At 37.2% G+C, this 288,358-nt stretch overlaps 1 protein-coding gene across 1 annotated transcript; it reads right to left on the bottom strand.

The window, feature by feature from the left end:
* Nucleotides 1-55,606: 55,606 nt before the first annotated feature.
* LOC131065259 (uncharacterized) lies at nucleotides 55,607-253,458 on the bottom strand. Its single transcript, XM_059216654.1, has 27 exons — nucleotides 253,391-253,458; nucleotides 253,007-253,298; nucleotides 237,524-237,583; nucleotides 237,325-237,417; nucleotides 236,796-237,024; nucleotides 203,718-203,824; nucleotides 203,436-203,501; nucleotides 183,702-183,802; nucleotides 145,376-145,470; nucleotides 145,038-145,058; nucleotides 99,278-99,373; nucleotides 99,027-99,147; nucleotides 98,626-98,838; nucleotides 98,361-98,554; nucleotides 96,653-96,918; nucleotides 87,620-87,721; nucleotides 85,817-85,993; nucleotides 85,441-85,629; nucleotides 84,891-85,132; nucleotides 84,624-84,770; nucleotides 82,749-82,962; nucleotides 82,009-82,137; nucleotides 81,738-81,881; nucleotides 56,660-56,743; nucleotides 56,414-56,587; nucleotides 56,253-56,312; nucleotides 55,607-56,135 (listed from the first exon to the last, which is right to left on the bottom strand). Exons 2-27 carry the CDS (start codon nucleotides 253,262-253,264, stop codon nucleotides 56,061-56,063), a joined length of 3,657 nt encoding a protein of 1,218 aa, XP_059072637.1. The 5' UTR covers nucleotides 253,265-253,298; nucleotides 253,391-253,458; the 3' UTR covers nucleotides 55,607-56,060.
* Between the last annotated feature and the right edge of the window lie 34,900 nt (nucleotides 253,459-288,358).

Genomic DNA, 288,358 nt, shown 5'->3' with positions numbered 1-288,358 from the left:
CACATGTGTTAACCTGCAAAACAAAAGCACTAATCTGAGGATTAAATGTGTGAATTCACAAACAAAAGTGCTAACCTAAATGTCAAATGCATTATCCTGCGAGACAAAAACATTAATCTATTAAATGAATGCACTGTCAGAATTCATGCATGCATGAATCTAGATTATAAATTTGTTAAAATTATCTGTACAAGAACTAGATAGGATATTAGAAAGATATATGTGAGGCTTCATTCCCACAATGGGCGCAAAAAATGTGTCGACTTGAATTTCATCTTCAAAATACTACCTGCAGCATATTAGCTTCACAAAATACAAAGGAAATACTACAAGAAATCCAAACTCAACCAATGAAACTACATGAAATGAATATAAAATAAAAGCATTATTACCCTCATGATTTAAGTCTCATTGTGTCCTAACTCCACTATTCCTAGTTGCAGGTGATTTGCTCTTAGACAAGCATCGGTAGCTTCCAAGATGGCATATGAAGAATGGACTGATAGTTAACTAATACTATGATATGCAAATCATATTAAGCTACAATTCTATGAAAATGATTTATGCTCAAAAATCTAAAATGCTATTTGTTTCAAACTCAAACTCACGGATGCAAGATGAACACTCCTAGATGACTATATAGTTAGCTATTAGTCTATTTCTCTATTAGTTTTAAAATGTCTTAGGAGACCTCTTTTTTATAGATTTTTGAGTGCATGAGCTTAGGTGGCAGAGATCAACAATCATTATCAAATCTTGCAGATTGATTGGCTATGAGCAAGAAGTTGAAGGTTGAGAGAAAGGGGGAAGGAGAAGACAAGTGTCACTCATCTCACCTTGACTGAGTTGAAGACTTGAGAGGATATAGGATAGTTGGAGAAGATATAGGAATGAGAGGACAAGTGGACTCAATTCCTCATCAGATATAGGGATGTTAGAGAGAATATAGAAGAAGGTTAGGAAATATGTGTACATACACAATATTTCATTTATTTTGGAATTTGGAGATAAGTGGCTAATAAATGTTTTATTTATTTTAATTTTGTTGAATTAATTTAGCCACATGATGGATGAGTTGGAAAAGGAAAGATGAAGTGGACATGGAAGGATGAGTTGGAAAAGGGGTTAAATAATTTAAGAAATTATTTAATTAGTGAGACTATAGGATAGAAGAATAACCATTAAATATTAGATATTTAATTGATTGATTAGAGGAATAATCAAATATTAGATATTTAATTGATTGATTAGAGGAATAATTAAATATTAGATATTTAATTAACTGAATAGGAGAAAAGGATAAATGAATTAATTAATAAAATATTTTAATTTAATTAATTAATAGAAGGACATGAAATGAATTAAATAAATTAATCTTTTCAAATTAACTATTTAATAGAAGAATAATTATTAAATAAATATTAAATATTTATTTAATTGCTCATAGCCATTTTTATGTGTATACAGTAATGAATGCAGGTCAAGTTATCATGGTGGTAGAAAACCTGATGTGGATGATGAAGATAATTTGATGGAATTCGAAGCTCTATTAGCAAAAAGACTTCCTAGAGGCACTGGTAAGTACAAAGGCAAGCTTCCTCTTAAGTGTTTCTCTTGTAACAAGATAGGACATATAGCTCCAAACTGTCCTAATAGTGATGAAATGAAAAAGTTTAAGAAATATAAGGGAAAAGGAAAGAAACGGTTTTATGTTGCAGTGGATGAAGGTGTTACTAATGTGGAATCTGAGGATGAAGACAATGAAGAGATTTTTTTTTGTTGTTGTTAAGGAAGATCTGTCTGATAAGAAGGCTTTAGTATCTCACATTGACAAAAGTGATGAATGAATTATTCATAGTGGTTTCTCACACCACATGATTGGTGATAAGAACAAGTTTATTTTTCTTGAAGAATTTGATGGTGGTGTTGTAAGATTTGGAAACAATTCACCTTGTATGGTAAAAGGTAAAGGTTCTATCTCTTTGAATGGTAAAAGTAATTGTCATGATGTATATTGGGTTGTGTAGCATCATAATATTATGATCTTGAAATTTTCAACCACATTTGGGTCTTCACATTGGTGAAACGAATTGCTAAGCCTGATTGGAGACCCGAGACATGCTCACACTACCCGAAAACTACATTTCCTTGCACCCCACACTCTCCTTTGCTTCTTTCATTCCTGGATAAGAGAAAGATAGGGATGTGGCACCCCTATCCCCCCTCGAATAGGGGCATGGCACCCTTGCCCTTGCCCTATTTTTGGCCCCCTCTGCATTTATCTTTCATTGAGCTTTGCAATTTTGAAGCGGGAAAAGTTTCCCTATGTCGGCCTATGATGACAAATCAGTCAATTAACCCTAATTGGAAGATATATAAGATGCATTCCTCACTCCTATTATTGATAAGCGATAATTAGATAAGTTCAATAAGCATACATGACATGGAAATTGTGATCCTAAGAAAAATCAAGCATTCAAGCATTCAAGTATTCCTTTCAAGCATTGAGCATTCTCAAGTCTCCTTTCAAGGATAGGTGTTGCATTCAAGTCAAGGATTTAACCATTGAAGAGGAGATCTCTTTCATCATTCAATTCTACACAAGAAACTCTATATACATTTCAATTGCACACTCCCTTAAGGTGAACTCTATTTTAGTCTTTCATTTACATTTACTTGCAAGTACTACTTTACATCATTTGGTTAATTCCAAAATTGGGGTTTGACCTGGAGGCAAACCCCCAATCCCAACCCCTTTTCCTCTCTTTTCTAGTGTGTAGGTTGTAGGTGCGCAGCTGTATTTGTAGATTTGGACTTCATTCTTAGAGGCAGAAAAACCCTTTTCGGCATGCGGATTTTTCGGAAGACCGTGTGCAATTTCAACACAGTCCCGACAACTTTCACTCAAATTTGTAGGGGAGCTTTGTCTTGACATTTTACTACCGATTTTAGGTACACAGCTTCATCTCGCATTCCTATCTCAAGTTATAGTCATTTCTTTGTCTCTTTTACACTTAGTCTTAAATCACATAATTCAACCTTTTATGTTCTAAAAGAGGGGTTGTTTTTACTTTCCAAATTCATTGTCAATTCACTTAGCATTCAATCTCTTCCTATTGAGATTGGATCTAGTGAATTCTTGCCCCCTCTTTTAACGTAATGTGTGTAAAAAGGTTAAGGAGAATCTTTTGTGAAAATTTCACTCCTTCTCTTGAAGAGAGAAAAGCTTTCCTCTTGATTTCTCCATCACCCTCTTTCACCAGCATTACATTTTGGTGAACCCAATGTCTTACATGCTTGGCATTTCAAATCATTGCATAATTTTCATTTACATGTTTAATTTTAGCACAAATTTACAAAACTTAGTGGTTAATTCAATCAAAACCCTAGTTTTCAAAAAATTGGAATTGAACTTGTGTCTTGTAAAAAATTTCTTTAGATCTAAAAATTTCTTTGCTTGAAAAATTCAATTTCATCATTATCTTGTTCAATTTGCAAATTCAAATTTACAAAATTAAGTGGTTAGTTATCAAAACTCTAATTTTCAATAATCAAATTAAACTTGTGCAAAAATTGAATTCACATTCAATTTTCAAATTTAGGACTATTTTTAGATTTGTCTTCTTGTTTAAAATTCAAAATTTCAATTTCCCTCCCTTTTCCAAAATTCAATATTTTAAAATTAAGTGGTTAGGTCCTAAAACCCTAATTTTCAAAATTAGTTGGATTTTGTGCAAATTTCAATCATTTTTAGTTTTCTAAACATTATTTAAGGTGGCCTTATCCATTAGGTTTGACCTTTTTCAAATTTGCAATTCAATTTCTTATCTTTTTCAAAACCCTAATAGGGTCCTATTTTCGCATTCAAACCTTAATTTTGTCTATCTAAACTTCATAGAATCAACCAATTTTGGGGGGTCAGCTTTAAATCATCATAACTTTCATCCCTGAAAATTTCTGAAAAAGTTGGGAGGACCGTGTGCACTTTCAACAAGGTCCCTAGCTTTTTTCCTGAAATTTTGGGAGACTGTTATGACTATATTTAATTGCTTAAATCCAGAAAATTGGATGATTTTCTTGAATTTTTCTCTCTCAAAAATAAAAAATATTTCCTAATTTCAATATCACAACTTTCAAGGAGAAATTTGAAATTAAGTGGTTGACTATAATCTGCCCTGATTTTAAAAATTCAAATTTAGCAAATTTAATTTTGACATTTAAGTGGTATTCCATTGGCCCTAATTTTAATTCTCAATTTCTTAAATTATTTTGGAAATTGTGTCATTCCTCCTTTCAACAAATTTCAAATTGTGTAATCATAATTTCCTTGAAGTTTGCATTAATTCAAAATTCAAATTCCAAATTCAAATTTTCCCTCTAGTGCATGATTTTTACCACTATTAGTCCTACCTATACTATCCCCGTTAGACGAAGCATTGGAATTAAGGCTTCCCAAGCTTTAATTACTGAGGAGATGGAGCCTAATTTGGGTGACTTCTTCAATGAGGATAATGCTAAATCTTCCCATCCTAATAACATCTATGGTTATCCAATTGATGATTCCAATGATGAAGAAGAAGCTTTGACTAGAGTATCTATTGGTCAACTTTCAAAATTGTATTATCAATTTGATAACTTTAAACAATAGATGTCCCAAGAATACCCCAATAGTGAATCTCTTCCATTAATTCAAGGCCTAAAGCGCATGATTCAAAGTGATAAGAATGGAATTGATATATTGCGTGGAATTTCTCATACTGTTGATTATAATGTCATGCTTGTAATGAGTTGTGTTGAGAACTTAGGTTATTCATAACCTTCTACACAAATCAAACATTCTATTCCTTTGACCACTTTGATGGCTAGTATTCCTACTTTCACTTCAAATATCATGGCTACATCAACTCAACATGTCATACCTACAACCATTAGTCATGGGGGCAATCCCTCTTCTTAAATAAGCCCTTCATCCTTACCCGTGCTTTCAATAAGTATTCCCCTTGCCTCTCACCCAATCAAAGTGACACAAGGGGGCAATTCATCCAATCATTGTATTCCTCCTTTTAGTGTCCCATTTCCTACTCAATCATCTCCTATGCCTACTTACCATAGTATTCCTCCACCTTATTCTATATCAATTCCTTCTTTCAATAACCTCATGCCACCTTCTCAATCAAACATGTCTAGCATGAATTCTTCAATTGAAGCAACCATTAATAATCTTGCTAAAACTGTGTCATCATTGCAACAACAAATCGCTTCTATGAGTCAATCCAAGTTTATTGTACCCACATTTGATGTTGTGAGCCCACTTTCTATTGATATTGTTAGAGTTGTCCCTCCTAAGCATGTTGAAGTCCCTCATTTCGAACTCTATAATGGAAAAGATGATCCTTCAAAATATGTCAAGACATTCCAAACTTTGTGTACTGACTTTGCTTATGATCAAAAATTTCTTGCAAAATTCTTTACTAGAAAATTAAGAGATAAGGTTTTACAATGGTATTGTTATTTGCCTTCCTATTCTATTACTTCTTTTCAACAATTAGCAAATGATTTTATTCAACAATTTCAAAACAACATAGGTCCTAAAATCACTTTGACTGATTTAATGCATTGTAAACAAGGTGTTAAAGAAAAAGTGATTGATTTCATTGCTAGATATATAGAATTTGTGTTCTCAAATTTATTTTCAAGTGCCTGATAATGATATTCAAAGAATTTTTATTTATAATTTGCAAAAAGATATTAGAGACAAAGTTCACCTTTCTGAGTTTACTTGTTTTCCGCAGTTGTGCGCAACACTTCACAATTATCAACTGACTATGAGTCAACTGGAGCAATCCACTCCTATGGCTCCGAGTGATAAGGGTGACAGTTCTTAACAACCATTTGTGATGTTCAAACCAAGAAAAGAATTCATCAAATTCAATGACAACATCAACAACAACAATGTGAATTCTACAACAGGTGTGCCTCCTATTTCTAAATTTTTCAGAAGAGAAAGACAATTTACTTCTTCAAATGAATCTTTTCATATCATTATGTCTCAATTGTTACAAAGAAATGTTATTAAACTTCCTCCCATAAAACATGTTGACCCTTCTAAGGCAGCCTCGCCCTACTTTGATAATAATTCTTTTTATCAATTTCATTGTCAACCAAGTCATGACACTGAGAAATGTTTTGCATTGAAAAGTAAGATTCAAGATTTGATTGATATTAATACTATATCTATGGTAGGTGTAAATGATAAGGGAAGCAAATCAGTAGCCCCTCCTAATCAAAATCTCAATATTTTTACTGATCCTTTACCTTCTTATACCTCTAACGTGATTGAGACTAAACATACCTCTTTCTCTCCTTCTAATGTGACTACTATAGTTCAAAATTTGGTGAATATGCTAGAGAAACAAAGGAAACCTAAGGACTTATGTATCATATTTGACCCTAGTGAGACCATTAGAGAACCTGATGGACCTTTATATATAGTTGCAAATATTCAAGAAATGTCTTGTCGTGGTGTGCTTATCGATCCCTCTTGCATGGTTAATGTCATCACTGAGGAGTATCTTTTCATTTTACGTTTGCATAAACCAATCTATGGTGATACAAATGTGGTTGTTAAGTTATTCGACAGATTCTCTTGTTCTACCATTGGTTCTATTACACTTCCTATTGAGGTTCACACTAAAAATATGGATGTCAACTTTGTTATCATTCCTTCCTTTGAGAAATTCCATGTGAAGTTGGGATATCCTTGGCTATCTTCCATGAAGGCTATTGATTCTCCAATCCATAAGTATTTGAAATTTCCCTACAATACAGAAATCATAACTGTTAACCATAACTTATTTTGACCAGCCAAAATTTAAGCCCAGGTGTTCCTATTTATTTCTTTTGGCCTAAACAATTCCAATCTCTTCCACCAAGAAGCGATGCTCTCTTTCAATATTATCAAAAGTGGAAGAAAGATATGATCCTATCCTTAAGTCAACCTAGAACTCCAACAATTTACATTCCCATCCTTCTTGAAGATGATGTTCTTCCCTTGATGGATAGAACTAATCTTCCACATAAGGAAGATTCCCAACCTATTCCTATGGATGAGACTATACCTTCTCCAAAGAAGAACAACAATATTCCTCCTAATGATGGACCTGGTCTCCTTCCTACACCGAACATTCCTCCTTTATATAGTGCAATTCCACCTCCCTACTTTTATAGAGAGAAGAGGCTTGTCTCTCCTCTTGTCCAACCCAAAAGACCTAAACCTAAACCTCCAACTACCAAAGATGAGAATATTTCTCCTTCAACAAATATTCCTCCTCATTTTGAATCTACCGCTAAGACTCGACAAAATCATTGTGCAAGAGAATGTCAATGAAAGCATCATGCTCAAGCTCGTGAAGTTGTTCCTCAAAACATTCAATCTCCCAAAACTCCAACAGTTGACATGATTCCCTTCTGTCCTAAGCAAGATGTTGAACCTACATCTCCAAATCATAAGTTGCAAAAAACATGTGATGGTTTTACTCCTATTCATGTTTGCGCTCCTCTTTCTATAAATATTTATGAAGAAATAGGTGAAAATTTTATTCATGATGGCAATAGAACTCCTAATGCTTTTGATATTGACTATGAATATGTTGATGTGGAAAAACATTTATCTGCAGATTTTTCAAAAGCCGTAATCCTAGCTCCTAGAAACAAACAAAGTGACTTAGCACATGAGCATATTCCTTGTTTGGATCTTGTGATAGCTTCATCTGTTGTACTTGATGTCACTCCTCTAGCATATTTCCTACCTTCCCAAAATTGTGATCAGCAAGATCGGGAGGTGGATGACGTGCTAGACTAGATACATTAGCACCATAGATCCTCTACCTCTCTCTTTTCTTTCTCTTTTGTGATTATTCTTCTATGTGTATCCTTGTTCTTCTATGTTCCCTAGTAATGTCTACTTGAGGATGATGCAAAGCATTGCGATCTCTTTTGGTCTCTTTAATGTTGACTCAAAAGACATCTTCTATTCCCTTTCTTCCAAGGTAGTTTCCTTATTTTTGGGAATGATGATTAATTTTATGCACATATATACATATGATATACATGAGTTATCATATAGCATACTGACCCTGAGGAAAGTGAAACTACCTCATCTTTTGTGTTTTGTGTTCATTATCCTTGGATTTATTCCTTGATTTGAGGGCTAAATCCTTGTGATAACGTTATCTCTCTCTCTTTTTCTCTCTTAGGTGTATCCGACCTTAAAGAAATTGCTCCCGATAAGGTGTGTGTGATCTCCTTAACGTGGGGGCATACACTCCACTCATATTTTCTTTCTTGATACTCAAAATCACTTAGTGAGCTTGGCTTTGCTTTGTAATTTTTGGTATCCCTACCTTTCATGACTCATGGTGAGGGGAACCTTGCTACTTGCACTCATGGTTCTCTCTCTTGATCTTTACTTTTACTTTTTCAATCGATGTCGTAAGATCCTTAGTCCATTGGGGACTTGGTGTATCTTGCCTCCTTGACGTGGTGCAATTATTTCAATCTTGTTTCCTTGTACTTTACTGGAAGTATTGGCGTATGCTTATACTCCCACTAAAGTGGGGGCTAAATGTAGTATCATAAAATTGTGACCTTGCAATTTTCAATGATATTTGGGTCTTCACATTGGCGAAATGAATCCCTAAGCCTGATCGGAGACCTGAGACATGCACACACTACCCGAAAACTACATTTCCTCATACCATGCATGCTCCTTTGTTGCTTTCTATCCTGGATAAGGGTGGGACAGGGGCATGGCGCCCCTATCCCCCTCAGACAGGGGTGTGGTGCCCTTTTCCTTGCCCTATTTTGGGCCCCCTCTGCATTTATCTTGCATTGAGCTTTGCAATTTTGAAGCGGGAAAAGTTTCCCTATGTCGGCCTATGATGAAAAAATCAGTCAATTAACCCTAATTGGTGGATATATAAGATGCATTCCTCTCTCCCATAAGTGATAAGAGATAATGAGATAATTTCAATAATCATACATGACATGGAAATTGTGATCCTAAGCAAAATCAAGCATTCAAGCATTCAAGCATTCAAATATTCTTTTCAAGCATTGAGCATTCTCAAGTCTCCTTTCAAGGCTAGGTGTTGCATTCAAGTCAAGGATTCAACCATTGAAGAGGAGATCTATTTCACCATTCAATTCCACACAAGAAACTCTATCTACATTTCAATTGCATCATCCCTTGAGGTGAATTCTATTTCAGTCTTTCATTTACATTTACTTGCAAGTATTAATTTACATCATTTGGTTAATTCAAAAACTAGGGTTTGACCTGAAGGCAAACCCCAAATCCCAACCCCTTTTCCTCTCTTTTTTGTATGTAGGTTGCAGGTGTGCAACTGTATTTGCAGATTTGGACTTCATTCTCAGAGGCGGAAAAACCCTTTTCAGCACGCATATTTTTTGGAGGACCATGTACACTTTTAACACAATCCTGACAACTTTCACTCAAATATGTAGGGGAGCTTCATCTCTACATTTTACTACTGATTCCAAGTGCACAGCTTCATCCCTCATTCCTATCACAACTTATAGTCATTTCTTTGTCTCTTTTACACTTAGTCTTAAATCACATAATTCAACCTTTTACATTCTAAAACAAGTGTTACTTATACTTTCCAAATCCATTGTCAATTCACTTAGCATTCAATCTCTTCCTATTGAGATTGGATCTATTAAATTCTCCGCCTCCTCTTTTAATGTAATGTGTGTGAAAAGGTTAAGGAGAATCTTTTGTGAAACTTTCACTCCTTCTCTTGAGTAGAGAAAAGCTTTCCTCTTGATTTCTTCATCGCCCTCTTTCACCACCATTACAGGTTGAAGGTTTGAGTGTTACTTAGTTGAATGACAAAGGTTATTATCTTGAGTTTAAAAATGGAGTGTGTAGGATTCTAGGATGCAAAAGAGAACTGATTGCTACCAGTAAACAAACTAAACGTAACTTATTCTATCTGAATGTTGGTGTAAACAGTTATTTGGTTGCTAAGGTTTAAGATAGTTGGTTACGGCATAGAAGGTTTTGTCATCTGAACTTTGATAATGTGGTTAAGGTCAGAAAGTAAAATTTGGTTAGATGTATGCCACAGCTTGTTAAACCAGACAATGTGATGTGTAAATAATGTCAGCTGGGTAAGATGACTAAATCGTTTTTTAAGAGTAAATCTTTTCTTCTGAGCATATTCTAGATTTCGTGCACACTGACTTATGTGGTCCTATGAGGACTAGAAGTTTTTATGGTCACAAATATTTTATGTTATTTACTGATGATTTTTCAAGAATGACGTGGGTTGCTTTTCTGAAGGAAGAGTCAGAAGCTTTCAGCAAGTTCAAGGCATTCAAGGCCTTAGTAGAAAAGGAAACCGATAAGAATCTTAAGTGCCTGAGATCTGACCGGGGTGGAGAGTTCACATTAGATGAGTTTGTGAGATATTGTAATGAAAATGGAACTATAGAAAGGAAAAAATGGACCATTGTTGAAGCAACAAGGAGTATGCTAATGCAGGGAGATGTACCTAAGATGTTTTGGAGAGAAGTAGTCAACATTGCAGTATACACATTGAATCGGGTACTCGTGAAGAAAGGTAATGAGAAGACACCCTATGAGTTATGGTATGGTAGAACTCCTAATGTCAATTACTTGAAAGTTTTTGGCAGCAGGTGTTTTATAAAAAAGGATTATTATACTGGTAAATTTCACCCTAAAAGTGATGAAGGAACATTTCTTGGCTACTATACTAAGAGAAAAGATTTCAAGTGTTTCAATAAAAGAACAAAGAAGATTGTGGAAAGCCTCAATGTAAAAGTTGATGAATACTCTGATGAATCTGATGATACTAACAAATCTGATTCAGCAAATGATGAACAAAATCTTGTGATTATTGAACCGGAAGTGCAGAAAGATGTTGAACATAACAGTGCAGATGAAGATGCTCAACCGATAGAAGTTGAAGAAGATGAAGAACAAGAAGAGGTTATTGCACCAGAACAGGTTATACCTAGATATGTAAGGTTAAATCATTCTGAAGACCAGATTGTTGGCAATTGACACTCATTGGATTCATTTTGTTGTCATTGATGGAAACAAGATCTGAAGGAAGTCACAAATTGGCACTAGGAGGCGTATACCGGTAGATACCAACATTGGAAGCATTCAAGCCTACACGAGCACAGGCACCGACATCAATAATTCAAGGAAGTTGACATCAAGGAAGATTTATATAGTAAATAATTTTGTAATTATTATCGAGGCCAATTGAATATCTCTTGTAAATGCATTGTAAGCCGACATAAGGCATATCATGTGTAATAGGTATATAAGTCAGTCTGCTAGGTCAATTTAATATGATGATATTGTGATGGAATATATGATAGGCATATATAGGTATAGCAGAACTGTGAGATGCAAAATATATATATGGAGATCATTTTTGTATGCAAACATTATATCATGCAATGATCTACAAATAGCTTGGAAAGCATTCTTGGAGGAGAAGTAATACCGGTAATAGTTCAAGTTTGTGAACCGATACAGACTAGAACCAGAACCGAAACTCTATCTGGCATAGCAGCTGCATTCTTGAGTTCATTTTTTAGTAATTTACTTTGGCAGAAAGCTTGTAGTCAGTGAGGCTCTTTAGTGATGAGCAGTATGCTCTAGGCAATGCTCCTTCCTGCAAGTGTGGGCCCTTGTTTTATGTAATATCTTCTCATATGGACAGTGAACTGATATTGTGGGTCACAAATCCCACAGTGGTTTTTCCTCATTGGCATTTTCCACGTATAAATCATGTGTGTTATGGTGTTCAATGTGGATGGTTTATTTGATTCTTGTTATATGCTTATTTGTTTACCGGTACATACATGCATGGTTTAGAAAGTTAAAAAGAGTTCATTCCAGCAAAACATTGATTCACCCCCCCTCTCAGTGTTCTCAGATCCCAACAATTGGTATTAGATCCTGGTACCTCAGAAGAAGTTTAACAACTTGAAGAAGATCCTGAAACAGGAATATTTGAACATGGCTATGGAAAAGCAACTTGAGATGGCTCTTGAGTATTATGATGTTGAAAGGATGAAGAGCTTGAAATTGCAAGAAGAAATGAATTCTGCAAATGAATTCATTCTTATCCTACAAGAAAGGTTATCATCTACTCAAGCCAAGAGAAAATAACTTCTACAACAACCAGATGATGACAAGAAGAATGCTCTTAAGGAACAATATCAGAAACTAAGTCAAACAAAAATGCTCATGAAGAATGAAATGCAAGATCTGACTATGAGGTTATCAAAAGATATTGAGGATAGAAAGAAGAAGGAAGATAATCTTGTTTTATCTCTAAAGAACAAGTTTGATGAATGTGGAAGATTGAATCATGAGAATAATCTGTTGAGGACCGATTTGGCACACTCTCGGAATAATGAACAAGAACTTGAAAGACAACTACTCTGAGAGATGATCTGACTACTACAAGTGAGTATAAAGATAAATTTAGGATCAGTGTTGCACAGTTGGATGACTTATTGAAAAGACAAACACAGATTAATGATTCTAGAGGAATTGGATTTGAGCAAGGTGAAAGCTCTAGTACTGCTAATGAAGATAAGACAACCAGTATGCAGAACTCATCAGAACAGAGGAAACCAGTAAGGCAATCTAATACTTATAAATTCAATGGTAGATGTTTTGTTTGCAATAAATTTGGGCATATGGCTAAACAATGTAGAAATAAAGCAAATCAAAACTACAATTTTGTTCCCGATCAATGCACAAATTGCAAGAAATATGGTCATAGATTAGAAGATTGTAGAATGAATGTTAAATGTCATGCATATGGAAATTTTGGACACTTTTCTAATCATTGTAGGTCAAGAAATAATAATACCATATATGTCAAATAAATTCAGAAGAACAGTGTTACATGTTATGAAAATGGTGTGGCAAGTTAAAAATCCAGAGAATAAGGAAGAAAATTCCAATCACTTTAATCCTTTGGGGGAAAATAAGGAAGTCACTTCAAACTCTATCTCTAGCCCCTCAACCCAGGAAGTAGTGAGAAACGAACCAACCAAAGTCACCCCCCTGGGTAGAACTCAAAAAAAGGAAATGAAAGATCAAAATGATCCTTCAAATAAGATAGTTGAAGTGGTTGCTGACACTTATGAAGGCAAGGAACTAGAAACAAAAGATTACCAACCTGAGGAAGGAGAGATCCCTGATCCCTAAGAAGAAAGGACTGATTCTTCTCTAGCCATGCCAAGTTTTGAAATTCAAGAAGCCCAAAAATGTGCAATTTTGGGTATGAACCTCTCGGACTTAGAACAGAGCTCAAAAATAATGAACAATGTTTCAACTGATTCCAGAACTCCTAACTAGGGCAATGAAGAAGAAATCTCCAAAATCCTCAGCAACATGGAAGTGGCTCCTGTGATAGAAACTGAATGGAAGCAACCAAAATATAAGAATAAGAAAGGATCTACTCCCTTGACTTCTCTACTAAGGAAATCCAGCATAATAGCTCAAGTCGATGTGGGGTATATTTCCTCTTCCCCAGGATAGCCCTCTAACCACAAAGTCAGAGACAAGGAGGCCACCAAGAACATTGCAGATGGAACCCAAAAGACTCTCAAGGAGCTAGGAATTAGTAAGTAGCTATGAAGATAATCTCTTGGAATATTAGGGGACTCAATAATCCCCATAAACATGATATTATTAGGAATATGATAAGAGATAGTAATCCTGATATTTTTATAATTCAAGAAACCAAAATGAGTAGAGAAAAAGTTGAATCTTTGAAGTTCTTCAAAAATGGTAATGTTAGTGGTGGTAGTTCCGAAGGTGCTTCAGGAGGTATTGCTACCATCTGGAACCTTAATACTATTAAAGGTCAGGTCATAATTCGGGATAGTAATTTCTCTTGTATCAAATTTGAGCATTTAAAAGATTGTACTTCATGGGTTCTTACCAACATTTATGCTCCTGATACCCTAAAGGCTAGAAACTCTTTTTGGAAAAAAATCATTCAAGCTAGGGATAGCTTCAACAATCTTAGTTGGATGGTTATGGGGGACTTCAACACTCCTTTGAGAGAGGAGGAAAAATTTGGAGGTAGTCCTCCTCAATTGGAAAGTAGGATGGCCCTTATGGATTTCATTAATTCTTAGGCTCTTAATGACTTGGAAATACAGGGTTGTAATTACACTTGGACTAACAAAAGAACTGGTAATGACCTTATCCAAGTGCAACTTGATAGGACTCTCATCTCTGATGACTAGTATAGTCAATACTTTTGTTCTTTGTCAGCCCACATTCGGGTTGGATCTGATCATTTCCCTATCACCTTCATTGCTAACTCAATCAATAGAAAGAGAAACTTTCCCTTTAGATTTGAAAAAATGTGGACCCTCCACCCTGAAATCAAAAGAAATATTCAAAAATGGTGGAGCATCCAAGTTGAGGGAACGGCTATGTTTAAAGTTGTCAAGAAGCTTAAAAGTGTGAAGGACAATATATGACTATGGAACAAAACTAGTTTTGGAAATATATTTGAGGCTAAGAGTAAAATTCAAGAAGACCTTAAAGAAATACAAGATCAGATCTAGAAGGATGGTTTCAGTACTATGTCTATTGCTGATGAAAATGAGACTCTCAGAAAATACCATGATATTATTGCCAAAGGGGAAACATTCTGGAAGCAGAGATCGTGATGCATCTAGCTTAAGGAAGGAGATAGGAACACAAGATTCTTCCATATGTCAACTATCAAGCATAAAGCAGTTAATAGGGTGAACAAGCTAGTTGTGGAGAATGGGGAGCTGGTCAAGGACGATGAAATTAGGAATGAAGCTAAGAGGTATTTCTCAGACCTTCTCAAGAGGGATCACAATCTGGATGTTGAAGCCCAATCCTCTTTTCTTCAGAACATTCCCTGTCTCATTGATGCTCAAAAGAATGCCTCCCTCTCCTCCATTCCTTCTAACTTAGAAATTAAAAATGTTGTTTTCTCCTTTGACGGTAACAAAGCGCCTGGCCCAGATGGCTTCCCAATGTTCTTTTTTCAAGATTTTTGAGAGATTATAGGAATTGATGTCTCTAATGGGGTTAAGGAATTTTTTGTGGCTAGAAAACTCTTGAAAGAAATCAATGGAACTTTTATTTCTCTCATCCCCAAGATTCAAGGTGTTGATTCTATGGACAAATTCAGACCTATTAGCCTCTGCAATTCTTTTTACAAGATTATTTCCAAGGTCCTTACCTCTAGAATTTTGGTTGTCCTTCCTACCTTAATTAAACACCAGCAAAATGGGTTTGGTCTTGGAAGACAAATTCTTGACTCCATTATTACGGTCCATGAGAACATTCACTCTCTTGTTAGAGTAAAGAAGCAAGGTCTCATCCTAAAGCTAGATCTCTCCAAAGCTTATGACAGGGCTGATTGGTCTTTTCTTCAGAAAATCCTCACTTCTTTTGGGTTCTCCTCTAGAGTTGTTGACCTTTCTCTCCCAACTTACCACCTCTACTACTTTTTTTGTTCTTGTTAATGGTTCTCCTTCTACTTTTTTCCAAGTGTCTAGAGGTCTTAGGCAAGAATATCCTATCTCCCCCATCCTCTTCATTATTATGGCTGAATGCTTTGGAAGGACCATGGAAAAAATGGTGTTGGAAGGCTCCTTTAAGGGCCTCCAACCATCCTCTGCCAACCTTATCCGCTCCCACCAGCAGTTTGTTGATGACACTATTATTATGGGGGAACCAAGTATTTCAGAAGCTAAAGTTTTGAAGAGTACCTTGTGTAAATTTGCCTCTGCTTCGGGTCAACTTATCAACTGGGCTAAAAGTGAAGTCTTTTTCATTAATACTCCAGAGAGAAGACAATAGAGGATTAGCAGAATCTTGGAGTGTAGGATTGCTAACCTTCCTGCAACCTACCTTGGTCTCCCCATGGGAATTGCCCCTCTTGATCCCTTCTGGATTTCTCTAGTGGACAAATTTCATAAAAAACTTGCTGGTTGGAAAGGGGCCCTCTTAAGTCAAGCTGGCAAGCTCCAACTCCTTAAGGCTACTCTTCAAAGTATTTCGATTTATGCTCTTAGTCTTTTCAGAATTCCAGTTAAGTATGCTGAAGCAATTGAGAAAATTCAAAGAAGATTCCTATGGTCTAGGGTTGAGGATAAGCAAAGAATGTCCTTGGTGGCCTGGGACCAGGTCTATAGGCCGAAAAGAAAAGGAGGTCTAGGCCTTAGGAGGATTCGTACTTTAAATGAAGCTCTCATGTAGAAACAAATATAGAGAATGTTTCATTCTGACTCTAAATGGTGCAAAATTTGGCGAAGTAAGTACTCTCTTCTGTCCTCCTCTCTCTCCTCTTTTATCAATTTGGATATCAGTATTAATGGATCCCACATTTGGAATCATGCCTCTAAATGTAAAGAAAGCATAGCTAAAGGAGTGATATGGAAACTTGGAAATGGTAGGAAAGTAAAATTCTGGGAGGATCCCTAGCTTTTTGATAAACCTTTAATGGAACTCAATGAATGGCCCCCCCATGCTCCCTCTTGTATTATATCTTTTGGCTCCTTAGTTGTTGAGTACTGGGATGGTAATGAATGGAAGAACATTGAAAGTATCCACCCTAGCCTTTCTAAGCTCAAGATCCATCTGTCTGCGATATGGTTGAATAATGAAGAGGACTCCCTTGTTTGGAAACATGATCCCAAAGGAACCTTATCTGTGTCTTCTATGTATTGTGTCCTTCCCCCACCCCCCACCTCTCCTATTAACCCTTTTTGGTCTAAAGCCTAGATTAAGGGTCTTACCCCCAAAATCATTTTTTTCTTCTGGACTATCCTCCAAAATAAGATCCTGACCCTTGACAACCTCAAAGGCAAAGGTTTTGCCCTCCCTAATAGATGTGTGATGTGCCTTCAAGAGGAAGAGTCTGTGGACCACCTTGCTCTCCATTGTTCCTTCTTAGCCTCTGTTTGGGAAAGCTTCCTCAAGATCTTTAGTATTGCTTGGGTGTTTCCTAATAACATCAGAGATATGTTCTCCTCCTGGAATATTCAATGGGCTAACCCTTTTTTGAGATGTTTGTGGCAGATCTCTCTTCCTCACATCTTGTGGGGTTTATGGAAAGAAAGAAACAACCAAATCTTCAGGGATGTCTCCCTCAATCAAGATATTGTGTTCCAGAAAATTCAATGGTCTATTCAGGAAAATATAGGGATCATTGAGGGTCCTTGTTACTCGAACAACCCACTGGATTCAAATATCTTAAGGGTATGGAGTATGAAGATCACTGATGGTCCTAATCTCAACCATGATAAAAGGCTTGAAGCTAAATGGCAAACCCCTCCTCAAGGTTGGCTCAAAGTTAATTTTGGCGGTTCTACCAAAGGTAATCTAGGTCCTTCAAGGTGTGGAGCTATTCTTACAGATCATAGAGGAATTTGTAAGGAAATGATTGTTGTCCCTATTGGAACCCAAACCAACCATAAAGCTGAAGCAATGGCAGCTCTTCAAGGCATCATCCTAGCCAAAAAATGGAAATGCTCCTATCTATGGATAGAAGGGGATTCAAATAATATAATAAAGTGCCTTAATGGGACTTCAAAACCTTCTTGGTCGATTCACAACATAATCACCTCTGCTATTAACATTATTAGCACCTTTAAAAAATGCCATATCTCCCACATCTACCGGGAGGCCAATGGCTCTGCTGACTGGGCTGCCAATGTGGCGGTTAAAAGTGAGGCAATTACCACGTGGACAGGTGAATGTGGACTCCCTGAAGATGTCAGACAAATCATTAGTAATGAGTGGTATAGAAGTACTCCAAAGACTCTTGATGGACAGGATAATTATGAAAAGTAATGAAGTGAGTACTTTGAGCTATTTAATAATGAGAAAATCACTCATTACAACATCAATGCCATAAACTCTCACACTTTCTGGGTAATTGTTATAGCTCCAAAAAGCTCTCAGTTTAATCAGCTCTGTAAGTTTCAAAATTTGGCTGAGTAGAGACAACATGGGCAGAAATAGGAGGCGGTATGAACCAAGTAGTTGTAAAGAATGGAAATAGAAGGAAGAGGTTTGGGGTATTCTACAACAAGGTGGTCTATTGAACTTCATGGAGAGACTCCATGGCCGAGACGGTATGGTAACCAGTCTTTTATGCAAGAACTAGAAGAAGGGCATGCTAAAAATGGGCGATCAAATGGTTGAAATCGATGAAGATTTAATCGCTCAAGCCACGGGCCTTACCAGGGAAGGGTGCAACTTCTACAGAGATAGGAAGGTCAGAAGGGAAGCTATTGAAAGGTACCCAATAACTGAGAAAGAGAAAAAATGACTGGTAAAGTTGAGCAAAACCTACTACCCGCCTAGGGCTTTTGCCAAACCCTTGCAGGAGATTCTCTTTGTTTTAATGTGATATATCACTCTAGATGGTAGGTTTATGAAATTTTATGGGTATCACTTTGTTCTGTTAAATCACTTTAGGCACAATGATAAGGTTAATTTCCCTTATTTCCTGCTTTGTTCGATGAACGCATCCCTTAAGGCTTACAAAGAGAATCCCCTAGGTGATACTGCTATGCACCAAGGTCTAATGGTCCTAATTTATGACCATTTAAAGGCCACTCAAATTGCTCGGATGCAGCCCTCTGTGGATTCTAAGGAAGAGATGTCTGATTCTTCCTTTTCTGAGGAGGAGGAGGAATCTGATAGTGACTCTTCATCTGACACAGAGGATAGTTTTAATGACTTGGAGTATGAAAGTGGGAAGAAGAGGAAATACAGAAAAACAAGACCCTCTTCATCCAAGGGAAAAAATCCTCAAAGAAAACCCTTGATCAACATCTCTTTGGAAGGGGAGGACTCAGATGATTCTGAGAAGGAGAACCCTAAAGGGCTGCTGAAGAAGAAAACAAAACTCCACACCCAGACCTGGAAAAAGCACAAGAAAAAAGAGGACACTGGTAAGGAACCGGAAGCTGACAAACAAGCAAAGACCCTGGAAGCTGAGCACAGCCTGGAAAAGAAGACTATGGAAGAGACTCTCAGGGCTTCTGACATAATTTCTGCCCTCCACATCCCCAAAGATGAACAGGTTACCCCTGGAAAATTTTCTCCCTCATCTGGCCCTCCTCCCAAGGACTTGCATGGTTTCATGGAAACAATGGAGTGGCTCATTAATGGTTACAAGAAAGTTGTGGATGAATACAAGAAACTCTGTAACAGAGTCTTGATTCTAGAAACCATTAATATAGGGGAGGGGAACACAATGGCCGACTATATCAAGGACCTGAAAAACACCATTGCCAAAGCCGAAGACATCAGAGATGCTTTCAACCTGAAGTTTGAGAAGATTCAAAAGGAGATGCTGGACAGAAAAAGCCTTGCGGACACTAGCGAAAAAACCCTCTCGGACACTGTTACCAAAGTTGATAAAATTGAGGAGTGCCTGAAGAACATTGCTGAATAGAGCCTAAGTATCTTGAAGATCTCAGCCAATAACACCCACACCCTCATTAGCAAGATGGATGATGAAAAGGAAATCTAGGACTTAGAACTGGAAGCTGAAGGAACAGGGGAAGCTCAAGGTCCCAAAACCCGCACCAGAGGCAAGAGGGAGGATAAGAAACCGAACAAGGATATGGAAGACTAGAAAGCTGTCGAGGCCACCTATGATGAGCTGGTGACAAAGGCGGAGGATCTGCTAAAGAAAATTGTTGTGTAGCGCCTTCCTTGTTTCTTTGCTATTTTTTTGTTAAGTTGTTCTTTCTATTCGCTGGTCTTTTGGCCAATCTTTATGTTTGCGGTCTCTTTTGTACCATTCTTCTCAGTGCTTTTTCTCTAGCTATGTTGTAAAGGTTTTGGGTCCTGAAAACTTGTTTTTTAATTAATCAGAACAATGTTACATGTTATGCATGCAACAAAATAGGTCATATTGCTAAGTATTGCAGAAGTAAGACTCAACTGGTTAATAATGAGAAAGGAAAGAAAAAGGTAGATGAAATACAACAAGATCACACCAAGAGATTGGTTAGAAAATCTGAAGAGTAAAGTGGAGATGGATCTATACCAGCAAATCCACTAGTAGAACAGGGTATTCCTCCACCGGCAGGAAATTTCACCGGTAACTAAGGCATAAGCCTTGGGGATTGGCAAAGTCACTGCTAAATTTTGCATATTACCCTGGAAGAGAAGAGATATGGAAAAATGTGTCCATCATTGATGAAGGTTACCCCGACACATAACTGTGAAACCAACATCTGTGGGGTTGTTGGTGAAGCATTAATTACAAAAAATTAGGGTTGTTACTCGATGATAAAAGAGGGTAAGTGAATTCATTTTTCACTTACCGAGCACTCAAGCAATCAGAGAAACAGAAGACAGAACCTAAGAGGAGACTTGTCAGAAAGGTAGCTCAGCCTATTGCACCTCTACCACTGGTAAGGAAGCCTATGCATAAGAGGAAACCAGTCACACAAGCAACCACAAGAAAAAAGCAGAAGGGTGATGATACTGAAACTATTAAGACAGCAATGACCTGTGCTAAAATTATTGATGAAGTTACAAAAGATGGAATATTAAAGAATATATCAAAGTATTATGAAGAATTTGAAGAAAATGAGCAAAATGAGTTAGAAGAGCCTATTTTACTGTATATAGACATTTATAAGAAAGCCTTAGTTGAAATTTTGAAGGAGATACCTTTATCCCTGCATAATAAACTTGAGGCTAGAAGACTTGGTGCTATCAAGAGGGATAGGGAAATCAAGGAAGTTGCATTTTTGGAACAATGTTGTACTATAAATAATGAAGAGATGAAAAGATGTATTGATATTGCTAATAGGACAATTTTCAGTAGTAAAAACTGGCAGATAAGCCTTATGATGGGAGGAGTGAATGAGGTCATAAATGAGACAAGTAAGGGATGGACAAAATTCTTTCAGAAAAAACCCAGACTTTCTCACATCTCAAGAAGAATTTGCAAAGGCAACATCCCCCACCATTCCTGACAAATCAAAAGGAAAGGGTATTTTGGGCAGTTCAACTCAAGTTTTGGCACAACCAAAACCGACAGTTAAAGAGAGTGTATAGTCTATACCGGCACGGACAATTTTTAAGCAAGGCAATATACAGAAGACCAGAAACACTGTGGATGATACTCCACCGGAAGTAACCGATACTGCACCAAGTGGTGAAGCCACCGGTGCAAAAGAGGTTGAGATGGATAAGGTAAAATCAACTGAGTCCATACCGGCAGGTAAAATTGATTCCCTGGCAAGATTTTTGGCAATTGACACTTCTCAGGTCAAGAAGAAATCAGCCTCTGAGTTAAGCCCAACAAAATTAATGATGATGGCCACTCATAAATTGCTAAAGGAAGGAACTATAGACAAAGGGTTAATTGATCAATCAGTCTCTGTACTACACAGAATAATGCCTGACTATCAGAAGCAAGCCCTTTCGGTAAGCTCAAGACTTTAACAGAGCACATATCAAATAATTATCAATCTTTGAGATCAATTGCAGACCGACAGGCTTTGGACAGTTTCTCTGTAGTAAAAAGAGCAGTTCAACTCTAGTTTTGGCACAACCACAACCGGTAGTTAAAGAGAGTGTATAGTTTGTACCAAAACAGACAATTTTTTAGCAAGGCAATATACAGAACACCGAAAAAATTGTGGATGATACTCCACCAGCAATAACCGATACTGCACCAAGTGGTGAAGCCACCAGTGCAAAAGAGGTTGAGATGGACAAGGTAAAATCAACTAAGTCTATACCGGCAAGTAAAATTGATTCCCCGGCAAGAGTTTTGGCAATTGACACTTCTCAGGTCAAGAAGAAATCAGTCTCTGAGTTAAGTCCAACAGAATTAATGATGATGGCCACTTAGAAATTGCTAAGGAATTATAGACAAAGGGTTCATTGATCAATCGGTCTATGTACTACATAGAATAATGTCTGACTGTCAGATTGAGGATGGAGCAAGCCCTTCCGGTAAGCTCAAGACTTTAACAGAGCACATATCAAATAATTATCAATCTTTGAGATAGATTGCAGACTGACAGGCTTTGGACAGTTTCTCTGTAGCAAAAAGAGCAGCTTTTGATCAGCTTATAGAATCTGGGAAGAAGAAAATAGAAGACAAGCTTATTCCCATTGAAATTTATTTAAAACAATGTACTAATATCTACAGAGTAAGTTATAATTTAGGAAATTTTACAGCTAATGTAGATAGCATATTGAAAGAGTTATATGAAAAAATGGCTAATATTGCTAACTCTTTTGATGGACTGGCTACACTAACTACATCTGTTGATGGACAAATATTATCCTTGGAGAACCATTTTTTTTCTTTTAAGAAGGAGAAAGATAAAATAATAAGGAGAGCAAGAAATTTAAGAGGATTGGTAAGCCCTAGACTTGATTCATTGGGTGTTCACAAGAAAGAATGCATGGATATGCTAGCAAAACCCACACCAGTAGATACCTAGGAGAAGGAATCACTTGCCCACTTATTCAGTGGACTTGCATCGGTATCTGATACTTTCAAATCAGGTTGGGACACATATCTTCAGTTGCAACAAAAGGCATACCTAGAAATCTTGAAGATGACTAAGCTCGAGTGACACTAATAGTATTCTTTCAATCTTTTATTCTTTCACCGGTATTTGGCATTAATGTCAAAGGGTGAGTATGTACATATGTGAAAAATATCAAAGAAAATGTTATCAGATGGAGTATATGGAGTGTATTGCTCAAGGGGAGCACACCGATAGGGAATCCATTTTTCACATGAGTGTTGCCATCAATGCCAAAGGGGGAGATTGTTGTCAATTAACACTCATTGGATTCATTTTATTGTCATTGATGGAAACAAGATCTGATGGAAGTCACAAACTGGCACTAGGAGGTGTATACCGGCAGATACCGGCATTGGAAGTATTCAAGCCTACACCGACATCGATACTTCAAGGAAGCCGATGTCAAGGAAGATTTATTTAGTAAATCATTTTGTAATTATTGTCAAGGACGACATTGAATATCTCTTGTAAATGAATTGTAAGCCGACATAAGGCATATCATATGTAATAGGTATATAAGTCAGTCTGCTAGGTCAATTTAATATGATGGTATTGTGATGGAATAGATGATAGACATATATAGGTATAGCAGAACTGTGAGATGCAAAATATATGTATGGAGATCATTTTTGTATGTGAAAATTATATCATGCAATGATCTACAGATAGCTTGGAAAACATTCTTGGAGGAGAAGTAATATCGGTAATAGTTCAATTTTGTGAACCGGTACAGAGCAGAACCAGAACTAGAACTCTATCTAGCATAGCATATGCATTCTTGAATTCATTTTCAGTAATTTACTTTGGCAGAAAGCTTGTAGTCAGTGAGGCTCTTTAGTGATGAGCAATATGCTCTAGGCAGTGTGCCTTCCTGCAAGTGCAGGCCCTTATTTTATGTAATATCTTTTCATATGGCCAGTGAGCTGATATTGTGGGTCACAAATCCCACCGTGGTTTTTCCTCATTGAGGTTTTCTACGTATAAATTTTGTGTGTTATGGTGTTCATTTATGTGGATGGTTTATTTTCTTCTTATTATATGCTTATTTGTTTACCGGTACATACATGCATGGTTTAGAAAGTTAAAAATTGTTCATTTCGGTAGAACGCTGATTCACCCCCCCCCTCTCAATGTTCTCAGATCCCAACACAGATAATAGGTGACAAGAATGTTGGAGTGCAGACTAGAAGAAAAATCAGAGAAAGTGCATTGATTTCCACAGTTGAACCGAAGTCAGTTAGATAAGCTTTTAAAGATGATGATTAGATAAAGGCAATGAATGAAGAGCTTGATCAGATTGAGAAAAATAACACTTGGTCACTTGTTCCTAGACCTGATGATAAAAATGTGATTGGCAGAAAGTGGGTATTTAGAAACAAGTTGAATGAAGATGGTGAAGTTGTTAGAAACAAGGCAAGACTAGTTTGCAAAGGGTATGCACAAGAAGAAGGTGAAGATTATGGAGAGACCTTTGCACCGGTTCCTAGGCTTGACGGAGTTAGAATGCTACTTGCATTTGCAGCTTTTAAAGGATTTAAATTTTACCAAATGAATGTAAAGTCAACATTTCTGAATGGTATTCTTGAAAAAGAGGTTTATATAGAACAATCGGGTGGGTTTGCATAGACAGAAGATAAGGATATGGTATGCAAACTGCATAAAGCTTTATATGGATTAAAGAAAGCACCAAGGATATGGTTTGAAAGACTTCATGCACATCTAATAAAGATAAGATTTCAGAGAACCAGAGAGGACAACAATATATATTTGAAGACTGAAGGAGACAAGATGTTGATTGCAGAAGTATTTGTTGATGACATCATATTTGGAGGAAATGATGATATGAGTATGACTTTTGCAGATGAAATGAAGGAAGAGTTTGAGATGTCTCTAATAGGGGAGATTAAATTTTTCATTGGTTTGCAGGTACAAAATATGAAAGGTGGTATTTTTATCAGTCAGTCTAAGTATGTAAAGGAAGTGTTAAAGACCTTTGGAATGGAAGACTATAAACCGGATGGAACACCTATGGTTATAGGTTGCAGATTGTCAAAAGAAGATGATACACCCTTAGTGAATTAGAAGGAATACATATCTATTATTGGAAAACTTCATTATGTTGTTCATAGTAGACCGGATATTGCCCATGCAGTTGGTTTAGTATCAAGATTTCAGAAGAGCCCTAAGGAGACACATATGACAGCAGTGAAGAGAATACTCAAATATCTTAGAGGGACAGTTGATTATGGATTGTGGTATCCATATAAAGGCATTTTTTCTTCATAGGTATTCACTAATGTTGATTGGGCAGGAAATGTAGATGACCATAAAGCACAACTAGTGGTGCATTCTTTCTAGGTGGTAGACTGGTATCTTGGACCAGTAAGAAACAAACTTGTATTTCTCAGTCTACAATAGAAGCAGAGTACGTAGTTGCATCCATGAATTGTCCACAACCTATATGGATGTGACATGTCTTGGAAGGGTTCAAATAGGATATGACAGAACTGGTGATCTTACATTGTGATAACACTAGTGCTATAAACATTTCAAAGAATTCGGTACTGCATGCTAGGACTAAACATATTGAATTGAAGTATCACTTTCTGAGAGAAAGAGTGCAGGAAAAGAAAGTGAGATTAGAGCATGTGTCAATTAAGGAGCAATTGGTAGATGTATTCACTAAGTCATTACCTAAGGCTACCTTTGAATATCTCAGAGGTAAGTTAGGGGTTATACCCCTACACAAGATCAACTAGGATGCTAGTGATGCATCAATCCAATGGACTCATTGAATATCTTTCACTATGGATTGATGAGAAGAGGGATACTCCTCAGGGGGAGCAACAGAGATGTAGCAACATAAATTAAGACAAAAGATGCCTTTGCACCTTTGGCATTGTTGTCAAAGGGGGAGAATAAAAGTAACAGTCATGGGGAAGAAGAACAATGACAAGGAGAAGTAATGCAAAGGAGGAGAAGATCAAGTGAAGCACAAATCAGTACAACATGGCATGATGAGTTCCTGGTATTTATCAATAGTTGATTGTTTTGGTGTTGTATTCTTTTAGTGTTGCTATCAATGCCAAAGGGGGAGATTGTTGGCATATTGGCATAACTGATTGAGATGATGATGTACCGATAAAGGATTGTTGGTGATGATATATTGATGGGTTATTGGTGATGATATAATTGTCTTATGAACAGTTATTTGTGTTGTCATTGATGGCAACCATGTTTGTTTATGTTTGTATATCATCTAAGTTATCTAAGTTATCTAAGCATAACCGGTAATGAAATGTTTGTTAAGTTGACAGTGAACTGGTAAGAAGGAACAGTGAAGGAGATGGTTGTGGTAGATATCCATATTGAGTTAGGTGTTGCGGTTTGGAATGTATTCTTATGACATTGTAATGAGTCTATGACAGGTATTGCAACATGTTTGGAGAATCAGAAGTCATGTTTGTAATTGATTGTTGTTTATTCAGTGCAGGGTTTGAGAACCAGTATCAAGATCTTCGACCGGTAATGATTAATGGTTTGATGGTGGATCTTATCTTGTTCATTACTTAGTGATGATGTGTCCAAAACTATGTGTGATGATAAGATTATATTTAAGTGCATACAAGGATCAAATTTCTTGGGAAACAATGAAGTGCTTAGCAGAATGTGATAAGGGTTTGACAACTTATCAGATTGATGTGCGGTGATGTGTGATGATCATTCAATAGTTGTAATTGTCCTGAAATTTGTTGTAATGATCTGTAAATGATTTGTAATGATCTGATATGACCTATGATGTAAATTTAATGTATTTTGAATGTTGCTAGGGTTTTGTAACCGACCTAGTTGAAAAGTGTATTTAGGTTGAGTTTGAGAAGGTTTAGTGTGTCGGTGATCAGAGAAGGAGAGTGTGTCGAACTAGATTGAGATGTTTGCATGTGTGAAGTAGGTTGGAGCTTAAATGGATCTGTACTAGCAAGAAGAGAGTGCATTGATCAAACAATTTACCTATTGTTTCCTAACAGTTACAGTAGTATTAAAATCCCTTAACTGGGTAGGTTCTAACAGGCCTGATCTTGTAAATCCCTTCAATGGGTGGCTCATTAATTTGGGTTTAAATCCATTAGCAAGGTTACTCCTAACAAGGTAGAGCAACTAACAGAGTTGAGATTAAAATCCCTTCACCAGGTGACTCCTACCAAGGTCTTCTCTTACCCAGCCAGTATTGTAAAGCTCCTAATCGGGTTAGGCCTTTAATAAGGCGCATTCTAAAAGAGTGCAAATATTTTTTGGGTACCAATTCCCACCGTGGTTTTTCCCATTTGGGTTTCCACATGAAAAATCCTTGTGTTTGTGTTGTGGATGGATTTTTGAGTTATTCATTTGATATCTTTACTATATTTTCTTAAAGATGAACATTTAAGTAGCTACCGGTAATGTTTTGGTAAATTTGATTTGAAGACTGTTTGATCAACTACCGGTATTGGTTATAAAATGTTTTTGGTGAAGTGTTTTCAGATTGGTGAAAGATTGAATTTTATTGTTATTACTGATTCACCCCCCCCCCCCTATCAGTAACAACTAGATCCTCACATTAACAGTTTGTACATGTGTAAAGCTTCTTATATTTCTCTTGTAAGCTCAAGTTGCTAGGTTTAACATTGTGGGTCTTAAGTATTTTTAAAGTAAAGAATACCATTGTTGGATTTCCAAACTAGGTAAGAATTTTGATGGCTTGTGTAAACATATGTTCTACTTACCACACTGCACTAGCCTCAATCAGAGTGACTTGAGTAGCATATTTCTCAATATTCCCCAAGACTATCCCATTCTAGGGCTTCTCTAGAATAACCTTGGTGCTATCAATTTATGTATGTTTCTTCTTGTTCCCATTGACTATTTTCAAGTTATTTAGTTATTTGAATATTAAAATGATGTTACTACATTCTCAATGTTAGTTTCTTGCACTTCTCAAATTGTTTTAGATGTTTCAAAGACTTTTAAGTAGAACTTATATAGTTGGTCATGAATGTGAGAACAATTAGATCCTTGATTAGAGATCTTAATACCTCTTTGTAAACACTATAAAATAACAATCTATTTCTATAATTTTGTCTAATTTAAAATATTTTTGTGCTTAAATGCCCTAAATGACACATCATGTTCTTGTGTATGATCTTTTCTTTTAAAGACTTTTTTTTTTCATGTTAGAACATAATGTTATTAGGGGTCATTACCCTTATAAAATGTATATATTGTTGTAATATAAGGTTATAAACCCTTATTGTTATAAAACATATACCCTTTAATAATCAATAATTTAATAACTATTAGATTAGGTGTGACTCGTACCCCTTGAGGTATTTGCCACCCTTTCACCTTTATTTAAGGAGGTTCTCCCTCATTTGAGAGGTTTGGATTTGGAGTTTTGTGATGTGTTATATCACTTTGCACAGAGGATATTATTAGTCATGTGGAAATAAGGAGAAGTGTCCCTAGGTTTAGTTTATTTTCAATAGACTTATATTTTTGTAAGTGTTTTAATAAAATGATGATTTGTGGGGTTTTTTACATGAAAGAATTTTTCCTATAAGTGTTTTACCTGTATATATCTTGTGTAATGTGTAAAAACTATGCTTGCATGATTCTAATTTATTTAATATATATTTTATTTATAATGATTAGTATTCTAAGAATCTAAGTTCTTACATGGTATCAAAGCCTATTAGGTTGTGTTAATCATTTACTATATGTAAATTCAATTTATTTGACTTTTTTTTTATTATCACTTGTATCATCATTTTTTGACTAATTTAACAATGTTTATAATATTTGTGAAAGGTGTAGGTTCGTTCAAAAAAGCATGCAATTTATTTCAAGAAGGATAGATCTAGATAATTTCAAGTGTATGTAGATAGACTAGTAATATCTGATGTTTATTCTTGAGTGTTATAGTCCATGTTCTAATTAATTCAACATTAGTCTATTATGATAGAATTTTCAATATTTTTATAAGAAAAATAAATTATTTTCAAGAACCTTAATTTTTTTACGATATTGAATGCAAACAAAAAATTTTAAATTGATTCATTTTGTCCAACTTTAGAATAAATTTGACGGATTATTTTTAAATCAATTACAATCTAAATTTTAGCAACAATTTTTTAAAAGGTAATTATATCAAAAAATTATGATATAAATTTATTTATATCTACAATTATATCAACCCATATTTCATAAAATTTAACACATTATTTTCTTTGAGTTACAATTCAAAAATTAATATAAGTAATCCATGTATTTATTTTTTCACTTCATCATGATACTCTAAATATCATATAAATAAAAACATGATAAAATATTTGCTACATTTACATTATGTAAAAAAACCAAATATATAAATGAAATTAATGTAAGTATTATCTTTGAATAATATAATATCCATTTCCTCAAAGAGATTGAAGATTATAAATATTTCATCACCAATGTCAAAATTTATATACTAAAGTCTTTTTTCATCGACATGGCTATACCTTGACTTTATGTTTATCAATGGTTACCATGGTCTCTAAATCTAATTATTGTCTACCATGTGAAGATCCCAAGACCCAACACTTGACAAAAGATCCCATGTACTCGAAGAGCTCATTGCAAACATAAGGTATATTGTCTTAAAGTTGTGCCCTTTACTTGTTTTCTTTCATTACCTTTTTCATTATGTATATATAGGGTGATGGCATTCATTTATTAAGGAATTGTTAATGACAACAAAATTCTTTAGCACACCCTTGCTCTTTGAAAAAAAGGAATTGCACTTATCAATTTATTAGTAAACTCCCTCCACATTTGAATATAATTATCATCATAAATAATTTCCCAATGCTAATGCTTGAAGAAATTTGATATTGTTGTCTGGAATTTGCCTTAAGTAATTGGAACTTTCAATGTCATTAGTGATCAAATGATTCGATAGTGGAAAAATATTTTTCAAAGGATACTCGAGCTCTATAGGAAAATACTAAAAAGGACTGTAAAAAAGGAGAAACCATAGAAATGGATTGATATTCATGTGTCTTATGGAAATTGCAATAGATTTAATATATTATATACATATCGAATCTGAATTTGACTACTTTGTTATATAAGTTCAACATGTTCAGCAAAGTGTGGTGGAATGGAAGTTAACATAATGGCAAATTAATACAAAAAAATTTAAAGAGAGAAAAAGGTAAAAGTGTTGTGTATGCAAACCTATTCATATAACTTCATAGTATCATATTTTTGGATAATTGGAAAAGTCAAGGAAAATGATAATTCTAATAAGATATATTAATAGAGACCCCACTTATTAGCTTGTTGATTATCGTCATCTCACATTTTTGGGGATTGGTGTCAACAAGAATTGTAATCTTAAGAGATAGCTCATATTGAAAGCTTATTGATTATCTGGGCATAAAAAAGTCTTTATGTATTACTTAAATTTTTTATGGATCTTTACTATATGTTAGTAGCATGGCAAATAAATTTCTTGAAAGAAGTATGATAAATTATTCATGCTTATGTTCAAGAAAATATCATATAATAATCTCCTTGCTTATGATCATTATATTACCTATAATCATAGTGACTATGTGGAAACTTTATACTCATTGAAAATGACAAATACATATAATTCATTCTGGTCTTTGATATTTCTATACCATGAATCATTTATTATTATTATTATGGTATTTGACTACTTTGGTGATATTTATAGGAAATCTATCATAGATCTCATTTTCAAAATAAATGGTGTAGGTGCTATTACATGGATGGTGCAATAGTTTTAAGAAAGCCTATCTTCTTCTTTTTTTAAGTCAAAGGAGTGAATGCAAAAGTAGCTCTTGCAGAATCAATATGGCTTTGAAGATTTAAGGGTAGAGTTTCAATTGGATACATTTAAAAGTACCACCAAACTATATGACAATTGAAGTTATTTTGCTCTTACCAACGAATCTCATTTCCAAAAACTAAAAAAGCACATTGAAGATTATGGGCACCTCACTCAAGTAAAAGTATTCCAGATGTCATAATTTTCCCTCGAACTCCATTCAAGTTAAAGTATACAATGATCAAGAAGAAATAAGTTGAAATTTCAATTGTCACGTATTAAACCTAGAGCATTAAGGCAATGTCATTCAAGAAGAAAGTGCTAACACCACCTAGTAACTAAATCCTAGATGTAAGACCTAAAAGGCATAAATATAAGATCTTTAGGCATTATATGCTCCAAATCAATTCAATGCTTGTCCATAAGGTGTTGCCATTGAGGGGGTGTGCATAGCAATGGCACCTCTAGATGTAAGACTTCATGCATAAAATAAGGCCTATAGATATTTTAACACCTCAAAATGGCTAAATCCTTGGATGTAAGACCTAAGAAGAATAACATAAGACCTCTAGGCATTCTAAAGGTGTACAGGTGCATTTTGTTAAGTCCTACGAGCGCATTATATGTATAAGTCCTACGAGCATCCATACATTAAAGCGCTCTCTATAAATCTTCCACTTATAAAAGAATTCTATTAAGACTTGCAAGCACAATCTATTAAGATGTAGGCACTATGTAATGAACCTGGTGTGAGGTTGATTTGAGGAGACCTAAGCTCCAAAATAAATCTTTATAAGACCTTGTGAGATTTTGCCAAGATCAAGAGCTCAATGAAAAGTACAAAATAGAGAGACAAAATATAGGACAAGAATAAACTGTATTCTCATCAATAGATATATGATCAATAGATCAATAGTTATTACATACAATGTAGATTGGCTTGCTTATATAGGCAAGGCTATATGGATATGTGAGCACACAAACATGACATGTGGCTCAATAAAAAACAAGGGTAGGTAGAAAATATCTGTGGTAGGTAGGAGAAACAATTAAATATTCCACATGAGGTGGATCACCCACCGAAGGTGGAATTATCACTCCACTATAAGTGGATATGATAAAGTAGTAACAAGATCATACCATAAAAGGTGTTTTTCTCCTACATACACTATCCCAATATGGCACAAGCACCCAAGTGTCTCATACCCAAACTACTATGAAATGCATGTACCTAAGTAAACTTAAGTAAGGTGTAATAATATCCAACATGATTAAATAATTACACCAACACCCCCCCTTAAGTGCAACTTAGGGGAATGCACTTAAGTCTACAATGCAACTAAGCAATGCAAGATGGGTCTCGGCTACTAGTCCATGTTAGGTACCAATATACAAATGCAAATGCATGCAAACCAATGCAATGAAATCTCTCATAAAGCAAGGAAAGAGAGAAAAACCCAATGGGAAAAAACCCTCCCCCAAAAGAGAGATGAAAACAATAGAAGAGAACTATCATAGAAGTATGTGAAGAACAAAACCCCATGTGAGGAAAAAGTCCCCCCCATATGAGAGAAGAAGAAGAGAGACTAGGTATCCCCCCCCTCAATGTAGAATCTGCACCAATGATAGAATCTTGATGATGTATGAAGAAACTACTCCACAAACATTGAACAACGTTCCTCCCCTTGGGAAGAAACAAAACCAAAGGTGTATCCATGAAATCTCCCCAATCATGAAGGGAAGATGTATGAAAAAAACTCATGATGAATGAAGTCTTTGAAAACTGTGCAAGTGTCTCCATGTCGATGTTGAAAGATACCCCCTCCAAAGGTGGATAACTGCTCCACACTATTGAAAAAGGCACTCCAAGATCTACTGGAGATGAATGTAGAACAAGTCCCAAAGACTCACGTCTCCTCTAAGGATAAAGAGACCTCCTTCAACTTCTATACATAAGAATCCACAATCATGTCAACCTTGAAAGAATGATCATGTAGAGAATAAACAAGAGGGTCAAAGTGTTCCCTCACAACAATCAAAGAAGGATCATCTTCATCAAAGAGAATATGAATATCATCAATGGTGTCTCCCAAATCTGCAATGTAGGATTTCACAAACAAACCTGCAATGTTTATAAAGTAATCATCCCATGAAACTCAAGCAGGAAGACAAGATATATCCTGCTGCACTAAATCACATGAAGGTAAAACTGTCGCACTAGCTGCATCATCAAGTGCAATAGGTGGTGTGATATCAATAGGAGGAGATGAAACACAAGGCTCAAGAATGGGGTCAGATGTGAGAATACCCAAGTTCAAGTACCCAAATTTCTCCTCAAAATCTAAATCATCATATGTAGAATCATCATGTGAAGAAACACCATATGTGAAATCATCTTCATCAACAAAATCTGAAAAGGAGTATAACCGAGATGCGTGATCAACCACCCTAGTCGCAATGATAGCTCTAGTCTCCAAGTCTCTAATGAAAACTGACTCAGGTGTGAACTCCACAATTCTCTTAGTTTCCCCATGTGTGATTTGATAGATGGAAAGGAGATTGTTTGTCAAATGAGGTACACATAACACGTCATTGAAGGAGTTATCCCCAATGACAATAGTTCTTTTCTCAATCACATCCATGTATGTATGATTTCCCATCAAAATCTGCGACATGGTGCAAGGCTCAAATGTAGAAAACATAGACTTCAAAGATGTCATATGATGAGAAGCCCCTGAATCTAGAAGCCATCTCCCTAAATCATGACTTGTAGTAGCACAAAGAGCTTGTACTTTTCTTTTCCAAAAAGAGTGAGTCTTCCCACTTGTAGAAGCCATGAATGCTTTCCCTTTCCTTTTTGAATGTGAGGAAGTGGAAGTTGATGAATCCTCCTTCTTGTAGGCATTAGGAAAATCAATGTTGTTCTTTTTGAGAATGTGTGTGAGCTCATCAATCTTCTTAGAATGGCAACGATGCTCCTAATGACCAACCTTTTTTACAGTAGGCACAAGTAGGTCTTGTTTGCCTCACCAATAGGAACAATAACTATAGCTAAAGTCTCAACCCAAAGTTTGGACATTCACTCTGTGAAGTTATTATCTCCATAACTGAAGTTCATTTATTTGTCAACCCAAGGACGTATTACTTGAAATGGGTTTGCACTATATATGCACTAAGTTCCTGCAATAGCTATTTTGCATTACTACAGCAACTAAACCTATTTGAAATAAGCAAGCAAGAATTATAACATCTGAATGGCTACATGAAAGCTCAACATTAACAGAAAATTCTAATTAAAGAACTGTTAACTAAGTCCAAAGCTGACAAACAGGAATTACTCTATTTTCTTTGGCTGTAGGAATAGACACAGGATCTCTTTCCAATGGCTGCAAGAATAGTCAATCGCTAGAACATCTACTGCAGCAAAAAGGGAAACCGAATCTAACGAATGCACAAGAATACTCACCAAGTGGGCCCGCTTGGATGAGTGTATCCAAACTTCAAAGATAACTCTATATACTCAGAATAGCATCATTTTATTCAATATTTTTCAAAGGTCAATAAAACACATAGAATGAAAGAAAATGCTTTTAATTCTAAAAATACTCTACAACTCTATTTCTAATCCTCTTGTCTCTAACCTCTGAGAAGAGGCACAGACTCTTATTTAAAAGAAAACTATAACAACTTCCTACAATCTAGGTCACGCCAATGAAATGAGGCGGAAAACATTTATGACTATTTTGCTAAACTGCAGCCAAGAATATAGCATGGCAGTACTACAAGATTGATGTTTTCTGAAGACAAACATAAATGAGTCTTGGTGTGCCCTGCTATTCCTTTTTCGCTTCTTATGCCCATTATTATGTTTGTTGTTTTGAATATTTAACCGCCCCTTGAATATCTCTAACTGCCTTTATGACGTGACACAATAATCGCCTCTGTAGCATCTCATTTATTCATGCAATTAAAAAGACAGAACATACAAGCACACATATATATATCTATTTTAATTAATCATAACACTTATACATTTCACACATGATATCATGTATGATAAACTGCATGGCAACGGGAATAATCCGCATGGCAAAAGGAATAATAGGTCAAAACAAAACAGGATTTAATGGGTTTAGTTAACATCTAGAATGCATATAGTCAAACTCTAATACATCATATGACTTAAATACTATCCCATTATACGAATTAAAAAATGGCAAAACCTTATGAGTTTTAGGAATAAAAGAGCTAACATCTCAGCTCGTCATGCCCCCCAACTTAGTGTCTTGTCGATCCTCCAGCAAGAGGAAAATTTCTGATCCTGGCACTGACTCATAAGTCACCAATAGCTCTCTGTCTTGTTCCTCTTGTAGCTAAGTTCCAATAAAACCCCTTCATCTTTTCCAGTCTATCCCATTTGGCTTCTTTTGTGGCCTCCTCATATAGTTTGTCTATAACCCTACATCTCATTAATGGCCACATAAGGATAGGTGGCTGAAATATCAAGGGTGGCCAGTTATTACTCTTTGCCCTACCCAAATGGATTTACTTAGGAGCTCTTTATGTAATTGCATGAAAATTAGGTAGTGAATGGGGTTCACCCTATTTTAGGTCTTCTGGGAGATTATTCCAATGCTAAACCAAATATTCAATTGCAGCTTCATTTTTAATCAAGTGTTCATATTCCTGAAATGTTTTCTCTCTTATCAGTAACACCTAGCTCCTGACATCTGGTCTTGTTAACAATTTATGTCAGTCATAATAAAGAAGCCATGGATTTTTGGCTTCAGCTCTGAGTGGCAATGGACAATCAAATTCCAAATTTCTATATGTTTTAGCCTAAGTCCCCATACTGATTTCATTTTGTATCCATGACATTAATGTTTTTATTTGAATATCACCAATGTATACTAGGGATTCCAGTCATTGTCAAAAGTCACAACATAATTATGCAAATAAAATTCACATAACAAATTCTTAACAGCTATAGGAGTTTTTTGATAAACATTATAAAATACCTCTGGGGTATCTAGAGAAGGACTAGGATCCCTAACAATGCAGTTCAGCTTGAAACTTAAATACTGCTCTTTTAAATATAAAACGTAAACCCTTGGAGGAGCTCTGCATTGTATCAACTCAGGAACCATACTAGCAATTGTGTCAACCTTAGTTTGCAATTAATGTGGAAGTAAACTGTGGTCTTTGGTCTGAAACAATCTCTCTTGGAACTCCATGCCTGGTAAATATTTCACCATAGAGGAATTCAGCTACTTTATTAACTTTTGCATGTGTCATAGCTCATGCTTCCACCCATTTTGTGACATAATCAGTGCATACTAGAATATAAGATTTCCCATTTGAAGGAGGATCAATCAGCCCAACAAAATCTAATCCCCATTTATCAAATGGTGCAACCAATATCTTGGGCTATAATGGCATTTCATCAGATCTAGTAGGCCTACTCACGCACTAGCATCTATCACATTTTCTAGTATATTGTGTTGCATCCTTACACAATGCTGGCCAATAATATCCTATGCCAAGTATTTTAAGTGTTGTTCTCTTAGCATCAAAATGTCCCCCACATGGCTCATCATGACATGCATAAAGGATATCATATGTTTCATCCTCTCTTACACATCTTCTCATGACTTGGTCAGGTCCAGTATAAAATAAATAATTAGCAATCCATGAGAAATTAAAACTTTTCTCAACTAACAGTCTTCTCTCTTTAGGAGAAAAATGAGTTGGCATCTTATTAGTAGCTAAATAATTTGCAATATCAGCATACCACGGAGTGTGTGCTTTTATCGGGAATAAATGTTCATCTGGAAAAGCATCATCTATGGCTGCAGACTTATCCTGCAATTAAATCCTAGAAATATAATCTACAACTAAATTGGATTACTTGGTTTATCAACAACTGTAATGTCAAATTCCTATATCAATAGTAACCAGCAAGCCAATCTTCATGTACTTGAAGGTTTGTTCATTAGATATCTTATTGTTGTATGATCAGTGTGCACAAATATTGGATATCCTATTATATAATGTCTGAATTTGTTGAGTGCATATAAAACTACTAACATCTCCTTTTTGGTGATAGTATAATTAAGCTCAAGTCCCTGCATGTTCTTGCTGATGAAATAAATTGCATTCTCCAAATTGCCAACCTTCTGTCCCAAAACTGCTCCTATGGCATAATCTGATGCATTTGTATGAATATGAAAAGGTAAGGACCAATTCAGACCCTTGAGCACTGGTGCTTAAGTCAATGCATGCTTGAGCTTCAAGAAAGCTTCATTACATGATGAAGTCCAATTAAACTCCATATCCCTGGTCAAAAGAGAATATAAAGGTCCTGCAATTTTGTTGAAATCTTTAATAAACCTTCTATAATATCCAGCATGACCAAGGAAACTTTTGACATCCTTTTGCTTTATAGGTGAAGGGAGGTTTTGAATGACTTCTATTTTAGTCGGGTCAACATGTATTCCAATTATAGAGATATGATGACCAAGAACTATACGTTCCTGCATCATTATGAAGCACTTTTCACTGTTCAATGATAAATTGTAGTCTTCACACCGCTGCAAAACTTTCTTCAGATTCTTCAATGCCTCTTCAAATTCTGAACCATAAATGGTAAAATCATCCATATAGATCTCCATGTTGTCCTGGGAAATATCTGAAATTATCACTGCTCTTTGAAAAGTAGTTGGAGCATTACATAATCCAAAAAGAAGAACATAATATGCATATGTTCCCCAAGGACAAGTAAATGTAGTCTTTTCCTTATCCTTGGGAGCAATTTGAATCTGGTTGTAGCCACTGAATCCATCCAGGAATGAGAAGTATTGCTTCCCTTTCAAGGAATCTAATACTTGATCCACAAATGCTAATGAAAAATGATCCTTCCTAGTTGCTAAGTTCAAAGCTCTATAATCCACACATACCCGTCATTTACCTCCTTTCTTTGGAACTATGACTAGAGGTGACACCCATTGACTATCCGATATAGGATAGATAAATCTAGCATTTAATAATTTCTGCAATTCCTCTTTAACTATTTCTCTTAATGTAGGATTAATTCTTCTATATGGTTGTCTAAGTGGTCTACAGTCCTCTTTTATGTAGATGCAGTGGGTACAAACTGTAGGATCAATTCCATGCATGTCTTTGTGATCCCATGCAAAAGCATGTTGATGATATTTAAGCAAGTCAACCAGTGTTATTCTTTGAGTCTCTGTGAGTTGATTGTTGATATTCAAATATTTGTTAGATCAACTTTTACTTTCACAGTAAGATCAACCTGAGATGTCTCAGAAAGATAAGAAGTGCAGACTTCCTGCAGCAACAGGGTATGCAGTATATCAGTGGTTGCAGGAGAATCTGATGTTGTAATATTTGATACTAACTCCTGTGACTGTTGCTCTTGTCTTAACTGATTCGCCAGAATTTTATAGAGGATTAAATCATCATCATGAAGTTGTATGAATGGTTCTCTATTAATAGTCATAAAGTGATTGACAAAGTCGACTCTTTCCTCAAGTTATTTTCCCATGTTAGGCCAAACGGCTTGTTGTTGATCAAGTAGGGGTTGAGCAGGAGAATAGAGAGCCAAAGTTTTGGTAGTATTTCCATCTGAAATAGTCATATCCCCTTACCGACATCCAATATATGCATCGATTGTAGCAAGCCAAGGTCTCCCTGAAATAACTGGATATCCTCCCAGTGTGGCTTTAGGAGACAAAATCATAAAATCTGCATGATATTCCCAAGAATCCAAAGTAACAACTACATCTTCAATCATACCATCAGGCCAAACCATGGAACTGTCAGCAAGCTACAGGACTATAGGTGTAGGTCTGAGACTAGTTATGTCAAGTTTATGCATAATATCTCTTGTCATTACATTGATGGCCGCTTCCAAATCTATTAAAGCATTCTTTATCTAAGTGTCATTGATGACTATTTTCATAATAGGACTACCAAGATCGGCATATTTAGGAATTGAAACCTTTCCTAACATAATATCATCCAATTGACCCATTACATGCATTGTTTGCGGATCCTTTTTCTTTCTACCAGGTTTCTTTAAGCATGCCTCCTTAATTGCCTTATCATAAATAGGGACATCCTTAATAGCTTGAAACAATGGAATTTTAACACATGGGTTTCAGCTGATCTATGAAATCAAAATTTACTTCCTCTTCTTGTAGAATCTCTTTAGCTTGCAACCTCTGAGGAAATGGGGGTGTTTGTTGATTTTGAGGTATTTGGGTTGTTGGGCTAGAGATTTCTTGTTCCTTTTGTATCTCAATTATAACTCGAGGAGACAGGTTAGGTAAAGTTGCCCCAAATCTGAGGTGAATATCACTTATAGAAAGAGAAAAAGTTGGGTATTGATTAGGATCGGTTAAATAAACTTGTTGTTGTTGAGGTTTGCTATTAGGATTTGTCATTGGTTGAGTGGGCAGTTGTGTAGGTTTAGGTGGAACAGTATTGGCAGCAGGAGGAGGCATTATTGCAGGTTGTTGTGGCTGCTGCATAGGTTGTTGATAACCAGATGAGGGGCGGGTTGCCAATTCCCTTGGAATTGTTGTCATGGTCCCTGAGGTTGAGACCAATTTCCTTGTGGCTTCTACCACTGTGGACTTTGATTGTCAAAATTTTGCCCTTGGCCTTGAGGATTATACCAATTTTGATAATTTTCAAAATTTTGAGCATATGGAGATTGCCATTGATTATTTTGTGCATAGGAATTTCCATTATAACCAGAAAAAGAAAGTGGATCAGGAGGCATACCTTGTCTTGGAAATTTTGGCCTCCTTTGAGCAACATAGAAAACTTGTTAATAATCTCCTTGTATTGTCTTGAAATCAGGAACTTCGATATTTGCAACCATCTTACATCTACAGTCTCTTTTCTTTTGTATACAATGTGGGTAGAATTTTGCAAGAATTGCATCAGCTTCCTCATGTTTCTTCTTATATGAAAGTGTGTCTAATTAAGTAGCCATATTGTTTATGATATCCTCCTTAAAATCCTTCAACGGATGGCTAAGCTCCATTTGAGAAACTCCATTACTGGATGTTGATGAAGAAATTCTCGGCTTGAAACGCCTACTCTTCTTAGAAGAAAATTTGGAATACTTCTGAAAATTTTGCCCAATGTCATTCCATGTTGATTGTGTTATGTCACCTCCTCCCATAAGATCCAAAGCATTTGTGCATTCATCACTGATTCCTCTTAAAAATATTAACTTAAGAGAATCTTCATTTAGAGTACTATGCTTGGAATTATTGACACTAAATAGAAATCTCTCCAGATAATCTTCTAGATTCTCATCTTCTTTCTGTGTCATTCTAAAAATATCATCTCCATGGCGGTCAATCCCTCTAAAATAATCCTTGTATTTCACAAGAAAGAATCATTTCATCTCATCCCATGTAGTGATTGTGCTACTCCCTAGACTCATAAACCATCTCAAAGCTGACTCTTTTAAAGTGGAAAGAAATATTTTGAGTCTATGGGCATCTGTAGTATAATCATAACTCCTACAGAGGACATCAAATTCAAACAAGAAAATGTCAGGATCTTCTATCACTAATCCATAGAATTTAGGAAGGGAAGAAGCTAGGATGTTCTTGAGATTCACATTATCATGTTGATCAGAAATAGGGAACTCAAACGTTGGATTCACAGGTGGAGATGGGTTATTCCCACCAGGGGGTGGATTTCCTTACATTGGGCTTTGAGGAGGAGTTACTAAACGAAGTTCCTCTTGAGGAGGTCCAAAGAGGAAATGAAGGTAGTTCTCAGAAAGTTCAAATTCAAGAGGGTTCAAATTATTTGGGCTTGGTATAGTGCAGCGAAAGGGTTTACATCTTGGGGTTCATATGGATTGAGTCTTGTATGATTAGGATGGTTAGGAAGAAATCTACCTTGAGCATCTCTTCTTCGTCTATGCATGCAGATTCATAAGAATTACTTTAAACAAACTAAGTTATCAAAACAACTATACTGAAAGCTTGAAAATTCATAACCATAACAGGTTCTTAGTTTGACACCATCTCCGGCAACGATGCCAAAAATGTTTGTTTCACCAATAGGAACAATAACTATAGCTAAAGTCTCAACCCGAAGTTAGACATTCACTCTGTGAAGTTATTATCTCCATAACTGAAGTTCATTTATTTGTCAACCCAGGGACGTATTACTTGAAATGGGTATGCACTATATATGCACTAAGTTCCTACGATAGCTATTCTACATTACTGCAACAATTAAACCTATTTGAAATAAGCAAGCAAGAAATATAACAACTGAATGGCTACAGGAAAACTCAGCATTAACAAAAAATTCTAATTAAAGAACTATTAACTAAGTCCAAAGCTGACAAATAGGAATTACTCTGTTTGCTTTGGTTGTGGGAACAGTCACAAGATCTATTTCCAGTGGCTGTAAGAACAGTCAATCGCTAGAACGTCTACTGCGGGAAAAAGGGAAACTGAATCTAACGAATGCACTTGAATACTCACCAAGTGAGCCCCCTTGGATGAATGTATCTAGACTTCAAAGATAACTCTATATACTCATAATTGCATCATTTTATTCATTGTTTTTCAAAGGTCGATACAACACAGAATGAAAGAAAAAGCTTTTAATTATAAAAATACTCTACAACTCTATTTCTAATCCTCTTGTCTCTAACCTCTAAGTAGAGGCGCGGGCTCTTATTTAAAAGAAAACTATAACAACTTCCTACAATCGAGGTCACATCGATGAAATGAGGCGGAAAACATTTATGACAGAAAACATACAGAGTTAATCCACTGAAAACATGGATCTCTGCTAAACCGCAGCCAAGAATATAGCATGGCAGTATTACAAGATTTATGTTTACTAAAGACAAACATAAATGAGTCTTAGCGTGCCCTGCTATTCCTTTGTTGCTTCTTACGCCCATTATTCTCTCTGTTGTTTTGAATATTTAACCACCCCTTAAATATCTCTAGCTGCCTTTATGACGTGACACAATAACCACCTCTGCAACATCTCATTTATTCCTTCAATTAAAAAGATAGAACATACAAGCACACATATATATCTATTTTAATTAATCATAACACTTACATTTCACACATGATATCACCTATGATAATCCGCATGGCAACATGAATAATAGGTCAAAACAAAACATAATTTAATGGGTTTAGTTAACATCTAGGATGCATATAGTCAAACTCTAATACATCATATGACTTAAATACTATCCCATTATATGAATTAAAACATGACAAAAACTAATGAGTTTTAGGAATAAAAGAGCTAATATCTCATCTCATCAGGTCTCTCCCTCTTTGGTAAATTGTCTCTCTTAGAAGAAGATGAATCTCCTTGTTGTGGAGAAGGTGGTGCTTTGTCCTTAGGCTTTGATTGCCATTTCTTCTTGTTGGAGTTGTCCTTTCCTTGATTTCCTTTGTTCCCTTGATTTGCCACTAATGCTTGAGACTTAGAAGTCTTGAGAATGCCCATGCTTATCAACTTAGTTTGTTCCATCATCAACATTTCAATGAAAGCAGCAAATGTAGGCATTGTGTAGTTTGAACCCATTGTCATCCTATGGGTTTGGAAACTAGAAACAAATGTTGCATATTCTTGTGGAAGTTTGCCCATCAAATTGAAGATCAATTGAGTATCCTTCTTATCAATGCCACAATCTTTTAGTTGTGCCCTCAACTCTTTTGCCTTGGTGACATAATCTTGTATAGTATCAAAGTTCTTGGGATCTAACATGGTGAGATCACTATCAATCTGATATCCCCTAATCTCATCAACTTGACCATACAAGTCTTGAAACTTTTGTCAAGCATCCTTGATTAGAGTACATTTCTCAATATGAAAAATGAGATCCTTTGATACATCATTTCTTAAGGTACCAATTGTCATGATATTCTTAATGATCCAATCCAAGTGAGCAACAAGATCAGCCTTAGGATCAATGGGAGCAACAATAGTTCCATCAATATAATAAGTTAGTCCTTATTCCAAAAGTTTACTCCATGCATCAATTTTCCAAGTAGCATAATTTTGATGAGTTAAAAGAGGAAACTTAGGAGAACCCATAGCAACAAAATGGAAATAACACAAGAGCACAAAAGCACAAGAGACACTCCCCCAAAATCACTCAATCAAAGTTACCCCCCCGCCCAACCCCCCCCAAAAAAATGATGATTTTGGCACTTTATATGTAGTGCCTATACCATAGGCCACTTGCAACCAATGGCAAAGTGGACTTCTGATTTTTTTTTACAAATGTCCCAATAGGCTAAGAACTATAATGCAAAAGACCAGCAAGATAGATCTATGCAATACAAGTGCCAAATTGGCCAAAAAAGACCATATGCTAAAAGTACAATTTCCACTCAAAATCACTACAAAATGATAGGAGATTATAAAAGTAAACAAAAAATTATGCACTTTCAAAAAAAACGGCTCCTAAAAAGTGTTTGCCCTCTCGGGTAAATAACTTAAAGCACACAGATAAAGCACGTAATGCAGAATAATAATGCCATAGATATCAGATGCAATATATCAGATGTTATTTCATTCATAATTGTCCTTGTCCACAAGTTACATTTAGAAGTATATAAAGATGTCGAGGGGGTGCAAGCGCCAACCGTCACACCGCAACTGCCACCCTTCGGTTGCCAACTAACCAACACAATTACAACTTAATTAACTAGTTTTATTTCCGTGTACAATATTGCCGCCAACATCATCCCCCCCAAAAGAAAAGAAGTCATCTCCAGACGACTTAATACAAAATAGAAATGACATTAAACAGAACTGCTGACGCCAGTCGAGCCCGAAACTTATACACCTGTTGCGTCCTCGCTTAAAAACCCTTTTTTGCTACCATACTATACTCAAGTGTGGATTTCACCATTAGTGTTTCCTTTGGCATCCAACTCCTGGGTATGTTGAGCTACGTCTCACGCTAGTACTACCTCCAACCTGGTGGTCAGCTCCTCCCGAGCCCTCTCTGCATCCACCAAGGCAACCTCACGTCCAGTCGAGACCTACTCCAAGTTCCTCAAAGCATACCATTCCTGCCTGGAGGTGGCCACAACCCGCTAGCACAAAGGCTAGGAGACACCTCAAATCCTCAATTACACTCCCCAAAGGCTAATAACTGAACTGAATAACTCCCTGGTGTCATACAACTGTGCAGACCTGCAATGTCTTCCCTCAAACTCTGTTTGTTCCCAACCTCCAAATCCGTCTCCCTCTATGGCTTATGGCTTCCCCGCCAATGCTTAGCTGCAGGCTTCTTTCTCACAATACGGACAACCACAACACTCCCCGTGGTATTCTGTAGCGCAAAAATAAACTGGGGGTCTAGGGGAAATGCCCCTAGCGGGGTCGAGGGGCAGCGCCCCTGCGGGGTCTGGGGCAGCCCCCCAAAGGGGTTGAGGGGTAGCGCCCCTCGCGAGGTCTGGGGCAGCGCCCTAGCGGGGTCGAGGGGCAGCGCATCATTTCTGTGATGTTTTATGATGTCAAAACCCTTCTTCTACACTCCAATATTTTCAGTGTCCAGGCTCCAGATGTCATCGAATAATTTTTCAATCTAGTCGTCGTCGTTTTTTTTTTGTTTTTTTTGGTTCCGGCCATGCAACCTCCCCATATGGTCAACAACAGCACTGACACCTCCGCGAGGTTTCCTTCTTCTTTTTTCTTACATGGGCTGCGTGGTGCGGGTTTCAAGTGCGGCGTGCGGGTGTCCACCGCACGGTGGCATCCACCGCCGGTGTGACCACCTTCGGTGGTTCCACCGCCGGTGTGGTCACCGTACGGTGGCCCCCACGACTTTTTTTCTTTTTTTTCCATGTCGTACGGTCACCTGGCGTACGAGTTTTGTTTTTTTTTTGCAGCCATGCGATCAACTGTTGTACGGTGTTTTTTTTTTTAAAAAAATTTAATATATAATCTAATTGTCGAGAGTCTTCGGCTCGAATCCCATGCCGCTGGGATCGCCCTTCATCCTTTTCAGTTTTTCTCGCCCGAGAGTCTCCTATTGTGGTCCTATACCTCTTGAGTCGCCTGCCCGGCCTCTCAAGTCCCCTTCCATCCTCGGGGCTCTCGAGTGTCCGGTCGGCCTCTTGGGTCCCCTGCGCGCTTCACGTGGTAGGGTTTCAATTTGTACCCATTGGTGGCCAATCTATTTTCAATGTCCATCTGAAGACCTGGAACCACAAATTCTACAGGGACCATGGTCTCCTTCCCATACATAAGAAGAAGAAAAATAATAAAGATTTTGAAGGCTACAGCCTTCCACACAGGGTTCCAATCGTTGCCAATAATCTTGGGATTATCTACGTCATCGAGGTTTGGGGCGTCTCCCTTCCAATACTCTTTGTATTCCGACAGGTTCACCTCCTCTGTTGCTTGCTCTAGTTCCTCTACTTCGAGCATATAGCTCTGGAACATTTCATAATCCTCCATCTGCTAGTGGAAGAGCCCGTTCAATGACCCTGTCTCATCTTCGGAGCATTCTCCTAGTTTGAGAATCCCTTCATCGTTGGGCTCCCTGTAGCCTCGTCCTTGTCCCTCGGGTAGCCTTTTCCTTCACCCTCCGATTCTGAAGATGATGTCAGTTCCTCGTCAACAACCTGGGTCCTCAAATCAATGGTGTAATTTCACCCCCCTTTCTACATAGAAAGGGTGTTCTTTTTCCACTCGTGGTTCACCTTTGCTATAATCAGCCACCCTCTGCCTAAGATGGCATCGTACCCCTTCTTCTTGAGTGGGATTACCACAAAATCTAGTATGAAAGGTTGCGTGCCGATGGTGACCGGCTGGGCCATCAGGGTGCCGAGTGGCTTGATGTCGTGTTGGTCTACACCTACCAAGTTGAACGTGGGTGGCCATAGTTTTGGCTTCCCCAGCTTCTTCCACATATCCTCTGGTAGTACATTCACCCCCAAACCTTCGTCCACGATGGTGTCTTTGAGGATAGCCCCGAGAATTCCCATCTCTACTACAACAGGATGCCGACCACTATTCAAGGCCAACAACATTGGGTCAGTCGAGGGGCTGACCGGAACTTCCGCTCATGTGGCACGCAAAGGTGCCTGCGCAGTGGTTTGTATGGAATTAAAAATGGCGGTTCTTAACTGTGGCGTTGTTTCTAGAAGGTCCTTTACCCTTATAGGTACTTCCATCTGCAGTACTTGCCCAATGATGTTATTTTTCGCTTCCGTACGGGATGACGTATTCGCCACCTCGTTGTCCTATCGTTCGATCGTCATCTCACGTTCAATATTGGCCTTTGCCTCCCATAATCTCTCCTTCTCCGTACGAGGGTCGGGATAAGTGGCCTTTTTCTTTTGGGCGCGGGTGATTGCCAGTACTTCTTTCTCACTAGTCTTCTCAATGTTGAGGAGATTAACCCCTGCCTGTGGGCAATTTGCGTCCTCATGGTCGCCTGGCCCACACCATCGGCAGAGGTGCTGAGGGGTGGCTTCCTTTGTGCAATCATGGGCGAAGTGCCCCCACTCATTACAGGCCCTATGTTGGATAATTGGCCCGCCCTTGGCGTCATACTCGATACGGCTTCCATTATTGTTATTGTTGCTATTCCTTCTGCCACCGCATATGTTGTCTCGGTAACCTCCAGATGATGTCGTTGTGTTGGTTTGCGAAGTTCCGATGGCTGGCTGCTCTTGCATGAAGAGAACTTGTTAGCTCCTGGTTTTCATATTGCAGGGACATTCCTTTGTCAAATGTCCCGCAATCTGACAAATGTCGCAGAAAGCCTTCTTGGGGCAGGACCCCTTGGTGTGTCCGTCACTCCTACAGTCGGTACACCACACGTCGTTTTCTTCAGTCTTACTTGTACTCCCCTTCATGGCTTTGAATTCTTTCAGCATTCGTTCCATGTCCTTTTGGAGAGCGTGCACCTTTTTACTCGATTCGCCACTGCTGCTGCTTTCCCCATCAGAGTCTTCATCATCGTCAGATGAATATTAATTACTATTCTTCTTCATTGACGTTTTGTATTCGCTCTCTAGGTCCATCGCCTTATTATAGGCATCGTCATATGACGTCAGGGGTATAATTTTCATCTTTTTTTGTAGGTAGGATTTCAATCCTTCAACGAACCATCGTTTCTTCAATCCCTCTGCTGGTTGGCTTTCCATTTTACCCAGCAATTCCTTCAACCTCCTGCTGTATGCCCGTATTGTCTCCTTGGTACCTTGTTTGGTACTGTATATCTCCCTTACAATTTCATTGTCATCACGGAGCAACCGAAACTTCTCCGTGAATTCCTTTTGTAGGTTGGCCCACGTGGCCACCTTTTGCTTGTCCACATCGGAGTACCAATCTATGGCAACTCCACGTAACGTGGCTGGGAACTGCGTTACCCATTTGTTTTGGTCAGTAACACCGTTCGCTGACCATATGGTTTCGCACATTCGACAATGGCGGACGGGATCTTCCTTCCCCTTGCCGTTGAACTTCGGCAACTTTTGTTTACTAGCCATCCCACCGCTCGGTCTCGCTCCTCTGGTGCCTTGTGTGCGTGTACCTGGTCCGCCTTGGCCTCGTGCACCTGACCCTCCACTCGTGGGTCCTCTGGAGAAGGTTGTTGACGCTAAACCGAACAAATTGCATCTCGTACGGTACCCTTGTGCTCCCTCGGCACCGTCGGTCATACCGTCACCTTCGGTCATCTCCCTCCGGTTGTCCTCCGAAATGGACAAATTCTTTAGTAGGTCTCTGGTAACGTCGATCAAGTATAGATTTCGCCTTGTTTGTTCCACCAACCCTTCACGACTTCTTACCCTACGGTGGTGGTATTCAAGCGAACTGTAGAGGTCGCCTTCGGCACCCTCCATGACTCCTAGGTTCCCTTCGGACAACCCTACGACAGTGTAAAGAGTGTACTTCTCTCTGTCTATCTCTGCCTCCGCAACCTCTGTGACACCTCCTGGGTTCCCTTCGAGCAACCCCTTGGTCGGTCATCCCTTGGCAAGTTGCCTTAGCCTACGCCTTCGTTCTACTTGTTGCTCCAGAATCAAGGCCCTTTGTGCGGCCTCCCACTCGTCTGTTTCTGCTTTTTTTTCTATCTTTATTTAATATATTGGGCATAAATCACTTCCGTACATAGCAAGCACACGCCATGTACAAAAAAAAACTTTTATTATTTTTCCTTTCGGCCACAATTTATCTCAACATTGTGTCGGGATTATTACAGGGTTCAATTTCCCCTTCGCCGATTGTTCTGTGGGCGCGTCGTCGGCCTCTGGGTTCATCTCACCGACGGGTAGGCCCATCGCGTTCGTGCGCCATCCGCATCTTCCGTTCCCGAGTACATCTAGCCAACGACACCAAATGTTTGCCCTCTTGGGTAAATAACTTAAAGCACACAGATAAAACACGTAATGCAGAATAATAATGCCATAGATATCAGATGTTATTTCATTCATAATTGTCCTTGTCCACAAGTTACATTCGGAAGTATATAAAGATGTCGAGGGGGTGCGAGCACCAACCGTTGCACCGCAACTGCCACCCTTCGGTTGCTAACTAACCAACACAATTACAACTTAATTAACTAGTTTTATTTCCGTGTACAATATTGCCGCCAACAAAAAGGAGTTCGTATAAGCCCAAACAGACACAAAAAATTAGCCCATTTCAAAAAAAAAATGCACCAAAAAAAGAGCAAAAATGAGCAAGATATGGCCTTCCAAAGTTGAACTGCAAAACAGAAAAGCTCAAGAGTGGGGTAAAAAAATTTCAAAAAATTGATGACGTCAACAAAACACTGTATTAAATTTGACGATCATATGGTCGTCCCCAGACCGCGGCTCCCCCTACCTATTGTACGGATGATGATGTCATGTGATGATGTGGCGAGTGAGGTGGCAGAACACATGTCGAATGACTAGATTGGATGTCTGCGTGGCAATACAGACTACCAACTGTGCGGATCTAACGTGTCTAGTACGGAGCTGCTGATGTAGCAGCCACGTGGACTGTTGACGAGGCAGATGAGTGGCCCAATGACTGGGCTCCTCGTGGCATTGTGCAGGTCGCGTGGTGGAGTTCGCGTGGCTGGCAGGGTCCGCAGAGGTCAACATCAGGACTGCCAGCGAAGAACTGTCGGCGGTGAGTGGAAGGCACAACTAGCAAATGGATGTCGACGTGAAAGATCCCAGCGAACAGGTGGCAATGGTCCTAGAGCGGAGGCAGACGTCGGTGGGGCTACCGACGAGAAGACAGCAAGCCAACACCAAAGACCAGAGCAGAACATGGGAGGTGGAGCTTGCCAGAGGGGCGGCAGAGGTGGATCCTGTCAGAGGGGCTCACGGGTATGGTTGTCGACGACTCTGCGGGTGAAGCAGCGTGGTTGGTCGGTCGAGAGGTGAGCGGCGGCTGAGGGGCAGTTGGAGAAAGTCGGCAGGGCGCCCATAAACCAGCGACGGCGGGGTCCCGTAAAGGCAGTGGTCATCAGGACGGGAAGCCCAACAGGGAAGAGGATGTCGGTGACAGGAGGTACACGTCGGAGCAGGTGCACGAGGCAACCGGGATAGCGACGACGTATGGCGGGGGCAGGAAGCATGGGATGATGCAGACGACCGGCAAGAAATCCTAAGCACGGAACCTACAGGCAGTACGGAGTACAGGGAGGGTGGTCATGGGACCCCCCCCCCCCAATATATATATATATATATATATATATATATATATATATATATATATATATATATATATATATATATATATATATATATATATATATATATATATATATATATATATATAACTTCTTTTTTTTAAATGTTTTAAAAAAACTTTTCAATAATTAAAAAAAAATGCGAAATAAATAAAAATGTGGAAATTAAAATTCCGTAGGAAAAAAAAAATTATTTTGCAAAATCGTACCGTACCGACGAAATTGGGCAATTTTTTTCCTCCAAGCTCCAAAATTGACTTTCACCCAATATAGCCGAATTTATAGTCAACATTCATGGAAACGACCACCCGGACATGATGGCGAGGTTGGATCTGGTCTAGGATGCCTCCAAAAGATGTTGCTCCTCAGATCTACCTCTTGACGCCGCAATAATGTCTCTCAAAAACGAATCAATGACGCTCTAATGGCTCTGATACCATGTGAGATTTTGCCAAGATCAAGAGCTCAATAAAAAGTACAAAATAGAGAGACAAAATATAGGACAAGAATAAATTATATTCTCATCAATAGATCAATAGTTATTACATACAATGTAGATGAGTTTGCTTATGTAGGCAAGACTATATGGATATGTGAGCACACAAACATGACATGTAGCTCAATAAGAAACAAGGGTAGGTAGAAAATAGGTGTGGTAGGAAGAAACAATAAAATATTCCACATGAAGTGGATCACCCACCGAAGGTGGAATTATCACTCCACAATAAGTGGATATAATAAAGTAGTAACAATATCACACCATAAAAGGTGGAAATTCTCCTACACACACTATCCCAATATGGCACAAACATCCAAGTGTCTCATACCCAAACTACTATGAAATGCATGTACCTAAGTAAACTTAAGTAAGATGTAATAATATCCAACATTAAAAATTAATAATCTAATAACTATTAGATTATATATTATTTAATAATGGTTGTTTTGGTAAGGTGTGACCCATACCCCTTAAGATATTTGTCACCCTTTCTTCTTTATTTAAGGAGTTTATCTGTCATTTGAAAGGTGTGAATTTGGAATTTTATGATAACTATACACGAGATATTATTGCACGTGGAAGTAAAGAGACGTGTCTAAAGGTTCAATCTATTTTCAATAAAATGATGTTTTATAGGGTTTTTTACCCGAAAGGATTTTTCCCATTTATATCTTGTGTAATTTGAGCTCTCAAACCCTACAATGGGGATTTTGATTTCTTGATTGGGAGGGAAATTCTTGGAAAAATTGTGGGTGGAAGCTCTTTGGATTTGTGTGGGCAAACTTGTTATGCTACTTAATTTTTATGAGCTCTCTTGGTGAATTCAACCTTCTTTTCAATTTTAAAGTTTTATCAAACTTGAAAGTATGTTTCTTGAATTTATCTCTTGATTCTGTGAAAAATGAAAGAGTGCTAATTTCATTTATTGGTGAATTTTGTGAGCTCTCTTGGTGAATTCGACCTTCTTTTCAATTTTAAAGTTTTATCAAACTTGAAAGTATGTTTCTTGAATTTATCTCTTGATTCTGTGAAAAATGAAAGAGTGCTAATTTCATTTATTGGTGAATTTTGTGAGCTCTCTTGGTGAATTCGACCTTCTTTTCAATTTTAAAGTTTTATCAAACTTGAAAGTATGTTTCTTGAATTTATCTCTTGATTCTATGAAAATTGAATGAGTGCTAATTTCATTTATTGGTGAATAATGATTAATAAGTGCTCCTTGATTGCTTGGAGTGATTTCCCCTTTATACTTCATTGGTGAAAGAGTCACCACCTTTCATAAGAATTGAGTCACCATCTTTCATAAGAATAATTGGTGAAAGAGTCGCCACCTTTCATAAGAATTGAGTCACCACCCTCCTTTGATGCCTTTTGAGAATAATAAATTATTTTCCAAATTGATCTCCCTTAGATGATATGCTTGTATGATTCTCATTTTATTTATTTTATATTTTGCTTATATTGATTAGTAACCTAAGATCCAAAGCTCTTAACATTTCATTTGTCATAGGATTATTTGCTTAAATTCATGATTCATCTAACAAAATTGTCATAATTTTGAGGAAACCATTTCACCGCATTCCTCAAACCACAAATGTCATGATGGTACCTTACATATCAATTTAATTACCAACTATATCCATATCTTCATCTCATAAAAAAGAAATAGTACTTTCTTAAATTGCCCCAACATGTTACACAAAGATCATGATTTGTTGGGTATTAAAAAGGGAAGTAACAATTTTAATTTAAGGAGACATCAATACCGCATGCCAACATGTTTGAAGCAATAGTCGCATTCTTTTCTAGAAAATCACTTAAGTGAATCAAATGATCATTGATAGGTTCCATCAATTTTTTTCTATAAACAAAGAGGTGATACCTCTCCATAAACACCATCACATCAAATTGTGATTTTATAAGTCTCTAATTTTGAGTATCATTGTGCTTAGGTTCCCCAAACAACACTGTTTGTCGAGAGCTCTATTTCATTTGTCATCCAAATCTCTATTTAATTTTCACAATTCATCTACCAAATTTGTCCGAAGTTTGAACAAATCACTCCAATCAATTCCTCAAACAATAAATGTCGTGATGGCACCAAAAACCTCAACCTAATTAGCAAAGGTAGATCATACCTTCACCTCATTAAAAGGAAGCGGTGCTTTCTCAAATTGCCCCAACATATTGCACAAGGCTCGTGATTTGTTAGGCAATAAGAAAGGATGTTACAAGTTGTATTTCATGTCATAATTCACAAGACATACATTGGCACTACTTACCCACATGTATTTAGACCAATAGTTGCATTACTTTCTAGATGATCACTCTCTTGACTCAAATGCTTCTACTAGAGGTTGCATCAACAATCATCTAGCTCTCAAGTTCTTTCCTCCTACCAAATACAAGTATCAAGTTGCTCAATTTGCATGTCACTTTCATAAGAAACAGAAAAACAACATTTACAACTTCAACCATTATTCCACCAACCAAATAACAGATTATTAAAATTAAACTCCTACAATAAATTTGATGACAAAATACTTGCATTTGGTGAAAGATCTACATCCTACACAATCCAATTTTTACCTTAAAATATGGCATTTGTGACTAAAATGGTCAATTGTTAAAACAGCTAATTATTCAATGGCCTATATGCATCTAACACTAGTCTTATTTTTTTCATAAATTACCAACATTCAATGTCTCAGACCATAAATTTGAAACTTGGCCAAAACACGGGACACTAGAATTCTCAAATATATTGAAATCTTCAACAAAAATGTGGTTGGTTTCTTCCACTACAGTTTGACATAAGAAGTATCTGATTTGTTATTATTAAGAAAATTGTAACGAATTTACCTTCAAATTTGTCAAGAGATGGAGCATGACAATCTTTCTCTATGCCTTATATGATAATCTGCAGCAAAACGAGTCATTTAATGATCTAACACCTCTAGCACTTCTAGCGAGAGAGATTAAAAACCCCAAAAGAAATTCCATCAGATATTGCTCAAGTGATTGCATTGATATTTATCTGATAGCAAAAGTAATGAAATTCACATTTAATACCAAGCTTCCAAATAAGCAGCCCTTTAGTGTTATACAATGTCAATAATCGCAATGGTTAATGATGGGCATGGAGAATGCCAAACTAAACCAATTTAATAATATAAGATGGCTATAAAAAGGCCATTTGTTACAATCACCAGAAATAAAACTTCTCCTTATGCCAAATAAGATGCTTCAACCTACTACAACCACATCTTGAGCAGCAACAAGAGAAAGTGCCTAATTGAAAAGAAGAAAATCCAGTGCTCTATAGAGGATTCAGTCATTGTCAAAATTAAATTAACAAACTAACTGCATGCCCCCTTATCATTGATAGTAATTGCTTGTTACAAATCAATACTGGCACATTATCTATGAAATGCAACTACCTAAATATAAGATGGGTATAAAAAGGTCATTTGTTACAATAACCAGAAACGAAACTTATCCTTATGCAGAATAAGATGCTTCAATCTACTACAACCACATCTTGACCAACAACAAGAGAAACTGCCTAATTGAAAAGAAGAAAATCCAGGGATCTACAGAGGATTCAGTCCTTCGTCAAAATTAAATTTACTAATAAAAAAAAAGAATTGCATGCCCTCTTATCATTGATAGCAATTGCTTGTTACAAATCAATACTAGCACGTTATCTATGAAATGCAGATATACCTAAGATGCCATTGATGTATTGACCATCAATATGGGTGTGTCAAATTGATATCCAGACATTGATCTAAAGGTTAAATTCAGTTTGGTAAAAGAACAATCTACTCTGCTTACACATATCAAGTTCAGTGTATCATTAGGCTGTCCATGCACACAATCTAAAGGAAACAGTACATGCATGCAACAAATAAGCATTCCTCAATATCTACTTTCTATGATCCATGTATCAAACAGGATCCCTTGCCAATCTTTGATTGCTTATCAGTTTCTAGCATTTAGACTCTTCCAAAATATGAATCAAGAGAAAATTCAAAACCAAAGTAGCCAGAAACTCCTTTTATCCCTCCCTGGGCACACGTATCCCCGTATCCGAAACAGATACCTATCCAATACAGCCCAGATACACGTCGGATACTGTACCCACATGTGACCAAAAAACCTTGATTTTCCAACCATGCCAGATAAGAAGTGATCTGATTTTTAAAAAAATTTGAGGTAAATCTTCCTAAATTTAATATAAAAAAACTTCATTCATGCAATAATTTTTTAAATGGTATAAACAAAACCTATAACAAATGAAAAAGTGATGAAATGTTTCTCTATTTCAGCAACCCATTTTTTGGGGGTTATCTTCCAATGTAACCCTACTATTTTTGCAAATTGTAAATTGTTCAATCGACTTATAATTTATTTATGCAAAAAAACTTCACACAATTGAATCCAGAAGCATAGATCTTAACTTATAATTTATTTATGTAGCAATTATGTATCTATAATGCTTTTTAAGTAATGAAAATCTACTCTAATAACTTAGAAAATTGTATTAAATATGTGTATGTGTTTATGAATGTCACATCTAGCCGTATCCATATTGGGGGTCTGAAAAAGTGGCAGTATCTATATCCAATACCATATCTGTATCTGTGTCCATGCACCTTTGTTCAAAACTAATCAGATACATCCATATTAATTTATTATCAGAAGTCATAATGTTTAGCCATATCGCATCATCATCATTATTGCTATAAAATTTATAAGTATTAGTACGAGTAAAAGGTCGATAAACATTCATGTTATTGCTATTTAAAACCACAAATTGGAACAAATACTTGAGAATTATAACAATCAAATTTATAGCCAGAATGTCAAACCTGCAACATTTTTCCAACTTTGTAAACTTTAGAGAAAAATTGCAATTGTGTTATTAGTAATTTTGTTTCCCTTTTTTTATTTAATTGTGTTTTTGATAGTTCAAAATGAAAATACCAACAGCTGTCTTATCAATCCTCCATTTCTTTTTTCAGTTATGGGGACATGTCTACCCAATACATGCACCATATATTTTTGTGGAAATTATTGACTTGCTTCTGAGGTGAAGTTTATTAGATATTTTTTAGCATTCCAGTTAAACTACTATTTGAGGACCCTGTGAAATAGTTGTAGAATTGTATATATGATCACACCAACTTTTTTCTGAGAAAACATATCAATCTTGCAGACCTTTTATTACCAGCCACATACGACTAGTTTGGAAAAATATTATGTCAAATGCAACATTCTCATCACACGATCCCTGTTGCCACTCTGGACTTCAATGTAGATTTAAAACTTTAAGTTGATGATTTCAGATCAGAACTTGAAGCTTCTTCCATCAAAAAATAAGGTTTTACAGAATTGTTTCCATTCTTTTTACAACACTCACGTTTGTTATTGACGTACAGAATCATCTCTTCATGCTTCAGGCCCAGCACAAAAGCAGCTCTCAATGCATATGAAAAACTTGTTAGCCTGAACACATAATATCATTCCAATGGAGGCATTAACAAGCAGCCTTTTACCAACCTCACACTAAACTCATCTTTCTGCAATAGAGCACCTTTAAAGATGGATTATTTGGTAAATGATCCTCTCACAGCAAATTGATCAAACCAGTCTCCATGTAAAGAACTCTCTAATATGTCTAGAAATCCATCACATCAATAACAAATTGATACAATGGTGCCCGAATTTTAGAATAATAGACAATCCCAAGAACACCATTCAGTAAAAATGTATATCAAACTGGTGTTACAACTACAGTGAACAGACATAAGAGTGTCATGCAACAAACTATCACATTTGTCTATGATCACTTTTGAAACATGTTCGCAAAGGAAGGTTGAGATGGAAAAAGTAATGCATATATTACAATCAAATATAGGATTATATCCACAATCAGCTTGGTATCCCTCAATTACACCAAAAAAATGAGCACATATGAAGTGGGAGAATACCTTACTAGAAGCAACTATTATTTCATTCCAGCATGACAGCACATCAGCAAGCGGAAAACAATATGAAGATAGATGAATTAAGGATAAACTATAAAAGAATTAGGAATCAATGGATCTACAGAAAGGCATTATCTTTCAAATGCACATTTAATTTCAAACAAAACTAACAAAACTCAGGCCATGATGCGCACAGAACAAGGCTAGATCATGACTAAATTTAGATAAGATAAGGACAGAAGGGCTACATATCTATTTGTTAGCTACATAAAAACTGCTCTAAGAAGGGCTCACATAAAGCACAGGGACCAATCCAACCATTTTACCATCTCTTCCGGGTCGCTTTTTCCGTACCTGCAACAATCCAGATACATACAATGGTTAGCCGGTAAAATACAATGGTTAGCCAGTAAACTAGGCTGGCCTTGAGATGCAATGCATTATTTGTTTTAGTTAAATATGTTTACTCACATAGAACCAACCATCTACTTCATATTCTATTTCAACTTCCTCTCCAGCTGTTAAGTTCAGCTGCAAGCGCAACATCAACCAACAAAGAGTTAAAATGCTTGATTACATGTATCGCTTTTAAAATAATTCAGCCATGTCCACTCATGGCTTTCATGGTTTACCTCATCATCGCCACCAGCCGTAAAATCATATAATGCCTTGCCAAACTGTGGATTTTCTATATGCTCCTCATCTTCTTCAAAATCTTGAGTCATAGTACCAGCCATTGGATTTTCAAATGATTCAAATCTCTGCATTATAGTTGACTCGTAACTTGGGGGTTCACCCCTTGATACCTGGCATGGATAAACTGTAAGATAGAAATTCATAACACTATCAAATCTTTAAACACAAACAAAGATACTCACACGAGAGTCTAACTGGTGATCTTGGGATGATGAAATTGTTGAAAGGTTACTTAGTCTGCTTTGTCCAGGCACAGACTTATCCTCCTGTTCAGGTGTAGCCAACATCCGTAAATATTCTTTTCGATTTCCAAAGCTCTTCAAACTTGACTATTATGTTTGCAGCATTTAAAATTGCAAAAAATGTCATATTGACCAAAAATATCCTGGAGGAACTACTGATGCAGAAATTATTTCTAGTTTCTCAAATTGAGAGGCAAAGTGCAAACCATTACAGTAATCTGAAGCTCTATAAAAGTAATCAAACGAAGCAGTGTGATGAACTGATCATAACAAATCACAGAAATAAACCTAAGAAATATGGGACAGTTCATCACTAAGAGCTTTCTTGTGCATTTCATTTAAAAAGTGAGCATATGAACAAAATTCATATCATTCTGCATGTTAATGCAAAGCAATACACCTATTTCCCTACAAAGAAACAATCTAGTTGTAACTTGCAAGTCTTGAATGTGACGCGCTGGAAGGTGATCTAGATAAATATGCTCACCAAATATCAAGGAGTGTTTGCAGGGCAGGTGTAATTGATTGAATGTGGGTGGATGCATCATGATATGGAATATGCTGGCCATGGTTTAATAAACAAAAAAGATACAGAAAATAAATTTATGGACAAATTTTAAAAAAGAAGCGTGTTGCATAAGATGATATAAGACGATGTTACATATAATGTGATCTCCAAGCATTTGACTAGTCATTTAAAACTAATCATACCAAATTGCTCTCATATTTAAAATATATATATAGAGGAAAACAATCCTGGAAATGCACATGACATGCCATTATTTTGGTTTTGTGCTTCATTGTTTTCTAAGACCAAGTACAGAAATTTTCTTTAATTCTTCAACGGTGTGTCAATTTCTAGGGAGAATAACCATGTAGAACTAGAATAATCTTCAAAAATATTTCCCCAAACTATAAAAGACACTAAAACTCTAGGGAATCTCAATTGATAACGAGTTATGGGAAATTTAAAAACCAGATAGGTAAATATAGGGAGAGAAGTCTACCACAAGAAAGAAATTTATAATCTCCAAATATTTTTATTAATGAAATGAGACCACTTTAGTTGTGAACAGAAATGGTGCCCAAAGTTTCAAGGCGTCTTGATATCCACAATTCTGGACTATTCCTGTTCTGCTGAAGTTAAACACTAATGATTATTGTTGTATAATTATTATTGATAACAGTTTATTATGATGCTGTTCATTTTGTCTAGTTTTCTAAGGGATAGATACTGCTTATATAAATTTGGTTCTTGTACAGGATCAGGGATCTGAAATCACATTTATAAGGATGTAGTGGTGCTCTCATGAGTGTCTACAAAAGGCAGAAACTATCACTTGGCATTTTGTATGTGTATCCTTGGCTAACACTCCATTGGTAAACAGAACTACATAGAAGTCTCAGTATGTGGTCTGATTAAATTTGTACGTTCTTGGCATATATGATGCTTTTCTGACTTGGTTGATATAAAGTCTGAAGTCTAACAATAAAGCACAAATACCTCAAGTTAAATGCCTACGGCAAGTAACTATCCTAGACTTGAGATTAGAAACATGTAACAGCTAAGATGAGTTAATAGCAGTTTCCCTAAATTAGAAGGTAAACAAACATTTAAGATAGTTAAAGAGGATAAGCATGACTTATCCAGATGCTTCAATGAAACCAAAATATGACAAAGGGTACAAACTATTTATGGCTATGATAATTATTAATTATTTATGGACTATTAATATTTAATGCCTTTTACCTCAAAAATTGGAATCGACCTTTGGCTAAAGTTACCTAACCTAAGTCAAAAGGAAATTGTCATGTGACGGTGGAATTGATTCTTGTTTAGTGTTTTTTGAATTCTTGCCATTTTTGCAAAAAAATGGTCATGTCGTAGTAAAGTCTGCAACTTTTATGGAGAGAATGCTATCCATTATTCTGCATATGTAAGAGCTGTGCCTATTCTCGTTTATAAACATGAGAGGAGTCTACGTAGAAATGGCTGGCTTTTTTAACAAGGTCTGTGGAGGTTTTGCTGAGGTTTACAATCTTTCCTCTTCAACATTAAGGTAAATACCCATCTTGATGCATATATCAAACTTCTTGATCGTTCATAATGGAAAAGAAAAGAATGTATTTGATATTATTATTTATACCTCTGTAGTTTGATTTAGCACACTGCTGTTTACTCTGTTGATGCCTATTCATACTGTATACCATTCTTGGAAACCATAAAATAAGTCTGCAAGGTTTTGGCTTAGGGTTCTAGGGAGATTTTGGGGAGTGAAGTATTGTTATAAGAATAGGAGCGACTTTAACATTCTTCACTGTGATTCATTTATCTGCTATATATTTCTTCTAAGTGAGACACACAAGGATCTCTTTGAAAGAGTTTGTGAGGTTTGAGCGAACAAAACTCTTAACTGAGTCACAGTAGAGTTTGAGGGTGAAGGTATTGCAGGGATAAGCCCTAGTGACTTCCTTTAGTCTCAAACTGATACTAAACCCTCCAAGGGCAAGACTGGCGCTGAGGGGTTGAATTAGATGTGGAATAGTTTAAAACCACTGGCTATGATGTCTGTAAGGAAAAACTTGAACTTAGATTCAGATCTAAATTTCATGTTATGTGTAAAGGTTTTAACACTCTAAGTCTCTAACCTTATGATTATAATAGCTAATCAACAATGTTACATTTATTAAGATGTATAAGGAACCAATAGGTCATTCTCTGTGGGTGCTTATGAAAAAACAGATAGTAAATCTAACCCTACAATATAACACAGTGGAGTTACCACTCAAAATCTATGTATATTGCAACCTTGAGAAAGAATTGATGGGTTTGTACATGGTATACAGGTATAGTATCGCTGTAGGCATACCATCCAAAGCACTATCGAAATGTCACATTAGTCAATTAAGGTTATTACAATGTTTTTATCACTACGAATGTGATACAAATTTTTACACTGCTATTGAGTTGCCAACCCTAAGTATCTCGAGGACGTTATAAAAAGATTTTGTAAACCCTAATTTCTATATATATGTTTTATGAGTTCATTTTGTGTAGACTGTGGTAACTGGGACATAATAATCAGGCATGAACTGAAAGCTTGATCATTATATTAGAACAGTGAACATTAGATTATGAACATGAATCTTGATTAGGTACGGTATGACTCAGCAGTATGTTTCAATAACTAAGGATAAGAAATGAGTTGTGCTACTGAGCTTGTGTTTGAGACTCGATTGTTGTAATGATTGGTTCCCTTTTAGTTTGTGAATGTAGTCTGTTAGGCTTCATCGTCTTGTACTGTGTCAATCAAGCATGTTTGGGCAGTGTTACACAGTGAGTATGATGTCCACTGTACTTTGTTACCTGGGAAATCACTCTCTAAGCCATTATGACCCGGATAGTGGCATCTCAGTGCAAATATAAATGGTTGATCATTATTTTTTTTGACACTGATCAATTGGTTCTTTTCATGTGTTTGTAAGTGTGTTTCCTGAGATCTTCAGACAGTACATGTAAGGTGAAGTTTCTCTTCTTCTAGCCTTAAGTTGGGGGTTGGGTAGTAGTCTGAGGTTGTGCTTATATTGCAAAAACACACCTTATTTTATGTAATTAAGATTCAATGGTAAACTACTGAGGAGTGAGAAGAGCATATAGTTGTTTAATCCGGAAATAGAAATCGGTTAGTGGCCTGATAAAGATGATCTTCAGTAAATAATTTGTTAAAGAATTGTACTATCACAAGCTTCCATGTGTAAACCCAATACAGAACTTGTCAAGTGTACTCGAATCTGAGATGTTGCTTGTTGGTTATGAATTATAGCGGCATACTGTACTGTAGCAGACCTTTTTATATTCTGAGGACTTAAGTTAAGATTTGCTAACCATCAAGTTGTGGTAGACAGAGTAGAAGAGTAGATAAGTCAACTTGTTAGAAGGGCAATGAATTGGATTGATATAAGTATGTGTAGACATCAGTGAACTTATATTTAATATGCATTGTTTTATTATTACTCTGAGAATCAAAACTGTAATGGATTTCCAATTAATGCCATTGCTTTCATTTGTTAAGGCCATTGTGTGGACCTAGCTATATAATCAATTCTTGACACACAGAATATACCAAGGTTTTTGAACAGCACTGTGAGCATAAAACTGTATTGTTGAGTCATGAATTTAAAATCCATTTATACCCTGATTCTTGGCTGAGAGCTATATATGAGCACTTCAATATTGAATGACAATTATTAGAGGTAATGGTGATAGATTGATGGTGTTGATATGCATAGTGAAAATTACAAAGCAAATTCTGTCTCAAATATAAACCTTAATTGTATACCCTATTCTAAGGATGAAATGTTGTTCTCTCACAGTTGAAAATGTAAAAGAGCTATACCAAGGTCACTCCATATGAACCTATGGTACAACCTTGATTGTATACCCTATTCTAAGGATGAAAAGTTGTTCTCTCGCAGTTAAAAATGTAAATAATCTAGAGCAAGGTTACTCCATATGAACCTAAGGTACAACAAAAAATAAATAAGAATGTCACGTTCTTATGTGATTAATGTTAAGAGAGGTATATAGGTCAATTGATTAAAACCTACATCATATGATCTTATCCAATGAACAGTATATATATCTAGTATAACAATTAAACATAGTTTAAGTCTTATGTGCGGTAACAAGGTTGGACTATAGGTTTATTGTTCCTAGCAACTTGTTCAGGGGAAATGCTTCTCCAGTATGAAGCAGGTTTTATTCTGTATGTTCCATTACTTTATTGTGTAGCACGTCCAGATGTCCCATTGCCTACTACATGGCATCTGACTTGCTTCCCAATAGGGTAAGAGATGCAGATTCCATTTGTGAATGCTGATAGCATTGAGCATCAGTTTCACTTGCTTATATTCCTAATATAAAGTAGAAATTAAATGCATTTAGCCAATTCCTTAGTCTCAAAACTGACTGTCAAGATGCCAAATGGACATAACCTACCCAGAACCTGTTTCTATCATACTTAACTTTTTGGAAATCTGTACTAATGCAATTGCAGTAGCAGTCTGGCCACCACCACAATTGTGGTGGCATTCATATGCATTCACATGCAGTGAAGCATTATCTAATAATTTTAAGTCTGGTTCTTGCAACAATTGTGCATTTTGACAAGGCTATCATTTACGCCAGCTTCTTAAATAATCCATTCTGAACCTTATCATTCATCTTGGAGTTTCCAGCATATTTAGTAGCAAACTTAAGAAATTCTTTCTCTGATCCTAGAATTTTGACTACTTATCTCATAAACTTTCTGAAAAAATTTATTTCTTCCAACCTTCTGTAAACTTCTTCCATAAATTCTGCAACTTTTCTAGTGCCACTATAACCAATCATCCATAAATGTGTAACCTCATACTCCATTTCTGAATATCCCTTTTGGCATCTTGACAACTCCAAGACCTCTACTTCATTCATAGAGCACTTATCACACACTAGTAGAAAGCTTGTAGGAATCTCCTTAAGCATTTATTTAACATCACTATTTTGCACTTAGGTCAGCACACACCTAACATTTCCCATAGACTGCACATGGAAATTAAAATAAACCAAGAACAGGTCTTACTGAGGTGGGCTTCCAAGCAATCACACAAATTCTTCATGGCCACTATACAAGTTTCGGGCTCATTATCTCTTCAAAACTACATTGGATCCAAAATCTGGAAGCAAAACAGCAACCAACAGAAGAATGCCCACCAACAATATAAGTGTTGTTCAAGCTTGGCTTGGGCACCAGGAAAACAAAAACTATACAAATGTCAGTGTCTGAAATATCAAGATCACCATCAGTCTAGTATGATCATTACTGCAATTGTGCAGTTGCTACTGTGCTAGACATTCTCTATCGCAATACACATTTTTTTAATCCAGAGTCCAATTATCTTGAATCCAGAATCTTCAAACAGTTGTACCTAGTTGCTAGCACATTGGTACACACAACTGTTCTGTGTGGGCTGACAACGCTCTGTCATTCTTTGATCCAATCTAGAATTCAGAGTTTCCTCCTATACTTCTACTGTTCTACATATTCATTTTTCTGTCTTCAATCAGCATTCTTCCTCCTTAACTGACAAATCAAGGGCACTCTTTTGTCCCATTCATAGCTTAGCTTATCATTTGTTAAGAGCCTAGCTCTTTAGCATTAACAATTAGATTAACATTACTTTATTTACTATATGCACTTTATTTCTTAGAGAAAAGTAAAGTTTGTTATTAGTTGAATTAGTGCACATTTAAAGAGGATAGTTAAACACAAAGAAGTTTTACATTTACCCTACATATTTGGTGATCCCAACTCTTCCTCACACCATTTTCATAAAAACAAAAAGACATTGCACTATCCTTTAACAAATACACAAACACAGCATTCCTCCTTCAACCTTTTCAAAACAAAAACGCAAAAACTGATCTCCTTTCATATAAACACGTCTTTTGTTGTCTTTGTTTATCATGTACTTCTATCATTGATCTTGCCATTTTTCTCATTGTAGCTCTACCCCTCTCCACTGCAGCACCCATGTAGTCCCTGCCATGTCTCATTGCTAGAGGAAGCCCTAAAGAATCTTCATCAGTGTTATTAGATTTAACATGTTTAAGAATATTTATGTCTTAGGAAGGAGTAACTCAATTATGTTATATTTTATGCTTAGTTCAAAAGGGAAACATTGATGTAGATGAAATTATTTTGATGTTAACCTAGAATCTAGCTAATCCTAGAGTTTAAAATAGTCTTGAGTAGGTTATTTTACCCCTGGATAAATGTTAATAAATCTATAAACGATTTTATGTGAATATTATAAGTCATTTTATTACAAAATTGTCTTGATCTTGTCCATTAATCCATGTTGGTTTTATGTCTGTCTATTTGGAGGACCCTCTTGTTTTGTATATAGTTAATCTAATCTACATGATTGTATAATGTTATCATCTTTATTTATTTTTAAAGCTAGATGTTTATATCTAAGGTTAGAATTTTATGAGCTAATCTTGTGTGATCATTTATACTAGATAGATTTAGTTAAACCATATGATTTATAAGATATATCTTTTAATTAAAGTATATGTATATGTATACACACACACACACACAGGTTTTAATGATGTTTTGTTGCGGCCTTAAAGGTAAAATGATATGGGAAGTACAAATTTAGTTCTTGTTTTAAGCATTGACATAAGCATGCATTATTTCAACAATTAAATAATAATAATAAATAATAATGATTGTGCATCTTACAGGACTTCTTGTTCAATTAATTGTTAAGAGATCGACTTACCATTTGAATTAATCCCATTATCATGTGATTACTATGATTGGTTATTATTTTGCATCTCTATTGAGTTATCTTCATGATATTTGTGCAAGTTAACAAGAGCTAACAATTTGATAGTCATGAGTTCTAATTTTTGAATTGTTAATGATAGAGCTAGTAAACTCTTGTATAGAAATCATAGTCTCGTATTTAATTTGATTAGAAGCTAGAGTTCTACCTTAAAGATAGCTTTAATAATTTAGAACTCTTGTAGAATGCTTCCAACTAATGGGGAAAGTTTGTATCTAACTATCACGGGATAATTAATATAGTTGAATAATTAAGGTTACAATTTAATGATTTGTTGATCATGTAACTATCCTGATTAATTGAACTATTATAGTTAAGACTTGTTAGACTGATTAAATTTTATGAGTAAAGAAATCTTGAACTATCTGAATTAAGGACGTATTGATAAAAATAAATTTCTTAGGAGTTGGGTATTAAATATCCAATAGACTAAACCAACAACCATTAAATTAAGTTGTCAATTTGGGTACAGGATACGAAATCGGGTACGGCAATTTTTTTCCTTGGGTACAGGTACGGGAATTTATATATATATAGCCAGCGAACAAATGGGAACTTCTGCAAATGGGATCATTTCTGCAAACAGGATTTTTTGTGAAGATCATTTCCAAATCATTTCTTTGAAACTTGCCAAGTATCAAAGGAAGACTATGCTCCAAACAAACCAAAGTCATACCCAACAGGTGGACCAATACTGTACGTGAACTTGTACCATACCCAGCGGTTACAGTGGGCATATTTGTTGAATCTAGTATCATAGCCATTAAATAAAGAGAGATAAAATTAGGTTATAGGTAAACATGGAAATATTCACTTTCAAACTTAACATTCAAACACCTCTAGGGAGTGTGTTTGTATGGTACATCCTTAACTATATTTTTGCCCATGTTTCACCTGAGTGGGTGGTAGTCAATGAAGAAGTATATGTGTAACTAGACCCTAGAAAGGGTTGCACAGTGACTCACATAGTTGCATGAAACATAAATTAGAAAACAAAACTACATATACTCCTTGATCCCTTTTGGAAGCGGTGCATGTAGGCAGTCTAGTGAACAAAGGAGGTTCCCAATACACAACTGATCAAGTCTGAGGAAAGGAGTGTCCAGGAAGGGTTATGCTGACTTTATTAATAATTCAAGAGAACCCTTTGATTAAGGGAAGGGAAGAAATTCTAACATAAATATCAAGATAAAATATATTCTTTGTATACTCAGAAGGAACCTAGATGTATTCGCTTGACTCCAATAGGCTTTAGGCCAAATTTTGAGGTGGGACTCGAGCTATTATTTATATTTGTATATATACATATATATATACACACTCCTAAAGGCAATGACCTCAATACACTCTCAACAAGGGAGTGAATGCTTTAGAGAGTAAATCGGGATCTAGATGATCCCAATGAATCTAAGTCTCTGGCCAAAGCATTTTCTATCCTTTATGAATAGATGCCTACCCCGTTTGGGTAAGATGCCTATCCCAGTTGGATAGTTGAACTCATGTCCTGTATGGACAAATGCCTAACCCGTATGGTTGGATGCTTGTCTCAAATGGATGGATGCCTAACCTGTATGGATAGGAGTACATAAGTATACAAATGAATGAATTCCTAATTACTTGAAAATAATAAATTATATTAAAAAATAGTGATAATTTTAGATATAATGTTTTGGGTTATTACAACTATCCTTATTGCATTTATTTAAGTCCCAACTCTCCTTTACTCCTCCCCTATCGTAGGTCAATCAAGCATTTTGAAAACCTATGTGAAAGTGAAGCAAGATTTCTTTTAGGATGGCCTTAAGCAAGTAGAATGTCTAGGCAATTGTAGCTGAATGATAAGTGTCAAAGGAAACAAAGGGAAACTATCAAAGACCTAAGACTTCTACGACTAAATCCTATTCCAAATAAGGCTTATAGATTGATTCTTTCTATGGATTTCATTGTGGGGCCTCTAGTATTTGAGGGTAAACAAGTAATTTTTTTATTGTTGACAGCTTGACCAAATATGTCCATTTATATCTATTAGCTCGCCCTTACACTACTATTGTAGTTGGTCAACACTTCTTGGATTCAATTTCCAAACTCCATGGCATGCTTCAGGTCATGGTCAATGATTGTGATTTTGCTTTTACTAGCAATTCTTGGCACCAACTTGAACATGAGTTCGGCTTATCATCCTCAAACTAATGTTCGAATAAAGGTTGCCAACAAATGCCTTGAGACTTGTGTTATTTTGTCTGAGCAATAGGAAAATGGGCCCAATGGTTACCTTTGGCAAGCAGTGGTGTAACACAACTTATCCTAATACTTCAAACATGACCCCTTATGAAGCCCTCTATGGCACTTCCCCACCTTCCTTGCCTACTTATATTACAAGTTCTTCTAAGGTCACAACAATTGACAGTACTTTGGGCAAGAATGAGAAAATTTCTCCAACTCCTTAAGGCCAATCTAGGCCTGGCACAAAATTGCATGAAACGGAAAGTGGATTAACCAATAGAGTGTACTTTTGACATTGGTGAGTGGTTTCTTTCACATCTCCATCCCTACAAGCAAATGTATTTGTAAGACAAGAAGATCCCAAATTTTATTGACCTTACCAGGCGCTCCAATGCAATAGGGAGGTGGCTTACAAGCCAAAATGCCCCTAATGCATTGGACCTTACCAAGTGCTCCAATGCATTAGGGAGGTGGCATACAAGCCAGAATGCCCCTAACCTCTTCTAAGCTCCAGCTAGTTTTTCATGTCTCTTACCTCAAGAAGATGGTTGGGAGTCTTGGAACTGCTGCTCAAATTTCAGTTGGACTACCAGCCTTGGATGAGGAGGGCTCCATATTTTTAGAACCTAAGGCTATATTGGACAAGCACACCAAGCACCTTTACACCCATTTAATTGAAGAGATTCTAATTCAATAGAAATGGCTACAACCTTAAGATGCTAGATGGCAATTCTCTAGTATTCTCTCCATGTTTCTTTATCTCAAGCTTTGAGAGCAATACTTTTCGAAAGGATGGGTAATGTTGTGAGTCCCATTTGGCTATAGTAGCTGGTATTGGTCGGGTGCATATACTTTGTAAGTTGGCCATAGGTAATATTAAATAAATGCGTAGATGCCCATCCTTTGTAAGTCATTTTACTAGTTAGATAGAATAAAGTATTTTGCCCATATGCATGGGATAGTAGTATTTTTCTTCAAGAAGAATCTATATAGTGTAATGACTTCCCAAGTGGAAGGCATTTTGGATGCTCTTACTAGAGTGTATACTCTATTTGGAGGTTGCCCCTCGAAGTGGCATTGTGAAGATAATAAATGCATTATGTTTCTCTAGCTTTTGCTTATCTCGATGTGAATCGTTTTTATTCATCTTGCAGATTCATTATATTTATTCAGTATATAATTAAAGAGGATAGATAAACATGGAGGTTTAAATTTTACCCTACACATTCATTTTAGCATCCCAGTACTATACTACATAAAAGAAAGAAAAGGTTCCTTAATATGCCAGGAGGAATGTATATAAGGTACACATGTTATTACCAAGCCAAATTTAGATTTATAGTAATCGAATGCATTTAAGTGTTGACTATATTTGAAGGTAAGAGTATTAAGTGGTTGATCAGTATATATAATACACACATGGAAATTTGTATGATTAGGAATTAAACCTGTGGTTACTCTAAGGTTGGGTTGATTGAAACACATGATTGTTGCAATTTTTGTCATTGATGTCAAGGTTAATTGTGAGGTTTATTTGAGCTGCCTGCTTGCCAGCTTGTCATTGATGTCAAGGTTTATTTGAGCTGCTTGCTTGCTAGCTTGACCAGCTTGAGCTATCAGCTGGTTGTGTGTCTACTTGGCATTCGTCAGCTGCTTCATCAGCCTTTTACGCCATTTCATCAGTCCTATGTATCTTGTGGGGCCCGTTTCTTTTATCAGCCTTTGAATTCTTTTAAGGAGGATAGATGAATTATTTATTGAGGCAGAGTCGTGAAATTCATAAAGGCATGTCATTTCTTTCAATGATATTTTTTAATCACTAGCCAAACCGACTATCTAGACGGATACGCTTCAGATGGAGAATGCATGGTGTTTGTGTGGTCAGCCCCTTAATGGCCACGATTTGAAGATGATCTTAGTTCTTTTCAGCAAATGCTTTTGGAGTGTTAATAATTATTTTTTAATGGAGGCAGGCAATCCAATTAGAAATCGTGGTGTTTCTGTTGTCCGTTTTTTTTTGCCACGAATTATTTCTTGGAGTCGGTGCAAATAATTTGTGGAGGCAGCCGTGGATTTATTCAGCTGATGGAGCATGCTGTGCTGGCCCACGACTATTGGGTTTCTCTGTGGCATCAGATTTTTTTTATGGAGGTATAATTGAATACGATTTCAATGTGTGCCTTCGGTGCAAGTCAGATTAGTGTGGTGGCTAATACATATATGTATTATGTATGGTTGAGAATTTTTTTTGGTGACCCGGTATTTCCTATTTATCGGTTGTGTCTTATGGTGGAGCAAAACAATTGGGAGGTCGTGCAGAGTTATATTAAAGTCGTTTTGACAAAGGCATTAGAAGTTTTTTAGGAGCTTTATTCCACAATAGTAAATGTTTTGAACCAAAAAAAAATACCAGTTCGTGGAAATAAGTCAGCATTTTTTTTATTTATTCATCTCTGAGAAGAATAGCAAAAAAGTTAGTGTGGATTCTGTTTCACAAAATATATGTAGTCTTCTCAGCAGCGTGAAGTATTTTGGAGAGTGGTGTGAAGTAATGAACATTTTTTGATCGAAAGAGTAATGTTTGTGTGTGTTACGGAGAGTGGAGTTAAAAATTTTAAGATTTTTGCTGCATTTTTTATAGGATTGAGTGTCGTATGTGAAGGATAAAGGGAGTACAATGAAAGTAGTAAAGCTAAGCAGTATTTTCTGAGAAGTCATCTCTGTTCGGTTATCAGGAGTTTATGTTTTGAAGAAGAAAATATGCAGTCCATACTTACAAGGTGCTGATTGTCAAAATTTATACTTTATCTATACAGCGCTGTGGTTGACAAAAAGTGAGAACAATTGGTTCAGTGTGTCTTTTTGAAGAACATAGTTGTATGAAATCTATTTGGAAGGGAGTTGGAGCTCTCTCATGTTTTGAGAGTTGGAATATTGATCATTCTCAGTTGGTGCTGAGTGGAGGGTTGGTGCTCTCCTAATAGTTTGTTTTGTAATCTAGGTTGGTGCCTATTTTGAGTAATTGAAGAAAATTTTGTGTCATGGTTTTTTACCCGAAAGGGTTTTCCACAAGAAATCTTGTGCTTGTGTCTTTTTGATCTTTTGTGTATCATTTGGCTTTGTTTCAAAAATTGTTTAAAATCTCCAATACTGATTCACACATAGACATCTAATGGTGAAAACTCAAGGTTTTCATCTTCAAAAACCGGAAAGCATGCTTTCAGGCAACCTTTCAATACTAGACAAGCACACTTAACCAGGTTTACCCATTTATTTTGTCATGGTTACTGTTTTGCTTGTAACTATTTTGGACACAAGGCAACAAATTGTAGGATGTCTTTTAGAAATAATTTAAATTTTGCAAACAAGAACTCTTTTGCTCCTCTGAGAGATTATACTTATGCTTGCTATAAATGTAAGAACATTGGGCACTATGCAAGATTTTGTAAGAATGACAAGGCAGATTTTCCGAAGAAGGATGTTAAGAACAATGTAAGGAAACCAAAGTTTGGAGGAGGAAAGAGAAAGAGGCTGAAACTAAGTCTCTGATTGTGCAAACAGCTCTTCTTGCACATAATGAGAGAGATATATGGTATGTAGATGGTGGCTACTCCAGACACATGACCAGAGATGAGAGTAAGTTCTTAACTCTCAAGAAATCCAATGGTGGTAAGGTTAGATTTGGTGGAAACTCATCTGCTAGAGTTGTTGGTAAAGGTACAATCATGTTGAGTGATGGTAAGACTAAAGTTGAGAATGTGCTATTTGTTGAAGGCTTGAAACATAATCTACTTAATGTCAGTCAATTGTGTGGTCAAGGTCATAGTCTAACTTTCAGTACTGACTGAGCTGTAAGATTAGTAAAGATAGTACTCATATTGTTGAAGCAACTAGGGCAGCGAATAACTTGTATATTCTTGATGATGCTAAAAGTGAAGCTTGTTGTTTGAGTGTACTTGATGAATCTTGGTTGTGGCACAAGAGACTTGGTCATATAAACTTTGACAGTCTTGTTCAAATCAGCATGAAGGAAGTGGTGAGAGACATACCAAAACTCACTAAACCATCTGACACAGTGTTTAAAGATTGTCAACTGGGCAAACAAACTCGGAGGAGTTTTAACGCAAAAGAATACTCAAGCACAATGCCTCTAGAGCTGGTTCATACGGATTTGTGTGGACCAACAAGAACCGCAAGCGTGCAAGGTGAGAGATACTTTATGTAATTAATTGATGACTACTCACATATGACTTGGGTGGCCTTTTTGAAGGAAAAATCAGAAGCCTTGGAGAAGTTCAGAGCTTTCAAAGCTTTGGTTGAAGATGAAAAGGGATTGAAAATCAAATGCCTGCGATCAAATAATTGAGGTGAGTTTACATCTAATGAGTTCGTGAGTTTTTCTGAGAAGTATGGCATTAAGAGACAATTTTCAGCTGCTAGGACACCTCAAAAAAGTGGGGTGGTTGAGAGAAAGAACAGATCAGTCCAAGAGATGGCTAGAAGCATGACGAATGAATCTAAGGTAAGTGATTGTTTTTGGAAAGTTGTTCATACAGCTGTTTATATTCAGAACAAAAGTTTGGTAAGGGCAAAGCATGACAAGTCACCATATGAATTATGGAATGGTAGGGCAGCAACTGTTAAGTATTTTAAAATCTTTGGCATCCCTTGTTTTATTTAAAGAGATGAGGATAGTTTAGGCAAATTTGATCCTAGAGCAAATGAGGGTATTTTTCTAAGATATTCTTCAAAAAGTAAAGCCTATAAATGTTTCAATAAGAGATTGCATAAGATAGTCGAAAGAACTAATGTGAAAATTCATGAGATTGTTGATTCTTCTAAGAGATTGCAAAGTTGTGATGATAGCTTGCAAGGTGATGAAGCTGAAAATGTTGGCCAGCCAATTCCTACCAATCCACAAGTTGGGACAGCAAGCAACAATGTTGGAAATACACCTAATAACAATCAAAATGAAGGTGCTGCTTCATATTTTGAGGGTGGAACAGCAAACGATCAGTCTAGTACAGCAGATGCATCAGCTAGTCCTACAACTTCACATGACAGAAACACAACTACAATCAAAACTTCTCTCAAGTCCACATTAAGATTTGTTGAGAAGAACCATCCTATTAATCAGATTACACAAGAGAACAGACCTAGAGCATCAAGGAGAAAGGTAAATTCTATGAGGATGATGATATTTCATTGTTGTCCATGATTGAACCAAAAACTTTTGAAGAGGCAACAGAGGATAAATCTTGGGTTGCAGCTATGAAAGAAGAGTTAGATCAAATCAATAAGAGTGAAACTTGGGAACTTGTCCCAAGGCCTAAGGACAAGAACGTGATTGGCACAAAGAGGGTCTTTGAGAACAAATTGAATGAGGATGGCCATGTGGTGAGAAACAAGGCAAGGTTAGTGTGTAAGGGTTATGCTCAGGTTGAAGGTATAGATTTCGATGAAACCTTAGCACCAATTGCTAGATTAGAGGCTATTAGAATATTCTTAGCTTTTGCCTCTTTTAAAGGTTTTAAAGTTTTTCAAATGGATGTTAAATTTGCCTTCTTGAATGGTGATTTAAATGAAAAGATTTATGTAGAACAGCTTGATGATTTTATTTTGTCAGAAAATCAGGATTATGTGTGCAAGCTAAAAAAGGCACTTTGTGGCCTCAAACAAGCGCCTCATGCTTAGTATGATAGATTGAATAGTTATTTGCTTCAGCAGGTGTTCAGAAGAGGCATTGGGGACAGCAATTTGTATATCAAAGAGGAAGGTAAACATATGCTGATTGTGGTTGTATATTTTAATGATTTAATCTTTGGGAGTGATTGTGTGCAAATGTGTGAAGTTTTTGCTAACAATATGAAGAAAGAATTTGAAATGTCAATGTTGGGAGAGTTGTCATTCTTCCTTGGACTACAAATTCATCAATCAAAGGAAGGTATCTTTATTTCTCAAACCAAATATATTATAGAGAAATGTTGAAGAAATTCAAAATGGAAGATTGTACTCCTATTAGCACACCTATGGTGACTGGTTGTAAACTCAGTAAGGATGATGAATCACCCGATGCTAATCAAACTCTCTACAAGTCTATGATAGGTAGCTTGTTATATATTACAGTAACTAGACCTGACATAATGCAGGTTGTAGGTTATGTTGAGAGGTTTCAGATTGCCCCTATGGAGACACATGTTCATGCAGTCAAAAGAATATTCAAGTACCTCAAAGGTACAATGAAATATGGCCTTTGGTATCCAAGTGGAAATGATTTCTTACTTACAGCATACACAGATGCAGATTAATAGAATATTAAAATATGTTAATTTTAGTATTAATGCTCATTCAGTGTATATTCTATTTTAGACAGATCGTCTTCGATCTTCTCAGCAGTTTCTTATTAGAAACTTGCTATTCTTGTAAATAGCTTTGTATTATTTATGAGCGTCTTGCTCATTCTGATTAATCAATCAATTCTTTGAAATCCATTGCGTGTCTCGCATTGTTTTATGGTATCAGAGCCATAGGAGAAATTTTTTCGAAAATTTTTTAATCCTAATTTCCAATTAGTGGAAATTTTCGAAATTATTTTCTGGAAAAATTTATCAAAGTTTTTTTTGGCTTCTGGGGTGGAATCGTCGGTTTTCGACCTGCAGGTTCGTCGTTTTTTCGGCAACCTCTGTTTGCAGGGTCGTCGCGACCTGTGTTCGTGCAGGGTCGTCGTTTTTTTTCGGCGTCGCGTTTTATCCCGTGACCTGTGTTCTGGACCTGCGGGGTTGTATCGTCGCGTTTTACCGTCTGTAACTTCCGTGTCGCGACCTCTGCCTACAACGTCTCGCGCGACCTGCAACTCTCTATTCCCGGCGTCGTTCACCTGCGACCTGTTCCCGGCGTCGTTCACCTGCGACCTGCAACTCTTTGCAAACAATGGCGCCCACGACCTCGGCAGCAGACTTCGGCTCTGTGCACGTCTGCAGGCTTCGGCGTCATCACCTCCAACGTCGCCACCTGCAACTTGTCACTCTCTGCAAACAATGGCGCCCACGACCTCTGCAATCTTCGATTGAGGTGTTTACCTCCAGTTTTTATCGAAATTCAATTTTTCTTGCAGATTCGTGGTGGTTTTTTCGAACCCTAATCTGGGTGGTTGTCCATTTTTTTTGGATGCCTCGATTTTCATGCCCCGATTTTCGAGCCCGCGGATCCAGATTCTGACAGGAGAATCCTTCTGGGTTTTTTGCATGCATTTCTGGGCTGTCTTTGGATTTTTCTGGGTCAACCAGGAATTTTTTTTGGGGAAATGTGCAAATGGCTTCTCTCACCAATCTGATGTTAGAAGGCAGTCAACGCTTTAATGGTCACAACTACAACATTTGGAAACAACGTATGTTGACCATTTTTTAATATAGGCGTCTTGACCAGCTTGTTTTGGGCAAAGAGCTCAGTCCTGGTACACCTGGTGCAGACCAAGATAAGTTTGATGAACGCAATCGGGAGGCAGTCATGCTTCTCAAACTCTCAGTAACTGATGATCAGTTACCGCAGATTCCTTCCGGCAAGACAGCTTCTGACATCTGGAAGCATCTGAAGGAATTGCATGAGACATCCGACAAGAGCCGAGCATTCTTTCTGAAGAATCAGTTGTTCTCCATTTTGATGGACGAACGTATGTCCTTACAAGAGCACCTCACGAGGATTAAGGACATTCGAGATCAACTCGAAGCTATTGGTCGGACTCTGGAGGAAGAAGACATGGTTGTAATCACTTTAAAAAGTCTTCCGAAATCGTATGAACACTTCATTGAAACCCTCAATATTACTTCCACTAATGTTGATCTGAAGTTTTCAGAATTGTGCACCAAACTTCTACAGCAGGATCGCTGGAAACAGCAATTTGGTAGTGGTACTACATCAGCCTCCTCGGAAAATGCCTTCACAGCTCAATCCTTTCAGAAGGATAAAGGCAAATTTCAGTCCTCTCAGTCTTCTCAGCAGAAAGGCTCTTCTCAGACACAGGATGGAGCTAAGAAGAAGAATGTGCAGTGCAATTACTGTCACAAGTACGGCCATATGAAGAAAGATTGCCGTCAGAGGCTCGCTTCTGAACAAAAGAAGCAGGGAGGGTCACACCAGAAGGTGAATGTTGCGGGACATTCCGAGCAAAAAGAGTCTGCCTTTTATGCCTTTATGGCTAAGAGGTCTTCAGATCATGCCAGGTCTTCTGCTTGGTACATCGACTCTGGTGCATCACGTCACTTTTCTCATCGACGTGACTGGTTTACAGACTTCTCACCTTTCAGTGATTCCGTTGTATTTGGCGGAGGTGAGGAGTATACAGTTGTTGGCAGAGGCACTGTTCAGATACAGTCTGGTGGCAGGACTCTCCTTTTTCTGAATGTGTATTATGTTCCTGGAATGGAACTTAATCTGCTCTCTGTCAGCCAGATTATGAGGAATTCTCCTCAACTAGATGTGGTGTTCAGTGCTCACAAGTGCTCCATCATTGATCGGGAGACTCGTCTTACTGTTGCTGTTGGTCTAGAGGATCATGGCCCACATAGGCTTCTTAACACTGGTGATTCTCCTGAAGTGGCTTTGGCAGCTCGTGTTTCTCCTCTTAGCACTTTGTGGCATCAGAGATATGGACATCTCAACATTCAGTATCTCTCTCAGCTATCTCGGGAGGGACTTGTTTCAGGGTTACCTGATATTCAGACTCAGCATCTTGGAGTATGTGGCGCCTGTCAAGCTGGCAAACAGCATCGGACTTCATTCCCACATGGAAAGTCTTGGCGCGCATCTAAGGTACTTCAATTACTTCATGCTGATATTTGTGGTCCTATGAATACATCTTCTGTTACTGGTTGCAAATATTTTTTGCTTATTGTAGATGATTTTAGTAGAAAGATGTGGGTGTACTTTCTTAAACATAAATCAGATGTATTTAGTATCTTCCAGAAGTTTAAGTCCTTTGTTGAAAAAGAGTCTGGACATAGTATCATTACTCTTAGGACAGATAATGGGGGGGAATTTTGTTCTTCTGTATTCTCCAACTTCTATGATACCCATGGCATCAAACGTCAGTTGACTACACCCTACACTCCTCAGCAAAACAGTGTTGTCGAGCGTCGCAATCGTACGGTTGTTGAGATGGCTCGCTCTATGTTACAACACAGGAGTGTTCCGAATAAGTATTGGGCTGAAGCAGTCTTTACTGCTGTCTACCTTCTTAACCGCTCTCCTACTCAGGCTGTTAAGGGGAAGACTCCAGAAGAGGTTTGGTCTGGTCGGAAGCCTCAGATCAGCCACCTGAAGGTTTTTGGCTCTGTTGCCTATGTTTGGATTCCAGATGCTAAGCGCTCCAAGTTGGATTCCAAAAGTCAGAAACTCATGATGACAGGATACAGTGATCACCATAAGGCCTACAGACTGATAGATATAGACACTGAACGTCTTATCTTCAGTTGTGATATTGTATTTGATGAAGACAGAGGATTCTTTCAGTCCTCTTCTTCTGAGCAGAGTTCTGAGGATCAGCCTCACAGTGTTCTTATTCCATTAGGTTCGCCTGATGGGAGGGATGATGCAGAATCTATTTTCGATGATGCACTACCTGAGTTCCCTCCGGAGAATAATCCTCCTCCTGCTGCTCCTGTTCCTGATTCTGAGCCTCTTCCAGCTCCTCCAGATGTTCGCACTTCTACTCTCCGGCCTAAATGGTGGGCCAAGACCATTGGTGATCTCAGGGATACTGAGCTCATTGAGGGTAGAACCTCTCGTAATAAGAGCAAACAGCAGCATACAGGCAATTTTGCTCTCATGGCTAACATACACAGTGTTTTTGAGCCTCAGACATATTCAGAGGCTAAAGGTATACCTGAGTGGGAACAAGCTATGGAAGTTGAGTTCTAGAGTCTTCAGAAGAATCACACTTGGGCCCTTTCTGATCTTCCTTCAAGGAAGAAGCCCATTAGCTGCAAATGGGTGTACAAAGTAAAATACAAAGCTGATGGAACCTTAGACAAGTATAAGGCTCGTCTTGTTGCTCATGGGTTCTCACAGAAAGAAGGCATTGACTACGAGGAGACTTTTGCTCCTACAACCAAAATGAGTACCATACGGCTCGTTCTTGCCTTGGCAGCCCAGTTCAGTTGGAAAGTCCATCAGATGGACATCAAGAGTGCTTTTTTGAATGGTGACTTACAGGAAGAAGTCTACATGACGCAACCTCCAGGATTCAAGGTTGCTGGTCAAGAACAGAAGGTCTGTAGATTAGTCAAAGCACTCTATGGTCTGAAACAAGCTCCTCGGGCTTGGTACATGAAAATTGATAAGTACCTGACAAATCATGGCTTTCAGCGGAGTCCATCTGATGCAAACCTGTATATCAAGCATACTAGTAATGATATTCTGTTTGTGGTTGTCTATGTGGATGACTTAATCATTACTGGCAGTTCAACACATTTGATCACTGGGATCAAACAGGATTTGTGCCGCACCTTTGATATGACAGATTTGGGACTTCTACATTACTGCTTAGGAGTTGAAGTCTGGCAGACTGAGACCAGTATCTTTCTCTCTCAGTCCAAGTATGCCAGAAGTCTTGTGGACAGGTTCAGAATGCAGGATTGCAAACCTGCCTCTACTCCTATGGAACCCGGGCTCAAACTTTCAGCTCAGTCATCCTCACCAGTTGTGGATGAATCTCTGTTCAGGCAACTAGTGGGCAGCCTCATCTATCTTACTGCCACTAGACCTGACATCAGTTTTGCAGTGAGCTACATTTCACGCTTCATGACAGCTCCCAAGGCTGATCATTGGTTAGCAGCGAAGCGTGTGCTGCGTTATGTGAGTGGCACTCCTGATTATGGACTTCTGTACACTCGGAGTTCTGATCCTATACTTAGTGGTTACACAGATTTTGACTGGGCAGGTTCGGTTGATGACCGTAAGTCTACAGCAAGGTATGTGTTTAGTTTGGGATCTGGTGCTGTCACATGGACTAGTAAGAAGCAGCAGGCTGTGGCTCTCTCCTCGACAGAAGCAGAGTATCGGGGAGCAGTTAAGGCATCTTGTGAGGCGGTTTGGCTTCGACGAATGCTTGCGGATATGCATGTCTCCCACGCAGGTCCTACTCCCTTGTTCTGTGATAATCAAGGAGTGCTCAAACTCGCCAAGAATCCAGTCTTCCATGAAAGAACCAAGCATGTGGAAACGCATTGTCACTATATTCGACAGCTGGTTGAAGATGGATCCATCCAGTTGCTGTATGTTCCTACCTCGGAGCAGCCAGCAGACATCTTCACCAAGCCCCTTGGTCCTGATAAATTTGTAAAATTCAGGGGGTCTATAGGTGTAGTTAATAGATTGAGCATTAAGGGAGGGTAATAGAATATTAAAATATGTTAATTTTAGTATTAATGCTCATTCAGTGTATATTCTATTTTAGACAGATCGTCTTCGATCTTCTCAGCAGTTTCTTATTAGAAACTTGCTATTCTTGTAAATAGCTTTGTATTATTTATGAGTGTCTTGCTCATTCTGATTAATCAATCAATTCTTTGAAATCCATTGCGTGTCTCGCATTGTTTTACAGATTGGGGTGGCTCAGTTGATGACCGAAAGAGCACAAGTGGAGGTACTTTCTTCCTTGGAAAGTGTTTGGTTTCATGGCACAGTAAAAAGCAAGCTTTTGTTTCTCTCTCAATTGTTGAAGTGGAATACATAGCAGCAGTGTCCTGCTGCACACAAGTTCTTTGGATGAAGCAGACCTTGAAAGACTTCAAGGTAGATTTCAGTTATCCTATTTCTATATTATGTGATAATATGAGTGCTATTAACATATCTAAAAATCCTGTTTTACACTCTAGAACTAAGCACATTCCAAGCAAGTATCATTTCTTGCGTGAATAAGTCTGTGATCAGTAGGTAAATCTTGAATATGTTTCTACTAAGGATCAGCTAGCAGATGTTTTTACCAAGCCCTTGCCCAAAGATACTTTTGAAAGGTTAAGACAGCAGTTAAAAGTGATTTCACTCCATTATTGAAGAGATTTATTTCTTAGGGGGGTTATCTATTGTATCATTTTATGCCCATGTTCAGTTTTTGCAGGTTTGTTTTATGGATTTCTATCAGTTTCTAGTTGATTGCAGCTTTGTATCAGTCATTGATATCAAAGGGGGAGCAGGCTCTCAAGGTGAGTAAGTTGCAGATTGGAGATGGAGTTGCCATCAATGATAAAGGGGGAGTTTGTTGGATTTTTTGTCATTGATGTCAAGGTTAATTGTGAGGTTTATTTGAGCTGCTTCCTTGCCATCTTGTCATTGATGTCAAGGTTAATTCTGAGGTTTATTTGAGCTGCTTGCTTGCTAGCTTGACCAGCTTGACCAGCTTGAGCTGCCTAGGTGTCTGCATCAGCTGGTAGTGTGTCTACTTGGCATTCGTCAGCTGCTTCATCAGCCTTTTACGCCATTTCATCAATCCTATGTATCTTGTGGGCCCCGTTGCTCTTATCAGCCTTTGAATTCTTTTGAGGATAGATGAATTATTAATTGAGGCAAAGTCATGAAATTCATAAAGGCATGTCATTTCTTTCAATGATATTTTTTAATCACTAACCAAACCGACTATCTAAACGATTATGCTTCAAATGGAGAATGCATGGTCTTTGTGTGGTCAGCTCCTTAATGGCCACGATTTGAAGATGCTCTTAATTCTTTTTTGCGAATGCTTTTGGAGTGGTAATAATTATTTTTTAATGGAGGCAGGCATCCAATTAGAAATTATGGTGTTTTTGTTGTCCGTTTTTTTTTGGCCAAGACTTATTTCTTGGAGTCGTGGAAATAATTTGTGGAGGCAAGCATGGATTTATTCAGCTGATGGAGCATGATGTGCTGGCCCACGACTATTGGGTTTCTCAGTGGGACATCAGATTTTTTTTATGAAGGAGCTATAATCGAATACGATTTCAATGTGTGCCTTTGTTGTAAGTAAGATTAGTGCGGCAGCTAATACATATTTGTCGAATATATGTATTATGTATGGTTGAGCGTTCTTTTTGGTGACCCGATATTTCTTATTTATCAGTTTTGTCTTACAGTGGAGAAATACAATTGGGAGGTCATGCGGAGTTATATTAAAGTCATTTTGATAGAGGTGTTAAAAGGTTTTGAGGAGCTTTATTCCACGATAGTAAATGTTTTGAACCAAAAAAAAATACCAGTTCATGGAAATAAGTTAGCATTTTTTTTAATTATTCATCTCTGAGGAGAATCGCAAAAAAGTTAGTGTGGATTCCGTTTCAGAAAACATATGTAGTCTTCTCAGCAGCGTGAAGTAATGAACATTTTTTGATCAAAGGACTAATGTTTGTGTTATGGAGAGGAGTTAAAAAAATTCAAATTTTTTCTGCATTTTTTATTGAATTGAGTGTCGTATGTGAAGGATAAAGGGAGTGCAATGAAAGTAGTAAGACTAAGCAGTATTTTCTGAGAAGTCGTCTCTATTCGGTTATCAGGAGTTTATGTTTCGAAGAAGAAAATATGCAGTCCATACCAAAGTTCCCAAACTCGGACTCGGCTCGGACTCGGCAAGGCCGACTCGACTCGTGACTCGGCTATGACTCAGCAACGACTCGACAATGACTCGGTAAAATTAAAAAACCCTTGAAATTTAAAGATTTTTAACGATTTAAAACTTGTTTCATGCAACCATTATTGAATAAAGCTTAAAGACACTATAACATCATCAAATAGAAGCTCTAGCTCATCCTTAGCCTCAGCCTCAGAGTAGTTTGTCTGCCTCCTACAAAGGTGTCTAAGGTAGGTCCTGGATGACTGAGTAGCCATACTCTCTGCCTGTGAGGCGCCACAATGATCAACATCAGTTGTACCTGTGTCGGATCGTTCTCTATCCTCCTCCTCTGCCATAGCCACAGCCTTAGCCTCTCTGTCTGCCATGTCTGACATGCAGCGATGCGAGTCCTGGAGCTCGGACTTAGCGAGTTTTACCATAACTCGCCTGACTCGCCCGAGTCAGGCTAGTTATGAGAAAAACTCGCCGAGTCCGAGTCACAAGTTGTCATAACTCGCCAAGCTTGGCTCGACTCGCCAACTCGGCAAACTCGCGGCGAGTTTGGGAACTCTAGTCCATACTAACAAGGTGTTGATTGTCAAAATTTATACTTTCTCTATGCAGCATTGTGGTTGACAAAAAGTGAAAACAATTGCTTTAGTGTGTCTTTTTGAAGACCAGAGTTGTGTGAAATCTATTTGGAAGGGAGTTGGAGCTCTCTTATGTTTTGAGAGTTGGAATACTGATCATTCGCAGTTGGTGCTAAGTGGAGGGTTGGTGCTCTCCTAATAGTTTGTTTTGTAATCTAGGTTGGTGCCCATTTTGAGTAAGCGAAGAAACTTTTGTGTCGTGGTTTTTTACCCAAAAGGGTTTTCCATGAGAATCTTGTGCTTGTGTCTTTCTAATCCTTTGTGTATCATTTGGCTTTGTTTCAAAAATTGTTTTAAATCTCCAATACTAATCAAATACCGATTAGTACCAAATTGAACTATGAGTTGAAGTGTTGAAAACCGTCAAATTGAACTGGGTTGGAGTTTTGCACTAAACTGCTAAAAATAGAACTGCTTGAAATGACACTTACTAAAAATAGTGAGTCCTGAAAACAACTCCAAAAAGACTGTTCTTCGAACACTGTAGCTCAACACAGGAAACCCAGAAAAACCCAATAATCATGATAACTGACATCAACTTACTAAAAATAGTAAGTTTTGCAAACTCCCCTAAACTGATTGCATGGCATACCACTACAAAGCTTACAGAAAACCCAAAAGGAAACCTCGATTCATTCTGCCAAACTCCAACCAAAATATCCCTAAAAACTGCAAGGAATCCTCCTAGAAAATAGGAAACCCTAATTTATGCTTCTAGTTAGCCTAAGGGTCTCCTGAATAGGCTAATGACTCATTGAACTACTCCTCACTGAGAAGGAGACATTACATGTAAATAGAACAATAGTTATAAAGCTAAGACTGATTTTGGGGAAAATTGTAAGTAGTGATCCCTTGAACTGACACAAGCAAAAAACTAATCTGATTTTGAGTGGTATTCCACTTATGAAGCAATTCATCTTATTTGAACAAACACCCAATATAGAAAACTTCAAGTTCCATCATAAATTGCAAATTTTAATGCATCCAAAGACTATAGCACTAGCATGTGCATTTCTTTTAAGAAACTTTTAAAAGAAATAAAGATCATGTTGGCATCAACATTTCTTACCCAGCTTCATTAAGTTTAACTTCACACTGTATTCAAAGACTGAACATAAGTTTATATATTTCTCATGCAAATAAAAATATAAAAAAGACAATGAGTGTTGCATACCAAACGTGAAGCTGTTCCATAAGAAGGTTGTCCTGAGCTGAACAACGATGGATAATGCATAGTACCAAACTGAGATGAAACTGAAGTTTCAAATGATGCAGTTGATTCAGGGGAGGATGTCCCAGATGATCGTGCATCATCTTCCTACAGAAGGAAAAGAGGCAATTAAAAATAATGAAAGAAAATGTGAATATGTCCACATGTAACAAATTCTCTGTTAAAGATTGTTAAGCATGACAAAATATAAGCAAGATTATGTGAATTATCATACCTCCCCATCTGATGCTTCTAGAAGTGTTTTTGCCCACATATCATCATAACTGACAGATGCCCGAGAGGTTAAGTTTTCTTCTTCCACTTCAGGAGCATCAGTACCTGCTCCCGCAAGATATTCATTTACCTACAGAATGTTTGCATGTGAGTTAAAGAGAAATAGATCAAGAAAAGTAGATTTGTATGATTTTAAATTTGCAGTTGGTAACATATAGCCTATAGGCATTTGCTACTGTCAGTGCCAAAATGCTAGCATTTAAAGAGTTTAACAAAGGGTTAAAATGTTATCAATGGAAGACCCCAAATCCTATTGATTCATTGACAAGTTGTAAACCAGCTTGCAACAATTAAAAATGATATTTGTATCATATTATTTATGATGCTTTCACTCTGGTCTATAGAAGTTGGTTGAATTCCATTATGCTTCAGAGAGAACACCATAATGGAACGGACATTATTCACTCTGTGCACATCTAATATTCATATGACATGTTAACAGGAATGAAATGATAACTAACAAGAATTTGAAAAATAAAAGGGGTGTATCACTCAGACATTTTCATATGTTCACCATGATTTGCATTTGACAATAAGATTTAAATTTTAAATATTTAGCCTTCAGAAAATCATTCTCATATTCAAGTCTTAAATCTCTCAAATAACAACTTAAGCCAAGGCTCAGACAGAATAACAAAACATATCAAGCGGAAAAGAGTAAATAGCTATGTAGTTCTTTACCAAGTTAACACCTGGGGCATCATCACCCAATAAACCATCACTGAGATGTGCTGCCCATGCATTTGCAGTTTCCATACTGACAGCTGTATATTGAGATTGCCCCACTTTTCTGTCAAGAATGAGATCAGAAATCCCTTGCGCAACGGCTGGATCATTAAAGCCAGTTGCAGCATCTATATGGTGACGATTTCGATAAATATCAATCAGCTTACCACTGCCAAATCATTCGACCAAGTCATAAGAAAAAATCATATCCTACTTAGATGAAGTCAACCATAACTTAATCTTCCTTTTTACACTGACAAAGAAAAAAAAAATTCATTTAATCAATCAAGATCCAGATCTTAGAAATAAAAAATAAATTAGACACTATGTTGAAAATCCAGAGAGAATGACTAACATGTCAAAAATTGCAGATGTCTGCAAATAATGCACCAATCATCCGAGACAAGTACCATTATTAGAAAGGTACCCGGAATTATTTCAGTTATAATTTATTGGCTCTCATTGAACAGATAGATCTATCAATTTAATTTTAAGTTTTACATCTTGCAGTAAAAAACTCATGTAGTTTACTAGTTGCTTTTGCAAATCGTAGAATCATTGTAGTTAAATTGAAATCATCATCTCATAAAATTGAAACTTCACAATAAATGATTCCTGAATTCTATAACATGGTAATAAGAGACCTGATGAAGCCCGCATATAGCCAAAAAATGGTGTTTAAAACAATACACAATATCAAGGACCATAATCACCATGCAAGCTACCAACCACAAAAACAGAATGAATGTCACTATGAGTATGAGGAAGCTTCCACCATTCAAAATTCCAGGAAGAAGCCAATGGAGAGGATTCCCTCCTACCTCTTTTGAAAAAATGACTCTACCTGGCTAAATTGAATAAAGGAAAGGCCTTAAACTGATGAGTAAAGAATTCATCATCCATTACTCACTGCACCATTGTTTCAGCATTCATATGCAATGAAGACAGGTTAAGAATTTCCTGTTTAGAGTTTGGCAACTTGGCCCAGGCAGGAGCAACTTGCAGAAGAAGAGATCTAAACTCTAGCAACATGCATAGGAAGAGGTCTAAACCCATGTAACTTGCATATAGGAAGGGTAGCAATTTGAGTCTGTTGGATTTTTGGTCATTTTGGATATTTTTTAATTTTATCCTTTTTATGCATCTTGTAAAATTCCTTGCTTTAGTGAGGATAACTTGCAGAGACATCCATTACCATTGGAACTCAAGGCTGCAATAAATTTTACAGCAAATTTTATCAAACCTTAAACATCTAGTTGAGACATAATCTACTCAAATATTGGCAATTTCAAATTACTGTAGAAACAATAGCAATTGAACTATATAAATGAGAATGAGCAAATAGTAATATCATATAGAATGCTCACAATCGTTTGTGGTGGGCCAGGGAAGTAATATTTCATTTTACAAGGCAATAATTGAAGCCAAAATATATATAGTATACACTTTCACTAATCGATTCAACACTTAAGTAATTAGCTTTTCAAATCCATCTATCCTTATTGAAATAGCATCAAGCCCAGTCTCAACTTATCATGTTCAATTTCAAAAAAAACATGTGAAAAAGAGGAAATTCCAAGTTCTACATTCAGCCTATTTATGCCATAAAGCATGCAAGTTCACTATAAATTGTAACATCTAGCATAGCATAAAAACAAAAAACTGCTTTCATAAAAGTAGCTACAATTTTTGAACTTTATAACACCTCTCCCCACAAGCATGAAACAGTAAATTTATCCATAGTATAGAATTACATACACATCAATCAGATGTCATGTTATGTATAATAAATTGAAAGAAAAACCTGTCAATGCTCCAAAGAAGCAATACCTTATTGGCCCTAGAGGCAAATACTTGGATCGAGGAAGATAACAAAATAAAGAAACAAGATCAAGAAGACGCTCATGGGTCTCATAAAGCTTTCGAAGCTCATCATCTGTCCACTCCTGCTTGTTGTTGTCATGATTCCTCATCTCTCTGATCATGTCCAACAATCAAATAATTTTAAACTAACAAAGTAAATGAAATTAACACAAAACAAAAAATAAATAAAATACTCGTAATATTTACATGCTTGGGGTGGATTTCAGTACTCACTTAATCAACTCGTCTTGTGATTTGTACATCTCATCTAGGACCCTCAACATTGGAGCAATTATAGAACTAAGGCCGGTGCCACTTGCTCCTTGGTCTTCACCATTACTAAGTTGTGTATTCGTAAATTTTGTTTGCATTCCACCTTGAGCTAGCACATGAAGGAACTCATATATTTGCAATCTGAAAGGCTCACCCGACCTTATTGCTATTGTAATAAGAGCTTGGGCAGCTATAATCCTTACCTGTGCAAAAGACATGTAGTGAGTTAACACCATATGAATATACTACTGGTAAGAAGAATGAAACAAACATAGGATCTGCTGTGAAAACTTCAACAAAGAATCTTATAAATTTCCAGGAATAATTGGAAAACAGAAACATGACAACCATTCTCAAGAAAACCAACAAAGTATCTTGGCATTCTCATTGGAAGGTTAAGATTAACAATAAAATTTATCTAGCAAATAAAGATGTTATTGCAGACAAGGTAATTATTAAAGTTGAAAAACAGTTAATCTAAAAAAAATGCCTAATAAATTATATTTTATACCTCCCAGCTTCCACTAAATGCCCATCTTTGAAGACGTGTCAAAGCTCCAGCAAGTGTTGGGTTTCTGGAACTGGCAGCAGCTACCATTTTATCTGCATCCAACATCATCAAAGCAGTGCCAGGTGGTGTAGCAGACTCCCAAGCATACTCAGATGCAGCATAATTTGCATTCTCCCCCAAAAACCAGACCTGTAAGCAAAACATATTCCTATTCAGAATACCTCAACAGTAAATAAATCTTGCATCACACTTCATTATATTAGACTGAAATTCAGATTTCTCAGATAAGAGGAACAAAAGCATCTCCTTTGTTCACTTATTTCGAATCTAATTTGCACACTCAAGAAAATGTTTGGGGTTATGCTTTGACACTTACAGCAGCCTGCACTAACCGTTGCAGCGCAAGTGCAGACTTCGGATCTGAAGCAGATACTCGATCTATGGATGTGAATCCCTCCATAGATCCAGGTTGGGGTGGTGGCAAATCAAGGACTACAGTAACTGCTTCCAAAGCAGTGTGCTTTCCACCTGGACCAGCTCCAACAAGACATGTCTGAAATAGAAACCATAAAGATAAATTCATGAACTAGAAACTGTCATTCAGACAGTTTGTCAGATGCAACTGATGAAAATTTAACTTGAATATAAACTTATGAATTGACAAAACTCTCTCAAATAATTATAACATTCATGCAAACATACTTGTCTAACATCAATATCAATTAATGGACATAAAAGGGTAAGAACTAGAAAGCATGAAGTTTTAGCAAAAAGACTTGTTACTTAAGTGTACTCCTTGTACACAAGAAGACTAGAAGATAATACAAGATTCATTTCAACCAAGAAAAACTTTTTATATAGCATCAATACCAAACGTTCAAGAATGTAAAAGCCCCACCCTAGCCATATACAAAGCCAATCTTTTCTTTGCTCAGTAAAAAGGTAATACTTATATCATTTGGAAGGTCGCATTCCTGGAAGCTTTTAAAAACATAGAGGCCAAACAGATATGCATGTTTTCTTTGCTGGTGATTGGTTTTTTCTTTTCAATTCCAATTCTTGTAAAACCAAAACAGCAACAGCCAAGATCCAAAAATGTTCTTCACAAGAGTAATACCAGCATAGAACATTACAACCAGAAAACTATAATTTTGATGCTGGAAAAGAACATAAAGAATTGTAGAGCAGCCTATATGGTAGTAACGTTTAGAAGCAATTCAACAGCCTCTGGATGTACTGAATCTTCTGCAACAGCTACTGGAGTCATCCTCCATTGCAGTCTTGAAACTAAGATATTGTTGGTGGAAATTTGGCAAAATTCCTTTATGATTGGAAAGGTTGGACAATCTCGCAACGTGTTTTCAAACTAAATTAGAAGGTGATATATACACTTACGTTTTGGTAACTGAATGGTCTCTTAATTTAGCTAATACATAATGAGAGATGTCTCCCACAAATTATAAGCTTGTTGTACATAGAAACTAATCTCACAAATTATAAGCTTGTTGTACCTGGAAACATAGAAGCATAATGTTTATATAGAGTATACCAATTTATATACTAAATTTAGACAGACGTGTATGAATGTGTAGTTATCTAAGTAGGCTTGCCTCATAAACATATTTATGAAAAATAAGTCATTATGCAGGATAGTTTTTAAGTTATTTCTTCAGATCAACTCATGACCATTGCTTATAATGAGCATAATGTTTAAAAGGTCTAACCAATTTATATATTATATAGTAACTTTAGAGGTTCTTGTGCTCCTGCATAGGTTATCTATGTGGACTTTCCTCTGAGACATATCTAAAGGAATAAGATATTCTGCTGGATAGTTTTTCTCTGTTTCACTTGCATAAGATTAAACCAGCATAGCTAAGGGCACAAGTTTTGCATAATTTTCATTACAATCATTATTATACTGCTAAAGTTACAATATTGCAAAAATAGTATCAGCTTTGAGGGAGCTCTAAAGGTAACTTCTTGTGAAATTGATCTTACCTCTTTAAATTTTTATGACTAATCAATATTTAAAATGTTCCCAAATCTTTGAATCAGAAGTAAAATTTCTTTGAACGAAAGTCAAATAGTGCAAAACAATAAATGCTTGATCTGCAAGAGAGATGAATAACCAATATACACCTATATTCTAAAAAAAAAAAAACAGGAAGGTTCTCACTTTCCACAAAAGTTGAAGGACATCTGCATCTATCTTCCCGGGCACTTTAGTTGCAAAAATCCTTGCAATTTCCAGTAATGTCACAGCCATTTCTGGAGTAGCCTATGAACAGAATCCACAGTCAATAGTAAAATCAATGTTCAACTTTATGGTCCTTTATTATTAGACCAAACCACGATGGATATCAACAAATAGTTTTTCCAGTGCAAATATCCAAATTTTCTGGTGCAAATATCCATCTAAAGAGCATAGCAAATGAGGAGAAAAAAAATGCGTACATTTGTTAGTACCTCTTCTTTGCTTTTCATTGCATATAAAAATCCATTTGAATTTGACATTATAAAAAACTGCATACATCTCATTAAATTCCTTATTCCTTTGATAACTGTCTCTCAAATGCATTTGGCTTAATTAATTATGAGATCAACACAAGAACCAGAACTGGATATCAAACAAAATGTGCACTAGATTCAGTTCAGAAGTGTTCCACTGACAAGATATTATTTTACTATTAGTCTACCCTGATTTGTCAACCATGGGTATACATGTGAGAGCTTCTAGGATTTATATACAAAGACTTAAATGGTATAATCAATGAGATAAGAGCATTAAGAACAATAAATGAGAAAGAATAATGAACCTTTCTAGAGACCAAAAAAGACAAATTAATTAATATTGCAATTACTAAAAGTGTAGGCCAACTTATCATAATTATTACTGTTAATACTATTAATTTATCACCAAGTCAGCACTTGAAACTTTATCATCAAAGCAGGGGAAATAATATGGGTATTTACATTTTCATGATATATTCTTTATAGATATAATTTTCCTTTATAATTTGCTTCCCTTTTTATGGCCAGCTTTTCTTATGAGCTAAAAGAAAGTCATGGAAGGTTGATTTTTTGGTTCTAACTTAATTGCATGTCTTATTCCTAAGCTCAAAGAAAAAGTTGTGTAGTTGAGATTTTATTCAGTATTTATTTATAAAATCCCCCATCTTTGTGTGTTGGGGCTGTTTAGGTCATTTTTCTAAAGAACAACATGGAGTTGACTATATTTTTCATTTATGGGATGATGTCACTTGGGTGGCTAGGGAGTAACTTTCTTCAAATTTATTTCAGTATATTTAGCTCAAACAAAGGATTGCAATGGATATGGCCTCAGTTCTTCTACTGCACATGTGTCGGTGGTTGGAAATTGTTTGAAGAAAGGATAAATACTAATGTGTGCTCTCACTAGCTTCAACAATTGTGTTACCAATTAGGCCTGTGGGACCTACCAATTCGAGTCTAATCTGACCCGAAGGTGAATATAGGTTTGGGTTTGGTCCACAATGGGTTTGATCAGTGAAGGTTCCAAAGTAGTTGGTTTGCTATTCCTATGCATTTACAAGAACGCATTGGTTGCCAACAAGATCATAGAGGAAGATTTTTGCCAAAGAGGTAGTTTTTTTTCAAGCTTTTGAATTTTTTTTCTACATTTCTTTTTTTCCAAATGAACCCTCTTGTTTTGTTTTGAATTTCTTGTTTTGTTTTCATTTTTCTACGAATCTATAACACATGCTTAGGTTTTTTAAATGAGTTAATTTGTATATCTATATTTTTGTTTTCATTTGTTTCAATTCTTCAAATGTGTAGTTTATTAAAGTTCTTGTCATACGGATGACAATGGCAATAGGTTTTAACTCCATGGGCCAACCTCACTTCAAAACAAACCAAAATTGTCCCCTTTGGAAATATATTGATATGTTAAAGCAGCTCCCAAGTGGTGGAGGTTATGTTTGGATTTGCAATGGGTGTGGTGTCCAATATTCAAGCTCATACAATCGAGTGAAAGGCCATTTGTGCCACATCCCTAGACTAGGCATCAAAGCTTGCTCAAGAAAAAATGGTGTACCCATTGCAAAAGCGCAAACCATAGCATAGCATACTAATGAGCAAGAAAAAGAAAAACAAGCAACAGGCTGCAAATCAAGTCATCCTTTTTTAAAGGAAAAAAAATCTTGCAGAATGAAGCCCCCTCCACTGCCTTCTAATTAACTTGTGGAGAGCCACCCATTTTTTGCTAAACCCAAAGAACTACCCATGGCCTTTGCACATAAGAGATGAAAAAGACCGTTGCAAATGACATTTCAAATGAGTCTTGAGAGATTTCCAATCAACACATAGCAAGATGTCTTATGCATATGAATTTCAATGTTGTTCACTCACCATATTGGCAACAAATGATAAAAGCAATTAATAAAACTCTAAAAGGATACAAGGACCCAATTTTTGAAACCCATATGAGGCTCGTGGGCCAAAACAAGGATGTCCATCATTTCTAATGGATGGAAGGATGCAAGAAATCAGCCATTGATCAATGTTATGGCCAAGTCACCTAAAGGGGCAATGCTTTTGAGAGTAGTGCATTGTGAAGGGGAGGTGAAGGACGGTGCATTTATTGCTAACATTCTCATAATAGCCCTTGAGAAAGTGGATTCTCAAAACGTTGTCCAAATCATAATAGACAACACCAAAAATGTAGAGCATCTAGCTTTTTGGTTGAGAAGTGTTACTCACACATCTTTTGGACATTTTGTGTGTTCACTTCCTCAACCTTATGCTACAAAAAATTGGCACCAAAATTGATTGGATCAAACAAGTGTTGTTGAGGCCAGAAAGATCCAAATGTTCATCACCAACCACGTCACAAAGCATATTCAAAAATTCTCAAAATTGGAGCTATTGAAGGTAAGTGAAGCAAAAAGATTTATTTTAATAGATATATTTCACTTTAGTAAAATTTTAGTTCTATTTTGATTTCTATTTAAGTTTCATTTTTTTATGATTTTGAAATAAGTTGTTGAAACCCATTTTGCCTCTGATACAAATGTCTTGAAACGATTTGTGAAGGTTTAAGAGCCACTTTCTAACATGGTCATCGGCTCAAATTGATCCATATGGAAGCAATCTAGCACTACAACGACATCAAATATTAAGCGAATTGTTTTTTATGACATTTGGTGAGATTGTGTTGAATATCTCCTCGCTTTCATTGAGCCCATATTGAGTATGATTTGTTAAACCAACATGGATAGGCCTTGTTTGGGAGGTGTGTGTGTATATATATATACATATGATGGCATAAACTCAATGACTGAGAAGAAGACCATCATAAATGAGAAAAAGCAGGATCTTGAAGAAACTTTCTTCAAACATCTACACAAAATTATTGGAGGGAGATGGAACAAAATGACCACCCCACTACATCTTCTTGCCTTTGCATTGAATCCCAAATATTAGAGTCTTGAGCTCCTTTTTGTGTTATATCATGTCCCCATATCAAGTTGATATAATAATATTTGACTGACAATAATAAATATTTATTAATAATAATATTTACTTACATTTATAGTTGTTTAGTTATTTGGAAGAAATAATAATATCTGAATTGAATGATTTTTATCCCACTGCCTTAAGTGATTAAGGTAGACAATGAAAATAATAAACATGCTAAACATCACTGTCCATTATGACGCAGCAATTACTCTAAAACAGGTCATGTCTCTTAACTAAGGCATTACCAATCGATGTCTCTTAACAAAACATAATGAGACACGATCCCTATAAGAATTCAAATTATTATGAAGTGATGTGATTCCCATATTGAAGAGATTTAGAGGCATAAAGACATGTCTCTAGGATACAACCAATCCTTTAGGTCAGCAAGATAAAAGGACTGGAAGCATCGACCAAGGAGGATCAGGGAAGAGTATCGAATCAAAAGCATAGAGGAAATCTGGCCTTTGGTCTGAACAGAAACTGGAGATTATCTTGGTTTGCAAATATAATTCTTACCTTCAACAGAGGACTGTGTTTGGCATCGATTCATACGTGGCATAAATATCGATTTGTTAAGAGACATACCCCTTGGACAAATACATCCCTTATGAATGGGCGTGACTCTTTCTTCCGGCCCTTCACCTAATTTAAATAGGGTCAGGCTCTAGGCTTAAGGAGCATCGAAGGAAAATAGAAGGAAAGGCTGTGATCGGTGGATTGACAGCAAGTTGTTATATTGTGCTGCCAACGGTATGTCTATTCCATAATTGTTAAAGAATTTATGCTTCTTTCTATGAACTGTTCTGTAGTTATATACATTTATAATAATTCTGAAATATAAATGAAGATATATATATAGATATAATGCTTGATCAGACAAATAACAATATGAGAATGTAAATCAAAAAGAACTCTTAAGTTAATAACAGTAAGAAGAATATGTTTATATATAATGCGTGTTACTACTGTCAGTATTTAAGAAAGTTGGGGATGGAGTTGTTTCCAAAAAAGGGGCAGTCTAAATCCAATCAATAGGATGATTCCCAAGATAGGGTAAGGATCAGCGTCCCGTAAACTTTAAGAGCATGGTCCCAAAATAGGGTAAGGGCTTGGATCCGTAAACTTTGAGGGAGCCTATTGAATTTTGGTATCTAAGCACTTTGGTAACATAGACATCCTCTTCTTCCTTAGAACTGAAGTAGTAACAAAGGTTGACACTTGCATTAAGAATTATGGATGATAAAATTAATTATCTAGTATAATAGAACTAATTATCTAGTATGGTAGATGAACAATTTACTTATTAATAATTGATAAATTAATTTATCTATGGAATATCACAGATTTGATTCATGTTAAGGTAGATTTGCCTCCTAATCAATTTAGTTTAAGTCATAAGTATATTGAAAATTAAAATGTAAATGAAACTTAAAAGACACAACATTTTTTTATAAAACTTGTGATAAAATTTTGATCACAAGAAGTTGTAGGTGTGTGAATGATTGGCCATGGAAGTACCACCAATTGTGAGCATCAACCTCAAACTTCACACAATGAGCATCAATACTAAGGTCATTGGAGTGTACAAAATCCATGAACTCAATCCTAATTGTATCCTGCATGGTAGGATCAATGAAGAGTCTATAACGTGCTTCCTTGTACTCTTGGTTGAGTTCAACATCCCTATATGAGGCAATCCTTGTTAACATGTAATATCCCCTACTAGGTTTAGGCCTGTTTTAACCATAATCAATTTAATTGTATCCTGCATGGTAGGATCAATGGAGAGTCTATAACGTGCTTCCTTGTACTCTTGGTTGAGTTCAACATCCCTATATGAGGCAATCCTTGTTAACATGTAATGTCCCCTACTAGGTTTAGGCCTGTTTTAACCATAATCAATTAAATGTTAACAAGGATTGCCTCATATAGGGATGTTGAACTCAACCAAGAGTACAAGGAAGCACGTTATAGACTCTCCATTGATCCTACCATGCAGGATACAATTAGGATTGAGTTCATGGATTTTGTACACTCCAATGACCTTAGTATTGATGCTCATTGTGTGAAGTTTGAGGTCGATGCTCACAATTGGTGGTACTTCCATGGCCAATCATTCACACACCTACAACTTCTTGTGATCAAAATTTTATCACAAGTTTTATAAAAAAATGTTGTGTCTTTTAAGTTTCATTTACATTTTAGAATTTAAATTTTAAAATTTTAGCTCTTGGCTCTCTAATTTTGTCTTAATAGGTTGCTAGTCCTACATCTAAGAAAAATTGAAGCACATACTCCATCCACTCAATAAAGCACAATCGACTACACTAAAAAAACAAATTAATTTCATTTATATTTTAGAATTTAAATTTTAAAATTTTAGCTCTTGGCCCTGTACTTTTGTCTTAATAGGTTGCTAGTCCATCAACATCTAAGAGAAATTGAAGCACATACTTCATCCACTCAATAAAACAAAAATTGACTACATTCAAAAAAAACAGAGTTATTGTATGTCAATTCAAACTTGCATCTCCTTTCACACAAATAAGATGGCTACAAAGAAGGGGATACAAGGAAGTGGGATATTGAACCAAAGCATATTGACTTGGATTCTTCCACTTCCCACTTTGCTGCACTAGTAATTTTTTTGACCAAACCCATAAACCGAGCCCCCAAACCAATACCAAGATCGGTAACTTAGCTCAATAGTTTGGCATGTGAAGTGTGGAGTCTACAGAATGTAAATTCTGCTGCAAATTTTGAGATTCGCTAAGTAAATAATCTTTTGTGTTAACATGATATGAATCTATCAAAAGAGGCAAAGAAAACTCAGTAAACAAACCTGTAGATAGGAATCTGGAAATCATCAAAGCAAATCAATATTAGCCTAGTTCAATCACAAAAACTCAATTGCAATGACCAATCCTAATTACACTCAATGAAAACATGAAAACAAGACATCAATTCAAACGCAAACCATTGCAAACGTGAATGTCTCCTTCATGTGGCTCCATTGTCCTTCTTTCTCCTTCAAATAGCTTTGTTTGTGGATCTCACCTTCAAGCACATGAGTATAATGTGAAAGCAAGTAGACAAGACGAGCATAAGGGTACTAGAAGCATGATTGATTCGACCAAGGACCTTGATTGAAGAAATTCATCCAATTTATAGACAAATTGGAGAAAAGACAAGATTAGCATGAATTTGATTCGAATGGAAATTTCAAATCAAGAATGACAAATATGACAAATTATGACAAATTGACACTTTCTATGCAAGATTTGATTGATTGATAATTTTGACAAAATTGACAAGGTTGCTATGCAAAATTGATTGATTGACAATTATGACAAATTATGACAAATTTGCTATGTCATTCCCATGAAATTAGGAGAAAAATAGGAGAGAATTGAGAATTAGATGAATAGGAAATTAGGAAATTAGAAAATTGAAATTGATGAAAATTAGGAAATTAGGAATTAGGAGAAATTAGTAAATTAGGTGAATTAGGTAAATTAATTAATAATTTTTCATTCATTAATTAATTCACAAAGAGGGAAGAATTAGTTAGCCAATTAAATAAACATTTAATTGTGACAAGAAGACTTAGGATAATAAACTATTTAACCTAGAGGGAGAAAGGACAAACAAGGTTAAATGAATAAATCATGAAACCCTAGAAGATGAATTAGAAAATGCAAGAATGACAATTAGGTCTTGACAAAGGATAATTGATATCGATTCGATTTGATCATGATTCTGACTGACAAAGGACCAATGCCTTCAAACGATTGAGATTGATAATGGGATCAAATTGATAGGCGCCAATTGATGAGGAACAATGACTAATCGATCCAAATTGACATGATTGAAAAGGACAAGGATCAATGACGAATCGATCGCAAAATGACAAGATTGACAAGTTGATAATCGCAAATGATTACTAACAAGCTAAAGATGATTGACAGATTGACAAAAGGACAAGGATCGACCAAAATCATGACTGAAGATTGCTATCGACAAGACCAAATTCGAAAGCGAGACAAATGAAGAATGTAGAAGAATGACTCGATGCTCGCAAATGATAAAGACCAAGTGCGAATCATAGGAGAAATGTTAATGTGACGCAAAAACCCTAAAATAAGGCAATGTGCAAATGTTAAAGTATGACTCCGCAAGCATTGACCATTTTTAGATGTCTACAAAACCCAATCTATACAATGACAATACAAGACCACTTCAAAGCCATACAGTAATACAAAGGATGTTTAACCAATTATACAAAAACCACGGTATGGTTTATAAAATAACTAAGTGAGGAAATTAAAAAATGCTCTTGAAGTTTTACTCCCTAATATTATTTTAACAGGTTGCTAGTGCATCTAATTTAAGAGGAATTGGAGCACATACTCATTCATCCACTCAGAAAGGCACAATCGATTACACTCAAAAAAACACAGAGGACTTAGTGTATATACATACAAACATGCATCTCCTTTCACACAAACATAGTGACTATAAGGAAGGGGGCACAAGGAAGTGAGGTATTGAACTAGAGCATACTAACTTGGATGCTTCCATTTCCTACTTTGCTGTGCTTGATGGTGAAAACAAGCCAGATAGCAAGCATGGGAGTGCTAATGTCAGTGCTAGTGCTAGTGGCGCTATTTATGGTTCTTATAATATACCAATACCTACATCATCTAATATGGATGGTGATGATGATATTTTTCAAGACCCATATGATGATGCTTGATCGGTAATGGTTGATTCTTGACACTTGACACTATTATTTTTTATTTTAACATATATCATGAATCCAAGATTGATTATTTGGCATTGTACTAATTTTAAATTTTAGGGTGCTTTTGTTTATTATACAATATATGATGCTATGTTGTATTCTAAACTTAATCATATGTCTTTGTATGGACGAACCCAAAACAAACCCAACCCCCTAAAATGTTTTGACCAAACCCATGAACTGAATCCCCAAACCAGTACCAAGACCAGTAACTTAGTTCAATAGTGTGGCATGTGGAGTGTGGAATCTGCAGAATGTAAATTTTGCTCCAAATGTTAAGATTCACTAAGAAAACAATCTTTTATGTTGACATGATATGAATCTATCAAAAGAACAAAAGAAAACTCAGTGGACAAACACGATCTATACAATGACAATACAAGACCACTTCAAAGGCATACAGCAATACAAAGATGTTTAACAAGTTAGACAACAACCAGAGAACAGTATATGGAATAACCAAGTGAGGAAATTAAAATATGCTCACAAAGTTTGACTCAACAGACCAATACAGGTGCATCCATTGTGCAATTTCACTGCAAAACTCACATGTATGCACAACAATGTGGAAGACCAGCTCATGCACTATACTTCTATGATCAAGATAAGTTATTAAATAAGGATAGTATGAACTTTACTACTAAGTATGGCCTTAGTGTAGGATTCTAACTCTTAAACTTACATAATGCAAGGGGAGAATTAGAACATAGATATTTTCACATTCTGGAATATATAAGATATACAACCAAGTTATATTATATAATATAATTTGCAGTTAGTGCTATAATAAACCTTGCAAGTACTTATGGACATGAAACATTGCTACTGCCCAACCTAGCATTAACCATGTCACAAAAACAGAAAAATATCATCCACCAATGGAAACATAGCATTGAAACTGACCTTGAAGCGGGCATGAAGGGTAAGCAAGATATCATTTAATAATGAAGATGACCAGAACGGATCTGAAAGCTCGCTAGCAATTATTGCTTCAAGTTCATCAAACGATTCATTTGGACTCTGCATCCATATCAAAGCCTTTATGATCGCAGCCCGCACATAGACACATTCACATGCAACAGTGGTGCGCACTGCCTCCATGAGAGATGCTAGCATACTTGCAATGGTCTCTTTACTTGAGGATAATGGAGCAACTTTTGCCTGGGTAACTGCAGTGCAATGTCAAAAATGTCATCAGCTGTACTCATATAGTCCAGGCATACACAACTTACTAGCACTGAAAGAGCAAAGTAGCCCATGCATATTTAGAGTGAGGGGAAGCCAGAGACATAAAATGCATACTTTCACCTCATTCCATTACACAAACTCAAACATATCTGAGGTGATTTTATATGAATTTTACTTCTCCATGGTGCTGACCTAAATTTTAGTTTAGATCTTCAATTCCATAAGACAACTTGGCCACACAAGATACAATTATACAACAAAATTCTTTGAGAATCATGATTCATGCTCATTGACACAGGATGTTACAGGAATAAGGAAAATGGGAACTTTTCTCAGAAATAAGGTTTCACAAATTCATCTAGAAGAATGTTAAGTTACATGAATAGCAATTACATTATAAACTTATAGATGTTAAGCAAATTTGAAAGCTATACCAGATTTCCCATTATTACCACATTTTCTCCAATTATTTCACACTCCACCATGCGAAACATGTGCATTGTAAAAAATATACATCTAGACTATAAATACTATAAAAATTCAAAAAGCACATGCTCAGAACTGATCAGAATTCAGTATATCTAAAGTTCACATAACTCCATCCACATATCAAAAGGATGGAAATTTAAATAGTAAATATAGTTGAGTTTCCCTGGATTAGACTTGTGAACATAATGCCCACAAATGTATAAACTTGACCATCCACATGAAGTGACACCATTCCATTACATTGAGCATGAACACAAAAATCAATCATCCACTTGATTTTAAATTTCAGTATAGCCATTTTTCATGTGTTGATAGTGTGCATTGTTAAGTATTTCTGGCTTCCTACTTCTGCAAAGCAAAGATGTTGATTTTTGTATGTTTTTGCAAGAATCATAACAAACAAAAAGGAAAGTATAAATTGATAATGAAAGCACACATTAGAATTGCTCCGATACATAGTCATGTTATCTTTATCAAGTAGCATGTCCTAAAAGGAGATACTAGGCATGTCTTTCCAAGCTATTTCAGGAACCCTTTATTGTACTCTTTTGATACTCAATCATCACATGATCAAGTGGTAAAGCATTTGCACTTACCAAGTAGTATTTGATTTAATAAATGAAGCTTTAACTTCGTTGCTGGAAAATTTCCAAGCTTATAACTAATTTCTCATCAGGATCATAGGGTTTACCAAATGAAACCAGTTTCTAAAGACACATATCACTGGCAAGCAAGTTTGGGCTCATTTTATAACTATCAGGTGCAATGGGAGTCAGTTGGGTACAAGGTCCATGGGTTATTTATCAACTGGGCTTCTCTTGCAATTACAAGCGGCTAATCAAACATTAAATTAATTGCATAAAATATCAACTCATCAAGCTTTCTTTTGATTAGAAAAATCATTAAAAACATACAGTGTGATTGGAAATAGCACCTTCATGCTCAATATCTGTTGATTCAGTCAATCCCATGCTTCCATTTTCCAAAAATGCTTCGGGATGGCTGTCCTCATCAATTGCATAAACACCCAAAGAAAATGCTGCAGCTCGGCTTTTTCCCATCTCTTGTACCACCCTTGCTGCTGCATGTAGTACTGGCCTGGAGAAGCTTCGGAATGCCGATTCCAACCTGCATAAAAGAGTTGACATGTTTAGAATATTATTCTTAAGTAATTAAAAAAGGTATAAATAGGCGATTACCTTCTCATGACTAATTTGATTAGAGCCTGTGGCCTTCTTGGTCTTGGAGCAGGTCGCTCATTTTGACCTTTTGGAGGAAGTCCATCTTTAGATTGAGTGGCACCATCCTCTACTTGTGAATTGTTTTCTTTCTTAGATGCTAATGAAGGTGCCTCCGGTAATTTAAGAATTTCACTAGTCAGCCTAGCCCAACCTGCAGCCCGCTCTTCAGGCCTATCCAAGCATATATGAGACTAACAGAAAATACAGCTTATATGAAAAACATAATGTGCAAATTATACAAATTACAAACAAAAAAAATATGTAAGAAATTCTAGTGCACTGCTATTGAAACCAATGTAATTTCTGCACTTTGCTAAACAATAACATCCACTACTACATATTAAGGAAAACAAAAATACCTTTCTGTATTATCAAATTTCCCAAGGATGCACATGATGGCCTCAAAACAGACCCTCTCACTTGGATCCAAAAGTAACTGATAGAGAACAGTTGTAAATTGAGATTTTATATCGGGCCTTTCTGCACAGGGTATCAGCTTCATTTGAGTACTTAAACACCAAAATTTTGATATGCTAATATTAACCAAACCACCTTTCAGGAATAAGCATAGAAAGTTCCAAATCAAATGAGAAACTAGACATGCACTAACCATCCAGCACACGAGCCCTGGACAAAGTAAAACATAACCTGGCAAGGTACACCCTAGCCAGAACATCATGCAAGTGGAGAACCTCCTGTAAAGCACCTACACACAAAACTAAAATTCTGAGCACAAGTAGTTTTATTTGATATTGTTTTCACAGAACCCAAGTATAAATAAAGTGGAGAACCTCCTGTAAAGCACCTACACACAAAACTAAAATTCTGAGCACAAGTAGTTTCATTTGATATTGTTTTCACAGAACCTTATATTTTTTGATTATTATTTGAAGTCCCCGTGTAAAACAATTTAACCTGAAATAAAAATTATTAAATAGTAAGACAGATGTAAGATGTATAATTTTGTTTTTGATAACTGTTACTGAAGGTATCCCTGCAAAGAGTATGAATTTAAGACTAAAAATGTGACCCATTTATAGATTACCTTATATCTTGATTATTATTTGAGGTTCCCCTGTGGAACAATTTAATGTTAAACAAAAATTATTAAATAGTAAGATGAATGACTATGTTGTATAATTTTGTTGTAGATGAGTCTTACTGGAAGTATCCTTGCAAAGAAAATGACTAAAAATGTGAACCATTTACAGATAAAGGTTTATACAGTGCAGGCTATTACTGACAAGGCACTTTATTTGCAGGCTTAGTCAAGAACAATTACTATTTTTCAATGACTGAGGCAACTAAAATGACTAAAAGCAATATCCTTACCCTCCATCATTTCAAGACAAAAAGAAATGAACTCTCGTAGAAATTAATTAAATACCCTGTCTGACTGCAATAAAAACTAGCTGAATTTAACATGAAATAGCATCCCATTTGAATGCTTCATATCAAAAAGTGAGATAGCAAAGTTGATTTTGGTAAGGTTGTGAGTTTCAAGGCACTGACAATAAAATCCACCATGTGGCATCCTCTTTAGTACTGATTTCAAATCTAAGTACCAATTTTGGGCTCAAAATTACTATTGCACTCATTGCAATACAAGTGGCCATTGAAATGCTAACTGTTGGAGACTGTTAAGACATGGACCAGCTAGGACTCGAACCTAGGACCTTCCATATGCTGCTGGAGTGCTCTACCACTTGGCCACTGGCCCCTCTTGGACCAGTCCATCGTCAGTCCGGGTGTGGCTTATTTCCAACACCAACACCAACACCCCCCCTTAAGCCACACCTCTCGTGTGCTTGGGGCTCCTAGCCTGGACCTGGCTCTTATACCATGTTAAGACATGGACCAGCTAGGACTCGAACATAGGACCTTCCATACGCTGCTGGAGTGCTCTACCACTGAGCTACTGGCCCCTCTTGGACCAGTCCATCGTCGGTCCGGGTGTGGCTTATTTCCAACACCAACAGAGACTTCATCCACAATGCCATCCAAAGCAAAAGTCTAAGTGGCTTTCCAAGAACAAGAAGGAAAGGAATTGTTTGTACAACTAAAGCGATAAAGGTGGAAATGCTGAAGTCAAGTAGTCTTAAAAATAAGCCATCAAGTAGAAGTGACCCAAGGAGATAACCTAATTTGAAAACCATAGAGGTAGGCTGGTAGCCATTGCAGGAATATGAAGGAAAGGAATCGTTTGTACCAAGGATGTAAATATTGGCAGAAAATCGCCAAAAACGCGATTTCTCCCGAGACATTCGGGCTGCCGATTTAATCAAGCAAAAAATCGCAAATGATATTTTCAGAAAAAATCCCGACTCCCGTGCAGATAAAATCACGATTAAATCACGTGAAAACTAATAAAAATTGCAAAAAAAATCCATCACAGATGATGTTTAGTGAAGTATCCGAGCCCATTCGGGAGCTAAGACAAAGACAAAGTAGACGAGGGTAGTGGTTTATGTTTACCCAGAATAACCACCATAAGCTGTTATCGGGAGGCTAGAGCAGATCCGAGCAGAAATGAAGTCCATCCATCGCCCATGGAAATGGCGCAAATGAAGTCCATCACCCCTGCAAACAACGGAAAGGTCCATTGCACTTTGTAAATGACGGAAATGAAGGCTGCCAAAAGTCTACCACTTTTATAAAAATTTAACATATTATTTATATATTACAAGTTAAAATTAAAATTTTGAATATATTTATACTATATTATTTTTAAATTTATTATAATGTATTTAAATTAATTTTAAATTTAATATTATATTATTTTATTTTTATAAATAATACATTTGACTATTTGAATTTATAATATAATTTATTTTTTAATGGATTTTTATTATTTGCATATATTTTTAAAAATTCAAATTTATATAAGACAAAATTAATGTCGAATTTTTTTCCGAATTTTTTGGCCTTCCCGAACTTCATCCGAATTGTATTCGTGCCGAACTCGAACTCGAATTTGAACCTTGTGACTTAGTGCACGCGTGACGCGAATTCACCGGTAACGAGTGTCGACTTTGGCCAAACCCTACAACATTCATCCCGTGTTTCAGTTTTTTTCATTTTATTTTGCTCATTCGTGGTTCATATTAAAACTAATATACATATTAAAAATTTAAAAATACTATCAACTATGTAAGCTGCAAAACTACGGCCTGTGTTGGGTAAGCTTACCCAAATTAGTTTCAATTCCTGTTGAATTTTATGGTAGTGCTCGTTAACCACAGGCAAACATCAGATCTGTTGCCTTCCCAACCATAGACGATAAGCTCGTATCGTCACCCCCAAGCACGCTACATGACCTTCATGTTATTGAATTCATATCTATTGATGCAATCATGACCTTGCATATATATGAATCAATACCTCCAAATAGACCTCAAGTCGGCCATATACTTTTGGCGCCAAGGATAGGGTCAAACCTATATATTACAAGTTACATACGAGTCTCCCTTAGTTGCAAGTTACATTTAACTTAATCACAAGTTACACATAAGTAGTTCGCCCAAATATGGCCTACCCCAAATTAGACTCATACAACTGAGATATCCAAATGCCAAGGCTGACAGGCCACTTGGCATTTTGTGCACAAGGTCGGCCCTAGAAGAGATCTGACCTAGCTACACAACAACACTCCCTCTTAGCTAGGGAGAATTCCTTCTGAATAACCAAGTCACATAGTGACTACCACCATGGCTACTCCCATGAATAATGCGTTCACCATAGCTACTCCCAGAGGGTGAACAAGCACATCATGGAATTTCTTCCATGATAGCCACCATACCTACTCGCAGAGGGTGTGCTCACCATGCCTATTCACAGAGGGTGGAACGAGGGCTCTAACCTCATACATCTCCTAGAGAAGAATGCATCTCCACCATGCCTACTCGCAGAGGGTGGATCCACCATACCTACTCACAAAGGGTGGAACAAGGGCTTTAACCTCAGACTTCTCCCAGAGAAGAATGCATCTCCACCATGCCTACTCATAGAGGGTGGATCCACCATACCTACTCGTAGAAGGTGGAATGAGGACTTTAACCTCGGACTTCTCCCAGAGAAGAATGCATCAACAAGGGATTGCACCTCAGACTTCTCCCTCACAGAGAAGAACTCATTAACAAGGGATTGCACCTTGATCTTCTCCCTCACAGAGAAGAACTCATTAACAACGGCTTTCACCTCAAATTCCTCCATCATAGACAAAAATGCATTAACCAAATCTTCATGATGACGTGGCTCCCTCTGAAGCTGAAATGTCAAGCTCCCTCTGAAGTTGAAATGTCAAGCTCCCTCTAAAGCTGAAATGTCATGCTTCCTCTGAAGCTGAAATGTCAAGCTCCCTTTGAAGCAGATATCAACCTTCTAATCTCTTCGTCGAAGGTTACTTGTGACGATATGTCAAACTCCCTCTGAATGTTGATTCTTCCTCTGCGAAGAAATGCAAGCAATCTTCCTACCTTGAATGCAATCTCTGATTCGTCCTTGAAGCATTTCAGAGAGAGATAATGATAGTCAAGGGAAATGTCAATACATGATTCACTATTCAATGATGTAGCATTATTCAAACATAAAGAGTACTTATCTTTTATAATTTTGCTCAGTAATGGAATTTCCATTCACTTGGATTGATCACACCGAAGCTCCTAGTGATGATATGATGGTTGCGTGGCCTTTGGCCCTCATCATCACTCATCATCTATCCACAATATTTGCTTCGAGCATAGCTTAAGCATCATCCGAAGAACTGCCTTTAATACCATCCACAGCAAAGTGATGGACCAACCACATAAATGCGACAGAAATCCACTTGTAGCAGGGTGTGCCAAAATGCTAAGCTGCAGTGCCCATCCTAGGACAAACTTCAGATGATCTTCAAGAGCGACATAAGTAAGAACTCAAATAACTGGACCTTCAGTTGCAATATCATCCGATGCCTATGTAGGCTTAAGCAAAACGAATGCTTCAAGTGACTCTCGAAGCTTCTAGGATGATGTGAGAGCTGTTGCAAGGAATTATTGCACAGACGCCTTCTCCACCATTCCTGATCGTTAGGTGCCTCCATTCGCTTTCGTCCCCATACGCACACATTTCACATTTGTGTACGGCTTAATGTGATCATCACAAAACTCGCCACTATGTTGTTGCTCGATCTCAACCTTCCATTATACTGAGCAGTTGATAGCACGCGTACTGACTCGCGTCACTTCGTTGAATCCTCATAATGCTTGTTGCCACCTTGTCGATGTCTCTAGCCATGAGCGTCGTGAAGCGAGCGAACTCTGTCACTTTCATTTGCTAGTAAAATGTTACGATTGCCGGAAAGAATCCTCCACAACATGTTCTCCTCCCCGAATAAAGAATTTGAACATAGAATGTTAAAACGAACAAAGATGTCCATAGTGACTCCACTTACCGTCAGCATTTCGATACCAGGCTTGGCGACTTTCAACACCAAGGCATCGGACTGAATCTGTCATTGAGCACTAACAACAAGTCTATGGCGATCATCGGCACCTCAACGGTCATTACTCGCCGCAGAGCATATGCGATGCTCACGACTGAATTGAGAGGTTCGGTAATCGGCGTTTGCCTGCACTTAGATTTCTCAGTCTGCAAAATACTTTGATTGAACTCCCTCAAAAGCACAGGATCTACCTTCAAGCGGTTAGGCTCTATAGAAGGAACCCGCTCTGATACCATGTTGAATTTAATGGTAGTGCTCGTTAAGCACAGGCAAACATCAAATCTGTTGCCTTCCCAACCATAGACGATAAGCTCTTATCGTCACCCCCGAGCACACTACATGACCTTCATGTTATTGAATTCATATCTATTGATGCAATTATGACCTTGCATATATATGAATCAATACCTCCTAATAGACCTCAAGTCGGCCATATACTTTTGGCGCCAAGGATAGGGTCAGACCTATATATTACAAGTTACAGATGAGTCTCCCTTAGTTGCAAGTTACATTTAACTTAATCACAAGTTACACATAAGTGGTTCGCCCAAATAGGGCCTGCCCCAAATTAGACTCATACAACTAAGATATCCAAATGCCAAGGCCGATAGGCCACTTGGCATTTTGTGCACTAGGTCGGCCCTAGAAGGGATCAGACCTAGCTACACAACAACAATTCCTACCATAGTAAGATTTTTGAGGGATTTAATAAAAAAATTATTTACAGTAGTTTTTGTTCTTAATTTTATGAATCATTGTGTATTAATTATTAATTTACAGTAGTTTTTAATTAAAATCCTCACTATAAAATTGATAATTTCATATTGTGTGTGATCTATTATTATTAATTTATTCTAGTTTTCTAGTTTTCTATAAATTTAGTGTATACGTGTGTTTTTTTAGAATATTTTAAGAAACTATATATTTTCAAATGTCCGATAATTTTGCCGATTTTTTCCCGATTCTTGATTTTTTTTTAAATTTTGGCCAAAAGATTTATTGCCGATTAAGATTTTGACATCTTTGGTTTGTACAATTAAAGAGATAAAGATGGAAATGCTGAAGTCAAGTGGTCTTAAAAATAAGCCATCAAGGAGGAGCGACCCAAGGAGATAACCTGATTTGAAAACCATGGACGTATGCTGGTAGCCAATGCAGGAAGTCAGTTTTTGGTTTCTTGGATTGAAGCAACTGACCATTTTACATGCTGATTGCACTGCAAAAGAAAAATAGCAATAGAAAACTACAGGACAAAAAAAAAGAAAAAAAAAACAGTCACAGCTGACGGGTTCAACCACAGTCAAACTAATCATCCTAACAAAGATAAGACAGAAAAAGTAAAGAGATTCACCAACCCAAGAAGGTAAGCATGGTGAAAAGATCTTCTTTTGGATGAATAAAATGGAAACTGGAAAATGGGAATTCGGTAGCTTAATAGATGTGACTCCAAATTGTTCTTTTATTTTTCAATTAGTATGCAACTTACTGACCCCACTTGTATGAGGTAGGGGGATCTTTCACACATGAAGGCTGAATATGGGGCAACCACAGGCTAAGATTGCTTAAAGTATCAACAGTAGGTTGTATCTCTATTATTTTTTTATAATCTATCGTTGAGTTGAAGCTACATTATTCGTTCCTTATAACTGTGTTACAAGTAAGAGGCACCCATAGATGAAGAGCACTCAGAGCAAAGAAACTGCAGAGGAACGAGGGCATGCAAAGACAGAGAGAAGTAACAGAAGAGCTGCATGTGGCAGTTCAAACTAAGCCAAACTCGTTAAAGAAAAAGCATTATGCAGAAGTCAGGATCTGGTTTAGCATTAGATAGGTCCAGTAGGATACCACAAAGATGGCAATAAGTTCTTTCTCATTTCTCAATGTGTCTTTAAGTTGGTTTAAGTTCACAACTTTTTTGTGTGATGTATTTTGGCATTATGATTGTGCATGGTTATTCTGATTTTAGCATCGTGGCTCTGAAAGTACATGTTTGTCATCACTTGATGAAAGTGTTTTAGACATTGGTAGGATACCCATGTAAAGTGATGATTAGATATTGCTATTAGAAAGCTCTTATAGCATATTTTTCTGATTGAATGTATGCACTACGTGATCCAAAAATGATCTGGTTTTTACTTTGTGGCAAGAGGACAATTTCTGTGTCATGTCCCCTCCTTGATCGTCATATATATCCTAAATGGATTATTATTAATTAATATAATAATTACTGACGAATGATTATTTGAAATTTATTTATTATTATTTAATTAATATTTATTATTAATAATATTTTTGAAATATTCAAATAAAAATAAATTAATATATTATAAACATAATTTATTTATTATAAATTATGATCCAATAAATAAAGGAAGAACAACATTGATAATGTCCCCTACTAAGTTCAAGCCTGATTAACCATAATTAATCTATTTCTATAAACTTATGACTTAAACTAATTTAAGTAAGAGACAAATCCATCTCAACATGAATCAAATCAGTGTCATTCCACAGTTCAATCCGTAAAATGTTCATTCAAAATTACTATTTCTATATATTTGTATATACTTGTATTTATTTTCAGATAGTATTTAGTAATTTACTGCTGAGCAGTTCTTATAAAGTATTATATTAATTATAATCATTATAATATTTTCTATAGTTATATTATTATTAATTTCTTTCTGATTAAACCATTTAATATCGTTATCGGTCTGATCACCCTCATATATAAATATACCTAATTGATAAGTAAAATCAAATTATATTCTCTACAATATAAATTATTAGCACTGCCAATTTCTAAATCCCTAATCATTAGTCTATCTAATTGCTGCAATAGCAGACAGATCTCACAGGTCTGCCACTGTATATGTGATCAAGTATGACTGCCTTATGTATTATAGTCTATATTAACATTTCTATTAAATATTACTATTAAATCCTGTATAAAAAATTACCAGGTTGTATATATTAAGCATATCCCACGCATATCACCAAGAACAAGGATGTTACTGCCTGTAACTTAATAACAGTTCTGATCTGATCTAATCGGTGCAGCCAGACTATATATATTTTCCCTTATTTTTTCCCATCGTATCCTCTTTGGATGGTCTGTCTTTCTATATCTTCTATTATATTTTTTTCCTCCTATCCCCCTCCCATACTCTATCCAATCTCTATTTATATCTTTAAATCTCTAAGAGTCGTATCCTTTTGGATGAACACTTCATTACATGTCTTTTAATTATTAATCGTTACTTCTCACTTGACTAAAATCCCATAGTACTTTGTTATGTGCTTTGTTTAGTTAATATAAGAGTTTTAATTAATAGTTACGTGCTTTGTTTCTTAAACGCATTGTTCTCATGAATCACATCTTTTAGTATCAATTGGTTCCCTTGATCGCTGGCTCAGTTTGTTTAATAATAATCGCTTACTTGTCTTAGTTTACTACTTCCAATCGCTGCTCCTCATTGGAAATCGATCATTCTTTAATAATTGTATCATCATGAACATCACCTTGCACTTATCCAATCGTATTATTATTGAAAGACTAACTGATTGCCTTGTGTTGTAGTTGGGTCACTTGCATAATTATTGTATGTGCAATATAACCGCTGGCTGCCTTTGTATTTGCCTTAGCATCGTTCTCCAGGATGTCGGTATTTATGTGCATTACCAATGTTGTTCTTCCTTTATTTATTAGATCATAATTTATATATTATAATTTATAATATGTAAATTATGTTTATAACATATATTAATTTATTTTTATTTGAATATTTCAAAAATATTATTTATAATAAATATTAATAAATATCAATTAAATAATAATAAATAAATTTCAAATAATCATTCGTCGGTAATTATTATATTAATTAATAATAATCCATTTAGGATATATATAACGATCAAGGAGGGGACATGACATTCTCTGCATCAAAACCAATATATGTCTTTGCATATTTGAATTCCTCTTGAAAAGTAATACAATTTATTAAAAAAGGGCACTTTGTTATGAGTCTGTATGCAAAAGCTATGGCTTCCAAAAGGTTTTAGTACAAAAAACTACCAATACAGGTAATTTTGTGAGTGTAGGTGGTGGTTTCAAAACTGTTAGGACATTTTTGAAAGTGTTAGAGGAGTTTTGCAATCATCTCTCTAGTGACACCAGCAGTTTCACCCAAGCTCTGAAAAACATCCTGTTATAATTTCAGTTTTTGGTTGTATATTTATTTCTTCATTTCTTTCGACTTCCAAGGGTTTCCTGAGGGGTTGGAACTCTGTCCATATGAGTTGTAAGCTCAGATTGAGAGAGATTGGATTCAATTGAATCATGAAAGTCAAGATTTGGGAGCATTTTTGTTCGAATTTTGTAATCATGTTTGTGACTCCTGTAAACCAAAGGGCTGGAAAGTTGTAGTAGAGAGTTGTAATTGATTCTAGGAGAGATTGTCAGAGCGTTACAAGCTCTTGAGAAAGTCTATGAACTGAAGACCAGTTTTTTCCCATTTAAAGTACATTAGTGGGTTTGTTCACATGTTGGTGGAGTTTTTACCAACAAAGGGTTTCTCCATGTTAATCTGTTTGTTTTCCATTCTCATAGTTTGATCTCTTTTTAGTTTCTCTTTTTGTACTTGTTGTCACTTTATCAAATTCTTAACTCTATTTAATTCTATAAGTCTAATGACCAGTGTATGGAGTTTCGACCATCCAAACTAGTCTATATGTCACAAAGCCATGATTGCAACAGGTTTCCAAGAACTAGCTTGCATATGATAGCAACATATTTAAATGGGCATCTCTAGTATGCTCATAAGACAAAGATTTTCTTCCTAGAACAAGAGAGTTGGCATGGTCATTGTCATCGTTGACAAGGTGAAAAGGCACTCTGGACGGGTAGTACTCAACAAGAAGACTACTGTTTTGATGAGTTTAAGCATTCATATTGGCATGTATAATTGCACCTTGTTATGTATATGCCTGTTGGATTTTCTATTGATGCAAGATGAAATCTTAGACCCAAAGATGAAATGTCTTAAGGATTTACACCTTTTTCATTGCATTTTTTTGGATATAGCCCATTGGAAGAAGCTGAGTTGTAATGTGTCTTTTAGGAAGGTTTATAGGCTTTTTCAAGACCAAAATCTTTCTGATTGGAGAGTAGGATCCAGAAGATATAAGGCATTCGCGTACGATTGAACCGTTGGGGGCAAGAAAATGTATTTTGATGCAGAGTCAAAAACAGCAAAAGGGATTTATATGAAGTGTTATTTTCACATATTTGTATTATTCTTGTGAAGTCATAGAGTTTCACTAAAATATGCAAATATGCAAACATTATGACCTCTGCAAGTTGCTTGGCCACGTATCAATGTAGGTATTCAAGGCCAGGTTTGTCTTACAACTTTGACTGTTGTCAATCTTATCTCAAATGGCAGACAGCACAGGTGACAAATTTGACTATTGTTGAACATGTCCCATACAAGACGAAATAGTAGAACTAAAGAATCATCAAAAAGTTAAATGGCTCCTCCTGTTGTCTCTTGACATAGTTGACATTACTTTCTCTCTTGGTCAATTCATCTACCATTCCTCTCGAATATATATACCAAATGGAGTATGTTGTGGACCCTGGTTATAAGTGTAGAACAAGAGACTTGAAAAGGTTGAGAGAACTCAGATTAACTGAAATTAGAGAATTTTTCTTATTGCAATCCTCTTGTGAACCTTGATATTGTGGTTGTTGTTCATTGCCATGGATTCTTAGTAGCTTGACTAAGCTTAGTTATGGATTTCATTCAGTGCAACTGATAGGATGCTAGATCGATGATCTAGAGGTCTTCATTAAAGAAGCAAACTTGTAAAACCAATTTTTATAGTGGATTCTCAATGGATTTGATTCCCACATTGGTTTCTCTAGGGTGAATATTTGTGCTGATATAATCTTTCATGTGAGATTTATCTCACTTCTTTATGCTATTTTCTTGCAAGTTTGCTAACAATTCATAGCACAAGTAGATAAGATGTATCAATATGTAAAGATTATAGGCCTTCTACGAGCACAGTTCTTGTTTATCTCAACACCTATTTGTTGGAATTAACCCCACATAGGCTTACTCTTGTTTGCACTATGGTTTTGGGGATTCATTAAGCATTCACATATGTATGGTAGTATATTTAGGAGTACGTAGGATATAATTGATGTAGGCATTTGTGTATGCATTTTAACATTTGCATAAAGATTTTAAAGTGTTAGAAATCGGCCCCAGTTGTTGTAGCATGTACTTAATCTTAGTAAAAAGATCCATCTTAATGAGATTTTATGTGGATATCCATGAAGTTCATGGAAAGTAAACTTTGCTACCTTTATTGACTTTATACCAATCTCTCTGTTCAACAAAATATACAAAATCATCACAAAGGCCATAATGACAAGATTCAAAATTTTGCTTCCTTTGATCATTTACAAAGAGCAAAGGAGGATTCTTTCAAGTAAAACAAATTATAGATGGCATCATCATCAGCCATGAGGTTTTGCAATCCCTGATGATGACCAGAAAAAAAGGGATGATTCTGAAAGTTGAGATCAGCAAACACGTGATTAGGGGGATTGGGATCAACTAAACAGGGTTCTAATCAAATTTGGCTTCAGATCATCATGGCATGAATGGTTGATGAGCACCATGCTAGGGCCGAATTTTAGTCCTATGCAATGATAGCCCAGCATGTTTCTTCGGTAGTTCAAGGGGCCAAATGCAAGGAGACCCCATCTCCCCCTACTTCTTTGTAACTTTAGTAAAAGCTCTTGGAAGTGCCATTCCATCCAAGGTCCAAAGAAACTCCAAAATCTTTTGGCAGTCAATCATAGTCAGGAGACAAAGTAATAGGATGAAATATTTAACCAATGGGACTGGTATTCTAGCTCAAAGTCGGGAGGATGTAAAAAAAGAAGCAGTTGCATATTTCCAAAATCTTCTTACCAGTGAGGCCATTGAACAAAATGGAGTGCAGGTGAAGATTTTGGCTAATATCCCATCTCTCATTGGCAATTATTAAAATCAAATGTTAACAGGGAAGCTTCCAAAGGAAGAAGTGGAAAGCGTTGTATAAATGATGGCAAAAGATAAAGCTACAAGACTGGTTGAGGTCCCAGCAGCTTTTATTTTGTAACCTTTTTGGGATATTGTGGGGAAGGATACAGAAAGGAAGCCAAAGAATCAAGAAGATCAAGGCAAACAATACCATATCCAACTGCAACACAATTTATAGAATCCTCAGAGTCAAAGGCCATAAAAAAAACAATTAAAATTTTGCTTCCCCTGATCATTTCCAAAGAGCAAGGAAAATTCATTCAAGGATGGCATCATCATAACCCATGAGGTTTTACATACCCTGAAAAAGAAAAAGAGATGATTATAAAACTTGATAGCAGCAAAAAATACGATCAAGTCGACTGATCTCCCAAACAGGGTTCAGATCAAATTTCACTTACAAGCAGGATGGTGTGAATGCCAGATGAGCTGCATTTCGAGGCCAAATTTCACAGTCCTGTCTCTAAATACAATATCTCTAGATCTTAAGTCTGAAGAATAAATTAAGAGGCATTTAGGTTCTTTCCAATTTGTGAATGACAATATCCACTTTCAAAGATTCCATTCAGGGTGACTTTAGATTACCATATCAGAGCATCCAGTTAATTATTAATGATTAGAAGTCAAAGAATGATTTCTGATGTCAGTATAAGAACCCAATAAATGATTGCTGAAAAAGTAAGTTTTGATATTAGCTTCCCTCCTAATAAGTACCTCGGTGTCCTTATTTTTGCTGGCTGTAGAAATAGAAAAACCTGGGTGGAACTAACTGTTGAAATGTGGCGACTGATCAGCAAAGTACTGTACACTCAGCACGTATCCTTGACGGGGTCCGGGGCCGAGGTGGGCCCTGGATGGGAGTTTGGGGGCGGCAGCCCCCAAAGTGGGTGAAGCTTGCTACGGGGGTTCGGGGGCGGTAGCCCCCGAGAAAAAAAATTTTGCCATTTTTTGTTAATGAAAACCGACATTGTAATAAAACCCTAAAAAGGCCGACTTTGTTTGTTGCCCTAAAAACGCATGTTATAAGCGGTTGGGATGCTTAAGGCATTGTAATGTTGATGTACTATTTTTGCTGGATAATAAGAAAGATTGGACGGCTGTGTATGGTGGACGTAACCCATTCTGCGTGAACCACGTTAAATCTCTGTGTTATCTGTGTCCTATTTTATTCCTTTATCTTTTGTATTTAAATCTGCATATAATTGTTAGTTCATATTTGCTTCGGATCTGCTTGAAACCCTAACACTAACATGCCAATTTGAGGCAAAAACCATCAACATGTAGAGTGAAATGGCTAAGTTTGGCAGGTATGTAAAGTTATTTCAATTTTAATTAAAGAACAAGTTATAAACTATGAATGCTATATATGGATATGAGGAATTATGTCAATGTCTAATAATTCTGATTTTTATCTGCAGGTCTTAAGGAAAGAGATCATTTAATATTTTCTATGTCTTCTCCAAATGAATTCAATTGGCATATATATCATTTAGGCAACCGGTCAATTGGTGTATTGACCGGTCATGCCTTTTAGGCATGACCGATCAATGCACCCATTGATCGGTGCCTTTACAATTATACCATTAACACAATGCTGATTACTGGTTCAAAAACACCTGATAGCATATTGTAATATCATAATATAATGACTGATCAATTTAATGAATCGGTTCATATAAACACCGATGATTCAAAGTGCACGATGTATATAATCCAACCGGTGCATTTGTTAACCAATGTTAATGCCAAATGAAGCGGTGTATTCATTAAACCCGATAACAAATATGCCCGATATAATTAAGCCCGATAACAGATGTGAATTGGTGCCAATGTTTATGCACCCGATAGCAAGTATGTATCGGCGAATTTAACCCGATAACTTATAGCATTTAATATGCTATCGGGTTAATACCCCGATAGCATATTAATGCCAATTAACAATTGACATTAATATGCTATCGGGTTGTTAGCTCGATAGCATAATGATAAGCAATGTTTGTACAATCCGATAATCATATGCAATATAAATCAGACATGAAGCATGTAGATAAATAACAAAACAAGGAAGGTTAGGAAGATCTTATCTTGCATAAGCTACCATGCATTAACACTCCCTCTTAGCTTTGGAAGATAGATAAGGCAACCTGCATCACATTTCCTTTTCATAACTAAGATAATGTCAGTCAGCAAAAATCATTTATACATGAGAAGAACCATCAAGACATATGATACAAAATAGAAGAACATCACCTGAGCATGTGACATAAAGTATTATTTTAACATGTGATAAAAGTAAGAGAATCATCACCTGATCATGTGAGAAATCACCAAAACATGTGATCTGTAAGATTCATCAAGATATCACCTAACACGTGATGTCAGTATTGCCTAACACGCAATACTTAAGGATAAGTCTATGAGAAAGGTTAGTTTCTCATCATATCCAAGTTGTGATAAGTGCAATAACATTTATAAATGTTTATCACAACATAGTCATGGCACATCCATGACTTACCAGAGATCCAACATGATCAATGGTTGAGATATCACCTACATGTGATATCAGTATTGCCTAACACGCAATACAAGGATAACCATATGAGAAGTGCTTAAGTTCTCATCATATCCAAGTTGTGATAATGCAATAACATTTGTACAAATGTTGTAACACAACATAGTCATGGCACATCCATGACTTACCAGTGATCCAACATGATTACTGGTTTGACTATCATAAGATCGTCACCTTATGATGTCTACATACAAGTGTTCAGTATCTGAGAGATCGTCACCTCTTAGATATGAACACAAGTGGCAAGAAGCCAAGAGATAGTCCAAACATGACAAAGAAGTTTACACCTTAAACATCTTAAATATATGTATAGATTACAAAGCAGATTACCTTTCTATCATACCTAAACCCTTTCTGAAGCGATCAACCTTCACTCTGGAAAGTGGTTTGGTCAGAATATCTGCAATCTAATCTCCTGTACACACATATTCTAACTTTATCACATTCCTGTCAACCATATCTCGTACATAGTGATATGGAATCTCAATATGTTTGGACCTGTCATGAAATACTGGATTTACAGAGAGTTTTATACAGCTTTGATTATCACACTGAATGATTGTAGGTTTCATAGGTTCTCCAAATAATCCCACGAGCAATTTCCTTAGCCATACTGCTTCTCGGGCAGCCATTGAAGCTGCAATATATTCAGCCTTTGTGGAACTCTGAGCTACTGAAGATTGTTTTCTGCTGATCCAGGATATCATGGCTGACCCTAAACTGAAGCAGCACCCTGAAGTGCTCTTTCTGTCAGTCACACTTCCAGCCCAATCTGAATCTATAAATCCATGTAGATCTATGTCAACCTTTTCATATTTAAGACCAAGCTTTAGGGTACCTTGTAGATATCTCATTATATGTTTTACTGCAACCAGGTGTATCTCCTTAGGTTCACACATGAACTGACTTAAGGCATTAACAGCATAGCAGATATCTGGTCTTGTATTTACTAGATACATCAGGGACCCAATCATCTGCCTGTATTGAGTGGGGTTAGTAGGTCTTGATTCTACTCCTGCTTCTTTAAGTTTATGGAAGTTGGTTTCCATAGGAGAGGTCATGGGTCTGCAGTTTAGCATTCCAAATCTTGTCAATATGTCCAAGGTGTACTTCCCTTGGTTCAGTACAATATTATCAGAATTTTGCCATACTTCCAATCCTAGGAAGTAATGAAGAAGCCCCAAGTCTTTCATATCAAATTCTATGGATAGATCTTTCTTGCATTGATCTATTAGGTGATCATCTCCTGTGATTAATAAGTCATCAACATATAAAATTAATATTAACATCACCTTTATTTCTTTTGAGGTAGAGATTAGGATCTGCATCATTCTTAGAGAAACCCAGCTTTGAGAGATAGGTGTCAATTCTTTCATACCAGGCTCTGGGAGCCTGTTTGAGCCCATAAAGAGCTTTCTTGAGTCTACACACATGAGACTTTGCATCATGAATTTCAAACCCTTCAGGTTGCTCTAAGTAGACTTCTTCCACGATCTCGCTATTTAGGAATGCTGTCTTAACATCCATCTGATGTACCTTCCACCCCTTTGCTGCTGCAATGGCTAGGACAGCTCTTACTGATGTGTATTTGGCAACAGGTGCAAATGTTTCTTCGTAATCTATTCCTTCCTTCTATGAGAACCCTCTAGCTACAAATCTGGCCTTGTGTTTTTCAATACTACCATCTGTAGCATGATTGATTTTAAACAACCATTTAAAAGACACAACAGACTTCTTGGTTGGCCTAGGAACAATCTCCCAAACATCATTCTTCATAATGGACTGATATTCCTCAGTCATGGCATCTATCCATACTTGATGTTTGAGTGCGTCTGAAACATTGTTAGGTTCAGCTTTAGAGAGATCATTCATAAGTGCAACATAGTTGATGAATTTATTAGGCCTCTTGCTTTCCCTGAAGGTTCCTGAAGGAGCAGCGAACTTCTGAGCTTCTGCTATAGTTTTGGTGGCCCATAGTGGTCTTTTCTTGCGATTATCTATAGGTGGGTCTTGTGTTTCACTTATAGTTTCCTCAAGATACTCCCTCTGAAGCTCAGGAGTAGGATTATGAATTTCAAGTTCTATTGTATTTTGGGCCCTTTTGAAGGCTAAATCTTCTTCGAAGATTACATCCCTACTGAGTTCAATATTTCTCTACTCTTGTACATAGATTATGTAGGCTTTAGAAGTTTCACTGTATCCTACAAGTATTCCCCTTTTTCCAAAGGGTTCTAGTTTTAGTCTTTTCTCTTTAGGTACATGAATATAGACCGGACACCCAAATATCCTAAGATGGCTAATATCTGGTTTTGTCTTGGTAAAGACTTCCTCAGGAGTTTTATCTTCAAGAAGTGAATGAGAACATCTATTTTGTATGTACACAGCAGTGTTAGTTGCTTCTGCCCAAAGGTTCAAGTTTAGATTTTGATCTAGTATCATGGCTTTGGCAACTTCTACTATGGTCCTATTTTTCCTTTCAGCTACTCCATTTTGCTGTGGATTATAAGGTATTGTCAACTCCCTCTTAATCCCAGAATTTTTACAAAAGTCTTTAAATAGTCCTGATGTGTATTCCCCCCCATTGTCAGTTCTTAAGGTTTTAATTTTGTTTTCAGAGAGATTTTCTGTTAATGTTTTAAACTCTTTAAACCTACTTAGGATCTCTTCTGATTCTTTACATTTCAGAAAGTAGATCCACGTCTTCCTAGAGTAGTCATCAACAAAAATTACATAGTACAAAAATCCCCCTAGCGAGGGTACGGACATAGGTCCACATACATCAGAATGAATTAACTCCAAAACTTTGCTAGTTTTCCTAGTACTATTCTGAAATGCATTTTTGGTATTTTTACCTAAGGCACGCCCTTTGCATGCCTCTGAATGATATTGCTTCAACTTAGGTAAACTTGTGACAAGGTTTCCCATGGTTGACAAAGCTCTATAATTCAGATGGCCTAATCTCCTGTGCCATACTTCATTTGCATTAGTTGTTTCATGGATCAATGCTAGATTGGGCTCTGTACATAGCTCATACAAATAGCCTTGTCTTCGACCAATGACCTTAGCGTCTTTGATGGAGGATCTCTTTGGCCAAGCCAACACCTTGTTTTCCATGAAGGTCACTCTGTATCCTTGATCTTCTAGTGCTGATATGGAGATTAGATTTCTTTTGATGCCTGGAACATATAGTACTTCTTCAAGTCGTAGTGACATGCCTGTCTTCAGTTTGATGGTGCAGGTTCCAATTCCTTTGACTGGATGTGAAGAATCGTCTCCGATGGTTACTTCCTCATCATCTTTCTCTATCATGGAGTCTAGTATTTCTCTAAAGCCGATGATGTGTCTGGATGAACCACTGTCGATCACCCATGAGTTAGATTTGTTTGAAGCATGGCTTGTAAGTGCTGAGTAGAGGACATAGTTCTCGGAGTCATTTTCTCTTCTAGATTTCCTCACTTTTGCAAATGTGGCTTGCTTCCCTTTCTCCGGACAGTTTGCAACATAGTGTCCGAATTTGTCACACCTATAACATTGAACATGTGATAGGTCTTTCTTAGAAGTGTTCTTGCCTTGGTTAGCTTTTCTTTTCCTGAATTGCTTCTTTTTGTACTTCTTATTGATGTTTGTATTTAGGACTTGCAAGTCTTCATCTATATTCTTCTGTTTTATTCCTACCTTGTTCAATCTGGATTCTTCTTGTAAACGGTCATCTCTTAGTCTTTCAAACTTAGGATATTTGGACCTAGCACTGATGCCTTGGACGAATGTGTTCCATCCACTAGGCAATCCATCTAGAGCAATGAGTGTTAACTCTTTGCTTTGGATGTCGTATCCAAGGGAAGCTAGGTCATCTCTTAGGCTTGATATCCTCATGAAGTAGGAGTTAATTGTCTCCCCTTTGTTCATACTGATATGGTTGATCTCTCGTTTTAATGCCAGAGTACGACTTGCATTTGATATCTCAAATGTCCTTTCAAGTGCCTTGAACATTTTATAAGCCATTTCCTGCTTTCTAATGATGGGCATTATATTATTTCTTACCCCATCCACTATTATTTTAATAGCCTTATCATTTCCCTCGATCCATGTGGATTTCTCAGTTTCATCTTCTGGTTGTGCACTTTCAGTTTGGACATATGAATCAACTTTGTTTTCTCTTAAAATCATTTTGATTTTAAACTTCCAAGCTGAAAAATCTTCGCTACCTCCGAGTCTATCTTCGAATCTGATAGCGTTGGCTATTATGGAAATGTGATGTAGTTTGTAAGTTAGTCCTTGAATTTTATCAAAATTGAATAGCCTTAGGTTCGATTACCTTGGCTCTGATACCATGTAAAGTTATTTCAATTTCAATTAAAGAACAAGTTATGAACTATGAATGCTATATATGGATATGAGGAATTATGTCAATGTCTAATAATTCTGATTTTTATCTGCAGGTCTGAAGGAGAGAGATCATTTAATATTTTCTATGTCTTCTCCAAATGAATTCAATTGGCATATATATCATTTAGGCAACCGGTCAATTGGTGTATTGACCGGTCATGCCTTTTAGGCATGACCGATCAATGCACCCATTGATCGGTGCCTTTACAATTATACCATTAACACAATGCTGATTATCGGTTCAAAAACCCCCGATAGCATATTGTAATATCATAATATAATGACTAATCAATTTAATGAATCGGTTCATATAAACACCGATGATTCAAAGTGCACGATGTATATAATCCAACCGGTGCATTTGTTAACCAATGTTAATGCCAAATGAAGCGGTGTATTCATTAAACCCGATAACAAATATGCCCAATATAATTAAGCCCGATAACAGATGTGAATCGGTGCCAATGTTTATGCACCCGATAGCAAGTATGTATCGGCGAATTTAACCCGATAACTTATAGCATTTAATATGCTATCGGGTTAATACCCCGATAGCATATTAATGCCAATTAACAATTGACATTAATATGCTATCGGGTTAATACCCCGATAGCATATTAATGCCAATTAACAATTGACATTAATATGCTATCAGGTTGTTAGCCCGATAGCATAATGATAAGCAATGTTTGTACAATTCGATAATCATATGCAATATAAATCAGACATGAAGCATGTAGATAAATAACAGAACAAGGAAGGTTAGGAAGATCTTATCTTGCATAAGCTACCATGCATTAGCAAGGTAGGCTCAATTTTGAAATATTTGTTTCCACAGGGTATTCTAAGGAGAATGAATAGAATCATGAAGAACTTGCAGCAAGGAACTTCACAAGGATAAAGAGTTCCTACATTAAAATGGACAAATGACTGCCCCAAAGGCTTGAAGAGCGGAGACTAGCATTGACAATTTAAAAATTCAGAACAAAGCATTAGGAGTAAATATTGCATGTCAAATTTGGCAATAGCAAAATTTAGAGCAAGTTGATGAGGAAAACATATTCAAACTTGATCAATCCCAAAAGAATATTTACCTCTATGTTCCATCTGGCTCACATTTGGACATTCATTGCAAAGGCCAGAGCATCATAATGCATAATCAAAAGGTGAGGATCAAGGATGGGGCCCCCAAATTGTGGAGCTACCATTGTCTTCCATCTTTGAAACAATAAAAAAACTCCTGCTTCAAGAATGGACTTAAATAGGGAGCTCTCTGGAATTTACAAAGGCCTGATGATGTCTGAGAATGCCTTGAAGTCTCTCTATTCTCTCTTTAGTACAGAGCTGGCTAAAATTTGGGGCACAAGTCAAACTTGGGAGATCAATACAGAATGAGCAAAGCAGCCAGGGTACAGGGTGTGGAATGGGTCATGGTGGAAGTTCCAGAGCATCTATTGCAGGGGAGAAAAGGAGCAAGGAGAAAGGCTAAGTAACTGAAAAGGGTATTGTGCCTAACAGGTTCCTCTGTCAATACTTAGTGTAGTTGTGTCTAATTGTGTTGTAGGGTCATGTGTTGATTGGGGTCATGTTTGGCTGATGATGAAGTTCTGAGGTCTAATCTGTGCAAGGGAAGAATAAAATCTGCTAACTCCAATTCGATTTGAGCAAAAGAATTCTCCAAGTCCACCCTGCCTTGGAAAATGTGACCAGCATGTTAGGAAAAAGTTTTGTGACCTTCGCCTAGATTAGGAAAGTTTTTCCTAAAGTCTGCTTCAGTTAAGGAACACTTTTGTCAAAGTCCGATCTTGAGAGGGCTGAATGCAATGAATGTCTGAAAAGCTGAACTTTAGATCATATCAATTTATACTTGTGAGGAGTTATCCAGAGCTTTTACCCTCCTCTCGCGCAACATAAATTGGCACTAGAAGGAAGGCTGAGCATTTGGTCATTTATTTTCACAAGTGGAGAAATTCAGCTGGAGAGAGCCAATATGAACTTTGAAATGCTAAATCAGAGATATGTTAGATCTCTTTTATGTCAAAAAATCAAAAAAAAAAGTGAAAAATTGAAAAATCTATAAAAATTAGAAAATGGAAAATCAAAAAAGAGATTTCTCTATAGATGGGCGACCATTCCATATTTCTTACTGTCAGGACAGTCTCTTTGTGGACATCACTCAGATTAAGGAAAATTTGAACGTACAATTGCACCCCAGGAATTTGTCTCGATTTGCCTTACCAGGGAGGTGTCGGATTCATGAAACGACCGAGCATGATGAGATCAATTGCTTGACATTCTTGTCAAGGATAGAATTGGTTTTACAAGGAAAAATTTTCTTTTGGGATGTTCCAAAACCAGAATTGTGCATAAAGCCTAACGATGAGGGCACTAGAAATGATCCTTTCACAAGGTTCATACTTAGAATTCAAAATCAGATAGAACAAGGTAATGTCCACTAGAAGGGCGTGTTGCTTCCTCGTTGGTGTAGGATTCACGATGAACCACATTCAGAATTCACTTGTTCTATATGTGGAGAGGCCATCAACCAAGCTAGAGGTCACTTAGGATTATCAGAATTGCCGAGGAAATGCATCTGGAACGAGCATCTTAGTCCTGCAGAACAAAGCATTGCAGCATCATCAAGCCGTGAAGGAAGAAAATTGGAAGAAAATACTATAATTGAATCAAGCATTCAAGTGGATGAAAATTGTTCCTACATTACACTAGAATGAGAGGCCATTGGAGTAAGGATCAAACAAGCAATGGAATACATCCAAGCAAGGAGAACCACCCAAGGCAACTATCAGCATATACCAGAAATGGAGGACTTAGCTCAAAGTAGAGATGGTGTGAGAGATTCCCAAAGTTCATTCCTCTAAGGAGAAAAACATGAAGAAGAAAGTGGTTCCAATGCCCCTCCAAGAAGGAATTGTCCTTGATGAAGAAGTCCAATCATGCATGAACAAGATGGAAGAAATGATAAGTGGCTTGAGACAAGATGAAATGTTTGATGATCAATGGGCTACCAAGATGGAAGCAAAATATGAAATGCATTTTGGGTCGGCGCCTGATCCAATGTTCACAATCATGGAGGAATTGCTAGATGAAATCGAAAGAAATGGAACGCTACCTGATGAACAAGTAACTGTGACAGAGACAGAAAATGAAGAACAATTCGGGTTGGGGCTTGATCCATTGTTAGGGATTCAAAAGGGGCCAACACATGAAATGTTCCAAATTTCCAAATTTCCTTTTGAATCTAATTCCCGCCACACTCCACCCAATTTGGAATGTAACATTGATCTACATGTCTCAGAGGCAAGTGGTATGGTTCACCATCAACTTTGACCTCCTAATGAAGCAATAGATAACGAGCAAAAATTCCTGTCTGCAAATGAAGACCACCAGATTGTCTCTTTCCCTACTGTTGACTACAGAGAATATCATTTTGATTACGGATATTCAGGAAAGACAACTTGTTTATGGATTAATCATGGTCCGGGTGAGTTGCCCCAGTTACTAATCTTTCCCGAAGTTTTGCTTGAATTTCAAATTTGTACTTTGAAAGAATATTTTTCTGAGTTTAAAGATAAGTTTGCAAAACTTCGGACTTGTTGTGACCATTTCACACATCGCCCCATTAAAATGGGGACCCCCTCTTTTTGCTCGGTTTTGCCTGTTTCTCTCTCTGCTTTTAGGGTTTTTGAGTCGTCTGGATTAGGGTCAAGCCTTAGGGTTTCCGTTTTGATGATTTTAAGCCAGAGTCCAGTCCAATTTTGAGAGATTGTTGAGCTTCCTCTCGTAGGATGCAATTTTGAAGTGGGGTAAATTCGTCAGGGGTTGAGTAGGTTGGTCTAGGTTCAGTCGGAATTTTCAATATAAGTCCAAATTTTGCCTAAGTGTTGATGATGGAATTATGGAATTTTGTCTGATTGAATGATTTTGACCAAATTTTGAAAATTTTGATAATTGATTCCGGACATTGGAAAGGTCTTATTGTTGCCTTGTCAAGTGATTAAAACTCTAAAATCATCATATTTTGGCCTAGGGAAGCAAAATCGCTCTTGTCCCTCAGCCAGGGACCAGGGCGAAAGTGATATTTTATGCATCCTGGTTATTAATTTGTTTCATTTGTCTTGTGCAGGGTCGCCAGGAGATGCGTTTGAACGCGAATTGAAACCTTTGAGGATTTTGAGATTTGAAAATGGCGAATTTTTTGGAGTTTCAGGACAAATCGCTCTTGTCCCTCAGTCAGGGACCAGGGCGAAATGTCTTGTCTGGACCATTCTGACTTCATTTTGATCAAGCTAAAACGTCAAGGACGTGATGAAAGATGGAATAAACGTGATGGAACGCCAGGACTTAGTTATTTGCGAAGAAAAGTTGAGCATTTGCCCTCAGGGACAAAAATCGCTCCTGTCCCTCACTGAAGGACCGGAGCTTGTTTCTCAAAATTTTACTATCCTTGCAGGATCAAGATGAATTTTGGATTGAAAGAGATAAAGGGAAGCATGTTCTTTCCACTGAATATAATTTGAGGAAATTTGCAAACATGGAAATGTGCCAAGAGCAAAAATCGCTCCTGTCCCTCACTGAAGGACCGAAGCTTAAAATCCAACATTGCCTTGTCCTTGCAAGATTTGAACGATTTCGCGATTTGGGGAGAACAGAAGAGATACATCTTATCAGTTGAATATAACTTGAAAATGTCATCATGAGGAAAATGGACCATAGAAGCAAAATCGCTCCTGTCCCTCTCCCAGGGACCAGGGCGAATTTTAGTGGTAGCTCCCGTCCCTCTCTCAGGGACCAGAGCGAATTTCCTTATAAGGCAAGATTTGGGCAAAGATCAAATAAGTTTTAACTTTGAGGCAAGCAAAGGAGGCGTAACGAACCCGTTGAAGATATTTTTAAACATTGGCAAAGTGTGATTGAGCTTACAAATGCAAACTCGCTCCTGTCCCTCAGCCAGGGACCAGGGCGAAATATTAGTTATGTTGCCTTCCTTACAAGTTTAAAATCACTCCAGACCAAGGTACGAGGAGGCAATGATGTTTTGAAGGTGCTTCAAGAGAAACGAAGTTGCAAAGATCGCCAAATATGATGAAGTGCCTAAGTTCGCTCCTGTCCCTCTCCTAGGGACCAAAGCGAAATCTCTAAGTATGCTTAAATTTTGAAGGCCACGTTCGTTTCAAACGTTCAAAAGGGGAGTAAGGAACACCATTTTATACTTCGAAGGCAATTGCAAGTCGATATAATCAAGGATTAGCACAATGAACAAAAGATCGCTCCTGTCCTTCAGTCAAGGACCAGGGCGATATTCATGAAATCAATCTTTTTCTTCCTAGACCATGCCAAGGCAAAGTTTCACAAGATCGAATATGTCTTTGGAAGGATGATGGACAAGGAACCAAACGTCAAAAGGTGATCAATTTGAGCAAAGATGCAAAATCGCTCCTGTCCTTCAGTCAAGGACCAGGGCGATATTCATTAAACTAGTCATTTCCTTCAAAAGACGATAGCAAGGCGTAGTCATGCAAGGTCCGAAATGTCATTAGAAAGGTGATGAACAAGGAGTTAATGTTAAAAGTTGACAATTTGGAGCTAAAATACAAAGTTCGCTCCTGTCCCTCACCAAGGGACCAGGGCGATATTCACTTAAATATCAAATTGGCCTTGCAAAGGACAAGTTAAGTATGCGTAGAATGAATAGATAAAGTTATTTCTTGCCTTGTGACGTAAGTTGGCAATTAAAATGATCAAGGATCAAGGAGAAATACAAAAGTTCGCTCCTGTCCCTCACCAAGGGACCAGGGCGAAAATGGTCTAGGGGACATTCATTCAAAAGATTGAATCGATCAAGCTCAAGGTTCCCCAATTAAAATGCCAATTTTGACGTAGAAGAAGTGACTTTGAACGTAAAAGGGCGTGAAAATCAAGAGCAAAATGCTAGATCGCTCCTGTCCCTCTCCCAGGGACCAGAGCGATGTGGTTTGTACCCTTTCACCTCTCATGTTTTGGCGCTAACACCATTTTCAAATTATTTCAAATGCTAAATTTCGATAAAATGGGCATTTAATAAGTGCGCACAAGACATTTAATTAATTAATTTTGCCTTTTAAAAGATCGAAATAATTAATTACAAGGCATTTAGTTAATTAATTATTAATTTAAATAAAGAAAGAGCGCTTGGGTTTATTTTAAATGTTTTGCAAAGTCGGCCTCCTCTTTTTATTTAAAATTTTGTTATTATTTGACTTATTTCCAAGTCGGCCTATGTGCAATTAGAGGGTGAGCGCCTATATAATGAAGATGTGATATCTCATTTCAAACCATCATATTCATCCTTTCATATGCGAAATATCAAGAAGACAAGGTGGGAATTTCATCAAGGTAATGCGAAACATCATAAAAGGGAGTGCGAACTTAGGTTGGAGTTGAGCGAACTTGCCATCTTCACGTTGAAGACCCCTAAGGTTGGCGAAGTTACTAAGGAAGGTGTTCGCTTGGGGAAGATCACGTTGAAATCTTCAAAACTCCAAATTTTGTCTAGACAAATCGCCTTATTTTGCATTTTTAGAGTTAGCTCGCAAGAGAGGTATGGCGAAGATCCCTTGTCTTAATTTTGAATTTTGATCATCATAGGTTTAAATTTTGAATTTTGAAATTTTGAAATTCCATTAGCTTAATCGAATTTAGGAAATGATAACTCAAAGACTTATCATGAAGTTTCCTAAATTCAATCTCTAATCTAATCTATGTTTATACATTGCAAAATCTATTACTTATTATGAAATGCTGTGTAGGTATTACGATGGCGACCCCGAAGGTGGGAGCATCCGCCAGTCGTCCAGCTCTTATGAAAGAAGACCAAAAGAACGAAGAACTGGAGACCAAGATCGTGTCTAAGTGGAGCAACATTGGAGATACCAACTTGGGCAACTTCAGTGTGAAGAAGTTTTGAGAGGTCCCTTACATTGGCAAGCCATCACCTGTCGCAAAGAGAATAATTGAAAGTGGCATTATCAAGGCGGCCGGTTTCCCTCCAGCAATCCAGTGCCATGAGTTGATGATCGAGTGTGCTCGCCATTATGATCCACAATCCAAATCGATAGTGTCCAAGGAAGAAGACACTTTTGCTTATCTTTCAGAGGAAGCTATCAGTGAAGCTCTTCACTTGCCAGAACATAAAGATATGATTTATAAAAGCATAGAAGGAGCCAGGTCCATGTATGAAGATGATCCAGACACTTGCTTAGGCATCATCAACAAGAACTGGTTACTCAAGAGTCGTCCTCGCCTGAGCAAGATTCCGAATACACCACACAGGATCGATTTCCAGGAGGAGTACAGAGATTTGATAACACTGCTCAACCGAGTCACAGGAGCCCCTCAAGCCTTCTATTTTGAGAAGTGGATGTTCTACTTCATCCAAGTGATAGTTCAGGGAAAAGGAACAATCCATTGGGCTAGAATGATTAGTCATTGCTTGGACGTACAATTAAGGAGACTGAAGGCTACCAAGTCTTTCCACATGAGTTCATACATCATATATGCCTTGATCAGGAGCTTTGAATATGCAGGACTACCTCACAGAGGAGTGGTTGGAAGAGGACCCGGCGAGATCAGAGTTTGTGATTCTTATGTTCACTTGCATCATCCACCAGGAAGTAACTACAAGTTAGTTAATGATACCTTCACGATGAACATCACCAGGATATTGCAAGGCGGGATTCACAACCGGTTATCTCAAGATGCACAAGAGCTTGTGAAGAGGTACGGTGCATGGTTTATCCAATTCCAGAAATTTACATATATTAGAGTTCATGGATGTCCTTCACCCCCCTACATGTTGCCGAGATATCCGACAGACAGAATAGTGTTACTTGAAGTAACTAGACAGTTGGCAGCTTATGCGAAGGCATTCAGACACAGACATGGAAATGGAGTTCCTGTACCTATCATATTAGGAAATTCAGTTGAGGTATGTCCTAATGCTCTAGCCATGGATGACGCAGAGAAGGAGTTAGCTTTGTATTCATTTTCATTCTTTGCCTTGAGAGAGAGCTTTGATCCACATGGATATATAGAAGAGACAGTCGGTAGGAAATATAAGCATGAGTTTCAAATATAAGATTTTATGATGAATCTCTTAGATGATCTTGAAGTGAAAAGAAAGATGCATTCTAGATTGCCTTTGGATTTCATCAGGAAATGCAAGATTTACAGAATGGCCGACCAAGCTCAGGATAGTGGCAGACATCTCCAATCATCCTATGATCGAGAAAGTAAAACGGTGAAGTTAGATTGGAATGAACCCGAGGTTGTGGATCTAGATGCTTTGATGGCTCCAGTCTTGTCTTGTACTCCCAGATGGGTTGATGTGCAGCATCAGAAGTTGAGAGAACAGGGCATAGCTATGACTTTCACCTTGGAGGAGACCAGTCGAAGGTGGGGCAAGTGTAAGCGAAGGTAATCCTAATCCCAAAAATACAAGTGAAGGCAACCTTCGAAGCGCAAGTGAAGGCAATCTCCATCCAAGAGGCTCGAAAAGGAAAGAAAGACCTGAGAAAAGAGAATCTTCCCGAGATTCCCATTGCTGAGATCGAAGGAATCGTATCTAGATTCATTGCATATGCTAAAAAGGAGCATTGGAAAGGGAATAAGATTTTAGATGAGAAGTTGTTATAGATGATGTGGCACCTTAATTGTCATTGGTCTATGTCTCCTAGATTTTCGTGCCAAATTTAATATTTGGCTATGCATTTAATGTTGTGCAATAAAAGGGGAACTTTTGTAATAAAACCCTAATTAGGGTTTAGGTGTCATAATCTTGGCCATTGATCTTCTTTTGATCTGGACCGTTCATTGTAATTGAGGATGCTATATATACCCTCATTTCTTTTCATTTTGAACTAGAACTAGAAAAATTAGAGATTAAGGAGAAATTAGAGAGATTAGAAGCAAGTTGTTTTTGTAGCAAGATTGAGCTTTGAGGGAGGAATTTCAAACAATTGTTGTACATGATGGCTTTGAGATCAATAAAATATTGAAGTTATGGTGTTTTATTGCAATTCTCGTGGTTATCTTCATGGTTGTTCATTTTCTTGAATCATTCTCAATCAAAGTAGTGTGTTAATTCGAAGGACAAAGTGTTGGACTTGATCTTTGGTAGGATTCGCTTTCCAAACCACTAGCTTCTTGCTGATTGTAGGAACGCCTTGCGTGGTCGCTGGAGATATTTGAATCGCTTAAACCTTCAATCGTTGTTGTATCTTGAATATGTACCTTCGTGGTAGTGTCCTTGATACTTGATGTATTGAAAAATCATTTGTTACCTTAGAAGATCGCATCAATTTCAATTGAGTTGTTGATTTATGGCAATATTGAAGTTGGTAGAATCTCGCCAAGTCTCGTCTACATGGAGTCATTCTTAGGGTTAGACTAGATTAGATCTCTTGCAAACCCTGCCCTTTGATATTTTTGAGAGCTTGTTTAGTTTAGAAAATTCTTCGGAAACGTAAGGCCCCTTGATGACACAGCAATCACAACGACCACTGGTGCTTATCCACACGTAGAGACCCTACTTACAAGAACATTGGAGTCACCCTAACTGATCCTTCTTGCGATATCTTCAGCAGTTAGAGACTTTATTCAAGAGAGGATAAGATGCCTTTGGGTATTTTATTCTGTGTATGATTGTGTACAAAATACACGTCAACAGGACTGTGACTGTTGCTTTGTTGTTGCCACACGTCTTGAGAAATCATGCTGGGGGTTGTGTATACTTAGGTCTTTTGAGTGTTGTTCGCTTAAATTTATTTTTATTTTTTTTGCTTTTGTTTAAGAGTAGTTTCTTTCGTTTTTCTCTTGCTTTGTTAGTTTAGTTGCTTTTGTTTCCTTAGTTTAGGTGTTGTTCCTACTTTCTTAGATTAGTTTTCTTTCGCTAGCTTAGTTGCCTTTGCTTTCGCGTGCTTTAGGTTAGAAATAAAGAGGATTCCCATTAGCGAAAGGGTGATGTTGCATAACACGCAACCTCTGGTTTGACTTTGCTAAGTTATGTTTGGGGTATTCCTTTGGTAAATATTTGTGGATAACTCCTAAATCTTAGATTAACTGTTTCTAAAGTATCTTAAAGTTGAGATTGATACTTGACTAGAAAGGGAATCATCCATTGTGTCTCAAAACTGAATCTTTCAATCATTATATCTTACACACTTAACGAATTCTCTGAGTCATTTTGGTTTCCTAGGTGAAGTCATGGCAAGAAAACATAAAGAAATCATCAAAAGTCTTACTTCAGCGCCACTATAATGCTCAAGCCCATTGTGAGCTTCATTGCTTACGAGCCAAAGTGTGGAAATATGTGAAAAGAAAAGAATATCAAGAAAGAATTAAAGAAAAAAAGGAAGAAAATCAAAGTACTTGGCTTTTTGGGTGTGCAGAAATCTCTATAGGTGTACTCTCAAAACAAAACATAAATCGCCGGAAGTAGAGCAATCTCTATGAGATTATAGAGATGACCTCGTCTGGGCTATAGACGTTCGGTGGCAACGAGGCTCTATCCAAGGATGCTTTTGGAGTCAAGACAAAAGAACACCTAAACTATACAACTTGCCATGATGTAACCGAAGAGTCATCTTGTTCTCGTGAGACAGGAATGAATGCATTTGCACACACTTGCAATTGAAGGATGAAAGATCTTGATACAATCTAGGATTCCTCTTCCTTTTTGAGTACCCTTCTATTTTAATTTTTGATTCTAGATTTGAAACAAGTTTTATTTTAGGAATGTTCAGGAACATTTATTCGGGTTGGCGCTAGATGTTGTGACCTTTTTCACACATCACCCCATTGCAAATGGGGACCCTCCCTTTTTCCTTCTTTCTAGGGTTTTGTTAGAGCCTTATGACCTTCCTGCATCAGTATTGTCAAGTTTCTCAGTTTTGAGCGACCTGAGTTTTGAACATTATGAGTCTGTGTGTGCAAGCCATGGTTTGAACAGAGTCTAGACGTCATCATTGTGTCTAGAAAGACCAAAGGACGAAGATCGCAATTGATTTGAGCTAATTTGGACAACTTTCTATTTTTGGAAAGTTTTGTTTTTTCCTATTTTTTAGGAAGTTTCGTTTTTGGCATTTTGAGCATGATCCCCGAAATCACTATTTTTAGAAAGTTTTTCCTATTTTTTAGGGAACTTTGCTTTTTCTATTTCTAGAAAGTGGATCTAGGGTATGCACTGTTCACACTGAGATGCACTGAAATCCAAGTTTTAACCCGAAAAGCCAATTTCCTAAATTTTAGGAACCCTAAGGGATTCAGTGAATGATTGAGGCATAGTTTTCAAATTTCAAGGCGATCCAGTAAAATTTGCACAAGTTATGGAGATTTCAAGTTTTGATCATGTGGTTCCTGATCTTCATGAAGTCCGCCTTGATGTTGGTGCACAAGTTTGTTCAAGTCCGCCTTGGGAAAGGTGAGGTGGGACATGATCTTCACAAAGTCCGCCCTATCATGAGTTGAAGTGCAAGTTGTTAGGATTCCCAAAGATACTGAGAGGGGGGGGTGAATCAGTATCTAACCGGTTTGATAATTTTCTTAACTTAAAACATGTATAGCATATCAGTACTGTATACCGGTAAACAAAAAGTAATGCAATAAACAGAGATAACATCAACCACATGAAAAGCACACCATAACACAGTGTTTTAACGAGGAAACCCGGTGTGGGAAAAACCTCGGTGGGATTTGTGACCCACAATATTCACTTACTGGCCAATAAGAGAATATTACTGCTACAATAGGGGCCTACACATGCAGGAAGGCCAAGTGCCTAGAGCTCACTACTCAATTACAAAATGGGAAGTCTCACTGACTTACAAAATGGATTATGCAAATCCCATGTCTTGTACTGCTTCAAAATAGCATCTACTATGCCAGATTCAGTACCAGTTTTAGCTCTGCTTCATACATAAACCCTTAACCTATAATTCGCATAATAGGTCTACCTTATTTCGCCTATCTACTTCCTTACAAAATGTTCTATAATGATCTCATACATATATGAGTCATTTTCCAACTTGCCAAGTCGGCTTATAATGATTTTACAATTAATTACAAAATATGTTATAAACAAAATTCCTGTCGGCCTGGGTGTCGGTATACTTCCTTTCACTGCCGGTGTTCTATGTGTCGGTGTAGAGTCTGTCGTTGCTGGTGTCGGTAAATTATCTTGCCGTTGTCATAGGATTGCAAGGTTGCCATCAATGACAAAACCTTCAATCACCTACAATATCTCATTGGAGTGTGCATTTGCCAACAATCTCCCCCTTCAGCATTAATGGCAACACTCATGAGAAAAATCCAAAAATTGTCATCCAAAAAGAATCTGCCAGAATTGTCTTACCATAAATTGTGTACCAAAAAAAATATGTGCTCCCCCTGAGCTGATGATCCATTTGCTGATTATTTTTCTCATTTCCACTACTCCCCCTTTGGCATCAATGACAAAGGTTGTCAAAGTGTCAATTGAGTGTGGTTTCCAGCTTCATCCTTGTAACCGGTTGGTTACAATCTGAAAAAGGTCTGCCAATACCAGATTCAAGCTCTAAGTGAACCGTTCACTGTCCTTTAATGCGGCCTCTACCCTCTGAATTGTACCGGTGAGGTGTTGCATTTGTTGTTCCAGTGTTTTCTGTCCTTGAATTAAAGCCTCGGATATCTCTTTTCTTAAGGAGGCGAGGTAGTCCAATTTTGGACTAAGTCACCATTTTAGATCTTTTGCCTTTCCTTTTATTCTTTCCTTTTCTCTTTCCAACTTAAGAAGTTCCTCCTCAAAACCTGTTTTTTGCTCAAAAACTGATAATGGTTCAAATGAATTAATGAAATTATCAGCTAGTTGATTTATGTCTTCCTGTACCTTGCTGATCTTCTTGTCTATATCTACTGTAAAGAAGTTTGTTTTGCATGTATCTCTGTACAAAGTTTTAAATTCTTTTAGTGTATTACATAGTGTCGGTAAAAGAGTGTCAAATTGTCTCATGCACTTCTTTATTTCCTCTTCAAAGAATTTGTGTTTTTCCTTCTCTAGTCTCTCTTGGAATGCTTCCTTATTTATTTGTTCAACTATCACAATGTTGTCAATAATATACTTAGACAATGTGTCAAGTTGATTCAAAGAATCTTTATCATCCACATTACATTTGGGTGCTTTCATTTTCAAAATTGGAATTGTGTAATCAATTGCTTTGTATGCTTGTGAACTACACTCTGTTATCTTCTTGATAGAATCCAAAAGAACTTTTGTCACATTTGTTGGTCGGATTTCTCCAATGGAAGAACCAACAATCTGTATTCCGCCGATGGGAGCAATTTCTTTGCTTGTGGTGACCTCTGGTAGGTCAGTTTGTGTTTGCATTTCTTTAAGCAAAGGTTTGGATTGCTCAGTTGTTGCCGGTGGTACTGTCTCTGCATGAACCTGTTGTTGTGAGGGAGCATGTTGCTCTACCTGTTTCTCAGTGTTGTCACCTGCCAGTTTACCTTCTGTGCTATCTGTTGCCGGTGGCTCATTTGCCACATCTGTTTTCCCTGTTGAATCCTTATCTACCACAATATTGACTTTCTAAGTGTCAATGTTCAGTGTATATAACACCTCAGAATCAGGATTTGTGTCCTCATGTGGTATGTCCATACTCTCACTAATCGGTTGATTGTCAGTGGTAACTACCGATGGAGTATCTAGAGGCAGTGGGGATAAGTTGTCTGTTATTTTTATGCTGGGTGGTCCACCAACCTTACCTTTTCCCTTATCCTTTTGATATACCTTGATGGGTTTGGGGTTTCGATACTCTTCTTGCTTTTCCTTCTCTACAAGGAATATGTCCCATGCATTAGTTGTTTCTTTTGTTACCTCATTTACTCTCCCTGCCATTAGTGCTACATGCCGGTGAGCAGTTGAAAATACTGACCGGTTAGCTTCTGAGATCAATTTATCTATCTCATCAGGTGAGTTGATAGGATGTAGAGCAAGTAATTTTTCAATTTTTATTTTCTTATCAAGTTCAATAATACCTACTCTCCTAGCTTCAAGTCTGTTGTAGAGATCTGTCGGTATTTTGTCAACAACTTGCATCAAAAATTTCTTAAAAATATCTAAGTGCAATATTACACTGTTCTCTACTTTATCTTTGTCATCATCTGATAGTGTGTTATACATTTTGCTGATATTTTTCAATTTACCATCCTCAGTAATTTCATCTAGTAATTTATCAATAGGAGCTATGTACTTCTTCTTAGGAGTCACCTTTTTCTTCTTCAGAGTTAATTTCTTTGACAGGGGCCTTACTGCCTGTTGTTTTTGTCTCGTTCTTCTAGGAGAAGGTGAAGATACCAGTGAAGATTTTCTTTTTCTCACAACTCTTTTGAATGTAGCTGGTATGTCACTTTCTGAAGAAGTTCCAACCGGTGAAAGGTGAATTTCCAGTTGAAGTGCTTCTAACTCATCTTCAGTAATACTGGTTTGTTTAAGTGCGTCTTCCTTAATAGCTTTTGCTTGCCTGGATCCTTTTCTAACTGTTGCTTCAACCTTTATAACATTTTTCTTTGATTGAATTTGTTGTTCAATAGTCTCAGCACTGCCAAATACCTCTTCTTTTGGTTCCTTAGGTGCTTCTAGGAGGGCTTTTGCATATGTTTCTATTATGTGGTCATCAGTTTCATACCCCATTTCAGTAACCCAGATGGTTCTTGGGATAACTGCCTCCATCCAAATTTCATCCTTCTTTATAACAAAATAGATTTCATACTTATACTTGTTCACAATTGCTTGTGACAATCTGACTCTGGTCTTCATCCGGGCCTTCAGTGCCTGAAAATACTCATTGATGTTCTTTTCTCTGTTCTCTCCCATGTTGTTTAGTAAATCTAACAACCGTTTGCCTACCGGTATATCAAAACCAAGATTTTTGTTAACGATACCGGGTACTTGTTTGGTTATGCGTAGCATTAGACAGACAAGTAGGTTTCCAAATCTGAATGTCCCCTTTTTGTCTTTGTTTATCTTTCCCAAATTGTCAATTAGTTCATCTTTAAGCCATTCGCATACATCTATTTTCGCATTATCATTAACCATGTCATAGGCACTCTTTATGCATAGGCTAGAGACTGAGTTTAACCTATTTGCATGTGTGGTTTTGTAGGCTAAGATCATACTGATGAATCTGACATTGATATCCGTTACATCATTTACCCTTAAGGATCTCTTATCAGATGTTACACCAGTTAGGTTAATCACTAGGTCATTTGAGACCACCTTTGTTTTATCAGGTCTGTTACCGGTGGAAGGTAACCCTGTCACAGCTTTTACTGCTTCTTTTGTGATTTTGTGAACTGAGTCCAACCAGAAGAACGCACCATGTACCCTTCTTAGTACTATCCTTATAACATCCTTGGGGAAATCCGGGATACTAAGAATTTCAGTGAATCCTAGCGTTTCAACTATCTTGTGTTCAGATTTGATATTTTCGGATTCATCACAAATTACAGATTTATACATATTCTTAATTTCCTCATCACCTAATTCCTCTATATGACAATGTATATACATTCTAGGGTCTTCAGCAAAAACTACTCCCTTAGGAATTTGGGAAATGCACCAATATTATCATCTTTCTTGGCAATTTCAGGAACTAATTGGAATACGGGTCTAGGGCGTTTAATAACTTTGACAACAGTAGGGTTTGCAATGAATTCAGAAACAGATGAAGAAGCCATGGTTATAAATACCTTTATCTGCCTTAAGGAATGATTGCTTGATGAATTGCTTCACTTCTTTGCTTGGAATGCCTTCGCTCGAGAATTTTCGCGCTCTCGAAGATTTGAATGCTCGGTGAAATGAAAATGGAGCCAAAACACTTGTTTTATAATGTTAATTTCGCCAACCACCACATTTAATGCTTGCCAGTTAAGTAATGACTTAACTTATCTGCCGGTATAGAAGTAATTTCAACTTCTCACCATCAACCAAGGAAATAATAGCATGTTTCACATTTGGTTGCTAGACCCTCAAAGGAATTTTCTTCAGTTAGATGAAGAGTCTCCTGTCGGTGGAGTGTTATTCTGTTCTGCCGGTGGAGTGTTACTTTGTTCTGCCGGTGGAGTGTTACTATCAATATTTAGATCTGACTTTCTGATCCATTGCTTTGAGAATTCTTGCTTTACCTCTTCAACCTTTTCTTTACCTTTCAAGCTAGCACCATTATTACTTGCCAGCGATGCCTTACTTCTGCAGAATTTTGCAATATGTCCAATCTTATTGCAAGCATAACAAGTCAAATTGTTTTTCTGAATAGCTTTCCCATATCCTATGCCAGTTTGTGTTCTACACTGATTAGATAAGTGTCTAAATCTTCCACAAACATAACATCTTACATTCATTCTGCAATTTTCTGAGTTATGACCAATTTTGTTGCATTTGGAGCATTGATCGATGGGTGTATTAGTGCTCTAATAATTTCTAGATCTACATTGATTTTCTCTATGACCATACTTGTTACAGTTAAAGCATTTGCCATTAAATTTATAAGCAGTAGGTTGTCTTACCGGTTTGCTATGATCATGTGTGTTTGCAGTACCAGAGCTTTCACCAAGTTTCAAAGCCAAGGCCATTAGTATCACCGTTTGGTTTCTGATTTTTCAGCAAGTCACCAAGTTCTTCTGAGCTTTTCTTGAATTTTTCCTTGTGCTGATTTGCAATAGCCAGTTCTCTTTCCAAGATACCTTTCTGTCTCATGAGTTCATTTGAGTTATTTTGTGCATGCATCAGATCTGTCTTCAACATATCATTTTCATAACTAAGTCTTGTGTTTTCATTTGCAGCATCATTCAGTCTTCTAGTCAAGTCTTCTTCATTCTTCTTTCTATCTTCAATTTCTTTACAAAATCTCATAGTCATATCTTGCATCTCATTCTTTGTTGTCATGTTTTCTTGTTTCAGCTTATTCATCAGATCACGAAGAGTTTCCTTTTCATCATTCTCATTTTGCATCTTTTCACAAAGTTCTCTTCTCTTGTTTCTTGCAATGGTAAGATTTTCTTGAAGTGCTTGAATAATGTCCTGTGCAGCTTTTAGATCATCTTCAAGTTTGATATTTTTCAACTTTTTTGTATAATAGTCTGAGAGAGCTGCTTCTAATTGCTTCATCAAGTTTTCCATCTCTACCGGTGTCAAGATCTTCCTCAAGTTGTTAGGCTTCTGAAAATAGACGACCAAGCTCTGATACCAATTGTTAGGATTCCCAAAGATACTGAGAGGGGGGGTGAATCAGTATCTAACCGGTTTGATAATTTTCTTAACTTAAAACATGTATAGCATATCAGTACTGTATATCGGTAAACAACAAGTAATGCAATAAACAGAGATAACATCAACCACATGAAAAGCACACCATAACACAGTGTTTTAACGAGGAAACCCGGTGTGGGAAAAACCTCGGTGGGATTTGTGACCCACAATATGACAGTAAGCTAAAACTCATGGAAATCCACCTTGATGTATGGTGCACAAACTCATGGAAGTCCGCCCAAGGTGATAGGTAATGGTGCATGGATCAAGCAAAGTCCGCTCAAGAGGATATCATTTGGTGCTTAAGTATCTCAAACTCCGCGCAAGAAGTGAGGGAAATAACAAGGTTAAAAGATTCTCAAGTCAAACAAAGTCCAACCTCCTTCAAATCAAGATGCATGACATCAAGAAAGTTCACCTAACCTGAAGGTTTGTGCTGTCTAACTTCAGCAAAGTCCGCCCTGCTGCAAATGAAAGGTTCTCAAAGATGACAAACTCCGCCCTCAAGCAATGAGCCATAAAGATGATGAAGTTCGCCCTACCTTGCAACCAGCAATTCCTAAAATTGATGAAGTCCACTCCATGATGGAGAAAGAAACTCACAAAGTCCGCCATGTGCAAGGAGAAGAGGGAGAGAAGCAATTCAAGTTCGCCTTGAAGTGTGTGGAAACAGCAAGTCAAAGGTGCACACATCCCTCCAAGTCCGCCCTTCCTACAAATCCAAGTGCATGAGCTGAAGGAAGTTCGCCTAGGACTAGTCAACACAATGGGAAGCATGCTAATGAAGTCCGACTTAAGGAATGATAATAAGCAAAGGTTCTTAAGTTTCTTCAAGTCCGCCCTTCCCCTACAAGCTGAAGTGCAACAATTTAAGATAAGTCCACCCAAGAGAGAGATATACATGCTAAGTTTGAAGAAAAAGAAATATTCTTAACTGATGTTAGCAAGATTCGATGATAAAGTTTGAACTGAGACCAAATTAGAAGGTTTTTTCTAAGAAGAATATTGCAGATTAGGTTTGAATTGTGAACTGAAAATCAATTTAGAAAGTTGCATTGGAAAGACAAGATGAAGACTTTGAACTTGATAGTAGTGACAAGTCAACTAAAGACTGAATTAGAAACATCCTTGCAGATTCGAAAGACTGAGGATGAATTACAAACAGATTTTAGAGAGATTTCTGAGTTTCTAATTGAGAATTCGAACTTCAACACAAATACACTTCATTCTTTCATTTTCTCACATGAAGTTCGAGTTTTGGATAGCAAGAGGAGATAGTTTCTAAGAGGTTTTGTGCAGGTTAAAAGGGTTTTTGAGAAAGATTTTGGGCAGGTCTGAAGGAGATTCTTGACTGTTTTGAAGAGCAAATTCACATATTTTCTGAAATTCTGAAGGTGACAGGGGTATTCAAGGCAGATTTATTGAGTTTTCAATGGAGTTTTCAGTGACTTAGTCTGATTTTCACACATTTTCCAGGATTCGAATCTGATTTTAACATTCATTTCACAGATTTTGGGACTATGTTGTTCGTTTTTAGAGTAATCAAAGACAAATTTCACTCCCAAACCTTCAAATCAGAATGAGTTTTCAAGGGTTTCTAAAATTCCTAAGTGTTCGCAGCTTGTTGAAAGCTAAAAGTGTTGAGGAAGTGGAAAATCAGAGCACTCTTCCATCAAACCTTCAAAATTTACACTCAAATATAGAACCTTAACTTAATTTTCTTTTGGTTTTGCAGGTTTTGGATGATGGCTGAAAGCGATGAATGTCTGAAAAGCTGAACTTTAGATCACATCAATTCATATTTGTAAGGAGTTATCCAGACCCTTTTACCCTCCTCCCGCGCAACATAAATTGGCAGCTGAAGGCGGGATCATCGCAGAAAACACGAATGGAGTTTCGAGCCAAATTCAGAATTGAAAACAAGTCCACAAGCAAGGTTCGTCCAAGCATAAAGATGGCCAAAATTTGGCTAAGAATGGAAAAAACTATTTCATAGGAAGAAATTCTAAATTCCTCCATTATGGCGAAGGCATAGAGGAATTCTTCTCCAAATTCAAGGCACTTGAAAGAATCTCAAGGCACCAAGAAAGAAACGTCCTCAGACTTGATGAGAAGAATTTTAGACTTCTTGGGAAATTTCATCCATAATCCCAAACCTATTGGAGCAATCAGGACAACTTCTTGAAGGATTTCATCTCCGGAAGAAATTAAAGACAAGCTCCCCAATCAGAATCAGATGGTGACAAGAAGAATCAAATTTCCATACTTAGACAATTTCTTGACACAAATTGGAGAATTCAGGAGGAAATCCAACACGCTAAGGTGGCGCCTCGTCATCTTCCAACCAATCAGATTGTTCCAAGTCAGCATGTCCAGGTTCAATGAACCTGACTTATCCACAGAAGCTTCTAGAGGGCTCACTTCACAATGCAACAACCTTCTACTTTTATTGTTGGTTCATATTTAGCAAGAAGGACAAGTGTCCCCAAATGTAATTTTCTCATTGGTCGAAGGGTAGTTAGTTTTGGGAAACCCTCATTAGGGTTTCAATCTTTCAATTTGCACCCTTGATCATTGTTCGATCTCGGTCGTTCATAATTTCTGGACTACTATATAAGGTTGCCTCCTCTCATTTGGAGAGTGTGGTGAGATTTTTGAAATATTGTTGCATGAAGGTCATTTTTCAGATAATATATTACATGTGTGCTTTCTCTTAAGGCTTTGTAATCCCTCTTGTTTGAGTGATTAAGCAAGGTTTTCAATTTCTTCCACCAAATAGTTTAGAATTTATTTCATGTTGTTAGATTGAATGAAAGATCTGATAAGTATTGGTTTATGGTGTATCTCTGCTCATACTTTTGGTGAATGGATGATTTTCATTCACTGTGCATAGTTAATCTGAGCTTTCCTTTGTGCATGTTTAACTTCCAAATCATAAGCACATCCTTTGAAGATTGCACCCACTTTGTACAGTTGTCATGAATGAGACGAAACAAAGTGTGGTTTATTGAGGTCATCAAGCCAATACTGTCTCTGGAATTCTTAAGAATAGATTAGAACTTCTAAACCCTTGTCTCCTTTTCAGTTTTTCCATGATCCAAGTCCCAAATGATAGAGCTTCATTGTCTAAACCTTCATTGTGAATTGAACAATCCAAGCATAAATCCCTTTGTGTATTACCAGCAAATCACAAGACCCATTGAGCTTATCCACACGTCAAGACCTGACTAAAGAAACCTTGGAATCGCCATATGATCTTCTAGCAATCTTAGCATAAGCGGTGATTTTTCAAGAGAGAATAAATTATCTTTGGGTACTTTATTCTAATGTTTGGTAGATGATAAAACAGACACCAACAGGTCAGAGGCCTTACTGAATTTCTGCTTTGTGGTGCCACGTCTTCTTTGACCTTTGCATTCAGTAATGCCTCTTTAGTTTCAGGCATATGTTGCATTTTGTTTGCTGGTATCTGGAGTTAAAAGGGTTTTTTCATTTACAAATTTGGCCAGAAATGATACTGATAGGTGTTCTATTGTCAACCCCACCAATTCACCGATATCAAAGAAAGTTTTAGTTTGCTTTGACTAATAAAATGTTTTTATGTCACTCTATGACAGTAAGAGTTTTGCCCGGGTGCTTGTCCCTATGTAACTTATTTCTTCTTTCATCATAAGTAGTAGTAGGTAGCCCATTAGAAGTTCTTGCCTGCAATTCTTCATACAGTATATCTCATGCCCCAACAATTCCAGAAAAACAGGATTATAAATTTAGGCTCAGAATGCAATTGAATTTTATTTCAATTAGAAAGATGGTACACCTTTTCACTACTGCCTTTATATCATCTACTACAATGATTTATTAACACCCATTACTAACTCTAACCAATTACATTCATTAGCTCATATATGTAATCGAATCTTGTAACATCTGCACTTAGGAAAGTACATATACCACTAACCAACTTGCAGACAATAGAAAAATATCATTTGCCTTGTAATTTATACTATGCCGTCCAGAATACAAGCATATGATAGGGAAAGAGCTGTTGCCTTGAAATTTATGATAGCCTATCGAAAATTTTCATGAGATCATCAAGGTGATCAAATGTTGCAACAACTGCACATATGGAATCACTTGTAGCAGTACCAAGTTTACAGATAGAGCATTCTAATAGCATACAATAGGAAAACATAAGTTGCATCAGAATTTATAATATTTTGTCCAGAATACTAGAATGTGTTAGGAAAATATCAGTTGGCTTGTAATTTATAATCTTCTGTCCCGAATACAGTGGTTTTTGTCTCTTGTAATCCATAGTCAATAAAAATAACTTTAGGTGATATGCATTACATTACAAGACTTTGTTTCCAGTATTGTAAATCAGGCCCTAGAGGTAATAAATGTTGTGACATGTCTTCGGACATGTAGTGTCGCGGTTAAAACACTTTGTTGGTGAAGCGGCCACCAAGGTTCAAACCCCTGCTGGGCCATTGTGCTCGCAGGGCCTTGTGTCTTCATTGGGTCGTAGTGCTCGCAGGTTTGAACAAGTGAAGTGTGGGGATGAGGTCCCCTGGTTGTGGCCTCACTGGTTCATAGCTCCGAGTCAAAAGCGTTTCACGTGGAGCCGGAGGGCGTGTCATGCCAGAGTCACCGGTCACGTTAAAAAGTTTACTAGGCATTATTTTTTTTTATTTTTTTTAAATGTTGTGACATAATTTAAAACCCTGCAAGTACTTGCACAGGAAAATGGCAGGTGAGGAATTGCCTAATAACTTGGGACTGATACTTGGTTGAAATTCGCAGCCGGTTAAAACCCACCCAAAATTGCCATGACTCACAATAAATTGCACCATACGAAAATCCCTCCAGCATTTTCACTTAAAAAGAGACATAATTAATATAGTTATTAATTTATAATATATAAGTTGTATATAGTGGAAATATAATTAAAGTGACAAATTGAACAATAAACTATATTGATATTATTTATTTGATATTATTATACACCTTATATAAATACATATCAAAGAAGCAAAACTCTGCAAAAAATCGTGATCAGTCGCGATTAATCGTTGATCGCCAACGTTGCCGATTTTTTCCCCAAAAAATCAGATAAAAATTGGGTCAATGATTTCAATGATTTTAAATGCATACAATCGTGAAAAAATTTGCGTCAATTAATCCCAGTAAAATGCATGAACAATAAAAGAAGCTTTCAAAAACCCTAAGCGCCCGCGAATCGAAATAAAACACGTGAAATGTTTATAAACACGTCGCTAGGGCGGTCGAAGACTGAGCAGCAAAAAACAAAGTTCACTAAGGTATCGACAGTAGGCATGACGGCCTTGACCTACAAAAAATCAAGTGATCCATGCTGTGTGTGGTGACTCTTCACGAAACTGTGCACAAAAAATTAATTTTCACAGTTTTTTATTTAGCTTTTCATGTATTTAGTTTTTTTTAATTTAGCTTTTCTTGTAGTTAGTTTTTTTTTAATTTAGCTTTTTTATATCTTGTATAAAAGATTAGATATGTATATTAAATTTTAATAATAGACATCAATAAAAATTAAATACTATCTTATATTTAGTAATTTCTTAGAAAAAAAATAATATTATTTCATTTTATTGTTTTATTTTAAATATTAATATTTAATATCTTAGAATTGTTTAATTTAGTTTTTAAATTATCAATCTATAATATTTAACAAATTTAAAGAATAATATTAAAAATAATTTAACTAAATATGTTATTGTTTTATTTTTAAATTAACAAATTTGTAAATTAAAATTAAAATTTTGAATTCACTAAATTTATTTAAATCTAATATGGTATTATATTATTTTAAATAATTCTAATTTACTTCATATATATACAAACAAATTTACTTTTTGTTTTAATTTTAATTTATATAAGACGAATTTCATTTTAATTAATAAATAAATTTTATATCAATGAATTAAAAAAATAGTTTGTTAATAAAATAATAAAAAATTAATTTAATAACAAAGTAGTATAGTATTTATTTATTTTTTTTAAATTACAATATAATTAATTTTACTTCATAAAATAGAATAACTTAAAATAATTTTTAAATAAAATTATACAATAATTTTCTAGTAAATTAAAAAAAAGAATTTTTTAATAGTTTTACTTTTTTTAAATACTTGATGATTGTGTTTGGATTTTTATATATGATAATGGGATGAAATTTTGAGTTTTGTATTACATGTTTCTCAATGTAATTATTGCTAATCTTTTGACATATATATAAAGATTAAAAAAATTAAACATAAAATTCATAATTAAATAAAAATAAATATTACTTAAAAATTATAAAACAAATGATATGATAGTAGTTAATACGATCATGTGATTTGAAGTCAATATTTTATTTGCTTACAATATCTATGTGCTATGTAAATGTCTTATACATATAAAGTAATTTTTGATTGTTTTTTTTCAATTTTTTTATGTTTTTTTGTAAACCCGATTTTTTCCCGACTTTTTCCTCTTTTTTTCAAAAAATCTTATACTTTTAGTTTGTCGATTAATTCCCCAAACAATTAATGCTTCTTTGATATATATTATAATGGAAGTGACATTAACAAATATATTAATTTACAACAAAACAAAAAAATATATTATACGCCTATTAATGGGCGGTGTCGGGTTGATCTGAGATCTAAGGAGGATGAAGGAGTGAAGTGGGAGAAACCAAGAGATGGATGGTATAAATTAAACTTTGATGGGGCTTTCCAAAGGAAACCCTGGTCCATCGGGAGCTGGATTAGTGGTGCATGATTGAGAGGGCAATTTGATTGCTTTCAAGGCTATGAAGCTCGATGATGGAATGAACAATGTGGCCGAAGCAAAGGCAGCTATTGAAGTTCTGAAATTGGGTAAAAGGCTCGGCCTCTCAAGAGTCTCCTTTGAGGGAGACTCTTTAATTATTATTAACACCATAAAGCAAGGTGACATTAAGGCGTGGCATTTAATCAATTACATTACGGTGGCCAAGCAATTGCTCTTGTCCTTTGAAGATTTTGAAGTTGGCCACCTATGCGAGGGAGGAAATGTTACTGCCAACAGGTTGTCCAAATGGTTAGCTTCCTTTAATAATGGTATGACTGAAGTGTTTGAAGATTTGTGAGGATTACAATTTGATTTTTCATGAGTCAGCGCACCGTCGTTCGTGTCAAAGCATAATTGTTTGGAATGGCATTTATTGATTGGGACAAGTTCCTAACTATTTATACAGATACTGAGTTGACGGACTGTTCACTGGACGAGTGGCAATGGTTTTCAGAGATGTAGGCACTTTCTCTCTAATCACGCCATGCCAACAATTGGCTTTTAGAGGGCAGATTAGTGAGAAGCGACTAAGGAGCGTTTTTCTCTTTGACTGCAGTTTTTCTGCAAATTGTGGAGATGTTGGGTGAGGAGTTAATGGTGGCCAATAATCGTTACCGCACAAACATTGACATTGTTTCTATAGTTGTTGTGTGGGGTCTGGAGGTTGGTAAAATAGAGGAAGTGGAGGGTGTTTTGAAAGGGTGTGTTGCAAAGGACTGGCTGTATGGCTTGCAATCAATTCTGGTCAGGACCAAGGCGACGATCGGTTTTCTGATTGAAAATGAGGGTAGGGCTTCAGAGGATGCCCCATTAGCATACACTCCTTGAAGAATTAATTGCTCCAATAATCAATGTGTTCTTTATTCAATCAAAGTGTCGTTTAAATAGGCGATTACAAGTGGTGATGTTTTAGAAACAACTGCTTCTAAAAATAGAAGCCAAAAATAGAAAACTAAATAAAGCAAAACTTACACTAATGACCATTAAAATACTAATTAAATAATAATTAAATATTCTAATACCCTCCCTTAATGGTCATTCTATAAACGAACTACCCTACAGAAGACACTACAAGTCTTTTGATCACAAACGCAAAGAACACTCTGCTACAACGGAAACCCTCCCTGGATCTGCAAAGTGTTAATGACCAAGAATACCAGAATCCATCCAACCTGATGTTGGGTAAAACAGAAACCTGAAACCACGATTTTGAGGAAAAATCAGCAAACCCTCCAAAACTGAAGATACAAATCATCATTTTTGTCGAAAAAATGGTAAAAACCCTGAACCATCGCATGGCAAGACCCAAAACATCACGTGGTAAGACACCAGACATCACGTGGTAAACCATCAGACATCGCGTGGTAAAACAGCAATCATCACGCGGCAAAATAGCAGGTATTCTAATACTCCTTCCATTCGGTGGCCATATGGGTTGGACCGTGATTCACGTCGGGCAAAGGTTTTCCAAGGATGGGACACTTTGAAGACATTTTTGTCTGCAAAGGCACTGGAACGAAGGGCAGGCAAGCACAACGATGGGACTAGAGCTGGTTCGTTGTCACAGTTTAATGCAAACTATTACTGGGTCAATGGACCCATGCACATTGCCAAGAAGGGCGGTTTGTGTGCCTGAGCCCTGTGGTGTCTTGTTCTTGATGTTGGTTGTTAATGTCTGTCCATTTTGTCCATAAATTTTTATCGGCCGATGATTATGCTGTCTTTTTGTATGTATAATCGAAGGGCGGTAGGGTGGTTTTTGGTTTGGGGCTGGTCTGTACAGTCAGGCCTTTGGTGGTTTCAAATTCTGTAATGGTGTATCGGGTTTGGAAGAACACTTTATTTTGTACTGTTTACCGTATATTAATAAAATCTATTATTATCGATCAAAGAAAAATAGAATATATTATATCAAATCTAACATATCAATTATATAAATAATAGAATTATATCGTATGTGCAACCTCATCTCACCTCATTTTCCATTGTATTGATATTTCAATTGCGTTTCCCATTTCTTGTTTCTGGCAATAGAGTACACAACAGTGGTGTTTGGATATTGCAATGTTCAACTTCACACACAGATATGCTATATATGTTCATATGCAGATTGCAATCTTCACACAACTGTTCACAGATATGCAATTTTAGTGATATTGAAACTTGAAGCTCACAATGTTTTAACTCGTCTTTTGGTCTATGATGTATATTTAACTATAATTTTGATCTACATATGAAAGAAATCAATAAAATGTAAGTTCGATAAATTTGCTGTTATTACCAAGTTTTTTCCAAGTCCCAAGTTTTTTAAATTTTTGGGTCAGCCAAGTTATTGCTACATCCAAGTTTTTCAGCTGCGGTTGTAACAAATGCACACAGGGAAGTACTTGTAGCATCATCTAGTTTACAGGTAGAGCATTCTCTAAGTATACAAAAGGAAACATCACATTTGCAATCCACAGTTAACAAAAGCATGACAAGAAATAACCTTAGTTGATATCCACCACATTACAAGATTTTGTTTCCAGTGTCTCTTAAGCCTATGCATAATACTATGAGTAAAGGAAAGAATTACGACATCAACAATGAAATAGCAAATAGTAGGCATGACACGAACATATGGATAATAGAACACACCTCCAGGAAGAGCAAGCTTAGCTGCAATTACAGAAAAACAAGGATAAAATTATGTCAAATGATTTGAATATAAGCATCAGAAAGTAATAATGCAATAAATGTTAACACTACAGGTTATAAATTGCCGGCTTTAAAAACATATATACTTTCACAACTATTAACACATCTCACAAGAAATGTCCCTATAAAAATGAAATATTCTGAATAAATTTGGTACAAAAAGAGAGACCCTGTTTAGATTGCATCTGAAATTTAAAAAGAAATCACCGAATGCTACTTAGATGAATTGAGCAATCGATCCAAAGCAGAAAATGACGTAGTCTGAGGAGACTACTCACCTACAGTCATCGCCACAGCATATGGATCTCGAGTTGCTATATCAGAAGCCATTGCCAATGCATGTCTTACCGCAACAGGATCAGCAAATGAAATTCTAAGGCAAAGAGTAGATTATTATTTTTTTGGTCAAAGAAAACAATTGCACAATAATAGGGGTACGTTAATAAAAACTTGCATTAACATCATAGATATGAATTGATTATCGGCATTTACACTAAACAAATCAAGATCTCTTAGATGATATGATGATTATAAGGAAACAAAGCTTACAAAGCAGTACCAGGCAAAACTTCCCAAGGATTAATCAAAAAGTTGAACTAAATTTCCTGATTGTAAACTCGACAAACACTATACTTTCAAAAACAACTATGTAATAGAAAACTTCAATTGGCATCATAAAAATCAATTAACATATCATCACTTACATTTTACATCCAACAAATAGTGACCTCTTAGATGCTACAATAATAGGAAAAAGAAAGGGTACACAACAGTAGCAATCAAAAAAAATTTTAAAAAAATGCAAAGCAGAATAAATTTCCTTGTAAATCATTTCAAAGATAGGTATGTGTCTAACTTCAGCACCCATGCACAGGCAGTATACATATTAGAACCATCAAATGTACATAGTGTTAACTTCATAAAGCTTGCTGATGGTCCATTGTCTTGGTTGAAATCTAGGTTCAACTCTTGGTCCATTTATGTATCTTTTCGTAGTAATGTAATTAATGAGAAAAATCACTTCTTGAATCTCTAGAGGGAGATGTATATATTCTGCATAGATGGTATGAATATCCTCTTGCAATGGGATTTGCACTTCCCTCATAGGAACTTCTTCTTCCCTTTGAATGAAAGTAGGACAAAGATGACTATCAGCAGACTCAACCATAGTTCTCTGTGTGTGAATTTTCTGTTTATTATGGTGACTATTGTTGGATTCAAAAGAAATTTTCTCACTATTTTGATTGTTGGTATTTACTGAATTAATTTATACTTTCTGGTTGCTATGCATCATAGGAAATAAGGCCAAACTTCTCTTCAAGATCATCCAAGGTTTTCTTCTCTCTTTCCATATTTGCTTTTTCTGCCTCAAACTTCCAAAAGAATTTTTGTTTCTTTGTCTTTGGGCAATTGATGTTGAAGTTTTCTAAGTTCCCTTAGTTATTACCTGCTAGCTTGGTCACTTGATGTGTGTAGGAAGAAAATATCACAAGCTGGCAAGATCCAGCTCCGTTACCATTGTAATATCCTGTTTAAAAAAATTGATATCCCAAAGCGAATAATTCATAATATCAAATCAAATTTAATTTTTAATTTCTATAGCATCTAAGTTACTGGTCTTAGTATTGGTTAGAACGGGTTCGGGTTCGAGTTCGAGGGTCCAGTTCACAGGTTTGGTCAAAAAAATGTTTGGAGTTGGGTCTATCGATATAAAAACTAAACGCCAAGTATAGAATCTGTAATGTCCCCTTTTGGAAATGGCATTTAATAAAAAATTAAATTAAATTATATATATATATAAATTGAGTTTAATGAATGGTCAAAAGGCATGAAATGAAAGGTTGTAACTCCCTCAAGAATAAGATATAAAAGGAATATCATTTCCTTGGGAGGAAATATATAAGAAAGGAAGAAAAAACAATGGAGCACACGAATCAAAGAAGAATTAATAGAAAGGAATGCAAAGAAACTAAGGAAGTGACTATTTCAAAGGGCAGAAATTATGAAAGGTTGCACTCTTTCAAAGAGGGGTAATTATGAAAGGTTGCGACTCTTGCAGAGGGCAGATATGATGAAGAGGTGTGACTTCTCCCTCACATTGGAAGATATAAAGGAAGAAGGTTTCAATTGAGGACCTGGAAGAGAGATCAATTTGGAAAATAATTTGTTATTCTCAAAAAGGCAGCAATGGAGTGTATTGACTCAATTCTTATGAAAGGTGGTGACCCTTTCACCAATAAAGTATAAAGGAGAAATCATTCCAAGCATTCAAGGATCACTTATCAATCATCACTCACCAATACATCAAATCAGCACTCACTCAATCATCACTCATCACCCTATGAATTCAAAATTCATTCTATCATCATTCACCAATATATCAAATCATTCAAAAATCAATCATTAAAGCATCAATTAAATTAAGTGTCATCAGGTTTGGGCAGTGGCAAGAACCCAGCCTGATACATATTTGTGCAATTCCATTGAACCGTGGCTCTTTAATAAAGATTCTATCCTAAAGTACTTTAAAAGGTGATCCAAAGGAATCCCTTATCCCAAAATCCAATCACCACCGATGAATTTGTAGTTTAAAGCTATAGATTATGAGTGATTCTGTCTAGAGCATTGTTGGGATTGTCTTTGACACCTGGACATTGAGATTTCTCAGCAGAAGCTTTTATCCTATAACCCCAGCACACAAAACCTCCATATTAGCCAAAGCATCCTACTCCAATGATCTTAATCAGGCTGTTTGTAATCCTCTTACTTTTCTTTAGCAAGGGATTGAAAGCCCCCAAATTCTCCCGGGTTTGTTCAGGACAGACCCACAAGCTGTGAGCAGGACCTTGCTTGACCCCCACAAGGGACTCGATCCAGACCCTGAACACAGGCTAGAGATCAGATAATAGAATATTTTCTTAATGATGCTCCTTCTCCTTGCTTGGCTTTCCTTAAATATCATTTTCCTCCAATAGGCACAACCCTTCACATGCCCCATGATATTATTGAAAATAAACTTTAACTATAGTTTTCATTTTATAATATTATTTAATCCCTTTGATAGTGGCTGCCTTAACTAATGCAGTTGTCTCCTAATTCACTGATTCCCTCTTATTTCATAACGTTGTGATTCCATCGAAGAGCTGTGTTCGTGATTCCTTCAGCTACATCCTTTTCTCTTCTATTCGAATATTTTATCTTTCACTGCCAGCCCCTCTATGGTAATCTGAGATTATTCATGATTGCTTAATTCTTTGTTTATCTTATTTTTTCTAAGATTCTCAATCACTGCTTTCAAAGAGGGGACATTACAGGTATGTAATAAAATCTTGCATTAACATCATAGATATCAATTGATTTATCGTCATTTGCACTAAACAAATCAAGATCTCTTATAGATGATATGATGATTACAAGGAAATAAAAATTAGAAAACAGTACCAGTCAAATTTCCCAGAGATAAAATAAAAAGTTAAACTAGATTTCCCGGTTGTAAACTCAACAAACAACTATACTTCAAGAACAATAACTCTATCCTATAAATGTGTAATAAGAAACTTCAATTAGCATCACAGAATCAATTAATATATCATCATTTACATTTTACATCCAATAAGTCGTGACCCCGTAGATGCTATGTCATGCCCCGCCACAGAGAATATATCAATGACCAAGAAAACCATCTTATTTATAAGACTTCGCAATTTTCTGTAGGAACCCAAAGATTATAAGACAGTGATCATGCAGCGACCAAGGAAGTTGACTAGATGCTCAAGGAGAAAAGACTGCATTTAAAGACTGTTAAGAAATCAACCAAATGAAAGACAAATTACAAAACCTTAATTGCTGGCCGACCCCAGTTGACACATAAAAGATTCATATATCATTATTTGTTGACCAAGACATTGCCGACTTCCTCATAATTAAATATTTTTTGATCGTCAAGTATTATATATAATATAGATTATAATAGGGGACAGCTAGGAGAAAAATATAGGACAGCTATCATTGTTTTTAAAGTGCGGCGACTTCATTAGTGAAGGCTATGATTAGTTACAAAGGCAGCAACAATTTATATAATAAGTGAACAAAATTAAGTCAGCGTTTAGTGATGAGGGATTAACATTCAAGTTTGAAGAAGCATGATACTTCCCAAAAGAACAGCAACCTTCCAAAGATCGCATCCCTTCATAAAGACACTCAAATATAAAACAAGGAAAATAATACAAATGCAGAAGCATATGGATTTCAAAGAATTGATTAAATAATAGAATGAGCAAGAAGCTCATAAATAGTACAGGAGTATTTACAAGAATAGCAGGTTTCTAAAAAGAAACTGCTGATAAGATCATAGAAGATCTTACTAAAAAAGAATATACACTATTGAGCATTAATACTAAAATTAACAATATTTTAATATTCTAATACCCTCCCTTAATGCTCAATCTATTAACTACACCTATAGACCCCCTGAATTTTACAAATTTATCAGGACCAAGGGGCTTGGTGAAGATGTCTGCTGGCTGCTCCGAGGTAGGAACATACAGCAACTGGATGGATCCGTCTTCAACCAACTGTCGAATATAGTGACAATGAGTTTCCACATGCTTGGTTCTTTCATGGAAGACTGGATTCTTGGCGAGTTTGAGCACTCCCTGATTATCACAAAACAAGGGAGTTGGACCTGCCTGGGGGACATGCATATCCGCAAGCATTCGTCGAAGCCAAACCGCCTCACAAGATGCCTTAACTGCTCCCCGATACTCTACTTCTGTCAAGGAGAGAGCCACTGCCTGCTGCTTCTTACTCGTCCATGGGACAGCACCAGATCCCAAACCAAACACATACCCTGCTGTAGATTTACGGTCATCAACCGAACCTGCCCAGTCAGAATCTGTGTAGCCACTGAGTGTAGGATCAGAACTCCGAGTGTACAGAAGTCCATAATCAGGAGTGCCACTCACATAACGCAGCACATGCTTCCCTGCTATCCAATGATCAGCCTTGGGAGTTGTCATGAAGCGTGAAATGTAGCTCACTGCAAAACTGATGTCAGGTCTCGTGGCAGTAAGATAGATGAGACTGCCCACTAGTTGCCTAAACAAAGATTCATCCACAACTAGTGAAGATGACTGAGCTGAAAGTTTGAGCCCGGGTTCCATAGGAGTAGAGGCAGGTTTGCAATCCTGCATTCTGAACCTGTCCACAAGACTTCTGGCATACTTGGACTGAGAGAGAAAGATACTGTTCTCAGTCTGCCAAACTTCAACTCCTAAGCAGTAATGTAGAAGTCCCAAATCTGTCATATCAAAGGTGCGGCACAAATCCTGTTTGATCCCAGTGATCAAATGTGCTGAACTGCCAGTAATGATTAAGTCATCCACATAGACAACCACAAACAGAACATCATTACTAGTATGCTTGATATACAGGTTTGCATCAGATGGACTCCGCTGAAAACCATGATCTGTCAGGTACTTATCAATTTTCATGTACCAAGCCCGAGGAGCTTGTTTCAAACCATAGAGTGCTTTGACTAGTCTACAGACCTTCTATTCTTGACCAGCAACCTTGAATCCTGGGGGTTGCGTCATGTAGACTTCTTCATGTAAGTCACCATTCAAAAAAGCATTCTTGACGTCCATCTGATGGACTTTCCAACTGAACTGGACTGCTGTTGACGTGTATTTTGTACACGATCATACACAGAATAAAATACCCAAGGGTACCTTATCCTCTCTTGAATAAAATCTCCAACTGCTGAAGATATCGCAAGAAGGATCAGTTAGGGTGACTTCAATGTTCTTTTAAGTAGGGTCTCTACGTGTGGATAAGCACCAGTGGTCGTTGTGATTGTTGTTTCATCAAGGGGCCTTACGTTTCCGAAATGCAGGAACAAGATTTCCTAATACTAATGAATTCCAAAAAAGATCAAAAGAGTAGGGCTTGCAAGGGATCTAGTCTAATCTAACCCTAAGAATGACTCAATGTGGACGAGACTTGGCAAGATTCTACCAACTTCAATATTGCCATAAAGTAACAACTCAATTGAAATTGATGCGATCTTCTAAGGTAACAAATGATTTTTTTCAATTCATCAAGGATCTTAGACACTACCACGAAGGTACATATCCAAGATACAACAACGATTGAAGGTTTAAGCGATTCAAATATCTCCAGTCGACCACGCAAGGCGTTCCTACAATCAGCAAGAAGCTAGTGGTTTGGAAAGCGAATCCTATCAAAGATCAAGTCCAACACTTTGTCCTTCGAATTAACACACTACTTTGATTGAGAATGATTCAAGAAAATGAACAACCATGAAGATAACCACGAGAATTGCAATAAAACACCATAATTTCAATATTTTATTGATCTCAAAGCCATCATGTACAACAATTGTTTGAAATTCCTCCCTCAAAGCTCAATCTTGCTACAAAAACAACTTGCTTCTAATCTCTCTAATTTCTCCTTAATCTCTAATTTTTTTTTTCTAGTTCTAGTTACAAAATGAAAAGAAATGAGGGTATATATAGCATCCTCAATTACAATGAACGGTCCAGATCGAAAGAAGATCAATGGCCAAGATTATGACACCTAAACCCTAATTAGGGTTTTATTACAAAAGTTCCCCTTTTATTGCACAACATTAAATGCATAGCCAAATATTAAATTTGGCACAAAAATCTAGGAGACATAGACCAATGACAATTAAGGTGCCATGTCATCTATAACAACCTCTCATCTAGAATCCTATTCCCTTTCCAATGCTCCTTTTTAGCATATGCAATGAATCTAGACACGATTCCTTCGATCTCAGCAATGGGAATCTCGGGAAGATTCTTCATTCTGTCTTCCAAGTGGATGACCTGATCAAATGCCTGGAGAAGAGCAGCGTCCCAACCAGGTTCAAATTCCTTAGTCTTCTCAATCAGGAGCATGGTAGCAAACATCCGGTCCCGTTGCTCATCTGTGATAACATTAGCATCCTTGCAAAAGATGACTTTGACTTTATCCTCCAATTCCTGCAAATCCACATCTGTCTCAACTTCGATCCTCCTGCCAAGAATGGTACGTAGTACCTCAAATACTCCGTCCTGGATCGGGTGGATAACCTCCTCAACATGATTGCACCTAGTACTGATGTCCTCGAAGAGAACTTCCTTCATCTGGAGTAAGGTTGACCACTGAAGCAAACTATGAGGTCCTCCATCCATTATCTTTTCCTGTGCCAAGACCTTCCTTGATGTTTGTCTGATTACTTGCAAGACAGGAATGATAACATCTTTAGTATGAGCAAAAGCGGCTACCGTTATCATCAAGTTGTGGATGATCTCAAGAACCTAGATAGCCCTATGAATGGTCTGCATCATCCTTGTTGCAAATTCCATGGCGACTGTATGAGATTTGTCAATCCATGACCTCATAAGCTGGACTAAACTCTTGACTCTCTCTGCCTCACCAATTGATTGAAGGGGAAGTGCCTGTGTAGGAGATACTGCTAGATCCTGACGTCCCAAAGGTTGATTGAGATGGCTGAAGTATGTTCTCCATGCACCGACCTCTCTCAAGCTTTCTATTTTTCTCCATTTCTTCCCTAAGCTTATCTTTCAATCCCTCAAATGAATCGGTGGCATCATCTAGTGTCTGCTCGGCTGTGAGTGGACCAAGCTCAAATGTCTCTACATCATATTCTTCTGCAAGGATCTCACCTTCATACTTGTCCACGGCCGGTGTAGCTATCTGCAATATTCTGGATCCAGTCTCATCTCTAATCATCTTCGACATCTTAGTAGCCTTCCTCTTCTTTGTCACTTCCTGGGAATGTCCAACGAGACTCTCCAAATCAATCACATTGTCCTCATCCTCGACCACAATTACCTTCGTTAATCTTTCCTTTAACCAATCTGGGATGGCAGATCTTGTTTCTTTAACCTGAATCTCCTTAGGCAATTCTTCTTTTCTGGGAGGAGATGTCACTTCGTTATCTTCCCTATCTTCATGCAACTCATTATCTTGGAGAGATCCACCTGGTGACCTTCGAGGTGCCTGTCCTTCTTTATCATTCTGCACCATTGATTCCATGGATTCCTCTATCTCAAATGTCCTCTTCTCCTGTCGAGAAGATGTGCCGGATGAACGATCTCGGTTGGCCTCTTGCTTCTTCTTGGAGGATTCCCTTTTCTCAGGTCTTTCTTTCCTCTTTGAGCCTCTAGGATGGAGATTGCCTTCACTTGCGCTTCGAAGGTTGCCTTCACTTGTATTTCTGGGATTAGGATTACCTTCGCTTACACTTGCCCCACCTTCAACTGGTCTCTCCTCCAAAGTGAAAGTCATAGCTATGCCCTGTTCTCTCAACTTTTGATGCTGCACATCAACCCATCTGGGAGTACAAGACAAGACTGGAGCCATCAAAGCATCTAGATCCACAACCTCGGGCTCATTCCAATCTAACCTCACCGTTTTACTTTCTCGATCATAGGATGATTGGAGATGTCTGCCACTATCCTGAGCTTGGTCGGCCAATCTGTAAATCTTGCATTTCCTGATGAAATCCAAAGGCAATCTAGAATGCATCTTTCTTTTCACTTCAAGATCATCTAAGAGATTCATCATAAAATCTTCTATTTGAAACTCATGCTTATATTTCCTACCGACTGTCTCTTCTATATATCCATGTCGATCAAAGCTCTCTCTCAAGGCAAAGAATGAAAACGAATACAAAGCTAACTCCTTCTCTGCGTCATCCATGGCTAGAGCATTAGGACATACCTCAACTGAATTTCCTAATATGATAGGTACAGGAACTCCATTTCCATGTCTGTGTCTGAATGCCTTCGCATAAGCTACCAACTGTCTAGTTACTTCAAGTAACACTATTCTGTCTATCGGATATCTCGGCAACATGTATGGAGGTGAAAGACATCCATGAACTCTAATATAAGTAAATTTCGGAAATTGGATGAACCAAGCACCGTACCTCTTTACTAGCTCTTGTGCATCCTGTGATAGCCTATTGTGAATCCCACCTTGCAACCTCCTGGTGATGTTCATCGTGAAGGTATCATTAACTAACTTGTAGTTACTTCCTGGTGGGTGATGCAAGTGGACATAGGAATCACAAACTCTGACCTCACCGGGTCCTCTTCCAATCACTCCTCTGTGAGGTAGTCCTGCATATTCAAAGCTCCTGATCAAGGCATATATGATGTATGAACTCATGTGGAATGACTTGGTAGCCTTGAGTCTCCTTAACTGTACGTCCAGGCAATGGCTAATCATTCTAGCCCAATGAATTGTTCCTTTTCCCTGAACTATCACTTGGATGAAGTAGAACATCCACTTCTCGAAATAGAAGGCTTGAGGGGCTCCTGTGACTCGGTTGAGCATTGTTATCAAATCTCTGTACTCCTCCTGGAAATCGATCCTATGTGGTGTGTTCGGGATCTTGCTCAGGCGAGGACGACTCTTAAGTAACCAATTCTTATTGATGATGCTTAGGCAAGCATCTAGATCATCTTCGTACATGGACTTGGCTCCTTCTAAGCTTTTATAAATCATATCTTTATGTTCTGGTAAGTGAAGAGCTTCACTTATAGCCTCCTCTGAAAGATAAGCAAAAGTGTCTCCTTCCTTGGACACTATTGTTCTGGACTGAGGATCATAATGGCGAGCACACTCGATCATCAACTCATGGCACTGGACTGCTGGAGGGAAGTCGGCCGCCTTAATGATGCCACTTTCAATTATCCTCCTGGCGACAGGTGATGGCTTGCCAATATAAGGGACCTCTCGGAACTTCTTCCTACTGAAGTTGCCCAAGTTGGTATCTCCAATGTTGCTCCACTTAGACACGATCTTGGTCTCCAGTTCTTCGTTCTTTTGATCTTCTTTCATAAGAGCTGGACGACTGGTGGATGCTCCCACCTTCGAGGTCGCCATCGTAACACCTCTCTTGCGAGCTAACTCTAAAAATGCAAAATAAGGCGATTTGTCTAGACAAAAATTGGAGTTTTGAAGATTTCAACGTGATCTTCCTCAAGCGAACACCTTCCTTAGTAACTTCGCCAACCTTAGGGGTCTTCAACGTGATGATGGCAAATTCGCTTCACTTCAAACCAAATGCGCACTCTCCTTGGATGGAATTTCGCACTTCTCCTTGTCTTCCAAATCGCAAATGAAAGGATGATAAAATGATGATTTAAAATGAGATATCACACATCCTTTTATAGGCGCTCACCCTCTAATTGTACATAGGCTCACCCTCTAATTGTACATAGGCCGACTTGGAAATAAGTCAAATAATAACAAAATTTTAAATAAAAAGAGGAGGCCGACTTTGCAAAACATTTAAAATAAACCCAAGCGCTCTTTCTTTATTTAAATTAATAATTAATTAACTAAATGCCTTGTAATTAATTATTTCAATTTATTAAAAGGCAAAATTAATTAATTAAATGTCTTGTGCGCACTTATTAAATGCCCATTTTATCGAAATTTAGCATTTGAAATAATTTGAAAATGGTGTTAGCGCCAAAACATGAGAGGTGAAAGGGTACAAACCACATCGCTCGGGTCCCTGGGAGAGGGACAGGAGCGATCTAGCATTTTGCTCTTGATTTTCATGCCCTTTTACGTTCAAAGTCACTTCTTCTACGTCAAAATTGGCATTTTAATTGGGGAACCTTGAGCTTGATCGATTCAATCTTTTGAATGAATGTCCCCTAGACCATTTTCGCCCTGGTCCCTTGGTGAGGGACAGGAGCGAACATTTGTATTTCTCCTTGATCCTTGATCATTTTAATTGCCAACTTACGTCACAAGGCAAGAAATAACTTTATCTATTCATTCTACGCATACTTAACTTGTCCTTTGCAAGGCCAATTTGATATTTAAGTGAATATCGCCCTGGTCCCTTGGTGAGGGACAGGAGTGAACTTTGTATTTTAGCTCCAAATTGTCAACTTTTAACATTAACTCCTTGTTCATCACCTTTCTAATGACATTTCGGACCTTGCATGACTACGCCTTGCTATCGTCTTTTGAAGGAAATGACTAGTTTAATGAATATCGCCCTGGTCCTTGACTGAAGGACAGGAGCGATTTTGCATCTTTGCTCAAATTGATCACCTTTTGACGTTTGGTTCCTTGTCCATCATCCTTCCAAAGACATATTCGATCTTGTGAAACTTTGCCTTGGCGTGGTCTAGGAAGAAAAAGATTGATTTCATGAATATCGCCCTGGTCCTTGACTGAAGGACAGGAGCGATTTTTTGTTCATTGTGCTAATCCTTGATTATATCGACTTGCAATTGCCTTCGAAGTATAAAATGGTGTTCCTTACTCCCTTTTGAACGTTTGAAACGAACGTGGCCTTCAAAATTTAAGCATACTTAGAGATTTCGCTCTGGTCCCTAGGATAAGGACAGGAGCAAACTTAGGTGATTTCATCATATTAGGCGGTCTTTGCAACTTCATTCTTCGTCGAGGCGTTCCAAACATCATTGCCTCCTTGTACCTTGACTTGGAGTGACTTAAACTTGGAGGGAAATGTTAGATAACCTTCATTTCGCCCTGGTCCCTGGCTGAGGGACAGGGGCGAACTTGTACTTGTAGGCTCAATCACTTTTTGCCAATGCTTAAAAGTATCTTCAACGGACTTGTCATGCTTCCTTTCATTCACCTTTGACATGGAATTCGTTTCATCTTGGCGAGAAATTTGTCTAGGGAAGAAATCGCTCTAGTCCCTGGCTGGGGGACAGGAGCGCCTAGGACAACATAGGCCTCACTTGGCGTTTTACAATCTTCAAATTATCTTCAACGGGTTCGTTACGCCTCCTTTGCTTGCCTCAAAGTTAAAACTTACTGGATCTTTGCCCAAATCTTGCTTTATAAGGAAATTCGCTCTGGTCCCTGAGAGAGGGACGGGAGCTACCACTAAAATTCGCCCTGGTCCCTGGGAGAGGGACAGGAGCGATTTTGCTTCTATGGTCCATTTTCCTCATGATGACATTTTCAAGTTATATTCAACTGATAAGATTTATCTCTTCTGTTCTCCCCAAATCGCGAAATCGTTCAAATCTTGCAAGGACAAGGCAATTTTGGATTTTAAGCTTCGGTCCTTCAGTGAGGGACAGGAGCGATTTTTGCTCCTGGCACATTTCCATGTTTGCAAATTTCCTCAAATTATATTCACTAGAAAGAACATGCTTCCCCTTATCTCTTCCAATCCAAAATTCATCTTGATCCTGCAAGGACAGTAAAATTTTGAGAAACAAGCTCCGGTCCTTCAGTGAGGGACAGGAACGAACTTTGTCCTTGAGGGCAAACGTTCAACTTTTCTTCGCAAATGACTAAGTCCTGGCGTTCCATCACGTTTATTCCATCTTTCATCACGTCCTTGACGTTTTAGCTTGATCAAAATGAAGTCAGAATGGTCCAGACAAGACATTTCGCCCTGGTCCCTGACTGAGGGACAAGAGCGATTTGTCCTAAAACTCCAAAAAATTCGCCATTTTCAAATCTCAAAATCTTCAAAGGTTTCAATTCGCGTTCAAACGCATCTCCTGGCGACCCTGCACAAGACAAATGAAACAAATTAATAACCAGGATGCATAAAATATCATTTTCGCCCTGGTCCTTGGGAGAGGGACAGGAGCGATTTTGCTTCCACAGGCCAAAATATCAAGTTTTTAAGACTTCAGTTACTTCACAAGGCAAAATTAGGCCATTTCCAATGCCTGGGATCAATTATCAAAATTTCCAAAATTTGGTCCAAATCACTCAAACAAAAATCTCAAAATTCCATCATCAACACTTAGGTAAAATTTGGACTTATATTCAAAATTCCGACTGAACCTAGACCAACCTACTTAACCTCTGACGAATTTACCCCACTTCAAAATTGCATCCTACGAGAGGAAGCTCAACAATCTTCAAAATTGAACTGGATTCTGGCTTAAAAACACCAAAACGGAAACCCTAAGGCTAAACCCTAATCCAGACGACTGACTCACTAACCCAAAACCCTAAAAGCAGAGAGAGAAACAGGCAAAACCGAGCAAAAAGAGGGGGTCCCCATTTTAATGGAGCGATGTGTGAAATGGTCACAACAGCTGCCAAGGCAAGAACGAGCCGTATGGTACTCATTTTGGCTGTAGGAGCAAAAGTCTCCTCATAGTCAATGCCTTCTTTCTGTGAGAACCCACGAGCAACAAGACGAGCCTTATACTTGTCTAAGGTTCCATCAGCTTTGTATTTTACTTTGTACACCCATTTGCAGCTAATGGGCTTCTTCCCTGAAGGAAGATCAGAAAGGGCCCAAGTGTGATTCTTCTGAAGACTCTGGAACTTGGCTTCCATAGCCTGTTGCCACTCAGGTATACCTTTAGCCTCTGAATATGTCTGACGCTCAAAAACACTGTGTATGTTAGCCATGAGAGCAAAATTGACTGTATGCTGCTGTTTGCTCTTATTACGGGAGGTTCTACCCTCAATGAGCTCAGTATCCCTGAGATCACCAATGGTCTTGGCCCACCATTTAGGCCGGAGAGTAGAAGCGATAACATCTGGAGCAACTGGAAGAGGCTCAGGAGCAGGAACAGGAGCAGCAGGAGGAGGATTATTCTCCGGAGGGAACTCAGGTAGTGCATCATCGAAAATAGATTCTGCATCATCCCTCCCATTAGGCGAACCTAATGGAATAAGAACATTGTGAGGCTGATCCTCAGAACACTGCTCAGAAGAAGGGGACTGAAAGAATCCTCTGTCTTCATCAAATACAACATCACGACTGAAAATAAGACGTTCAGTGTCTATATCGATCAATCTGTAGGCCTTATGGTGATCACTGTTTCCTGTCATCATGAGTTTCTGACTTTTGGAATCCAACTTGGAGCGCTTAGCATCTGGAATCCAAACATAGGCAACAGAGCCAAAAACCTTCAGGTGGCTGATCTTAGGCTTCCGACCAGACCAAACCTCTTCGAGAGTCTTCCCCTTAACAGCCTGAGTAGGGGAACGGTTAAGGAGGTAGACAGTTGTAAACACTGCTTCAGCCCAATACTTATTCGGAATACTCCTGTGTTGTAACATAGAGCGAGCCATCTCAACAACCGTACGATTGCGACGCTCGACAACACTGTTTTGCTGAGGAGTGTAGGGTGTAGTCAATTGGCGTTTGATGCCATGGGTATCACAGAAGTTGGAGAAGGCAGAAGAACAAAATTCCCCCCTGTTATCTGTCCTAAGAGTAATGATGCTACATCCAGACTCTTTTTCAACGAAGGACTTAAACTTCTAAAAGATACTAAATACATCTGATTTGTGTTTAAGAAAGTACACCCATATCTTTCTACTAAAATCATCTACAATAAGCAAAAAGTATTTGCAACCAGTAACAGAAGATGTATTCATAGGACCACAAATATCAGCATGAAGTAATTTAAGTACCTTAGATGCGCGCCAAGACTTTCCATGTGTGAATGAAGTCCGATGCTGTTTGCCAACTTGACAAGCGCCACATACTCCAAGATGTTGAGTCTGAATATCAGGTAACCCTGAAACAAGCCCCTCCCGAGATAGTTGAGAAAGATACTGAATGTTGAGATGCCCATATCTCTGATGCCACAAAGTGCTGAGAGGAGAAACACGAGCTGCCAGAGCTACTTCAGGAGAATCACCAGTGTCAAGAAGCCTGTATAGGCCATGATCCTCTAGACCAACAGCAACAGTAAGACGAGTTTCCTGATCAATGATGGAACACTTGTGAGCACTGAACACCACATCTAACTGAGGAGAATTCCTCATAATCTGACTAACAGAGAGCAGATTAAGTTCCATACTAGGAACATAGTACACATTCAGGAAAATGAGATTCCTGCCACTAGACTGTATCTAAACAGTGCCTCTGCCAACAACTGTATACTCCTCACCTCTGCCAAATACAACGGAATCACTGAAAGATGAGAAGTCTGTAAACCAGTCATGCCGATGAGAAAAGTGACGTGACGCACCAGAGTCGATGTACCAAGCAAAAGACTTGGCATGATTTGAAGACCTCTTAGCCATAAAGGCATAAAAGGCAGACTCCTTCTGCTCGAAATGTTCAGCAACATGCGCCTTCTGGTGTGACCCTCCCTGCTTCTTTTGTTCAGAAGCGAGCCTCTGACGGCAATCTTTCTTCATATGGCCGTACTTGTGACAGTAATTGCACTACACATTCTTCTTCTTAGCACCATCCTGTGTCTGAGAAGAGCCTTTCTGCTGAGAAGACTAAGAGGACTGAAATTTGCCTTTATCCTTGTGAAAGGATTGGGCTGTGAAGGCATTTTCCGAGGAGGCTAACGTAGTACCACTACCAAACTGTTGTTTCCAGCGATCCTGCTGTAGAAGTTTGGTGCACAATTCTGAAAACTTCAAGTCAACATTAGTTGAAGTAATATTGAGGGTCTCAATGAAGTGTTCATACGATTTCGGAAGACTTTTCAAAGTGATTACTACCATGTCTTCTTCCTCCATAGTCCGACCAATAGCTTTGAGCTGATCTCGAATGTCCTTAATCCTCGTGAGGTGTTCCTGTAAGGACATGTGTTCGTCCATCATGATGGAGAACAGCTGATTCTTCAGAAAGAATGCGCGGCTCTTGTCGGATGTCTCATGCAATTCCTTCAGATGCTTCGAGATGTCGGAAGTTGTCTTACCGGAAGGAATCTGCAGTAACTGATCATCAGTCACGGAGAGTTTGAGAAGCATAACTGTCTCCCGATTGCGTTCATCAAACTTATCTTGATCTATACCAGGGGTACCAGGACTGAGCTCTTTTCCCAAAACAAGCTGGTCAAGACGCCTATATTCAAAAATGGTCAACATACGCTGTTTCCAAATGTTGTAATTGTTGCCATTAAAGCGTTGACTGCCTTCTAACATCAGGCTGGTGAGAGAAGCCATTTGCACGTTTCCCAATGTACTGAAAAATGACAGGAAGAGAGATGTACAACAGCAATAGACACTTATTTCAAGATGAGTCCTGACCGATGCAAAAAAACGGACGGGTGCCTGAAAGATGAGAGAAAACCCAGAAGGAATCTGAAGACCAAATTCAAATCCGTTGGCTCAAAAATCGAGGCACGGAAAACGATGCACCCAAAAAAAAAGGCAACTACCCAGATTAGGTTTCGAAAAACCCACCAAGAATTTGCAAGAAAAATTTATTTTCGATGAAAACTTGAAGGTAAACACCTTAATCGAAAAAATCAGCGGGTCGTGGAAGCCATGATATGCCCAGAAAATTTGCAGACAGAAGAAACTTGGCACAGGGAAGAAAAAAAACGGGAGTCGCGTCGCAGAGGGTGCAGGTCACGTCGTGGTTGCAGGTCGCGTCGCGCCGAGGGTGCAGGCACAGAGCCGCAAACGGTGGCGCGATTCGTCTTGCAGGTCGCGTACAGAGCCACGACCTCCGCCGAACAAAAGACAACCTTCCTTTAAAAATTCACAGGAGCTAGAAAAAAAAAAACCTTAGATGAGTTTTTAACTGGAATAATTTTCGAAAATTTCCACTAATTGGAAATTAGAATTAAAAAATTTCCAAAAAAATTCTCCTAAAGCTCTGATACCATAATACAAATGCAAAAGCATATGGATTTCAAAGAATTGATTAAATAATAGAATGAGCAAGAAGCTCATAAATAGTACAGGAGTATTTACAAGAATAGCAGGTTTCTAAAAAGAAACTGCTGATAAGATCGTACAAGATCTTACTAAAAAAGAATATACACTATTGAGCATTAATACTAAAATTAACAATATTTTAATATTCTAATAGAAAAGAACAATTAATCCAGATCTGAACAAATATCAAGCAATCATTTCAAGGAACATCGAACCAACTAACAGAATCAGCAAGGGAGGCATCGAAGGAGAGAAAGAAGGCAATCGCTTTCAAAACTAATAAGTATAGTTAGCAGGCATATATATTTTCAAGCATTCGGTATAATGCAGAATGTATTAATTCTTGATCTTGTTGACTGCTTATCTTGTCTTCCACTTAATAATATGTGGAAATGATAAGTAATTAAATATTGTTGCTAATATGTATTTTTATGTGTTTCTATTATGATATTTATGCATAATAAATTACATTAAAAATTCCTTAATACTTTAAAGTTTAACCCACCAACCATCCCGTTATAGAGGGGAGAATAAGATACATAAAAAAGATTGCAAGTAGCACATGAGTTCCATCAGGCATGCTAACCCAAGGTGGGGCCAGGAGGCTGAATGGCAGGTGTCATTCTGCACTCTTGGGCTTGATGGAAAGGGATAAGCTCGAGGCACCTTATATGATTTCCCAAGGGACTCCATAATGTGGATGGGTTGTTAAAGAAAGTCCTATTGAATCCCACATGCTCTCAGTCATAAGAGGATGAATAAGGAAACATGGATAGGGGTTACAGATACAAGCATTCCACTAGGTAGACCACTCCATGCTGGATGTCCAGTGTGCCTACCACTTGGAGCCAAGAGGGTGAGTGTCCACTCTTGGGCTTATTGTGAAGATATCTTTGAGCCAATCCTATCATGCTCATCCATTCAAACTCTATTGTGCCTAGACCTATCTAATGAACAAGGACAATTATATGTATTTGTACTTATATATGTGATTACTAACCCTAATGGAACTAATTGAGATATATGAATCATAAGTATATAAATCAAATATTGTTTAATATGGTTGCAGGACTTCAATGAGGATTTATCTTGTTAAAAGGGCATTTTTTAAATGGTAAAGTTATACCTCTTACAATCTTGTATTTCTTATTTGAATCAATTTATGATTTTAGGGCAAGATTTAGGGAAATCCCAAGAGGGGCCATTGCATGCTACAACATTAGGAAAAGGAACGGGTACACAACAGAAGCAGTCGAAAACACAAGAAAAAGCATTTGAAATTTTGAATAGCAGAATATAATTCCTGTAAATTATTTAACAAACAAGAGTAATTTCAGTAACTATAACTCCTTTATGTTTGGCCTTCAATGAGGCAGAATGAAATATGAATCTAAGGGACTGGAATTGACCGCTAGCAACAAATTGAGTATATTAAAACATTTGTACATATTTCCCTGCTCTGTGTTTCATGCACCTTCTTAGGACCACAAAAAGACATCCAAGGTATCTTCATCAGTGTTATTGCTACAAATATTCCATGCACTATAAAATAAAGCCATAAAACATGCACAGAATATTTGGGAAGAAATTTCATACAGCAAATTATCCGTACAGAAACAGTCAAGTCATGTGTAACAAGATGCTGTTCATTCAAAATAATGTTTCATAAGCTGAATGCTTTTATATTTATTTACCAAACCCAGCAGGAGATTTGTGCATTGCTTCCTGATAATTGTTGAACCATAAACTTAACTGCTAAGAAGAGAACTTTTAATGGATTGAGCTTAACTGGTTAAAGCATTGAGTTCTGAATATCAAGACCCAAGTTCAAATCCCAAAGGGGCATCTAAATGGGGAATTTTAAGTTGTGACTCTCATTTTTTCATATTTGGCTTCTAATGCAGATGTGATTTCTAAATAAGTGATTTCTAAGTTGTGACACTTGGTCCTCTACAGGTGGTTTCTATTGTGGTTGATTGAAAGGAGCTGATATTAGTCTCATGGTTGTGCTCACAAGAGCTTGTATTGGTCACAAGTTGATGCTCGTATGAGCAGAATATATGTAAATGATCAACAATATAAAAAACTCTTTACAGCAAGTCACATGCAATTGCGAACTGCCATAAATGTGACAAGTATAAAAATTCCAAAGAAAAATGGCATGCGAAAAATGAAATGATTCAAATTTCACAATCACAAATATTGACTGTAAATATTACAGAGGCAATTTCTATACAATTGAAGCTGTGGAAAACAATCTAGTCAAGTATTATTAGAATAATATTCTTCTTTATTGTTTAATGGTCAAATATGCAAATTAATGTAAATATTGTTGTTTTAGATTCTTTCTATTATTGACTGTTTCTTTTATAGAAACATCAATCCTTTGTACATTATTTAAAGATCAATTGATCTTTTGTAAATAATCAAACAATTTTTACCAATTACCTCCCGGTAATATGGCATCAGAGCCTTCATCTAAAATTTTTTCCTAATTTTTTCTTCAATGCCTGCATTTGTAATATCATGGGTTTGTCTTTAGGCAATTTTTTCACCCACGTTCGCATTCTCATCTGCGTGGAAGGTTTATGACACTTGTGTGTTCATGCTTCTATGTCGAGGGTCTTCTGAGAATTTGTAGACCCTCTCTGCTTGTGTTTTGTCCTCGACCCACAGCATGGCGTGTCTGATAGGCGACCCGCGTCGTTTTTTCTTCTAAACCCGTGACATCTAATACCTGTTGCTTGCACATTTTTTCGTGCCTTCTTTCAACTCGCCTCAGGTCTGACCTTCTACGCAATGGCCGCATCTTTACCTTTTTTGGCACCATTTCCAAACACAACGCGATTTTCACCTCTTTTCTACTCTCTTCGGCCTGCGCACGACGAAAATTAGCGCGATTTTTCGCGCCTCTATTATGTATCACACAACAGATTTTTGCTTCGGGTCTTCTACAAAATCGCATCATTGGAGCAACGGATTTGGTGATTTTTTCCGCAACCTATGGCTTTCTGCTAGTCTGCCGCGATTTAAAAAATAGTGAAGTTTTTTTTCGGAAGGATTTCTTCCCTAAGTGCATCTCTACAAATTATTTTGCAACAGGAATTTTTGTAGACTAGGGTTTCTGTATATTTCGGCTAGGGTTTTTGCAGCCAACCCTCAAATTCTTATCGAAATTAATTTTTAATCACAAATTCCTTGTGGGTTTTTCAAGAGCTCTTTTGGGTCTTTGTCGGATTTTTTTGGGTCAGCCGGAAATTTTTTCTCCAAATCTGTGTCAATCGTACTTCATCTTTTTCGAAGTTTGTACTTGATTTTGCCTCTATTTCAGATTCAAGCCTTTTCATATTTTCTCGTTTTTCGTACATTAGGAAACATGCAAAATGGCGTCATTGACAAACTTGATGTTGGAAGGCAGTCAACGATTCAACAGCAAAAATTATAACACCTGGAAGCAGCGCATGTTAACTATTTTCGAATATTGATGCCTAGATGATCTTGTCTTGGGAAAAGAATCTCGTCCTTATGCAGCCAGAGCCGATCAAGACAAATTTGATGACTGCAATAGAGAAGTTGTCATGCTTCTCAAGCTCTCTGTCACAGATGACCAATTACCTCAGATTCCTTCTAACAAGCCAGCCTCAAAAATTTGGAAGCATCTAAAGGAGTTGCATGAGACATCCGACAAAAGCCAAGCGTTCTTCTTGAAGAACCAGTTGTTCTCCATCATGATGGATGAACGCATGTCCTTACAGGAGCATCTCATGAAGATTAAGGACATTCGCAATCAGCTTGAAGCTATTGGTCGGAAAATGGAGGAAGAGGATATGGTAGTCATGACCCTCAAAAGTCTACCAAAATCCTACGAGCACTTCATAGAGACTCTCAACATTACGTCTACGAATGTTGATCTGAAATTTCCAGAGTTGTGCACCAAACTTATGCAGCAGGATCCTTGGAAACAACAATTTGGTAGCGGTGCCACTTCACCCTCCTCTGAACAAGCATTTGCAAGCAAATCCTTTCACAAAGATAAAGGCAAATCTAAGTCCTCCCAGTCATCTCAACAGAAGGGCTCCAGTCAATCACAAAAAGGTTCAATGCAATTATTGTCACAAATATGGCTATCTGATTAAGGATTGTCGCAATCGGATAGCTTCCGAACAGCGGAAGCAAGGAGGGTCTCAACCTAAAGCCAATGTCGTTGAGCACACAGAGCAGAAAGAGTCTGCCTTTTATGCCTTTATGGCTAAAAGACCTGTAGACCACGTTAAATCTTTTGCTTGGTATATTGATTCTGGTGCTTCTTGGCATTTCACTCACAGGCGTGATTGGTTTACAGAATTCACTCCCTATACTGATTTAGTTATTTTTGGAGGAGGTGAGGAGTATACAATTGTCGGCTAGGGCAACATTCAGATACAGTCTGGTGGGAGGAATCTCATATTCCTCAATGTATACTACATTCCCGACATGGAACTGAACCTTCTCTCTGTAAGTCAGATTATGCAGCATTCTCCTCAGCTTGATGTCATCTTTAGCGCACATAAGTGTTTGATTGTTGATCGTGCGACACGCACTACTGCTGTTGTTGGTATTGAGGATCATGGTCTTTACAAACTTGTCGATATAGGTGATTCTCTTGAGCATGCCTTCACAGCAAAATCCTCTTCTATAACCCATCTATGGCATCAGCGATATGGTTACCTGAACATTCATTACCTTGCTCAGCTTGTTCGAGAAGATTAAGTACATGGCCTACTTGAAATTCAAACTCGGAATCAGCGAGTTTGTGAAGCTTGTCAGGGTGGGAAGCAGCACAGGACACCGTTCAAGGATGGTGACTCATGGCAAGCATCTAAAGTATTGCAGTTGGTCCACACTGATGTATGTGGTCCAATGAATACTCCTTTTGTTATTGGGTGCAGGTATTTCTTACTTTTTGTTGATGATTACAGTCGTAAAATGTGGGTGTATTTTCTTAGACAGAAATCAGATGCATTTCCTGTATTTCAGAAATTTAAGGCCTTGGTAGAAAAAGACTTTGGTTGTTCTATTATTACTCTTAAGGTTTGATAATGGGGGGGAGCTTTGTTCTACTGCTTTCTCCACTTTCTGTGATACACATGGCATAAAATGTCAGTTAACCAAACCATACACCCCTCAGCAGAATGGCGTTGTAGAACATCGTAACCGCACCATTACAGAAATGGCTAGGTCTATGTTGGAACACAGAAATGTTCCTAAGAAGTATTGGGCAGAAGCAGTGTTTACTGCAATGTATCCCCTTAATAGGTATCCCACTCATGTTGTTAAAGGGAAGACTCCTGAGGAAGCCTAGACTGGTCGCAAACCCAGGATCAGTCATTTGAAAGTTTTTGGCTCTCTTGCATATGTTTGGATTCTAGATGCCAAGCGCTCTAAGTTGGATTCCAAGAGGCAGAAGCTCATGTTTACAGGATACAGTGACAACCATAAGGCCTACCAATTGATTGATGTAGACATTGATCATCTTATCTTCAATCGCGATGTTGTCTTTGATGAAGATCGATGACCATTTCGGCTTTCCTCGTCTAAGCCGAATTCTGAGGATCAGCCTTTGAAGGCTTTTGATTTAGGTGTTCATCTTCCATTTGGTTCACCTGATGGGAGGGATGATGCAGATTTTGTATTTGATGATGCACTACCTGAATTTCCTCTGGATGATGCTAATCTTCCACCTGTTCCAGATCCTCTTCCTCCTCCTCCTCCTCCACTTCCAATTATTCCTCATCCATCTGATGTTGGCACATCTACTCTCCGGCCTAAGTGGTGGACTAAGACCATCAGTGATCTTCGTCCTGATGAGCTCATTAAGGGTAGATCTTCCAGAAATAAGGGCAGGAAGCAAAATACAGTTAACTTTGCTCTCATGGCCAACATTCATAGTATTTATGAGCCTCAGACTTATACTAAAGCAAAAGGGATTCCAAAGTGAGAATAGGCAATGGATGCAGAATACCAAAGCCTTCTGAAGAATAACACCTGGGTTCTCTTTGATCTTCCTCCAAGGAAGAAACCCATTAGCGACAAATGGGTCTATAAGGTCAAGTATCATGCAGATGGTACCTTAGATAAATACAAGGCCAGATTAGTTGCTCGAGGATTCACACAACGGGAGGGCATTGATTATGAGGAGATTTTTGCTCCTATTGCCAAGATGAGTACCATTCATCTTCTTCTCGCTTTGCAGCTCAGTTTGGCTGGAAAGTCCATCAGATGGATGTTAAGAGCGCCTTCCTCAACGGTGAGTTGCAAGAAGAAGTCTACATGACGTAGCCTCCTGGTTTCAAGGTTGTCGGCAAAGAACATCAAGTATGTAGACTCGTTAAAGCACTCTATGGACATAAACAGGCTCCTCGAGCATGGTACACCAAGATTGATCAGTACTTGGTTGCTCATGGTTTTCAGCATTGTCGTTCTGACAATAATTTGTATATCAAACACTCTGGTGATGATATTCTCTTTCTTTTTGTCTATGTGGATGACTTAATCATTACTGGCAATTCAACACATTTGATTGCAGAAATCAAACAAGATCTGTGCAAGGATTTTGATATGACAAATTTGCGGCTTCTCCATTATTGTTTAGGTGTGAGGTTTGGCAGACTGATAGTGGAATTTTTATTTCCCAGTCTAAGTATGCCAGGAACTTGCTTCACAGGTTTCGAATGCAGGATTGCAAACCCACTTCCACACCTATGGAGACTGGCTTGAAGTTGTCAACCAAATCCGATTCTCCTCCTGTAGATGAAACACAATTCAGGCAACTAGTGGGCAGTCTCATCTACCTTACCCGATCTCAGTTTTGCAGTGAGCTACATTTCATGTTTCATGACAGCCCCCAAGGCTTATCATTGGGTAGCAGCGAAGCGTGTGCTGTGTTATGTGAAGGGCACCTCTAATTATGGATTTATTTACACTAGGAGTCATGATCCTAGACTCAGTGGGTTCACAGATTCAGATTGGGCAGGTTCGGTTGATGATAAGAAGTCAACCTCTGGCTATGTGTTCAGTTTGGGATCTGGTGCAGTCACCTGGACTAGTAAAAAACAATAGGCAGTAGCTCTCTCCTCGACAGAAGCAGATTATCGAGGAGCAGTTAAGGCAGCATGTGAGGTAGTTTGGTTTCGCCGGATGCTTGCGGATATGCAGATACCTCAAGCAGATCCGACTCCCCTGTTCTATGATAATCAGGGAGTGCTCAAACTTGCCAAGAATCCTGTCTTCCATGAAAGAACCAAGCACGTGGAAACTCATTGTCATTTCATCAGAAAGCTTGTTGAAGACGGTTCAGTTCAGTTGCTGTATGTTCCAACAACGGACCAGCAAGCAGATATTCTCACCAAGTCACTCGGTCCAAATAAGTTTTCTAAATTTAGGGGGCAGCTTGGTGTTGTTGACAGATTGACCATTAAGGGAGGGTATTAGAATAATATTCTTCTTTATTGTTTAAAGGTCAAATATGTAAATATTGTTGTTTTAGATTCTTTCTATTATCGACTGTTTCTTTTTTAGAAACATCGATCCTTTGTACATTATTTAAAGATCAGTTGATCTTTTGTAAATAATCAATCAATTTTTACCAATTACCTTCCGGTAATAAGTATTCCTGAAGCATCTACTTACAAACTGCCTGAAATCATGTTTAGAGAAACTGTTATTTGACACAAACCAATATGTGATCTTCACTAGAAAATGAGTACTTATTTTTCACACAGAACAAGCAACCCGTCTAGAATTTGTGCTCTTTACTCATTTGCAATTTTGCACATTTACACACCTCACATATTACCTCTCTTAACAATCATCCCTGCTAGAGACCACAACGAGGCATGCAAGAAGTTTCATGCCAATATTGGTTGCATGGAAGTAATTTTTTTCTACAAAAGTAACCATTCTATATTGATAGGGAGCTTGTTAGGGAAGTGCTCACAAGGTTAATTTGTTCAAAAAGGATCAATTTGTTTCCAAAGACTTATAGATTCTGTTGTATATGATTACTCAATCTGCCTGATTGTCATGATGCCAAATACTCCATGGTTTTCTTGCCTAGCAAACTCCCTTACTGGTGATGACTCTTTCCCATGCACAAAAATACTCAAAATGCTTAACCCTTCCAACTACACTTGCTCATGCTTGGCTCTTAGGGCCTTCAACCTTCAGTTTCAATGTGTACTAGGGCTCTTTTACATGGAAATGCAGGGGCAGTAAGGTAATGTTCATCATTGAATGCTCATCATCTTGTTTTAAGTCTATAACCCTCAACTTACTCAAACTCATTAATAAGGCTCAACTACCCCAAATGAGGCTGCACACTGTCTATGGATCCCAAGTACTCTTGTTACACTATTTGAAATGTTTTCATTATGCTTCATAAGCCTCCAAGTTCCATTTTCCCATCAGGTTCATGCATTCTACAAAAACTGTCATTTTGTTGTGTGTTATGCAGCAGGGCTACTAGCCCGTGGAGGCCTAATTGGCCTTGTTTTGCTCCCTCCAACCAACGATGGCCTTTTTAACCACAAAGCAAGTTTGGGATAGTGTTTTGGGAGTGTATGCTCAAGGATTTGTGAGGTTTAGCCCACTATTAGTGTAGTTTTCAGACTGTCCACTTTTTATGGCATAATTTGAGGGTTTTGTAGGGTTTGGAGTGCTTCTACCATAGTTACTCTCCTTCAAACTTGTATCAGACTCCCTAGCTGCTTGGATACCTCTGCCACACCATATTGAAGCTTTCCCTGCCTTTGTTGGACAGGCATTATGCCAAACACTTGGCAAACAAGAAGGAAAACAGTCACTGTCACTGTCTTTTCACTGTCTTTTGACAGTCAACTGCTGTCTTCACTTTGAAACCTGCACAAGGGAGTATTTGTATAGAGAGAATACCTCAAAGAGGTCTGAGAAGCATTAAAAGAACTCCTATTACATTGCCCTTAGTGTTCCAAGGAGTGGATAAGGCTTTGAAGCATTCCATCTAGCAAAATGACAACAAATTTCACAAAAACAGTGAACTCACTGTTTTGTCTACAAAATGAGAATGATTACAAGGTGTAAGCTATTCTAATACATCAAGATGGTATTTCAAATCCTTGGTTACATGTCCAGACCTCTGCCTCAATGATTTGTCCATTCCAAATTACCTTTGGATGACAATCTTGAGTTTTAATCATGAACTAGCCTAGTTGCTCCAACTTGCCTAGTTCACACTCAAATGCATCTTCAAACCATTCTCCTAGCACAAAAAGAGAGGAATGTACATTATATACACATGGTTCAACTTGGAAGAACCCATTGGAGGGATCCCAGACCTGGATCAACCAAGTTGACACATTTTACAACTCCAAACCCCTAGCAGGGCAGCAGATACACAGTTTACAAATATTTTTGAATAAGCACCTTGCAAATGGAAAACTAATGAAACAATTACATGAGAAGCCATGTTACATCAACATATCAACTTCAAAGAAGGTACAGTACGGATTTGTACAGCTACAGTACGGACTGCCCTTCAAAAGGAACAAAAAAGTCATAAAAGCCAAAAAAACTTGTTTTCTATTAAGTTACTCTTGCAAATACAATCACCAACCCTTTCCAAGGCAAAACGGAGGCCTTCTATAGTTTCTCCAGTTGGTTTCCACGCCCTTGTACAGACAAGAGGCTTCAATAATTACATTTTTCAAGAAAATGACAATTTTGACAACTTTCTTAAGCCAAATGACAACTTTTCTTGCTCACAAAGGCATTTTTGACAACCTAGCCTTATCAACTTGCCTAAACAACTTAGACATGCTTAGAAACACTAAACAAACATTTTTCAATGCTCTTGAAACCATTACGAGACCTTTTTGGCAATTTTTCACATTTTTGCCAAAAATTGTCAACTCAAAGCCTAAAATGCAAGATTTGATCTCTTAAGCCCAAAAGGAGATCAAAAACACTAAACATGATCCAAAACAACCTAAAACAACAAAAACAACCTAACACAAGACTTTACAAACATAAAAGCATGAAAAACCCAAAAATGGGAGTGTGACTCAACTAGGTGCTCCTACACCATATATGCTAGAAAAGGTGATTCCAGATTTAATGACCTCTCTTCCAACTTTTCCTGTATGTGGGAATCTTGATTGGAATAGATAGGTATCATGGTATTCTCAACCTTTGTGGTCAATTTTATTTTCTTTTTAATCCAATATCCATCTCTCATCCCAGGTCACAAGGCTCAAGAAAAAATAGCCTAGCCAAAGATTAAAATAAAACTTTCTATTTAAAGTATAAGGTGGGGATGGAGGGGAAATAAAGTGTTCAAATTCTAATAATGAATAGTAAAACGTGTGTTAAAAATTATAAACTAATGCTTGCATTATTCAGTCTTTGAATTGCCTTTATGTTTGTTCAAAAAAATAGACTCAAGATAGATAATTTTCAACAATTTCTCCTAGAATGTCTGCAATCAACATGCCCAAACTTCATTATCCCTCTGTCAACAATAATTGGTCAATCCACTCTCATGATGGTGTTTGGTCCATCATCTCCCTCTTTGCTTCAAAATTTTTGTGCGGCTCCCTTGCTTTCATTCCTAATCTAGTTTCCATATCTATCATGCTCATTTATTATGCAGCTAATTGGTCTGAGGCATGGGCACTGATCCATAAACAACATGAATATTACATTCCTTGCTTGTGTAAATCTGAATCTTTAGTGCCCCATCAGCGAAAGACCGATAGTAAAATTTGTATATGACAGTCCTAGAAGTCTCAGCAATGAAATTGTATTAGCAAAACAGCATACAGAAAGTTAACAAAACAGTAAAGAGAACAAGCATGACATAAAAATGAAGTAAAACACAAAGATTGACCTAGAGAAACAAAATATGGGTGAAAATTCTATACAAGTGGGATCAAATCCCATCAAGCCACTATCTCCAAATGCTGATTACAAGGTTTACTATTTCATTCAGGCCTTCACAGACATCTTGCAATCTGAATTGACATCCAAATATCTAAAACAGTAAACAATCACTACTCTCTGACATTCCAACTACCCTAACACTCATACAAAACTCTTAGACTGCCCTCAAACGAACAGTTATAATCCACTAACATAAAAGGAATGCCTTAAACAAGTTACAAAGGGATTGCTACAGCTTGTCCTTTGGTTACAAGATAAGTTTGGTAAAGCTATACATTCCATGGAGATCCAAATAATGCCCATTTCTCTTCTTGGTTCTGCTTCCATCTTCCTGCTATAGGAAACAGATCCAATCACAATCAAACACATCACTTGCAAATGGATACTGACAGATCCAATGCAGTTAAACCTATCAGCAATGGTATCTTTTAAATGCAGGAACTCTTCAAAAGATCGCTTCTAGAATCAACAATATATGTTTTTATATATTTTGAATCTTAACTCTACCCTTCCTAATGATGGAACATTGAGTGTGATCAAAATGACAATACATATTACAAACACATACACAATTAATTCCAGAAATAATCTTTTGAATATTACATGGACTGTGAAAAACTCACGCCAACTAATGTTAGGAAGTCCCCAAGAATGTACGAATCACCCAAGCAGCTTCCCTTCAGCTTTCCTCCTCTTGTAAACCATGTTTTGTCCTTTTTGTCCCAAGGTGATTTTTGTCATGTGTCATTCTCTAGGAAGGATCTAGGAAGTAAACTAAACGAGATTGCTAGTCCTCTAAACCAACACAACTGATCCATTTCTAATCAGGTACCCACAAGCATCTCAGCCTCCAAGCAACATGGACTATACTATGTTACCAAATCCGCCTACAAAATGGCCAGATCAATGATCTGGTCCAATCCACTTGTGGATTCCAACAGGGTCCTTGCTAATGATGTTGGGTTCATCTAGAGAAAACTTGGGATGAATCTAAAGGAACCCAAGTTGAACCCATCTATCCTTATGCCATTTTTTTCCTTTCTAATTTTTTTTTTTTTGACTTTGACTTGAGTGCATGTTGATGTGTTTTTTATGCACTATGCAACACAGAATAAAATACTAAGTATTATATCCTCTCTTGAACAAAATCTCCTCTTATGCTAAACTTCGTGATCATAGGAGGTGACTCCAAGGTTCTGAATGTCAAGTCTTGACGTGCTCTTGGATAGACTCAATGATTGTGATGTGATTTTGCTGGAATCACAAGGTGGACTTACACTCATATTTGAATGTTTGAATGTTGTTGGGACGTGGAATTTACTTTACTTGAAAAAAAAAATAGCAAAAGGATAAAGGGTTGAAAACGTTAAACTAATCCTAAGAATGTAAGTGCGATGGACAATCTTTAGTGAAACTCAACTAGACATGGCTTTGCCATGCAAAGCAACAACTCCACAAAGTTTGGTGCAATCTCCTAAGGTAAGCATATGATGATAAAATCACTACCACGAACATAGACACCATCAAGACGATGCATATCACTAAAGAAGTAGCAATTGAAGTTAAGCTTGGATAAATGAGTTCAGTTAACTACGCAACATACTTCAGAATCATTGAAACACTAGCAGTAGGAACATAGGAGCTTCACCATCAATCATGCACAAAGATCTTTCATTCATCTAATTATCATCATCTAACATGAGGATCCAACAAGAAACCATGCAATTATGTAGAAGAAACAACGCATTCTACCATATATTCAATGAAAACGATGTTTATTTACAAGCTTGGCAACAATTTCTGCCTTCTCCTACTCTACTTCTAACTACTGATTGCTATATGTTACTTTCTACTAACTATCAACTAGTAACCTTTACAAATGAAGAAGTGGAGCATTATATAGTGCTCTCATTACAATGAGTGGCTCAGATTGATTCACAATCAATGACCAATATTACAACATAAAAACCCTAATTAGGGTTTGTTACACCCACTACAAAGCATTTAATGTTTGACCAATGATAAAGTTACAAAATATAGGACACATGTCCTTCCTTGAATGTTTGACCAATGAATGATGAGGGTAGGTACATCGAACTTTGTGCGCACATGTGGTGGTTATCTACTTCATTGTATGAGTTAGATGCATTGAATCTAGATGCCTTGACCTAGAATGATGTGATTGGATAAGTGATGATTGGGTGCCACCTCAACAAGCTCATTGTAACTCATCACAAAGGTAGGTGATTGGGGCATATCTCTTGATATTCAACATTTCCAAGCTCAATCATGAATGAGACAAAGGTAGGAGATATTCCCAAATTGCATCATCCTCTAACTTTGATTAACTCTTCTTGGAACTATCTCCTGTCTTGAATAACTCTCTTGATGTACTGGCAGCAATTCTTGGATTTTTAGAGGAAAATCAAGATAGTTGTAAAATTCCTTCCTTTAGCACATGTACTCTCATGCTTGCTCTTGTGAATCTTCTGCTTTCTTGAACTTGAAATACTTCCTTGCTGCCACGATTTGATCTCTCTTGTTATGATGCGTGAATCCTTGTTGATTTATCTTGCATCTCTTGGAGTTGATATCTTTGACATTGATCCTCAAAATCGTGGATCTTGATGAAATGAAGCGCATCACCTTATTGAACTCCTCCTCTCCATGCAGCAGGATCCTTGATCTCATCATCCCTTGTATGAGTGCTGCCTTTCTCTTGCATCGAAACCTGAAAAGAGACACAATGGATCAAAATTATAATAGTAATACAACCTTTCATACCTCTAAAACATCACTAATCATTAATTCAAATCTGGAAATTGTGGTCTGCTGATAAAATTTGCTTGCAATCAGGTCTGATTTGGTTGCTTAAAACTCTGACACTTCACCTTTTATGTCTGATTTTGAGTTGAATTTCTGATTTGAACTGCTTCTGCTCTTAAACGTGGATTTTAGGAGCAGTTGGAAGTCACCTGAAGACTGATTAGAGATTTAGGACCCCACTGGAAGTCATTATGTGCTGGTCGGAGATTTAAGGTAGCACTGGCAGTGCTTGTCAAGAAGTTTGGGCTTTTGAATGATCATTGACAATGCCAAAATGAGATAGGACTTTAAAAGGGTTATTGACAGGAAATGGTCAGACTTTTGGGGGCTCATTGACAGGAAATGGTCGGACTTTTAGGGGATCGTGACAATAAATGGTCGTACTTTTAGGGGGTCATTGACAGTGACCCAAAGGTGTCAACTTCACTTGTTCCATTAGCTGGTTTAAAGAATCTCAAGTCTTTGCTAGAAGATTTCACCTAGGTCATTTATCACTATCCCCCAAAACATCAAGCATTTACCTCAATCAATGTTCATCTTGCCAAGTATAAGACTTCCACACCTTGATCAGGCTTTTGAAGGGCCACAGGAAATGCTTTCAAGGTGGTCGGACTTTTGAGACCCCACTGGCTGGTATAAGGTAGGTCAAGGATTTGGATGAGCATTGACTGGAAGTGGTCAGGCTTTACATAGGGCACTGACAATGGTCGAGGTTTTCAACCTTCACTGACAGTGACTCAAAGATAACCAATTTTACTTGCTCAATCACCTCAAGGGATGGTCATTTTGCCAAGTAAAAGACTTCCACACCTAGGGCAGGATTTTGAGGGGTCATTGACAGTGCTGATGAAGAGGTCGGGGTTTTGGGTGACTTGCATCTGACCTCCCAATTCCTATGACTCAACACTTGCACTCATTGTTTCCATTTATGATGGCGATGATCAAATGAAATGATCATCATATCATTCATTGCCAAGCCTTGAAAGCTACCTAATCTCAATTCCACCCAAAGAGACAGGCATGACTTGATCACCTCTTGAGAACCTGAGACACTGCACTTCTAGGTTAATAGCTAAAGACGCTACAACTAACCAAGAAAGCAGAAAAAAGTGGGGGTCCCCATTTGCAATGGGGCAATGTGTGAAATGGTCACAACGATGAGATAAAACGAATCTTAAACCCTAAAAAGTCACTTCTAAAACATATTTAACACCAAAAAAAGATTATTTTAGCTCATTTCTATTCAAAAAACAAATATCATTCCAAAAGGCTGAATATCAATTTTTGCTTGTTGAATCAACAAAGGGAGTTGAAGGTTGATCTTTGAAGGTTCTATAGCGATTCCATAGTCATTCCTACATATTTACAAGTGTCCATTCGCTGCCAAGATCATAGAAGAATATTTTTTCAAAGAGGTAAGTTTTTTTCAATTTTTTCCTCCATTTTTGTTTTACAAATAGAAAGCAAACTCTTTGCTTTGTTTTTCTAAGTTTCTTTCATTGTTCTATAAATGTATCAAAAGAGAGAGGTTCCATATATCCATCTTTTGTTTTTAAGTTGGATTTGCTAGGGATGTAAGGGTTATATTTGGATTTGCTAGGGATGTGATGTTAGATATTCAAGTTCATATAGTCGAATGAAAGCCCATTTGTGTGGTATACCTCAACAAGGCCTCAAAGATTGCCCTAGAAAGAATGGTGTACCTATGCCATTGGACCAAGTGATAGCATGCATTATGGAGCAAGAGTGAGCAAAAGAACTAGCAGGTCATAGATCAAATCACCCCTTAGCAAAAAGAAGATCAAAGAAAAAGAAGTCCCTAATGCCCCCATAAAATCTCAATGTTGTGGTAGAGAGCCACACATTTTTTGCCACTCTTGAAATGAAGAACCCACTACAAACAAAAGACTTAAAGACCTTTGGAAACTACGTTTTAAAATGAGACTTAAAACATTGTCAATCAACACATAGCAAGATATAAATTTATGCAAATGGTTTGGCTTTCAATGTTGTTTGCTTACCATATGGCCAAGAAATAGTGAAAAAAATGAATGAAGCTCTAAAAAGGGTACAAGGGCCCAAGTTATAAGAAGGTACCAGGCACCTTATTGGAAAAAGAGGTCAAACACATACAAGATTCATTGATGGATTTGAAATAGGGGTGTCCATTGTTCCTAGTGAGTGGAAAGATGCTAAAAATCAGCCCTTGATCAATGTCATAGCAGTGTCCCCTCAAGGGGCAATGTTTTTGAAAGCCATGGATTGCAAGGGGCAAGTGAAAGATGGACAATTATTTTGTATTCTCATCACAACCATTGAGGAAGTAAGACCTTGTAATGTTGTTCAAGTCATAACGAACACAGAGAACTGTAGAGCTACTGAGTTGTTGGTTGAGAAACACTATTCACATCTTTTGTACACCATGTGCAATCCACTCTCTCAATCTTATGCTACAAAAAATAAGAAATCATTGGATCAAACAGTTGTATGCAAAGGTTGAAAACAAAAAAATGTTCATCACCAACCACCACATGTAACAAGGGATTTTTAGACCATTTTCAAAAATGGAGCTATAAAAGTAAGTGAAATAGTATAAAATTTTATATTTTAATTTCACTTTAGTTGCTAGAAAATTGTTTTTTAAACTGTTAAGTCATAATTTGATTGTGTAATCCAATTCTTCCTTAAAGTTTTTTTTCTAATTATTTTATTTTTTACTTTTTGAATAGGTTGTTGAGACCCATTTCGCTTCTAACCCAATCGTCTTGAGACGACTTGTGAAAGTTCAAGAGGCATTTTCTAGCATCTTGATAAGCCAAAATGGTTCCATGTGGAGGTAAAACAACACTGAGGGCAACAAATATTATACAGATGATCTAGATGACTCTTGGTGGGATCGTGTCCAGTATCTCTTTAGTTTCACCCAACCCATTTTGAGCATGATTCATTATATTGAAATGGACAAGCCTTGCTTGGAATAAATATATGATGGAATCGACTCAATGATTGAGAAGATGAGAAGCATCACAAATGCAAAAAAGAAAGACCCTGGAGAAACTTTCTTGAAACAAGTGCACACAACTATTGAAGAAAAACGGAACACAATGACCACCCCAATACATCTTCTTGCCTTTGGATTCAGTCCAAAATATTGTAGTGCTAAGATTCTTTCTATGCCAACAAGGATTGCCCCATATAAAGATTTTAAAGTTGTTGACAGGTACAAGGCAACATTTCGTAGACTCTTCTCTGATCTTGATTTGCAATATGTAATCACAAGTAAGTTAATTGATTTTGTACACTCAAATGGTCAATGTATTGAGGCTCTTTGTGATAAGTTTAAGAAGGATGCTCACAATTGGTGGCAGTTCTATGGCCAACAACAACCTCTTGTAATCGAAGTTATATCACAAGTTTAATAAATTTTTATTTTTTAGTCTTTAAAGTTTCAACTTTCATTTATAGTTTTTTTTTTAAATATTTTTATAATGTATAAATCTCTCTCTTTACTTTGCCTTCACAGATTGCTATTTCATCTACATCTAAGAAAAAGTGGAGCACATATTCTTTCATCTATTCAATAAAGCACAATAGATTGCCCTCAAAAAGAGCAAAGAACTTAGTATATGTGCATTCCAAATTGCACCTCCTTTTGCACAAACAACATGGCAGCAAGGAAGAGGACACAAAGTTGTAAGATATAGAGCTAGAGAATACTAACTTGGTGCTTCCACTTCCCAACATATTGCACTTGAATCCAAAAGCCAACACAATTTTATTGCAAGTGGCACTGGTACTGGGACTTGTAATGCTTGAGGTTCATCTAATGTTCCTACATCATCCGTTGTCAATGATGATGATGATATTGATGATTAAAACTAATTGTTGAACTTGATATTATTATTTTCATATTGAACTTGAAGTTTGAATGATGAATATTTTATAATATTTACCATTTATGCTTTCAATGGCATTCAAGTTTATGGTAATTTTGTTGTTTATATGATGTTATGTGATATTCTAATCTTAATTCATGCTTTTAGGCTGCATAAATAATATATTTATATATTTATGATTTTTATATTTTTTGTATACGAACGAACCCCAAAAAAATGTCGGATTCATGAACCCGAATCAGTATCCATAACAAAACCAGTAACATACTTGTTATGCTTCTTTTTCTCTGTGTTCCTCTCTTTTGATTAGTATTAGAGCCACAAGAAGAAGATGGAAGAATGTTAGAAGTATTTTGACCAAGTTAGCAATGAAATCTAACTTTTGTGTTGTTCACATATTCACTTAAGGATTTCATGACAATTTCAGCAAAAAAAAAATTAATATTTTGTTGTTCGAGGAGATTTTAAGGATTCTGTTACAAATTTAACCATCAAACTCAACTGATTTGTTTCTAAGTGGAATCTGAAGGATTTTATGAAAAAGTTAACATTAGAATTCAATTGTGTCATTATTGGGAGTATTAAAAGATATTTTATAATTTTGCATAGGAATTAAAATTTTGCTTTGTTATGGAGATGTTACAGGTTTTGTGATAAATGTAGTTTTTTAGTTCTGCATAGAGAAGGGGTAGATCTCAGCTTTGACTCGCAACCTACTAGCTAAATCCTCTATGAAATAATAATTGATTGATGTTCGATGATTATAAAGGAGACGAAGGCTCCTTAAATAGAGAACACAAGATGAATGAGAATAGAAACATGAAAGCAACATTCTCGTAAGAAACTAACTACGAAAAGGAAATTGCCTAAACAACTAAACTAAATGACCATTGAATACAATAATAATAAATACTTTAATACCCTCCCTTTCTGGTCATTGCACTAACTAAGCTACAGAAGACTAGACAAAATCTGCAATTCATTTGGCCATGAATGCATAGAAGGCTGTCCCCTTCTCCTCAGAACGCTTTGCGGCATGAACAAACTAGTGAGACCCTCCCTAGTTCTGCAGAATTTTGGATATGACCAAGTTTACCATAATCCTTTGAACCTTCCAACATGATGTTGGGTAATGAAGCCATCCCTCCCATTATCTAGAGACACCAAGATCGGCTTCTCAAAAAAACTTCACAATTCTAAACGAGCACGATTTTGCCAAAAATAGTCAAAAGAAGCAACACCCACAATTTTGTAAAAAAAACCTTCAAAAACTTTTGTAGAGAAACATCGTTCATCCTAGAAACCCTAGGTGTGACCCAAAACAAGCTGCAAAAAAACACAATTTTATGGAGAAATAGGCAAAACACTCGAGGCAAAGCTGAAATTACACACAATTTTGTGAAAAAATTGGCAAAAACTTTCATTTTGCGGAAAAACGGTAAAACCCCATGACCCCAATTTTAGGAAAAAATCATGCAAAACCCCACCAGACTTTGAAAATCTTCAATAGAACCCTTCTAAAAATTTCTCACGAAAATTTAAAAAAAAAACAACAATTTTATTTAATAAATTATCAAAACTTTTGAAATAACTTTCAAGTAACAACGCCACCACAATTTTTCATAAAAAACTTCTAGAAATAAATTCCAGGTAATGAAAATACGAATTTTATTAAAAAACTGCCTCTGTTGTGATACCATGAAATATAATTGACTGATTTTCGATGATTATAAAGGAGACGATCACTCCTTAAATAGAGAATACAAGACGAACAGAATAGAAATACGAAAGAAACATTCTAGAAAGAAACTAACTATGAAAAGGAAATTGCCTAAACAACTAAATTAAATGACCATTAAATACAATAACAATAAATACTTTAATACTTTGAACAGGTGCTGCTTTGTAAGTAGATACACAGCAACCATTTCTCATTCCCACCTATGAAATACAATTTGCAGGAGGTTTTTCTGATGCAAAGGATGTGGAATTCACATCGAAAAGTTGGCCAGTTGTTTTCTTCTAATCATTTTGAGGTGCTTTATAAGATCTCTATGGACAGCAGATATCTTTGTTTTTTGACACCACTCTGGGTAATTGCACTGTTGAATGTGTTGGTTTTGGCTTCTCAACCTCTATTGTATGAATCTTATTTCTTGTATCAAAAATTTTTAAAATGTATTCTTTTCAGCCAAAAGGTCTTGGGCCGTGGGCAGAAGAAAAAAATGCAGTTTGTGGCAGACATTGTTGAACCCTCTAGTGACAGCAAGATGTACAAAAGGTGTGATAATACCACACCAACCAAAGAACAGCTATACAACTATTATTATTGCTGTTAAGATAACTCCTTTTTCTTTTAACGCTTCTCTAACCAAGTTACCATCTGGGATTTGGGATTTGCCATATATTTTAAACTATTTTTCACAGATTTGTAGTGCGACAAGAATAAGGTTTTAATTATTCTTTTTGTGTTTGCATATATTCAGTCAACATTAGATTTTATTTCCTCCAATCCAAACATAATGGATCTGGAAATTTGAAACTAGTTGCAACCACCACCTTCAAATTATTATTGCTGTTAAGATAACTCCTTTTTCTTTTAACGCTTCTCTAACCAAGTTACCATCTGGGATTTGGGATTTGCCATATATTTTGAACTATTTTTCACAGATTTGTAGTGCGACGAGAATAAGGTTTTAATTATTCTTTTTGTGTTTGCATATATTCAGTCAATATTAGATCTTATTTCATCCAGTCCAAACATAATGGATATGGAAATTTGAAACTCGTTGCAACCACAACCTTCAAATTATGAATGAAAACCTATGACATGTCCCTTATACTCTTCGAGTTATCGAAGTTATTACCACTGCATCTAGCAGACAAAAACTAAGGAGGGAACTTAGAGTAGGTTGGAGGACCCACCAAAAGGATGGAGGCTTATTCCAATCTCGGGTTGGCAATTCGCTTAGAGATTGGGTAAAATGCTTAGGTAGCATTTCTGGTGGGATTGACTGCCTTTTTTCAGTTTACAAATTGTTGTTGCAGTATTGGTTGGCCAATATGGTAGATGTTGCTGTGTTCATGATACAGTTGTTGCATTAGATAGAATTTTAGTTGTAGTTTTTTATTTTCAGCATTAGCAGTACAGCATTCAGTGTAATGTTCATAATGTGGCATGCGATTTTGGTTCAATTTTTTGAGCTTTGATGAGCAGTATTCTAGCAATAGGTAAGTCATTGTGTTTTCCACCTCTTGATTAATAGGGGGAGGGAAGGTCTTCATGATCAGTTTACAACTGGTGTTATCTTAATGTTGTGATAAGTGTAATGCATCAAAGATATCAGTCATTGTAGATGGGCAATGCCATATCTTGCTCATACTATGGCATTGTCAAACACATACTGAATGATGTACTTCAGCATGTTCATGTCAACAAGGCGTTGGATGTACGGGATTGACAAGGGTTGCTCACTACAGAGTATGGAACAAAGAGTCAGACATCCAGAGGATGTGTATAGGTGTCAACACAATTTGATCAAAACCAGGAGATAGATGACCAAGTTACAAAGTGGCCGAGTTGGTGGTTGACCAAATTCACAGATGCTCCAAATCATCCACTTTTTCCTTTTTTGGAGCAATGGGGGTTTGTTGGATACTTGTGAACCAAAATTTGTTTATGTTGTGTTAGTGTTTATTATTATATTAGCATATAGTTGGGTCATTAGAATTCTGGGTAGGTACCTGGGAAGTGGAAAGGGATAGGTATAATTGATCAGCTCATTCACTGCCATGTATGTTTTGCACTACCATGACACAAACTATGTAGTGTGGTATCTTCAGTTAACTAATGTACATTCTGATCGTCTTAAGATATACTTGCATATTAAGAACTCAAATGGATCCTTGTTCATCATTTTTTAAGTTATCTTCAAGTGTCACTCACTTTGGAGTTCTTCTGTGACAGTTATATAAATCACCTTTCTATTCCACCATATCATGAATACTATGTAAATTGAAGCATTGGCTTGTAACCTTTTTACCCTGATAATTGGTCCAACAGAGAGACCCAAAACAGCAGACATTAAATGTGTTACACAAATAGATTTTCTGCAAAGTACCCAGTGTCAAGGTAAACAAAATGTGTGAATGTATCCAGAAGTTAAAAGCATTTTCCTAAAATCCCGAAAGCATTATCAGTGGCACACACTACTGGTAAATCCTAATAAAATGACAAGTTTGCACAAAAATAAAACCATACCCTTGTACAGCTCGGTGCAGAAAGACTGGATTCCCAGGATCTAAAGGCAATCGTCTAAGAGAACTAAGGGCAGCATATTGCAGATTACTTTGTATGGCAGACTGCATTAACAACACAACAAGAATAACAAATAGCATTGTCATAAAATGGCTTAAGCAGAATGGGATGAAACAAAATTAAAAAGAGAATGCAATATTCGGAAGCAGTCAATATGGTAATCTAACCAAAACAAAATTAATATTTAATTAAATAAACAAAACCTAATCACAGAAAATGCCTGCTCAAAGTCTTTAAAACAGTAAATTTATACATTAGGAACAACATACAAGAAGATGCAATAGAAAGATTGCAAATTTACAATGACAGAAATTTGGCATATCAATTTAACAATAGCCCTTACTTGTACAAACATAGATCGACAGTTTGTAGCATTCTCACCTTTCTCAAAAAATAAGGTCGCTGAACAGTGAAGTAATGACACCCTTAGAAGCCAAATAAAATTTTGGATATGAATGATATCAAATAATCTAATCTTATGGATATGTGGATTTAATGGCCACATATTCTCTTTGCGGTTGCCATCACCATACTGCTCTTTGATGATGACAGCACTTTGCAACCAAACATAACAGAAGGCATTGAGAATACAAAAATGATGACTAAAATAAGGGCATGCAGTATAACAAAATTTTAGTAATGTTGAACATGTTATCTAAGAATAATAAACATAAGATGACTATCCTAGTTTAAATTGTATTGCCCAAGTTTAAAATGCATCCACTACTGTATGCAGCATAAGGAATTATTGTGTGCATTTAGTCGCATTATAGTTAAACACCAAGCAAGAGTCCGATTTGCAACCTTTGATGAAAACCTTATATATAGGTGAAACCGTGAACTCATTCCAAGTTGGTAAATCTTCAAGATAGATCAAGCTAATCAATCAATTCTTAACTATTGTTGTCATCTGCATTCATAGCTGACAGTATCTGCGGCTATATTCTGTAATATATTGTTGCTGTACTATTGCTTTGTGAAATTTTTAAGTTGTAAGAATGCATTAGGCAAAATGTATATTATAACTTATCATGGCAAACCCAACGTAACAGCATGAGAAATGTTTTGTCACTGTTCGTAAATACCAGCTTCAAGTGGCATGAAAGTGATTACATACAAAAGACTAAGTGACTAACCAAGCAGAAAATAAATGTCATGAAGTAATTGGTAAGCTTGTCAAGAAAGAATCACTCACTGGATATCAATATCATTCAAATTCTTGTTTCAGAAACAGAAATGGACTCATCATTACTGCAGATTAGATAGCTTGAAGTATTGCAAGTCGACTCGAGGTAGCAGAAGTGACATCAGTTACCAGGAACAATTTGGATCTGATTGTCTGTATCTTGTGGAATAAGAAACAATAAACACATGAGCCAGTACATAGCTCTTGGAAAATTCCACAAATAGGCGGATTGCAACATCATCATGTGCAACACCCAGAATTCCACATGTTGTTGTGAACACTGAAATATGCTCATCTCGATTCTGACTACCATCACCTAAGAATCTTGGAAATCCCTTTCTTGATCTAGAAGGAAGATCACTTATAAGAGCCAAAGGACCAATATTATTTCCCCAAGGCAAAGAAGGAGAATCATTGTTTCTGTTCAATCAGCAATTGCATGTAGTGTTTCTTTGCTGAAAACTGAACTTAAACCAACTGGCTCTGCATAGGATGGAGTAGAAGCTCTTCTACTTTTGTACAGTAGAGAAAACGTGTAAGTTTGTAACTGTAAGACTTTAAAAATTCATACTAAAAAAAAATTCTGCTGTACACCTTGATCTCGTGTAAATCTTGTTAATCGAATTTCTTCAGTTCCAATCATACCATGTAAATGGGCAGCTGATTTTCTGTATTTCATGCCTTCAGAACAGCACAAAACAGAATGATAAGGGTAAACCTTCTTCAAAGTAGAGCATGAAACTCCCTTATGACAGAAACAAAACTAAACTCTGGAACCTGAAGAAATGACATCTAGTTTTTTACATAACGTACATGTTAAATCTTGGGGTTCTCAACATAGTTTGCAAACAAACTACAGAAATTGCATTTTTTTTTTATCTCGGGTAAGGGCACAAGGCTTATCGGCACTTTACACGAGAGATTTTGTCATGTCCCCTTTTCCCATAAGATTCCAGGCTATTCCTTAAGCCTATTTTACGCTCCCCGTGGGCTTAGGGAATAAATTAGGGAACTGATTTGTAATATTTAATAGCATTATAAGTAACCACTTAAGTGTTTTAAAGTGGATGCCTCATTATAGTGCCCTTTTGTGTTATGTAATTGAGCTTTATTTCTTTAAGTTGTCTGAAAAAGGATTGTGAGTGAGATTCTTTGGAGGGAAAAGGAAAGAGTTTAAAATTGTCTTTTGGACTTAAAGCGGGTGCTCAAGTGCCTATTTAAGCTAAGTCAAAGATCAGTGGTGGTATGCTCGTTTTATCAATTCATTTCATAAAATAGATTGGACATCCTATACGTATATCATCAGAGATCGCCAGATGGACTCCCCCTGATTTCCTCAGTTTGTTAGTGGACGAAATCCCCTATTCCACCATTGTGCAATTCTATAGAGGGATTGTGTTTGAGCTAGAACAACCTGCTATGTGGGTAGCTTCTACCGCCTATTTGTTGAGTGATAGGCAGCTCCCTTAATGCCTAGGGTTTGTATTCCTGAGGTGGCTCCTTTAGCACCATTGCTGTAGATTTGTTACACTCCTGAATAGTAGAATTCGCTTCTGTTGTTTCCACAAAGATCTGGTAATACTAAGCTGATTATATGTTGAAATCACACTAAATTAATAAGAGCAATCAATTATTGTGAATGGTTGTGTTCATTGTCACATTTCTAGGAGCTTTCACTTAATTTCTGCATAGTATATTGAGGATAATATTTGTTGCAGTCGATCTGATTTTGAAGCAAGATCTAGACATTTGTGTTGAGCAGAGCTAAACCAATTAGACTTCACATAATACTCCTATTGGGGATATTACAGGCTTATATCTTTTCTTGAAAGTAAACACCTCAATAGCTAGCAAATGCTCATGCTCTCTAGCCAAAAGCAAAGACTACAAGGTGTTAGTAAAATGCAAAACTTACAATTGCATTACACACACAACATTAAGCAAATCAAAAGGAGTAAATACAAAGCTACAATTACTCCATTCATAAGATTTGCAAGAGAAAGCCTGCACAATTTAATCCACTTCCACAATACATAAGATTAAATAAGAGCTTGACCAATAATCTTAAAGAAAAATAGGTTTGAATATCACCTCTAAAAACCTCAGTGCAATTATTTATAAGTATTTACATAGTTTTGCATGGTAAATGAATAAAAATCCAACTAGAGATCCTAAATTATAACTAGTTTGCTTGCACAAAAAGCAAGCTCGATATACAATTTGGTCCACAAATTTGAAATCTAAATCAATAAATCTCCAAATAGAATTATAGATCTTTTATACTAAAAAATCTCTATATATATATTATAGACCTTCTAGAAGGTTGTCTAAAAATAGAAAGCCTATAGATGGATCTTCCAAAAGATCATCTCAAAATAACTAACTCGCAAAAATTGCAATCTCAAAATAGCCAACTCCCAAAAATAGCAAATGCTAAAAAACTGCAACAATTAAAAGTAGTCAGTTTGATGCTTGGATCCTAGTTGTGATTCTGATGAAGCCCCCCGCTTTGACCATGGTGTGTCCTCTAAAGAAGTTTCCTTCCTGTTGTGACCTTTTCACACATCGCCCCATTGCAAACAGGGACCCCCTCTTTCCTGCTTTCCGCTTTGGTTAGTTTAGGGTTTTGGGAGCATAGTAGGCAATTTTAAGTTTCCCGTGCCGGAGTCTCGGAATTTTGATCATGCCTATTGTCATTTAGGGTTTTTGAAGTTATAGGATCAAGCACGTAAAGTTGAAATTTTAAATGATCCTAATTTTTGTCTAAGTGTAAACCTTTTGAGCGTTAACGTGTTTTTGAACGTCCACGTCGGTAATTTTAAAGTACTAAGGTGTTTCAGGACCTTTTGGAGTTGTTTTCTCACTCCTAGGAAGTTATTCAAGTTGATTTTGCACTTTACCCCGATAGGTTTCCTTGTGTTTAGCTCAAATTTTTGGTGAATTTGCCCAAGTCCAAATGAGTTTTATTGAGTTTTGAGGTTTCCTAGCGATTTTGAGTGAAAAAATCATCATTTTATGGATGAAAATCCATATTCTAAGGGTTAAAAGGTCAAAATTCCACACTAGAGGTTCCCCTCATATTCCTGACTACCCATGATTTTCCCCACTCAAAATCCAAACTGGACATGGATTTCCCTTGGAATCCAAACATGCCCTATTTTTCCCCCATTCAGAATCCATATTAGGATCGATTTTCCACCAGATGACTAAGAATTTGACTAAGTATTGGGATTTTTCCAGACTACCTTCGTTTTTCCACTGGGAGTGTGGATAAGGTTACGGATGACTTTTATGATGATTCACGACATGGATCAATTTTCCACCAAGACCCTTTTGTGACGAGATTTTGTGGATTTTTATGCGGATAATCATTCCAGACCCTAGGCGAATTTCCACTGGAGATATTTTAATGATTTTTGTGTCTGGATGACTATCCAGACTGGGGTCGATTTTCCCCCAAGAGGATTTTTATGCGGATAATCATTCCAGACCCTAGGCAAATTTCCACTGGAGATATTTTGATGATTTTTGTGTCTGGATGACTGTCCAGACTAGGGTCGATTTTCCCCCAAGAGGATTTTTGTGCTAAGTGATGAAGTTTAAGTTGAAATTTTGATTCCAGACCCAAATCGATTTTCCCCAAGAGGATTTTTGTGCAAGTTGATGAAATTTTTTATAGGGATTTTTATCCCTACTTGGGGCGATTTTCCCCCAAAGGGGATATTTAATGATTTTTTAATGATTTTGTTGGGATGTTTATCCCAATTAAAATCGAATTTCCGATGTTGGTCACTTTTTATCTAAATTTTAAAATCTTTCAATAAAGTGACCCCAAATTTAATTGTTTTTACGAAGTGCAAACGATTATTTAAAAATAAAAAACAATTAATAAATGATATGCAATGAGCATTTAATTATTTTACCTTCTAGAAGCAAATCAATTTTTGGCCAGGCAAGTATAAGTACAAGTTGTTTATCCCATATTGTTTGTGTAGTGAAAGTTCAAGGTGAAAACAAGTTTAAAAGGAGGAGGCCAGCATTGTTATATTATTATATTTGCAAAGTGTGTGCTTGCTAAAGCGATTTTTCCTCCAGTTGGCGAATTTTGGTGAAGTGTCAAGTTGACACATTGGGTTGAAGATTGTTTTGTTGCTCATTTTTCCTCATTTCCAGCCCAAGGCGATTTTTATTGGCTGCCATTGGAGTGTGTTGAAGATTCATTTTTCAGACTTTGGTGATTTTTTTGGAGGTGGCGTCATTTTTGGAGGAAGGCGATTTTATTTTGGGGAGGTTTTGCCTCCATTTTTGGTGATTTCTTCCTCCTTGGGTGGTGGTGCCATTGTTGGGAGTTGCTGGTAATTGTTTTCAGACCTGATATATCCACCATTGCTGAAGATTTTTTACCTCCACTATTGGCTGGAAGTTCGATTTTCGAACTTTGCACTTTGTTCCCAGCTGATTTCCACCTAAGGCGATTTTGCCTAGAGGCTGATTGGAGGCGTTTTCAGTCAATTTTCGGAGCTTTTCTGAGTTGTTGCAGGTCTGAAACTTCATTGTAGGGAGGCTGTCCTCAGAAAAACTCCATTTCCAGCCACTTGTCATTTTTGGCGATCTTGTTTGGAAGGCGTTTTTAATCATTTTCAGGGATTTTTACTACTTTGCAAGGTGCTGGTAAGTCTGAAATAAGTCTGAAACAATTCATTTTCAGACTTGTCTTCAGAAAATATTCTTTTTACCAGCCATACTTGCATTCCCGGATTGATTGTTTTCACCATTGAAATCAATTTTCATCAAGCTTGTGCACATTTGGGTGATTGCAACATGTTTTTAGAGATTGATTTGTGAAGTTGCAGGTTGTTCTCAGATTTACTGGCAACCATTGTTGACTTCGGAAGGTGTCTTCAGACATAATTTTGTGTGAAAACATAACCTTTCACACCTTTCCTTAGTCATTGTTTGATCCTGTATACTCCTTTGCACTCTAATTTGAATATAATTTCTAAGTATAAGGAGGTGTTTTCAGACTTTGGTCTGAAAATTATTGATTTTAATGAATTTCATGAGGGTTTTATACCCCACCTTGTCACATTTTGCATTCTATTGTTAAAATCTATTTTGAGTGTGGATTATTTTCCTGATTTCCATACCCAAATTTGTCTAAATCATTAGGAAATCAGAATTTATGTCAGGAATATTTTCCGGAGTTCTAACTTCTAGCTTCGTATGCGTACAATGTCGAAGTCCGGACTCAAAGAAAGGAGAGAACAACAGAAGATAGTTGAGGCTGGATTCTATCCAGAATCCAAGATGTCATCTAGAGGGAAGGAGGTTACAGACACGAACATTCATTTCCTGAACATGAGCTAGATGCGACAGCGTATGTTCGGAATTGGTAGCCAGATTCCTTCCCCAGCTTATGTGAACATTATGAAGAGCGGCATTTATCAATCCGCTGGATTTCCGCAATCCATATAGTGCAGTGAGCTTATCCTGGAGTGTGCACGATGTTATGATCCTCGCTCCCGAATATCAAGACTCCTAAGGGTGCCATCATTGCCTACCTTGTTGAGGATGCGATTGTTAAGGTGTTTGGAATTCCACGTGGAGCAGACATGAGAGATATAACTAAGGATGAATATGAAGACCAATATAAAAAGAAGATGGATGCATGCAAAACCATAGTGAACAAGGAGTGGATGATAGAGCCTAGGACTCATCATTCTAAGGCTCCCAAGACACTCATGTGCACAAACTTCAAAGAGGAATATAGTGATTTAGTATTCCTGCTTAACCGAGTGATGGGGATGTCGCAGGGTGCAATATACGATGGATGGATGTTCTATTTCATCCAGGATTGTCTGAAAGGAACATTGATAAATTGGTCTAGAATCATAAGTGACAATCTGGATTTTCAACTGAGGAATGTAGAGCAATCCAGGTCATTCGCCATGACTTCCTATTTGGTGTACCTTCTTGCACGATTTGTTACATACAAGGGATTGATATGCAAAGATGAAGTCGGGAATGGACAAGGACAATTCAGGAGTTATGAGTGCTATCCACAGCTGAACATGTATCGAATTGAAGATTATAAGAGAGTGAATGATGTAATCACAATTTACATAACACGAATGTTGCAAGGTGGAGTCCATAGGAGGTTGTCCAAGGAGGCAACGGAGCTGATAGAGAAATATGGATCGTGGTATATACAGTTTCCCACTTTCACATACTTTAGGATTCATGGATTTCAATCCAAACCCTACAGGGTTCCTAGGTATCCTTCTGACAGAGTGATCTTATTGGAAGTGGTGAGACAGCTTATGGAGTTTGATTCCATCCAGAAGGAAAAGCACAAAACGGGCATGTCATTTCCTATTTCAGTTGGGAAGACATTGGAGGTTTGCCAATCCGCTTTAGCAGCCAGCACAGCAAGTGAGGAACTTGCATTCTATCGATTTGCAACATACAAGAGAAGAAAAAGGTTTGATCCAGATAAGAAAGATGGAAGAATCAGGGGAGAAAAGTTCATCCACAAGGTAGACATAGAAGATCATTGGGCCAACCTGATGGACGAGCAAGCAGTAAAGAGAAGAATGTGGTTGAGAATGTTAGTGGATTTCATGAGGAAGTGTGGACTTTTCCTCATTCTTGACCAAGTGTTAGATGACAGGGATCATACACATCCACAATATGAAAATGAAATGAAGGCGGCGATTCTATTGCCTACTTGGTCAAAACCAGAAGAAATAGATTTGAATGTATTGATGAGAGAGGTCTTGAGTTTCTCCCGAGGATGGGTGGATATTCAGATGAACAGATTAGTTGATATGGGCGTTACCTTCATTTATGAAAAGATGAAACCGAAGGAATCCTCTTCCGAAGATGATCAGAGGACTATCAATGATATCAAGATTCATGCGGATGAGGAGAGTCAAGCTCCCAAGAGAAGGAAGAACACACCAAAAGAAGTCAAGGCTAGAGGGAAGAAGATTGAGGAGGTTAAGAAGAAGAAGCAAAACACTATCATTCCTTTGCCTATCATTCCTTCACCACCCCACAGTGTCTCATCAATCAAGGAAGTTGAAGTGCCAGAACAAAGCAAGGGGACTGAGCAATGTTCCAACACAGCGATACTATCAGAGAATATTCAGGATTTACATGCCACAGCAACATCTACTCCACCTAATGAGGATGATGATCAGTTGAGATCCCCTACTGTCCTTTTGGAGGTTAGTTTGGGAAAGAATGTATATGATTTGACCAGAGATAATCATCATGATGGTGATGATGTTATCTCGATATTGAGAGGGCTTGATCGAGAGATGTGTCTCGATGATGGTAAGGAGATGGCCGCTATTCCTGATTGGTTGATAAGGAGTATGGAGAAAAGTAAGAAAATGATAGAGGCATGACCTATTGATAACTACTTAGCTAGAAGCAATAAGGAGAAAGAACCTAAGAGAGCTGAGATTTTGTCACACATAGCTAGAGATGAGGCAAGAATGTGGTTTGCGTAGGTGGCTGTTCCTATTGGAGGTGTGACAGCGGACATTGCTACTCCCATGGATTTCCAGATTACTTCAGTTGCCCTTGGCCGTACTACAAGAGAGCAGGAATTTCAGGAGGTTGGTGATAACCTCAAGGCAATCAGTGCGAGAATGGATAGAGAGATAGAGAAAAGAGACAAGTACAAATAAGAGAATATCAGACTTAGAGAGTACATTGCAAGAATAAGGCGTGAGAATCCCACCCTTATTTCCCATGTTGCAATTGATCGTGGACTACATTCACATTATGAGGCGGCGAGAGATACACTCTCGGAGGTGGAGAAATGGATTGAAAATACAAAGAGACAAGCGGATGATTTCCTTACTCAGTTTGTCCAGGCATTTGACAAGACAACAGGGCTCATATTCAGAATGCAGTATTTGGAGGGAGTTTGGGAAGAATTCCGACCTATTCAAGAGAAGACTATTCCACGCCTCAGAGCTTTGAAGAAGATTCCTAAGTCCACATTGGTCAGGTAGAATGTTGTGCACAATGGAGATAGATACGATTTTCACGGCTAGTATTGTTCATTAGCCATGAAGAAATCAACTTATGAGAGCGCACAACTAAGTTGTGCAGAGATGCAAGGATCTATTCATGATAGTCAGTTGAACATCCTTGCCTCCATTGAGGAGTTATTGGGGGTTGATGTTAGTGAGGCCAGTGGCTTACACTTAGCAGAATTAAGAGACAAAATGAGATTCATGTATTTCAATCAGTTGGACTCTTTGAAGAAGAGTCAAATAAATGATTTGGTCTCTTTGTTGATTCATGTTCATAATTCACAGAAGCTCATGCCAAATTGGGAGAACACTTTGGATGCTTGCTCAGATGCATTGGACGTAATTGATTTACAGCAAGATACCTTACCCAGCATTTCCATGGAGGAGTTAGATTTTGTATTGGCTAGATTCTTGGAGTATGCTAGGAGAGAGAGAGAGAGATGCAGGACGAAATCTTCTAGAAGATTCCCTATTTGATGACTAGGTGTCTTTCTATTGGGCCATATGTTGGTGGCTCCATTCTTTATGTAAACCCTAATTAGGGCAATTCTAGTGTTTTGTTGGCATAATCTTGGCCCTTGATTTGGTTTTAATCTTGGCCATCCATTTTGTATGAGACTCTATATACACCTCATTGCCTCTCATTTGTAAGAGAGTTTTTGTAGAATTGTTGGTATATGATGCAGCTTTTGAATATAAATCATTGTTCGACTTGATGGTGATTTTGTCTTTCAAATGTTGCTTTGCATTCAAGGTTCTCAATTCCTCCAAGTTAGATTAGAATTTTAGATTAGAATTTGCTTTCAATGTTCATTAGATTGAATGAAAGATTTGTTGAGTATATTTGTGTGGAATCCTTAATCCATACCACTAGCCTCTTGCTGATTGTAAGTGCGCCTTGTGTGGTCAACTGGAAATTTATGCAAACTTAACTTCGATTATTACATATCCATTGTTAAGCATCAACTTGGATGGTCTCAATGCTTGATGGTAATAGTTTGAAAATCTATGAAGTATACCCTAGATGATTGCACTAAGCTTGTGTCAAAATCTGTTCGATTTGATGGTGAGACCTTGCCTAGTTTGATTCCACTAAATTTGTTCATCATTTCCTACATTCTTAGGCTTAGAATAGATTTCCTGAACCTTATTCCCTTTTGCCATTTTTTAGTAAGTCTTGAGTCCAAAACTACATTGCCATATTCTAAGTTACCAGCACACCCATTCCATATCATGATAAATGAAGATAATTCGAACAATTGTGTAAGTCCCCAAGTGAAAACAGCAATTCACATCGACCATTGAGTTACCCACTCGTCAAGACTTAACTGTAGAAACCTTGGAATCATTTTAGTTGATCTTATCCTTAGCATCTGAGGTGATTTTGTTCAAGAGAGGGTTAAATTACTTTGGTATTTTATTCTGAATGTTATATGCATAAAACACACATCAACACTTCGTCAGAAACTTGTGAAATGCAATGTCCAACACCTTAAACCTTGTTTGCAATGAGGGCCTTCTTCACAACAAACCATCCATGTTAAAGTGCCTTGGATGAACAATAAAGAAAATGATAAGGTTGCCACAGTGCCTATTCTAGATGCTGCAATAATGGAAACAATTGTTGATGAGACTTGAAGAATTTGTCATGAAGATGCCAAGATTTAGTTGTCTCTTGTCATTTGTAGCTAAAGTTTCTATAGGACCAACAAAAGGCATTGTTTAGCACATTAGGCAAGGTGAACACAAAAACTCAGAGAAAATAAAGGAATGGAAAAAGCCTTACAGACAAAGGTATGGTGGACGGGTTTCTAGAATGAGTATTAACAAAGAAATGGACTTTCTAAGGATTTCAAGTTGGGAAAGGGTACACAAGTGGTTCGAAGCAAAATGAAGACAAATACTATCATACTTGAGCTCAAAATCATTCAAAAATGTCTTCTAAATCAAAAAGACACTAGAATGGGAAAAGTGCACTGTAAATGACAACAAATTAGAATGTGAAAATAATTTAAGTGACTTAACATGTACTTTTTCACTTAAGCACTTAAGTAGCAAAACTAATGAGAAATTAAAACAAAAAGTGCATCCTACCTCCTAGGGGCACCCAAATTCACTTAACTGACATAATGTAAATTGAATAACATAAGGAGAAAGTGCATTACAACTTTTCGTGGTGACCAAGGCCACTTAAACATCAAAATGTCACTTGCAAAAGATGAAAAATGCGCAAAGGATGTCTTAGGGGTGCCCAAATTCACCTAAGTGATATAAAATAAAGTGTATTCAAGTGCCCCAGCACACCCCTAGCCACTTAAGTGTCAAAGTATCAATGACAAATTAGACCAAGTGTTCAACTTGCACAAAAACAACAGGTTTTCATGCTCATTGTGGTGGTGACAGTCAAATGTTGTTAGGATTTCAAAAGGCAGGTTTTGCAAAATTTTAAGGCAGTCTTCAGCCATTTCAGATGGCAAAATAGCAAGGTTTTCAAGGTAAAATCATGCAAAACAATGCTTAGGATTTCAAGCCCCATTTGAAACTCTCAAAGGCATATGAAAATCGAATATTAATCATATGAACGAAGGTGCTTCAGTCCCAAGATGGTGGCTTTTGATCATTCAAAAGAGCAATTTTTAGTTGTTTTTACAGTCCCAAGATTACAGGTTTGCGACATATTTTCAACACATATAACAACAGAAATTTCATTCTATTGACCCCCTACAAACTCAACTTGGTAAGCCATTTTACTACATCTTATTAAGAAAAGTAGTGACAAAGAATGATTATCAAGATATTCGGTATTAGATATTCATTACAAACAATTTATCCAATAAGGATTAGATTGACAACTAAGAAAAGGGGAAAAAAATTAAGAGAATAAAGAATATTCCTATAGTGATCCTAACAAAGTAATTGACCATTATAACTAAATATTACAATTTTTTAATACCCTCCCTTAATGGTCAATTTATCAACTACACCGAGCTTATCCCAAAATTTGACAACTTTGTCAAGACTCAAAGATTTTAAGAAATTTTGCAATTTGTTCCTCTATCGAAACATACCGCAACATTACAAATCCATCTTCTACAAGTTATAGAATGAAATGGCAATGAATCTCGACATATTTTGTACACTCATGGAAAACTAGATTCTTGGCAAGCTTCAGCACCCCTTGATTGTCACAATACAAGGGTGAAGACCCTGCTTGAGATGTTTGCAAGTCTAAAAGCATCCTCCATAAACCATACTACCTCACATGCCACTTGGACTATTCCCCAATACTTTGCTTCTATCAAGGAAAGAGCTACTACATGATGCTTCTTGCTGGTCCATGTGACTGCACCTACACCAAGACTAAAAACATATCCAGAAGAAGACTTCTTGTCATTAACAAAACTTACCGAATCTAAACTCTGTGAACCCAGCCAACCTAGGATCTTTGCATCCACTGTATAAAATGTCAAAATCAAGTGTCCCTTTCACGTATCTCAGTACCCTCATCGCTAAACCCAGGGTTTTTCCTTAAGTGTTGTCATAAATCTGGATATGTAGCTCACAGCATAGCTCAAGTCAGGTCTAGAAGCTGTAAGATAGATAAGACTGCCCACTAGTTGCCTAAATGCTAACTTAATCACCTTTGAGTTTGTTTTGGCTGAAAGTTTCAACCCTTTCTCCATAGGTGTAGACAAGATCTTACAATCTATCATCTTGAATTTGTCTAGCAAACTCCTAGCATATTTAGACTAGGAAATGAAAATACCACCACATGTTTGCCAAACCTCTACACCTAGGCAATAATGTAGGAGGCCTAAGTCTGTCATGTCAAAAGTATTGCTCAAATTCCATTTGATTTGCTCAATCAAATGTGGCCCACTACCTTTTATGATGACATCATCCACATAAATGACCAAAAGGATGATGTCATTGCCTACCATTTTGACATACAAGTTAGGATTTGAAGGACTTCTCTCAATACCATGTTCATCCAAGTACTTGTCAATCTTTATATACCATGCCCTAGGTGCCTACTTGAGGCCATAAAGAGTCTTTGTCAATTTATAGTACACCCGATGCCCTCTTCTTGCAACTTGAAATCCCTGAGGTTGAGTCATGTACACTTCTTCCTCCAAGTCTCCATTGAGGAAGGCACTCTTCACATACATTTGATGGACTTTCTTGCCAAACTATGTTGCCACGCCCAAAACTAGACAAACAGTGCTAATGTTTTTTGTATGAGCAAATCTCTTCTCATAATCAATACCTTCTATCTGTGAGAATCCTTTAGCCAGCAACCATGCTTTGAACTTGTCAAGTGTACCATTAGCTTTGTACTTGACTTTGTACACCCATTTGCAGCCAATGGGTTTCTTCACTGGAGGAAGATCTGAAAGAACCCAAGCCTTATTCTTCATAAGTCTTTGATGTTCCATATCCATGGCCCATTCCCATTAAAGTTTACCATTCGACTCTGCAAAATCTTGGGGCTCATAAACAATCCGAATGTTAGCCATAAGAGCAAACTTAACTATGTTCTACTTTCTCCCGCCTCTGGATGATATGCCCTTCAGCATTTCATCATCTTAAACATCACCAACAAGTTTTTCCCACCACTTCAGTTTCTTTGAAGAAACCCCTTCATTCAAATCAGCATGTTCAACATGACTTGGGTTGCCTAGTACTATTCATCTAGATATTAATCCAAGTTCTCCTGAAGATATTTTTTTGGTACAGGTACTAGTACCTATCTTGAAGATTCTACATGTTTAGAATCATTAGAGTCCCCCCTTTCAAGTGTAGCTAATGGAAGTTGGACATCTAAGTCTTTAGCCTTCAAAGGCTGATCTATAGAACTCTTGATGTCAAAAGATGGCTGAAAAAGCCCAACTTCCTCATTAATCACCACATCCCTGCTAAATGCCAAACAATCAATGTCCACGTCAATCAACCTATAGGCTTTATGAATGTCATGATACCCTATGATCATCTTTTGACTCTTGGAGTCAAGTTTGATTCTCTTGGCATCTAGAATACAAATGTACACAATAGAATCGAGAACCTTAAAGTTGCTAACCTTTGGTTTCCTCCCAAACCATGCTTCCTCTATGGTTTCTCCTGCACTACTTGTGTTGAAGACCTATTGAAAAGGTAGAATGCAATATAAACTGCCTCTACCCAAAATTCCTTGGGAATACTCTAGTTCTCCAACATACACCAAGGTATCTTTGTTAGGGTATTGTTCTTTCTCTCAACTACACCATTCTATTGAGGGGTATAGGATGTGGTGACTTGTTGCTTAATACCATGTTTGGTATAGAAGTCCTTAAATTCATTGGAACAGAATTCAACCCCATTATCGGACCTAAGAGTGATTATTAAACAACCTAACTCTTTTTGTACTGAAGACTTGAACTTCTAAAATTATTTAACACCTGATTTTTCTTTTAGGAAAAACACCCATATTTTCCTATTGAAATCATTGACAAACAAAAGAAAATACCTAGCACCAATGGTTGATGTGGTATTCATTGGTCAACATAAATTTGCATGAACCAACTGAAAGACCCTCTATGCTCTCCAAGTTTGTTCTCTTGAAAATGGATTCCTATGTTGCTTCCCTGCTTGGCAAGCTACACAAACACTTTGTATCTACTAGATTCAAGTAAACCTTCAACCATATTCTCTAGAACCAATTGAGAGAGATAAGATAGGTTGAGATGCCCATAATGTTGATGCCAAAAAGTATGAATGGAAGATGAACTCTCTGTTGTTAATGTGTGCTCCTAAACCTCTCAAGTGTCAACAAGCCAATACAAACCATGATCTTCTATGCCCACTGCAATGATTTTCTTGGACTCTTTGTCAACAATATGGCACTTATGTGCACTAAAAGTGACGTCCAAATTGGGACACTAACACATAATCTAATGTAATGTCCCCTAATTGGGAATGCCCTAAATTTACCCTAATTCTCAATTTTCAAATAAACAAGTGGGGTTAGAGAATACCTTTTCACTTTGATTGAGACCCAAACAAATTAGGGATTATTCATAATCATAATTCATAAAATAGATCTCTTTAATTAGAAAGCAACAAATAAATATTAGAAATAGAGATCTAATCACATGATTGCTTAAACCAATTTAAGAAGGCTCAACCATAGAAGCGTTGAGATAGGATGACTTGATAGGGTGCCCTAGAGATCCTCTACCTTAGGCCCAAGGGCGGACCTTATCCCTCCCTTGGCCTCATATGGATGGCGGCCTCATGTGGCATGTGCCATCCATATGAGGTGGAGTACCTAGTGAGGGGTCTTATAACCGTTCCCTTCAATCTTGCCACTTCTATCTTACTTCCATGATTGAACATTCTTAACGCACTCATTTTCCATGATAGAGAGCATGAGGAGCATTCACAGTAGGGTGCTTTGGAAGTCCATCCTTTCTAAGCCAAAAGGCAGTAACCTTGTACCCCTTTGGCCCCATAAGACTCCCCAGTCATATACCATGAGATGGTATACCTAGAAGATGACCCAGCACTGTTCCCCTACTTGTAATCCTCTCTCATCTTATGATTGGTTCACGTCAACATTTGATCGATGTGGAGATGGTATGGGAGATGCAATAGGGTGCCCTTGACCCTCAACCCTAGGCCCAAGGCTAGGAGCTTATCCTCTCTAGCCCCATGTGGTCCTTAACCATCATTATGAGGTGGCCTCATGGTCCTTAACCAATGGTCCTAAACCATCTTTACCAAGCACCATACCTAGTGAGGAATCTTTCACTGTTTCCCCTCCTTGCACTCCCTTTTTCCACATGATAGATAAGTATATGGATATTTAGATTCAAGCATATTTCTAGAGTAATCTTATAGATTATAACACATCGCCTTGCTATAGATATGATTGCATTTGCTGATGCAGATGTAATTCTGGTTTTATTACTGCCATAATCCTTAAATTCTGCTCACAAATCTGCTATATATCTATGCTCACAAGTCTACTATAATGATCTTCAAATCTGCAAATAAATCTCCTTCAGAAATCTGCTATAATTTACACTCAGATCTTGTCTAAACAAAAGTCTATGATCTTTCTTTTATTGGTGAAAGAGTCACCACCTTTCATACGGATTGAGGCACCACCTTTCATGAAAATTGAGTCACCACTTTTCATTGCTGCCTTTAAGAATAATATATTATTCTCCAAACTAATCTCCCTTGGATCTCTTCCTCAAATGAACCTTCTTCCCTTTGAATCTCCCAATGTGAGGGAGAGGTCGCACCTCTTTATTACGTATGCCTTTTGGCAAGAGATAACATTTCACAATTAGCACCCTTTTGAAGAGCGTAGCCACTTCCTTATCTACTTATCATTCCTTTTTTTCTTCCATTAATCTTTCCTTGATTTAAATGCTCCCTTCCTCCTTACTTTCTTTCCACTCTCCCTCTCAAATTCAAGGTTCTCTTCTCCCTTTTATATCTCATGTTTGAAGTCGTCACAACTTTTCATTTCATGTCTTTTGACCATTCGTTAACTTAATTAAATTCTAATTGTATTCTTTCATATTTTAAATTAAATTTTATTTTTATTCTTTTGTATTTTAATTTTATTATTATTATTTATTATTAAATTATATTTCAAAGTGGGGACATTACATCTAACTCACTGAGAGAAGATTGAGCTCCATGCTGGCAACATAAAACACAATGAGAAAAATAAAAGTTTTCCCTCCAGATGAAATCTTAACATTGTCTCTACCAACAACCGTATACTCTTCACCACCACCGAAGATTATTGAATCTAAGCAAGCCATATAAAAACTGAAATGATGCTTCTTGTGTGTAAAATGACAAAATGCTCCAGAATCAAAGTACCTAGCAAATGACTTGGAGTGATATGTTGGTCGTTTGTCCATTCCTCCCACAATCCAAAACTCACGGAAAACGAGAAACTCATTTAAGTGGCAAAGGAAATTAGGAAAAAATTTCAAAAACGTTAGTTGGAACAACACCCACGATTTTTGTATAAAAAATCATTACAAAGATACAAAAGAATTTTAAAAAATTGCAAATAATTATGAATGCTTTTTTGGAAAAAAAGCACCACTATTTTATGGAAAATAATAGATCAAAACCCTAGCCATCTGAGAAAACCATGATTTTATCCAAAAATTACTAAAGACAACAATCCAATGCTGCCAAACCCTAGACATCTACATAAAACACCAAAAGTTCGTCGATTTCAATTAAAAAATTACAGAAATGTGTCAAATCTGTCAAAGACTCAAAACTACTTCCAGAACTTTTGCAGACCTTTCGCAACCTAAAAATTGGAAGGAAAACCCTCACATGGCTCAAAAATTTGAAAAAAGCTCACCAACAAATGCCTTTGAATTTGTCTAAAATAGGAAAAAATCTCACTGAATTTCTTTTCCAAGTCGTCACCTGTGCAAAAATCTGCCAAATAAACCAACAATGTTTTTTAAAAAATCGCCACAAAAAACAGTTTAAATACGTCGCCCACATCAAAAAATAATTGTGTGACCCAGAAAATGCAAAAATAGCCCATGATTTGTAAAAAAATTGCCAAGCATATTGAGAAAGCCAAAAATGTGATTTCCAGAAAAACACAAATCCACGATTTCCTTGATAAAAATCTGCAACACTCCAAAAAGAACCCACGAGATTTGTTAAAATCATAAAATGTCATCCAAAAGCTTTTGAAAACCTCTCATTGATTGTTCAAGTAAAATCTACCCATGAATTTTGTTGGAAAAAAATCGTCAAAAACTTTGTACAAAACGTACAGATTCTCATTCCTTTGATAATTTCTTTGTCACCGATCCCGAGGTTCTTTCAAAAACCTGAGATCTGATACCATATTATGGAGAGTACTGACAAAGAATAATTATCAAGATATTCGGTATTCGATTTTCGTTATAAACAAAGAAGCGAAAGTCTCCTTAAAAAAGAATTACAAATGATGTATTCAACAAGGAGAAGATCGACAACTAAGAAAAGCAAAAGACAACTAAGAATAAAGAATATTCCTAAAGTCTATCCTAACAACTTAATTGACCATTATAACTAAATATTTCAATATTTTAACACATCTCTGTATTTGCTAATTATATTTTGTTGTAGATTGGATCTATTTTTAATAATTATCTTGAAAATTTGTCCTTTAACTTGTTTTAGTTTGTGTTATTATCCAAATTTGCTACCCTTAAAAACCTTTGTGTTTGATCATACATGAAGCCAAATGTCAGGTCATTCTTGTCACATCAATGTCAACTACGTTACCTTTACTATCAAAATATTTAATTTCTTAGGTGTTAGTTTGTCTTGGTCTACTAACAACATATGCAAGTTGTCCGAAAAAAGATTATCAAGCTATCAATCCTAAAGGATACTTCAGCTAGAGCATCAGCAAAGGAAAGAAAGGGTGAAGTTCAAAGAGAGACTATGATGGCAGGTAACAAGCATGGGTAGGACAAATTGAGGCTAAGGCAAATCTTATCCAACACAATGAGACAAAATCATATATGAGGATCATTTCCAAGCATAATATTGTCACTTCGGAAGGTCCAAATCTTCAAGACAAGGAGTTGCAGTAATGCCCAAAGATCAAACCTTTTTTTTTAGAAAGTTCTTTTTTCTGTAGAGGACAAAATTAGAATTGCTTTTAAACAAGGTTACCAGAAGATGGGGTACTTGGAAACTCCAGAGACTGGTACTTGTCTTGGTACTGGTACAGCTAATTTTCAAAAATAGGTGATGGGGGGTACTTGGAGATGCAAATTTTTTTTAATATAATTTAATAATTTCCAAAGTATATCATGACATAGAACTTTGAAAACAAGAACAGTGGTAAGGTTTAGCATTAACTTTAAAGTTTAAATACACAAATGTCAAATGTCATTGCGTCAAAAAGTCTAAGATTTCAAAACTCACACTACATATTTCGTATTAGATTATCATTACATATTGAAATTCAACAATATTGATACTTTGATGCTGATACACAAATAAAAAAACAAAAACCAGAAATCTATCATCTACTCTTCTAGGTTTTGATCATCCATATCAAGGTCCTCAGCTATATGATGCTCTCTAGATACTCATCACTATCTAGCTCAGGTTCCTCTGATGGTAGTAGTATTGGGGGCAATTCATTAAGGCCATCTGGTTCAACCACTTCATCCATCATGTCTGCAACTTTTCCATCAGGTGCATTTTGGTCCCAGTTTACTAAAGGACCCTCCATTTTGCTGAAGGAGCAAATGATGTTTCCAATTTACTTTCTATTCAAAAATGGTGTTTCCATTCAAGAAATCAACAACCCACAGGGACTAAAAACACTCTCTAGACTCTATATAAATTTAGACATTCTGCCAGGTTGTTATGTAGAAGAACCATTTGAGAAAGGTAGCATACCTCTTTATCTAATGTCTGTCTTCCAAACATTCCCTTTTTTCGCTTTACTTTACCAGCATCAGCAACCTGTAATCGAGAATATTAATTTACTATCAAGCTGTCTTTTGTGAAGGAGATAGCTGAAAAAAGTAATATTATTTAATTGTTGACACAAAGGACAGTAAATTAGAGAAACAATTCTTTAATAGCAAATAGCTACTGATCCAAATATTGCAATATTTCATGCTGCTGACAGGACACACATACAATGCAATTCTTAGTTCCTTTTCATGCTATGCTAACCTTATCGAGAATCCCAAATATAATTTCATACAACTTGCCCAAAAACTCAGTGTTGCTTATTGGACCACATGTCAGGGCCTTTAGCGCTGCAACACGACGAGCATGAACTGCAAGTATCAACAGAAAGACATCAATAAAGGAAGATTGAAATTTACAATATCTCAATACAATGTACATAAAAAGGAATAACTAATCAACAAATTGCTAGCATATTGATAGTAATCAAACAGACTTTTTTAAGAGTTCTGCAAGCTTTTCAAAATTGTATCTAGAACAAATGAAAGTGAGAGGAGGGTGTGGAATATTGTGATGAGTTCTGCTAGGATTTCTTCCTCTGGTTGATCCTCTGGAGCCATGGCTCCCTGTTTAAGCTCTAGTGTAACTCTTCAAAAAGAATTCTCTATTATCATCTGTCATGAACAAAGCTTGGAGGGTATACCCAAGCTTGCAGACAGGTGCTTGCAGATCTCAGATCCTCAAATGCCAAAAAAGAGGTTGAGGCTGCCATTGTCCAAGCAGGTAACAAGAAGATCACCTCCCCTAAGAACTCCTCCAGCCATTGCACATCTGCAATGGAATTGAATCTGACCATCAACGTGGATATAACGAAACTTAAAAAGAATTTCTCATCTCTCCATGACCGTAGCCTGATATGCAGATTTCTGAAACCTTAGCTCTCCCAACAAGAGTTGTATGCATGGGTATGATGTTTTTGTAAAACCAATGGAGAGTATGAAATCATATCGTTTGGAAAATATTTTTTTATAGCTGTCTTTGATAGCGAATCTGATAGAGATAAGGTTTTTGTGGGGTGGACCCTATTTTTCAGAAATGCAGGTTTATTCATGAAACACTAGCATCTCAGCTTCAAACCCACGGAATAGATCCCAACCATCACCCTGGTCTGGATGAGATTGTTTGCCATACCACAAGAGTTTGGGTCCAAATATGTTTTTTCGTCCATAGCCAACTCCTTGGGAAGGCCAATTGACGTATTGAGACCATACCATAGCAAGAGTCTCTCCAGCTACCTTTGGATGTAGGGGATGTCATGAATACAGCCATTAAACCAGAGAATTCCCTTGCAACCAAAGGAGCACATAGCTGAAGAAAAGGACAACGATGGCTCATCAAACCCAAAAGGAAGATGATCAACAGAAAAAATGTGAAAATTGGAACCTCATGGAAGGTAAACAAAGAAGACGGAAAAAAGGAAACAGCTTTAGGAATTGAGGAAATGGGAAATTTCTTTAAACCCCAATTCCTTGAATCACAGCTGTAATGTCCCCTAATGGGACCCTCTTATATTCTGACCTTGAACCACAATTTTAGTGCATAGTGATTACAATAGACGGACACTATTGTCAACTAAGCTTGGTCTGGACCCTGCACAACAGATTAGTCAATATTTCCATTACGCCTTGATAGACTATATATTCAGCATTCTTATATATTGCATAGTTATATGAAGGATTCAAAAACCCTTTCTCTCCCTAAACCAATTCCCATTATGGAGCTCAAGGAGAATCACCCAAGGCGCCTCAAGTCTATCCCTCTCCAACAAGCCCAAGAACACCAAGTACCTCATCAACTTGGCCTCTTGGCCCACACTCAGGGTTGGCGTACCTGCTGGAGCGTAGTGCTCTTGCTTCCTTGTACTCTCCCTCTATAATTGAATGGTGAGATTGAAAGGTATCCGTATTAAAGACTCCATCATATAATTTACTTAATCGTCATATGAAAAGTTAGTGATAGAAAGGCATTATTAAACTGCCATACATATTGCAGTCTATATTAATATTACTATTAAATTCTGCATAAGAACATTATCAGGCTTCATATATTAAGCATACATATTCAGCTCATCCCCATGCATACCACCAAGAACAAAGATGTTACTGCCTGTAACTTAATAACAGTTCTGATCTGATCTGATCCATGGTGATGTCACTGGATGCTTTTGATTCCTTTCCTTTATATCTCTCAATGTGAGGGAGAGGTCACACCTCTTCATCATGTATGCCCTTTGGCAAGGGACATGCCCTTTCCACCATTAACACCCTTTGAAATAGTGCAACTCTTCATTATATCTGCCCTTTGAAAGGGACACAACCTTTCACGATCAGATATGCACTTCTGATTCCACGATTATCCCCCTTCTCAAATGAGATTCTCTTCTCCCTTTTATATCCCATGTTTGAGGGAGTCACAACTTTTCCTTCCATGTCTTTTGACCATTCATTAACTTAATTAAATTTTAATTATATTTATTATATTATTTTATATTTTAATTTAAATTTTATTGCTATTCTTTTGTATTTTAATATTATTATTATTTATTATTAAATTCTATTTCAAAGTGGGGACATTACAACAGCTGAAGGAGAAGAATGAGAATCTCTTGGAGGATCTGGAAAAAATGATGAAAGAACCTTGTTCAAACTCTGAAGCAAAAAAGAACAGAGATAAGAAAACAAAGCTCTGCCCTCCTAATGGTGACACACCAGGAAACTAGGAGAAATTGTCAGATCCCTCGGAGGAATGAAGCTCAGATCAAGGTAGAAAAAAGACCCCTTCACAACACAAACATAATAACAAAAGGAAAGGAAATTTTGGAAACATCAGGGCAGTTAGACCAACAAAATATGATTTCCCCCAAAATGCACTTCTGGCATACATTGTGCTTGGCAATATCCCAACTTGAACATATCTTGGTGAGCAACAAGAAACCTTCGTGAAGGTAATATCTTGGAATATCAGAACCGTTTCTCAAAAGACTATTGGATAAATATCTACCTGACATTGTTTTAACTTTTAACTCCTAGGGAATTCAGTTGAGGCCTCAATGGGAGGATGGAGATATTTTCTAGTAAGGCAAAAGGATGTACTGGAGATTAGTGATCCATAAACAGAGAGAATATTCCTCATATGACCCTCAGGAACAGATAACACCTTCTACAAAAACCCACAATACATACAAACTAATCCCCTCTTATGGTTTCCAAATCAAGCTATCATATGCATATCAAAGGAAATAACATAGAAAACAGCACACGAGATGCAAACACACAAGTTTTCCCTTAAAAACCCTTAGAAAGGGAAATAATCCAGCAAGAGAAAGCTATGAGCTCTGTATATCAATATGTTACAGTTGCTTACAAATTTTTATCATAGTTAGGGTTTTGGAATTTGCAGTGGACACATCCAGCAATGGCTATTTTTGTAGTACTATTTTTGGCCAATGGATGAGATCCTATTTTAGACCTTTTTATTTTATTATTTATTATAGGTATTAGGAATAGTTTTCTTTCTGCTATTTTTGCAGCTGAGGATATATTTGCTTTAAAATAGTCCTTTCTGGGATATTTATTATTTCTTAAATCCCTGTAAACTATCCTTTGTAAGCCTATAGATAAGTGCTTTAAGCAAGTAAACTTTTACTGATGGTTGAAACTAGGCTTATTCTGTGAAGATAGTGATTCAAGTTGTAGTTTATTGTAACTATGATTGCAATTTCTCTAAGTAAATTGAAAGTGGATTGTGTCCAATCAAACTTTGTAGTGGCAACATCTATTTAGTCTTAATTGTAGCCTTGAATGCAATTTAGTGGTTTAATATTTCAAATTGTGTTGTTATCCTTTAATAGCTTGTTGCAACAAAATAATAGTCTTTGCTTTAGCCAGTTGGAAGTCTGCTTGTTTGTGTGTACTTAATAATTTGTTTTCCTTAGATATCTAAAAATTGAAAAATAAATTGAATGAATGATTCAATAATCGGATAATGTATTCAACAATATACAAGCGTATATATAGAGATTACAAGACGATGTTCTAAATTAAGAGCACGTCGTTTAAAGTGAACTACTAAAAAGCTAAACGCTAAATAAAGCTTAAAAGCTAATTAACTAAAAAGAAAAAGCTAAACGCTAAATAAAGCTTAAAAGCTAATTAACTAAAAAGAAAAAGCTAAATGCTAAATAAAGCTTAAAAGCTAATTAACTAAAAAGCTAAATGACCATTAAACAAGGAACTAAATATAGGTGACTAAAATATAATTAAATATTCTAATACCCTCCCTTAATGGTCATTCTATCTACTAACTACCCTACAGAAGACACTGCAGGTCTTTTGATCACAAATGAAAAGAACACTCTGCGGTGGTGGAGACCCTCCCTGGATCTGAAAAGTGTTAATGACCAAGAATACCAAAACCCATCCAACTTGACGTTGGGTAACCAAACTGAAACCTGAAACCATAATTTTGAGGAAAAATCGGCAAACCCTCCAAAACTGAAGATACAAATCATCATTTTTGTGGAAAAAATGGTAAAAACCCTTGAAACGATTTTTGTGGAAAAAATCAAACAAAACCCTAAAACTTTGCATGGCAAGACCCAAAACACTACGTGGTAAGACACCAAACATCACGTGGTAAAACATCAAACATCATGCAGGAAAACACCAGACAACATCAAGTGGTAAAACACCAAACATCACATGGTAAAACAGCAAACCTCACGCGGCAAAATAGCAGACATCACGTGGTAAAACAACACTCCTTGATTTTTGAGGAAAAATCAACCAAAACCCTCCCATGATTTTTTTGTGGAGAAAAATCATAAAACCCAACCAATGACAAAATCAAAAAGCATAGAAGGCTGACTCCTCTTCAGATGCTTTACAACATGAGCCTGTACCTGCTCCTGAGACCCTCCCTGGTTGGACTTTTGATCAGCCATCCTCTTTCTACAGAACTTCTGGATATGCCCAGATCTACCACAATAGTGACATATGAATCTCTGCGTGAACCCCTCCTTAGAGTTGTGCTGCCTTTTCTGCTGTGAGTAATCACCTTTGCCCTTTTCCTTGGCAGTAAAAGCTTGCTCCGCACTGACACTGTTACTATCAAATTGTTGCTTCCATCTATCTTATTGTAGAAGCTCGGTGCAAAGATCGAGAAACTTCAAATCAACACTAGTAGAAGAGATATTGAGCATGTCAATGAAATGCTCGTAAGAGAGGGGAAGACTTTTCAGCGTGATCACTACCATATCCTCTTCCACCATGGTACGACCAATAGCTTCCAACTGGTCACCAGATACCATGAAAAATAAATTCCAAGGCAAATTTGTTGGCACAAAATTCGAGGTGCAGAAAACAAGGCACCTAGAAAAATCTGAGACCAACCCAAAAAAGCTCTCAAAAAAAACCACCAAGAATTCGACGGCTCAAAAATCGAGACAGAAAACGATGCACCCAAAAAAAATTGACGACGACCCATTTGAGGTCTCGAAAAACCCACCAAGAATCTGCAACCAGAATAAAATTTTGACTTGAATTGAAGGGTCAAAACCCTAGTTGAAAATTACAGAAACCCTAAGAAAAATTTTCAATCTACAAAAAAAACCTCCAAGTTGCAAACTCGAAAATCTCCAAAACCCTAAAAAAACATGAACTGCTGCCCAGCACAAAGAAATTTGCCCACAAACCAGAAACCCTTGAAACCCTCAAAAAGCCTTCAAAAAAGCAAAATCGTTTTTTTATTAAAAAAACAATAAAAAAAAATCTGGAAAATAATCCAGAAAGAAGGCCATGAATTTTTATTAAAAAATTTGCCAAACTTTAAAGAATCCCATTGACCCGCTCTAATGCCAGGAAAAATAAATTGAATGAACGATTCAATAATCGGATAATGTATTCAACAATATACAAGCGTATATATAGAGATTACAAGACGACGTTCTAAATTAAGACCAAGTCGTTTAAAGTGAACTACTAAAAAGCTAAACGCTAAATAAAGCTTAAAAGCTAATTAACTAAAAAGAAAAAGCTAAATGCTAAATAAAGCTTAAAAGCTAATTAACTAAAAAAAAAAGGCTAAATGCTAAATAAAGCTTAAAAGCTAATTAACTAAAAAGTTAAATGACCATTAAACAAGGAACTAAATATAGGTGACTAAAATATAATTAAATATTCTAATAAAAATCACCTCTACAAAGGCTTGATTATTGTCAATCCAATGCTTGCATCCAAGGCCAAAAGCATAGGTTGGTAGTTATTTTCATTTATCCAAAGTTCAAACCCCCTGAGTGAAATCTTATAAAGTGTTCATACCTATAAATTTTGTATATGGTTTTAGTCTAAGGTTAGTTTTAGGTTTAGTTAAAGTTGTAAGGTTTCCTTTACAACTTGAAGAATGGTTCTACCATACACATTGTTTCATTTTGTGTTGTCTCACAAGAAGCAAATTAAAACACTAACACAATTTAACAGCTCTTGCAATATGAAAAATCTTAATTCATGCTTGACAACTTATTAATTTTGCAATCTTACAACATTTCAACAAATCCTATGTGGGTAGGTTCAATAGAATGTGGTGTCCTATTGGATGAGTTCGAGTCAAGTCTGAGCTTAGGGCCAAAACCGCCCTAGGTTTGCTTGAGATCCAACCCGAACACCCCAAGTTCCCTATGAGTCCATTTCGGTCATACCCATCACTAACATGCCAAAAAAATCAAAATCGTAAATACGCTTAAAGGACAAATTGTCAATGGTAAACAAGCAGCTGATGCTAGAAGTAATAAAGCAACCATGCAAACAAAAGAGATTTTTGGAGTTGCATGGTAAGCTAAGTGAGATGCACTACACGCAATGTATAGTACAAGATACATTCAAAATGCACCAAGCAAGCACATTTCTCATTTCTCACCAATCCCATATTTGCAAGCTTTGAGATTCTCACCAACACATAGCTATTCATCAACACATATGCTCTCAAATTCCTCACCGACCACTACATGGCCACCTCTGGAGTCAACATCAACCACACGGTTTCTCAAACTTTGCCTTTCAATCGTATATTTATAGATGAATATATTTATATTTATTTAAAGCATATTTACAATAAAGAGGCTGATTTACCCCCCTTAATGGGGCAAGGAAGGATGATCTTCCTCTAAATCCCCGCATGGAGTGACTTGGACTGCCCCAAAAGACGGATGGATCAAGGTCAATTTCGATGGAGCATCAAGAAGGAACCCAAGACCTAGAGAGGCTGCATGCGTCACTCAAGACCACAATGGAAACATTCTTGCTAAATAATCAGAGCATCTGGGGGAAGGAACCAATAACCTTGCAAAATTCAAAGCAGCTTTACTTGGCCTAAAGCTAGGAAAGGAACTAAACGTGGGGGCGGTTGCATCTTGAAGGAGACTCCCTGATCACTGTCAACACCATCAAGCAAAATGCAACTCCAAACTGGAGGATGAACAGGTGGCTAAGGCCAATACGGGATCTCATTAACGGATTTGGAGACTTCAAGTTAACACGTGTTTATCATGAAGGAAATGACTTGGCCGATGTACTAGCCAAGCAAGCAATTCAGCGAGATCCATAGATGAGGTGGCATAAGTATTCTAATGTGACGGTGTGGCAAGGAAGGTGGGCTCTGATTGGAGGTTATAAATCATTAATTCCCACTCCGATGAGAAGAGAGGACGGGGTATGTTGCTTCACACGCGGGCCAAGGTATAGTGACTCCACTGGCATTACTATTTTTGAGAAGAATAATCTCAAAGGAAGGTTTCCCGAGAGATTGACTATAAGGTGGCATTGGGATATGCGGCATGCGGGCTGCAAGTATCATCACTAGGCACAGAGAGCCAAAAAATGTGTGTGAGTAAGGAATTAAACATTAATCACCTGTCTCATCGACAGATATGAGCAGATGTAAGTGATCATGACCAAACGAAGGTGATACCATGATGGTTACAAGTGAATACACGGCCATCGCAAATTGACACCAAGTTACTCAATTCTATTTATACCCCTTGGCGGCTACTAGTGACTCATGCCTAGTGAATTGAGAATTATTGAGTCTGTTTGCAATATGGATGCGCCCATTAGGTTGGTCTGCAAGAAACGCCAAATGTCATTTTTGGGGGAAGTCTTTGAGAAGAGACTAAAAACCATCCTTAATTCCTCAAACTACTTGGTTATCCACGCAGTAAAGACAATCCTAAGGGATGAGTTTTTGAGGGTGTGCCACAGGCACAGGGTTAACACGGACACAATGGCCATGTTGCTGGCAATTGTTCTCGAAGTAGGGGAAACTAAAGCGGGGCAAGTGTTCTTTGCCAGAAGGTCTTCAAAGTCATTATCTTGGGGAATTGGAGGACATTCTAGAGAATGTGGATCGAGAAAGAAGGATCTCGCTTCCCCACAATTATTATATCATTCGCAAAATGGGGGAGGTGAAAAAGATGCCTCTGGTTACCACCATGGAACCTGAAAAGATGGAGGAGAGAAAACCGGCTATTCTAAGAAACATGGTTTTCCTTAAGAAATTACTAGGAATATTGATGAATGAGGGAGGTAATTGGATAAAGAATTATCTGAGAGGCAAGGGCTTGGAGAGCAACGAAGAGGAGGCGGGGGGCATTCGGCATGGAGATTAAAGAGGATGAGGTGGCGGGCGATGCCAAGGGCACCCCCCCTCACCACATTGAATGGTCTCCCATAAAGACTACAGCCCAAAATGCCCAATCAGAGCTAGAGCCGAGGAGAGGAGGATGAAAGAACCTTAACAGCCCAGGTTTGCTTTCTTTTTGTTATGTCTCTCCATGTTATGACTGGGTTATAATGGTTGTGTTTCATTTTAGCATACCCATTATCAAAAGAATGAATGTAATATTAATATACTCATGGGTCACCATTTTGGGGGTTGGTGACCCCATTTTGAAAAATGTGGGTAGATAGGTGCTTAGATGAGCCATGGGTGCCATTTTTGGATAGATAGGCGATGACTACTATAGTGTAAATGTTATTTTCTGATATCAATACAAAGGGTGCTGCCCCATATGCAGCTATTAACTTACTGAAAAAAAAATAAAGAGGCTAATTTAATAAATGAATCTACTTATAAAATTATATATACTAGTTAAACTAAATATTATTATTATAAAAAAATTAAATATTTACTTATTGTTGATTTATTTTATATTTATATATTAAATTTGTTTTTTTTGTTATTAAATAGTTGCCAAGGGGCAGCACCCATTATATTGATATCAAAAAGCCTTCTACATCTATTTGCCAGTAACAGTAACTGTTATTATCTTCTGAAGATCTATCCCAACCTTGTCCCAAAATAGACAAAATTCCACCGTGAGTCACAAAACGGTGGATGCAGCTATGCCTATACAAACTTATCCCTTCCTATTCTTCAGTCGAACCATCCTGAGTGCTGGTAATGCCAAATATTATCCATATCCTACCATATTAGTCTCCATTACCCAAAATTGGAGACACATTCCAACAATCATTAAATTGTCACCTTAGACAAAGTGGTGACAAAATATATCCTATACATTCATGCATATTTGTAATGACAGAAAAGGGCGAGATGAAAACAAAGAAACTTCACAACCTGGTGCCAGTCCTCCTCCATCCTTATGTTTTTGGTTGCTAGAGCCTTTGCCACCACCGGACACTCTGAGTAGTAGGCATAATGGGTGGAACTCATCGCCATTTCTTCTATGTCTTGTTCATCATTCTCTATCCATTCCTTACCTTGCACAGAGAGTTCCAGGTTCAGGTCATCAACCTCTTCATTTTCCTTGAGCAAGCCTTCATCTCTCATATACTCCTTCACCCGTCCTTCCCTGGAGGATTCTATAACCCTAGCCAAACGTTGCAAGGAAGTAATGCTCCGCTCAATTTCATTCTACCGACCTTGCAACAATTTTGGTTCTAGGGTTTCTACTACCGGATACTTCCAAACTTCCCCACCTTGGACCTTTGACATGTAATAATTTTGTGGCAAAGGAACAAGCAAATTGCCATCTACATTGTCTAGAGCAGCATCAATTTCCCCTAGGAAGATGTGTTTGAAGAGCATTTGGCACGTCTTCTTGGTTCTAGCCTTCAACACCCCCATATACAATAACATTGCGAGAAACATTGCCATAATATCAGTGTTTACCCTGTGTTGGTGATGGGCCTTGAGAAATTCTAGCCCTAGCACCACCTTGACAGCATGATGAACCAGAGAATGCCCCACTAATAAAATGGCCGCCATCCTCTTGTCTGATACTTCACCAATAAAAAACATTTGCCTCTTAGTCGATTTGAGCAAAAGCGGTGTGTCCATTTCCAACTGAGTTATCGGCTTAAAGTGACGATTCCAAACAAGTCATGCATCACCGCTCAGGTTTTTATCTACCTGCCCGCAATCTGGCGTCATCACGATTCCTAGGCGATTGATTAATAATATAATGGCCAGACACCACTGAATCCACCTCATATGATGCCATTGATCTTGATCAATCCTTTCACACGCCTCAATTAATGACTCGTTAATGATATTTGCCAGTCCCCCACCTAGTCGAAACATGGTATAGCACACATAGGTCGTCCCATCATTCTATATTCTTTCTCCCCTTTTTCGAATGACGTGTTTCCTTATACCGACAATCTCATTTACAAGCCTTCCTCATGCCTCGATTTGATGGTGATGTCCTCGCAAGCTTTCGCTTGGTGACATTTGTTCTTTCGCCATCCTCCATCCACCCTCACGATATCATGCTCAAATATCAACCTCACTTCTACATGATTATTCTCGGTAGGAAGAGTAACTTTGTATCTTGAGTGATTTCGCAAATTTGGGGCACATTTGATAATTATTATTCCACCTTAGTCCTGCATAACCCGTGTCGAGTGTGGTTTCCTTCTCCCTCGTCTAATGCCAATTTGCAAAGTCCATCTGCCACACCATTACCCTCCCTATAAACATGTGATATTCTAACCTGTATGATGCTTACTATTGCCTCCTTGACCGGTCTTAGCCATTGAGCAAGTTGCCAATTAGGTGTATAGCTTTGTCTAATGGCATTAACAATAATCAATGAGTCCCCTTCCAAGTGAATCTACTTTACTTTCAAATCCATTCCCATCTACAACCCGATCAATGCCGCTCTGAATTCTGCAATATTATTGGTTAATGTATTCTGATTTTTCTGTTAGAATATTATTGGTATCGAGCCACACATCCAATTCTGCTTGGACCTGGATTTCCTTTAGAAGCTCCATCAAAGTTAATTTTTATCCATCCACTCTCAGGGGCAACCCACTGAACTCCCTCTCTAGGATTGATAGGAAGATTATCCTTTCGTGCCCCACAACGGGGGTATTTACATAATAAATTTATTGTAAACATAATATATTTATATTTATATTTATATTTATATTTATTTGCTTTTAATATATTCATATTGTTATTATGAGCATTTTTATATATTTTGTACCAAGGAACCCAACCCCACACATGAACAGCAACTTAAAACAAATATTGTCATTTGCAACTTTTCTTACCAAATGGTAAGATTGCTTAACAATATTATCTTTAGGAAATGTTTTTTGGTCAAGCTAACTCCTTTTGTGGATACCCAACAATTGATGAGGCAAGTAATTGCCTAAATTTGGCACAAATGGTAAGTCCTCTTGTCTTCCAATTTTACTAAATATTCACCATTAATATCATGTTCCTACATTTTAATCTCCTTTCTTTTTGAATTGTAGAAGCTACAGTTAAATGGACATCAAACAATGAAGGAGATTGGTGGTCCCTCTAGCCTCATAGACAAGAACAGTTCCCTCATCGCTCATTTTACACCGGTTATGCTTAACAAGTGTTATGCTACACTTGATTTTGGTTTCATTGCTCTTACAAGACTCGAATGACAAAGACCAAATGGGCCAAGCACCCTTGATCCTTTCTTAACTTCAAAAAATTGTTCTTACATGTTCATTTCAAGATGACTATTTCAAGGGAGCAATATGTAAGAACCCATTTTTGCATGTCTTGGTAATTGAGATCAATGGCCACTTTTAGTTTAAGGTTTAATTCTTACAGATTTAGAGAATGGGAACATGGTTGGAAGGGACCCATGCCTATCCAACTATTATTTCCTAAACTTTAAAGAGGCCCTCCAATCATCCCACAAAACATTTTCTCCAATCACTACATCCCTCAATACTAGAAAATTTGTGAATCATTGAAATAATAATAAAACCTTCCCCTAGTCACATAATAAATCATACGAGGCTAGCCCTATTTGGACGTATAAGCAATGTGTAACGTGTTTTAGGGCAGGACCCAAATTGGGTGGTTGAGCAAACAACATGTAACTTGAAATAAATAAATCATTATTTGTATTTTTGGCGGGAAGTGTATTTAGCCGACCTAGCCTATAAGGCAATATAACCATGTATAAATACAAGGCATAGTGATGCCTTGTCACAATCACTCAAGCAATCATCTCTTCATCGGTGAATATCTCTGCAATATCAGCAAACTTGCCTTAGGCATCAGCGAACTTGTTTTGACATCAGCGAATACACATTAGAGACCAGCGATCACACCTTGGAGGCCTACGATCTTCATCTAAGTCTCAGCTAACATCATCTCTGCTCATAGTATCAAGTTTTGAGTGTATTTCATCTACCGAATCTACCCTAGAATTTGCCCTACTGGTGATTGAAGGATATTCCAAGTTCAGATCAGAAGTTACAAGTCAGATTGTTAAAACTTGAACCAGAATATAGAAAATCTGAGAACAGAAAATAGATAAAGAAACACAAATGAACAAGCCCTCTTATCCTAGGAAAACCCTCCACCTGAGGGTGAAAAACCCAGCCCACTCAGAATTAACTTTATTATATCTCAAAAAAAAATACAATTGAAGATAGTCTCAGAATACTATCAATCATAATAATAAGCGTTTGATTCTCTATGAATCAATCATAAAATGAACTCAGCTGATACAACTCCAATACAACCCAAAACCTTCAAAAATCTGAAACTCGGTATGGAGAAAGAAATACACAATATTTCTGATCTGACAAACACGATCACAAGGAAGAAGAAGCCGATCAAGAAAGTTGTCGAAGAAGGGACCTGGCAAGGAAGAATGAAAAATATAACATATCAGAATATCAATGAAGAGTCATACGAAGGAAGAGGTAGAGGCATGGACAAATACTTCTGCACGGACAACCTCATCACCTTCATCGACAACCGTTGCAACATGAAGAGTCACCGTCAGTAAACAAGGCAAGGAAGGGACGGAAGCTAAGGAGTCGATGCTAGACAAGATAAATAAGGAGCCGGTAATCTCTATCAAAGCTATATCTTCAACACTCCCTCTTAGCAAGAGAGAGATCTTCATTACATCAACATATAACATGTACACATACTTGCAACTCAAAAAATGTCAACAAAAGAACATCACAGTTTTTATTCAATAGAGTTGTTATCTCAGTATGACAATATTCATCATAGCTACTCCTAGAGGATGAGTAAAACCAGAAAATAAAAAACATAAAGTCATACACATGACTTCCACCATAGCTACTCCCAAAGGGTGGAACAAGGGATTTCACCTCGAACTTCTCTCGCAGAGAAGAACTCGTTAACCAAGGGATTTCACCTCGAACTTCTCTCTCAGAGAAGAACTCATTAAACACAGGCAATGTATCACTGAAGCTGAGACTCTCTCTCAACAAGTGCATCATTCTCCATCATACCAAGCTTTTCTCGAAAGTAACAGAACTTCACTCTCGAAAGTGGCTTGGTGAGAATGTCTGCAGTCTACTCCTCTGTAGATATGTACTTGAGTTCAACTGCTTTTCGCTGAACCATGTCTCTCAAGTAATGATATTTAATTTCCACATGTTTGCTTCTATCATGAAATACTGGATTAACTAAAAGTTTCACACAGCTTTGATTATCACACATAATCACAGTAGGTTCCAAAGGCTGTCCAAACAAGCCTGCAAGTAATTTCCGAAGCCATACAGCTTCTCTTGCAGCCACACAAGCTGCAACATATTCTACTTCAGCTGTACTTTGTGCAACACAAGATTGTTTCCTGCTACACCAGGAAATCATAGCCGAACCTAGACTAAAACAGCAACCTGAAGTGTTTTTTCTGTCATGCACACAGCCTGCCCAGTTTGAATCAAAAAACCCTTGGAAGTTCATCTCTACACATGAAGAAAATCTTAAGCCAAGTCCAATTGTACCACGAACATATCTCAATATATGTTTGGCAGCCGCAAGGTGAATATGTCTTGGTTCACACATGAACTGACTCAAGGTATTAACTGCATAGCATATATCAGGCCTTGTGTTAACCAAGTACATTAAGGAGCCAATTAATTGTCTATACACAGTAAGCTGAACTAAATCTGAAGTAGCTGCATCCTCATGTAATTTCTTCAAATTTACTTCCATAGGAGTCACCATAGACTTACATTCTAACATGTCAAATCTTTTCAAAATATCAAATGCATATTTACCTTGACTCAATGTAATTTCATTTGATCTTTGTCATACCTCAAGTCCAAGGAAATAATGCAACAAACCAAGATCCTCCATTTCAAATTCTGAAGCTAAATCCTTCTTACATATGCCAATGAGATCATCATTACCAGTGAGGAATAAATCATCAACATATAGTACTAAAATCAGCACCTTATCATCACATACCTTGAAGTATAGGTTTGGATCAGCATCATTCTTTAGAAAACCCAAGCTCAAAAGATAGTGAAAGCTTGCTTAAGACCATATAAGGCCTTTTTCAGCCTTCATACATGAGAGTTTCTATTGTGAATAATAAAGCCCTCTGGCTGCTCAATGTAAACCTCCTCTTCAATTTTACCATTCAAGAAGGTTGTTTTCACATCCATTTGATGAAGTTTCCAGCCCTTAACAGCTGCAACAGCTATGATAGTCCCAATAGAAGTGTAACATGCTACAGGTGCAAAGGTTTCTTTGAAATCTATACCTTCCTTTTGGGAAAAACCTCTGGCTACAAATCTGGCCTTGTACTTTTCTATACTCCCATCAGCTACATGTTTGATTTTGAATAGCCACTTAGAAGAAACCACTGATTTGTTTTTAGGCCTAGGAACAATGTCACATACATCATTTTTCATAGTAGATTGATATTCCTCTATCATGGCATCCTTCCACACTTGCTGATTTAAAGCCTCTTCAACATCTAAAGGCTCAGATGCCAAGATATGAATCATAGAAGATACATAACCAGCAAACTTGTAAGGTCTATTGCTTTCTCTAAAAGTACCACGAGGGGCTGCATATTTTTCAGCATCTCCATAGTATGTCTAGCCCACAAAGGTCTTTTCTTGTTAACTAAACTAATACTGGGACCTACTGATGTAACTATAGAGTCAACTGGATCAATTGGATCAGCTGAATCAACAGGATCTTCTAAATCTGTAAACTCCCTCTGAATGTCTGAAGATGGATTCGGATCAGCTATGTCTAAATCTTGAGGGAGCTCAAAATCTTCTTTATCAGCTTCTATGCTAGATTCTTTGAATTTCATGCAAGCTACATCTTCATCAAAAGAAACATCCCTGCTGATCTCAATCTGTTTTTGTCCTAGAATGTAGATTCTATATGCTTTTGAAGAAACACTATAACCAACAAAAATGCCTTTCTTGCCTGAAGGTTCTAATTTAGATCTTTTCTCTTTAGGAACATGAATATAAACAGGGCATCCAAAGATTCTGAAATAACTTACATCTGGTTTGACACCTGTAAAGGCTTCTTCTGGAGTCAAGTTGTTTAAAATCTGATGAGGACTACGATTCTGAATGTGAACTGTTGTCCTGCAAGCCTCGGCCCAAAGAAATGTTTGAAGACTTTGGTCATGAATCGTAGCCTTTGCTGCTTCAACAATTGTCCTATTCTTCCTTCCAGCCACACCATTTTATTGAGGATTATAAGGGACACAAAACTCCCTCTTAATCCTAGCTTCAACACAAAAGTTATGAAAAACACCAGAAACATATTCTCCTCCATTATCAAATCTAAGAATTTTTATTTTCTTGCTAGATAGATTTTCAACAAGAGCTTTGAACTCTTTAAATCTAGATAGCACTTCATCAGACTCTTTAGACTTAAGAAAGTAAATCCAGCACTTAAGAGAAAAATCATCAATAAAGATAACATAATACCAAAAACCACTAAGAGAAGCAATTGACATGGGTCCACATAAATCAAAATGAATTAATTCTAGAACATTCTTTACTCTACTTTCACTACTATGAAAGGTGCTCTTAATGTTCTTACCTAGAGCACACCCCTTGCAAACACCTTCATGGTTTTGATTCAGCTTAGGAAGACCAATGACAACCTTCTCCATTGAAGACAAAGTTTTGAAATTTAAATGACCAAATCTTTTATGCCACAGCTCACTTGAACTTGAAGAATCATGAGCTAAGACTTGAATAGGATGAGCTGAAAGCTTGCAAAGACTATCATGACGAACACCAATAACATGAGCTAATTGAATACTAGAGTTCTTCTTCCATGCAAGTACTTTTCCATCAGCAAAAGCAACATGATAACCTTTGTCTTCTAATGCAGAAATAGAATTCAGATTCCTCTTAAAAACAAGAACAAATAGGACATCACTTAAATGAAGAGGAATACCAGAGTCCAACTAAAAAGAAGTATCACCAGCACCAGTATCACCAGCACCTTTCACAGATTAGCAAGCATCATCACCAATGATAACTTGAAGATGAGAGTCTTTTTCTTTCAAGTTTGAAAGGTGCTCACGAAAACCAATGATATGACGAGATGCTCCACTATCTATCAACCAAGTATCACAGTTAGTAGGAACATTACTAGAAAGTGCAGAAATAAATAAGAATCCTTCGGAATTTTCACTTGGATCTCTTTGAGGAGAAGGATTCTCAACATTTGCAGCAACTGCTTGAGTCTTAGATTTTGAAACACAATCTCTGGCAAAGTGACCAAATTTGTCACACCTAAAACACTGAATTCTAGAAAGGTCCTTCCACTTTTTCTTGGCAACAGGAACTGACTCATCATTCTTGTCTCTGAATCTTTTGAAGTTGCCTTTCTTTCCTTTCCCCTTAGATGCATGAGCAGCAAGCACATGATCATCTTCATGATGAGATTTGCGACCATAACCTCTTGCTTCTTGTCTGCATTCTTCCTGAACGCAATCTGCCCTCAACCTATCAAATTTAGGAATATCATCTCTTCCACTAATGCCTTGAATGAAGGATTCCTAGGAGATGGGAAGTCCATTCATAGCTAACATAACCAAGTCTTTATCAGCAAAAGTATCTCCAATTGCACTGAGTTGATCTTTTAACTCAAAAATCTTCATGAAATAAGAAGTAACAGATTCTCCTCTAGCCATTTTCACATGCAGCAGTTGACGCCTAAGGGCTAAAGCTCTGCTGGTATTGTTGAATTCATAAAGATCCTTTAGAGTCTGAAACAATTCCTTAGCTGAATCCAACATAGAGATGATAGGCACCAGATGATCCTTAATAGAATCAATCAGAATTTTCTTAGCCATGGTCTTGTTTTTTCTCCATTGAACTTTCTCTGCATCAGCAGAAGGTTCTTCTGCATCTTTCGAGACATAGTCAAGGAGATCATTCTCTTCTAGAGTGATCATAATTCTGAATTTCCAAGAAGAGTAATTTAACAAACCATCTAGTCTATCTTATACTTTCAATCCGTTCACCATAATGAATGACTTAGGCAAACAACTAAAAGAAATAAAGAACTTAAAAATTCTAGTTCTAGATCGATCTACTAGACCCGCTCTGATACCATGTTAAAACTTGAACTAGAATATAGAAAATCTGAGAACAGAAAATAGAGAAAGAAACACAAATGAACAAGCCCTCTTATCCTAGGAAAACCCTCCACCTGAGGGTGAAAAACCCAGCCCACTCAAAATTAACGTTATTATATCTCAGAAAAGAATACAATTGAAGATAGTCTCAAAATACTATCAATCATTATAATAAGAGTTTGATTCTCTATGAATCAATCATAAAATGAACTCAGTTGATACAACTCGAATACAAACCAAAACCTTCAAAAATCTGAAGCTCAGTATGCAGAAAGAAATACACAATATTTCTGATCTGACAGACACGATCACAAGGAAGAAGAAGCCGATCAAGAAAGTTGCCGAAGAAGGAGACGTGACAAGGAAGATTGACGAATATAACATATTGGAATATCAATGAAGAGTCATATGAAGGAAGAGATAGAGGCATGGACAGTTACTTCTGCATGGACAGCCTCATCACCTTCACCGACAGCCTCATCACCTCCACCGACAGCCGTTGCAACATAAAGAGTCACCGACAGTAAACAAGGAAAGGAAGGAACGGAAGCTAACGAGTTGATGCTAGACAAGATAAATAAGGAGCCGATAATCTCTATCGAAGCTATATCTTCAACACAGATAAGTCAGTTTTGCCATTGCCCTAGGAGGGCGAATTGTATTTGATCAATTGCTGATATTAATAAATAAGATCTAAACATTGTTGTTAGGTTTTTCCTTCGAGAGGGAGGTTTTCCCAGATATATGTGTGTTATGTGTGTGTATCTATGTTTTATGTTAATCTGATCACTAAAATCAACATGGTATCAGAGCCAAGTTCACTCTAAGTAATCAAATTAACAATAAACTCTCACTTTCAATCTGCTGTTCTTATTTCAATCAAGATAGTGACAGGGCTAAAGGTAGAAGACAGACTTGACAGGGCATTGAATTTCACTTCTTGGAAGGTTTGTGTCCTTCTTGCACTTGAGGAAAATGATCTACTTCAATTTGTAGTAGGACAAGAGCAAACTGAGCCTACAAATCAAGAGGAGTTACATCAGTTCAAGAAGAATGCCATCAAAGCCAAGAAGATTCTAATTGATTCTGTGAAAGACCATCTTGTTCCTATTCATCTCCAAGATGTCTTTTGCCAAGGAGATGTTCAAGCAGCTGGAAGGAATGTATGAGATCAACAACATAAGTAGGGCACTTGCATTAAGGAAACAACTGCATCAAGTCAAAATGGCAAAGGGAGAATCAGTCATGGCTTTTTTCATGAAGATTTCAGAATTAAAAGATCAGCTCAGTGCCATTGGAAGCAAAGTTGTGGACAAAGACATTGTTATGCTTGCATTAAATGGTCTTCCCCACTCTTAGGAACCATTCATTCAAAGCATAAGCGGGAGAGCTGAATTCCCCACATTTGATCGTCTCTTAGCTGACTGCATTCAAGAGGAATCACGTCGGGCTGCAAGAGGAATGATTAAGAGCTCCCATGGTGAAGACAATCATGTCCTTGCTGCCCAATTAGTCAAGAAGAAAGGTGGCTATTGGAAGAAGAACAACTTCAAGAGAAATAGAGATTTCAGACCCTCTGTTGCTCCTGATTCAAGAAAGAAGCCAAAGGATCTATCTTGCATTCGATGTTTCAGATGTGACAAGTTTGGTCACTATGCAAAGGAGTGTCAATCTCAGCCCAAGCAGCAAGAGGCAAACCTAGATGAAGTTTCAGATCAGAAAAATAATGAAGACTTCCTCTTCATTTCTGCCTTGTCAAGCAACATTCCTACAAATAGCGACACTTGGCTGATCGACAGTGGAGCATCTAGGCACATCACGAGCTACTAGGAGCAGCTTTCAGATTTGGTAGAGGAGGAGTCCAACCTTCATGTTGTTATTGGTGATGATGCTCGATATTCTGTAAGAGGTTTTAGTACTACTTCTCTTAACTTAGATTCTGGAATTTCTCTTCAGCTGAGTGATGTTTTGTTTGTACCGGGAATTAAAAGAAATCTAATCTCAATATCTGCCCTAGAAGATAAAGGTTATCAAATTGCATTTTCTGAAGGAAGAATTCTTGCATGGCATAAGAAATCCAGCATCAAATCAGCTCGTGTTATTGGAAATAGATTTGAGAGTCTCTACAAGATTTCAGCCCGTCCTATTCAAACTCTCATCCACGAAGTACATGAGTCAAGCGAACTATGGCATAGAAGACTCGGACATCTTCACTTTCGTGCTCTTCCCATACTTGAGAAGATGGTTAAAGGTATGCCTAAACTCAATCATATCCATGATGATACATGTAAAGGTTGTGCTATGGGTAAAAGCACTAAGAGTCCATTTCATAAAAGTGAATCTAGGTCTAAAGAGAAACTAGCTCTTCTCCATTCTGATTTATGTGGAGCTGTGTTTGTTGCATCTCCAAGTGGGTTCTTGTATTATGTAACCTTCATAGATGACTACTCTAGGAAAACATGGATTTACTTTCTAAGAACAAAAGAATCTGATGAAGTCTTAAGTAGATTTAAAGAATTTAAAGCCTTGGCTGAAAACTTATCTGGGAAAAGAATTAAAGTACTAAGATCTGACAATGGAGGTGAGTACACCTCGGGTGGATTTCATGATTTTTGTGTAGAGGCAAGGATTAAGAGGGAGTTATGTGCTCCCTACAACCCTCAGCAAAATGGGGTTGCAAAAAGAAAGAACAGATCCATAAATGAGGCAGCAAAGGCAATGATTCATGACCAAGACTTGCAAATGTTTCTATGGGCTAAAGCAGCTAGGACTGTTGTCTATATTCAAAATGGATGTCCTCACCGCATCTTGAAGGATATGACTCCGGAAGAAGCTTTCTCAAGAGCTAAACCAGATATCAGCCACATGAGGATCTTCGAAAGTCCAGTTTATGTTCATGTTCCTAAAGAGAAGAGAACCAAACTGGAACCTTCAAGCGAGAAAGGTATTCTTGTGGGCTACAGTGAGACCTCCAAAGCCTTCAGAATTTACATTCCAGGTCAAAAATACATTGAGGTTAGTAGAGATGTTACTTTTGAAGAGAATGTCGCATTCAAGAAGTCTAAAAGTTCGTTAATAGAAACTGATAATGAAGCTAATGGAAATCAAGATATGGATATTCATCATGATGTCAAGATTCAGAGGGAGTCTTCAGAACCTACAGATCATAATGATTCAATTGAGCCCATGGATCCCACTAATGGACCGAGAGATATTACAGTGAGCAGGAAAAGACCTCTTTGGGTAAGGAACACCATTCAAGAAGCTGAAAAGTTTGCAGCCCCCAAAGGCACCTTTAGAGAAAGTAGGAGACCGCAGAAGTTCTCCAACTATGTTGCATTGATGTGCAACATCAGTGAGACTGAACCTTGTAGCATTGAAGAGGCTATGAACCAACAAGCATGGAAAAACGCTATGGATGAAGAATATGAATCTATCATCAAGAATGATGTGTGGGATATTGTGCCTAGACCCAAAGGTAAGTCTGTTGTATCCTCTAAATGGTTGTTCAAAATTAAACATACTGCTGATGGAAGTATTGAGAAATATAAGGCTAGATTTGTAGCTTGTGGATTCTCTCAAAAGGAAGGCATAGATTATGAAGAAACATTTGCTCCTATTGCTAGATATACTTCCATTAGAACTATAATAGCTATTGCTGCAGCTAAAGGCTGGAAGTTACATCAGATGGATGTAAAGACTGCATTCTTAAATGGTGTCATTGAGGAAGAAGTATATTGAACAACCGGAAGGTTACGAGAGTCATGAAAGAGAATCTCACGTTTGCTGATTGAAGAAAGCACTATATGGCCTTAAGCAGGCCCCTCGTGCTTGGTATGAAAGAATTGACAAATATTTGGTAAGCTTAGGATTTTGTAAGAATGATGTTGATCCTAACCTATACTTCAAAGTGTTTGATAGTGAAATGCTAATTCTGGTTTTATATGTGGATGATTTATTTCTAACTAGTGAAGATAGTCTCATCATTAGATGCAAGAAAGAATTAGCTTCAGAATTTGAAATGAAAGATTTAGGCCTAATGCATTACTTTCTAGGACTAAAAATATGGCAAAGACCTAACGAAATCATTCTAAGTCAAGGAAAATATACTATTGATATCTTGAAAAGATTTGGAATGTTGGATTGCAAACCCATGTTTACTCCTATGGAGACTAACTTGAAAAAGTTAAGTATATCTGCTGCTAATTTTGATTTTGTAGATCCAACTAAGTACAGGTAGTTGATTGGATCCTTGATGTATCTAGTTAACACTAGACCAGACATTTGTTATGCAATTAGTGCTCTCAGCCAGTTCATGAACAAACCTAAGCATGTTCATCTTGTTGCAGCCAAGCATATCTTGAGATATTTGTGTGGCACATTTGGCTATGGCTTGAAGTACTCCCTTAATACCGTCATCACCTTGGAAGGTTATTCTGACTCCGATTAGGCAGGGAATGTCACTAACAGAAAGAGCACTTCAGGAGTATGTTTCAGTTTGGGATCTGCCATGATTTCTTGGGGTAGCAGGAAACAGTCCTCGATTGCATTGAGTACAGCTGAAGCAGAATACATTGCGTCAAGTGTGGCTTCAAGGGAAGCAGTGTGGCTTCGCAAGCTTCTTGTTGGGTTGTTTGGACAACCTTGGGAACCCACAATCATTCATTGTGATAACCAGAGTTGTATAAAGATGTTTGTCAATCCTGTGTTTCATGATAGATCAAAACATGTGGAGACTCATTATCACTATGTTCGAGACATGGTACAAAGAGGTGTCATTCAGCTGAAATACATCAGCACTGATGAGCAGATAGCAAATGTTCTCACCAAGCCTCTTACTCGAGTGAAGTTTGAATACTTCAAAGATAAGCTTGGAGTTGTGGAGAACATAGCTATGGCTAAGAGGGAGTCTCAGCTTCCATGATACATTAAGTTGTATCTTCCACCCTCTGCAGGCAATGCAAGGTGGTGTTGTATTCTTCTCTGGGAGAAGATTTGAGGTGAAAGACCTCTTCCACCCTCTGCGGGCAATGCAAGGTGGATCCATCCTCTGCGGGTATGCATGATGAATATCATGGAAAGAGTGCATGAAGTATTTAGATCACCCTCTGCGAGTGTCATGGTGATAGTCACAATGTGACTTGATTATTCAAGGGATCCTCCCTAGCTAAGAGGGAGTGTTGAAATATAGCTAGGTCCCATCCCTTGATTGGGCCAACCTAGCCTTTAAATTTCTAATTGGCCATTAGCCTTAGAAATTCGGCGTATAAGCTGGACCCATTTGTAACTTGTAAATCATATGAGGCTGGCCCTATTTGGCATATAAGCAATGTGTAACGTGTTTTACGGTAGGACCCAAATTGGGTGGTTGAGCAAACAACATGTAACTTGAAATAAATAAATCATTATTTGTATTTTTGGCGGGAAGTGTATTTAGCCGACCTAGCCTATAAGGCAATGTAACCATGTATAAATACAAGGCATAGTGATGCCTTGTCACAATCACTCAAGCAATCATCTCTTCATCAGCGAATATCTCTGCAATATCAGCAAACTTGCCTTAGGCATCAGCGGACTTGTTTTGAACATCAGCGAATACACATTAGAGACCAGTTATCACACCTTAGAGGCCTGCGATCTTCATCTGAGTCTCAGCTAACATCATCTCTGCTCATAGTATCAAGTTCTGAGTGTATTTCATCTGCCGAATCTACCCTAGAATCTGCCCTACTGGTGATTGAAGGATATTCCAAGTTCAGATCAGACGTTACAAGTCAGATAAGTCAGTTTTGCCTTTGCCCTAGGAGAGCAAATTGTATTTGATCAATTGCTGATATTAATAAATAAGATCCGAACATTGTTGCTGGGTTTTTCCTTCAAGAGAGAGGTTTCCCCAGGGTATATGTGTGTTATGTGTGTGTATCTATGTTTTAAGTTAATCTGATCACTAAAATCAACACCGCCCACTAGAGAACATGCATCCTAATGATCCTACTCTCCTAAGGCATATGATGACCAATCTCATCATGAAGCTGATATAATCCTACTCCCATTCAGCCAAAGAACAAGGGTTACTCGTTTGTTAGTGCCTCCTCAAACAATCCAAGGAGGCAATAGGACCATCAACTATCCAAAGGAAGCCTTATGCATAAAAAGAAGGTTTGAGGTTGTGAAACTCCATGGAAGAGAGTCAAGAGACCTTAATCATCTGAATGAGTTGTCCATAAATCCCCACCTTAATCAATTTATCGATTTCCCCTTCAATAGCAAGAGGAATCACAAAAGGAATAGTAGGGAGATGGATTATCAATAATAATATCCACATGCAATGTGAGCCACATTGCCTTGTCAATAGCTACACCACCTTATTTCCATCAACTTCTAAAATCAAAGTATATCTCCTCTAAATAATGAGTGAAAAAAAAAAATCTCTCCCTACTTGAAGCTAAACTACTCAAGGTCAAATCCAAAGATAGTTTGCTTACAAAAAATCATACAGTACAAGAATCTAGGTCCTCTCAACAAAGGCCTATTTGACTAACCCAATACTAAGCCCCCAAACCTTAGAGCCATAAAAGCATCAAAGTATCAAAGAGTCACATTTTAGATGGATACTCTAGAAATGAAGTTAAAAGCATTGCCACGAAAGTAACTCTAAAGAAATATCCCCGTTACTACATAGACAAGTAGGTGTATGCTTTAGCAATCTCATCAAGGTACCCTAGGAATTTGAAGTTGGAGAGTAAATCCTTATTTATGTTGAAGAACATAACTCTATTCTTATAATGATTCACTACCAATTAGCAAATTTCACAAAAGCAAGAACCAAGGAATTGACTTCTCTGATTCTTTGTAAACCGTCTGGAGAGTAAATCCTTATTTATGTTGAAGACCATAACTTTATTCTTATAATGATTCACTACCAATTAGCAAATTTCACAAAAGCAAGAACCAAAGAATCGACTTGTCTGATTCTTTGTAAACCATCTGGTTAAGAAGCTGACAGGAACAACAAATAGAAGAAAGGAGATTATAGAACATGGTACAAGATGCAACTATCTTCCAAATAGATGGTTCCTGCAAAAACTGTTCCAACTCATCAACATAATCCCAAACAAAATAGCAGAGAATGGTCAACCCTATTTGACCCAATAGTGCTCCTAATAAAATTAGAAATGCCACTTGCAGTATGAAAGTGGCCTACCAAGGTCTGATAAAGTCTGATGACATCAGCATAGAAGAAAATTTGTTGACCATGAATCAGTCATATGATGTCCTACTTGAGCTGAAGTTTGATATGCAGAAACTAGAAAACTAGATCTCCCTTCCAGTCAATTTTTATCCTTCCAAACATGTCTGCACATCAACTGGCAGGTTATGCCATCCAACTGGTAGAAATGACTATTATTGGCAAGAATACATATAAAATAAGCATAAATCAACGTACAGGGGATGGAAATGACTCATCACCATGCCAAAATGCTCTTATAGAGGCCTCAACGGGTTGGCAAGAACTTCAAATAAGATAAACAGTCATCCATGAGGCCCGTAATACAAAGAGTCATCAAGTGTAATAAAACACTTGGAACCGAAGGGTTATAATAGAATGATCACTCCAAAATCCAAAAATGTATAATAGAATGATCACTCCAAAATCCAAAAATGTATCTTCCTCAAGGAATTGGGCCATTGTTGATACATTAATCCATCCAGCAGTTGAATGGATCAAACCCTTCCTCCAAAGAGCCAAAGCCAAAGTAAATTGGGAAAGAGAAAGAAGTCAAGAACTGAAACTCAAAGTAAAAGTAAAAGATAAGGTAGGAACTGATATAATCCAATAGAATGAAGCATGGTAGTCTCCGAGATCCTTAAAGGAAAGTAATTTCTATATTATTAATTGTAAAGCTAATTCTGCAATCAGATTCCTGCCCACAGCAAGTTTCCTCCACATAAATTTTGGTATTATATGTCTATAAGTTTGTGAATTCATTTTTCCAGCATACATATGATGTTTCAATAATTTCTTTCTTAAAGAACAACACGTATCATTGATTCCACATAAATGATTTTCATTTGCATAAAGAGTTGTAGCAACTATAAGCTATATGTGATTGCTGATAAAAGAGCCACATAAGCATGTACTTTGATGATATGTAAATAAAAATTAATAAATCAATTTGAATTGAATAGAATAGTCTTAATTCCACAACCACTCTAAATAAGAGTGAAAGCAATGACTTTGTGGTACTAAGGAGTTATTCTCTATGATTTCAAAATATACTCATCAATACCTTCATCTACTCACCAGATACAGCCGTAAATTTTCACTGTTCATGTATGCCTGGAAAATTACTCATAAATGGAACTTTCAAATTTTACAAAAATTCAGCTGTGAACTCAATGTTGTCTGAGTTAGAATAATATATCTAATGCCTAAAGCAGGGCTAAAGTACTCAAACCACATAAGTATAAAATGTGGAGATATATAATTGTTTCTGAAGCCAGCTTAATTCCACAACCACTCCAAATAAGAGTGAAAGCAATGACTTTGTGGTACTAAGGAGTTATTCTCTATGATTTCAAAATATACTCATCAATACCTTCATCTACTCACCAGCTACAGCCATAAATTTTCACTGTCCATGCATGTCTGGAAAATCACTCATAAATGAAACTTTCAAATTTGACAAAAATTCAATGTGAACTCAATGTTGTCTGAGTTAGAATAATATATCTAATGCCTAAAGCAAGGCTAAAGTCCTCAAACCACATAAGCATGAAATGCAGAGATATCTAAAAAGCCATAGTTAGCAAAAGCTACTGTCCAAGACATAAAAGGTTGGACATTAATATTCATTGTGATGATAGCAAAGGCATAATCAACCACAATAGCTTAACCACCATAAGGAGAACGGGTATATCTGTTAGATACAAAGAAACAAAGCTATAAATTTGACTTGGTGCGCTACTGGGTAGAGTATACCTTCTAGCCAGGTAGGCCTAGGCACGACAGGGATTTTTTGTGATCATTTTAAAATTGAGTAAAATCCCTATGTCATCGAGATTGCCTACCTCTGGTAAATGGGTACCATCTATTGGACAATTATATGCAGTCCAGTACAAATTCAAGCATATTAATAAATGTAGGATCACATTTGATCCTTGAGAGTTGAGACTACATCTAAAAATGAACGAGAAAAATGGAAGAATGAAAGGTCAGTTGATTCAGCACAATGAAAGTGCCTCCCACAAGCAAAAGATTTGACTTCAACATTCTTTGGCCATCTAGAAAGCCTAAAACCAATTTTGAGGTCATAGAAGCAAATCCCATCCTCATTCATAAATTGGCATCTATGAATTCTCTATTCTAGCATTAAGATCTCAGGGCATAAATCAAGATGTCAATATTCATTAGTGTGGATAATAAATCTCAATGAGGTTGCACGAGAGCAACATTCAAAAATAAATACATCCTTGAAGAAAAGGTCCTTTGAATCCATAACCAAATACATCTACACCCCTTATTCAACCCCACCAGTGGAACAAAGAAACATTCTCAACTAAATCAAGCATGTTGCTAGAACCACAAACACATTTGGTTCTACATGTGTCCTACTTAAAAACTGATGCCCAATCATATCCGAAGAATGGAGGTAGAGTCCATTCAAGAATCATGCATTTCAATAAGTAAAATCAAGTCATGCCCATTTAAAATGTCCAGAAAGGGACATAAGGAGCACCACACAATATACTATGCTGCCAAATCCTGATAGAATCCTTGTTGGCCTGGAGGATGGACATGAATAGCATCATTGTATAGGCCAAGGGTGTGGCCCACCCCATGTGAGCAATGTCCAATCATGGCTTGTAGATTTAGATTGTACCCCATTTATTTTTATTTTTATTTCTCACTCCTGCAATTATGACAGTTTTCTTTTCCTTCAGTCTGCTAACCACAAAATTTAGACAGTGAGACTCTCAGTCAATTGGCCCAAAACAGGATAAGGCAATTGTTTTACTGCAACTGACCACTACTATTTTTCTGCAACAATCAGCCTCTCCCTTGTCTTTCTGCAACCTACCACTCTGTTGTTTTTTGCAACAGCCAGCCCATTTAACAGTAATTTGCATAGTCCTATTATGATATTTGGCCCCACTAACAGCAGTTTGCACAGTCCTATTATGATAGATTCTCTTTTCGAACTTCAATACCCACTAGGAGTACAAGTCAAGGTCATTGGAGCTTTAAGTGCCACCCCTAAAATCCATCTCCTCCTGCAGAAACCGCCAGCCAGCTTCCACAAAACCACCAACTCCCGAAAACAAGCAACTACAGACTGATACAACACAGATTTTCACAAATACTTTACAAAATGTTCGGCTTATTTACACATTTAAAAATCAGAATTATTTTTTAATGTACCCAATCACTGTTTATCCATACTGTACTGTTCATTGTTTATCCATACCATACAGAAATTTGTACAATTTTATTTTATTTCTGAATTTTCTCTTTTTCCTTTTGTGATGGGGGCAGGAGGCAATTCATCAGTTGGTTTTGGACAAGAATTGCAGTTCCTCACCGTAACTCCTCCAGTACATTCTTCTTCCAAATGGACTGGAATTGGCATACCCTTACCCAGGGTTTCATCGTTCTGATTTTGCATAATTTTCCTAGAATTCCTCACACTGAATCAACCTACCTTTCTTCCTCACTCTGAATCAGCATAGCTTCCTAGGGCTTCCTTGCTCTGATACCAAATGTTTGGAAGAATGAATTCATGGAGTTTGAGAGAACTGGATGGCAGGCACTTGAATGAGTGTATGCTTGTATTTCTTACCAAATAGGGAAGTTATATTATTAATTGTAAGATACCTTTTAGACACAGGTTAATGACGTTATTACATCATGAACATGCATTGCTTAGCAAAAAAAGTTAAACATTATGCATAATATTAATTATATCTAATAATCCACCATCATTGCAGTCAGAATCCTCCACTTAAATGGCATGAGAAACGAAGTTAAGAGAGCAACTGCAAGTTCCAGGTGATCTTAGCGGAAGGGCTACCTTTGAGACCTGCCATCTAAGTTAAGGAAGTTTGTGCCATGCCATATAAACTAATAACTCAAGTTCATTCCCAGTACAAGGGAACTGAATGGAATAGTTTAACACTCTTGATATTACTTGTGTCTTTCATTGTTTTATTTACAACTGCCCTTTGAATTGATGCTTCGAAATTGTGTATCAATAAACACAGCAGATACCACCACTACTAAACTAGAATTTATAAAAATAACAATAGTATAATGATTAATCATTGTGCAAAAGAAATCCTGTTGAAAAAACATATAATATATTTGTCCTAAACATTATAGAACTGCAAAGCCATAGTGACAAGGTGACACCTTGGCTAATCGTTTTGTTAAACCAAAACAGATGTTTTAATGTGTAATGATATGTGACTCAGTTTCTTAAACAGTAAACTACAGTATAGTCACAAGTGGGATGTCTAATCAAGGTATTTACATTTGGATATGTGCTTGTTAAAGAAGTGAGCCACTCCCAATCTGTAATAAGGAGCCTACCGGAAAAAAAAAAATCCAGTCACCAAGCAGATCAGTAACTCTGCTAGAGAGCACCCTATTGGGACTCAAATTTGTCATGTTATTTTTGCTTGAGTCCCTTCTTGTTTTAGCCTTAGTTGGCCCAGGTTGATAATTGATCAGAGATAATTTGTGCAGGCCTTTGTTTTCATGTTCTCCTTTTCTGCCATGTTGCCTTCAATCTTTTTACTTCTGTCAATTATTTAAGTTAGAAAAATCCAAAATTGACTAAGTCTTTTCTTGCTTGTCGGCCCTTCACAAAGGTTTTGAAACCTTTGTCAAGAGCTGACAAGGTCTTGACATGGGTTTCTAACCTCATAGTTTCATTTGTAAAATATGTTAATTTATTATGCTCGACGAGTTTGAAAGGTTCTAAAAATTTGTCGGCTCCCAACATGTTTTTTCACAACCTTATTGAAGGCTGCCAAAAAATTTATAACTTTTCAATGTGGCCAAGTTTGATGCTTGTTAGAATCTGGAGGAGGCTTTGAAACATCTGTTGACTCCCAAAAAGGTTCTCACAACCTTGTCAAAGCACAACATACTTTTCAGAACCTGTTGAGAATAATGTGAAGGCAAGGGCAGAAGGCATGCTTGTCAAAAAAATCAAAACAAGATAATGAAGAAAGGCTAAGTGTTAGCATCTATAGTTCAAGGTGGTTTCGAAAGCCCATTGGACGCCAACCAACTTTTGATAAATTCTGTGATAGGATTTGATGTGGTTCAATGTTGCGTTTGTTGATCTTTTCAGGTGGTTTTGCAACCTTGGGCCAACATCAATGGGGTTGTGACAACCTGTCTCTTTGTCAATATGCATGAATAAGGCACATATGCTATTTCAAAGGTAATTTCAAATGGGTTATTGAGCGCTAAACAGATGTGGTGATGTGCTTCTCACCACCTACTCGCCTTTATGGTAGTAGTTCTCCCAACTACCCGCCATGAATGTTGCTATTCCCTCACCTGCCAAAATTCAATGTTGTTGATGCTGTTCAATCTGAGGCACTCATATTGGGTGGAAGTGCTTCTGGATCATGGATTTCAAATATCTATAGTGCAATGATTAGGGCTTGAGGCCCTGCAGGTGTTAAAGCACAAATTTTATCATTTTCAGAGGTAAAGGTTGATTGCACGATGGTTCTCTAGACACCAAAGATTTGTCAATGTGTTGCAGGGCAGCCATAAACACCACATCCAATTTTGTTGAGGAGTCTCAAACCTGTGGAGTCAAAGAAGGGTAATATTGCAAGTGTATTGTGTTGCAGGATGTCTCCATGGTAGCATGTATGTATCTAGGAGAGTTTCTTAGTCACGGCTAGGGGTTTTCCTTGGCCGCATTTGCTGGCACAAATGTAATGCTAAGTTAGATGAATGTAACAGCATTCTGAAAACATTGCAAGACTTGTAATAATCTTTCTCAACTTACATATGGGTATATGCAATTATATCATGGATTACCAAGTATGCCCTATTACAAGATTTCATATCATTGTTTATGCAAATACATAGCTCCATGTTCTTCTATTCCAATTTGTTTTCTTTTCAATGTGTTGTCACTATATTGCCCAATTAGATAGGCACAGGTCTGGAACTACACTCCATCCCACCTCATTCAAATCAAAACCTTAACCAGTAGTGATGTAATAAAGTAGTCCTTCCTGTGCACCCATGACCATCAATATAACCAGGGAATTATTCTTAAGTGAGCATTCAATAGATATATTTTATGTGGGTTATGCTTGTGCGGTCTTATCAACTATATAGGGGTTATATGCAACCAGTCTTTCTTGACATAGTGACAGTATTTGGGGTGAAGATTGCAATTGGGTTTGGTTGTATTTGTTTTTGGTTGTCGATTTCGTTTAAGTTTAATACCTATTTAGGTATACCCCTAGGAACACCCTCCAGAGCCCAAGCTGAGCTTGAAGTGTACAAGAGATAACCCACTCTGACCTTATTATTTATATCCTCCATGTTTTGTTGATGAGCCAATTTCACTTGCATAATGACAACCCTGGCCTTGTGAGTGAGATTCCATTCTAAGAAGTGGAGCAACAGTTTTGGGACCCAACACACCACATCATGCACATGGGAGATTCTAGGTTCAAGTCAAAGTTGGTCCACGAAAAATAACATGGTATCAAAAGCTAGGATCCCTAAACGCCAAAATGTGGCTAGAGGGGGTTGTTGGAGAAATAAGCAAAAATTCAAGCCATTATAAGGGGTCTACTAAAAAACCCATCACAAAGAGTCTGGTAGCTCAATGTTAGAACACCAGAACATGCACATGGGAGGCCCTAGATTCAAGTCCTAGTTGGTCTATTGAAAATAACAATCCTTGCAAAGATAAAATGGAACACTTGATATTTTATGACCATCTAATGCTTACTTGCTTTCTCTGTTGAGAATTTTTATTTTAATAACATGCAACTGAATTTGATGGAGCTTTAATTCATATTTGAATGAGGAAGCTTTGCATTTCAGGTTTCTGCAGGATAACGCTGTTCATATTATGGTTAACCGTGGTCTCGAGTTTAGTTATGTCCCTGTGGCTGAAAAAGCCAACCATAACAGAGGCTAACATCGTTACAAACTGTGAAATTGGAGGAAAAAGAACATCACAAGTGGATTAATCAAAGTAAGAGATTTCTAATGGCATATGACAGGATGACTATTGCTAAAGGTGGAAACGGGCATCTAAATTGGTCATTGGTGGCACAGTGCCTACAAGGAAGCTGATGCATAGCATGGCTCACCTACACCACTTACAGGAAGATAAGAATACAAACAAGATCTCATCGTAAAATCCATTTCTAAAGAACACTAGAAAAAGGAAAGGCGAGCATTTCTAAAAGAGGAAACCCCTAAAGAATCGATTAATCAACAAGTAACAGATCTGACATGTCAAAATGTATGACCTGATATACATGGCAAAGGCAAACTGAAATACCTCACAGTACTCCACTATGCTAGTTTATGTTAGCATAAGAGACAATGTCACGCTTTTGCCCATTCTGTCATGCAAAATAGACCTGACAAATAATTTTTCAACAGAAATGATAGCAGAGTTTTGCAGCGCCATAGTGCTGAGATTTATGAGATTTCTTGGGGCACTAAGCTTCTGAGATCTAACTATGATATTAATGTTCCATTCTGCAATGCTTAGCACTAATTTGAGATGTTCCCAGCAGTGAAAATGTGAAGAAATGGATATATTCTATGTGCATTGTTTTCCTCCTAGTCGTAAGATTATTCACAATATTTTGCCAGTGTAGAGAGATCTGAGTTCTGTTGAGTTTCCTTCCTCACTTAGTATTCACATTTTACGCTTTGAGTCTGTGTCTCACATTAGAGAACAGATTCCTCAACCACAAAAGTTTATTAAAAACCTGACAATGTCACATTGATGAAAATATAAGGTAGAGTATGTTTCTTCTGTTAACAGTGAAATCTACCTTAAGAAGCTAATAGGTCAATCATTTAATAATCATCAATTGCAAAAAGTTCCATGAATTGTATAAGAACATGACAGCCAGCTATCATGCAAAACCCTTACCCAGAGCACAAGTCTTGGCAAAACAGCTAAGAAAACTAATAAAAAGCTTACATGTTGACCAAATATTCTGTATACCTATACTTAACTTCTTTCCTAAGGTTCTTACAGCTAATTTGCAATCATCTTCAAGATAACAAATACACAAAGAACCAAGTTGAAGTTCTGTCATCAAAGATCTGCCACTGAATGCTTGAGCAAACATACCTTCAACATCAGCATTTGATGCTTCAGCAGTAAGCTGTTCAATAATACGAGGTACAACATCTGCTCTTGTCACCCCTCCTACTGCATCCAGGTCAGCAAGAGCATCCCAATTAGGAGTCGGTATTCCACCACCAGCGCTTATACCTTGTGCACCTGTATCTGATAAAATCCTGGCCAAGTAGTAATATATATAGCGCAAGACACTCCTATCTTCACATTGTTGATGAAGCTGCATATTTGCAAAACCACCAATTATAAATGAACAAGGACAGAACATGTTTTTACCAATACAAAATAAAAACCTGGTCTAACAAGGTTTATTAAAACAACTGCAAGTTTTCAAAGAATCTCCATACAGTATCAATATCATATCTACAACTGAAATACTGAAAAGATCAGAAAATTTTGGCAGAACGCATTCAACTTTTTGAGTCATATAATTGCAAACCAATAAAGGACAAATACTCAAATTGAAATAGCTTGTAGCATTTACAAAATACAAAAGAGCATCTGGTTGACAGTGACATACCATGACAAGCGAAGGGGCCAATGAAGGGTCAACTGAATTATACACAGCAAGTTTGGGAAACACTTGATGTACTAGCTGCTTTTGTGAGCTTTTCTGTATCAAATTTGTAGGAAAGTTAAATACTGGTACAGAAACAACAAAACCAACCTAGAATTACCAATCAAAAACATAAAATTGAAAGGAGATAGCAACCACTAACCTGATCAGCCGATGCTGCAAGTTCGTGGATACTCCTTGCAAGTTGCGAGTAAGACAAAGGCTGCAAATCACGGTGTCCAATAAGTCTACCTGGCGAGTCATTGGAGACATTCCAAGCTATGACAGTTCTTGGTGCAGTCCCCAACTCATAGAATAATAATAAAAAATACAAGAAACTAAGAGATTCCATTATCACTTATGTTTATGCATAATCTTATACTTTATTGCCAACACTGGCAATAATGTATTTTGTATGTACTTGAATCTAAAATTTATTCTTCTTTGTTGCTCTCCCACACTTGACTATCTCTGCTAGTATTATGTATTTGATTGAGGTACTTCATGTAAGAAATACTTTGTAAAGTAAAACTGACCATACAAGTTTTGATTGCATAATTAAGGACAAATTTATCTACTTATGCTACACGTGGATATATCACATAAGAAGAAACAACCTCATTCCCTATCAACTTCACATGTGTTATCTCATTAAAAACAGGAATAGATCTATCAATATGGATAGTACCTCTACACATTAATTTAGAGCTAGGATCTGCTATACAACATTCAGAAGCAACTACATAGCATATGGTACATATAAAATTTGTTAGAATAATATTTCTTCATATTGTTTAATGGTCAAATATTTTGTAATTAGATATCTACAGTTCTAGGTTGTTAGAAGTAGGTGTCTTCATTTATATCTACAGTATTATGTTATTTCTATATATTGCAATCTTTCCTTCAAAAATAGACAAGTATTTTTACCAATTTTTACCTGAACATGGTATCAGAGCAGAAGAAAAAAATTTCGAAATTATTTCAGTTTATTCTTCCAAAACACCGCCTAAGGTTTTTTTGGTCAGAATTCCGCCTGTGTTTTCGTGGCAGATCTATTTTTCGGCAGGGTTTTTTCGCTATTTTTCGCGATGGCCCTTTCTTTCTATTCACAACCCACGTTAGTTTTTCAGTGATTTTTTCATCACGCGATTTCATGTCTTCTGCAAGCCGCGCGATTTTTTGTGCTGACTATGCGGTGTGATTCGGCGGCGATTTCGCGATTTCCACGAAATTTCTTTGCGCGCGACGTCATTTCTTTCTGCATGCGATTTTCTGTGCGATTTTTCTCTAAATCGCGTGCAACCTGCCCTTTCAACCCGCGATCTTCTGCGTCTAGGGTTTTTTAAATCCTCAATCTATTTCCAACATGCAAAATCTCTGTGATTTTTTCGAGATTTTCGTGTGTCCAACGGATTATATTTTTCTGCTCCGTTTTTATTTGCGTGTGCGATTTTTTGCCTCTCGTGCAACCTGCGTTTTTCTTTGCCGGGATCTGCACGTGCGATTTCTCTTCGCAACGGCTCTGTATTTCGCTTATGCATAAAGTCACCTAAGGTTTTTCACGAACCCTCTATGTTTTTGCGTGACTAGGGTTTTCAAACAAATTATTCACATCTGCAACATACTTTTGCCGCCTAGGGTCTCTATCAGTTTTGACCGGGGTTTTGAACCCTCCATCAAGTCGAACTTTTATTTCAATTACAGATTCTTGGTAGGTTTTTCAAAACCTCAACTGGGTTGCTGTTAGATTTTTTTGGGTCTTCCAAAAAAATCTGCCTCAAAACCGTGCTAGGGTTTCAGTTTCTACCTCAAAATTCGACTTGCAGAACTGGTTTTCGTGCATTGGAATTTGTGCCTTCACCAATTCGACCTCGGGATACATGATGGCATCTCTGACAAACATTATGCTCGAAAGTAGCCAAAAATTCAACGGCCGCAATTACAACACCTGGAAGCAACGCATGTTGACAATTTTTTATTACTGATGTCTTGATGCAGTTGTTCTAGGCACGTCTCAACGTCCAACTACTACCAGAAAAAATCAGGACAAACGGGATGAGCGCAACCGGGAAGCAGTCATGCTCATTAAACTCTCTGTCACCGAAGAGCAGCTACCTCAGGTAACGTCCAACAAAACTGCGAAGGAGATATGGGATCATTTGAAGAGTCTCCATGAAACCTCTGACAAGAGTCGAGCATTCTTTCTGGAGAACATGCTCTTTTCGATTATGATGGATGAGAGGACACCTCTGCAGGATCACTTGACAAAGATCAAGGACATCCGTGATCAACTTGAGGCGATTGGTCACACAATGGAGGAAGAGGACATGGTAGTCATCACTCTGAAGAGTTTGCCCAAATCTTATGAGCATTTCATTGAAACGCTGAATATCACTTCCACTGATGTCGATTTGAAGTTTCTCGATCTTTGTAACAAGCTTTTACAGCAAGATCGGTGGCGACAGCAGTTTGGAAGTAGTACCAGTTCCACCTCCACCAAGCAAGCGTTCTCTGACAAATCTTCTACTAAGAACAAAGGGAAGGCTCTATCTTCTCAGTCGAAAGGCTTTGGTTCTTCTCAAGTCAACAAGAAGAAGAAGAACGTTCAATGCAATTATTGTCATAAGTTTGGTCACATGAAGGCCGAGTGTCAAATTTGATTGGCTTCTAAACAAAAGAAGCAAGGAGGGTCTCAACAAAAGGCAAATGTCGCAGAGCACTCTGAGCAGAAAGAATCTACATTCTATGCTTTTATGACAAAGAGAACAGTAGATCCAAGACACTCTTCTGCCTAGTATATCGATTCAAGGGCTTCGCAGCATTTTACTCATCGTCAGGATTGGTTCACGAAATTGAACCATTCTTGGATTCAGTACTCTTCGGAGGAGGAGAAGAGTACACATTTGCTGGTAAGGGCACTCTCCAAATTCATTTAGGAGGTAGAAATTTAACTTTTCTTGATGTCTACTATGTTCTAGGCATGGAACATAATCTCCTCTCCATCAACCAAAGCATGAGGCATTCTCCTCAATTAGATGTTATCTTCAGTCCATCCATCTGCAGCATTGTTGATAGGGAGACTCGTACTACAATCGCTATGGGACTTGAGGATCATGATTTGTATAGACTTGCTGATTTCGGCGATTCTCAGGAGCACGCTCTGGTTGCTAGGAATACATCCATCAAAACACTTTGGCATCGGCGTTATGGGCACTTAAACATGCACTATCTCTCTCAGTTATCTCGAGAGGGTTTGGTTGCTGGTCTACCTAAGATCCAACCTCAAAATCATGGAGTTTGTGGAGCCTGTCAAGCTGGGAAGTAGCATTGGACACCATTCTCGGATGGCGATTCTTGGCGAGCCTCCAAGGTCCTTCAATTGGTTCACGTTGATGTATGTGGGGCAATGAATACACCTTTTGTTACTAGTTGCAGGTACTTTTTATTATTTGTTGACGATTGCAGTCGTAAAATGTGGGTGTATTTTTTGAAAAATAAATCAGATGTGTTCAGTATAATTCAGCAGTTTAAGGCCTTAGTTGAGAAAGAATCCGGTTCTCAGATTGTCACTCTAAGGTCAAATAATGGGAGGGAGTTTTGTCCCAATGACTTCTCTACATTTTGTGCTACACATGGCATTATGCGCCAACTCACCACACCATACACCCCTCAGCAGAATGGTGTCGTTGAACGTAGGAATTGCACCATTACTGAAATGGCTCGTTCTATAATAAAGCATAGAAATGTTCCTAAGAAATACTATGCTGAAGTAGTTTACACTACAGTCTACCTCCTGAATTGGTCACATACACATGACGTTAAGAAGATGACTCCTAAAGAAGCCTGGTCAGGATGCCAACCTAAAGTGGGCCATTTGAAAGTCTTTGGTTCTACTGCTCATGTATGGATTCCAGACGCCAAGCATGCTAAGCTAGATTCAAAGAGACAAACACTAATTTTTACTGGTTACAGCGACAACCACAAGGCCTACATGTTGATTGATGTGGGGACAAATCGTCTCATTTTCAGTCGTGATGTTGTGGTTGATGAGACTATTGGTCCATTTATGCCTTCTACTATTCCTAGTCCTGTGACTCAATCTGTGCAGACTTCTGATGTTGGTGTTCATCTTCCTCTTGGTTCCCATGATGGGAGGGCTTCAGAGCATTCTGACTCTAAAGATGAGGAATCTACCGATCCTGTACCACCTGATTTTTCACAAGATTCACATCCAGATGACTTTGTTCCAGAAACTCCAGGGGATGTTGTTCCTCCAATGCCAGATGTTGGTACTTCTACACTCAGGCCTAAGTGGTGGGCCAAGACAATAGGAGATCTTCATGATGATGAGCTTCTTGAGGATAGATCAGTTCACCGAAAGAGAAAGCAGCAGAATACAGTCAACTTTGCACTTATGGCCAACATCCACAGCATCCATGAGCCCCAAACATATTCCGAGGCTAAAGGCATTCCTGAGTGGGAAAAGGCTATGGACACGAAATACCATAGTCTTCTGAAGAATAACACTGGGTTCTTTCTGATCTGCCTCCTGGGAAGAAACCTATCAGTTGTAAATGGGTTTACAAAGTCAAGTATCATGCAGATGGTACTTCGGATAAGTACAAGGCCAGATTGGTTGCTCGAGGATTTACACAACGGGAGGGCATTGACTACAAGGAGACTTTTGCTCCTACTGCCAAGATGAGCACGATTCGTCTTCTTCTTGCTATTGCAGCTCAGTTTGGATGGAAACTTCACCAGATGGATGTTAAGAGTGCATTCCTCAACGATGAGTTGCAAGAAGAAGTTTATATGACTCAACCTCCTGGCTTCAGGGTTCCTGAAAAGGAACATCAGGTTTGCAGATTGGTAAAAGCACTCTATGGCCTGAAGCAAGCCCCTCGGGCTTGGTACTTTAAGATTGATCAATATTTGGTTGAACATGGTTTTCAGCGAAGTCCCTCTGACACTAATCTGTATGTCAAACTCTCCGGTGATGATATCCTTTTTCTTGTTGTCTACGTGGATGACTTGATCATTACTGGCAATTCAGCACATTTGATTACAACCATCAAACAAGACTTGTGCCAAGCTTTTGACATGACAAATTTGGGGCTTCTCCATTATTGCTTAGGTGTTGAAGTTAGGCAGACTAATGACAGTATCTTTATTTCACAGTCCAAGTATGCTCGCAGTTTGCTTGACAAGTTTCGAATACAGGATTGTAAACCTACTTCCACACCTATGGAGAAAGGGCTGAAATTATCAGCCAAGTCTAATTCACCTACAATAGATGAAACCGAATTCAGGCAACTAGTAGGCAGCCTCATCTACCTCACTGCCAGTAGACCTAACATCTATTTTGCTATCAGCTGCATCTCTCACTTCATGACAACCCCAAAAGTTGATCATTTGACTGCAGCGAAGCGAGTACTATGATATGTGAAAGGCACTTCAGACTATGGCATTCTGTATAGCAGGTGCAACGATCCAAAGTTGATTGATTATACTAACTCGGAATGGGCAGGATCAGTGGATGACAGAACATCCACTTCTGGGTACGTATTCAGTTTGGGTATAGGTGCCATCACTTGGAGCAGCAAGAAGCAACAAGCCGTGGCTCTTTCCTCGACCGAAGCCGAATACCAGGGAACAGTCAAGGCCGCATGTGAGGCAGTTTGGCTCCGAAGAATGCTTTCTGACATGCAGATGCCGTTGTCCTTCTCCCTTGTATACTGATAATCAAGGGGTGCTCAAACTGACCAAAAATTCAGTCTTCCATGAACGTACCAAGCATGTCGAACTTCATTGTCACTACATCCACAAGTTGGTAGAAGACGAATCAATTCAGTTGCAATATGTTCCGACAACGGATCAGATTGCGGATATTCTCACCAAGTCTCTGAGCTTGGATAAGTTTGTAAAATTCAGGGGGCAACTTAGTGTTTTTGATAGATTGACCATTAAGGGAGGGTGTTAGAATAATATTACATATTGTTTAATGGTCAAATATATTGTAATTAGATGTCTACAATTCTAGGTAGTTAGAAGTACGTGTCTGTAATTTTATACCCTAGGTTTGTTAATCATATTTATATGCTTTGATTATGCCCTAGATTCTAATCAGATTTGTGGCAAAATAAGTTAACATTCAGTAAAATCAGAAATAAAGTAAGTAACTAGTAGACAAACACACATACCCTGGGAAAACCTCCAAGGAGGAAAAACCCAGCATTAAAGACCCACAGGTCAGATTATATATTCTCCTCTTAAAATCACAAGTACAATACTTAGCTTCTTTGTCAAATCTGATCCTTTTGCATAGCAGATCTGCACTTGTAAGTTCTCCAAGTCTATACCAAAAACAGCCTATGTCCTCTTGGACAATTTCGCACAAGTCTGAATAATTTCGCTTTCCTCCTTGTGTATTCGCACCTTATTAAGCAGAGCTAATTCACTTTTCTTGCAGAATGAATGAGTGAGTTTGACTTGCAAAATGTCTTCTATTTATACGCACCTTTAACTCTTAATTGCAAGTCGGCCTCCTTTAAATTTTGGCGCCAATATATATATATATATATATATATATATATATATATAATGTGGCATGTGTATTTAGGATAGCGTGAAGACTGGGCTAGGCGTAGATTTGGGGTCACGTTACCCTAGGATAGGGCCCAGACCTAAGGGGTTCAGATGTTGCCTTAAGGCAATCCGAACCCATATATAGCCCTAGTTACAAACAACACTCCCTCTTAACCAGGGAAGAGGAGAATACATAATCTGAACCTTTAGAGTTCCATCCAGCACACAAGCATAGAATTACATCTTCCACCTAGCACACAAGCATAGGATGGTTCTAGCACACAAGCATAGAAAGTGTAATACACCAATGGGTCTTTACATCATTACAATTATCCATCTAGCACACAAGCATAGATTGGATATAATTCATTCTTGCACACAAGCACGGAATGATTCAAAGTGCTACAAATAGAGTCACTGAGATTGAAGCTCCCTCTCAATCAGGGTTCCGTTTTTCACAACACCAAGTCTGTCTCTGAAGTATTCGAACTTCACTCTGGATATAGGTTTGGTAAGGATGTACTTTAGATGAATGGTGCCTCTTTGCACCATATCCTGAATGAAATGATAGTGTGTTTCCACATGTTTGGATCGAACATGGAATACAGGATTTACTGACATCTTTATACAGCTTTGATTATCACAATGAAAGGTGGTAGGACCACTAACTTGACCAAATAGTCCAACAAGGAGCTTACGAAGCCACACTGCTTCTCTGGATGCAACAGATGCGGCAATGTACTCAGCTTCTGCAGTGCTTAATGCTACCGCAGATTGCTTTCTACATGCCCAAGAGATCACTGCAGAACCCAAGTTGAAGCAGATACCTAAAATACTTTTCCTGTCCTTGACATTTCCCGCCCAATCTAAATCTGAGTAGCCTTCCAAGAGGATTGAGGTATTAAGTGAATACTTCAGCCCATAACCAATCGTGCCACGCAGGTATCTTAGAATGTGCTTGGCAGCAACCAGGTGAACAAGTTTAGGTAAGCTCATGAACTGACTGAGAGCATTCACAGCATAACAGATATCTGGCCTAGTATTGACTAGGTACATCGAGGAGCCAATCAACTGCTTGTACTCAGATGGATCTGCAAAACCAAAGTTAGCTGCAGAAACACTTAACTTCTTTAAGTTAGATTCCATAAGAGTATGCATAGGTTTACAATCTATCATCCTAAATCTTTTCAGAATATCAATAGTATATTTTCCTTGACTTAAAAAAATTTCATTGGATCTTTGCCATACTTCTAACCCTAGGAAGTAATGCATTAAACCTAAGTCCTTCATTTCAAATTCTGAGGCTAATTCCTTTTTACATCTTATGATTAATTTACTTTCACCAGTGAGAAATAAATCATCCACATACAAAACTAAAATAAGCATCTCACCATTATAAACTTTCAAGTAAATATTAGCATCAGCATCATTCTTGCAAAATCCTAAGCTTAGTAAGTACTTATCAATTCTTTCATACCAAGCACGAGGAGCCTGTTTGAGCCCATATAAGGCTTTCTTCAACCTGCAAACATGAGAATCTCTTTTATGGATTACATAACCTTCTGGTTGCTCAATATAGACTTCCTCTTCAATGACTCCATTGAGGAAGGCTGTCTTAACGTCCATTTGGTGCAGCTCCCAACCTTTGGCTGCAGCAATAGCTATTATAGATCTAATAGAAGTATATCTAGCAACAGGGGCAAAGGTTTCTTCATAATCTATTCCTTCTTTTTGAGAAAAACCACGAGCTACAAACCTAGCTTTATATTTTTCAATACTACCATCAGCATTATGTTTAATTTTAAACAACCATTTAGAGGAAACAACAGACTTAACTTTGGGTCTGGGTACAATGTCCCAAACATCATTCTTGATGATAGACCCATACTCTTCATCCATGGCTAATTTCCAAGCATGATGGGGCATAGCTTCTTCGACATTGTGAGGTTCAGACTAAATGATATTGCACATCACAGAAATGTAGTTGGCGTGATTTTGGAATCTCCCGCTATCTCTAAAGGTTCCTCTAGGAGCAGCAAATCCTTCAGCATCTTGAATCATGTTTCTAACCCAAAGTGGTCTCTTCTTGCAGACCACAATATCCTGAGGTATATCGGTAGAGTGCATAGGTTCTAATGGGTCATTCTGAACTTCTTGATCTGGAAGGTCAGTACACTCCTCTTGTATCTCAGGGTTAGCATCAACTATTGAATCTTGATTTTCAATCATCATATCATTATTGTTGGTTAATGAACCTTTAGATCTTTTGAAAGCAATATCTTCTTCAAAAGTTACATCTCTGCTTACCTCAACATACCTTTGACCTGGAATGTAAATCCTGAAGGCTTTGGAAGATTCTCTGTAACCCACCAAGATGCCTTTCTTTCCAGATGGATCCAACTTGGTTCGTTTTTCCTTAGGCACATGAACATACATAGGGCTCCCGAGTATCCTTAAATGACTAATGTCAAGTTTGATTCCTATAAAGGCTTCTTCAGGAGTCACATCCTTTAGGGCGCAATGAGGACATCTATTTTGAATGTAAACTGCTGTTTTGGATGCTTCTACCGATAGAAAAGGTTGCAAGTCTTGATCATGGATCATGGCTCTTGCAGCTTCAACAATGGTCATGTTCTTTCTTTCAGCAACTCCATTTTGTTGAGGATTGTAGGGAACGCAGAACTCCTTCTTAATTCCTGCTTTAACACAAAAGTCATAGAAACTACTTGAGGTGTATTCACCTCCATTGTCAAACCTCAAACATTTAATTCGATTTCCTGTAGTATTTTCAACTAAGGCTTTGAATTCTTTAAATCTGTTTAGAACTTCTTCAGACTCTTTAGATTTAAGAAAATAGATCCATGTTTTCCTAGAGAAATCATCTATGAAGATAACATAATATAGGAAACTGCTAGGAGATGCTACAGACATAGGAGCACATAAATCTGAATGAATAAGTTCTAACCTTTCTTTAGCCCTACTATCGCTTTTATGAAAAGGATTCTTTACATTCTTACCCATTGTACAACCTTTACAAGCATCATCATGAGATAAACTGAGTTTAGGCATACCTTTAACCATTTTACCGAGAGTGGGAAGAGCTTGGAAGTGTAAGTGACCCAATCTTCTATGCCATAGTTCGCATGATTCAGGGGTCTCATGAATGAGAGCTTGAATTGGATTAGCTGCAAGCTTATATAAACTATCACATCTATTTCCAATAATACGAGCAAATTTGAAATTAGATTTCTTAGGCCAAGCGAGTACTTTCCCTTCAAAAAATGCTATTTGCAAACCCTTATCTTCTAAGGCAAAGATGGAAATCAGATTTCTTTTAATACCAGGTACAAAGAGAATATCACAGAGTTGTAAGATAATACCAGAATCTAGTTTTAAAGAGGTAGTGTCAAAACCTTTTACCGAGTATCGAGCATCATCACCGATTACTACATGAAGGTTGGTGTCTTTTTCAATCAGATCTGAGAGATGCTCACGAAATCCTAAGATGTGTCTGGAGACACCACTGTCAAGTATCCACGTATTGCTATTCGTAGGAACATTGCTGGATAGAGTAGAGATAAGAAGGTAATCTTCACTTTGTTTGGCAACTTCATTTAAGTTGGCTTCCCTTTCCTTTGGGTCATTCTGACAATCTCTGGCATAGTGACCATACTTATCACATCTGAAGCAACGAATGTGAGAGGAATCTCTTGACTTTTTCCTTGGATCATAGGATGAGGATCTAAAATCTTTGCTTCTCTTTTCTTTCTTCCAAAGTCCACCTTTCCTAGATTTAGCCAAGAGAACATGATTATCTTTGTGAGAGTTCTTGAGTTTTCCTCTTACCTCAATTCGAGATTCCTCTTCGATGCGATCAGATTGAAGACGTTCAAAGTTGGGACAATCGGCTCTTCAACCAATGCTACGAATGAATGGTTCCCATTCATCAGGTAGACCATTTAATGCAATCATAACAAGATCTTTTACCGAGATTTGGCAATCAAGAGTGCTTAGCTTGTCCTTTAGTTCATTGATCTTCATGAAGTAGGCTATGATTGAGTCTTCTTCTTTCATTTTCATGGGAAGAAGCTGCTGTCTTAGAGCAAGGGCCCTGCTGAGGTTGTTGACCTCATACATCCCTTCCAAGTGTTTGATCATTTCCCTGGCCAACACGAACTTTGATATGACAGTGACAAGATGATTTTTGACGGACTCAATTATGATCCTTCTGGCCTTGAGGGAATCTTTCTTGAACTGTTTCAGCTCTTCAGCATCTTCTGGAGGAGACAGACTTTCTTCTTCTACAAATTTCAGCAGATCATTCTCTTCAAGGATCAGTAGAATACGGACTTTCCAAGCAGCAAAATCAATGGCTCCCTCAAGTCTATCTTCAGCCTTCAAACCTGACATTTTAATCTGAAAACAAACAATAACTATATGCAACAATTGATTTGCTAAAATCAGAAGTTAGTGACACCTTGGCTCTGATACCATGTAATTTTATACCCTAGGTTTGTTAATCAGATTTATATGCTTTGATTATGCCCTAGATTGTAATCAGATTTGTGGCAAAATAAGTTAACATTCAGTAAAATCAGAAATAAAGTAAGTAACCAGTAGATAAACACACATGCCCTGGGAAAACCTCCAAGGAGGAAAAACCCAGCATTAAAGACCCACAAGTCAAATTATATATTCTGACCAGTGTTCCACGGACGGGGGGACAGGGGGACGGGGGGGACGCGTTTCCGGGACAGGGGGACGGCGGCAGGGGGGTGGCGGGGTGGTGGTGCTCATATACTTGTACATATACATATAGTACTTGAAAAACTAGTTTTGAAAAGATGTATGACGGTATTACAGTGTAAGAATTACATTTCAAATGAGACTAGAGGAAATTTGAAATACTAAATCTAAATACCAAGATTTCTAAGTTGTGTTGTTATATGGAGCCTAATCAAACTCGGAGGTTAGATTTTCCCTACTTCTATCGGCGCGGTTTCCCCCTATATTTTTCAACGGGGGTTTGGGGGCAGCGCCCCCAAGTTGGGGTCAAGGGGCATCGCCCCTTGCGGGGTCAAGGGGCAGCATACAGGTCGGGGTCGAGGGGCAGCGCCCCGCGAGGCCAAAAATACTTTTATTATTTTCTAAAGGCGTCGGGTGTTATTTTTCTATTGGCCCACGTCCAATTAGAGTTACCCCTTAACCCTCAAAAAACTTAAAAACTCACTTTTTTAAAAAAATTTAATTTTAAACATTGCATATAAGTGGGGGCGACAGGAGACGTCTAGGCGTCTCCCCGTCCATGGAGAGACGTCTGCACGTCTCTTGAAGGACGGGGAGACGCCCAAACGTCTCCCAAGGAGACGTGGAGGCGTCTCCATGTCTCTTTGGGAGACGCCCAAACGTCTCCCAAGGAGACGTCTCCACGTCTCCCTGGGAGACGCGGGGACGTCTCCGCGTCCCGACGGCGCTTGGGTGGTGGTGGCGGGACGGCGGGGGGATGTCGCGTCCCCGTCCCCCCGTCCCCGAGACGTTTCTGACGGGGGGACGCGCCCAAAAAGGGGGGGGGACACGTCCCTGTGGAACACTGAATATAAGACTATTCTCCTCTTAAAATCACAAGTACAATACTTAGCTTCTCTGTCAGATCTGATCCTTTTGCATAGCAGATCTGCACTTGTAAGTTCTCCAAGTCTGTACCAAAAACAGCCTATGTCCTCTTGGACAATTTCGCACAAGTCTGAATAATTTCGCTTTCCTCCTTGTGTATTCGCACCTTATTAAGCAGAGCTAATTCACTTTTCTTGCAGAATAAATGAGTGAGTTTGACTTGCAAAATGTCTTCTATTTATACGCACCTTTAACTCTTAATTGCAAGTCGGCCTCCTTTAAATTTTGGCGCCAATATATATATATATATATATATATATATATATATATATATATATATATATATATATATATATATATATATATATATATATATATATATTATGTGGCGTGTGTATTTAGGATAGCATGAAGACTGGGCTGGGCATAGATTTGGGGTCACGTTACCCTAGGATAGGGCCCAGACCTAAGGGGTTCGGATGTTGCCTTAAGGCAATCCGAACCCATATATAGCCCTAGTTACAAACAACAGTGTCTTCATTTATATCTACAGTATTATGTTATTTCTATATATTGTAATCTTTCCTTCAGTAATAGACAAGTATTTTTACCAGTTCTTTCCTGAACAAAATTTAATAAAACAGAAATTCAAGAAGAGGAACAAAACTGAAAATTTAAGCCAATCAAGCATTCATTCTGTAATTTTTGATAAAGTATGATCCAGGTGAAGTCTTCCTAACATAATTTCAGCCTCTAAAATAGACTGATTATAATATAAATGTAGTGCCAAAGTGGAGTCCAGTGGCAACAAAGGAGCCCCTTCTTCTAGGGCCAATAATATATAAACCTAGTAGAATCTTGGACGTTAAAGTCTCTGAAATTAGGTCTCCAATCTTTCATCGCTTCCTGTGTTGTTTCATTTCGTTTCTTGAAGCACAGGCATAGTGACATAGACAATGAATTTACAAATATAAAGGGTAACGGTTTCTAAGTGGCAGGTCAACAGAAACTTTATTTCAGGAAATGTTTTATCATGAGGCATTGTCCCCACCATAACTACCATAGCTCACTTCTGCTCTTATCCTAATTGCCATGCTCATAATTCATATGTGCACCTTGATTTATTAACTAACTTACTCACAACTTACTCGGTCATTGGTAGATTACTGATTCTCTTTTCTATCCTCAAATTCTGCTCTAACATTTACCACACGGAATATTGTCTCCACAGTATCGATTAATAATAATTTACACAAAATTCCTGTCTTTCCATCTTATATAAGCAACATCTTGGAGGCTATATCGTATTATCTAATTTACGTCCAAATTTACTTTCAACACTATGAGTAGCTGGCCACATCAAATTTTCATCCAGGTTCCACTTGATCATATACAATGAAAAGGCCCCTAATCTTTTTCCCTGCTTCTCCACCTCCAATATTTCTGAAGCTAATGTTGTGGAACAATCTACAAAAATAACTTCCTAAGTTGATCTTGCCCGAATGTCCAAACTTGAAGTCATAACAAGAATTCAACTGTAATATCTCTTAAACTTCATCCTTTGTAGTGCATTTACTATAATCTCTCTTACCAATCTTACAGGTTTCTTGTAACTAATTTCAGGCTGGTTGTCATAAGTACAATAAGTTCACCAGATCCTTCATTCCTGTAGTTGAAATGATAAATTCAAACAATAGACGGTTTAAACTTACAACAATCCGACCTTCTCACAACCATTATAGGCCACTCAAACCTAATATTGAAGTTTTAAAATGATGCATTCTCTTCCTCGCATACTTCCTTTCAAGCAAAGTCGGGCACATAGAGCATGCACTTGATTACATATCATCTTTAACTTTTGCTCAGCCATATAGTGATTCGTCCAAATTCATATGATCATGAATTCTTAAATAACAATTTCAACTGCTTGGAGCCAGAGTAAACAAAGGATTCCTAGATGATCAAACCTCGATAAAACTTCATACAGTTTCAAAATTAAGATTAGGGTTTGATCCCTGATGTTCTTCACTGCCATTTCATATGCCAATTATAACTGACGTAGTAAATACATCCAACCTCATCTACACCTCAGTTGCAGAGTGAAGTGCAGGTACTTGGATGAAGCAGATTCAGCAGAGCCTCTGACTGTTGCATCCTATGTCATTAGGCTCTTGTTATGGAATCATTCTTTTTGGATGAAAACATAAATGACCATTTTTCCAAAAGTGTGCAATATGATACAAAATTTGAACTAATTCATTTTGAAGTCATTTATATTATGGTTTCCTCCATGAAGAGGATCAAAGGACAAATAACTAATAATGAGCTACCATATGACCTATTTCCATAATACCAGCAAATCTTCCACTTAATTGAATCACTGTTTTCAAATATGCAATGGCATATCTTGACAAATAATTTTCTTTTCTCGTTCTCTTTAAATGAGAATTTAAACTGCTACCTTTTCAGAAATGTACAGTAAAAGAAGAATTAATTTTTACAGCATCTTTGTTGACTCGATTAGAACAATCGTCTCTCTCAATCTGCTCGCACAAATTGCCCTTCTCTCAAAATTCTCTTGCAGACTCGTAATTATTAACAACAAGAGCTAGCTGTCAATCGTACGGATGTTCACCCTAAATTCAAAAGGCACAAGAAAGCAACATGTCGGAACTAAACTGGACCTAACTTAGAATTGAGATCTAACTTGTCATTCCTCCACTTCCAGGCGACACCCCCACTTGTCAGATGTGCAGAGGTGAGACAATAGGTATCTTAGCATTCGCAGCGCTGTCCTGATTCTTTCTGTGATTACATATAATCCAAAGATCGCTTAAGATGCCTCCTTGGGATGACCAGTGTATATCCGCGGATGGATAACAACTCCATCGCTGCACTTGAATTTGAGCACTCAATAAGTATACATTAGAGTTTTATCCCGGCGCCTCACCAACTCAAGAAAAAAATAAACTCAATCTACAGTACTACCCGTACCATCAAACCGGTTCATCACCATTCAATTCAAGTGTCGACGACATTGAAAATCATATCAATGGTTTCAACAGGCATCGGTGTGAAATTTAAATTACCGCAGACCGCAGTTAGAAACCGAATTCAGCAAAAGACAAAATTCCTGCTTTGTCCAGGAAGAAATGTAATTTTAAGGATTAAACACCCGTGATTTCTGGATTTTCAATTCGGAGAAAAACTACTTCTAGGCTCTCAGGTCGTCGAGATGAGATTTGAACCAAAACACACCCAGCTCTTACAAAATGCCGAGTGTTTAATACAACAAAAAACTCTGGTAAGAACCCCTCTGGTTTTCCGACTTAAATTCCTATTAGAGATCTTCAGCACCCATGGTTTTGGATTGAAAGAGAAATGCTCAATTATAATAAATCATATTTTTTTAAGGTACAGTATAGTTGAGAGCATACGTACATACCTTCTTTTTATGCTTGGAAGGAATGATGTTAGTTTTGACAGGAGTTAAAACCTTAGCTACAGACATGGTGTCGCTCTGGATCTGCGTCATGAGACCCGGCTTCTTCGTCTTCCTATCCTTTCCGAAAGTAGGAGGAGGAGAATGCATAGGAACGGTCCCTCCTGCTGCTGCTTTTCCTGCCCCCTGTGTGGAGGGAACGGGATCTGATGTAATGAGGTCCATCAGCGTGGTTCCCCCCAAATCCTGACCTGACGCCATGCCCACAAGTTTTGTGCCTACACCAAACAACCGCCTGCACCAGATCAAAGATTTCTGAATTCAGAACTTAGTTATTCATTCTGCTTTGCTCTGTTTTATATATTGGTAATGGTGAAATTTGCGCACTGATACAATTTTCCGTTTAGTTTTATGTCCGCCTTGGTGCAAAGCCTTCTAATGCCATAACCGGCAAAGTGGTATGCTCCGTTTGACTCCTGGGTTTATTGCAGTTGTTCTTTATTTATTTTAGTTTATATTTAATTTTTCTGTTTTTATTATTTATTTATTATAAATGTATTTAGTTTTATATATTTGGTTTTATTTTTTATATTACCATTTCAAATTTGAATTCTAATTTTTTAACTGTTACTGTTTTTTTTATCTGTAATTATAAGCTTAAAATTTATTTATATGAAGAAAAGGGGAAATATTGATTAGGAGAGTTATGTTAGGGTTTTTGTCTTTGTTTGAAGTATGTCACTATTTTGATGTCATATTGTACTTTTGGTGTAGGGAAAATCTTATTTTGCTGCATTTATTGAATACATGTGGAAAAATACTTTCAAGACTCAATAAGAATTGTATGAATAGATATGTATGTCCCTTGGCTTAACCAATTGTCCAAACACATTCATGTACTTGATGGATGACATCCTTTTGATCTTTTACTAAAATCTCATCATCTACTTGAATGGCATCATTTATAGTAGCTTAGGAAGAATGAGTGGAGTAGGTCTATTGCATAGTGTATACACTACACCAACAAAAGTTACAAGCCAACCTCAACAAATAGACTTTTGGAGCCATGCACAACTAGTACCTAAGCCACATCATCAACCAGTTTGATATGTGTGTAGAACTTCAAAAGGTCGAAGAAATATATGGCTAACAAGCATGATAGAGCCTTGTTAACATGCATAATTTTCTTAGACTTTCCAAGTTATATTCTGGGTTCTTCAATGGCTTCTTAAATATTATTTTTCACTTATGATATCATGTATGTCAAGACAACATTCTTGTGGACACCTACATGATAATATGTTTTTGATGAACTTAAGTAGCACCTTTATATAACACTTTTTCTTATGATGTTATGCATTGTGTACCCCTTTGAAATCTAGAAGAATATATTTGACTATATACTTGGTGATATACTCACACAACATGGATATTCAATTATATTTCACTTATAAACTTTTAATAACATGGTAAAACATTATTCCATCTACAAAAAATATTATATATCACTTCACCAATAATCAAGTAGAGGAAACATTGTATCTTCTCATTAAGGAGCTAGTAATCCATTCTACTTGTAAGCCTCTTTGGTTTCTACACACCCAAGTAAATTTTGAAAATATGTGTAACATGAAGTGGATGGCATACTTATAGTATCCTATTAGTTCATCAACCACGAGAATAGAAAATACAAGGTAATTGACTAACCCAACCAAGTAACAGTTCACGTACTCATCACAATATTGGGATCATGTAATCACAATTTCTCTAGCTAGTAGTCACTCTAGTTAGGTAGACACGGACTTTGAAAAACCTATGTCAAGCTCTCACAAGTCGAATAGGTTGGCAAGTTCTATCTATTTTACAAGCTTCTATGAAAGCTTGGATATGTCTATGCTCTAAATGGCACATAAGTACAATCAAGATTCCCCCCATAGGAGAGAAAGTAAGATACAATGTGTCCTCTCCATAATAAAGAAGCTCCAATGTCGAACATGTAGGCTCAAGTATGAATCTTGAATAAGATCCAAGAGCAGCAAACCATGTTCCTCCCCTAAGGAATAAACAAATCATATGACCAAGATAGAAGCAACTCCATGAAAGGAAATGGAAGGAATAGTCTCGTGATGCATGCCATAGAAGACTACTCAATTGTCCAACTATCTAAATCCAAAGATGCCAAATCAACTAAAGCAAATCCAAACAATTGCAAAGATACCTAATGAACAACCTCTGAAGGCACTAAAGATGGGATGACAAGAATACTCAAACTGCCATCAAAGAGAAATAGAATATCCTCAATCATGTCCCTAATGTCTGGAGTGTGTGATGTATCTGTATGCGGGAAAAGCGGTTCGATGAAATCTAAAATGTGAAAATATTTCAAGGACTTGCCCGCACACTCATGGGACTCTTGGTGCAAGTTATGGAGCCATGAGGAATGGCTCAACTTCCCAAAGAGTGTTCCATGGTTCTCTATCTCACAAGGTCCCTCAAGTCAATGCCTTTGCTCTCAAATCACTGAGCAAAGTGACTTAGGGATGACGAATGCAAGAATGAGGGATGCTTTTGATTGAATTTAGTATGAATGCATCCTATTTATGCATGATTCTAGTAAATGAGCTAAACTAGATAATAAGATGACAAGGTTAGTAAAAATACTATCCTAACATAATATACTAGTTATATGATTTAAGCTAATGATAATAGAAATACTCTAAAAATGCTTATTAAATTAATTTCTATTGCAAAGAGAGGCTAAATGCTTGTTAAAATTAAGTATAAGTATGATGCTAAAGACTTGGATGATATAAATGGAGGAATGAGAGCTCAATTTATAGGAAAAATAGGGCAATGGATGGTCAGGATTGAAGGATCTAATCAAGGGTCAGGATTGAAGGATCTAATCAAGGGTCAGGATTGAAAGTTATCAATCCATGTTTGCAATTCTCACCAATGAAATGGTGACAATTGTCAACATAAGACTGCTTGAGAGGAGAGGTAAGAAGCATTAAATGCTTGAGAATACCTCATGGTTACCTTAGAGGGTAAAGGTTAAGGTTAGGTTAAGGTTATCCATTGGATAAAGCTTTTACCCAAAGGATAAACTCTTGTGCAAAGTTAAAGGGATAACCATGGTCAAAGCAATGAATGCTTGATGAGACCCCTAGGTTAGATGAGGGTTGAGTTAGGCAAAAAGTCTCTAACCATGCCACTAAGGGTTAGTTAACCATTAATGGTTTGAAGACTTTGGGGACAAATTTGTAAGGGTCCTTCCAAATTTGGGGGTTTTCAACAAGTTAGCTTGTTGAAGGCATAAAGGCTTTAATGCCTTTTGAAGACTTTACTCCAAATTTGAGAAGTGACCTCCTCAATTTTAGGGAAAGGGAATAATTGATGGGTCTAGGTTAATTGATTAGGATTAGAGGTATTCTAGAAGAATTTAGGAAGAGGGTTAGGAGGCAAGTGGGAGATGGAGGAAAATGCAAGTGGATGAGGGATAATAGGATTTAATTAAAATAAATTGTTTTATTTCAATTTGGTTGCAAGTTGGGGATTTAAATAAATTATATTTATTTAATTGGGGTGAACTATTTAATTAAATGTAAATTTAATTAAAAAGTAGAGAGAAGGGATTTAATTAAATAAAACGATTTATTCAATTAAATGATAAAAAGGGCTTGAGTGAATTTAAATAAATAAATTGAATAATTTATTTAATTAAATAGAAGAATGTGGGTGATTTAATTAAATTAGATTTAACTAAATAGAGAAATAAGAATAAAATGAACATTAAATATTCATTTAGGAATATGATCATTTTTATATGTCTACATTTTGCCCCTCTTTGAAGTGACGTGTGTGCACATGTTGATTCAAAGAAAAATGATGCGTCGTCAAAATTTGATTAGGACCAGTGTAATGTCGTGTCGAGATGTTCATGTCATGCCCCAGATTTGATAAATGATGTTGATAATGCCCCCACGGGAGATGAATCAAAGAATTGAAAATTTGATTTAAGTTGATAAATTTGATTGCATTTTAAATTTTGTCTATGTTGAATGCGATAATTTGATTCATCTCCTAATAATGATGTTTGTTAGGGTTAGAAGTGAGACCACGAGCAATTTTCATGTTCCACCACGTAACCCTAATTTCCATTTACCTTATAAAAAGGTAAAAAGTGATTTATTTTGTCTCATTTGTGCTTGTTGACTTGGAGAAAGTGGCATTTAGAGAGAAAGTCAAGATGTCGGTTCCCTTTGCTTCTCATCGATTCGAGCGCGTTTGGAGGTATCGAAGGCCTGCCACATATGGACTACCGGTAAGTTATCATTTTTTATGCCTTTTTGATTTTTGTTTTGTCGTTTTTAGTCAAGTTTTTTATTTTTTGTCGTGGAAATTAACGGTTTAGCGCGTCCGGTGGAAACCGTAGTGCATACGAAACAAAACGTAGAGCGTGGTGTCTTAGGAACTAGGGTAGCGTCCAGGTAGGGTAGGATAGCACAGAGGGGGGTTAGGATAGTGCATAGACCGAGGTTAGTGCAGGGGGTTCGCAGGATAGCGCGCAGGAGGAAACGGGTAGCGCGTCGCTTAGACCTAGCGCGTAGGTGTGACCTAGTGCGTAGGGGTAGTGTCGCAGCGCAGGGGTAGATTAGGATAGCGCATAGGGGGTTTTAGCGCTTAGGGAGCTTTGGGTGGCGCATTGATAGATCAGGGTAGCGCATAGGTGCGTTTTAGCGCTTAGGGTGTATTTGGTAGCGCATAGAGATTGTTGGATAGCGCACGTAGAGCAGTGTAGCGCGTGGATAAAAGTTTTCAACATGTGGGCAAAAAATTGGGGAAAGTAGGATTTTGGTGAGGACTATGAGATGAAGAAAGATATGTAGGTGTTTGCCAGTTTTGTCGGGATAGGTGTGATCGGTAGGTTGTGTGTGTGTTGTCGTTGTGTTGATAATTTGTCCAATATGAGTGTTGATGTGGTGTTTTTGATAGATAACTTGATTTGATTTTCAATGTTTCAAGTTGATGTTGATCTGATGTTGATATTGATATGATATGATGTGGATTTGAGATGGATTTGTGATGTGATATGAACTTGATTTGATATGCATTGTTTCAAGTTGATATAAATGTGGGACTTGAGTTATTTTCCAAGTTGATATGGTTGTGGAACTTGAGTTGTGTTACAAGTTGATATGAATGTGGAACTTGAGTTGTTTTACAAGTTGATATGGATTTGGAACTTGAGTTGCTTTACAAGCTGATATGAATGTGAAACTCGAGTTGTGTTACAAGTTGATATGATTTGATATGGATATGGATTTGATATGATGTGGAACTTGATTAGATTTTCAATGTTTCAAGTTGACATGAATTTGATTTTGAGATGAATTGTTTTGATGAGGAAACTGATATTGGACATGTTTTGCTTGTGATAGGAGCAACTTGGGGTTGTGCAGTCGCGAGACTGATTTTCGAGACCGATTTTCTGAGACCGTGGTCATTGATACCACGATTGACACGGGCAGACATGGATATCATTGAGAGGTGTGGATTATCCTCTTTGTTGGAGATGCCTCGATATATCATTAACCGGGGTTTATTGACAGCTTTGGCCAAGAGGTGGCATAGTGACACCAACACCTTTCATTTGGCAACAAGTGAGATGACAGCGACACCTGAGGATTGCTACCGAATTCTTGCAGATTCCCGTGGTAGGTGCACTTTTACCATATGAGCAGACCGAGGAGGGTGGGACAAAGGCTCTTTGCCGGATATTACAGGATGATACGGTTTGCAGATATGAGATCCCTTGGTAGGAGTTCATTGATTTGGATTATGCCCCTCTACCATCAATGCTGGCAGGATTCATAGATGGTTTCTTATGTCCCGATCGTAGGTCGAAGGGACTAGCAGTGGGATGGGGGTTGTCTTGGAGGACATGGTGACATAGGGTCGTCGGTTTGCATGGGGGTCGGCCATGTTGGCCCACTTATACAAGGATCTGCATCAGGTGGTTTACTTGGGATACAACAGTCTATCAGCTGGGGTCACGCTGCTATAGGTGTGGGCATGGGAGCATATTCCCGCAGCTAGGCCACTTGCGAATAGAGATAGGCCAGTTGGTCGCGTGTATGCCTTTGGATACAGAGGGATAGCTGTCCAGCATAAGCTGGACAAATTAGAGCATTGGAGGTGAGTGTTAGATGATATTGATATAGTCGTATGGAGACCGTATACGGATTGCAAGGTGTGGGCAGAGGATGGGATGGAGATGCCCTATGTCTACATGTCCTAATTTCTGATAGGGCAGATGCCCTTTGTTATTGAGAGATTCCTACACAGTCGAGTGTTGCGGCAGTATGGACGATAGCAAGGGATACCACAGGGAGCATGCTTGTATGCTCGACGGAGGCAGGATGTACCAGAGTGGGGACCCATTATTGATAGCACGACAGTGGTTAAGGAGTTCTTTCACCTAGACGACCAAATATGGGACTATGCCTACGAGATAGTGGATGTGGGGATGATTGATGAGTTTGCAACACTCTTTGCGGCTCATGCTATGGCCAAGATATCAGATCCGATGGAGATGATTCCCGCTTTTGATGATGACGAGGATGAGTAGGCCAAGAGGATAGGGAGACAGGGAGAGGAGCTAGATGAGGAAGGTGTGGATGGTGGAGGTGATGACGATGGAGATGGTAGAGGAGGTGGTCGAGGTCGGCGTGGGGATAGGGGGAGAGTTGATCAAGGGAGGAGAGGGGATAGAGGTGGAGCTGGTGGTGACAAAGGGATGCAGGTGGAGAGAGTAGTGCAGTGGGTTGCAGAGGATAGAGGGAGGGGAGGTTTGGCTATTGGAGCTAGTGGTGAGGAGAGAGTAGGAGAGGTGATAGCAGCGGTGGGAGAGACAAATGATTTCAAACAACCAGCCCAAAGGAGGAGGTCAGATGCTTTACCCCCACCAGCGTCGAGGACAGGGAGAGGGACAGGGGGTCCCACTACACAGGTACCCCTCCAGATTCAGATTCTGACTCACTAGGAGGACGCTCAGATTAGGTCCTTATAGTTATCAGTGCAGCACCTACAGACACAGCTATTGGCACATCAGCGACAAATTACACAGTTGACCACTAAGCGAGATACAGTTTTGGAGCAGTTGGGTCGAGCCGAGGCTCGAGCAGAGACTTTTGACAGAGCGGTCAGGGGTGGCTCAATGAGAGACACCTTGAGGGAGTTGTCCTATACAACCAAGGAGGTTGAGTATTATCGGAGGCACTATGAGTATGCGGTGCCCTGAGAGTGCAGAGTTCCTAGTTTTATAGCGACAAGATCCAGTCGATTGAGGCAAACGGGGTCAAGGACAGAGAGTAGGGGTCTGACTGGGCCACCTCGACAGGATCCACCTGGAGATCTAGGTGTTGGGACATCTCTTCGAGACTGTCACCCTTAGGAGATAATCATACCTGAGAGACGTTGTCTCCTTTGTATTTTGATCATTTTATTGTATTATGGGATAGACATGACATATTTTGTACTTTGATCATTTTTGAGATATATATACGACACCATTTTCTTTGATCCTCATGTGATGTGTTATGGATGATGCTTTCTATATGATTTTGATGTTTTTATGATAATGATGCAATGCTTAGATGTATGTTATTTGATATGTGATGAATATGATGTGATAATGCATGAGGTTGTGAGATGTATCTTGAAAATGAGATGTATGATAATGATATGTTGTGAGATGTATCTTGAAAATGAGATGTATGATAATGATATGTTGTGAGATGTATCTTGAAAATGAGACGTATGATAATGATATGCTATGAGATGTATCTTGAAAATGAGATGTATGATAGTGATATGCTGTGAGATGTATCTTGAAAATGAGATGTGTGATAGGATATGTTGTGTGCAACTAATTGTAAAATGATATGCAACTAATTGAGCATCCTCATTCTTCTGTTTGTCATTCCTGTATAGTCACATGTTTTTGCTTTATTTTGCGGTTATCATCATTGAGCATTGATTTGTTGGGATATGCTGAAAATTTATACAAGCATAATGGTATAATTTGAACCATAATGACCTAAGAAAAATTTACATGATTTTTTATTTTGCAAGATAGCACAACCGTCGAGGTATAATTGATCCCAGACGACCTGAGTGCACCTTGCATATAAACAGACAAGATTAAACCATTTGTATTCGCAAAGTGGAATCATGTCTTCAGTGACGTGCTTTGAATCATGTCTCGAGACAAGTATTTGCACAGTACAAGTGATCGCCTCATAGACAAAAAACTAAAAAAAATATTGGAGTCCCCATGACTTTCTCTAGCTTGATGCATCATTGAGAAAATGTAGAGGATCCAATAGTTCAAAAAAAGTTTAAGTGCAAAAATAGTCAAAACTTCATGCCAGATGCAAACATTTGATACTTCAGAAAATCATCCATCATGTGTTGTGAATCCTTTTAAGTGATCAATGTTTTTTCTCGTGATTGTTGTTTTGTTGTTGGACAGGATGCTCTAAGTTTGCTGCAAGTTTTGATTTAGGACGGAGTTTTGATCAATGCTGCCCCTAGCTAACTTTACCTCCTGATGTGGATATGTACAATGATTACCAAGCCATGGTAGATGATGAAATGGTATTTGGATTAACAAGGACAGTGACTACGCTAAGTATGTCCTGAAGAATGGTATTTTGATAAAGTGTTGGGCGATGGCCGATAGTGCTTGACTGTGGATATAAAAGGCTCGTGAGTAAAGATAGATAGAGGAGTTGTCCTCTCACAATAGTGCCTGTTGCCAGGTTTTCATCAGTTGCTTTCATTGTACCTTTTTATTTGCTTTTTTTTTTTCTTGATTTTTGATATATATATATATATATATATATAAAATTTGATGTTTTGACTTTTCTGTGCACTAGACTGGTTAAGTGTAGTATTTCTTCAAATGGATGTTGTTAGCTGGTTCGTCGAGCACATCTCCTTCTGAAGTTGTTAGCTGATAAGCACTTGATCCATAGGCTGATATGATAACATAGGGACCTAACCAGTTAGGTTCAAGTTTCCCTTTCTTTTCCTGATCCTGTTGATTTCTAGGATTCTCTTTGAGGACTAGGTCACCAGTTTTTAAAATTCTAGGGATGACCTTGTGATTGTAGCTTCGGCACATGCGTTGTTGATATGCTTTGAGGTGAGTATAGGCATGTTGGCATTTTTCATCTAGAAGTTCTAGCTCTTGTAGTCGGTTTACTCGATACTCTTCATCTGGAATGAGGCTTTCAAAGATACTCTGAGAGATAGAATCTCTACCTCCAGGGGTAAAATTGCCTATGATCCATACATCAATGAATATGGCGTAGCTCCCGTAGGTGTGCAGATGCTAGTTCTGTATGCCCAAAGTGCTGGATTGAGTTGCACATGCCAATCTTTTCCTGCATCATTCATTGTTTTCTTGAGGATTTTCAATATGGTTTTGTTGGATGCTTTGGCCTAACCATTCCTCTGTGGATAGTAAGGTGTAGAGAAACGATGTTGGATTTTGAATTTTTCACATAGTTCTCGCACATCTTGGTTCTTGAAAGGTCATCCATTATCTATGATGATGGAACTTGGAATGCCATATCTACAGATTAGATAATTAAGAATAAAAGAGGCAATTTGTTTCCCAGTCACTGTGGTCATGGGGACTGCTTCAATCCACTTGGAAAAATATTTTGTTGCAGTAATAATGAACTTGTGTCCATTTGAAGATGAAGGATGGATTTTGCTGACTAAGTCTAGTTCCCACTAGAAAAAGGGCCAAGATGTTGTGAATGGTTGCAGTTCCTATGCTGGTGCATGTATAAGATTGCCATGGATTTGGCATTTAGGACATTTCTTTGCAAAATGATAAGAATCATTTTCCATTATCGACCAATAATATCCCATTCGTAGAAGTTTTTTAGCAAGAGTAGGACCAATTGAATGTGTGCCACAGATACCTTCATGAAGCTCTTGTAAAGAAGCGTCAGATTCATTACGATCAAGGCAATGAAGAAGAGGACCATCTAGACCTCGACGATACAGAGTGTCAGTAGTGAGAGTATAACGGGTGGCTTGCTGGATAAAGTTGCGTTTTTGGTTTCAAGATAGGTCAATGGGTAGGATATTGTTTTTAAGATAGTCATATATCGTTCCGTATAACGAAAAGTCAAAATCGGTCAAGGCGTAGATAACATGGGATTTGGAATGGTCATAGGCTAGGGAGAACAGTTGCTCTACCAGAAACTCATAACGACTCCGTTGCTCTGGAATTTGTAGTAGTGAAGCGATAGTAGCCATTGCATCGATTGCTCTGTTGTTTAACCTTGGTATTTGCTCGAAGGTGATGTGTACAAAATATTGTTTGAAATCATCCACCATTCATTTGTATGGTAGCAGCTTGTCATCTTTTGTCTGATAGTCATTGTTGATCTGATTGATGACTAGTTGTGAATCTCCGTAGACTTTTAATTCTATGATTCTCCATTCCATGACCATTTTGATCCCTATAACCAGTGCCTCATATTCAACAATGTTATTGGTGCATGGAAACATGAGCCTATATGATCTTGGTATTGTGTGCTCATCAGGAGTGATGAACAAAATGCCAACACCTGAGCCATGTTGAGTATAGGAACCATCAAAGTAGACGGTCCATTGCTTGGTGTTTATAGTAAGAACATCCCTATCTGGAAATTCAATCTCCGTTAGTTGTTTGTCTGGTAATGGTGCATTTGCCAACTGATCTGCGATCACTTATCCTTTGATAGCTTGTCGCTTTGTGTAGTGGATATCAAATTCACTGAGAATCATCACCCATTTAGCCAATCTGCCTTTGAGAGCTGCTTCATTGAGTAAGTATTTTAGAGGATCAATTTTTGCTACGAGCTTGATTATATGCGCTAGCATGTAGTGTCGAAACTTTTGAGAAGCAAATACCACTGTTAGGCAAGCCTTCTTAATGAATGTATAATTGAGCTCATATCCATTCAAAGTTCTACTGATTTAATAGATGGATCATTCCTTTCCTTCTTGATTTTCCTGTGCTAAGAGTGCCCCCAGTGATATGTATGTTGTTGATATGTATAGAATAAGTGGCTTCCCTGCTATTGGTGGTACTAGAACTGGCGGGTTCATTAGATATTGCTTGATTTGGTAGAATGATTCTACGCATTTGGCTTCCCATCTGAATGGTACATTCTTATGTAGCAAATGATTGAATGGTAGACTTTTATCTGCTAGTTGAGCGATGAAACGCTTGATTGACTGGAGTCGTCCTTACAAGGATCTGAGTTGACTGATGTTCTTAGGTGGTGGCATCTCCACGATGGCTTGGACCTTTGCTGGATCGACTTCAATGCCCTTTTCTGAGACTATATAGCCTAATAACTTGCCTGATGTAACCCCGAAGACACACTTCTTAGGGTTGAGCCTGACTTGAAATTTTTCCAATCTGTCAAAAATCTTTTCTAAGATGCTTAGATGTTCTTCTCGGGTAAATGATTTAGCTAGTAAATTATCCACATAGTCCTCCATGAAGGTATGCATCATGTCATGAAATATTGTTGTCATTGCGTGTTGATAAGTTGCCCCAACATTCTTTAAGCCAAACGACATGACATTCCAACAATATGTTCCCCAAGGATAGGTAAATGTTCTTTTATCTTGTTCCTTTGGGGCTATCTTGATTTGATTATAGCCCAAAAAACTGTCCATCAGTGATAGCATTGCATGGCCTGTTGTGAGGTCTACAATTATGTCGATACTGGGAAGAGGAAAGTCATCCTTTGGATAGGATTTGTTGACATCTCTAAAATTGGTGCATATCCTAATGCTACCATCTGGTTTTGAAACTGGCACGATGTTGGAGATCCATTCAGCATAGTCGATAGGTCGAATAAATCCAATGTCTAATAGTTTATTTAGCTTAGCTTTGACCATAAGTGCTACATGTGGATTAATCTTCCTCAAATTTTGCTTAACTGGCTTGGCTCCCGGAGCAATGGACAAGTGATGCATGATTAAGTGTGGATCAATCCCGGGCATATCTACATATGACCAAGAAAAATTGATCTGTTGTTCCTTGAAAAATTTGACAAACTTTGATCTTTCTTTCTCTGTCATAGATTCTGCTAGGTGTATGTTTTCGGTTGCTTCTGTTGTACCAATGTTGATTGATTGAGTAGGCTCAATCAATATGGGTGATCGCTCCTGATAGTGTTCAGGAAGAGTGTCAAGTCTCCCATCTTTAGGTGCCTTAAAAAGGTTTTCACCTGCAGATGCGTCCTTTATTTTTACTTTTTTGTGATCTAGTGTTGCCATTGATTGGTTTTCAATAGTATATCCTTTATTTCATTCATTTTTGCGACAGAGAGACTTGGCACTCCCTTGATTGCAGATGTCATTATGTTGTTCACTGGTAGAGTCTTTTTTTGGGTTGACGGTACACAAGTAATGGATAATGGAATCATCGTTTGTGAAAATTGGTATGTCATGATTTTTAGGTTCATCCCAGTCTATGAGGTTAGTAAAGATAAGTGGTAAAGAGTCATTAGGTGGGTCAAGTTCAACTGTTGTAAGCGTTAGGATGGAGGTATCATCATGGTTGGTCGGGATATTAAATAAGTTAATGATTTTGTTGAGGTCTTCGATGGTATTATCTTTCGTGTAAACTTGCTCGTAATATCGCTGCTTGTTTTCCTTGGCGTCATAGATATTCTGTGGACCAAATTCAAGTAGTCTAGGCTCTCTGCCTTGTTCTTCTTGAGAAATTGGTGTATGACTATTATTTGCAGCAATATCTTCAGTAACATTGGAACAACTGCCCCATTCATATTCATTTGAATCAGTCTCAGAAGTATTATCCCAGATTCTGGCAGTGTTGTGGACTGGTATGTTGTAGGGTGAAAATAGGTCTTTGATGATTGATACGAGTGATAGTTTTCTTTGATTCTGTATCAGATCCTGCTTCTACTCTTTGCATTTGCTCGTATATTGTCTCTCCTTAGGGAGTAATGATGTTATTAGGAGGTGTTTCTTCTTTGTTGGACACTGGTTCTTGAACATGATGTACTTCTGCACAAGGTGCTTCCGTCTTTTGATTGATTGATTTCTCTTGATGTTTCTTTTTTTCCTGGTATTCACGTTCCTTGCATATTGTTTATGCTGATTCAAATAGCGTCTCCTGCCATGAGTCCTCCTTCTATTTCTTCTTTGCCTTCCACTGAGGTCTTTGGTATTTGCTTGGTGTCTTTCTTGGTGGTAGAGTGTGTTCATAGCCCAATCCTGTTTTGTTTTTACAAAATTGTGAAGGAGGATCTAATGGTTCTGTGACGCCTTCCTGACGCTTGTCGATGGGTCCTTTGCCATTGTATCCCATTTGTTGCATGATCAAGTAGCCTTTTCCATACAGGTGTGTTGGTATAGCTACTTCCATAGTAGTCGCTATGTCTTCTTCCGCATCCTTGTATAGCCAACTAAGGATGTCCCTTTCCTCTGATTCATGTGCTAGAGTGCCTAGTTGGATAAATTTGCCATCAAACTTGGTGATGGGCTGCGTTGCTTGATGTGTTGATACTGAAGGTAACCCATGAGATTTAGGGGATGCTGGTAAGTTGGCTAAACACAAGGGTTCCAAAGATTATTCTCCCATGCCTTGCTCTTTGATTTTCATTTTCTGCTTGAAATCCATAGATAGTGATTTAGATTTTTCTTGCTGAAGATCCGGTGCTGAGGAACTTTGTTTTTCTCTATTATGTGGAACCAAGTTGTCTTGGGCTGCCCCCATAGCATTACAATGTTGAAAAGGGTTATGATCTGTTGATATAGAAATCTCTTGTCCATTGTAGGGGAACTTAACACACTGGTGATAAGTAGAAGGTACTGCTTGCATTTCATGTATCCAAGGTTGACCCAATAAGATATTATATGTGAGGTCTATGTCTAAGACTTGGCACATAGTGTCCTTTTGTATTGGTCCTACTTGAATTCGCAACATTACTGTTCCTTTGGATGATCTTTCTTCATCATCATATGCTTTGATAGTGATCTTTTTGTGTGGATCAATAGATTGCTCAGAGAAGCCTAATGCACGGATAAGTTTTAAGGTACAAATATTGAGTCCAACTCCTCCATCTATTAATACTCTTTTGACTCGATGCTTGTAGACCAAGACTTCAATGTGGAGTGGAGTATTGTGAGGATGGCTTAATGAGATATTATCATGCTCGGAAAAGGTAAGTTACGAGGCCCTGTCATGTGAGCCACCATGGCTTGGAATTTGTCAGCATCCAGATCTTGAGGCACATTTGTTTCCAATAGTGCTTGTTCCAAGATGTCTTTGTGTTTTGGCGAAAGTTTCAACAACTCCAGTATAGATATTTGAGCAGGAGTTTTGCGCAGTTGACTGACTAGATCATATTGAATTTTGGGTATGGTGTTTGTTGTTGACATCTGTCCCTTCAAGACGTGTTTTTGAGCTTTGGTGGTTACATTGATGAATTCATGTTCACACTTGTCTTTGATTGTAATGACGTTTACTTGATTGTTCTCAGTTGATATATGATTGATGGTGTTATTGTATATGTGATTGATACAAGCTCCACATGTATCATTTGATGTTGAAGCTCCATCCTTGTTGTAGTTTGGAAGAGGATTCTTAAAGGCACCATGGTCACCATTTGTCTTAAGGTCGTCGACTGTTAAATTGCCTCTATCAATCATGTCTTGAACAATGTTCTTCAGTCTCATGCAATCATTTGTTTGATGGCCTTTGTTGCGATGAAAATCACAAAAGTGTGAGTCATTCCACCAGGGTGGTTTGATTTGTGGTTAAAGTTGTTGATTGCTGGTAAGGAGATAATTTTGTTTGCCAGGAGTTCGCTGAATGCTGACTCCAATGATTTCCCTAATGGTTTGTAGACGCGTTTTGGAAAGTTGTTGGTGTTACCTCGTGAGTTTGTATTAGGTCCTCGATTGGTGTTATTGTCTTGGGTATTGTTGGTGCTGTTAAGATGATCTTGATTGGTATTTGGTGCATAAGTGTTAGTACCTTGGTTAGCACCTTTTTTATTTTTGGTAGCCTAAGGATTACCTTAAAGCTAACACTGGTTGCTTGGACTTAGTATCATTAGGATCGTTTCCTCCTTCATTTCCAGTGTTTTTGTTTCGGGTCCGGAACCTGGATTTGTCTAAGTTGTTGTTGTTTTGGTTATTTTAATTAGACTTGGATGAATTCATCCCTTCTTTAAAAAAATTCAGTGTTCCTTTCTTGACACATGCCTTCTCTACTTGGATGCCATTCTCAATCAATTTAGCAAAAGATGGTGTGCATTGGAGTTTGAGTATGTAACTCATCTCGCTATTTAAATTGTCGATGAAAATTTCCATCTTTTCCTTCTCAGGCACATCTCGAGGATATCTTGAGACCATTCGTCACCATCGTTGAAGGAACACCATGAATGTTTCATTGTTCTTTTGTTTGGTATTGCAGACATCTAGCATGGTGATGGCATGTTGAATGTTGTAAGAATATTGAGTTATGAATTTGTTGACTAACTCATCAAAGGATTTGATAGGAGGTGTGATTTTGGATAACCATTCCATTGTTTGTCCTCCCAAGCTTCTTGGGAGTAATCTCATTAAATAAGTGTCATCATGGGCAAATTCTAGGCTCATGGTGTAGAATTACCGGACATGATCACGGGGATTGCTTTTCCCATCATATTTGTCAAATTTGGGGGAAAAGGTACCATGTTTAACCTCCTATCAAAAGGTTAAGGACAAATTTCATTCAAGGAATATCACATTGTTGATCCTTGTCGCATGTCTTGCATCTATTTTTGTGGCATTTGTATTTGCTATGTAAGAGAAACCAAGGGTGCATTACTTTGCCGAGGGAAGATTTCTTCCCTCGCATTGTTTCTAGTTTGGAACGACGTGTGTAGCGGTATGCTTTGCACAGGGATGTTTTTCTCGGGTAAATTCGGCTCAGGTAAGTTTTGCTCAGCTATGTTTTGCTCAGGTATGTTTGGTTCATGGTCATGGCCGTCCTCCTCTCTTTGTCATTCTTGATAAGCATAATGTTGAGACCTTGTTCTAAATATGTCAGTATTGAAGTCTTCAGGGAGTTTAACTCCTTTGCTTGTGAGCACAAGTTGGTATTTTTCTTTGTCGTTTTCCATGAGTTTTTCCACAAGTTTTTGAAATGAAGCGCTTTCTTGACACTCTTGGAGGAGTTCTACAAAAATTTCTGTGTCTTCTAGATTTGGATATTCGAAAGGATTTGATAATCTTCGACCCATGCTGGACTCTAGTTGTGTTTCGCTTTGTTTGTTTCATTGAGAGCGAGTAACAATGGGCATCTAGTAGAAACTTTCTATGACAAAGGGAATGAACTCCTCTTCGATGTTTTGCTCATGGGTTGGTGGTTCAAATCGAGGTATATTGTAAGTGATGCACACTTCGGGGAAGAAAGCTGGATTGATATTTCCTCCTTGATTTAGGCGTTGACTGAATGTTGATTTTTGACATAATGCTCTACTCCTCAATGGTTCCTTATCAAATTCGTTTGTTTTGTCTTGAAGATACAAGCGCATATGACGGAGGAATGTTCGATGAGATTTGAAGAGTTGGTGATTGATGTATAAAAATCTATTTCGTTTGGCAAGTTTCAGAGAACTGGGTTGTTGTTTCCTCAACTTAGTGTTATGATAAATACTCTTTCTTATCAGAATATGAGGATTAGTCATGCACAAGTTATCAATGGTTTCCTTTGATTTGTTTTGGATTCAAGATATCTTGTTTGGAAACTTAAGTTTTACTTTATCAAATGAATTTTTAGATGCCCCCTCAAGACAAAGCACGTCAAATGATATGGAATAAGAGCTTTCCCGATATGGAAACTCGATATGACAGCTTGGAGTTTTAAAACAAGTATGTTTTTTGATAAAAATCCGTTTGATTGAAGGACCTTTTGATACGTGTGATGGTGTTTCCCAATTTTGATAGGAGAGATGTGCTTTATCTCTTGACTAGTTTTTGGATTTGGACAACTTTGTTTTACGGAAAACTTGCTTTTGGAGTAGTTTTGATACTTTGATTTTGATTTTTTGTTTGATGGATTTCAAGATAAGAAAAGAAGGCTTCCTAAATTGTTTTTAGATTTTTCAAAAAAAGCTTATGTTTTGCCCCGTATTTTCTTAGTTTCTGCTATGCGCTAAGCCAGAAACCCAATGTGCTACTGAATTTTCTCAATGCGCTAGAGAAAGGACTCCACGTGCTAAGCTGCCTTTCTGACGCGCTAACTGGATTTTTTGAGTTTGTTTTGCTTTGAAAGGTTTATGCACTAATATGGGCTTCTAATGCACTAACTATTGACTTCAACGCGCTAAGCTATTGCTTCTACGCGCTAGAATGTTCTCAAAAAGTGCTAAGTTTTGAACTATTAATGTTTGGATTGATTACGCGCTAAAGTTCAGAAGAAATGCGCTATGTTGAAGCTTGCATGCGCTAAACTATGGTTCCAAAGCGTTAAGATGTTGCTCTTACGCGCTAAACTACCCTGATAATTTTGACTTGGTGGTTTTCTGTGATTTTTGAACTTTTTTTCAATGACGATGGATGATTTTCTGAAGTAAGAAATGAAAGCACAACACAAAAGATATAACCATTTTGCCTAGTCTAAACAATGAGTGTATGTTCTGTGAGGATGTGTTCAAATCCCCAATGTTTCAACAGGTTTGGATACAGTAAATACAAATCAATCAGACTCTTTATTCAAAGGTCATCGACAATACCATAGCTCACTAGTCTTGATACTCCGTCAGCTCAAACAACCTTGTCACCCCCTAGGGGGCGCCTGTTTTTTGCCTTTTGCCAGAAATCAACTCAAAGTGAATTGCTTCCCAACTGAGTAGTTATCTTGGGAGATATATGGTGAGTAATCTTGGGGGTGGATTCTTCCCCACCCTTGCACTATGATACTGCAAATGTTTGGATACTGACTCGGCTCAAAGTTTCTAATGCTTAAGTTCATAATCAGGCTTCCTATTCGACCATCAGTGATAAACTCCCTCAGGAGGCTTCCGAACCTTTAGAGCAAAGACTTTACATATCATAAAGATGCTGGGGGAAGGCTAATCGCTGCACGCAACCGTTGAAAAGGACTTTCATCACTCTCCACTTTTGATTATAGTGGGTTGGAACACTTGGCGTCAAAGTCGTTCCCCACTTAGGTCATTCCCCTCACACCGGCCAAAGAATGGTTTTAAGAGTTTTTCAACTGCTCGGAAGGTCAGACCTGCTAAAGGTTCTAATGCAATAAACACTGAAAGCGTAAGAGTGGTCTGACTTTTTGATCACCCAGTTAAGGGGAGAGCATATTTCTTCCATTTTTGAATCAAAGCACACAAGTGTTCTTTTTAACCTTTTATTGCAATGATTTGGTAAAATCTATATGGAGATATTGCTCCACAAAAACATGGTGTTCATTTTATCCCATCAAATCAGTGATTATCTGAGCTAGTAAAGGAACCTGGTCAACAAAGCAAAATTTTGATCTTGGTGGTCAACAAAAGAAATCGACAAAAGGGGAAGAACTTCCCTCTTTAACTTGAAAACAAAATTTAGACAAATGTGATTCTTTGTCCTTGCAAAAATTTAAAAGATTGATCATTTTATGCACCAAAGGATGGTGAGGTTCTTTTCCAAACTCTTTTTGCAAAAATAGAAAGTTTTGTATGTTCTTTTTAGCAACCTAAAGGAAAGTTTTCTCCCATGAAAGCAAGGAAAGATTTTTGTTGTGATTCTTTTTAATTGCCCAAATGAGGTGTGAGTTCAATTTTAGCTTTAAAAAAGAATTAAAAGAATTCAAAATTTTAACTAACTTTGCTAAGTTAGTAAAAACTTCAAACTACTTTAAATCCTAATTTTAAAATAAAATGGACTCCCAAATCATGCAATGAAACTGGTAGAAATCCTGCAAAAACAACAATTAAATTTGTTAGCAAAATACTGGCTTTGTGGACTTTCACAAGTCTAATTCTGATCTTAAATACAAATTATTTCTTGTTCTCAGTCTGTGATGCGCTACATAATTACACAAATGTGCTATCGAATAGACCCGACGCGCTGAGCTGTTTCCAAATGCGCTATACTGTTAAGTTCTCATGCCGAAACCTATAGGAACAATTTTAAGAATGCTATGCACCAAGTGAGGGTCTCCACGCGCTAGGATATGAGTCCCACATGCTAAACAGTATACTAGATGCGCTAAGAAACGTTCCCCACACACCGATTCTTGTTTCCCGCGTACCTGCAAAAGTGGTCAGATTCAAAAATCGATTTTATTAATGGGGTTAAGCCCCACGGTGGGTGCTAGAAATGTATGCGGGAAAAGCGGTTCGATGAAATCTAAAATGTGAAAATATTTCAAGGACTTTCCCACACACCCATGGGACTCTTGGTGCAAGTTATGGAGCCATGAGGAATGGCTCAACTTCCCAAGGAGTGTTCCATGGCTCTCTATCTCACAAGGTCCCTCAAGCCAATGCCTTTGCTCTCAGATCACTGAGCAAAGTGACTTAGGGATGACGAATGCAAGAATGAGGGATGCTTTTGATTGAATTTAGTATGAATGCATCCTATTTATGCATGATTCTAGTAAATGAACTAAACTAGATAATAAGATGACAAGGTTAGTAAAAATACTATCCTAACATGATATACTAGTTATATGATTTAAGCTAATGATAATAGAAATAATCTAAAAATGCTTATTAGATTAATTTCTATTGCAAAGAGAGGCTAAATGCTTGTTAAAAGTAAGTGTAAGTATGATGCTAAATACTTGGATGATAGAAATGGAGGAATGAGAGCTCTATTTATAGGAAAAATAGGGCAATGGATGGTCAAGATTGAAGGATCTAATCAAGGGTCAGGATTGAAAGTTATCAATCCATGTTTGCAATTCTCACAAATGAAATGGTGATAATTGTCAACATAAGACTGCTTGAGAGGAGAGGTAAGAAGCATTAAATGCTTGAGAAGACCCCATGGTTACCTTAGAGGGTAAAGGTTAAGGTTAGGTTAAGGTTATCCATTGGATAAAGCTTTTACCCAAAGGATAAACTCTTGTGCAAAGGTTAAAGGGATAACCATGGTCAAAGCAATGAATGCTTGATGAGACCCCTAGGTTAGATGAGGGTTGAGTTAGGCAAAAATTCTCTAACCATGCCACTAAGGGTTAGTTAACCATTAATGGTTTGAAGACTTTGGGGACAAATTTGTAAGAGTCCTTCCAAATTTGGGGGTTTTCAACAAGTTAGCTTGTTGAAGGCACAAAGGCTTTAATGCCTTTTGAAGACTTTACTCAAAATTTGAGAAGTGACCTCCTCAAATTTAGGGAAAGGGGATAATTGATGAGTTTAGGTTAATTGATTAGGATTAGAGGTATTCTAGAAGAATTTAGGAAGAGGGATAGGAGGCAAGTGGGAGATGTAGGAAAATGCAAGTGGATGAGGGATAATAGGATTTAATTAAAATAAATTATTTTATTTCAATTTGGTTGCAAGTTGGGAATCTAAATAAATTAGATTTATTTAATTGGGGTGAACTATTTAATTAAATGTAAATTTAATTAAAAAGTAGAGAGGAGGGATTTAATTAAATAAAATGATTTATTCAATTAAATGATAAAAAGGGCTTAAGTGAATTTAAATAAATAAATTGAATAATTTATTTAATTAAACAAAAGAATGTGGGTGATTTAATTAAATTAGATTTAACTAAATAAAGAAATGAGAATAAAATGAACATTAAATATTCATTTAGGAATATGGTCATTTTTATACGTCTACAGTATCAAATAATGTTGCAATATATGGTAAGTACTCCTCCCACTCTACTAAAATTAGAAGGGAACAATCAATCTCCTGAACTGAACTATACTCTAAAGAAGTAGGAGGTGGAAGAGGATCAATATAAGTCTCAGGAACCACTGTGGATGACTGAAGCACACATAGGTTCAAGTGACCAAATATCTCCTCAAAAACCTAATCCACTCTTGATGCATGAGAGATAGGAATAGTCAATGGAACTACATGCTCAATGGGAGCAAAATGTGAGAACTCGTATAATTAGGATACATGATCAACCTTAGCAACTGCAACAAGCTCTCTACTATGTAAATATCTGGTGAGCATTGAATCAGATGTGAACTCAATTGTTTTGATTGTGCCACACAACTATGAGTAATCTGGTAAATAGAAAGGAGCTTGATATAACCACTCTCATTAACACTCATGTAAGTGTTATTACTCATCAAAATCTATGGAAATGCACAATGCTCAAAAGAAGAGAGCATGCCCTCTAATGATGTCATATGATGTGAGGCTCCCAAATCAAGAAGTCACCTGGAGAACTGATGTGTAAATGCAAAGAGAGCAGGGCCCATCATCTTGTCTTCACCACATGTCATAGAAGAAGATCCAAAATTTCTAGGTCCTAAAGTGGTAGAAGAAGATGTACTAGATGAAGGGGACTAAATATTGTGCTTTTGGAGAAGATGTGTTAGTTTATTAATCTTCTTTATATAACATCGATTCTCATCATGTCATGGCTTAGTGCAATATGCACACTTCAAATTATCCTAATTTGATGATCACCTCTTGGAAGAGGAAGAATAATTCAATCCAATAAGCTCATTCTCCAACTAAAATCCTCTCAATGAATCTTGCTGTAATGCCCCGCCAGGAAACCCCGAAGGGATTAAGCTAAACACAAGAATAGAGTGCAATAATTTTTTAATTTTTTTTTTAGTTACACCACATTAAGATACAACAAGATATCAAAGATTCAGATTACATAGCGGAAGACATCAACTAACACCTAAAGAGTTTCCCAACGAGATTACTTAAATTTTACAATTCACTAACTCACACAATTAATCCAACAAGCGGATTATCTTAACAATGAGATAATTCTTAATCAGGATAATTTCTTTCAGAAGATGGAAATATAAATCACAAGCAAAGGTTCATCCATTAAGATCTATTCATAATCTTCATTCAAGCTTTTCATTTAAAATTACAAGCCATACATCTAATATTCTAACACACTAGAGTTTCATCATATACATATGAGATCTTTTCAAGCATATTTAATTTCCTTAACAACAACTGAATATATATTCCATTACTCTAAGTTACATTCTTTCATATTCCAATTTAATACATTTTAAAAGATGATTGCATACTAGCATCTACGATAAATCTCGTCCACTTATGCATTCGATCAACATGGCATTCAAGAAGGGACTGAATATAAGCATTTAAAGTTAATTCCATTTATCCACTTAACCATACTAACATAAGCTAATCATACATGATAAAGCTGAATAAGGGAAACATAAGAGAATACATCACATAACACCATAATGATCTCGGAGTTCACCCCTAAAGGGCTACATCTCCGGGTCTGCTCAACTGCAAGACCCCTCTGATAATTAATAAAGTTAAGAATACAAGAGGTTACACCATTACAATCCGGCCATCAAGGCGAAACATATACAATATACAAGCGACCACATCGGTCAATAAAATACATAAACGATCCCTGAAAAGAACAGGATCCAGCTAAACATAATCAAGCTAATACAACAGGTCCATAAGAGCATCCATAAAACTGAGTCATCACCACCCAAGGTCTAACATGAAACCGACACTCACAAGGGCATAAACAAAAGGACGACCCACAAAGGTACTCCTAACAGGACAAAACGACAACACACTAGCGAACGTAGGGACAAGTGTCATCACACAACCTGGTATGGTTACCATGGCAAGTCTTCATAGGTCCCGGCCCCATACACTGGGTTACCCTGGCAACCTAATCCGAGCTTCCGGCCCATCCAAGCCTCATGTGGACCCACACATCCTCTCGTGAAGACAAGGATGATGGTTTGCCATTTCAGGCCTTCCCACAACATGTCGAGTCTATGCTAGCACTCGTCCCATGTGTGAGGCACATTTATCTTACTTAGAGATTACATTCTAATCTACTTAAAGGTTATCACTTATTAGACTCACTTTCGACGGGTTACCCAGCAGCCACTTTGGGCGCGGCCCCCAATCGAAAGCCACTTTCCCATACGACACTAGACTAAACTCAGACGAACTCAAAACCAAGGAATAGGCATGGTCAGACGAACGGAGTTCAAGAAGGGAGAAACAACCATCTGGTCAAACACGACTCAAAGATGAACACTTACTGACGGTACTCTAACTAGAGACCTGACAAACTAAGGTCAACCACGAATCATCATTCGACTCTCACATACAGGATATGACCAAATACGACACTACCACAAAACAACAGTCAACTCGGAACCGAGGACTGAAACAGGTACCCCAAATCATTCCATACGACAGGGTCCTATCAAAACAAGCACGACTTGCCATTACATAAGCAAAAGCGAATACAGAAATTAAACTCGCATATGAATATTCAACAGATACAATTTTTTTGAATAGATCTAAACATTAGAAGTCGATCAAGTTTTCTACAAGATCTAAATCAGATTACAGTTATCTACCTCATCTAGGAATAGGTTGTTCTTGGTTTTCTAACTCTCTAAGGTTCAAAGCATCGAACAGACATATTAAGCCATAATGAGTTCTTAAACCAAATTCATATTAAGAAAACTCAGACAACCATTAATCATTTAAATAAGATATTTAATCTCCAATCAAAACGTCATTGACATACTGGTTCAAAACCACCTCTACAGTTTCATATTTTCAATCCCAGATGCTCTATACGGATCATGGAATATTAATATAAAAAGGAAATCCAAATGTAGATAATCATTTCCAAAAGCATATCGTTAAATTTCTAATGCCCAATGGTTAATTATTCATTTCTAACCTTTCCAGATGGCTTATACCCTTAAAATCTTCAAACAATATCTATATGGGAATAAAGTACGTTTTAACTCCAAAAAGATTATCCAACATAACAATATTTTATCTTCCCAAACTATACACAATTAAAATTATGTCTTGCATAATAAACTACTAAAAATTCATCAACATATACATTCATGCCACATTTCCCGTAATTAAAAACTTACTTAGAATTTCCGATTAAATAATATTAAAATATTATATATATTTTTTTCTTTATAAAAAAAATACATTAAAAAAACATCTTTTAAAACTTAACAACAAAAAAAAACATTTTAAAAAAGGGAGGAGGCGCGCGGGGAACCGGGCCGTGCCCTAGCCCCAGCGGCGCCGCCGCGATGGGCGCAGGGCGTGGGCCTGGCTCCCACGCAGGGAACGCAGCTCCCTGCGTCCACCGCGGGGGACGCGCCGCTCACTGCGGCCACCGCCGGCTGCGGGCTGCGGCTGCGCGAAGCAAAAGGAGACGGGGGGAGGAGGAGGCGGGTGGAGCTCCGCTCCCCGCCCTCCAACCCCAAATCACAAAAATAAAATATTTATTTTATGCACAGTTCGAAATTTCTCTTCATCATTTTTTTTTTTGAAACAACAAAATAAAATTTGTTTTATAAATTTCGGTTATAATAAAATCCGTTTTCAATAAAATATGTTTTGGGTAACATGATTTCTTTGATGGGATTCATTCTCTCCAACCACAAATGGGATTTCAACCCACCCAAACAAAAAAAATGAGGTATAACAAAAACCCCAAGCAATCTGAAGAATACCAAACTGAAAGTAATTCCTTCAACAAAACCCATAGCTGGGCAAAATGGAGCATTTCAACTCAATCATTCCTTCCAAAACATCAATACTAAAATAGAACTTGAATTTGAGAACACCCAATGGAGATTTAGACAAGAATTTCCTCATGAACAACCATTCCCAATTAATATCCAATATTTGGTTTTGAAAACGCAAGAACAATACAACCAGAAATCAAAGGGATGGATCTGAATCCTACCTTATCTCGCATTCCCGGCAAGATCTGCTGAAGAGCCCCAATCTGCAGCTCCAGGAATCCTTCCCCATCCAAAACCCCCAAATCTTCATCCCCAAAATATTTTTTTCCAACCAAAAATTTTCCAAAAATATCCATCCTCAAAATTTCCCCAAATTTTAGGTTATATGGAAGAGTTGACCAAAAATTCCATTTTTGGAATTAAAATTTTTATTTAAAAATAATTCTCAAAATTAATTCTATTTTCCAACTATATCAACGAATTAACTTGCTTTCAATTCCAAATCGATTTTCTCATTTAATCCAATTTAACCTTTCTAATTTCAAAAGCCAACAGAATACAATTAAGTCTATTGCAATTAAATACAAAACTTTCTTTTCAACAACATATTCAAAATGCATTTAATATTCAAAATCAGTCATTTAATCGAACTTACTCCCAATTTAAAACGAGCAATCCAATATCAACGAAAATCGCATAACGAAATCCCGATTAATTTAGTCCATTAATCTCTAATGCACAAATACATATTTAATCAAAATAATTACTAAGGATTAATTAATCAATTTAACCATGCACACTAAGCACGCAAACCGAGAAGGTCAACCAAACAGACGACTCGCAAACCCAAACAAGAAGGGAACACCGACGACGGCTGACGATGCTCACTTGAGCACGACGAAGGTCAACTAGGGTCTTACGACCACCTAATCCAACTCAAAGGATAAAAGAGGTACACTCAAACCTGCAAATTCAGGTGAAGACAAACCTCGCACTCATGCGGCGTTGTACCTGAAATTTCCTGCAACCAAGAGTCATACATGCATACATATATAAACTTAATGAAAGCGTTAGCTCGATATTAATACCACGAAATAGGTACACTAAACAACTTGCATACAACTAGTGTGGGAACCCACATCAATAGCTATGCGTTAAATCAAACATCTGACTATAATCATAATATTAAGATAAACTGAACAAGATTAAATTGAGATTAGAGATTGATTAGGGTAGGGGTATTACACTTGCTTCCCAAAAAGGGACTCTAATGCAATTCATATTTGTTTGGATGTGGTGTAAGAATCAACATGAAAGAGAATATCTAGAGACATGGACAATCATAATGTCCCAAAAGCCTCATCGAACATATTGAACCACTTTCTCTTCTCACCAACAACTGTAGGCTCAACCTCTATGCCCATGGTCACTCTATATAACCCCTGGTGCTTCAGGTGAATCTCCAATTATTTTTCCAACCATAGTAGTTGAATAGAGCAAGGGGAGCAACATAATTTGGATCCATGATAATTTATGAAAAAAAAGTACAAAAATGGACTAATACAATAATATTTATCCTCTTAATGCCAAAAAATCTCACTTAAATCCAAAAAAAAAAACAATTGATTTGCATGTTTTTCAAGAAGTAACCCAAAAAAGGAAATTTTTGAGATCTTTGAGAACTTGATGAATATTCTAAAAGAATGGATCTAAGATCTAGATAGAGGACCCTAAGAGCTTTTCGACGATATCTAACTTTCAAAAAGCACAATTAGGATGTTCAAAAAATGGCTTTAGAAGCGCAAAACTAAAGGCTGGCTTTGGAGGCTTCGTAAGGAAAATTATTGCAAAATCTAACAAAACAATCTATATATTTAGATTGGCCTTGGAACCATATTTCCAATGATATATGGTTTGTGCAATTTCAAGCTCGTTTGCTCAAGTTGTGAGTGAAAAAACATAAGCAAATTTTTTAGGGTTTAGAGGGCTTAGAAGGGCATGCACATGCAAGCAAGCCATATGGCTGATGTCATGTTGACATCAACAATATATTCGTTGAATATTTCTGGGCTGGAAAAAAAAATGGTTGGTCAGGAAAAAAATTTGATGACAAAATATTCCTATAATTGGTTGAAATATTCTTCTGGTGACAAATTTTGGGTAGAATATTTTGTATACGCAAAATATTCCCTATGTTGATTCTTGTAGACCTCACAGTCAATTTGGTTATGCATGCACAATACTTCTCTACACAAAAGTTTGTACACGCCCATTTGAAAAAAGCAAGCCCATAAAAAATTCAGTGTTTTTAATAAATTTTTTAAAAACTTTTGATGAAAATTTCTACAATTTTTTTACTTCTTGCCTTATTTTTTGATGTCGTTAATATAGTATGGTCCTATGGACTATACAACTGCATGGATTTCCATTCGGCCAAATTTTTTTTTCTCTGGATTCAATTTGTTATAATTTGAAATTTTGATAGGCAATTTTAGGCCTTCTGAGTGTAATAGTGACCTCCATTTTGCACCAAAGTGCCCAAATTTTTTAGCCACCCCCAAATTTTGCCTTGATTTTCATGCCCTCAATCAAATTGACCCAAAACTTCAACTGCTTGATTTTGACAAACTGACAGTTAATCTTTACATTTTAGGACATTGTGAATGTGATGGCAATCTCCGTTTGAGCTCAATGTGCATAGAAAAATCAACCCAAGTTATATCTCTCAAGCATGTGGACAAGAACTTAACATATCTGCTTTGATACCTTGTAGAATTTTATGGTACAATCATAGAAGCCAATATTCATCTGCAAGCAAAACACCTATCACACAAAAGAGATCAAGCAAATATTATATGCTCAATAATAACTTGAAATTTTTGTATTATTGCACACTCAAGTGATTGAAGATACAATTACAATGAATGAATGAAAACTTATAAAAAGATGAATAAAATCGTAAATGCAAAACCCTAAAGGCTAGATTAAAATAGCATGTGCCAAGTGTCACAATCAAAATGAATGAGACAACTTAAGCTATTATTACTCTAAACACATAAAAGTAAAAAGCACCTAAGTTTAGCTTAAGTGAAAAAGTAATTAAAGAACTTAATTAATAAATAATTAGATAATTGTCCTAATTACTCCTCTTAACCTATTTTTGTCTATTAATCCAATTAGCCTTTAATAGGTCAATTATGTGACTTTGTTCTTGATATGAATCCTTTCAAGATGATGAAGTGTACAAGGGAAAGTAAGAAATCATGGATATTGTTTTGTCCATAGGAAAGAATATACAAGTAATGTTTAAAAAAAATATCAAGTAACATTGTTGGCCATTGTATCCATGTGCATGCTCATCTTATGACGCCTCATCCTTATCAAAAGGATATTTAATACTTTATTTATCAGTTACACTCACATTATAAAATTCATGTACATAAATCATTGTTTTTATTGCAAAAGTTTAGGAAAAAGGCATTGCATGGGAAAAGTTCAAGTTTTTAGTGAAAACAAGGAGCAGTTCAAGTGAGTAGTTTAGGGTTTTCAGCTTATGTTGGAGATTCCCTTTATGAGCTTGTAGCCGTCATGGCATCCAAGCATGTTACAAGTCTCATTTTCTGGTTGTAATGCCTTCACATATAATTTTTAACATTAGAAAGGTTGTTGCAATGTACTTTCTCACCGTTCTTAACAATTTTCAACTTCAGAAAGCCATCATAGCTCTATTCCAAGGCAATGGTACGTAAAGCATACATTCTTGGTGGAGGATAGAGTGTGAAGGAGACTCAAGTAATCCTAAAAATTAACATTTTCAATCCATGTACACCCATACACATGTACAAAGCAGGGAGAAGGTAAGTTTGTTACTTCAATTCTATGAAACCCTCGGGCCATCATTATCTTCACCATAAGATAACATTCTTAATCCTCATTGTTAGTTGTTGGAGATGTTATTTTGTGCTAATGGATAGAGAATGCTTATAGAATTTAGTAAAGAGTTTATACACAACCAAAACCTTACTTATCATATAAGCCCTCATGTCAAGATTTTTCAAATGAGGTTTATTGTTAGAAGTTTGTTTATTATGTTTAATCATTGAATGAATCTTTATATGTCCAAATTTATTAAAAAAACGCATAATCATTTTGCAAATATTATTTCTGTCATTTATGTCAAACTTGTTGATCTAAATATGAAACTTATTGATATATTTGGTCTGGATGTGGTCTGGAGTAGTGTAGTAATAATGGATTAGTTTAGTGGTCATGCAGATGGTTGGAGATTGATTGTAGTCATTTTAGATGGTATATCAAGTTGTAATATGGATTTTGTGGAGCTTTGGACACGATATTAGTGGTCCATATTTCGTGTTGGTTAGGTGTGACTATTCCAATAAACAGTCTATTAGAGTTTGTTTAGATTATGGTTCACATTACGGTGCATATTCTTCATCAATTCTCGCATTTGGAGCATGATGTTGGTGGATGAAAATTCATGATATATTCTAGTTTTCAGATTCTCATTTGGTTTAGAGTTGGAGTTATGACAATATGAGTTCAGGTGTGTGCAATGATAGAGTGACAATGTATAGGAAAGCGTTGTGTTCCTTTGCCTTCAGGTATTTGGTGATGTGGTTCAATTATTTGGATTTGTTTCTATCTAGTGATGCTATGTTGAGCATCCACAAGTGTTTTTGGTGGTCCTCATTGTAATTTCAGTAAATTGGGGTTGGTGTGCCTTAACTATTTTATCATTTGGAGCTGACCTATAACATTTCGATCCATGCAGTAATGTACAAAATTATAGGAGTTGTTTTTGAATGATTTAGAAGGTGTGTCAATGTGGTGTGATGTCTCACATGTTTCATTTTACCTTCTAGACATTTCCTTGAAGATTGTTTTTGGGCCTTCTATTTTGATCCTACATGTTACATCTAATAAGGTTGACCTAATTGATGTTACTTTTTATTTTGAATGGTATATAAACGATGAAATAACTTTAAAGAATGGTGAACAAGTTGTATGTTGTATGATTGAGTGATATTGTGAAAGTATGAAGCTGTGCAAGTATAGTTAATCAGTAATGAAGGCAATTTTAAATGTGTTTTAGTTCAACGATCTGTAATCAACATATCAATGGATGTGGTTGCTCATAGTTCAATCATATTGACATTGTAATCTCAAATGCTTTGTATTTTTCCCTGAAGAAGTGATCTTCATTGTTCGCAAGTCCCTTGTATCTTGCCCTAAGGTTATGTGCCTCAGTCTTGCAAGTCCACATTAGGGGCAGTAAGCTCCTCAGCCTTGAGCCTAAAACATTATAGCCTGATATTTATTTAGTGTGATAATTCTCACCATAGTTTTTACATTGTTGGGTTTTGTATGTAAAATCTTAGTGTTCATGTGTGATTGCTTTTGCGTTTTTCAATTCTTTACTTTTGCACATATGATAAATGGAATGCATTATAACTAACTGGTTAAATTGATTAAGTTTGAATATATGTTGATTTACCCCCCTATCAGCATATGGGTGTGTTCAACAATTATTTTGTTCCATTTCTCTTTGTCTTTGGGCTTTGGTTTTGCTCATTAATACATAAGAAAGTGGTGATTATGTGGTGATGAAAAAAGTTGGATGAACACTTGACAATAAAAAGAAGTCAAAAGTTTTCTTTGTGGCCTTGGAGGTAAATCTAGGTTTGGACTATGATATAGATAGCCACAAGTTGATATTCTAGAGAGGGAGTGACTCATAAGGGAACGATGAAGCTCAAATTAATTTATCCCCACTCAAGAGAACTAAAATGATCTAGTCATGGATGATATATCCTAAGCAAAGAAGACCACCTTGTTATGTCAAAAAATAATGTAAGACTAAGAGGAATAATGACAACCTTTGTTTTATAGATAAAAGTTGAAGGACTTATAAAATGTTTGGTGATTAAGCAAGGTTGTTGTGGTGGATTGAAAACACAGATGGCTCAATTGTCTAAATATTTTGAAACCCCAAAGACATATCAGAAACTCTTTGGAAATAGATGTGGAGTAGTAGTCATGAAAATCGCAGATAGACAAATGAATAAAAAATGCAGGTCTGTAGATCAAGTGTATAGCAAGGTGGGACAAATGCATAGTAATAGAACTCGAATGTGTAGGATAAAAAATTAGAAGTTCAGAAAACAACTCAAATGTGTAGGAATACAGTTCAAATGTGTAGGAAGACTACAGGTTGTTGATTTCATCTAAAGTATGAATGCTTTTGTCAAAATTTGAGTGTGTTCATGTCATAAACCTGGAAAGAAGACACACAAAACAATAAAAAATACTTGTCTGGTTGTTTTTTAGTCTTTAAAACTTTAAAATGATAATATCAAAAGCAAGCCCCAAAATGGGGCCCAAGGATAAATTAGATTTACCAAATTCAAATAACATATAAAGACACTCTTAAGACAAGCACAACATAAAAGTAAAGTGGATTACTTATTGGATTAGGCCGAAGCAATAAAATATCCATTAAAATTCGATAGCTAGAGGTTTAGTGGCTCGAGCTCAAAGGCAATTGGCTCATCTTTCCTCTTATCTAAGGTTCAAAAGAAACCTTATAATCGAGGGATTTATACCTTAATAAAGGGGTACATGTTGAGTATCTTCAGGGTATGATATGCATCCCTTGCACCAATCTAGTATCACTAAAGGGCTATCCTCTAGAATAAAAAATGGTGTGTAGTGGGGGAACTCTTATGAGCACTGACACGTGTAAAAACATGAGACCCAAGATGATCAAGACTAGTTCCTCCCTCCTTTGTGTTCTACATCACCAATGAATATAAGGAAATATATGACACGTCATGATTGGATTGAGCTATAGCTTTTTCTCTCGTCCCTTTATATAGCCCATTGGAGATGCATGCTTGAGGTCGAACCTTAGGGTGATGAAATCCCCAAGCAGACCTCCTATTGAAAACTAAAAAGGGAAATTGTACATATCTCTCTTACACCCAAGGTCCCATGTGTTTGCAATGGGAGAGGATACGTACACACACTTCTAGGGTAACACACACATTATGCAAGTGCTCTAGTCATGAAAAAATATTGTTCATTAACCTCAAAAAACCAAATGTGAGCTAATCTAAAATTCAAAGACACAAATGTTGCTTGATCATAAATACGTTAGTAATTTCAACTCCAAGCCTTGAGTGTGAGATAAGCAAGCTACACCACTTATTTCAAAATGGTTAGTTGAAAACAAAATGCAAATTTAAAAACAACATAATACTTTTTGGGGATTTTTGCCAAAAAAATAAAAATTGAGGGATTTTTAGATTTTTAACACAAAAAGGACAAAAATTGAAATCAAAAGCGTGGGTATACTTGACAAACGCACAAAACAAAGAATTTGCTTGTGTAGAAGCAAAACCTGCAAAATAGAAAAACCTACATAAGCAAAAGCACAACAAGATAATGCAAAAATGTAGCAAAGAAGATCGTATGTGCAGAAAGAAAAAGCATATGCACAAAAAGATTTAGATCAAATGTGCAACAAGATAGACCATAAGCGAGGGAATATGAAGCATATGCACAGAAGGAGGATGAAAAAGCGTAGTATAATGAATCAAATGCACAATACTATAAATCAAATTGTAGTGTCTACCGCTGATTTTTTTTTAAAGAAACACTTAAGTTGCTACACTGTTATTTTTTTAATTTAATAAACTATGTTATGAGTTTCTTTGTGTTCTTTCAAACTATATTAAACATGTAGAAAGGGTTTCATGTTTGTTTTGATTCATCGTATTTGAGATACAAGAGATACATTGCAAATTCAAAAAAGTAAGTTCTCTTTCACGAGAAAAGGAAATCAATGTTAATGCATAGGAAATTAAAGAATTGATTGCAGACTAAAAAAGAAGAGGGGTTGGGCCTTCACCTCTCAAATCAGTATATTAGAATAGAATTATCTTCAAATCAATGGAAGGTATTTAACTTAACTCAACAAGAAAGTGATAATTCAAGATCAATTACCAAGAATATGATAGCAAACTAAAAATCAGACTTTCTGATATGAAATCAGATATGCAAATGACCTTCAAGGATGAATGTAATGTTAGGGAGAGTTATTCACATTCGATCTTCAAAACCAATAAACTTCACCAACAACCACTATTGTCTGAAAATGATGTTAAGGGCCTCAAGATAATATATTCTAGGCCCTTCAAGCTATAGACTGTAGATGTTGAGCAAACAGGATGACTTAGAAGTAAATTCTATAATTGAGTTCAATCTCCAACAATGCTATGAACACTTTGAAACTCCCAATCATTAAAAAAAAAGCGATTTTCAAAAATCTGGAAATGTATATCAGACCTTGAAAATGGCATATTAACACCCCTTAAGCACTTCAAAGGAAGAAAATCATCAAACACACCATACAGAAATATGCAAATCCACTTCAAAAAACATTGAAAATCTTCATTTTAACTCTACCAAAATGATAGAAATAAAGAAAACTATGAATGCCAATGTGACCCCTAAAGTAGAATTACTCCTTTTGTCTAGGGTGGGTCTCTCACCATCGAAACCAACAAGAAAACATGAGGGTTTTCATTCTCAAATAGTAGAAAAATAAACTTGGAAACAATCTAGCAACTGTTAGAATTCATGAAATGTGAATCCCACAAGCCCAGTGATCTTCTGCAAGAATACCTGTCACACATAAAGAGAGAATTGAACAACAAAATAATTGAAGGCAATAACAATGAAATTGATTGAAATGCTTTTAAATTTCTCGAGTTACAATGAAGGATATGACATCCTTATAAAGAAATCTAACTCTAAAGATAGAAACACTAAATGGTGGATGTTTATGCATAAAATTCATCAAAGCTAAATAGGAAATAAGGAAAATCACGATTTCCTTAACTATTTAAGCAATCATAAACATAATCAATGAAATGGATGCATAATTGAATCAATTAAACAATATGAAACTCATAATTGAAACTCCCTATTCTACATCATAGCTTACATTGTTCTTCTCTTCTTTGTGGTATGGTGGATCTCAGATATTGTGTTGGTAACCTGCAAGTGACACAAAGATTCAAAGTTCGTGATTGTTGAAAATGGAGAATTGATCCCGAATTTATAGAATTTTGGGTGAGATTGAATGAGAGGTGGAATAAAATGATTAAGAGGTGGAACTCAGGTGAGCTCACATGGTGATCGATAATTGAACTGTTGATTTGGAGGTGGAACTCAATTGATCGAATTGTTAATTGAGTTAACTGATTGAGAAAAAAGTTGATTGAAATATGAAAAAGAATGATTGGAGGAAAATTAAAGAATGATGTAATTAATGAATTAATTGAATTGATCAATTAAAATAGATTGAATTGTTAACTGGAGATGACTGATTGAAAGCTTTTTGGGAAAAAACAAAGTGGAAGATAGAAATAGAGATTGGAAAGATAATTGATTTAACTAATCAATTAATTGAATTAATTAATTTAGCATGTGCTTAAAATTTGATTTTGATTTTCAATTTAATCTTTGCATGAGAATTGATTCAAATATTGAATTTATTTTAAATTCAATTAAATCTTTCAATATATTTAGAACTTGACTTTGGAATTCAATTTGATTTTTTGAAATCATGCACATGTATTTGAAATTAGAAGAAATTAGAAGAACGTGAATTTGAATTTGAATTTGAGGAAATGATGAAATTAAACGAAATTATAATTTGGGGATTTGGAATTTGAATTTGAAGAATTAATTAGCTAATTAAATAATTTAAAGAAACTATTTAATTATTTAGAAATTGAATTTAATTAAATAATAAAGATTATTCAATTAAGGGATTAAAATCACAACTAATTAAATAATAAAATTTTAAATAATATTTACAAAAGGGTTTAAATGATTAATTGGTTAGGATAGAATAGAAATAGAATAATTAGTAAGATGATGAAGAACTTAGAGGAATAAGATTAATTAGCTTAATTAAAATAATTTAAGAATTATTTAATCAGTTGGACGAATAATTATTACATGATCAATGAGACATTTTTTAGGTGTCGACATTTGCCCCTCTTTGAGACAATGTTGGAACGATGTTGTTTCAAAGAACACAAAAAAATTTCTGCCCCGGTATGCTCCCGTGACGCTTAGGGTGTAAATATGGCCCCTTGGAAAAAGTGGTAGATTTTTTTTGAAAATGAGACCATTTTTTCAATACCATGCTAGTGAGTAATCGTGTGAAGTTTCGTGCGATTTCAAGTTCATTTGTCTGGCCTACAAGTGTTTTGAATTTCAGGGGGAGCATGGCTGTCAAAGTGAAAAAACCCTAATTTTGAGCTATAAATAGTGATTTTGACCTTTCATTTGCTCATTTGCATTCTTTTGAGTTCTTAAAGTTCATTATGATTTTTGAGATTTCCTGCGAGCATTTGATCATCATGGTTGGCATTAGAGCATGATGACATTTGTCCAAGTGAGTACGTTCATATCAAAGACCACCCGGGACGGGTGACATGGTATGTATCCAAAATTTTGCTTAGTTTTTTGCCTGTTTT

The sequence above is a fragment of the Cryptomeria japonica genome, chromosome 2, assembly GCF_030272615.1.
Source record: "Cryptomeria japonica chromosome 2, Sugi_1.0, whole genome shotgun sequence".
Taxonomy (NCBI): Eukaryota; Viridiplantae; Streptophyta; class Pinopsida; order Cupressales; family Cupressaceae; genus Cryptomeria; species Cryptomeria japonica.
This window is presented reverse-complemented; position numbering and strand designations above follow the sequence as displayed.

Coding starts and splice junctions, on each gene's coding strand:
- LOC131065259 (XM_059216654.1), bottom strand. CDS start 253,264: ATGGCGTCAGGTCAGGATTTGGGGGGAACCACGCTGATGGACCTCATT. Junction 183,803..203,435: donor GACAGACATTAGATAAAGAG/GTATGCTACCTT, acceptor TTGTTAATGCAG/TCTGCCATACAAAGTAATCT. Junction 81,882..82,008: donor TAGAAGCATCAGATGGGGAG/GTATGATAATTC, acceptor TTCCTTCTGTAG/GAAGATGATGCACGATCATC.